The 283,090-nt window shown below is 53.2% G+C and overlaps 6 protein-coding genes and 1 non-coding gene across 14 annotated transcripts; 1 reads left to right on the top strand and 6 right to left on the bottom strand.

Moving 5' to 3' along the window:
- Positions 1-509: 509 nt before the first annotated feature.
- Positions 510-55,501, bottom strand: SDC3 (syndecan 3). The gene is made up of 5 exons (XM_058040151.1): positions 55,386-55,501; positions 12,059-12,176; positions 10,672-11,309; positions 8,848-9,118; positions 510-8,083 (listed from the first exon to the last, which is right to left on the bottom strand). The coding sequence occupies exons 1-5, from the start codon at positions 55,473-55,475 to the stop codon at positions 7,917-7,919; spliced, it is 1,284 nt and encodes a 427-aa protein (XP_057896134.1). The 5' UTR covers positions 55,476-55,501; the 3' UTR covers positions 510-7,916.
- A 5,921-nt stretch (positions 55,502-61,422) lies between these two features.
- Positions 61,423-169,110, bottom strand: PUM1 (pumilio RNA binding family member 1). Of its 7 annotated transcripts, none has more exons than XM_058040476.1 (22): positions 169,012-169,110; positions 164,435-164,808; positions 147,500-147,568; positions 136,298-136,403; positions 131,817-131,995; positions 129,126-129,292; positions 123,781-124,051; positions 114,779-114,872; positions 113,547-113,663; positions 104,498-104,649; positions 100,702-100,840; positions 99,194-99,337; positions 97,234-97,530; positions 87,460-87,696; positions 80,450-80,717; positions 78,423-78,552; positions 77,226-77,354; positions 75,781-75,918; positions 73,936-74,061; positions 72,235-72,356; positions 68,526-68,718; positions 61,423-63,275 (listed from the first exon to the last, which is right to left on the bottom strand). In XM_058040476.1, exons 2-22 carry the CDS (start codon positions 164,795-164,797, stop codon positions 63,144-63,146), a joined length of 3,573 nt encoding a protein of 1,190 aa, XP_057896459.1. In that variant the 5' UTR covers positions 164,798-164,808; positions 169,012-169,110; the 3' UTR covers positions 61,423-63,143. The 7 variants fall into 7 exon arrangements, with proteins under 7 accessions (XP_057896459.1, XP_057896454.1, XP_057896458.1 ...); XM_058040471.1 differs by having other exon boundaries at positions 77,220-77,354; XM_058040475.1 differs by having other exon boundaries at positions 113,547-113,648; positions 136,298-136,406.
- On the bottom strand, positions 106,600-106,683 carry LOC131093315 (small nucleolar RNA SNORD103/SNORD85). The gene has a single exon (XR_009115565.1). It is a non-coding gene; the product is annotated as a small nucleolar RNA SNORD103/SNORD85 (small nucleolar RNA).
- Positions 169,111-184,755: 15,645 nt separating the features above from the next.
- NKAIN1 (sodium/potassium transporting ATPase interacting 1) lies at positions 184,756-226,471 on the bottom strand. Its single transcript, XM_058040477.1, has 7 exons — positions 226,213-226,471; positions 197,829-197,966; positions 197,199-197,279; positions 194,832-195,029; positions 192,533-192,593; positions 190,399-190,480; positions 184,756-186,409 (listed from the first exon to the last, which is right to left on the bottom strand). Exons 1-7 carry the CDS (start codon positions 226,264-226,266, stop codon positions 186,400-186,402), a joined length of 624 nt encoding a protein of 207 aa, XP_057896460.1. The 5' UTR covers positions 226,267-226,471; the 3' UTR covers positions 184,756-186,399.
- A 10,583-nt stretch (positions 226,472-237,054) lies between these two features.
- On the bottom strand, positions 237,055-255,498 carry SNRNP40 (small nuclear ribonucleoprotein U5 subunit 40). Its single transcript, XM_058040168.1, has 10 exons — positions 255,277-255,498; positions 254,094-254,223; positions 252,305-252,398; positions 250,664-250,829; positions 249,342-249,464; positions 246,983-247,103; positions 245,416-245,498; positions 244,799-244,860; positions 241,064-241,167; positions 237,055-237,458 (listed from the first exon to the last, which is right to left on the bottom strand). Exons 1-10 carry the CDS (start codon positions 255,496-255,498, stop codon positions 237,409-237,411), a joined length of 1,155 nt encoding a protein of 384 aa, XP_057896151.1. The 3' UTR covers positions 237,055-237,408.
- Positions 255,499-255,782: 284 nt separating this feature from the next.
- Positions 255,783-277,593, top strand: ZCCHC17 (zinc finger CCHC-type containing 17). Of its 2 annotated transcripts, none has more exons than XM_058040432.1 (8): positions 255,783-255,892; positions 256,056-256,164; positions 257,243-257,300; positions 258,734-258,834; positions 258,942-259,033; positions 262,526-262,626; positions 265,896-266,044; positions 276,897-277,593. In XM_058040432.1, exons 2-8 carry the CDS (start codon positions 256,123-256,125, stop codon positions 277,080-277,082), a joined length of 729 nt encoding a protein of 242 aa, XP_057896415.1. In that variant the 5' UTR covers positions 255,783-255,892; positions 256,056-256,122; the 3' UTR covers positions 277,083-277,593. The 2 variants fall into 2 exon arrangements, with proteins under 2 accessions (XP_057896415.1, XP_057896416.1); XM_058040433.1 differs by having other exon boundaries at positions 276,918-277,593.
- A 674-nt stretch (positions 277,594-278,267) lies between these two features.
- On the bottom strand, positions 278,268-282,420 carry FABP3 (fatty acid binding protein 3). Its single transcript, XM_058040191.1, has 4 exons — positions 282,188-282,420; positions 281,167-281,339; positions 278,730-278,831; positions 278,268-278,555 (listed from the first exon to the last, which is right to left on the bottom strand). Exons 1-4 carry the CDS (start codon positions 282,258-282,260, stop codon positions 278,502-278,504), a joined length of 402 nt encoding a protein of 133 aa, XP_057896174.1. The 5' UTR covers positions 282,261-282,420; the 3' UTR covers positions 278,268-278,501.
- Between the last annotated feature and the right edge of the window lie 670 nt (positions 282,421-283,090).

The following is a 283,090-nucleotide window of genomic DNA, read 5'->3' on the forward strand; positions in this document are numbered from 1 at the left end:
CTGCCAGGGCTCCAGGGGCAGCCACAGCTGCTCTGGCAATTCCAGCCCAGCCCCTGCCCACCCTGCCAGGGAACAATTCCCAATTGCCAAGATCCCATCCAGCCCTGCCCTCTGGCACTGGTAGCCATTCCCTGGCTCCTGTCCCTCCATCCTTGTCCCCAGTCCCTCTGCAGCTCTCCTGGAGCCCCTTCAGGCCCTGCAAGGGCTCTGAGCTCTGCCTGGAGCCTTCTCCTCCCCAGGGGAACATTCCCAGGCTGTGCTGGGATCATCAAGGGCTCTGGTGGGAGAATCCAGAGCTGTACTGGGATCATCCATGGCTCTACTGGGATCATCCAGCACTACATTGGGATCATCCATGGCTGTGCTGGAATGTTCCAGGTTCCTCAGCATCGCTGCAGTTGCCATGGAAACCATTCATTAACCCCACCCTGATGGGCCCAGGACCAGGCAGAACCTTCTCCCTCCGCTCCTGGAGCAGCACCAAGAACTCAGGCCAAGCCCTGGGCAGACAATGTTTAAATGACTTTATTTTTTATCTTTTCCTCATTTTATAAATGGGCACAGCACAGAAATAATTAAAAAAAATAGACAGTACCATTACAGTGCTAGATCCATTGGCAAAGATTATTTTTAGAGTCTTTTTTTTTTTTTTGTCATTATTTTTAAAGTTTTGGCCATTGAGTAAGAACAAAAACAATTAACAAACATTTTCTTTTCCTTTCCTTTTCGAAACAGACACTATGAAGCCATTTCAGTACTAAACTCTAGGAGAGTTATGTACATACAAAAAAAAGTTCTGTTTAAGATATGTCTCCTATTAAAAATATTTACATGCATTTTTTTTCCCTCCCGGATTCATTGAAAGCTCCAACATTTGTAGTTTTCCAGATCGTTGTTTTGTTCTCCTATGGGGATTGGAAATCAGCTCCAAAAAAAAAGTTGGAATTACTTCAATCTTCTGGAAAGGGAGATTTTTTAAAATTTTATTTTTGGGATGTTTATCAATGGAATTTTTTTGTCTTTTTTTTTACAATTATTTTATTTTTAATTTATACAAGAAGGTTGGATGTTTATTTACAGGAGGAGCAGTGGGTGATGGTTTATCCTGGAGATGTGGTGGTGAGAGAGACGGGGGGGAATTTAAAAAGTTTTTCTATCAAACTGCAATGGATTCCTGTTTTTCGGAAATCTGGTTTGATTGTCAGCTGGGCTGGGGTGACTTCAGCCAGGGGGGACCCTGAACGGGGGCAATTCCTGCAGGAAAAACCCCTGGAGCCCTGGAGGTCTTGGGAGAAGTGCTGGAGTGTGAAAAATCAGGGGATTTTTACCCAAAAATCAAAAGAATGGGGGAAATAAACACAGAAATAAAAGTTGGGATCTGCAGACTCTCTGGGGCTCCTCTAAGAGAAGGGGGAGGCTCCGGAGCCTGCGGGGATTTGGATCCACCCCGGGATCCCAGCCCGGATCTGCTCCGGCCCTGCAGCGGCAAAAGGCTCCTGATCCCACCTGGGGGATCCCAACCCACCGAGACCAGGACTGGGATTGGGACTGGGATCGGGACTGGGATTGGGATCGGGACTGGGATTGGGATCGGGATTGGGATCGGGATTGGGATTGGGATTGGGATTGGGATCGGGATTGGGATTGGGATTGGGATCAGGATTGGGATTGGGATCGGGATTGGGATCGGGATTGGGATTGGGATCGGGATCGGGATTGGGATTGGGATTGGGATTGGGATCGGGACTGGGATCGGGATTGGGATTGGGATTGGGATTGGGATTGGGATTGGGATCGGGATTGGGATCGGAATTGGGATTGGGATCGGGACTGGGATTGGGATCGGGATTGGGATTGGGATCGGGACTGGGATTGGGATCGGGACTGGGATTGGGATCGGGATTGGGATTGGGATCGGGACTGGGATTGGGATTGGGATTGGGATCGGGATTGGGATCGGGATTGGGATTGGGATCGGGACTGGGATTGGGATTGGGATCGGGACTGGGATCGGGACTGGGATCGGGATCAGGATTGGGATCGGGACTGGGATTGGGATTGGGATCGGAATCGGGACTGGGATTGGGATTGGGATTGTGACTGGGATTGGGACTTGGATCGGAATTGGGACTGGGATTAGGATTGGGATCGGAATTGGGATTGGGATTGGGATAGGGACTGGGATTGGGATCGGGATCGGGACTGGGATCGGGATTGGGATCGGGACTGGGATTGGGATCGGAATTGGGATTGGGACTGGGATTGGGATCGGAATTGGGACTGGGATCGGGACTGGGACTGGGACTGGGATTAGGATTGGGACTGGGATTGGGATTGCAACTGGGATTGGGACTGGGATCGGGATCAGGACCGGGTTCAGGATTGGGATCGGGATTGGAACTGGGATGTGAAGGGGAGGGAGGGGAGGGAGGAGCAGCAGGAAGTGGAGAGGTGGAATCCCACATCCCTTGGGACAGGGAATCCTGCATCCCTTGGGAGCGGGGCCAAGTCTGAATCCCACATCTCTTGGGACAAGGAATGAGGCTGAATCCCACATCCTTTGGGACAGAGAATCCTGCATCCCTTGGGACAGGGAATGATGGGAATCCCACACCCTTTGGGACAGGGAATCCCTCATCCCTTGGAAAGGGGGCCAGGGCTAAATCCTGAATCCCTTGGGATGGGGAAATAGCGGGAATCCCGAATCCTTTAGGACAGGAGTCGAGGCTGAATCCCACATTCCTTGGGACAGGAAATCCCACATCCCTTGGGCAGGGACTCCTGCATCCCTTGGGACAGGGAATGAGGCTGAATCCCACATTCCTTGGGACAGGGGCCAAGGGCTACAGAGCCCAGCATGTGGTGCTGGAGGACAAATCCTCCTCCTTTTCCTCTTTTTCATCTTCCCTTTCCTCTTTTTCCTCCTTATTTTCCTCTTTTTCCTCCTCCTTTTCCCGCTCAGGAGCAGAGCCCCTGGCCCCATGCCCATCTATACATCTCAACATATACATTAATTACATACACACATTATATACACACACAGCCCAGCCCCACTCCTGGGATCCCAAGGAGCTCATTCCCACCAAACTTGTCTGGATTGAAAGCTCAGAGTTACTTCAGACCCTGGCAGAAAACCTTGGAGCACGGAAAAGGTCATGACAAGGGGGGTTATGGGAGGAAAAGGGAATTAAAAAATCCATTCCAGTTCTTGGCTGGTGGGTTTCTTCCTGTGGAAGGATCTGAGCTGGGGATTCACAGCACAGGGAGCTCGAAATGCTGGAGCTGGAGATGAGCAAAGGAACTCCCAGACAGGGATTGTTGGGGAATGGAGGAGGGAGAGGGGCAATTTGAGGCAAACCAGCCCATCCTGGCAGTCACCCGGCCTGAGCCATCCCCATCCCATCCCCTTCTCTGCAGCTGGGTCCCCCAGCATGGCTCGTTATGGAAAGGTCCAAAATCAGAGAGGTTTTGGAGCTAAGGGACAGCTCCATCCCAACACAGGCACCTGGTGCTTTTTATGGAAAGATCCAAGATCAGAGAGATTTTTGGAGTAAAGGTACAACTCCCACCCTGCAAAACCCAACCAGAGCTGGGTCCTGCTGCTGCTGGGCCCCTTCCATGTCCTGCCCTTCCCAAACTCCCCATTCCAGCCCTGGTTTGGGCTCTGTGCTCTTCCCTTCCCTTTGGATAAAGGCCTAGGAGTTCCTGGCTGTTCTGCTGGATTTTCTCCATTATTTCCTGCTGCAGTTCCAGCAGGGAGAGCCCCAAGGCTGGCACAGCTGGCAGAGCAGCCCACACCACCCTGCAACTCCAGAAACTCCTAAAATGATCCAGCTGGAACAGTCAAGGTTCTCCCTGCGGCTCCAGCACATCGCACACACGCAGGAATGGGCGGAAAAGAAATAGAAAAACCATGGAAAATCCCTCAGGGAGCACAGCTGGAAGGACCAGCACATCTGGGCACTGCTCCAGCTGCTCCTGGCTGGGATCAGGGTGAGGGATGGGAATTTGGGCAGAGGGGATGGTGCCAGACTCAGCTTTGGGAAAGGAAGATGCTGGAGATGCTTCTGCTCCCACTGAAGTTAATTTTCCCAAAAATTGGCTCTGGGGGAAGCTGGAAGCTCCTGTGTGAAACCACCTCTCCTCTTCCTCATCCCTGTTCCCAGCAGGAATCCCTGGAAAACCCTGGAGCAGGAGGGAGCAGCTGCCTCCACCTGCACCAGGCACCGACCCTCGGGTTGGGTTTTTATCCATCCCTGTGGCTCTGCTCATGGACAAATGGCTTTATCCAGGATTTTTGAGGGAGATGGACTTCCCCAAAAAGTCCTGCCCATACTCAGCTCCATCCCAGCTCCTTGGAGGGAGGCACAGGGTCACATCCTCCAGAACAAGACTTTTTTTGTTCCCTTCAAACATCGACTCCAACAGCCCCCGTGGAGCTGAGGTGACACAAGAGGCTGTGACATCACTACACAACCACAAAATTTGGCTCCAAAACAAAAAAAAAACTCTCCTGGAGCTCACATCCCTCTCCTGGTGGAGAGCAAAAGTGTGGGAGCAGGAGATAATGAATTATTTCATCACTTCTGATTAGCAGTTTAGTTGCCTTCACCTTTTTTTATTGTGTTTATCTCATATTTTAATTACTGCAGAAGCCCTGCCCAGGCTCCTCTCACCCTCCCACCTCTGGCTTCCCTCACTCCCGAAGCTGTGATGGATTTAAGTGCCGGGATTACAACATAACACCAGCTGAGAGGGACGAGGTTAAGCTTGAGTGAGTAAAAAAATTGTATTATGGAACTTCAGACTATTAAATAGGAGGGAAAAATGGAATGAAGAAGATTAAGGAGGCAGCTCTGAAAAACAGCATTAAAAAGATTAAGCTGGGAGGGATTTTTTTTTTTTTTAAGCAAGCTCCGAAGATTAAATCCAGGTTTCCCAAAAGATGGGGATTTTGGGTGACCTTGATGACCTTGACTTGTGCCACTCCCCTTTGTGTGATCCCAACAGGGAAAAATCCTCCAAATCATCAAATCCAGGAGTCCAAACTCCCCCTGGAGCAAAGCTGCTCTGGGTTGGCACCAGGCTCCTTCCAAGTGTGCTCCCTCCTTTGGAGCATCCTCGTCCTTCATCCTCATCCTCATCCTCATCCTCATCCTCCCTCTGGGATGGACATGGAAATGGTCACTCCCAGCACCACCCCAAACATCCAGCAGGGCCTTCTCCAAGCTCCAGGAAACCAAACCATGAGGATTTTGAGGCTGACAGCTCAAAAATGAGGATTTGCAGCTGACCCACATGTGGGTCTCTGTTCCCTATCCTGAAGTAAAGCCAGGTCATCATTTCGGGTTATATCCCAGGGAAAAGCAGCCCAGAGCTCCCAACTTCCCAGCTCCAAATCCCACCCAAGCATCCTAGTGCACTGAGAAATTCCAGGGATTTCGTTTCCTTCCACACCTGTGTTACTGTGGGTGTACAGGAGTGGAGATATGTATTTATATATATTCAAAATATTCTTCTGGCCTCAAATCCCTTCCACAACGAAGCTCTTCTGTCCAGGGCCATGAAACCCTAAATCCCCCAATCCCCTCAGGGGCCAAAGTGTCCCTGGCTCTGTTAATTCACAAAGCAATGATTTTCCCCCAGATTTTCCCATTTAAATTGTTCCAAGAGCAAATCAAAAGTTTCCATGGGACCCCATCAAGATCATGACCATTGTGACAGCAAAACCCCACAAACGGGGCTCCAGCTAATTAAGAGCCACCTCATTGAAACAGCTTAATTGAAATATCTTAATTAATTAATCTGTACCCTGGGCAGCCTCGCAGGGGACACCTGGGGTTGCCAGGGTTGGGTTCTCTCCATCCCTGTGGGTTGTGCAGGGATTTAAACACCAGTGAAGGAAAACCATCAATCCTGGGGATGCAAAAAACAAAGGGAAACCATCAATCCTGGGTGTTTCCATCGATTTGGGGATCTTTGCAATGATCCAACCAGCCCTGGGGCTCAGCTGTGGTTCTGCCTCCCCTTCCTCACCTCCGTGGGACCCTGAGGGGACAGGCATGGTCCCTGCTTGGATTTCCTCCCTTAGGCTGCATCCCACGCCCTGCAGAGCTCTGTTATCCCCTCTGGAAGAGCCAGGCACAGGATTCAGATTCTCCAGTCCCAGCTCCTCCCCAAGGAATGTCCAGCAAAGCCGAGCTTTAGTGGTCACAGTGAAAACCCAGCCCAAGACAAGTCCCTTCCTGGCCAAACCCCTCAGCCAGATGCGGATCCAAGAGATTCCAGGGGTGGTTGGATGGCAGCAGCCTGGAATGCCCCAATGCAGCTCCACAAGTTCTCCAGAATGTTGATCCAAGGGATAATTCCCAGCGTTTGTATTTATTTCCTTTTTTCCCCACTCCAGGAGCAAATCCCAGGTATTCCAGCCCCTTGTGCTTTTCCCAAGGTTCCAGGAGCGTTGGAGAGTCACGTTCTCTCTTCCAGCAGAAGGAGATTCCTGCAGAGCAACCAACCCCATTCCAAAGGAAAACCAAAAAATAAAGACGAGACAGAGGGAAGGAAATCTCCTTCCTTTATGGACGGAAAAATAAGGGCAATAAATCCAAAGCAAACCCCCTGCGCCCCAGGGCTGGCAGGAGGGGTCTGAATCCCAGAGTTCGTGGTGGTGGTGTTGGGAAAAGTCCATTTGAGCTCCAGGCACCGTGGGCAGCCCATCCCGTGCTCTCCAGGGCACTCCCGGGCACGGCTGCCCTGGCATCGGCTCCTTGGCATCGGCTCCATGTCCCGTCCCTCCCGCCAGCAGAAAGGCCAGCGGTGCTCGGTGTCACCTCAGGGTGCTCAGTGTGACCACGGTGCTGCTCAGGGTCACCTTGGCACTGCTCAGTGCCACCACGGTGCTGCTCAGTGTCACCTCAGGGTGCTCACTGTGACCCAGGCAGTGCTTGGTGTCACCTCAGGGTGCTTGCTGTGACCTTGGCACTGCTCAGTGTGACCCAGGTGCGCTCAGTGTCACCTCAGTGCTGCTTGGTGTGACCTTGGTGGAGCTTGGTGTGACCATGGCAGTGCTTGGTGTCACCTCGGTGCTGCTTGGTGTGACCATGACGCCCTCGGTATGACCATGGCACTGCTTGGTGTGACCATGGCGCCCTCGGTATGACCATGGCAGTGCTTGGTGTCACCTTGGTGCTGCTTGGTGTGATGGCAGCACTGACTGCTTGATGTGACTGGGCACGCTCGGTGTGACCATAGCACTGCTCAGTGTCACCTCAGCACTGCTCAGTGTAACTGTGGTACTGCTCAGTGTCACCTTGGCGCTGCTTGGTGTGACGGCAGCGCTGCTTGATGTGACGTGGGCACTGCTTGATGTGACTTGGGCATACTCCGTGTGACCTCAGCGCTGCTCGGTGTCACCTCAGCAGTGCTCGGTGTCACCTTGGGGTGCTCAGTGTCACCTCAGCGCTGCTCAGTGTGTCCGTGGCACTGCTTGGTGTCACCTTGGCACTGCTTGACGTGACCTGGACGCACTCCGTGTGACCGCAGCGCTGCTCGGTGTCACCTCAGCAGTGCTCAGCGTCATCTTGGGGTGCTCAGTGTGATGGCAGCACCTTGACGTGACATGGGCACTGCTTGATGTGACTTGGGCACACTCCACGTGACCACAGCGGTGCTTGGTGTCACCTTGGCAGCGCTCGGTGCGACCGCAGCACTGCTCCGGGCACCCCGTGCCCCCCATGCCAAGGACGCATTTCCTCCTTCAGCCGCTGTGGGTTTTGCTTTTAAAAATTCACAGTCTGATCCCAAAAAAAGAGAGAGAGGAGGGAGAGGAGAGAGAGACTGGATGGAGGAGAGGAGGAGGAGGGTTTGGAGCGGGGAGGGAGGGAGGGAGGAAGCGTGAGGCACTCCGGGCACTCCGTCTACGCGTAGAACTCCTCCTGCTTGTCGGGCTTCTGGTAGGTGACGTTGGCCTGCTTGGGCTCCTCCAGGGTGTAGCTGCCCTCGTCCTTCTTCTTCATGCGGTAGATGAGCAGCATCACCAGGAAGGCGGCGAAAAGGGCGCCCACCACGCCACCCACGATCACCGCTGCAACAACGCACAGGGACACGGCTGTCAGTGCCACCGCCTCCATCCATCAGTGCCACCCACGGCTGTCAGTGCCATCCACCGCTGTCAGTGCCACCCATGGCTATCAGTGCCACCCACCGCTGTCAGTGCCACCTACGGCCATCAGTGCCACCCACAGCTGTCAGTGCCACCCATCACTGTCAGTGCCACCCATGGCCATCAGTGCCACCCACGGCTATCAGTGCCACCCACCGCTGTCAGTGCCACCCACGGCCATCAGTGCCACCCATGGCTCTCAGTGCCACTGCCTCCATCCATCAGTGCCACCCACGGCCATCAGTGCCACCCACAGCTGTCAGTGCCACCCACAGTCGTCAGTGCCACCCATGGCTATCAGTGCCACCCACCACTGTCAGTGCCACCCACAGCTGTCAGTGCCACCTGTGGCCATCAGTGCCACCTGCAGCCATCAGTACCACCCACAGCCGTCAGTGCCACCCACAGCCATCAGTGCCACCCACCACTGTCAGTGCCACCTGCGGCCATCAGTGCCACCCACAGCCATCAGTGCCACCCACAGCCATCAGTGCCACCCACAGCTGTCAGTGCAACTCCCTCATCCATCAGTGCCACCCCTCTGCCCGCCAGTCCACCTCTCTGACCATCAGTGCCATCCCTCTGCCTCTCAGGGTCATCCCCAGCCATCAGTGACCCCTCCCGGCCATCAATGCCACCCCTCTGGTCCTCGGTGTCACCTCCAAACCCCCGGTCCCATATCTCACCTATCAACACCTCTTTCCTCTCCAGGATGTTTTTCTGGGGCAGCTGAGCAGCCGAGTTGCCCGAGTCTATCGTGTTGTCCAACAGCCCCGTCTCCACGTTCCTGCCAGGCCCCGGCCCTGCTGGTGGTGTCACCACAGCCACCACCTCATTCCCGAGGTCGGGACGAGTCGTCTCCTCCTCCTCCCGGATCTCGAAGTCCCCGCTGGGGCCGCTGCTGGCCGGCACCTCCGGCTCCTTGTCGGGGGCTGTTGTCACCTCCCCTGGCTCCATCTGGGAGAGAGGACAAGATGGAGCAGGGGACAAGGACTGAAGGGTGTCCACAAGGAGGACATCAGCAGATTGAGGACAGCATGGGGGACATGGGGATGACATTGGTGTGTCCCTTCCCTGTGTCACTGAAGTTATACCGCAGCAACAACACAACCCCACGTTGTGGTCACCAAAGGACTGAGGCCACCATGGCTGAGCCAGGCCAATCTCTGTCCAGATCCCAGGACCTGTTCCCTGTAGTTTCTCCTAAAGAGATCCCATTCCAGACCCTGCACCCTTACAGGGAAGGATTTCTCCCCAGTATCCCACCCCAGACCCTGCGCTGGGGTCTCTCCCCACAGCGCAGCTTGGATGTCACTGCTGGAAGGTGACTCACTCCTAACAGGAGGTGACACAACCTCCACGCCACACCAGCACGGCAAGAGGAAGGATTGGATGCTGCTGGATGAGCTTCACGGGTCCCTTCCCCCTTCCTGCTGCACAGGGCAGGAGCAGGAGGATGGGCCCTGTCACCCAGGCCACAGAGCTGTGCCATCACCCAGGTCACAGGGCTGTCACCCAGGTCACAGGGCTGTCACCCAGCCCAGCTCCCTCCTGTCCCTTCCCAATTCCCTTGGCAAGGAGGGGGTCCCGGCCTCAAGGGTTACCTGGGAATGTGATCCATGCCACCCCCTCCATGCCACCCCCGATCCATTCGCTGGGATCCTCCTGCACATCCCCTCGGGACCAAATCCCCGGACCTTTCCCATGTCCCTCGGTGTCCGCAGAGCATCCCTGAGCCAAACCTCTCCCGGACCCCTCCCTGCTGGGGCGAGCGGCTCCGTCCCGCCTGCCTCGGTCACAGAGCAGGGTTCGGGATGGGCCAGGATTGGGGATGGGCCGGGGGCTGTCTCGGGCGGGGGTGGGAGCCCTCTCCATGTCCCGCTGCCCCGGGGCCAGCGCACGGCTCAGCGCTTCCCACGAGCGAGCGGCCGCGTTTGTGACAGGGATTAATTGAAGGTCAGCGGGAGCCCCGAGCGCTCCGAGCACGAATTTGCAGGCGGAAAAGAGAGAGTAGTTTAGACAAATCACTCCACCTTTCAGTCAAAGCGGCTGCAAAGGGCCCCTGAGGGGCTCTGAATGCGAGATGGAGCTGAAATTCCTGCTCAGGACACCCGATGGGCTGGAAATGCACCATCAAGCTGTAATTGAGGAGAGTTTGGGACTCCCGGCGAGGGGCGGGAGCTGGGACATGACACCGAACCCCAAGGACAGTCGCTGTGTCCCCTGGGATGTGGCACCGCTGCCCTCCTGCCTGGAGAAGCCGCTCTGAAGGAGGCAGTGCGGGGTCACCGGGGTGGGTGGCACATCCTGGGTGCCCCAGGAGCCTGAATCTCTGCCCGGACTGAGCTCCCCCTTCACATCCTTCCAACTCTGGAAGAGCCCAGCCTGCGTTCACCTCCCTCAGAGCAAGTGCCAAGGATGGACGGGCACCAAAGGCCTCCCATGGCCACCACTTGGCTTCCAGGGAGCCCAGGAGCCCCGAGCCGGTGAGAAGGGCTCTGGCCTCCTACCTGGGGGGCCTCAGTGGGCGGCAGCGTGGTGGCCGTGGGCGGCAAGGCCGTGCTTTTCTCGGGGAGCTCTGCAGTCCTCGAGGTGCTGGGCTTTGGCAGGGCCCTGGGCCTGGCCGTGCTGGTGGGGACAGGGCGTGACGTGGCCACCTCTGTCGGCGTGCTGGTCTCGGGGACAGGCGTGGTGGGGGTCTCCAGGGTGGTGGGGGTCCGTGTGGTGGCCGCCTTGGTGGCCAAGGGGGGCAGGAACCTCCGGATGGTGGTGGGCTTGGCCGTGGCCACGGTGGTGCTGCTTGTGGTCGTGGTGGCCTCCGTGGTGGTGGTGGTGGCTGTGGTGGTGGTGGTGGCCATGGTGGTCGTGGTGGTGGTGGCCGTGGTGGTTGGGGGCTCGCTGGCCGTGGTGCTGGTGGCAGTTGTGGTTTTCCAGCTGGGCACCACCGGTGCTTCTGTGGTCCTGGGGATGAGGAAGGCGCTGGTGGCCTGCCCGGGGGTGGTGTCCTGGGCTGTGGGGGACGGCTCCAGGGGCGTTGCCATGGGCTGGGCAGCGGTGACGGGCAGCACGGCCGCCGTGGTGGGCAGCGTCACCAGCGTATCCGTGGTCAGGCTCACGGCCGTGTCCAGCCCCGGCTCTGGCTCGAAATCTGAAATGGGGACAAGAGGGAGGAGTGAAGCTGCTGCTGATGCATTTCCCTGGCATCACCCCCAAAATCCGACAGCACAGATGGTTCCGGGCTCGGCAGAAACCAAAGGCTGTGCCCATGTGGTGGCCAAAGCCTCTTTTGGGATCTGCGAGGGGTCAGTCCTGCCCAGTAGGGCCAGAGGCCAAACTGGGACATGGAGGCACTGGAGTCCAACTTTTGGAACAGCTCACATTGCTTTTGTCTTAGAGGACAACTCCAGTGATGGATAAAGGGCAATTCCCTCCCTCACATCCCCTCTCCAGCCTTCCAACCTCACAGTCAGCCAGACACCCCTCTCCAGAGCTTCCCAACCCCACAGCCAGCCAAGGACCTTCCCAGGAACTCCCCAAACCCCACAGCCGGCCAAGGACCCTCACCAGGAACTCCCCAAACCCCACAGCCGGCCAAGGACCTTCCCAGGAACTCCCCAAACCCCACAGCCGGCCAAGGACCCTCACCAGGAACTCCTCATACTCACAGCTAGACAAGGGCCCTTCTCAGAAACTCCCCAACCCCACAGCTGGCCAAGGACCTTCCCATGAACTCCCCAATTCCACAGCTGACCAAGCACCCTCACCAGGAGTTCCTCATTCCCCCAGCCAGTTCCTTCCCAGGAACTCCCCAACCATGCAGGGACCAAGCTGGCCAAGAACCCTTCCCAGGAACCCCAGGAACCACCCAACCACCCAGGGACCATTCCCAGTACTCACACCCCGAGCCAGAGCCGGAGTAGATGTCATCCAGCTCATCCTCCCCAAAGGGGTCGTCGTCCCCGGAGCCCTCCAGGTCCACGGGCCGCTCGAAGTTCTCATTGCGCCAGCGCTGAGCCTGTGACCAAAGGGACTCGTGAGCGGCTCCAGCCCCACCCAGCGACACCCCAGCCACCCCTCATGGGACAAAGCATGGGGAAAGCCAGAACAAGGCAGCAGCAGCACAAACAGCCTCCAGCTGAACCACCCAGAATCGCAGCATTTTCCCCCAAAACAACTCAGAGTGAGCTCACACCAACTCCAGCATTTCCCATGGACAAAAACTCCTTTTTTGGGGGAAAACCCAGCAGTTCCTTTTGGAAGCTGTAAGAAAAATGCTTGGCTTGGTTCTCCATCTGGCTGCTGTTCAGGCTCGATGATTTCCCTGTGAGTCCTGGCTCCGGTGTGACAGCAACACCTCATCAGCTGCCACAGCTTGGGAAGCCTCCAGAGGAAACAACACCAGACTTCAAATATTCCCCTGCCTCCCAGAGCTGCGAAAACACGGGGAGCCCTCGCGAGCAGCGCTCTTAAACATCTTGTTTTGCAGATCAAAGTGTCTCCTGTCGGCGTTGCAAGGAAACGCTTTGACACCTCATTACAAGGCAAACAAGGCGGCTTTGATCTGCGAGATCGCATCGGATGTTTCAAGATGTAACGAGCCAGGTTCGAGCTTCAGTTTCAAATCAAGGCCTTGAAGGGTCTCTGTCTCTCCCGGAGCATTTTACCTCCCGAAAACAGCTCGGGGTTTCTTTGTTTTCACTGCAGCTTGGAGCTTGAACAGTCAGGCAGAGGAATTTGGGACCTGACTCATGTTTTGTCCCCACATCCCTTCTCGCACCAGGAGGGAGAATCCAGCAGCTCGGGAAGGGCAGGGGGAGTTGAGCTTTTAAGTGTCTGAGCTGTGTCTGGCTGGATCTGTTCCAGCTGTCCCCGGCAGCCACTGGATGCATCCTGCTGGTGCCCAACACCCCACATGCTTCCCAAACCTCTGGGAATATTCGGCCTTTGCCCCCCAGCTGTGCCATCCTGGATGCCAACAGCCCCTCACCAGCAGCTCACTGGAATTTGTGATCCAGCAGAACAAACCCTCAGGGATTTGGGAATTGCACAGCCCAAAAATATGAGACAGGTCACCAGAACTGATGGGAAAGCAAGGAAAAGTGCCAAGGATTGAGGGGTGCAGGAAGAAATATTGGGAATCACTCTCATTTGCCTTTTGATGTTTTTACACCAAAAGTATCAAGGCTGCCCAAGAAATGAGGAGAGCCTGGCACTCCCCAGCCCATCCCCGTTCCCGAGGGTGGGATTCTCCCTACGTGACCTGCAAAGCCTCTCCCTGATGGGAGCCACATGGCCCCGCTCCCTTTGTTCCTCCTGAAATTGGAACCAGATGAGGCCGTTCCAGACTCCTGGCTCTGGGCTTGGAGCAGGAAATGGGGACGGAAATCCGAGCTTGGCTCAGCAACTCCCATCTGTCCAACAGCCAGCCATCCATCCATCCATCCATGCATCGATCCATCCCTCCATCCATCATCCATCCATCCATCCATCCCTCCATCCATCCATCATCCATCCATCCATGCATCATCCATCCATCCATCCATCCATCCATCCATCCATCCATCATCCATCCATCCATCCATCCATCATCCATCCATCCATCCATCCATCCATCCATCCATCCATCCATCCATCATCCATCATCCATCCATCCATCATCCATCCATCCATCCATCCATCCATCCATCCATCCATCCACCATCCATCCATCCATCCATCATCCATCCATCCATCCATCCATCCATCCATCCATCCCCCATCCATCCATCCATCCATCCATCCATCCATCCATCCATCCATTCCCCATCCATCCATCCATCCATCCATCCATCCATCCATCCATCCATCATCCATCATCCATCCATCCATCATCCATCCCCCATCCATCCATCCATCCATCCATCCATCCATCCATCCATCCATCATCCATGCCCCATCCATCCATCCATCCATCCATCCATCCCCCATCCATCCATCCATCCATCCATCCATCCATCCATCCATTCCCCATCCATCCATCCATCCATCCATCCATCCATCCATCCATCCATCCATCATCCATCATCCATCCATCCATCATCCATCCATCCATCATCCATCCATCCATCCATTCATCATCCATCCATCCATCATCCATCCATCCATCATCCATCCATCCATCCATCCATGCATTCATCCATCCATCCATCATCCATCCATCCATCCATCATCCATCCATCCATCATCCATCCATCCATCATCCATCCATCCATCCATCCATCCATCCATCCATCCATCCATCATCCATCCATCCCCCATCCATCCATCCATCCATCCATCCATCCATCATCCATCCATCCATCCATCCATCCATCCATCCATCCATCCATCATCCATCCATCCATCATCCATCCATCCATCATTCCATCCATCCATCCATTCCCCATCCATCCATCCATCCATCCATCCATCCATCCATCATCCATCCATCCATCCATCCCTCCATCCATCCATCCATCATCCATCCATCCATCCATCCATCCATCCATCCATCCATCCATCCATCCATCATCCATCCATCATCCATCCATCCATCCATCCATCCATCCATCCATCCATCATCCATCCATCCATCCATCCATCCATCCATCCATCCATCCATCCATCCATCCATCCATCCATCCACCTTACCCTAAACCTGAACAAGCCCCATCCAGGACAGCACAAACCCCACAGGCAGGACCAGACCTGGGGCGCCCCACCTGCTGCACAGCCCCAGCCAAGCTCCACAAAGGCCTGAAGACTTGGGAACAATCTCCAGGTGTTCCTGGGGCACAGGGGGACATTTGGGACACTGGGATGTTGTTCCCAAAGAAGCCCCCTCCCCACTCCATTCCCAAGGTGCTGACGTAACCCCCGTAACCCCCTCCCAGCTGCAGCCCTGATGGTTTGAGGTCAGGCTCGTGCCATAAATCTTGGGAGCAGTCGGAGTTTATTTGGATTTAGTGCTGCTGGGATCGTTAATGCTCTGCATGCCCCGGGCTGTGCCTGGCTCCCCCTCCCCAGGAACGAGGGGCTGCTCCTCGGGCTGTTCCCCTGGGAATGAGGGGCTGCTCCCCCAGGAACGAGGGGCTGCTCCCCTTGAGAACAAGGGGCTGCTTCTGAGGCTGCTCCCCTGGGAATGAGGGGCTGCTCCCCCGGGAATGAGGGACTGATCCCCCCAGAAATGAGGGGCTGCTCCTGAGACTGCTCCCCTGGGAAGAGGGGCTGCTCCCCCAGGAACAAGGGGCTGCTTCTTGGGCTACTCCCCCTGGAATGAGGGGCTGCTCCCCCTGTCTGACCGGGATAGAAGGGAGGGAAGGCAGAGTTTGCCAGCCCAGGAAACCACAAATCACTCAGGACAGCAGCTCCCACCTCCCGACCTGGGGCCGCCTCCCCATCCATCACAGCTCCCCCTCCCCATCCATCTCAGCCCCATTCCCAATCCATCACAGGCCCCATTCCCAGTCCATCACAGCCTCCATTCCCAATCCACCCCCCTCCCCATTCCCAATCCATCCCAGCCCCAATTCCCAGTCCACTCCAGCCCCTAGGCCAAGCCTCAGCTGCCTGGATTTGTCCCGAAAGAGAAACTTCCTCCAGACTTTATCCCTTCCCCAGGGGGCTCCATGGGGTCAGACCACGGCTGGAGGGACCCTTGGATGTGCCAGATCCATCCTGCAGCCCCTGATCCCCTGGGGTGGTGGCAGGGAGGGGATGGAACGGCTTCTCCAGAGAGAAAATCTTTCCCAGGGCACGGATCCCATGGGGATGTCACAGCAGCCATGTCCCCAGCCGGGTCAGTCCCCCTTGGTGGCTGGGACAAGGGACAGGCTCTCAGCATTCCAGGTGCCCCCAGCAACCCTCTCCAGGTGCTCAGTCCAAAACGGCCAGGCAGAGAACTCCTTGGGGCAGGGAGGAAATCCCAGAGCGCTGCTGGCCCTGGCTCGGTCACCCCCTGCCCTGGTGGCACCAGGATGCCATTTATTAGCCAGCTCCAGCCGAGGGCCAGCAGCTCCCATCCCTGCAATCCCAACCGCCCAGCTGCCAGCTCTTGGCAGGGGTTCCTTCCCCAGCTCAGCGCTGCCTCATTAGCGAAATTAAACCCGGGATCGCGGCGGAGCTGCTGGAGGCGGCGGGATGGGGCTGCCCTGGGGGGATGCATCACTTCTGGACAAGGAGTGGGAAGGTTTCCGTGTGCCCAGGGAGGAGCTGGCTGTGCCCAGGACTGTCCTGCAGCCAGGGAACTGCTCCTGTCACACCCCCGTGTCCCATGAGCCGTCACTGGGGGCCAGGACCCGGCTCTGGCATCCCCCCGACCCCGAACAACGGCCCCGTTCCCACTCCCTCAGGGTCCCCAAAGGTCACAGCTCTGCGGCTATGAAAACAAGCCCTGACGAAGAGCAGACTCCAGGGCAGGGCCAGAAAGTCACATTTCACTGAAAGCTCCCTCATTGTGCTGTGAATGACCCCGAATGTGCGCCAGACACAAAGGGCTCGGATCCCAGGGCTGACATGGGCGCTACATCGGGCTCGGATAAGAAACACATCCCCAGCCCATCGCAGAGGATCCTTTTCCCCCTGAAAAGGGGGATGGGCAGGTGGTGATTCCCACCCAGACACTCCCTGCCCCCTTCCATGCTTGGCTGGGCTGGCAGGGAACGGCAGACAAGGGACAAGGGACAGGCTCGCAGCATTCCCGGCAGCACAAATCCCACTCAGAGCCCCCGCAGAGCCTTGGAAAGCCAGGGAGGGCTCGGAGCCCTTGGCCCGGCAGCATCTGAGCTGAGCAGGGGCTCAAGGAGGCTTCAGCCCCCCTCCATTGGCTGTGCCACCACCCCGCATGGGCAGTGTCACCCCCTCCCTCCCTCTCCTCTCCCCGCGGTGGTGACACCATTTTACAGGTGAGAAATGTAAATCCGGGCTAAAGGGTCTCACTCAGCCCCCCAGGGGCAGATCTCCAGGAGATTTGGGGGCTTAAAAAATGCAGGGCACAGAAGGGACCCTCCTGTCACCTTCAGGGTACCACGATGGTCCTGGAGGACAGAGGGCACCTGGTTTGGAGTTTCCTAAATTCCCTGTACATCCCTTCTTCCCCAGGCAGGGAGGGTCAGGGAATTTTATTATTTAGGACATTTTCCACTCTGTGGAAGGGCTTTTGGAGAGACAGAGGATTTGGGGGCTTAAAAGAGGTGGAAACTAAGGCACAGAAGGGACCCTCCTGTCACCTTCAGGGTACCAAGATGGTCCTGCAGAACCCTCTGCAGCTCTGGCACATCCTGGAGGACGGTGAGTGCCTGCTTTGGAGTTTCCTCAATTCCCTGTACATCCCTTTTCCCCAGGCAGGGAGGGCCAGGGCATTTTATTATTTAGGGCATTTTCCACTCCATGGAAGGGCTTTTGCAGAGACAGGATTTGAGAACTTAAAAGAGGTGGAAACCAAGGCACAGAAGGGACCCTCCTGTCACCTCCACGTGTGGCACCAGAATGCTCCTACAGACCCTTCTGCATCTCTGAACACATCCCTGGGAGCACCTGGTTTGGAGCTTCCCAAATTCCCTGCACATCCCTCCTTCCCTGGGCAGGCTGTTTTATTATTTAGGGCATTTCCACTCCACGGGATTTAAACTCCCTAAATGTGCCCCAAAACAGTTCCCAGAGCACGCTGCCGTGGTAAAAGCTCTCAGAGCCGAGCGTTTGGCCTCGGGGGGAGGGAAACCTGGGCAATCAATCCATCTGCAAGCACCGGGAGAGGCCGGGAACCTCCCTGGGATGCTCTCGGGCCCCGCCGCGCCAGTCGTTCGCCATCGCCACGGCAACGGTCGCCATGGCAACGCCTCCTCCATGGCGACGCATCCCGCCGGAGCCAGGGGTGGTCCTGCAGCCCGAACCGGGGATGGAGGCTCCTTCTCGGGGGGATGCAGCGAAACGGGGTCATGGGGTGGGGTAAGGGGGGGAGAGGAGGCACCTCCAGCTCCTGGGGGAGCTCTCCCGATGGGGAGAATCCTGATTTCATCCCATGGATTCTGGGGAAGGTGGGAGCAGCACCCCCCGCTCCAGGAGCTCTGGCTGGGAGGGATCTGTGGGAGGTGACAGGGACACCCCAGCCCGTGGGTGTTCCCAGCCCTCCTGGCTGCAGGCAGAACCTCAGGAGTTCTTTCCTTGAGGGAATCAGAAAGGAAATCAGGGTCTGGCTCTGGAATGTCCCTGAGGAGCTGGGAGCCAGGGTTTGGTTGTGCCCAGAGCTCTGGCTGAGGGGACAAGGCCAGGTGGCCAAGTCCTTTCCTGGCCAGATTCCCTGGCAGCATCCACAGACAGCTCCAGAGTGACGAGTCCCAGGAAAACACAGAATTTCAAGGAGCCCAGTCCAGGTCTAGCCAGGCATCCTGAGGAGCCCACCCATCCCACAGTCCCTGGGACCACAAGTGGTTGGAGATGAGGAGGTTCCTGTTGTGAGAAGACCTGGAATGGAGAGCTGGTGATGGAGGGGATTTTACTCCATGATAGGAACCCCTGTGTCCATCCAGCAGCCTCTGGAATATCTGGGATGTGGGTTGGGGCCAAGGCAGGGAAAGGGGAGCAGCAGCAGGGACACCGGAAAGCAGCCAGGTCCACATCCCAATGGGGAAAGAGGGAAAAGAAAATGGAATCAGGGTGAAAGCACCTGGAGAACGGGACAGGGCTGTGCAGGTGACACAAGGATCCATTTCCCATCCCTGGACAGGGCATCCCTTGGTGCCATGTCCAGGTTCTCATCTCTACATCCCATTCCTGCCCATCCCACTTCCAAAATGAACAGCAAAACCAAAAACCCCAAAATCTCTACACTTATTTGGATTCCAGCTCCAGAGAAGCTCTGGGAATCCCAAACCTGGAGAAACTCTAGGAGTCCCAAATCTGGAGAAGCTCTGGGAAGCCCAAATCTGGAGAAGATTTGGGAATCCCAGATCCAGAGAAACTGTGGGAATCCCAAATTTGGAGAAGCTCTGGTGAACCCCAAATCCAGAAACAGCTCTGGGAGCCCCAAACCTGGAGAAGCTTTGGCAATCCCAAATCCAGGGAAGCCCTGGGACTCCCAAATCCAGAGACAGCTCTGGGAAGCCAAAATATGGAGAAGCTCTGGGAATCCAAATCCAGAGAAATTGTAGGAACCCCAAACCTGGAGAAGCTTTGGGAATCCCAAATCCAGAAGAACTCTGAGAATCCCAAATCCCATTCCAGCAGCTCTGAGTGCCATGGGGACACCAGGACAGGATAAGGTGGTTGGAGAATGGAACCAATGGATCATCAGCACCCCAGGCTGTTCTTCCCAGGGAAATGGAAGATCCGGGGATTTTGGAAAGCTTGGAATGACACAGCCAGGGCAGGAATCCATCAGGAGCAGGAAGATTCTTTCTCCAGGAAAACACTTCTACACTGAGAATATATCACAGGGGAAATGTTGATTCTTTGAATATTTTCTATGGGATATTTTCAATTAATCACCCCTCAAAAGTCCTTTTCTGGTGTTTTATACTGAAAACCTCAATAACTCATCCCAGCAAGCAATTTAGGGATACTATAAACAGCTGGAATAATACGAGCTCCACAAAAAGCTGGAATGAAAACATCGTTCCTGAAGTTTAAAAAACTCCACGATTCTTTCCCATTCCAAAACATCACTGAATTTCCACTCCTTGATCCAAGACTGGGAGCTAAAAATAAACCTGTTGGAAAGTTGCTGTGGGCAGGAACCTGGGAAAAGACCACCACGGGATTGGGGACCACCACTGGATTGGGGACCACCACGGGATTGGGGACCACCATGGGATTGGGGACCACCACGGGATTGAGGACCACCAGAGCTGCTCGGGATGGAGATCCCCAAGGCACAGCCCAGGAGGACAGGCTGGAATTTGAGATGCAGGGTGTTGGAAAAGGGGTGTGGGTGCTCATCCCAGTGGAGATCCACTCCCAAGATGTGACATGAGCTCAGCCAGGACCAGCCCCTTGTTTTGTGTCCCTTCATTGTTCCTCAGATTAATTAAAACCCCAATTAAGAGCTGCCCAAAGCCCAGCACATTTGGATTTAATTGGCCACTCATTTTCTGCAAGGAAAATAATCATTAATGTTGATGGAGGAGCTGCAATTATCCCGGATTTGTATGGATTCTCCACTGCCAGTGAGAGGAGCCAGGCACATCCCAAAAATGGACATGGATGCTCCCGAGTTTCATCATCCCTCAGGGAATACCAGCTCCACACATTCCTGCCCAGCTCCACCCATTCCTGCCTCTTTTCCATCCATTCCTGTCCCATTCCCACCCAATTTCATCCATTCCTGTTCCTGTTCCATCCATTCCTGCCCTATATTCCTGCCCCTCCTTCAACCCTGCTCCTGTTCTATGCATCCCTCCCCCTGTTCCATCCATTCCTGCCCCTGTTCCATCCATTCCATTCCCCGTTCCATCCATCCTTGCCTCTTCTCCACCCATCCTTGCCCCTGTTCCATCCATTCCTGCCCCTCCCTCATCCATCCCTGCCCCTGTTCCATCCATTCCACTCCATGTTCCATCCATTCCTGCCTCTTCTCCATTGATCCCTGACTCTGTTCCACCAATTCACCCCGTTTCATCCACTCCTGCCCCATTCCTGCCTCTTCTCCATCCATCCCTGCCCTTGTTCCATCCATCCCTGCTCCATTCCTGCCCCATTCCATCCATTCCTGCCCTTGTTCCATTCCGTTCCATTCCATTCCATCCCATCCCATTCCATTCCATTCCATTCCATTCCATTCCATTCCATTCCATTCCGTTCCGTTCCATTCCATTCCATCCCATTCCATCCCATTCCATTCCATTCCTGCCCCAGCTCCATCCATTCCTGCCCTTGTTCCAGCCATTCCATTCCCCGTTCCATCCATCCTTGCCTCTTCTCCACCCATCCTTGCCCCTGTTCCATCCATTCCTGCCCCTCCTTCACCCATCCCTGCCCCTGTTCTATGCATCCCTCCCCCTGTTCCATCCATTCCTGCCTCTTCTCCATTGATCCCTGACTCTGTTCCACCAATTCACCCCTTTTCATCCATTCCTGCCCCATTCCTGCCTCTTCTCCATCCATCCCTGCCCTTGTTCCATCCATCCCTGCTCCATTCCTGCCCCAGCTCCATCCATTCCTGCCCCATTCCATCCATTCCTGCCCTTGTTCCATTCCGTTCCATCCCGTTCCATTCCATTCCATTCCATTCCATTCCATTCCATTCCATTCCATTCCATTCCATCCCATCCCATCCCATTCCATTCCATTCCTGCCTCTTCTCCATCCATCCCTGCCCTTGTTCCATCCATCCCTGCTCCATTCCTGCCCCATTCCATCCATTCCTGCCGTTGTTCCATTCCATTCCATTCCATTCCATTCCATTCCATTCCATTCCATTCCATTCCTGCCCCTGATCCATCCATTCCTGCCCAGTTCCATCCATTCCTGCCCCTGTTCCATTCCATTCCATTCCATTCCTGCCCCATTCCATCCATTCCTGCCCCTGATCCATCCATTCCAGCCCAGTTCCATCCATTCCTGCCCCTGTTCCATTCCATTCCTGCCCCATTCCATCCATTCCTGCCCTTGTTCCATTCCGTTCCATTCCATTCCATCCCATTCCATTCCATTCCATTCCATTCCTGCCTCTTCTCCATCCATCCCTGCCCCTCTTCCACCAATTCCTGCCTGTTTCTTCCATTTCTGTCCCATTCCTACCTCTTCTCCATCCATTTCTGCCCCTGTTCCGTTCCATTCCATTGCATTCCATTGCATTCCATTGCATTCCATTGCATTCCATTGCATTGCATTCCATTCCATTCCATTCCATTCCATTCCATTCCATCCCATCCCATCCCATCCCATTCCATTCCATTCCATTCCATTCCATTCCATTCCATTCCATCCCATTCCATTCCATTCCATTCCACTACATTCCATTCCATTCCATTCCATTCCATTCCATTCCATTCCATTCCATTCCATTCCATTCCATTCCATTCCATCCCATTCCATTCCATTCCATTCCATTCCATTCCATTCCATCCCATTCCATTCCACTACATTCCATTCCATCCCATTCCATTCCACTACATTCCATTCCATTCCATTCCATTCCATTCCATTCCATTCCATTCCATTCCATTCCATTCCATTCCATTCCATTCCTGCCCCTTCTCCATCCATTCCTTCCTTCCCGGCCCTCCCAGCCTCCATCCCAGCTGGATTTCCCCTCCTCCTCATTAGGGAATTGTTTTAATTTGCTCTGCTCCATAATCCTATTGCAGCTTAACGTGCACAACTGTCCTGGGCTTTTCTCACCTCCACCAAGGCTCATTCCAGAGCTCCCTCAGCTCCCCAGAGAGCTCCAAAGTAGGAATTTCTTTCTGTCTGTCCATTTATTTCCTTCCTGGAGTGCTTGGCACAGGGATGGGCACTGCCTGTTAAACCCCAAAGCTCCAGGGTGGTTCTGGTTCCATTTAGGGATTCCCACATTCCCTGTTCTCCTTCCAGCTCCTCCAGGAGCTGACAGGATCTGCTCCTGTGCTCCCTACCCAAGGAGAGGGAGTTTGAGGGAGTTTGGCCAAGAAAAAAAATCAATTTTTAATTGAATTTTTTGAAATTCAGAGCTCTGAGGGAGAGCATGTGCCCGGGGGAAAAGAAATCCCCGCATGCCTCAGTTTACCTGCCTGCAAAAAACTGCAAATAATCCAGGAACGGGGAGTGGCCCCTGTCCCATTCCAGGGGTGCTGGGGACACTTTTTAATAGGGACATCCATGTCCCATCCACATTTCCCTGCTTTCCCTTTCCCCCAGATACTCCTGGGGTTGCATATGCACCTGCTTCCTTTTTTATGTTTATTTTCTTTACAATTTTCCCTTTATTTGTAATGTTTATTTTTAATTTTCCATCCCAGGAAAACGTAAAATTATCAATTTTCAATTTTAGACTCCAGAACCTTTTGGTACTTCCCATCAAGGAGACTGAGAAAAAAAATCTCATTCCCAGCCCTCCTGAGCGGCAAGAAAACCTCAGTAATTTGCACCTCAAAACCAGAAACAAAAACACCCCAAAATTCCAGAACTTTTCAGCCACACCTGACAAACTCCATGGGAAATTTTGCACACTCAGAAAAATAAAAGAAAAAAAATATTTTCCCATAAAAAGGAACCTGAGGAGGATGAGCTGTGGGGAAGCACTTGCTGGGGAGCAGCCTCCTGTCTCCTAATTAATCCCAAAATCATCCCTGAGAGGATTTTGGTGACCTGAATAAATTATTCCCATTTTCAGCACATTTTCATTCACTGCCCCCCTGCCCATTGCCCAGCACAGGAAGACGAAAATCAACATTTTGATCTTTTTCTCCGTCCCCAGGGCACAGCTGATCCCGTGGGATGGATCCCTGGAATTCCAAGGCTCCCAAATCCAGCAGCACGAGCCCTGCTGGGGTCTGGGAGGGGTTTGGTGACAGCTGCAGCTCCAGGGAGCACCCAAATCTCCCAGCAGATGGTTGGGCTGATTACAGAGCCAGGGTCACTCCGGGGCACCCCGGCGCTTCCGAGGGACAGGAAATATTCCCTCGCATCGGGAAGGAGATTTTTCCCCCCTTTCCACCATTTTTTGCCCATTTTCAGCCACTTTTTGCCCATTTACAGCCACTTTTTGCCCATTTTCAGCCACTTTTTGCACTGGCTCCATTATTTTTCCACCACTTTTTGCCCATTTTCTGTCATTTTTTGCCCATTTTCCACCATTTTTGCCCCTTTCCACCATTTTTCCCTATTTTCCACCACTTTTTGCCATTTTCCACCTCTTTTTGCCCATTTTCAGCCACTTTTTGCACTGGCTCCATTATTTTTCCACCACTTTTTGCCCATTTTCTGTCATTTTTTTGCCAATTTTCCACCATTTTTGCCCCTTTCCACCATTTTTCCATATTTTCCACCACTTTTTGCCATTTTCCACCTCTTTTTGCCCATTTTCAGCCACTTTTTGCACTGGCTCCATTATTTTTCCACCACTTTTTGCCCATTTTCTGTCATTTTTTTGCCAATTTTCCACCATTTTTGCCCCTTTCCACCATTTTTCCCTATTTTCCACCACTTTTTGCCATTTCCCATCTGTTTTTGCCCATTTTCCACCACTTTTTCACCTTTCCATCATTTTTGCCCCTTTTCCACAATTTTTACCATATTCCATAATTTTTGCCCATTTTCTGTCACTTTTTGCCCCTTTCCACCACTTTCCCCCTCATTTCCACCACTTTTTGCCATTTTCCACCTCTTTTTGCCCGTTTTCCACCACTTTTTCACCTTTCCATCATTTTTGCCCCTTTTCCACCATTTTTTACCATTTCCACCATTTTTGCCCATTTTCTGTCACTTTTTGTCCCTTTCCACCACTTTTTCCCTCATGTCTACCACTTTTTGCCCCTTTCTCACAATTTTTGCCCCTTTCAACCATTTTTTTCCCATTTTCCACCACCTTTTGCCCATTTACCACAATTTTCATCCCTTTTCCACCACTTTTTTTTTCCTTTTTCACCATTTTTACCCATTTTCCACCAGTTTTGCCAACAGGATCCCATTTTTTCCTTCCAACAGCCAAGGAAACACCAACACCCACGAGTTCCATATAAAAATCCTTTCTCCAGGCTCAGTTTTCCCTTCCCACCCCAGCAGCAGGAAAAGAGGGAAGGAAAACATTGGGAAGGAACTTCTTTTTGCCCATTTTTACCAGTTTCCCTGTTTTTCAACATTTTTCCCTTTTCCCACCACTTTTTGCCCCCTTTCCACCGTTTTTGCCGATTTTCCGTCACTTTTTGTCCATCTTCCACCACTTTTTGCCCCTTTTCCATTATTTTTGCTCCTTTCCACCACTCTCCACTTTCCACCATTTTTGTCCATTTCAACCATTTTTTCCACCATTTGTTGCCTCTTTTCCATCACCATTTTCCTCCCATTTCCAACATTTTTTCCCATTTTCCTCCACTTTTTGCCAACAGGATCCTATTTTTTCCTTCCAACAGCTGAGGAAACACCAACACCCACGAGTTCCATATAAAAATCCTTTCTCCAGGCTCAGTTTTCCCTTCCAACCCCAGCAGCAGGAAAAGGGGAAGGAAAAAATAGGGAAGGAGCTTCTTTTTGCCCATTTCAACCAGTTTCCCCATTTTTCAACATTTTTCCCTTTTCCCACCACTTTTTGCCCCCTTTCCACCGTTTTTGCCGGTTTTCCATCACTTTTTGTCCATCTTCCACCACTTTTTACCCCTTTTCCGCCATTTTTGCTCCTTTCCACCACTCTCCACTTTCTACCATTTTTGTCCATTTCCACCACTTTTTCCACCACTTTTTGCCTCTTTTCCATCACCATTTTCCTCCCATTTCCACCATTTTTTCCCATTTTCCACCACGTTTTGCCAACAGAATTCTGGTTTTTTTCCCTCCAACAGCCGAGGAAACACCAACACCCAGGAGCTCCACAGAAAAATCCTTTCTCCACATTCAGATTTCCCTTTCCAACCCCAGAGCAGGAAAAGGGGAGGAAATCTCAGCTCGGGGCTGGTTTGGTGCCTCGGACAGTGGCGCCCTTGTTCTCCCCCGAGCGGGGGAAACCCAACCCCACTCCCTCCCTCCTTGCAATTCCCGCTTTCTCCGTGTCCCAGCAGCACAAAATTCCTTTAATCCACATTTTCCAGCTGCAAAATCCACCCTGCAAAGATGCTCAAGAGCTGGTTGGTGTTTCCCACTCCCCCCAGAACTCAAATTAAGGGAAATAATGGAATTTTCTCCTCCTGGTCAGTCCTCAAGGAGCCCTAAATGCAGATTTGTCTGCCCTGAGCTGGAATTATTTGGCTGGAAATGGAATCAGCCCTCCTTTAGTGGCCTCACCTCGCCTTCAGCACAAAAACTGGGGGTAAATGCAAATGGAAATGAAATTTAAAACCAAACAGATCAAAACCAAGAAATAAATAAACGAACAAAAAAGAAAAAACAAACCTAAAAGGCAAACAAACAAAAATCACAAAACCAATAACCTCCCACAAAACAAACAAAAAAACCACAAGAAAACCCAAAACAATTTTAAAAATCCCCAAAAGCCCTACAAAAACCTAAAGGAAAACCATCAAAAAAACCCAAAAAGCAAAAATCAACAAAAAATAACTCAAGAATTAAAAAAATCATAAAACACACACAGAAAAAAACAACAACAAAAATCCACTAAAGAACCCTGCAATAAAGAACAGCCACATTTTCATCCATATTTTTCCATCCTTTTGCTTTTTTGGTCTTAAATTTAATTCAGGGGAAGGGCTCTTGCCCATTTTCCACCACTTTCCCCCCTTTTTCCACCAATTTTGTCCCTTTCCACCACTTTTTTCCTCTTTTCCACTCCTTTTTTCATATTTTCCACCACTTATTGCCTCCTTTCCACCGTTTTCCCCGATTTTCCATCATTTTTTGCCCCTTTTCCACAATTTTCCCCCCCCTTTTCCACCATTTTTTGGCACCAGGAGCCTGTTTTTTCTGTTATTTTTTGTCATTCCCAAGGGATCCCTCTCAGGTTTCCAGCTGAAAGGAAAAGTCTGGAATCAGCTGAGCCCTGACCTGAGCCTGGCCCAGCTCCGGTTTCCAATCCCGGCCCTGCTGGGCTCAGTTTACCCAGAAAATAAAAGAGCTGGAGCTCCCAGGCCAGAAATGAGGGAAGAACAATCCCACACTGTGATCCCGCTGTTCCTGGTGGGGAATGGGGGATTTGGGGGATTTTGGGAAGCGTTTCCAGGTTTTCTGTGGGATGGTGGCGATGCCGGAAGGATTTGATCAAATATTTATGGTGCTCTCGGAGTTTGCTGCTGCCAGGGGTTTAAAATAACCAAACAACCAAAAAACAACCCACAAAAAACAACAACAACAAAAAAACCCAAACAAAACAAATAAAACAAAAAACCCCAAACAAACAAAACAAATAAAACAAAAAAACAAATAAAAACAAACAAACAAAACCCAAACCAAATCTCTGGGAAATGAATTTGTAAAAAATTCTCAAAGCCTTACAGAAGACTCGTGTAGTGTGCACCTGCATGCAGACCTTAAGACAAGAAACACTGACTTAAAAATGCCACAAAATAAGGTATTTGGATAAAAAATAAAATAAAAACTAAAACAAAATAAAATTTAAACCACCTCTCAATTACCTCATCTCTAAATCAATGAAACATAATCCAACACAAACCAAAACAAAACGAGAAACAGAAGTCACCAAAAACCACCAAAACCAAAATAAAACCTCCAAAAATACTCCTCACAGCACCAAAACAACAAAAACCTACAAAAAACAAACAAAGAAGTCCCAAAAAGTTAGTTCGTATTCCACCACTGCTCCACAAGACACGCTACACAAGACAGTTTATTCCCAGTTTCTTCACGCCCAGTTTATTACCCCAAAACCCCACAAAAAAAAACCAAAACAACCTAAACAAAACCACACACATAAAAAAAACCACCAAAAAAAAAAAAATCCAAAACACAAAAAACCCCACACAACCCACCAAAAAAAAAATCTCACAAAAAATAAGCCACAAAAAAAAAAAAATCCTACAAAAAAAGAACCCACAGAAAAAAATCACACAAAAAATCCCTGAATCTCTGGCAGGGCAGTGGAGCTGGAGGAGCTGCTCCCACCCCTCCTTCCCAAGGATAATTCCAGGGATGTTGTTTTCCTCAGCTTTTCCGAATTCCATCACATTTTCACAATTTTTTACAAACCCATTTCCCACACGTGGATCTGGTGAGGCAGTGGTGTCCCCACACCTGGCAGAGAGGGGGGGGGGAGAGCGGGAAACAACTCCAGGTGTCAGACCCAAATCTTTGGGGGATCCACCCCAGGATCCATCCCGAGATCCATCTCAGGATCCATCTCAGGATCCATCCCGAGATCCATCTCCGGATCCATCTCAAGGATCCACCCCAAGATCCATCTCGGGATCCATCTCAAGGATCCACCCCGAGATCCATCTCAGGATCCATCTCAGGTTCCACCCCAAGATCCATCCCCATTCTCAGGGTCCACCCCAGGGTCCATCTCAGGATCCACCCCAGGATCCATCCCGAGATCCATCTCAGGATCCACCCCAGGATCCACCCCGAGATCCATCTCAGGATCCATCTCAGGATCCATCTCAAGGATCCAACCCAGGATCCATCTCAGGATCCATCTCAAGGATCCACCCCGAGATCCATCTCAGGATCCATCTCAAGATCCATCTCAAGGATCCAACCCAAGATCCATCTCAGGATCCATCTCAGGATCCATCTCAAGGATCCACCCCAAGATCCATCCCCATTCCCAGAGTCCATCCCAGGATCCCTCCCAGGGGTCATTCCAGAATCCATCTCAGGTTCCACCCCAGGATCCATCTCAGGATCCATCTCAGGATCCATCTCAAGGATCCACCCCGAAATCCATCTCAGGTTCCAACCCAAGATCCATCTCAGGTTCCTCCCCAGGATCCATCACAGGTTCCTCCCCAGGATCCCTCCCAGGATCCCTGCCCTGGAGCTCAGGGACAGCCCCGTGTGGGATTGGGAGCATCCCTGACATCCAGCAGGGAGATGAGCCCCAAAAGCAGCTGGGCAGTGTTTTCCTGGAGCCTGGAATGATCTGGGAGCGGATCCAGCTGTCCTGGCCTCCACCTCACACAGCCTCTCCTGGAGGGGAGACAAAAGCCCAAATTTGGGGTGTCTGGGGGTGTCAGGGCCGTGACAGAGCCAGCAGCTCTGCCAAGCACCACTCACGAGGCTCTCAGGAAAACAAATCCAAAATAAAAAAGCAGAAAAAACCACCAGAGAAAGGGAAAAAAGCTCTCAGCTCACCAGTTGGTTTTCTTTTCTTTCCTTTTCTTTTTTTTTTTTTTTTTTTGTGTGTTTTCAGATGTAAAATTGATTAAAATAAACCCAGGGATCTGACTGAGCTGTTTCTATTTAGGACCTGAATAAGGACTGGTGAGCCCAAAAGCTGATCTGCTTTGGAGCTTTTTTTCCCCCAACCGTATCAGTTGCTCTAATAAAAGATCCAACCTCTCCCTGGCAGCCTCCTCAAATCCTCCAGCTGCCACAATTCTGCACGGAAAAACCTCCAGCAGCACGGATTGCTGCTCAGCAGAGCAGCAGCCAGCTCACCCAGCTGCTGCTTGGTTTAAAAGAGAAAATCAGGAAAAAGGGAGAATTTCAGTTAAAAATCTGCCTCTTGTTTGCAGGGCTGGTGGTGGTTTCACCTGAAATATTCCCATAAATTGTGGGAGCCGAGCCAGTGTCAGGAATGGTGCAGGAAAAGCTGTGGGATGTGGTTTGTGGGAAAGGGCTGGAGGGGCTGCTGGGCTGGGCTGGGCTCACCTGGGCCTGGGGAACAGTGGGGTGTGCAGGGAAAATGAGCTGAGCTGGGCTGAGCTGAGCTGAGCAATGCTTTGGGATGGGAATTCATGGAATCACACAATACCCTGAGCTGGGAGGAGCCCCCAAGGATCATCCAGTCCAAGCCTGGTGCTGCCCAGACACCCCAAAATCCACCCAGGGCATCCCTGGAGTGGGGTCTCAAGGCTCCTGGAGCTCTGGGAATGTCCCCACCCCTTGGGGACACTGCTGTCCCCTGGAATGGCCATCAAACCCCAAACCACAGCCCAGCCCTCCCTGAGCACCCAGCCCCAAACTCCAGGCTGAAAACCCAGACTGGGACAGGCTGGGGGGACCTGGATGTGCCCCAGCCCTGGGGACACCCCCGGATTGTCCCTGCAGCTCCCAGGGGAGGACACTGGGCTGTCCCAGGCTCGGGGGATGCTCTGGTGTCACACACATCTTTTATGGAAAATCCTTTCCTCAGGATTTTTCCTCCTGAGAAGCTGGGAGGCCTCAGGAACAAAATGTAAACATTGATTATCTGCTGCTGTGGAATGCAACAGGTGCATCTGGGATTGGTCTCATGTGGTTGTTTCTAATTAATGGCCAATCACAGTCAGATGGCTCAGACTGTCCCAGCCACAAACCTTTGTTTCATTCTTTCTTTTTCTATTCTTAGCCAGTCTTCTGATGAAACCCTTTCTTCTATTCTTTTAGTATAGTTTTAATGTAATATATATCATAAAATAATAAATCAGCGTTCTGAAACATCCTCATCTCTTCCCTCAACCTCAGACTGCTGTCAGCACCATCACACTCGGCAATCCAGGCTCTCCAAATCCAGATTTTCCTCCTCCTGGTGCCACTTCCAGCCCTGGCAGCAGGGCTGGCACCGCTCCCCACCCACAGCAGCGGGGTCTGGGCCCTGCCAGGCTCAGTCTGGATTAGGGGTGTGGGATGTGCCAAGGAGGGATTACCCAGAGCCCTGCCCAGGCCGGGGAGAGGGCACAGTAAACACGGCGGCTCGAGTTTCACAGAGTTTTAGGGTGTAACACAGCAGGATTTACCTGGGGAGGCTGAAATTCCCCACAGAAGAGGCACAGAAAACCTTGGGGCTCTGCTTTTCTGGATTTTTAGGATGTAATAAAACCTGGGGAGGCTGAAATTCCCTGTGGGAGAGGCACAGGAAAAGCTTGGGGCTCTGATTTGGTGGATTTCCAAGGTGTAATACAACAGGATTTACCTGGGGAGGCTGAAATGCTGAAATTCCCTGTGGGAGAGGCACAAAAAACCTCGAGGCTCTGCTCTTCATGGATTTTTAGGGTGTACTAAAACCTAGAGAGGCTGAAATGCTGAAATTCCCTGTGGGAGAGGTACAGGAAACCTTGAGACTCCTTTTGGTGGATATTTAGGGTGTAATGAAACCTGGAGAGGCTGAAATGCTGATATGCTGATACCCTGGGGCTCTGCTTTTGGTGGATTTTTAAGGTTTAACACAACAGGATTTACCTGGGGAGGCTCAAATGGTGAAACTCCCTGTGGGAGAGGCACAGGAAAGCTTGGGGTTCTGCCTTTGAAGGATTTTTAGGGTGGTATAAGACAGGATTTTTAGGGTGTAATACAACAGGATTTACCCGGGGAGGCTGAAATGGTGAAATTCACCACAGGAGGGGCACAGAAAACCTTGGGGCTCTGCTTTTGGCGGATTTTTAGGATGTAATAAAACCTGGGGAGGCTGAAATTCCCTGTGGGAGAGGCACAGGAAAGATTGGGGCTCTGATTTGGTGGATTTCCAAGGTGTAATACAACAGGATTTACCTGGAGAAGCTGAAATGCTGAAATTCCCCATGGGAGAAGCACAGGAAAGCTTGGGGCTCTGCCTTGGTTGATTTTTAGGGTGTACTAAAACCTAGAGAGGCTGAAATGCTGAAATTCCCTGTGGGAGAGGTACAGGAAACCTTGAGACTCCTTTTGGTGGATATTTAGGGTGTAATGAAACCTGGGGAGGCTGAAATGCTGATATGCTGATACCTTGGGGCTCTGCTTTTGGTGGATTTTTAAGGTTTAACACAACAGAATTTACCTGGGGAGGCTGAAATGCTGAAATTCCCTATGGGAGAGGCACAGGAAACCTTGGGGCTCTGCTTTGGTGAATTTTTAGAGTGTAATAAAACTTGGAGAGGCTGAAATGCTGAAATTCCCTATGGGAGAGGCACAGGAAACCTCGGGGCTCTGCTTTGGTGAATTTTTAGGGTGTAATAGAACTTGGAGAGGCTGAAATGCTGAAATTCCCTTTGGGAGAGGTACAAAAAACCTCGAGGCTCTGCTCTTCATGGATTTTTAGGGTGTAATAAAATCTGGAGAAGCTGAAATGCTGAAATTCCCTGTGGGGGAAGTGCAGGAAACCTTGGGGCTCTGCTTTCGGTGGATTTTTAGGAGAAGCTGAAATGCTGATATTCCCCATGGAAGAGGCACAGAAAACCTTAGGGCTCTGCTTTTGTGGATTTCTAGGTGTAATTGCAGCCTCTGGGGAGGCTGAAATGCTGGAATTCCCCAGGGGATGGGCACAGGAGATCCACCGGAGGGGGTGACCAATCCCTGTCTGAGCAATGGGGCAGAAATTCCTGCTTTTCCCAGGAATCTCTAACTCTCAGTGCCACCCCTTTGTCACCCAGGGGGAAACTGAGTCACGGGGCCAATCCTGGGGCCTGTGCCCCCTCTTCAGCAGCTTCCCCAGGAATCACCTCTGGAAGGAGCAGGGATCTCCTCTGCTCTTCCCTACAAACAGCAGAACCCCAAAACCATCCCCGCTGCCCCCAGAGCTGGAGCTCAGCCCAGCCCTGTCCTCCTGCCCACGTCCCAAACAGCACAGCCCATGTGTGGGGATAAATCCCTTATTTTTAGCAGCTCCTGTCACGGGCTCTGGGGCTGGTGGCATTCCTGGATTTCAGAGGGTACATGGATCCCAGGATGGGGAGGCACAGGGATCCTGGGGAGGGCACAGAGCTGTCGGTTTCTCAGCTGTTTGGGTGACCTGGAAAGGCCCGGGGTGGCCTTGGACAGCCCGGCGCTTCAAAGGATGAGAAGAGGCTTCAGATCTTTTCTCGGTCTCGGTGTTCATTAATTGTTTATCTAAAAGATTTTCTCTTGGCCTGACAGAGGTCTGCACAGCAGCCAGCCATGAGCACACTGAGAGCCCCCGGGGCGGTCACCTATCTTTATACTCAAAATTACGTATACAATATTTATCATTTTTCCCCAATACCTTTTACCCTTATTAACCGGTGCACTTTTAGTAATAACCAATCCCAAAGTGCCAACATCACCACAGAAGATGGAGGCCAAGAAGAAGAAGAAGGACAGGACACGCCCCAATTCCTCCATCTTACTTCTTTAGACCCCCCTGTACAGAAATCCTAAACCCTGTGTTTCACACTCTAATTAACTTATCCCTTCACCATTCACCCAGTGAAATCCTCCCATCCTCATACAGGTGTCGTCTCCTGTGTAGGATCAAAGTCCAGCCACCAGACACTTCTGGCAACATTCCAGGACCTCCAAGCCCCCAAGGGTGGTCTCGGTCACTCTGCACATCAGTCCTGAGGGGCTGAGATCCCACACAGAGCTGCCCCTTTTTGGGGTGGAAGAGGTGCCATGCCCTGTGCCCACCTCACACTACCCAAAATGAAGTGCTTTTTTTGTGCCCTACCTCACCTACAATTATCCCAAATGAAGGGTTTTACACTGGGCTGCACTCAAAATGTGGATTTGGGCTCCCAGCCCAGCCCTGGAGTGGGAATGCTGGAAAAGGACATTGATGGTTCTGGTCCCAAAACCCCACCAGGACCCGGCTGTGGAACAGGGAACAGCCCCACTGCCCTCACATCCCACTCGGGGTGCTGCTCCCTGTCTGCACAACATCCGTGGGGCAGCGTCCTGAAACCCTACAGGAAAACTGTACAGGAAAACCCTACAGCAAAATCCTCCAGGAAAACCTTCCAGGAAAACCCTATAGAAAACTACAGGAAAATCCACCAGGAAAATCCTCCAGGAAAACCCTATAGAAAAACTACAGGAAAATCCACCAGGAAAATCCTCCAGGAAAACCTTACAGAAAAATCCTCCAAGAAAAACTTCCAGGAAAATCCTCCAGAAAACTTTCAGGAAAAATCTTCCAGGAAAATCCTATAGGAAAACTCCACAGGAAAACCTTACAGAAAAATCCTCCAGGAAAAACCTCCCAGGAAAATCCTCCCAGGAAATTCCTCTCCCTGGATGCCAGGAGTGAGGTGGGGCAGGGACCTCAAGGCTTTGCCTGCCCCGACCCCCCTGAGGTGCACAGAGCTCCCCCCACCCCAGAACACCCCCAGTGCCACCATCAACACCCCCAGCAAACCGGGAATGTCCCGGGAGGGCAAAGGCCACCCTGTCCCCAGGGTGACATTGCTGTCACCTGGGCCACCCAGCCTCTGATGGCCACCGCCATGGCTCAGTGCACACCCCCAAGTGCCAGGTCCCTCTGTCCCTCCTATAACTCCTGTCCCTCTGTCCCTCTGTGCCTCCTGTCCCCTATCCTTCTGTCCTTCCTGTCCTTCTGTCCCTCCTGTCTCCCTGTCCCGCTCTTCCTCCCGTCCCTCTGTCCCCCTGTTCCTCCTGTCCCTCTGTCCCCTGTCCCCCTGTCTCTTTGTCCCGCCATCCCTCCCGTCACACTCTCCCCTCTGTCCCTTGGTCCCTGTCTCCCTGTCCCTCCGCCCCTCCTGTCCCTCCTGTCCCTCTGTCTCTCCTGTCCCTCTGTCCTTCCTGTCCCCTGTCCCTTTTGTCCCTCTCTCCCTCTGCCCCCCTGTCCCTTTTGTCCCTCTGTCCCTCCTGTACCCCCATCCACGTCCCCCTGTCTCCCCGTCCCTCTGTCCCCCTGCCCCTCCTGTCCCCCCATCCCTCTGTCCCCTGTCCCTCTGTCCCCTCGGTTTATCTCCCTAATCCGATTGCGGCGCCGGCCCTGCCCGCTCTGACCCTCCGGTGAGCGCCGGCCCCAGGTGAGGCCGGAGCCGCTCCGGGGATTACCGGGAATTACAGCCCCGCTCAGACGGCGACAGCGGCCACACGGAGCCACCGGAGCCGCGGTGGCACCAGCGACAGTGTCCAGCCAGGGGAACCTTCCCGGGGATCCAACCGAGCCAGGGGCAGGAGGCAGGGAATGGCTGCCAGTGCCAGAGGGCAGGGCTGGATGGGATCTTGGCAATTGGGAATTGTTCCCTGGCAGGGTGGGCAGGGGCTGGGCTGGAATTGCCAGAGCAGCTGTGGCTGCCCCTGGAGCCCTGGCAGTGCCCAAGGCCAGGCTGGACATTGGGGCTGGCAGCACCTGGCACAGTGGCAGGTTGTGGGATCTCAGCACCTCAGGATGGAGGTGCAGAGTGACCGAGACCACCCTTGGGGGGCTCGGGAGTCCTGGGATGTTGCCAGAAGTGTCTGGTGGCTGGACTTTGATCCTGCACGGGAGACGACACCTGTATGAGGATGGGAGGATTTCACTGGGGTGAATGGTGAAGGGATAAGTTAATTAGAGTGTGAAACACAGGGTTTAGGATTTCTGTACAGGGGGGTCTAGAGAAGTAAGATGGAGGAATTGGGGTGTGTCCTGTCCTCCTTCTTCTTCTTCTTCTTGGCCTCCATCTTCTGTGGTGATGTTGGCACTTTGGGATTGGTTATTACTAAAAGTGCACTGGTCAATAAGGGTAGAAGGTATTGGGGAAAATTGATAAATATTGTATACGTAATTTTGAGTATAAAGATAGGTGACTGCCCCGGGGGCTCTCAGTGTGCTCATGGCTGGCTGCTGTGCAGACCTCTGTCGGGCCGAGAGAAAATCTTTTAGATAAACAATTAATAAACACCGAGACCGAGAAAAGATCAGAAGTCTCTCCTCGTCCTTTGGAGCGCGGGCTGTCCAAGGCCACCCCGGGCCTTTCCAGGTCATTAAAACAGCCGAGAAACCGACAGCAGGTGCCCCTGCCATGGCAGGGGTAGCACTGGCTGAGGTTTAAATCTCCATCCCAACCCAAACCATTCCATGAATCCATCATTCCACAGCTCCGTTAAAACACGGCATTTTTGTCCCCCAACCCCCGGCCCTGACGTCTCATTCCTGCCGCTCCCAGCTCCTGCCCTGAGCCGATCCCGGCTGCTCCTGCCCGCTCCGATAAGAGCCCCTGAACAATGAAAAGGCGAGGAAAAGAGCAATTCCCGGTTTTTCCAGCAGCCCGGCCCTCCCAGCCCCCTGGTTCCCAGCAGGAACCCGCAGCCGCTCGATCCCACAGATCTCCCAGGGAAAACCCTTCCCTAAAAGGTTCTGGGATGTTTGAGGAGCCCCATCCCGGCTCCCTCGGCGCTGGGGAAGGGATCAGGGCGCTCGGGCTCACATTCCCGGCTCGATTTCCAGTGGAAGGGGCTGGACAATGGCGCATTGTGCGCCGGGGAGAGGAAAATGATCTCATGGTGTTTGTGGAAGGAAAGGTTTGAGCTGGAAACCCCTCCGGGCCCGGGGAAAGAGCCCCGGTGGAGCCGCACCGGGAACGCTGCAAAACCGTGGGGAACAGCCGGGACTCGGCCCCCAGACCCGGGAGGAGCAACGGGGGCGGCTTGGGGACACGGGGACACAGGGATACAGCCTGGGGACACGGGGACACGGCCTAGGGACACAGCCCGGGGACACAGCCCGGGACACGGGAACACGGGGATACAGCCTGGGGACACGGGGACAGAGCCCAGGGACACGGGAACACGGCCCGGGGACACAGCCCGGGGACACAGGGACACGAGGATACGGCCCAGGGACACAGCCCGGGACACGGGGACAGAGCCCAGGGACACAGCCCGGGGACACGGGAACATGGGGATACAGCCCAGGGACACAGCCCGGGGACACGGGAACATGGGGATACAGCCTGGGGACACGGGGACACGGCCCAGGGACACAGCCCGGGGATACAGCCCAGGGACAGGGGGACACGGCCCAGGGACATGGGAACACGGCCCAGGGACACAGCCCGGGGACACGGGAACATGGGGATACAGCCCAGGGACACAGCCCGGGGACACGGGAACATGGGGATACAGCCTGGGGACACGGGGACACGGCCCAGGGACACAGCCCGGGGATACAGCCCAGGGACAGGGGGACACGGCCCAGGGACACAGCCCGGGGACACGGGAACGTGGGGACACAGCCCAGGGACACGGGGACAGAGCCCAGGGATGCAGCCCAAGAACAAGGCCCAGGGCACGGGAACATGGAGACACAGCCCAGGGACACGGCCCAGGGACATGAGCCGGCCCCAAAACCTCCTCTGCTTTCCCCCGGTGATTCTGGAGGCGCAAATCCCCTGCTCGGGGGTCACCGCGGTGTCACCTCCTCCCTGCGGGCACAAAGCCACCCCTTCCATGGGGACACAACCCGGGGAGAGGTGTCCCACTGCTGGATGCACTGGAACCGCTTTTCCCCTAAAGAGACTGAAGAAAAACCGGGATCGGTCCCAAAGGAGTCCCGTGGGAGCTGGGGGTGGCTTTGGGGAGCCAGGGCTCTGTCACTGTGCCAGGGCATTGTCACCCTGCCAGGGCGCTGTCACCGTGCCAGAGGACGCTCCCCTGACACCGCAGGCGAGGCAGCCACGGGAGTAAAAAGCCTCTTAACGACCACAGAAAGCCATCGTGGGGTATCTCCCGTTTTATTTGCCTCTTTAAACGCCACTTCATTTGCTGGGATCGGTTTAATTGTTGTCATTAATGGGGAGAGGGAAAGGCTGAGCTCCCCAGGGATGGACTGGAAAGGAGAGGAGGGGTTTGGGGGCAGATTTCCCAGAGAGAACACCCTCCAGCCCTACAAATCAGTTTCCTTTCCCCAAATCGTCTTCCACGGCTCCTGTCCCTCCCAGGCACTGCCTCAGTTTCCCCAGCCCCTCCCCGTGCTGCAGTTTGGGGGCACCCGGGACCACCCCCGGCCCCGAGGTCCAGGAGCAAAAGGATTGGCACAGTGTAGGGGAATTTCCAGCATGGGAAGGGGGTCAGGAGCAGGCACAGGGGCCATGTCCTGTCCATGCAGGGAGGGTGGGCACAGGCCCACAGAGCTGGGGGTGCCCTCTGCTTGAACAGCTTTTGGGGTGCTTTGTGCAAACCCCACCAGTCCCACACGTGGGAATGTTCTTCCTGAACTGCTCCGGGTGGACCAGCCTGGAAATCCCCACTGGCTTCCCCCAGAAGGGGAGATTTCCCCCAAAATCATTGTCCCAACCCCAAATCCACCAGGAAAAGCCTTGCACATGAGGTCGTATGATTATTCCTCTACATTTCTATCTACTGATGAGGATCTTATTCTTCTAGTTTATTAATTACAATCGACTTCCAATTCTTAGAATCTGGTTTAAATGCAGAGAAGAGGAATAAACACAATCTTATTCATGTTAACCCTATTGCTAACCCTAAGTATCCTCCTGGCTGCACTAAACGCTCCCAGAAGGAGGGAGTTCCCCCAAAGGCATCGTCCCAACCCCAAATCCAACAGGAAAATCTTTGCACGTGAGGCTGGAAAAGGGGTTTTTCTCTCATTTTGAGGGATGCAGGGACGATCCAGGCCAAGCCAGGTCACACACCAACGGGATTCTGGAATCACTGGTGTTGGAAAATCCCCGATGCTGGAAAATCCCCTCAGAGCCTGGTGTTGAACCATTAACCCAGCACGGGACTGTCACCGCTCACCCCTGCCCCGAGTGTCACATTCTTCAAATGTTTCCAGGGATGGGGACTCCACCACTCCCTGGGCAGCTGTGCCAGGGCCTGACAAACTTTTCCACGAGGAAATTTTCCCTGGTGCCCACCCTGAGCTGCCCTGGCCCAGCCTGAGGCCGTTCCCTCTGCTCCTGTCCCTGTTCCCTGGGGCACAGCCCGACCCCCCCGGCTGTGCCCTCCTGGCAGGAGCTGTGCAGAGCCACAAGGGCCCCCTGAGCCTCCTTTGCTCCAGGCTGAGCCCCTGCCCAGCTCCCTCAGCCTCTCCTGGGGCTCCAGACCCTTCCCAGCTCCCACAAACGCATTAAACCCCGGGAATGTGGGGTGATGTGTCCAGGCCAAGGACAGAGCTGTCCCTGCCCTAAAGCCAACCCTCACCTGGCTGCCCCTAAAACGGTGCCAGTTCTGTTACTGGAGACCCTCCAGGACCTGTTCTGGTGCTGAGCCACAGCTCATGAACCCTACGAATGATTAATCAGGAATATTCCAGACTCTCACAGGCAGATTTGGATCAACACTGGCTCCCCCTCCCCACAGGCAGGACTCACAAGCAGGGAAAACCCCAAGCACCCTTTTCCCTGTGCTCCTGGTGTTTATTGGGATTATCCCACCCAGGGAGGTGCTTTTTGCCCCGGCAGCAGGACCCGGTGTTTGCCAGCTCCTGTGTGTCCAACAGGAAGGAGTTCCTGCCCACCTTCCTCGCCGTTGTCATGGAAATGCAAAGCGAGCTTGATTAAGATGCTGCCAAATCCAGAATTTCCAGCTGGAGCCCAGCCTGGAGGGGATGGGAGCAACCCAGGGCTGGGTTTGGGGGGAAGCCTTGGAGGGCCTGGGATGGACTGAGGAGCCTGGAAAAGCGCAGCTGGGAAAGGGATTTTCCATGAGGAATTAACCCCCCCACGCTCTGGGAAGCCGAGTGGGATGCACAGGATGGAGCCACCCATCCAGGAGAGGGGCGAAGGTGCCACGGGCAGGAATCCACGGGGAGCAGCCCCGCAGCTCCATCCCCCGAACATCCGCGGGGCCGGAGCGGGGACACGGCCGAGCCCGTCAGGAGCGGCCAGAAATAGCCCCGATTTCCATATGTAGGACGGGGCGGCCATGCCAACACAGCCACGACCTACTTTCCTCCCGCCCGGCGGGGCCCGGCGCTCCCCGCGGCTGCGGCGGCTCCGGGGCCGCCCCGGGATTCATCCCCAACCCCGGGGGATGCGCGGCTGTGGCCCCGGAGCCCGGAGCATCCCCAGGGATTCATCCCCAAACCCCGGACCTCGGGGCTCGGAGCATCCCCAGGGATTCATCCCCACCCCCCGGACCTCGGGGCTCGGAGCATCCCTGGGAATTCATCCCCACTCCCCGGACCCCGGGGCTCGGAGCGTCCCCGGGGATTCATTCTCATCCCGCGGCTCCCATCGGAGCCCTCAGCTCCTCCACAACGAGCCTCTCGCTCCGCAGGCGCGCCCTCCACGCTGTATTTTTAATTTTCTAAACCTTTTTGCAACGCTGAGCAGAGAGCCAGGAGCTTTTCAGGCGCCTCTGGGATGCTCCTGCCTTTCAGGGCTGCACAAACCCATGGGTTTCCGTGCGAACACGGCTTTTTCCATTCAGGGCAGAAAAAAAAAAGAGAAAATCCAGCCCTAATCCAGCATTGCTGGGAGCCTTCCCTCTCACGGGCAGCGTCCACCTGCGGGGCCGCACTGGGGACGGCACCGGGGAGCCCCCGAGGGGAGAAGTGTCAATATTTATTCCCCAACCTGTTGTTTCCCTCAGCAGATCTCCGGGCACGAAGGAGGTTCCTGCTCTTTCATTTTCACAGCCCCAGCCTGCTGTGGAAATGTCCCTTCCTGACACGTTTGCTGTCACCTGTCCCGATCTGCTCAACGCTCCCGGCCTTGCTGGGGAATTACAATTTATTGTTGGGGAGGGAAAAGCGAACCCAGCCCTGGCAGCTCCGGGATCCAGCCTGGGAACGGGTGAGGAACAAATAAATTGTGAGGGGATTTCGCTGCTCCTGAGGCCTCTGTTCCCAGAGCAGGTCAGGGCGGTGCCAGGCGGGTGAGAGCAGCACAGGAGGTGACACAGGAGGTGACAGGAGGGAGGGACACAAATGTCCTGCCCTGCCACAGAGGGGAAGAGGGAGGAGGAACTGGGGGGGTCCTGCTGGAGGGGTCAGGACAGTGCCCAGCATGGCAGCAGTGGGGAACAGGGACCAGAATGCCAACGGTGGGAATGTCAGATGGACCAGGATCCTGCCAGGGGAATGGGCACCAGGATCTCCACATGGGAATGGGCACCAGGATCTCCACATGGGAATGGGCACCAGGATCCTGCCATGGGAATGGGCACAAGGATCCCCACACGGGAATGGGCACCAGGATCCTGCCAGGGGAATGGGCACCAGGATCTCCACATGGGAATGGGCACCAGGATCTCCACGTGGGAATGGGCACCAGGATCTCCACATGGGAATGTCAGATGGACCAGGATCCTGCCAGGGGAATGGGCACCAAGATCCTGCCATGGGAATGGGCACCAGGATCTCCACGTGGGAATGGGCACAAGGATCCCCACACGGGAATGGGCACCAGGATCCTGCCATGGGAATGGGCACCAGGATCTCCATGTGGGAATGGGCACAAGGATCCCCACACGGGAATGGGCACCAGGATCCTGCCATGGGAATGGGCACCAGGATCTCCATGTGGGAATGGGCACCAGGATCCTTCCATGGGAATGGGCACCAGCCCAATGTACACCAGGATCCTGGCACAGGAATGGGCACCAGTATCTCTACATGGGAAGGTCAGATGGACCAGGATCCTGCCATGGGCACCAGGATCCCCTCATGAGAATGTCAGATGGATCAGGATCCTTCCAGAGCAATGGGCACCAGGACCTTGCCATGGGAATGGACACCAGGATCCTGCCAGGGGGTTGGGCATCAGGATCTCCATGTGGGAATGTCAGATGGACCAGGATTATACCATGGGAATGGGCACCAGGATCTCCACATGGGAATGGGCACCAGGATCCTTCCAGGGGAAAGGGCACTAGGATCCTGCCATGGGGAATGGGCACCAGGATCCTGCCAGGGGAATGGGTTCCAAAATCCCCTCAGAGGGACAGGCACCAGCATTTTCCTACAATGGCATGTCACAGGGTCCCCACGTGGGAACAGGTCCCAGCATTCCCAGGACAGGGCCAGCCACCAGAATTCCCACATGGGAATGGCTCCCAACCCCCCCCAGCCAGGCCTGGCCCCAGCCTCAGCAGTTCCAGCCCCACAACTCTTCCCACCCACAGCCCAGCAGAGCAGGAGGAGAATGAGAGCAGGGAGAGCTCCCTGCCAAGGCAATGTGAGCCCAGGGCACCAGGGCTCCCTGGCAGCCTCCAGCAGGAGAAGCTGCTCCTGGCAGCCCATCCTCAGCTGGCTCCTCCAGGCTCTGTGAGGAGCAGGGCACATCGTCCCCCTGCAGTGACCATCCCCCACCACACACCAGGTTTCCTCAAATTCTCCACTCCAAGAGCTGCAGGATCCACCTTGTGCGTGGAAAACCACCTCCAGCTCTGAAACCAGCAGGAAAATCTTAAAGATGGGACCATGGAAGCTCTCAGAGCCCAGGGGGTTAAGGGAGCACCCAGAGTTCTGGTTTCACACAGGGAAGATTTTTCCATGGTTCCACGGCTGGGTGACCCCACTGGGAAGGAGCATTGCTCCTTGTTATACACACACATTATAATATTGGCTTTTTGCAAATGTTAAAATGGATTTTATATGCATTGTGTTAAATAACTTTGCTATAAAGACACAGCTTTTATTTTGGTTGTTCATGAAGCTCAGTGCAATAGCTGCTATCAGTGTGCTGTGTTAAAATGCCTGCTGGGATGGGATAACACCCAATGCACACAGGATGAGCACACCTGGACACATCTGCCACCATCAGCACTCACCGGCTGAAGGCAGTGAGGGCCAGAGCCCAGAGCTGCAGGGGATGAGAATGGACTGAAACCACAGCCAAGGAACTCACAGGCTCTAAAAAGGACCTGAGGTGGGGCTGTGTAAAATAGTTCCTGGAAAATGTAAACTGCTTTATGGATTTGCATAAGGATCTATGAATATGCAACAGGCTGATGTCATTAAAAGGTATTTAGGGGCTATCCCCAAAGATAACTGTGTGCTCTTGGCTCAGTGCCACAATGCACCTGGCCCTAATAACCTTTGCTCTGTGGTCCTTGTCTCCTCTTGTCCTTTATTAAACTTTGCAAATTTTCACAGGAGAGTGAATGTGGTTTTCACATTCCCAAAGCAAACAGAGCCAATTCCTGAGCCCAAAACACCAACAAACACCAACTGACCCCTCATTTTCAAGTTCAACCAGGCTCACCCTCATTCCCACCAGCTCAGTTCTTCTCTTCCTTGCAAACTCTTCCCTACAGGTCAGCAGCACCAGGACAATGGGTCCCTGCAGGTCCCTGTGGCCATCACCCCCCAGCACCCTTTGGCTGCTTCTCCCAGCCCTGCTCTTCCTCCCTGGATTTCCCCTCCAGGAATTTTCTTTCCTTTTTTCCCCATCAGCTCTGAGCTGTGCCAGACAAGCCCCAGTTCCCAAAACCCTGGGGCAGGCAGAGCCCAAATCCACACCCAGCCCTGGACCCTGATCCTCCTCCTCACTCCAGAGCTCGCTCTGCTCCTCATTCAGCTTCTAACCTTTGCCAGAGAGCAAAAAACAATGAAAAATCACCAAAGCCCTGATTTTTATGCAGGGAAGTGCAAAGCTTGAGCAGGCAAGGGTGACCTTCCTGCCCTGCTGCCCTCTGGAGAAGCAGCGGGTTTTTCCTCTGGAAGATTCTGGGTCACACAAAGCAGCAGCAAAATTCCCCTGCTCCTCGGGGTTTGGCTGTTTTCCCTCACCTCCCACCCCATCCTCACCCTGGGTGAGGGAGCAGGACGGGATAAACCCCACTGAGGCACCGGGAAGTTCAGATTTGGTGTTTCCCTAATTAGGAGGCAGCAGAGGCGGGCAGGAAGCACCGACCCTGCTCCAAAACCTCGAAAGGAGAAGGAACCCAATTAACTTCTCACTGCCCTCTCAGCTGAGGTCAGAACTGAGCCTGGGACGTGTTTGGAGAGCCACAAGGTCGGGTCTGAGGGGGTTCAGAGCTTGTTCCATCCTCAGCTGGATTTGGGGAGCCCAATCCTGAGCTGTGACCCCAGCTGAGGACAGGGAACTGCTGGGGAAACACACGAGCCGTAGATGTGGAGTTTGGCTTTTTCTTTTTTTTTTTTTTTTCCCTCTTCTCTAATTGCTGCTGCTATTTTAACAGAGCCAGGCATTTCCTTGACGATTCACAAGGCCTATAAATGTTTGATGTCCCTTTCCCTCCACGCTCAGGCAGCAACTTCTGCTGGGCACTGGGGGGAGAAAGGCCCGGATTGGAGCTCCGCGATGGGGCAGCGGCTGCAGGGGGAGGATCCAGCCCCGGATCCACATGGAAAAGCTCCATCACACCTCTGTTCTCCTGTCCTCTCCTCCCCCCAGTTCCTAGAAGGAGATCCCACCGCCCAGCCTCCGTGCAATATGGCTTTGTGCTGCAGGAGCCTAAATATAGAGCCTAAACCCTCCGGGGGCTTTGCTGCGCTCCGAGGTATTTATAGCTGCAGGCAAACTCCGGCTGGAGCGTTGGGAGCAGCTGGAATTGCCTGAGGGTGGATACGGCCCTGCCCGCAGCAGGGATTTGGGGTTTTGGGGTGCCAGCCCTGCCTGGATCAGCCCCGATCCTGCTGCACCCCGACTGAGGCAGGAACGTGTGGGAATCCCACCCGTGCCAGGGGCTGGGGGCACATTTGGGGTTTTAATTCCGAACCCAGAGCAAAGAGGATGAGGCTGAGAGGTTCAGGGCCAGCCCAGCTGCTGCTCTGTGGCTCCTCACAAAAATCCAGGCACTCGTTGCTCCAAAAGCATTTTCTGGGAATGGGGAATTCACCCCTTGGAGCATCCAAAGGGGAGCAGGAGGGATGAAACGGCCCCTTCCTGCCAGCCCTCAGTGTCCAGCCCAGCTCCTCTCCCATCCCTGCTCCTCACACCCTGATCTGACCCAGCCCACCGGGAAAACTGGGCTGGAGGGATGGCATGGCATGGCATAGCATGGCATGGCATGGCATGGAGAAGGACAGAGAGGCCCAGGAGCACTCCAACAACACAACAGCCACTCCTCCACCCAGGGGTGGGTGCAGGGATGGGAAGGGGCTGGGAGCCAGCTCTGCATCCCAATCCCACTCCCCTTCCTGCCCTGGAACCCCTGGCAGCAGCAGCAGCCTTGGAATGTTTTCATCCAGGAGTTCCAGCTCTGGGATCACAGAGTCAGCCCTGGCCAGAGGTGGTGAGAGCACTCAGGAACGTTGGAGTGGGATCAGCAGGAAAATCAGCAGGAAAATCCCTCAGTCGGGTTCCTGGGACTCTGCTGCCTCTAGGATAGTCCCAGGCAGACCCTCAGCCTCATCCCAGGCTGGTGGGACCAGCAGCCAAAAAGCTCCTTGGGGAAAAAAAAATCCCCAAATCCTCAGAGAAATGAAGGATTTTTACCAAATCTTGGTCAGAACCTGCACAGAAGAGCCCACAGGAATGCTCCTCCCAGATCCCTTCCCAGCACAATCCCAGGGGCTGCAGGGCTGGAAGCAGCTCCCTGAGCAGGCAGCCCCAAAAAGTCCCAGTTCAGCCCCAAAAGGTCCCAGTTCAGCCCCAAAAAGTCCCAGTTTGACCCCAAAAAGTCCCAGTTCAGCCCCAAAAAGTCCCAGTTTGACCCCAAAAAGTCCCAGTTCAACCCCAAAAAGTCCCAGTTCAACCCCAAAAATCCCAGTTTGACCCCAAAAAGTCCCAGTTCCACCCCAAAAGTCCCAGTTCAGCCCCAAAAAGTCCCAGTTCGGCCACAAAAAGTCCCAGTTCAACCCCAAAAAGTCCCAGTTCAGCCCCAAAAAGTCCCAGTTCAACCCCAAAAAGTCCCAGTTCAGCCCCAAAAGATCCCAGTTCAACCCCAAAAAGTCCCAGTTCAGCCCCAAAAAGTTCCAGTTCAGCCCCAAAAGGTCCCAGTTCAGCCCCAAAAGATCCCAGTTCAACCCCAAACTCCTGTGGTGGGTGGGAGAGAGCACCTGGAGCTGCTGCTCCGTGCAGCCCCATCCACGGCCAGGATTTCCCAGGAATTCCCATCTCCTCTTGGCTCAGGGGGTCCCTATGGACACAGGGACAATGCCCCTCCCTGCCCACCCAGCTGTGCCACCCTCAGTGGATTCCCTCTCTCCTTCCTCCTCCTCCTGGCTGCTGAAGAGCCCTTGCCGTGGAAAATAAAGGGATTCAGGATGTTCCAAATCCAGGATCTGCTCCCATCCCGGCACCCCAGCCACAGATCCCACCAGCACCTTCCCAGTGCACCCCTGGGCATCGCCCTGGTGGCTTTAGGGACATCAGTGGGACACTTGGGGACACCCTGCCAGGGCCTGGCCATGCAGAGGTGGAGGAGGATTAATTAATCCCAATTATTAGAAGTAATTAATCCAAATGAAAGGCAGGAGGGCAAAGGGGAGAACCAGCTGAGCCAGCCCAATTCCAGCACTGGGAACACCCCAAAATCCAGGTGGTCCTGCCCAGCCCTGGGCCCCCAACACTGCAGGAACTGTCCCAGGGCCAGAGGGCAGTCCTGGATCCAAGATCACAGGGGGATCCCAGGATCCAGGGCCATCCTCCAGTCCCAGGATCCAGGGGAGCCCATCCCAGCTCCCACTCACACCAGTCCATTACTGGGAAATGAGGAAAACAAACCCAAGGAATTCGGTGGCTCTGGGATTTCAGACCCCGAGTGTTCCAGTGGAACGGGATTCCCAAATCCTACAGGAGCCTGGAGGGGTGAAGAAGCTCCTTGGGCACTAAACCCCATCCCAGTTCATCCCAGTTCCCTGCCCCCAAGTTCTGATGGACCCTCAATGTCCCGATCAGTGCTCTCTCTCTGATTAACACCAGGGTAATTAACACCTGTCGGCACAGAGGGCACTGACCTGCTGCCACTGGGGGATAATTAGACTTTAATTAGTGCTCATCAGAGCCCCCACACACAGCCCGGGCTGGGGGCACCGAGCTGGGCAGGAAATGGGATTGGAATAATCCTGGATTATTTCTGGAGGAGGAGCAGGAGGTGACAAAGGCAGCGGTGGCACCAAAGCCCAAAATCACCCCAAAATCACCCCAAATTCACCCCAAAAGGGAACTTCACCTTCAGCTGCCTCCAGGGGTGCCTAAAATCCCCCATTCCATCCCCTAATCGCTGGCAGCTCCGGGATTTCCCACTGTGCTGGATCCGGGGCTTTGGAGCAGCCCAGGCCAGCCCAGGTCCTGTCCCAGCCCCAGGACATCCCCACACCTCCCTCACCTGGCACTGCAGCTGGGGGAGAGGGGAAAGGAAAACCTGGTGTATGCCATTCCCCAAAAACCCTCCAAAATGTGGGAAAAAATTATATTATCCCATTTTTCCTGCTTGATTTTCATTGGGTGCATGGAGAAGCCCTGCAGGGACACAAGGGCTGTTCCCAGCACCTGGAAAAGTTGTGAGGAGCCCAAACTTGCCTTGAGAAAGCTGGGAATGGTGGGTTAACACCAAGTTTGGGGAAGCAAAGCTCCCTGCGTGCTCCCAGAGCTGCTGTCTCTGCAGGGACACAAACACAACAATTTTCTGTTCCATTCCAGCTTAACTTGCAGAAATGAGAAATAAATAAGATTTTTTTCTCTCTTAAATGCCCGCTTTGGCCCCAAACTCCCACTCCCCTGCCCCAAACCACAGCCCTGCGTTGGATTTTTGACATTTGCTGCCCGAGTTTCCCTCCCAACCCTCCCGAAGGCTCAGCCAGGCCCCCCCTTCCCTCAGCAGCTCCTGAACCGGCTCCATTCCCCTCCTCCTCCTCCTCCAGAAAACATCATTTTTTTGGCAAACAAAGTGTTTTGCCAACAAGTTGTGCTCCATGCTGCCTGGGAGATGAGGCTTTTCCCAGTTTTCCCAGCTTTTCCCAGTTTTCCCTGGCTCTAGCCTCCTCCTCCTCACTCCAGGTCCCCATTTGGGGCTGCAGCCAGGGGGGATTTGCACCCAGGCTCCCCCACATTGAGGTTTTGCCTCCTTTTTTTTCCTAAAATAATCCAAATTTCTCGCCCAGCCGGGGCAGCAGCAGCAGCCCTGAGGTTGCTGCTGTTATTTTTATCTCCAAAGAAAGAGTTTGAGCCGTGGCCAAGCTGCGCTGAGCGGGGAGGGAGAGGCTTTTGTGTGGCCACAGAGATGAAAACACAGCCGGGCTCGTGGGCAGGGCAGAGGGAACGTCCCAGCACATCCCAGTCCATCTGAGTATGTCCCAGCTCATCCCAGCACATCCCAGCATGTCCCAGCACATCCCAGCACATCCCAGTCCATCTGAGTATGTCCCAGCTCATCCCAGAACATCCCAGTCCATCCCAGCTCATCCCAGCACATCCCAGTCCATCTGAGAATGTCCCAGCTCATCCCAGCACATCCCAGTCCATTCCAGCATGTCCCAGTCCATCCCAGCATGTCCCAGCACATCCCAGTCCATCCCAGCATGTCCCAGTCCATCCCAATTCATCCCAGCACATCCCAGTCCATTCCAGCATGTCCCAGCTCATCCCAGAACATCCCAGTCCATCCCAGCACATCCCAATCCATCCCCATACACCCCAACCTGTCCTAGCACATCCCAGTCCATCCCAGTCCATCCCAGCACATCCCAGCACGTCCCAGTCCAGCCAAATACATCCCAACCTGCCCCAGTCCATCCCAGTACATCCCAGTCTGTCCCAGTCCAGCCTGGAGGGAGCTGGGAGCTGCCCTGGGATGCTGAGGTGGAAAAGGAGGTTTGGGTCCCCCCAGATTGGTGCTGTCCCCTCAGCAGAGCCACACTCGGGTTCAATGCTGGCTCAACCAGCTCAGAATTAACTTTTTTTTTTAGTCAATTTAAATAAAAATCCTTAAAAGAACCGGCTCTAAAAATGCTTTCGCCTCCCCACAGCCACATCCCGTTCCTTCCTGACCACAGAAAGCTCCAGAACAGAGTTCGGGGGGCAGGTGCTGCCCCCAGGAGCCTCCTCAGCCTGGATCCGGCCACGTCCCTCCCTCCCGGCTGGAATTCCCGTCCTGGAGCTGCTCACGGAGAGCTCTGCACGAGAGCTGGGCTTAAATGTCAAATTAATTAATGGGAGAGAGGGAGGAGCGGCCGCGCAAAGCTCCGGGCTCCGGGGGAGGGGAGGGACCGCTGGACCCTGCCTGGGGCTGGGAGGGAAACTGGGAACGGCACAGGACGGGGAAACTGGGAATGGCACAAAACTCAGGGGTGGGAAACTGGGAATGGCCCAAAATACGAGCTGGGATTGACACAAAACGGGGGAAACTGGGAATGGCACAAAACTCAGGGGTGGGAAACTGGGAATGGCTCAAAATAGGGGTGGGAAAACTGGGAATGGCTCAAAATAGGGGTGGGAAACTGGGAATGGCACAAAATATGTGTGGGGAAAATGGGATTGGCACAAAACACAGATGGAAACTGGGAATGGCACAAAATATGAGCTGGGATTGGCACAAAACGGGGGAAACTGGGGATGGCCCAAAATATGGGTGGGAAACTGGGAATGGCTCAAAACATGAGCTGGGATTGGCACAAAACTCAGGTGAAAAACTGGGAATGGCAAAAACACGTGTGGGAAAGATGGGGATGGTACAAAACACAGGGAGGCAAACTGGGAATGGCACAAAGCACCAGCTGGGATTGGCACAAAACTCGTGTGGAAAACTGGGAATGGCACAAAACTCAGGGGTGGGAAACTGGGAATGGCTCGAAAGAGAGGTGTGAAAACTGGGAATGGCACAGAACAAGGGGGGAAACTGGAAATGGCTCAAAACATGGGTAGGAAACTGGGAATGGCACAAAATATGTGTGGGGAAAATGGGAATGGCACAAAACACAGATGGAAACTGGGAATGGCTCAAAATATGAGCTGGGATTGGCACAAAACGGGGGAAACTGGGAATGGCTCAAAATATGGGTGGGGAAAATGGGGATGGCTCAAAATAGGGGTGGGAAAACTGGGAATGGCTCAAAATAGGGGTGGGAAACTGGGAATGGCTCAAAATGGGGGTGGGAAACTGGGAATGGCTCAAAACATGAGCTGGAATTGGCACAAAACTCAGGTGAAAAACTGGGAATGGCAAAAACACGTGTGGGAAAGATGGGGATGGTACAAAACACAGGGAGGCAAACTGGGAATGGCACGAAGCACCAGCTGGGATTGGCACAAAACTCGGGTGGAAAACTGGGAATGGCACAAAACTCAGGGGTGGGAAACTGGGAATGGCTCGAAAGACGGGTGTGAAAACTGGGAATGGCCCAAAATACGAGCTGGGATTGGCACAAAACGGGGGAAACTGGGGATGGCTCAAAATATGGGTGGGAAACTGGGAATGGCTCAAAATAGGGGTGGGAAAACTGGGAAGCGCTCAAAATATGGGTGGGAAACTGGGAATGGCTCAAAATATGGGTGGGGAAAATGGGAATGGCTCAAAATAGGGGTGGGAAACTGGGAATGGCTCAAAACATGAGCTGGAATTGGCAGAAAACTCAGGTGAAAAACTGGGAATGGCAAAAACACGTGTGGGAAAGATGGGGATGGTACAAAACACAGGGAGGCAAACTGGGAATGGCACAAAGCACCAGCTGGGATTGGCACAAAACTCAGGTGGAAAACTGGGAATGGCACAGAACAAGGAGGGAAACTGGAAGTGGCTCAAAACATGGGCAGGAAACTGGGAATGGCACAAAATATATGTGGGGAAAATGGGAATGGCACAAAACACAGATGGAAACCTGGGAATGGCACAAACCATGGGTGGCAAAGCTGGGAATGGTACAAAATACACATGAGAAACATGGGAATGGCACAAAATATGAGTGGAAAAGCTCTGAATGGCACAAAACTCAGGTGGCAAACTGGGAATGGTACAAAACACGAGGAGGAAACTGGAAATGACATAAAACAAGGGTGGAAAACTGGGAATGGCACAAAACAGGTGGAAAATTTGGGATGGCATAAAACACGGGTGGGAAACTGGGAATGGTTCAAAACACATGCTGGGACTGGCACAAAACTCGAGGTGGGAAAGCTGAGAATGGCACAAACCATGAGTGGAAAAGCTTGGAATGGCACAAAACTCAGGTGGAAAATTGGGAATGGCACAAAACACATGTGGGAAATGGGGATTGGCACAAAACGGGGGTGGAAAAGCTGGGAATGGTACGAACCACGGGTGGAAAACTGGGAATGGAACAAAACAAGAGGGGAAATTTGGGAATGGCACAAAATAGAGGGAAATTTGGGAACGGCCCAGAGCACGGGGAAGGCTCCACTCCTCCCTCCAGAGCCGGGCGGTGGCTCCGGAGCCCGGCAGGGACCAGCGGGGCCCAGGTGACACCGGGCAGGGCCGCGGCCCCTTCCTGAGGAGAAACCCTTCTCCAGCAGCTCCAAGGGAGCCTCGGGCCGGCTGGGGAGGATGAGGAGGGGAGCTAGGATGCAGGGAGCACATCCTTGCACTCCCAGGAGAGCCCAGCCACATTCGCAGGGCTCCAAATCCCCGCTCCCCATCTCCCGAGCCCAGAGAGCACCGGGGCTGAGCCTCCAGGGGCAGAACAGCGGCAAAACCCAGAACGGGGTGGGAGGCGAGGCTGGGACCGGCCCCAGCTCTGGGAGAGCCGGGAGGGGGCGGGACACGGGCACAGAATGCACTGGAGCCGGGAGACGGGCACAGAGCCCTCCGGAGCCAGGACACGGGCACTGAACCCTCCGGGGCCGGGACATGGGCACTGAGCCCACCGGGGCCGGGACACGGGCACTGAACCCTCCGGGGCCGGGACACGGGCACAGAGCCCACCGGAGCCGGGACATGGGCACAGAGCCCACCGGAGCCAGGACACGGGCACAGAACGCACCGGGGCCGGGACACAGGCACAGAACGCACCGGGGCCGGGACATGGGAACAGAACCCTCCGGAGCCGGGACACGGGCACAGAACCCACCGGGGCCGGGACACGGGCACAGAACCCACCGGGGCCGGGACACGGGCACAGAACCCACCGGGGCCGGGACACGGGCACTGAGCCCACCGGGGCCGGGACACGGGCACAGAACCCTCCGGGGCCGGGACACGGGCACTGAGCCCACCGGAGCCGGGACACGGGCACTGAGCCCACCGGAGCCGGGACATGGGCACAGAGCCCACCGGAGCCAGGACACGGGCACAGATCCCTCCAGGGCCGGGACACGGGAACAGAACCCACCGGGGCCGGGACACGGGCACAGAACCCACCGGGGCCGGGACATGGGAACAGAACCCACCGGGGCCGGGACACGGGCACAGAACCCTCCGGAGCCGGGACACGGGCACTGAGCCCACCGGGGCCCATCAGAGGCTCCGAGGGCTCGGGAAGGGAGCAGTGCCCGGCTCCCAGAGCCCCGCCGGGCCCGGCAGGGTTTGGTACCCGGCTCACGTCCCCGGAGCGGCATTCCCCAGCCCCCGCTGCCGTCTCCCGGGGCTGCCGCACATCTCCCGAGGGAAAGGAGCCCTGGGGACAGCCGGGGACGGCACTGCCACTGGTCCCAGGCCGGGGCAGGAGGTGACAGTGGCCAGAGGACGCTGCACCCCTTGGGGACCCATTCCTTTATTTATTGATACATTTTTTTCCTCGGTTTCTCCGTGAAAGAGGAAGGAGCTGGGGCTGAGCACGGCTGGATTGGGAGAGCTGGGCTGACCCTACAAAGGGGGCTGGGCTGGACCCTGTGTGAATCCAGCTCACACCAGGGAGCTCCAACCCATCCCTGGGGCCAGGGTGAGCCCTGTAAACCCGTGACACCAAACCCCAGAGCAGCCCCAGAGACCCTTCCCCATGGCCCTGAGGCAAGGCTGCAAACCAGGGAGCTGCTGAGGCCAAAGCACAGAAATCGTCACAGGAATGAGGGTGTCCCGTGACTCCCCAGCTCTGGTGGGACCCGGAGCTGTGGGACCTGAACCCCCCCAGATCCCTGCGGGGCAGGGGGTGCTTCACCCCAAAACCCTGCAGGGCTTCTCTGGGGCTGTGTCCCTCATTATCCCTCCGGACTGAGCCAAGGGAGGACTCAGGGGTGGCAGGGAGCAAGGGAGGCCCTTCCACAGGGAAAAACAAACCTGGAGTAAATCCAGAGCATCCCCACCATCTCCTGCACAGGAAGCCAGGACCTGGCCGGCCCCAGAGCCACCCCTGCAATGCTCCAGGGACCTGGCAAAGGTTAGGGGCAATCAAAACTCTCGGTAATTAAAGGTGATGAGTTGATCCCTAAGCCGGGCTCCGACAGCAGCCAGAGCCACAACAAAGCATCCAGATCCCACCTTGGGCACCTCAGAGCCAGGGGGGCACTCAGGGCTGGCTGCACCCCCCCTGCATGGAGGGGAGCCTCTCCTGGGGATCTGGGGTGTCCCACAGGGGCTGAGCCCGTCCCTGCCCCAGGAATGGCTGATGCAGGAGCCTGGGTGTCCCTTGTCCCCTCTCCCCATGGTCCATATCCAGCTCCAAAGGGATGAGGCAGGACCAGGGAGGAGCCTTGGGAAATCACAGCCAAACCCAAACCCGTCCACGGCATTGTTGGGAAAACCTCTCTGCCGGCGATGGGACCCACCAGGAGGAGCAGCCCCTGTCCCTGCTCTCCCACGCTGGCACGTAAAGGGTTACAGGGACTGATCCCAAGGGGATCCATCCCAGCTTCCACAAAGGCCGGGCCGGGAAGGGTCACGGACTGCTGGAGATCAAAGGGAGGCATCGAGTCCCGGGAGGTGTCACAGCCGTGCCCTGTCCCTGTCCCTGATCCCCCGGGACGGGCACAGGGCCCCGGAGCTCACGGACGCGGTGCCTGTGGGGCTGGGCTCGCTCATCGCGGCTCCTCCGGGCAGCCAGGATCGCTCCGGGAGCTGCCCCAGGGAGAGATTCCCTGGCAGGGCCCAGGATCCGGCACTGGGGGAGCAGGAATCCCCGAATCCATCCGATCCCACCGTGAGGGATGTGCCGGAGCTGGGCCAAGCCCCCGCTTCCCTCCCGGTGGCCCAGGGGAGGAGCTGAGCGTGTCCAAGGAGAACGAAGGACTGAAGAGGGAAGAGAGGGGGAGAGGAGAGGCCTCGATCCCATCCAGGCGGAGGCAGCAGCTCCTCCAGCCCTGGGAGCATCCCACATGCCATCACCTCCAGCCCGGCACCGAATAGCCCCACAGCCTCCCCTAAAAGGCCAAATGCCCCCGGTAACGCCAACAGCCTCACCCAGTAACCAGCAACTCCCCAAAAGCAGAAGGGGAAAAGCTCATTTGGGGGGATGAGCACCCCAGAGCTGCCCTCACACCCTCAGGGGTGCTGGGACACCGGCACAGCCTCACTCACCACTCAGCACCCCGGGCACGGAGGGAGCTCCCGGCGGAGCAGAGCCTTCCCCGGATCCATGGCAGGGGGAACTTCGGATAAAGTGCCCTTGGATCCGTACAAATTCACCAGAGGCGTTGGAGGAGAGTCTCGGGTCTCCTCAGAGACGCCGAAGTTGTGTCTCTGCTCCGGAGGGGCAGCGCTGCTGCTGGGAGAGCCGGGAGAACGGCCCTGGGGCAGAAATGGGGGAGCCAGGCCGAGGCACCCCCAAAGCAGAGCCCCGAGAGGAGGGGGATGAGCTCCGGGCGGTTCAATGCAGCAGCCAGGCCCTGGGGCTTCTTCCCCTCTTCAGGAGAGGAGGATGAGGAGGAGGAGCAGCCTTCCTCTCCACCACCTTCTCCCGTTGCTCACGGGCTGGGAGGAAAAGCATCCTCGGGCTCCTTCCCGGAGAGCATCCCCAAAAAGCAGCGCCCCAATCCCCCGAAGTCCAACGCCGGGCTCGGGGCTGGGAGCAGGCGGGGCAGGGAGGTTCCCGTGGATCCCTCGGATCCGTGGATCCCAGGGGGAGCAGCAGCTTTGGAAGTGCCACCAGCACCCCCGGCTCCTTCTCCTCCGACCCCCGGAGGGGGAAGAGCGGGCGCTGCCTGCGGAGCCCGGGCTGCGTCTGCCGCCCCCCGCCGCACCGGGCTGGGGATGCCCGAGGGGAGGGGAGCGGAGGGGAAGGACGGGGGGGACAAGGTCCCGCTGCCCCCGAGCAGCAGCAGCAAGGGGGGTTCCTCCCTCTCCGCCCCTCGGGCTGGTTTTCAAGGCGTGTTTCGCTACGACCTTCAAACGGCGGCTGCCCGCAGCCCCCTCCCCGCGGCCGCCACCCTGCCCGGCACCGCCCGGGGGGTCGCAGGGGAGGGGACGGCCCCGGGGGCAGCGCCTGCAGGGCTCGGGGGGCTTTGCGGGCACCGAGGGGCGGCCACGGGGCCGGGTGCGGGGAGCGGAGCCCCTCGGGAGCTGGGGGACCGCGCCAGCCGGGTCCCGGTCCCCGGGAGTGCCGCCCTCCCGCCCGCTGCCGCTGCCAGACCCCGCACGGTGTCGGTGCCCTCCGGTACCGCTGCGGGCCCCACGTCCCCCGCCCGCTGTTGATCCACGCACGGTACCGAGGCCGGTTCCGGACCGGTGCCGGCTCGTGCACGGTACCCGTGCCACCGTACACACCCCCGTTCCACCGCACACACCCCCGGTACCGATCTACGCGCGATGCCGGGGCTGGTCCCACCCCCCTGCCCACGGCAGCTCATCCGCGGGGCCGGTGCCGCCCGCTGCCGGTCCCCGGTGCCGGTTCCCGCTGCCCCTCCCGGTGCCGGTGCCGGTCCCCGTTGACCCCTCCCGGTGCCGGTGCCGGTCCCCGCTGACCCCCGCCCTGCACCGGTCCTCGCCGCCCCCTCCCAGTGCCGGTGCCGATCCCTCCCCTCACCCCCCGCTCGGTGCCGGTCCCCGCCGCCCCCCAGGCGGTGCCGGTGTCCCCCGGCCGTGCCCCCGCCGGTGCCCCCGCACTCACCAGCGCGGCGCGGGCGCTGAGCAGCAGCAGCAGCAGCAGCGGGAGGCTCCGCAGCCCCCGGGGCGCCGGCGGCGGCACCTCCCCGGGCATCTTCCTGCCGCAAGGACGCTGCCGGCGGCGGCGGGAGGCGGCGGCGGGGGCGGGGAAGGGCCTTTGTTGCCGCCGCCCGCGGGAGGCGGGCGGTGGGTGCGGGCGCTGGGTGCGGGGCCGCCGCCGCCGCCGCGCCGCCCTCCCGGCCCCGCCGCGCCCCCCCCGCGCCGCCGCCGCCCCGCCCCGGCCCCGCACGGCCCCGCACGGCTCGGCCCGGGGACAGCGGGAGGGGACGGGGGAGGAGCCTGGGGGGGACCGAGGGGGGCTGGGGGGGATTGAAGGGTCCTGGGTGGGAGCTTGGGGGGACTTGGGACAGATGGGGGGGAGGAGGGGACCCGGACACATGGGAGGGGTCTGGGGCAGACTGGGGGACCCTGGGGTGGATGGGGGGACCTCGGGGGACAGATGGAGTGGGGGTCTGGGAAAATTGGGTGGGCCCTGGGGTGGATGGGGAGGAGTGTGGGGGACGTGTGGGGACAGGTTGGGGACCTGGGGATGGATGGGAGTGATCTGGTGTGGATGAAGGAGACCATGGGAAGATTTGGGGCAGACTGGGGGACCTTGGGAGGGGAGAACTGGGGGGCGTAAAAGGGGGGATTGGGGTGGATTAGGTGGCCATGGGTTAAATGGGGGGAGCCTGATGGGAAGGAGGCACCTGGGGCAGACCGGGGGGAGAGCAGGGACAGATGGGGAGGGATGTGGGGCAGGTGGAAGGGGCTGGGGCAGATGGGGTGCACTGAGATGGGTGAAGGAATGCACTGGGGCAAACTGGGGGCAGCCCAGGGTGTGAAGGGGGGGGGATCTGGGGCAGATCGGAGAGATCCAGGGGGAGGTGGGAGGGTCTGGGGGCAGCTGGAAAAACCCAGGATTAGATGGGGGAGCCCAAGATGGTGTTTGGGACACCCGGGGGGTACCCGGGGATGGATGGGAGGGAGAAACCTTCGGGCATTCCTGGAGTCACTCCGGGGCCAACAGCTGAACCAGCCTCAGTTTCCCTGCTCAGAGGCCGGGATGGCAGTGGGATCAGAGGGCGGGACCATGACGGTGACACCCCCACCCCTGCCGGGTGTCCCGGGAGTGGCTCTGCTCTGAATCTGGGGTTTGGTCCCCCCTGGGGGTAGTGAGGCTGCGGGTGAGCTGGGATGGGATGGGATGGGATGGGATGGGATGGGATGGGATGGGATGGGAATGAGCCACTTCCACACGTGGAATTCCTCCTTTCCTGTCAGAGGCCTACAAATATACTCAGACTCTCCTAAACCTCCTCATTTACCACCAAAATACAGCCCGGGAGAGGCTCGGAGGGGCAGGGGGATTACTGGGACAAAGGAGGGAAAAATCAACAAAATTCAACCAAAAATGGAGCTGAACCCCCTCAGGCTGGGAGGCCAGGGACTCGGCTCCCCACAAATCCCCCCAAGGATCCTCCCACTGCCCCGGGACTGGGAACCCAGGGAACACCCGGGGGGAGTGGGAAACATCGGGGGGCTCTGGGGGTGCCTGAGTGACTCCACTGGGTTTTAATTGTCCTGTAATTAGCAGAATACAAATTAATTTTTTTAAAGTGCATTTATAGAGGAGTGAGAAGTGGGAAGGTGGGGGCAAAACCCAGGGAGAGGTGGGGAGGGGTCCCTGGGGCAGGGGGTGAAAAGGGGACCCGAGGGCATCCCAGGGACACCGGGGGGGTCCCAGAGTGGGGGGATCGCCGGGACAGTGGGGTGGCCCCGGAGCAGGGGGGTCCCAGAGAGGGGTTCCGGGGGTGTCCCGGGGGCCAAAGGGGGTCCGGGGACAGGGGGCGGCTTTGGGGTGGGGGAGTCCTGGGGACACCGAGGGGGCTCAGGGACAGTGGGGACACCGAGCCTGGGGTGTCACAAGGCAGAGGGGTCCCAGGGACACAGGTGGGTGCCACGCAGGGGGGATCGTGGAGCAGGGGGCCACCGGTGCTGGGAGTCCCAGGGACGGGGGTCCTGGTGCCGGGGATGTCCCCACACGGGGCTGCTGTCCCCACACAGTGGGTCCCGGTGCCAGGGTGTCCCCAGGCAGGGCCGCTGTCCCCACACAGGGTCCCCAGGCAGGGAGGTGTCCCCACACAGAGGGTCCCGGTTCCGGGATGTGCTCAGGCAGGGCGGTTTCCCCAGGCAGGGCCGTTGTCCCCACACGGGCTCCGCTGTCCCCACACAGGGTCTGGTGCCGGGGGTGTCCCCACACGGGCTCCGCTGTCCCCACACGGGCTCCGCTGTCCCCACATGGGCTCAGGCCCCGCCCGGCCCGGGCCCGTTGCTGGGCCTGCACCGCCCCGCCGTGGCCGCCGCCACCCCTGCAGGGACTGGGCCAGGCCCGCAGGGTCCCCCGCGGGTCCCCAGCGAGAGGTGGAACCCCAGGGGTGGCTCCTGAAGGGTGGCGGGGCTTTGTGGGACCCCACAGGAGGAGCTGGGGGCGGGCGGGGGGCGCTGCCAGCGGGGCCTTGTCCCCCCGCGGCCGCGGCGACAGCGGGAGCTCCTGTCCCGTCATGTCCCTTCGAGTCTGGGCAGTGCGATGGGAAAGGGGGTGGCACAGGGGATCCCAGCTGAGGGGACAGATCCGGCTGAGGGGACAGGTCCTGGCTGAGGGGACAGGTCCAGCTGAGGGGACAGGTCCTGACTGAGGAGACAGATCCAGCTGAGGGGACAGGTCCGGCTGAGGGGAGAGGTCCGGCTGAGGGGACAGGTCCCGGCTGAGGGGACAGGTCCCGGTTGGTGTGACAGGTCTGGCTGAGGGGACAGGTCTAGCTGAGGGGACAGGTCCTGGCTGAGGGGACAGATCCAGCTGAGGGGACAGGTCCAGCTGAGGGGACAGGTCCCGGCTGAGGGGACAGATCCGGCTGAGGGGAGAGGTCCGGCTGAGGGGACAGGTCCCGGTTGGGGTGACAGGTCTGGCTGAGGGGACAGGTCCTGACTGAGGAGACAGATCCAGCTGAGGGGACAGGTCCAGCTGAGGGGACAAGTCCTGACTGAGGAGACAGATCCAGCTGAGGGGAGAGGTCCGGCTGAGGGGAAAGGTCCCGGCTGAGGGGAAAGGTCCTGGCTGAGGGGACAGGACCCGGTTGGGGTGACAGGTCTGGCTGAGGGGACAGGTCCCTTCACATCCCTTGTCCAGCCGCAGTCACCAGCCGTGCTCAGGAAGGACCGAGGCACGGCCAGCACGGAGCCCCCGTGTCCTTCCCGGCCGTGTCCCCCCTGTCCCCCGGCAGGGCCAGCAGCTCCAATCCCATTCCCCAGCTCCTCAGGGTGGGAGCGGTGCCAGGGCTGGCCCCGGACCCGCAGGAATCTGGGGAACAAACACAGAGCCTGGGCTCACACCCTTCCTCTGCAGCCTGAATGGAACACTCAGTGCTGAATTGAACATTAAAAACTAGATTTGTCTCCCTCGTTTTCACCGTGTTTATCTCCAAACCTGCGGCTGACTGAGCTCCACAGGCACCACCAGGTGAATGAGGTGGTGAAGAGCTCTAAAAAAGAGCTCTAAAACCCCAAAGTTCGAGTGCCTGTGGCCCTGGTGGCCAGGCTGGGGCACGGGGAGGCCTCAAACGCTGGGCAGAAACTGAGTGAAAACCCAAATCTGCTGAATTTAACAGCAAGGAGGTGGGAAAAGGTCAGTCCCAGTGTGGGGTCCCAGATCAATCCCAGTACAGGTTCCCAGATCGATCCCAGTGTGGGGAATCCAGATCAATCCCAGTACAGGATCCCAGATCAATCCCAGTGTAGGAACAGATAAATCCCAGGGTGGGAACAGATCAATCCTGCTGTGGGAAGAGATCGATCCCAGCGTGAGAACAGATTGATCCCAGTGTGGGGATCCCAGATCAATCTCAGTACAGGGTCCCAGATCAATCCCAGTATGGAGTCCCAGATCAATTCCAGTGTGGGAAGAGATCAATCCCAGTACAGGAACCCATATCAATCCCAGTGTGAGTCCCAGATCAATCCCAGAGTGGGGTCCCGGAGGTGCTGGCCCTGCTGAGAGGTGGGAATGGGACATGGGAAGAGTCTGGGCTTCAAACCCAGCCTTTCCACGTGCTAAGCCAAAATAAATAATTTCCTGTAAAATGGGCATTTTCTTGCCCTCCATCACTTGGCCACATATGACCCTGCCTCCACAAGTTCCCAGATTCGTCAGCATTCCCCAAATGTCCCTCTGGAAAAGGGATTTTAAATGCAGCAAAGGGCAGCAAAGGGATAGGGAAGGTCCTGGATGCTGCAAATGGGGGGAGCTGGTGGGAAGGAGAGGCTGATTTGGGGTTCTGTTCACACAGGGAAAGAAACGGGGAGCTGGATCTTCCTAAGTAAGGAATTGGGGGAATAAGGGAGACAAGGACATCATGGGGGCAGCAGGGGTGAGTGTGGGTAGAGCCATCAGCTCCATGGAGCAGCCTGGAGAAACACCAGGGAAAGAATTCCTGCCCAAGATCCCATCCAGCCCTGCCATTCCTCTGGCCCTGGCAGCCATTCCCTGGCTCCTGTCCCTCCATCCTTGTCCCCAGTCCCTCTGCAGCTCTCCTGGAGCCCCTTCAGGCCCTGCAAGGGCTCTGAGCTCTGCCTGGAGCCTTCTCCTCCCCAGGGCAGCACCCCCAGCTCTCCCAGCCTGGCTCCAGAGGGGCTCCAGCCCTGCAGCAGCTCCGGGGGCTCCTCTGGGCTCTCTCCAGCAGCTCCAGGTCCTTCATTTTGGGGGCTCCAGGGCTGAGGCAGCTCTGCAGGTGGGATCTCAGAAGAATCCCCCATCCCTGTGCTCCAGGGAGCCTGTTCAGGATGGGCTCCCAGTCCTGCACTTCAAAATCATCTCTGGGTGTTTTCTCCCTCCAAAAACACCAACTCAGCTCCCTCCTTCAGCACATCAGACTTGCAGACAGAAATAAAGCCATGAAAAATGTCCCTTTCCCCTGCTCTCCGTCCCAGCCCTCCAGCACAGCTCCAGCCCTTCCCTGTGTCCTGCTCCCACACTCACAATTCCATGAACAGCACAGCTCCAAGCTTTCACTGTGTCCTGCCACTGTATTGGAGCTGCAGTTCTGTGAACAGCACAGCCCCAGCTCTTCCCTGTGTCCTGGTCCCACAGGGAAGCTCCAAACTCCAATTCAACATTCCATGAAAAGCACAGCTCCAAGCCTTCACTGTGTGCTGCTCCTAGCCTTGGAGTGAAGCTCCAAACTCCAACATTCCATGAAAAACACAGCCCCAACTCTTCCCTGTGCCCCTGGATGGAGGCTCCAGTTTCATGAACAGCACAGCTCCAACCTTTCCCTGTATCCTGCTCCCACACAGAAGCTCTAAATTCCAATTTAACATTCCATGAACAGCTCTCCTCCAAGCCTTCCCTGTGTCCTGGTCCTGCAGCAAACCTCACACCTCCAAAATAACACTCCATGAAAAGCACAGCTCCAGCTCCTGCCCCTAGACTGAAGCTCCAAACTCCAACAAAACTGAACAAAAATTCCATGAAAAACAGAGCTCCAGCTCTTCCCTGTGTCTTGTCCCTGGACTGAGGCTCCAATTCCATGAACAGCCCAGTCCCAGCTCTTCCCTGTGTCCTGCTCCTGCCTTTGGAATGAAGCTCTAAACTCCAACATTCCATGAAAAGCAGAGCCCCAGATCTTGTATCCCGCTCCCACATGAAACTCCAAATTCCAGTTCAACATTGCATGAACAGCACAGCCCCAGCTCTTCCCTGTCTCCTGCCCCTGGATTTAGGCTCAAATTCCATGAAAAGCACAGCCCCAGCTCTTCCCTGTGTCCTGGCCCTGGATTGCAGCTGCAATTCCAGCACCAGCACAGCCCCAGCTCTTCCCTGTGTCCTGCTCCTGCTCCAAATTCCAATTTAACACTCCATGACAAGCAGAGCTCCAGCTCTTCCCCTTGTCCCCTTTGGATTGAGGCTCCAAACTTCCAAGAAACAATTCCATGAAACCCCGAGCCAGATTCCAAAGTTCTGTATTTTTCAAAATAAAGATCACACGTTGTTTAGAGACAATCTACACAAGAGTTACAAAAAATAGTCGCCCAGGCAGAAGCATACACAGGTTTGTTAATTATACACATATGGTTACAAGTGTGCTTGCAAAAAAGTTCATTGGAAATATACACAAGGCTCTGTAAATGTACACCGTGTAGTGTTACAATTCTATATTCAAACGAGGAAAATTGACAGTATGTTACATTCACTTACAAGTAGACAAAATGCAAAATACAGTTCATCTTCTGTACAAAAAAGGGGGAGGTGATTCACACTTTACAAGGTGAAAAGGGGCTCTGATTGTAAGGAAAACTAGGAGGGGGCTGTACTTTTGCACTTTTTGTTTCTTACTGTCACAAAAGAAGCAAAACATTACTTTGTAAGATTCAAAAAAACACTATTTGGAACTGAATCAGGTCTGTAGAACATTTAGAAAGGATCTCTACCGTCCAACTAGGTGACAAATAAAACCAAGCAGTTTATTTTTCTTCCTTTTTTGTTTTTAAACATTAACTAGGCTGTATAAAGAGAACATTTCCTTCAAAAGAAAAAATTTACTTCTGGTTGAAATTACAATTTACAATATACAACACTATATGCTACGACCATAAAAGGTGTGAATATACACTGAAATGCACAGGTTTTGCTAAATTCTTTTTTTTTCCTGTTTTCTTACCAAAAAACGGGTTTTATGTCGATTCAAACTTCTCCACATTTACATTACAGAGGTTTACAAATGTACAATTGTACAGTCAGAAGTATGTTCCACTACTAGGGTACATTATAGATACAGATCAGACATCAAAACAAGAAAATACTACAAATTTTTATATATGTAAAGTCTACACCAAGTATACACTATATATTTATAGAAGCAAGACCAAAGCCGAGTTGGATTTTTTTGTTTTTCCTCATGCTAAATAATCAAATTGCATCTCTCCAGGTGAACAGAGGAGTGGGCATAAAAAACCCCAAAAATCCTCCACTTTTAGATCATCTCTGGGTGTTTTCTCAAAATGCCAGCTAAGCTCCCTCCTTCAGCATATCAGTCACAAATAAAATAGAAATAAAGCCATTAAAAAGTCCCAAGACCGGAATTTTGGTGTCTTTGTTTAAAACCAAACTTTAGCAAGTTGAATTTTTCTCTTTTTAGTATTTCTACCAGTGGTGTCACTGAATTAAAATTCCAACTTCCTGCTGATTTTTGGGCTAAAAGGAGGAAAACAAACCCCAAAAAAAGGTATTTGCAAAAAAGGATGAATTAAAAACAGGGGTTTTTTCCTGTTTTGTTTGTTGTCTTCGAACCAACCACCCTGAAAGTCTCCACATTTGGAATATAGATACAACTAGTGAACAAAAATGTGGCCTTCCATGTACATCTGAGACCTATGTACAAGAATTCTATACACCAGTAAAACAGCAGGGCAATTAGTTAATTAAAAAAAATAATTAGTACATGTTATGCATAATAAAATTAAAGAAATTTACAAAGGCTTCTCTTTTTTTTTTTTTTTGTGATTTTTTTGTTCTGCTTTTCTTTTTTTTTTTTTTTTTTTTTTTTTTTTGTGGGTTTTGTTTGTTTGTGTTTTTTTTTAGCAACCGTGGCGGGTGGTGTGGGTGGGTTCTGGGCTGGATTCCTGGTGGATTCCTGGGATCCTGGAGTGCCTCTGGAGCAGCCCCTGCTCAGATGATGCCGTTGGGGGGGCCACAGATGGGCCCCAAATCCACCCCATTTTTCATGTAGTATTTCTCCAGCTTGGCCAGGATGTGCTTGCCGTAGGTGTACTTGCGCAGCGTGGCGATGTGGGGCCGGATCTGGGAAAAACAGCAAAAAAAAAAAGGGATTTAATACAGAAATAATGCCATTAAAAATGTCCCTTCCTCTGTTATCTGTCCCAGCCCTCCAGCACAGCTCCAGCCCTTCCCAGTGTCCTGCTCCCACAGTGAAGCTCCAAATTCCAATTCAACATTCCGTGAACAGCACAGCTTCAAGTCTTCCCTGTGCCCTGGTCCCACAGTGAAGCTCCAAACTCCATAACATTCCATGAGAAGCACAGCTCCAATCCTTCCCTGTGTCCTGTTCCCATGGAAGCTCCAAACTCAAAGTCAACATTCCATAAACAGCACAGCTCCAAGCCTTCCCCATGCCCTGGTCCCACACTGAAGCTCCAAATTCCAACTAAATATTCCATGAAAAGCAGAGCCCCAGCCCTTCCCCGTGTCCTGTCTCTGGATTGCAGCTCCAATTCCATAAAAGCACAGTTCCAACTCTTCCCTCTGTCCTCCTCCCACATGGAAGCTGCAAATTCCAATTCAATGTTCCATGAAGAGCTCTCCTCCAAAGCCTTCCCTGTCTCCTGGTCCCACACTGAAGTTCCAAACTCCAACATAACATTCCATGAAAAGCACAGCCCCAGCTCTTCCCCATGTCCTGCTCCAAAATGGAAGCTCCAAATTCCAATTCAATGTTCCATGAACAACACAGCCCCGTCTCTTCCCTGTGTCCTGGCCTTGGACTGAGGCTCCAATTCCATGACCAGCACAGCTCCAACCCTTCCCTGTGTCCTGCTCCAAATTCCAATTTAACATCCCATGAACTGATGTCCTCCAACCCTTCCCTGTGTCCTGGTCCCACAGTGAAGCTCCAAACTCCAATTCAGCGTTCCATGAACAGCACAGCCCCAGCTCTTCCCCATGTCCTGCCCCTCTCAGGATTTAGGAACCTGAGTGGGGTCACACCCATCCCCTGGGTCAAACCAACTCCCCCAGACCCCAGAGGTCTTGGCTGGCACTGATGCCTCAGGTTTAGATTTTCTATTTTTCAGATTCTGCTTTGGTGTGTGGGTCTGGGCTTCACATTGTGGGATGATGAGCAGGGAGACAAAACAATTCCTGCTCCAGCTGGGCACCAAGGACAAATGATCCAAATCTCAGCCCAGGAGCACAAACACTGTGGGCTGGAGAGAGAAAAACAAGCAGGGTGGGACTGCCTGGGCTAAAGCTGGAATGGGACAATGAACTGCAAGATGCAAATGGAGCAGAACTGATCACAGTGACAGAGCCCGTGCCTGGTCGTGCATTTTGGGACCATTTTGGTTCACCTTGGCAGCCCTGGCTGGGCTCTGGTGCTGCCCAAGGTGGATCCATTGAGGAGATGCTTTCCATAAATCCCTGCTTTATTCTTTAGCTCAGTCTGGTCTCTGTTCTAGGGCAGCCTCCACAAAGCATCAGCATCACACAATTCTGGAATCCAGGCCATGTTCCCCAATTCCCAGTGGGACTCTGCACAAGGCAGACACTGGGGATTTGGATTAAATGGATTCCCACTGCCTGGGAAGGGTCAGGTGGGATATTGGGAAAGAATGGCTGTGACCTCTGGAATTCCAGCTGCTCTGCAGGGTCTTCAGGAGAGTGACAGGAGAAGGGAAATTGATCCAAACTAAGAGAGAGGGGGTATAGATAGGATATAGATGGGATACTGGCAATTGGCAATTGGGAATTGTTCCCTGGCAGGGTGGGCAGGGGCTGGGCTGGAATTGCCAGAGCAGCTGTGGCTGCCCCTGGAGCCCTGGCAGTGCCCAAGGCCAGGCTGGAGCACTTGGGACAGTGGGAGGTGTCTCTGCCATGGCAGGGGTGGCACTGGGTGGGATTTAAGGGTTTTCCAACCCAAAGCATTCCAGGATTCCATGCTTTCACCATTTTCTCCTCTCCAAGTGGATGTGCAGCATTCCCTGCTCCAAGGGTGGCCACATCCCACCACTGCCCCTAACCAGGGACCTCACCTCCAACTGCCCCTGGCTCAGCACCTCACAGTCCCTGGCATTCCTGTTCCTCTGCAGGGACCCCATTCCCAAAGCACAAATCCAACCTGGCCCCCCATTCCCAAAGCACAAATCCAACCTGGCCCCCCATTCCCAGCAGGAATGACTCCTGTGCCCAGCAGGAGCAGAGAAGCTCCAATTCCAACAATTCCTTCTCTGTCCAGCTTCTTTCCTTTCACTTTCTCCCTTTACGGACACAACTGTTAAAATCACTTTTCAATTTCATTTTTAAAATAAAAACTTTTAAAAAAATCCCATTTTTAGCCCCATCCCAAGCTGCTGTTTTCCACAACCAGCAGCCATTCCCACAGCCCCTGGCTCCATTTTTCCAGGCTTTCCTGCAGCCTGGGATCACAGCTGAAATCACATTCACTCAGGCCCACTTAGCTGTCAACCCTGAGCTATTTTTGACAGCCCCACTGATAATCTAATTTGCATTTTATCCAAAGGCTTTGCTCCATGGGAAAAAGAAAGTAAGAAATGTTAGGAACAATAATTTGTATTTTTTTTAATACATGACTCTCTGTTATGGATTTACAATTCCAGGGCCCTTCTGCTGCCACAGATAAATTGGGTGTATCCCTTGCCAGATATCTTTATTTAATTATCTTTAGCATTTCTTGTGCACTAAAACAGATTTGGGGTTAAAAGAATGACTCTGAGTGGCTCCTAAACCTAAGAATTACCATCCCTGAGGATTATTCCAGCTGTTTGTGTTGATTCTGTGCATGTGGAGGTCAAAGCAGCTCCCTCACACAAATTCCCATTGCTTACAGAAAAATCAGTCTGGTTTAGTCAAGGATGCTTAAATATAATTTAAAAAAAGCTTCATCAGCATTTGAATACCTGACATTATTCAAAATAAATAAATCTCAGCTTTTCCATGCCTGGGTCAGTCAGGATTTCATTTCTCTGGCTGTACCTGGGCTTTTTCATCAAGTAACCCCAACAAATGTCACTGAAGGAAATTAAAATCCCCTCAGCCCCACCCCCATCTAAAGCCTGTTATTCTCCATGCACTGCCATTCTGCAGCCCTGCAAATGTGACCTTTAAAAGCAGGAAAATGAAGATATTCCCTGTTCCAGGGCTCCCTGCCCCTGGAGCAGCGGGCACAGGGGATGGCAGCGAGGCAGAATTCATTCCAAACGGCTTCATTTGGATAAAGCTGAGCTCCTGGGCTGGCTGTGCACCCACACACTGCAGGGCAATGCTAAACCATGGGACTCTGGGATGTCAGGAGGATTCTCCTCCATGGAAAGGGTGGTCAGGCACTGGAACTGCCCACGGAGGTCTGGAGTGCCCAGCCCTGGAGGTGTCCAAGGAATTCCTGGAGGTGGCACTCAGGGCTCTGCTGGGGACAAGGCACAGGCTGGGCTTGGTGGCCTTGGGGGACTTTTCCAGCCTCAGGGATCCCAGGATACTGGGAAGTGTCACATCAAAATAATTTTAAAGTGAGAAACAGAGTATTTGATGAATGGCTGTGGGCTCTGAGGTGGCACCAGCACGGTGGCACCAGGCAAGGCCAGTGGCCTTGGAGGGACATGGAGGGACAGGTGGGGCTGGCAGCCACAGGAACAGGGACAGATCCAGCAGGGACACAGTCACAGGGACAGGGACACAGCCACAGGGACAGATCCAGCAGGGACACAGTCACAGGGACAGGGACACAGCCACAGCAGAGGGACAGATCCAGCAGGGACACAGTCACAGGGACAGGGACACAGCCACAGCAGAGGGACAGATCCAGCAGGGACACGGCCATAGGGACACAATGGGACACAGCCTGAGGCACACAGATGGACACAGCCCACAGGGATGGAGCAAGAGGGACAGAGCCCAAGGGACACAGCCCACAGGGACAGAGAGGGACACTGCCAAAGGGACACGGACCAAGGGACACAAGCAGCATGGACAGAGACACAGGGACAGAGGAGCACAGGCAGGAGGACACAGAGAGGGACACAAGCAGCAGGGGCAGAGGAGCACAGGGACAGAGAGGGACAGCTTGCAGGGACACAGGCAGGGGGACACACTGGGACACAGACAGAGGGACACAGAGGGACAGAGACAGGGGACACAGGCAGGGACACAGCCCCAGGCCCGGGTGGCTCCCGGTGTCACTCCGATGTCCCCAGCCCCAGGAGCACAGGCCCAGCCTGGCTGGCAGGAGCGCGGCGCCTGCTCGGTGCAGAACTGGGTCACTGGGACACGGGCACTGCTGCCAGCTCAGCTCCAGCCCAGGGCAGCTCTGCACTCCTCCAGAAAGCTGGAGAGGGATTTGTGACAAGGGAATGGAGTGACAGCACACGGGGAATGGCTGCACTCTGACACAGGGCAGGGACAGATGGGACACTGGGATGGAATTGTTCCTGGGACCCCAACATCAGCAGCACCTGGAGCTGCTGGAGAGAGTCCAGGAGCTGCTGGAGCTGCTGCAGGGCTGGAGCCCCTCTGGAGCCAGGCTGGGAGAGCTGGGGGTGCTGCCCTGGAGAGGAGAAGGCTCCAGGCAGAGCTCAGAGCCCTTGCAGGGCCTGAAGGGGCTCCAGGAGAGCTGCAGAGGGACTGGGGACAAGGATGGAGGGACAGGAGCCAGGGAATGGCTGCCAGTGCCAGAGGGCAGGGCTGGATGGGATCTTGGCAATTGGGAATTGTTCCCTGGCAGGGTGGGCAGGGGCTGGGCTGGAATTGCCAGAGCAGCTGTGGCTGCCCCTGGAGCCCTGGCAGTGCCCAAGGCCAGGCTGGGCATTGGGGCTGGCAGCACCTGGCACAGTGGCAGGTGTCCCTGGGCTGCAATCAGCTGCCATTGAAGATCCCTCCCCACCCAAACCACTCTGGCATTCACATTCCTCAACCAAGGATGGAAACCAGCACCAAAACCCATTGCAGCAAATGGAGAAAGGAAAGGAAAGAATGATTTCCTGGCTGGTTCCAGATGCCCCCAGTGCCATTTCCCACAGGGGGTTTGTAGCCTGGCAAGGCCTGGTTAGAGAGGTTTGGGCTGTGCCGGGGTGCCCAGAGCAGCTGTGGCCGCCCCTGGAGCCCTGGCAGTGCCCAAGGCCAGGCTGGAGCACCTGAGACAGTAGAAGTGTCCCTGAGGTGGAGCAGGATGAGTCTTGAGGTCCCTTCCGACCCAAACCTTCCATAATTTCCACCTCCCAGCCACTGAAACACTCCAACCCCTCCGCCATCACATCCCTCAGTGCCCAGCAGTGCCAGGCTGTCCCTCCCAGCCCCAGTGCCCACCTTGTGCATGACAATCTTCCTCTGGGCCGGCTCTGCCACGTCGATCATCTTCTGCACCACGTAGTTGGCGTACTGATCCTTCATCATGGTGTATAAGGCACTGTGGGGGCCGTCGTTCATGGTGCACACCTCGTCGATGAGCATGGCGCGCTCCGTGCGCGACGCGTGAGTCACACACTTCTCCACCACATTGCTGCGGGGACACGGCCGCGTCAGGGGATGGGGATGGGATGGGATGGGGATGGGAATGGGGATGGGGAATAGGGAATAGGGAATGGAGAATGGGAATGGGGAATGGGGAATGGGAACGGGGATGGGGAACGGGGATGGGGATGGGGATGGGGAATGGGGATGGGGAACGGGGATGGGGATGGGGAATGGGGATGGGGAACGGGAATGGGGAATGGGGATGGGAATGGGGATGGGGAACGGGGATGGGGATGGGGATGGGGAATGGGGAATGGGGATGGGGAATGGGGAATGGGGATGGGGAATGGGGATGGGGATGGGGAATGGGGATGGAGAATGGGAATGGGAACAGGGAGGGGAAGGGGAAGGGAATGGGGAATGGGGATGGGGAATGGGGATGGGGATGGGGAATGGGGATGGGGATGGGGAATGGGGATGGGGATGAGGAATGGGGACTGGGATGGGGATGGGGAATGGGGACGGGAATGAGGATGGGGAATGGGATGGGGATGGGAATGGGGATGGGAATGGGGATGGGGATGGGAATGGGGATGGGGATGAGGATGGGGAATGGGAATGGGAATGGGGATGAGGATGGGGAACAGGGATGGGGATGGGGAATGGGATGGGGATGGGGAATGGGAATGGGGAATGGGGATGGGGAATGGGGAATGGGCAAGGGGAATGGGGATGGGGAATGGGGATGGAGAATGGGAATGGGGAAGGGGAATGGGGAAGGGGATGGGAAGGGAATGGGGATGGGAATGGGGATGGGGAATGGGGATGGAGATGGGGATGGGGAATGGGGAATTGGATGGGAATGGGGAATGGGGAATGGGGAATGGGGATGGGGATGGGAATGGGGATGGGGATGGGAATGGGGAATTGGATGGGAATGGGGAATGGGGAATGGGGATGGGGATGGGGATGGGGATGGGGATGGGGATGGGGATGGGAATGGGGAATGGGGAAGGGGGATGGGAACGGGGATGGGGAACGGGGATGGGGAATGGGGATGGGAATAGGGAATGGAGAATGGGGAATGGGGAATGGGGAATGGGGATGGGGGATGGGAATGGGAATGGGGATGGGAATGGGGAATGGGGATGGGGATGAGGATGGGGAACGGGGATGGGGGATGGGGAATGGGGAATGGGATGGGGATGGGGATGGGAATGGGGAATGGGGAATGGGGATGGGGAACGGGGATGGGGAAGGGGATGGGAATGGGGATGGGGAATGGGGAATGGGGAATGGGGAATGGGGAATGGGGAACGGGAGTGGGAATTGGGAATGGGAACAGGGAATAGGAACTGGGAATGAGAACTGAGGAATGGGAACGGGAACTGGGAAATGGGAACTGGGAATGGGAACAGGAATGGGAACAGGGAATAGGAATGGGAACTGGGAGTGGGAACTAGGAAGGGGAACTGGGAATGGAGCAGGGAACTGGGAATGGAGCAGGGATCTGGGAACGGAGCAGGGAACTGGAAATGGGAACTGGAACTGGGAATGGAGCAGGGATGGGGATGGGGATGGGAATGGAAATGGGGAATGGGAATGGGGAATGGGGATGGGGAATGGGAGTGGGGATGGGATGAGGATGGGGAATGGGAATGGGGAATGGGAATGAGAATGGGAATAGGGAAATGGGAACTGGGAATGGGAACAGGAATGGGAACAGGGAATAGGAATGGGAACTGGGAAATGGGAGTGGGAACAGAAACTGGGAATGGGAACTGGGAATGCGAATGGGAACTGGGAAATGGGAACTGGGAATGGGAACAGGGAATAGGAATGGGAATGGGAACTGGGAGTGGGAACTAGGAAGGGGAACTGGGAATGGAGCAGGGATCTGGGAACGGAGCAGGGAACTGGAAATGGGAACTGGAACTGGGAATGGAGCAGGGATGGGAATGGAAATGGGGAATGGGGAATGGGGATGGGAATGGGGATGGGAATGGGGAATGGGGAACAGGAATGGGGATGGGGAATGGGGATGGCAATGGGAATAGGGAATGGGGATCGGGAATGGGGAATGGGAATGGGAGCAAGGAACTGGGAATGGGAACTGGGAATGGAGCAGGGAACTGGCAATCAGAACTGGGAATGAGAATGGGGAAAGGGAACTGGGAGCAGGAACTGGGAACAGGGAATGGGGCAGGGAACTGGGAACAGAAGCAGGGAACTGGGAATAGAATAGGGAACTGGGAATGGAGCAGGGACTGAGCACAGGATGTCTCCTCGAACCTTTTCACCCAGCCCTAAGAAGATCTCATGTGCTGCTACAAGGGCAGGGGATTTGTGCTGGCAGAGCTCAGCAATGTCAAACAAGATCTGGGATCTCAGTGGGAATTTGGGATCTGGACCAGCTCCTATTTCACCCCAATTTGTGCCTTGGGATCTGAGTGGGAATTTGGGAACTGGACCAGTTCAGACCAGTGTCCAGTGATGCTCTGTGAGGTCAAGGTCCACTCTCACTAGAGAAGCCCAGTTGTTGTTTTGATTTTCTCCCCACTGGAATGTGGTGGGAATGGACATCCAAGGTTAGAACAGCACAGAAATGCTGGTTCAGGAATGAAAACTCTCAGCCAAGCAGAGGATTTCCAGAATTCCTGAATATATTAATGAGCAGCCTGAGCTCTCTGGAGAGCCAGAAGTAGGGTACATGAAAGGGGACCACGAGCTGTGCTGGGCTCATCCCACACCCCTGCCTGACTCACAGCATCACCCAGCGGGTTTGCTCAGCTCAGGGGACCCTCCACTAATTAATGGAGCTGGAAAGAAGTTTGGGAAAAAAGAACCAGGCAAAGCAGGGAGGAAGAACCTGAAATAACAACGTGAAGACCACGGTCTCCTAATTCTCATTAATGTTCCACTTCCCTCGTGTCCATGGGTACTCTCATCAGAGGAAGGGGAGTTTTGAGCCTTTGAAGAGCTCAGCACTCATGTTCTGAGGGCTGGAAGCTCATCCAGCAGGGATTCACACACGTGGGAAGCAGTGCTTTGTCCTGACATCACAAATACCTGGATCCTGCCTCACTCACGCGTGGCTCTGCTGCATCTGGGAATGCTGCAGCTCCCCTTGGAGGGGTCCCTGGGTGTGACTCCAAAGGGACACAGCAAAGAGCTGGGAATGACTCTGTGGGTGGAAATTCCTCTGGGAAAAGTGGGATTGTGCTGCACTGATTTCCCAAATCTCCCCATAGCTGGACAGAGCATCCCAGGGCAGTGAATGTTCTTAAAATCCAAGGGGTAGTGACAACTTAAACCCCATGAAAATAAATCAGATAACCTAAATCACACAAGAATTCCTGGTTAAACTCAGGAGCTTGGATTAGAGCTACCCTTCCACATCTCCATCTTCCTCCATGACACACCTCACTTTATAACTGTTATAAATAACATTTTTTATGAAGCAAAAGTCCCTTTCACCTCCCCTACACCCACCCCTAAGCCTTCTGCAGCTCCTCCATGTGCCCATGCTCCCAGAGGGAGAATTTAAGGAAGGAATCACTACCTGGCAAATTTATGTTGACTCAACACAAGCACGTTGCCTCTGATTTCTGCTACGATCTTGCTCTTGTCCTCAGGCCGGCCGTGCTCCAGGACGTGCTGGATAACATAATTCCCATACTGATCCTGGGGGGAGACAGCACAAAGGGACACAAAAGGTGGGTAAGGAACTAGAAGCATTCCCAGCAAACTGATTCCCAAAGTGTATTCAGAGTTAAAAGTTCAACTAAAGATTAATTATAATGTTTACTGTACAAATCAGATCAAGACTTTCTATTTCTGCAAGAAGGTGCATTCTAGGGTGGTACCAGGTGGTAAAATGATGCATTTTTGTAGAAATTTTCTTATTTATAGAACTCAAAATTATATCCTTGCACAGGGAATGCCCATATTCTGCTTATTCCCCGTTTTTTTCCCTCTCTTCAGGCTCAAACCTACCAAATCCTATGTCCTGGAGGGGTGTGCCATGGGTCTGGCTATTGGACACTGTTCTGAATTTGGGGATTTTCAGATCACAGGATATTGATTTTCTAGTTCAGGGCACCAAAAGCTTGGCTTGATATCCATGCCCAGCCACTTCCCTCTTCCCAATGCTGAGCACACAGGACTTGGGCATTGGACCAGCTCATATTTCATCACTTTGTGCCTTGGGATCTGAGTGGCAATTTGGGAACTGAACCAGGACTGAGTTTGCCATTTTTTAGCTAGTATTTCACCAGTTTGTGCCTTGGGATCCAAATGGGAGTTTGGGAGCTGAACCAGAACTGGATTTGCCATTTTTTAGCTCATATTTCACCAGTTTGTGCCTTGGGATCCGAGTGACAATTTGGGAAGCGGACCAGGAGTGGCTTTGCTGCTTTCTCCACAGGCTCCAAGAGCAGAATCCGTGTAAAACCCTGGCACACCAGGCTCTCCCAGGGACTGCAGGGAGCAGGGAAGGCAGCCAGGAGGGGCTGAGCACAGAACCAACTCTTTTTAAGAATCCCAGTGACTTTGAATTCCTAAAGCCAGGAGGGATGCCAGGAGCTGATTCACTCCTTTTCCTTGCAGTGATCAGCTCCTGGCATCCCTCCTGCACTGGGGCTCCTGGAACAGCTCCTGGCTCTTCCCTGCACTGGAGAGAAGCCCCAGTGTGACCGTGTTCACATGGGTCTGAGGACGAGGGAAGAGATGAGGATCTGACTCCATGTTTCAGAAGGCTGATTTATTATTTTATGATATGTATTACATTAAAACTATACTAAAAGAATAGAAGAAAAGGTTTCAGCAGAAGGCTGGCTAAGAATAGAATAGCAAAGAATGATAACAAAGGTTTGTGGCTTGGACAGAGAGTCCAAGCCAGCTGGCTGTGATTGGCCATTAATTACAAACATCTAACAAGGGCCAATCCCAGATGCACCTGTTGCATTTCACAGCAGCAGATAATCAATGTTTACAATTTGTTCCTGAGGCCTCTCAGCTTTTCAGGAGGAAAAATCTTAAGGAAAAGATTTTTCATGAAAAGATGTCTGTGACACACCAGGATGTGGGGCCTCCTCAGGCAGGGAGGTGCCAACACCCCTGGCACCCCTGGACCTGTGCCCATGGCCAAAGCAGGCAGTGCTGAAATTCCTGCCTGCTGTGCTCACTGCCATCCCTTCTCCAGGTGGGAATCTCCCTGCAGGAGCTGTCCCAGCACTCAGCAGTGACCTGGGCACCCACTGACCTGCACCAGCTGCTCCGTGTGCTGGTGGAGCTCCTCCAGGATGGGCAGGGTCTGCTCGGGCAGGCAGTGCTCCAGGATCCGCTGGATCACCCGGCAGCCGTAGGGGTGCGTGGACAGAGCAAACACCTGGGGACAAAGGACAGCCAGACACGTGCCATTAATCCTTGGGAATCCCAGAAACCTGCCAGCATTCCTGCAGGGAACGCCAGCACCAGCTGGGAAACACCCACTGGGATCACAGGCACATCCCATCCCCACCTGGGGAAATCTCAGCTTCCCCATCTATAAAAAACCAAATAGTAAAACCTCTTCATTCATAAAAAAAAAACACCCCTGGAACAACCAAGCATTGCTGGAAGCTTGGTTATTCTTTCCAAATTATTCCAGCACATTGTTTGCCAGCACAAATTTTAAGCTATTTAAGAAATGCTATGAGCCAGAAAAGTTAAAAATGCCCAGCAAAGGATTTTCCTCAACTTGTTTGGATTTGTTTAAAAGCCTTAACAGTGCTTAGGAGAAATGACAACAAAGAATCTTTCTCATTTCTAATGGATTAGCAGATCTGTGGGTGAGAACATGACACATTCTGTTATTGCTGCTCCGTTTTCTGTCTGAAGCACAAAGTCCCGTTTGGTTGCTTTGATTTAACAACAGCAGCAAATCCAAGCACTGAAGTTTAAATCAACAGTCACACATTTTTAATAACTGGTGAGTAAACCCTGCAGGGAAACAGGGCTTGGAGTGCAATTAACTGCAGGAAAATCATCTGGAGGTGCTAAGTTTAATCTGCTGTGTGAAGGTTCAGATAAAACTGCGGCAAGTGGTCAAGGAAATGTCAGCGCCATCAGCTGAGCTCCCAGAGATGTTTCTGCCTTGTAAACTCCCAGTGGAAAATCCAAACCTAAACTCTAATCAGGAGCAAGTTTCCAGGCAGAATCCTGCTTGTTCTGACCAACCAACCAAATCCTGACTTTCCCCAGACTCCCAGCTCCTGGTTCCTGCTATAACAGCCCCTGGCTGTCCTCACATCCCTGGGTAAAGTCCTCAAAACTTCAAAGTGCCCCTGCAAAGCCAATTAATTTGAGGTTGGGAACATCCCAAAAGCAGCACTTTTGTACTGGGGCATGAGGCAGGCAGAGTAAAGCCAGCCACAACTGACACCCAATGATCAATTCAGGAGAGGACACCAATAAAAAAGCAAAGAACTAAGAGAGTCAAGGACAATTGTCCATTTCTAGATGAAACTCCTGCATTTTCCCTGCTCTGAGGCCCCTGGGAAACAGCATTCAGCATTCCTCTAAGCCACCTGCACAGACAGGGATGGATCATAATAAAACTTTGCCTTCCTGTGCATCCTCCATTTTCCTCTCTGCTCCCTTCAAAGAGAAACAAATCTGAAATGCCAAAATTCACCAATTCTTTGGGTTATCAAGGGTCACCTGTCACTAAAAGGGGATCAGCTCTGGGCTCACAACTTGCTGGGATTTTACACAAGTGAGGTGATAATTAAGGAATTAATGAAGTCTAGACATGGCTAAGGTACCTCAGCAGCACAAAACTCTGCTCACCACCTTCACTGGAAGATGGATTAGGGAGAGCCTTGTATTCCCTCATCACTCAAAAATACTCAATATTCCAGGAGAACAGACTCGTGCAAGGAGGTTTTACTCTGACAGCTCTGCCCAGAAATGACAACACAGATGTGACCAAGGAGTTTCTGGACCTTCACGTGGCTGAACCAACTCTGCAAGCACCAGCTGCTAAAACTGAGAATTCGCAGGAGATGAAATTCCAGCCACTCTGAGGCTGTTCCAAGCTGGCAGCAGGAGCTGGCCAGGGCCTCACCTGTCCCTTGAAGGCATCAATGATGAACTGCAGGGACTGGGGCTGCACACACTCGATGCACTTCTGCACCACGTGGTTCCCGTTCTGGTCCTTGACGCACTTGAGCACGTGCCCGTCCAGCTCCCGAACCATCTCGTTCTACAGAGGGCACAGCACAAACAGAAAGCACCACCAGCATCCCCAGCTCAGAGGGCACAGCTGGCACTGCTGGCATGGGCAGGAATGGCACAGGAGTGAGGGGTGCTCCCATGGCCAGGAGTGAGGCTTGGTTGGACACAAACCAGCAGGGAAAATCCTGCTCTGACACCCTGTTAGCAGCCTGGCCTGCAGGGAGGGCCCTGGAACGGGAGCTTGGAGCTCCATTCCAGCCCAAACCACCGTGGGACTCTAGGAAGATGAAGCCCTCCTTTCTGATGAGCATCCTCTTCCAAGAATCCAAATGAAAGAAATCCTGACTGAGCCACTGCTTTCCTCTGTATCCCCCATTTTCCTCTCTGCTCCCCTCAAGGAGAAGCAAATCTAAAATGCACAAAGTTCACAAACTCTTTGGGTTATCAGGGTCACCTGTCACTAAACAGGGTCAGCTCTGGACTCAGAACTTGCTGGGATTTTACACAGGTGATAGTTAAGGAATTAATGAAGTTTAGACAAGACTGATGTACCGCCCATGCAGGGTGGAAGCCTCACTCACAAACAGAAATGACATTTTGGAGCATTTTAATGCTTTGACAAGATCTGGGTGAATTGAGTTTTGTAACTGAATCAAACCCAGGAATTTGGGGAGCACTGAGTACTGAAAAATGCCCCTCTGGAGGAGACAGTGAATCCTTGGAGCTGCAGAGCTGGAGCCTGGGCACAGCCCTGCTGACACACTTGGCTCAGGCTCAGCCTAAAGGGAGGGACCATTCCTAAAGCCTCTTTCATATTTCTAATTTCATAACCTACATTGAGATTCCTGTTACAACCATTCCCAACCCTTTCTGCCCAGCGTATTTTTCATCTCAATTCATTGCTCCTAAAGCCCTTGAGGAAGTGCTTTATTAATGAGCTCTGAGTGGGGCTATCAGCCACATCTCTCCAAAGCCAGGACGAGGAGCTCCTCATCCATCTCCCTGCAGGAGCACAGGATGCTGACCCACATAGCAGTAACTCAGTGAATATTAAAGGCAAAACTCCTCCTTCAAGGGATTTAAAAATCTCTTTTAATTCAGCCTCATTTTCAGTTTTCCCTACACACATGATCTGCTTCCAGGGAATTAAGAGAGAAGCAGCCCCATGGCCAGGGAAGGGGAACAAGGAGGTGACAATGACAACCAAGGACAGCGGCACGGACTCGTCACACACAAACATGCCAGGGACGAAACCAAGGGAACAGCAGGCACAAGAGGGACAGTTCAGGAACATCAAACATCAAGAAGAAAGTTAAAATTGAAACTTACAATTACCTGCTGGTCTGGGGGGATGAACTCCAGGGCCTTCTGGATGACCCTGCAGCCGTACATCTGCAGGGCCAGGGAGAGCACGTGCCCACGGATGCGCTCTGCCAGCGCCAGCTTCTGCTCCAGGCTGCCAAACTGGGACAGGAGAAACAGTCACTGCCAGGACAGACCCCTGTGCAGGCACTGGCACTGCCCTCCCACCCTGGAGGGGCAGGAGCTGCCCACTGAGAAGATCAAAGATCAGCCCCATGGGAAAGGGGTGAACTGGCACAGCCAGATGGGTTCTGTGCCTGCCTGCACACCCCAAAGGGACTGGGGCCACCAGGGTGACAAACCAACAATGGACAGGTCACCATGGGAAAGGGGTGATGTGGCACAGCCAGATGGGTTCTGTGCCTGCCTGCACACCCCAAAGGGGATGGGGCCACCAGGGTGACCAACCAACCCTGGGCATGTCACCATGGGAAAGGGGTGATGTGGCACAGCCAGATGGGTTCTGTGTCTGCCTGCACACCCCAAAGGGGCTGGGGCCACCAGGGTGACCAACCAACCCTGGGCAGGTCACAGCCCCAGGGCTGCTGAGTTCCAGAAGTGCTGGACAAGGGCTCAGGCGTGCCCAGGGTGGGAATGCTGGGGTGTGTGGGTGGGGCTGGATTTGAGCCTTGTGGGTCCCTTCCAGCGAAGGAGGTTCTGTGATTCTCATTCTCAATTACTGGGCAGAAGCACCAGAACACCTGGAGAAGGAGCAGACCAGTGTCCAGAGAGAGGGGTGGAGGGACACAACACCTTTCCAGCAGCTGCTGTTACTGCAGAAGTTTCTCCCTTGTTCCCAAGCCCAGAAGCAATGACAGCTCAGTGCAGCACCCTGGACAAGCTGTGCTGGATCTGCACTCACAGAATGCCAGGGAGGTTTGGGCTGGAAGGGACCTTAAGGCTCAGCCCATTCCAACCCCCATCCACCTTCCACTGGAAATTTACATCTCCTGAACGTTGCTCTTTATTGTGACACATTGTGCTTCTCCAAGTGTCACTTTTCAGATTAATCTGAGTCCCACCCCTCAGTCACCCCAGCAGTGAAGATCCAACAGCTTGTGGGGAGGAGATGGTGCCAGTGCTGAAGGGGTTCAGCCTCAAGGCAGGGTTTGCCAGGCTCATCCAACACCTCAGCACAGCAGGAGGAGCTGCAGGGGAGGGCACACTCACCTCGAAGAACTTCTGAATGACGTAATTCCCAAACACATCCACCATGAGCTGATAGGCTGCCTGCAGGATCTCGTTGAACACCAGCTGACGCTCTGCTGGGGTGGCACGCTCCAGTTTCAGCTGAATAAATCTGAAAAGGAGGTCTTGGAGTGATGCCACGGGCACATCTGCTCATTCAACCCTGCCTTCCCAAAGCCTCACCCGTGTGTTCCAGAAAGGACCATGAAAAATCCCATTACACCGTGAAGATTAAGCACTTTCATTAACCTAAGCTTCCTATCACAAGTTAAATATTCAAATTTAAGACATTTTAGTCATCCACAACTTGTAAAGCTCTTGCAAACACAGCTATTTCATCCAGCCATCTGAAAGCTTGGGGTGGTCACAGCCATGAGGTCCATGGCCACATGCTGGAATCTTCATTCCAAGCAAAGCAGATCTCAATGGAGTAATGGAGAATGGCCTCGTTTCCAGATGGCCTTTGAAATGGATTTAGCTGTGCCAGCAGGGTGAGTGAGCAAACCACACAGCAGGGAAGCTCCTTTTCACAGAATCGCTGGGTTGGAAGAGACCTTCAAGACCATCGAGTCCCACCCAGCCCCAACACCTCAACCAAACCCTGGCACCCAGTGCCACATCCAGGCTTTGTTAAACACCCCAGGGATGGGGACTCCACCACCTCCCCAGGCAGAACATTCCAGAACTTTATCACCTTTCTGTAAAAAACTTTTTCCTAATATCCAACCTGTATTTCCCTTGGGGCAGCTCCAGGCTGTGTGCTCTGGTTCTGTCAGTGCCTGGAGAAAAAAGCCCAACCCCAGCTGAGCACAGGCACCTTTCAGGAGCTGCAGAGGGTGATGAGATCACCCCTGAGCCTCCTTTTCTCCCGGCTAAATTTGAGGAGGAATTCCTGCAACCAGCACTTGTCCCCAACCCTGGACAACAACCCCAGGCACGCACAGGGTGGGATCTGGGGTGTCTGGGCAGGGCCAGGAATTGGACAGGATTCTGAGGTGGGATTTCTAAGAAGAATTTCAAGGTGGGATTTCGAGGCAGGATTCCCTCACTGAAAGGTGTTCAGGCATTGGAACCACCCAGGGAGGTTTGGAGTCGCCATCCCTGGAGATGCCAACGTCCCTGGACTGGACAATCCCTGGGGATTCTGAGCCTGACACTGGCTTGGCTGTTCCTGCTTATTCCCTGATGTGCCTCAGCTTGGGGAAGTGACACAAAACACAACTGTGAAACTCAACTGTGAAACTCAACTGTGAAACTCAACTGTGAAATGCAACCAACAAAACACAACTGCAAAACAACTACTGCGAAATGGAACCAACAAAGCAACAACCGCAAAACTCAACCAGCAAAATGGAACCAACAAAACACAACTGCAAAACTCAACTGGCAAAACAGAACCAACAGAACAACAAGCACAAAACACAACTGCGAAATGGAACCAACGAAACACAACCACGAAACACAACCAACAAAACACAACTGTGAAACATAACTATGAAACACAACCAACAAAACACAACCATGAGACATAACCATGAAACACAGCCACAAAACACAACCATGAGACATAACCATGAAACACAGCCACAAAACACAACCAACAAAACACAACCATGAGACATAACCATGAAACAGCCACAAAACACAACCACGAGACATAACCATGAAACACAACCAACAAAACACAACCATGAGACATAACCATGAAACACAGCCACAAAACACAACCAACAAAACACAGCCATGAGACACAACCATGAAACACAGCCACAAAACACAACCAACAAAACACAACCATGAGACATAACCATGAAACACAGCCACAAAACACAACCAACAAAACACAACCATGAGACATAACCACGAAACACAATCACGAAACACAGCCACAAAACACAACCATGAGACATAACCACGAGAAACAACCACGAAACACAATCACGAAACACAGCCACAAAACCCAACGGATACTCCCCGAGGAGCAGCCGCGCCCAGGCTGCCCAGCCCACCTGGATCCGTGCTGGTCCTGGGAGAACTCCATGATGTGGCCGGCGATCTCGCGCAGCTGCAGGTTGGGGTAGCGGTTGTTGCGGAAGTCCTCGAGCAGGCGGCTGCGGCCCGAGGGCATGACGTCGGACATGCCGTAGCGCAGGCGCGAGGACGGGAACAGCGTGCTGCTGGGGCTGAACAGGCTGGAGGCGCTGCTCGCGCTGCGGTACTTGGCCTCCGCCCCCGGCGCCGCCGAGATGTAACGGCCACTGCCGTTCGTCAGCCCCCCTGCGAGGGACAGGGAGAGCATGGCATCAGGGAACGGGGCACGGAACGGGGCAGGGATGGGATCAGGGAATGGGGCACGGAACGGGGCAGGGATGGGATCAGGGAATGGGGCACGGAATGGGGCAGGGATGGGATCAGGGAACGGGGCAGGGATGGGATCAGGGAACGGGGCACGGAATGGGGCAGGGAGGGGATCAGGGAACGGGGCAGGGATGGGATCAGGGAATGGGGCAGGGATGGGATCAGGGAATGGGATCAGGGAACGGGGCAGGGATGGGATCAGGGAATGGGATCAGGGAACGGGGCAGGGATGGGATCAGGAAACGGGGCAGAGATGGGATCAGGGAACAGGATCAGGGAACAGGGCAGGGATGGGATCAGGGAATGGGATCAGGGAACGGGGCATGGATCGGATCAGGGAACAGGGCATGGATCGGATCAGGGCATAGATGGGATCAGGGAACAGGGCAGGGATGGGATAAGGGAATGGGGCAGGGATAGGATAAGGGAATGGGGCAGGGATAGGATAAGGGAATGGAGCAGGGATGGGATCAGGGCAGGGATGGGATAAGGAACAGGGCACAGATGGGATCAGGGAATGGACTGAATAAGGGAACAGGGCATGGATGGGATCAGGGAATGGGGCAGGGATGGGATCAGGGAACGGATGGGATAAGGAACACGGCACAGATGGGATCAGGGAATGGACTGAATAAGTGAACAGGGCATGGATGGGATCAGGGAACAGGGCAGGAATGGGATCAGGGAACAGGGCAGGGATGGGATAAGGGAATGGGGCATGGATGGGACAAAGGGAACAAGGCATGGATGGGCATGGGTCTCGTGGGACAAGGGAACAAGGCATGGATGGGGATAAGAGAACAGGGCATGGATGGGGATAAGGGAACAAGGCAAGCATGGGCCTTATGGGGACAAAGGAACAAGGCACAGATGGGCCTCATAGGGACACAGATGTGACACTGGATCCCCGAGTTCTAGTCCAATATGGGGGCAGGTCTGACATTCAGCTAAGCAGGATTTTGAGGTGAGATTTCTAAGAAGAATTTCTAGGCAGGATTTCCTCACTGGAAGGGTGTTCAGGCACTGGAACCACCCAGGGAGGTTTGGAATCCCCACCCCTGGAGATGCCAAAGGAATGAACATGTGGCACTCAGTGCCCCAGTGGAGACTGGTCACAGGCTGGACCTGAACACCTTGGAGGGCTTCTCCAACCTTGAGGATCCTGTTTTATGATGGTCAGGCCTTGGAACTGCCCAAGGAGGTTTGGATTCCCCATCCCTGGAGCTGTCCAAGGAATTCCTGGGCATGGCACTCAGCTGGGCTGGTTGATCAGCCACAGGTGGGACCCAATGACCCCAGAGGGCTTTTCCAACCTCCATGATCCCATTTTGTGATTCCTGACTGAGCTGCCCACCAAGGAATTGAGATGGGGATGTGTCCAAGCATCTGTGGCACTGCTGGATTAGGCTGGGAACAGCTACAGACTCCAACAAAGAACTCTGATGATCCCTTCTAAACCAGGATATTCTGTGATTCTGACTCTATCCAATGACATCACATCTCTGACTGTGGCTTTCTGACAGGGTGTAACAACTTCTGTTCCTCCTCCTGTGTGCAAAATGTCTGAACCAGAGCAGTGGCAATCCCAACACTCCCAAATTTCAGCTTTTTTGCTGCTTCTACTGTATTTGCATCCATCCTCAGGTTTTTCCCACCTCTCCTGCTGCCCTGGCCAGGACTGAGTTGAAAGAAGTGTGCTGGGGGTGGGAGATAGATATAAAGGTAAAAAAAAATGTGGATATAAAAGCACAAATCTATCACTATTAAACACAAGTAGATACTAATAAATTAATTCCAAGTAAGGTTTTAAACCCCTGTGCTTTCACAAATAGCCAAAAATCTGCAGCCACATTAACAGAGATGCTGTGGGACCCAAAACAGGAATATGGGGACAGGTGATGCTTCATCCCATAAAGAGAAGCTTTGGTAGGAACAAACTTAAACCTCCCAGTGCAGTTTCCCTGCAATTTTCAGGTTGTGGCTCGGCACTGTGGCAGAGGATTCGATTCCTGCCTTTCCTGCAGGGCTTGGGATCCCTCTGCTGGTGCAGGAGGAGCCTGCACGGATTTTCCTGGGTGGAACGAAGTCTAGGGAACACATGCTGATCACACAGGGACCTGCAGGGCCCAGGTGAGGCAGGGGAATGCCAGGGAAATGAGCTGCAGGAATCTGGGCCATGGAGGGGACAGCTCCAAGGAAACCTTGGCAGGGCTGGCTGCAGAGGGGCAGCTCCTGGCAGCTGGGCTGGAATTAAAACATTCCATAAAAACAGAGCTGAGGGAGCTGCACTCCTCAGCCATGGACACCTGGAGGAAGCAGCCATGCAGGAAACTGGATGAGAACTCTGTATCTGATAACAGCCTAATTAATTATTAATTATGACCTCTGTGGCTCACTTCCAGCTCAGGATATTTTGTGATTCTACATCTCTGAGTTGGGCAAATTTCTCTGGAGCTGGTGCCAGAACTCTCCTTGCCCAAGGAAGGGAGACACTCTTTTTCCTCCTGTTTTTCCCAAGGAAAAGGAGAGCTGAGAGCTCCTTGTGCTGCCTTGCAATGGAGTGCCCAGCACCTCCTGCACCCCAACTCCCACACTGAGCAACAACTCCCAAAAGGCAGCAGGTGATATTCCTGACATTCCTGATATTCCAGTCTCCTGGAAGGAGCAGGATTGCCACAGGATGAGTAAAGCACTTCCCAGGTGAGGAAACCCAGGAGGGACAAGCTGAGCAATGGGGCACCGATGCTTCCCACACAGCTGGAATTCTCAAAATTCCCACTTGTTGTTTCAACACCTGGAGCAAAGTTCAGAGCTGGGACTGAAGTGGAAAATGGTTCATGATGGGAAAGGGCAGGTTTGGCACTCAGGCTGATATGATATCTCTTGGTTAGGAGCACAATCAGTACAGAAAATCTGCCAGAGGTTTTCTGAGAGAGCCCCAATCACTTGGGGATTCAGAGTGACTCCACTTTCCCCCCTGGATGTCTCTCCTGATGGGAATGCTGAGTGCAGGTTTCCCCAGGATGCCCAACATCATCCTGGGAACACAGAGATTCTGTGGGGAACAAGCTCCCTAAATCAAAATTCTGAATCCCACCAAAGGCCTGAAACCTCAGGGTGCCTCCAGCTCCTCTGTGCCAGGACTGGGTCAGATCCCAGACTTCAGTGACAAAACAGCTCCTTCTTCCTCTGGAGCCAGGCTGGGAGAGCTGGGGGTGCTGCCCTGGAGAGGAGAAGGCTCCAGGCAGAGCTCAGAGCCCTTGCAGGGCCTGAAGGGGCTCCAGGAGAGCTGCAGAGGGACTGGGGACAAGGATGGAGGGACAGGAGCCAGGGAATGGCTGCCAGTGCCAGAGGGCAGGGCTGGATGGGATCTTGGCAATTGGGAATTGTTGCCTGGCAGGGTGGGCAGGGGCTGGGCTGGAATTGCCAGAGCAGCTGTGGCTGCCCCTGGAGCCCTGGCAGTGCCCAAGGCCAGGCTGGGCATTGGGGCTGGCAGCACCTGGCACAGTGGCAGGTGTCCCTGGGCTGCAATCAGCTGCCATTGAAGATCCCTTCCCACCCAAACCACTCTGGCATTCACATTCCTGAACCAAGGATGGAAACCAGCACCAAAACCCATTGCAGCAAATGGAGAAAGGAAAGGAAAGAATGATTTCCTGGCTGGTTCCAGGTGCCCCCAGTGCCATTTCCCACAGGGGGTTTGTAACCTGGCAAGGCCTGGTTAGAGAGGTTTGGGCTGTGCCAGGGTGCCCAGAGCAGCTGTGGCTGCCCCTGGAGCCCTGGCAGTGCCCAAGGCCAGGCTGGAGCATCTGGCACAGTGGGAGGTGTCCCTGCCATGGCAGGGGTGGCACTGGGTGGGATTTAAGGTCTCTCCCAGCCCAAACCATTCCCTGATTTCTCTGTAGTCCCACAAGCACGGATCCAGGATTTCAGGGCTCCAGGGGCAGCCACAGCTGCTCTGGCAATTCCAGCCCAGCCCCTGCCCACCCTGCCAGGGAACAATTCCCAATTGCCAAGATCCCATCCAGCCCTGCCCTCTGGCACTGGCAGCCATTCCCTGCCTCCTGTCCCTCCATCCTTGTCCCCAGTCCCTCTGCAGCTCTCCTGGAGCCCCTTCAGGCCCTGCGAGGGCTCTGAGCTCTCCCTGGAGCCTTCTCCTCCCCATCAGAACTGATTTTATAACAAAAGAAATCAGACCTCCCCTTCCCACTGCCCTCCACTACCAATGAAAGAGAAACCTGAAAAAAATAAAATGACTTTTCATGGATTTCAAGGTCAAATCCCCCAAAATCTGAGCTATCCCAGGTGACATCTGACCTACAGCATCACCCAGCATGGAACCAGCCATGGAGGGGACAAAGCCACAATGACAGGAATATTTTGGGAAGATGGGAAGCCTCACACTGATCCTCTGCAGCACAACCCATTTCCGGGGGTGCTAATTCCAATTTCTTTCCAGAGTTTGTTCCCAGACAGATCTACCCTCTTCTGATCCAGAGGAATTCTCAAGATTCTTTGATTCCAAAGAATTTTTAGGATTCTTTTTTTCTGCAAGGGCAACCAGCTTTTTCCCAGGTTTGGAATCTGCTTCCTCCTCAGCACTAATTTATTGTGGCCATTTAACTGTCAGCCAAGGCCTCCACAGCTGCATAAATAAAGTCAAAACCCTCCCAGTTCTATTAAAGCTCTCAACAAGGCACGATGGTAAATCTAAACTTGATCTCCAAGAATCATATTTATGGCTATTCCAGCTAAGCTAGAGCCAGCACTGGATTTATCACACATGCATGGAACACACATAATAAATAGACAGTCTGCTGAGGGGGGAGAACTGCTCTGAGAAGCAGAAGTTTCCTTAAACCCAGCAGATTCATGACACAACCAAAACCAAGTGAATTTTTGGAGGAATATTAAATTACCTGCTGTAGGTGCAACAAATAATCTCTTTGGTTTGTTTATGAGGGAATGAACACTGCAGGAGGTTCAGATGGGCACTGCTTTATTATTTAATATTTGCTTTCTTTATTTTTAAGATTTATTTTATTGTGGGCCAGGCAGAAGCTCTTTGAGAAGCTTCAGCTGCACAAAGTCGTGGATCTTCTCAAAATGATTTCTCCTGTGCTTTTGATAAGGCCACACTGATGGGAAATTTTCCAAGGTAAACTCACCAAATCCTCAGCTCAAAGCTGAGCACTGCTCCAGGGAACATTGGTTAAAACGAGGAATTGTACTCCAAGCTCATTATTCCCAATTTAATGGGTATTTTAAAACATCCCTTTTAAAACCATTTAAATTGAAGATGAACTCTCCTTATCTATTTTACTCCACAAACCATTGCTGCTTTTACCAAGACCAGTGCAAGAAAATCCCGGTTTATAAACACTTGGGAATATTATCCCTAATTTTGAGCTGAGGAAATGTCTCAGTCTGGAAATGGGGGTTTGTGTCCTATCCCTATCTGATGAGGCAGTTCTCTGCTGTTCTCAGGGCAGTTTTCTTCATCTCTCCCACAGCCAATCCTCCCTCCAGGAGATCTCTGCTGTCCATGGCCACTGAGTGTCCCTGCAGGGCTGATCCAATTCCAGCATCCCATGGGCAGATGCTGCGCCCAGGGCAGGAGCCAAGCATTCCTGCCTGGATGCAATCTGAGCCTGGCACAGCACAGCAGCCTTTGCCCCCTGCATTGCCAGAGGAGCAGCTTTCTGCTGCCCTGCATGGCCAGAGGGAGCCCAGGCCCATCTGCAGCAGCCCTGGAGCTGCAGAGGAAAACTCCCCCCTTGTGCAGGATCCCTGCTGCAGCAGAGCCACAGCTGGCACTGCAGGAGGGCTGAGCCCCCATGGGATGGGGCTGTGCCACCAGCCTGAGCCACAGCGTGCCAGGGCCTGCTCTCACTCTGGCAGGGCTTTGTTTGTGCTATTGCATTTGTATTTTTAATTTCCTAGTGCAAAACTTCTATTCCTATTCCCATGTCTTTTCCTGAGAGCTTTTTCATTCCCAAATCACAATAATTCAGAGGGAGAGGGTTTGCATTTTCCATTTCAGGGGTGGCTCCTGCCTTCCTCAGTAGACACCTGGCTGTTCAAACCAAGACAGGAACTCATTCCATGTCCCACAGCTCTTCCAGGAACCCAAAAGGATGAAAAATCAGCACGGCTGGGCCAGAGCTCAGCAGAGCCAAAGCCTGGAGGGCTCCTGGGCAAAAATCAGCTTTTATTTTATTTTTATTTTTTTCCCTAATAAACAACTACTATTCCTATTCTTATATCCATATCCTTGCCTGAGAGCCTGTTAATTTCAAAATTATAATAATTCAGAGGGAGGGGGTTTGCATTTTCCAAGAACTACTATTCCTATTCCCAAATCTTTTCCTGAGAGCCCCTTGATTTCAAAATGATAATAACTCAGAGGGAGGGGGTTTGCATTTTCCATTTCAGGGGAGGCTCTTGCTTTCCTCAGCAGACACCTGGCTGTTCAAACCAAGTCAGCAAAGAGGAGGGAAGATGGAAACCCCTTCCCAGCTGAACCCTGCAGGACACACACACTCTCCAGGAGGCCTGGACCTGAATTAAAGATTGTTCTCCACCTAAATCATCGTGTGACCCTCAGAACTCTTGCCTGGGGGACCAGAGGTGCTGCAGGAGAGCAGAGCAGGGCTCTTACCCAGGTTGAGGCTGGAGGAGGATCCGTGTGAGGACAGGGAGGGAGGAGGAGTCTGCGAGTGCCCGGGGCCCTGGCTGGGCAGGGGCATGCCCACGGGCCCGGGGGATGAGGAGAAGCCCAGGCCGTTGTAGAAGCTGTGCCCGATGGGGGTCAGGCTGCTCGAGGTCCTCTTGTACAGCTCGCTGCTGCCCGTCAGCGAGTCACGGCGCGAACCGCTGCCCGTGGTGGAGTTCGCCACTGCGGAAACGGGAAACGGGATAAATGGTAAAATGGGAATATTGGGGAATGGGGAAATGGGAAAATGGGAATATTGGGGAATGGGGAAATGGGAATACTGGGGAATGGGGAAATGGGAAAATGGGAATACTGGGGAAATGGGGGAAATGAGAATATTGGGAAATGGGGAAATGGGAATATTGGGAAATGGGGAAATGGGGAAAATGGGGGAAATGGGAATATTGGGAAATGGGGAAATGGGAATATTGGGAAATGGGGAAATGGGAAAATGGGAATATTGGGAAATGGGGAAATGGGAAAATGGGGGAAAATGGGGAATATTGGGGAAATGGGGAAAATGGGAATACTGGGAAATGGGGAAAATGGGATAAATGGGTAAAATGGGAATATTGGGAAATGGGTAAATGGGAATATTGGGGAAATGGGGAAAATGGGGAAATGGGTAAATGGGAATATTGGGGAAATGGGGAAAATGGGAATATTGGGAAATGGGGAAATGGGAATATTGGGGAAATGGGAAAATGGGAATATTGGGAAATGGGGAAACGGGAATATTGGGAAATGGGGAAATGGGAATATTGGGGAAATGGGGAAATGGGGGAAATGGGAATATTGGGAAATGGGGAAATGGGGAAATGGGAATATTGGGAAATGGGGAAATGGGAAAATGGGAATATTGGGGAAATGGGGAAAATGGGGAAATGGGGGAAATGGGAATATTGGGAAATGGGGAAATGGGAAAATGGGAATATTGGGAAATGGGGAAATGGGAAAAATAGGAATATTGGGGAAATGGGGAAATGGGAATATTGGGGAAATGGGGAAAATGGGGAAATGGGAATATTGGGAATATTGGGAAATGGGGAAATGGGAAAATGGGAATATTGGGGAAATGGGGAAAATGGGGAAATGGGGGAAATGGGAATATTGGGAAATGGGGAAAATGGGGGATTTGGGGAAATGGGGAAAATGGGGAAATGGGGAATATGGGAATATTGGGGAAATGGGGAAATGGGAAAATGGGAAAATGGGAATATTGGAAAATGGGAAAATGGGAATATTGGGGAAATGGGGAAAATGGGGAAATGGGGAATATGGGAATATTGGGGAAATGGGAAAATGGGAATATTGGGAAATGGGGAAATGGGAATATTGGGAAATGGGAAAATGGGAATACTGGGGAAATGGGATAAATGGGTCAAATGGGAATATTGGGGAATGGGGAAATGGGGAAAATGGGGAAATGGGGAAAATGGGAATATTGGGAAATGGGAAAATGGGAATATTGGGGAAATGGGGAAAATGGGGGAAATGGGAATATTGGGGAAATGGGGGAAATGGGGAAAATGGGAATATTGGGAAATGGGGAAATGGGAATATTGGGGAAATGGGGAAATTGGGGAAATGGGTAAAATGGGAATATTGGGAAATGGGTAAAATGGGAATATTGGGGAAATGGGATAAATGGGTCAAATGGGAATACTGGGAAATGCGGAAATGGGAATACTGCGAAATGGGGAAATGGGATAAATGGGTAAAATGGGAATATTGGGAAATGGGGAAATGGGAAAATTGGAATACTGGGGAAATGGGGAAAATGGGGGATTTAGGGAAATGGGAATACTGGGGAAATGGGAAAATGGGAATATTGGGGAAATGGGGAAAATGGGGAAAATGGGGGATTTGGGGAAATGGGAATATTGGGGAACCGGTAAAATGGGGGAAATGGGAGAAAAGGGGAAAATGGGGGAATGGGGAAAATGGGAAAAATGGGGAAAACAGGGGAAATGGGGAAAATGGGAAAATAGGGGAAATGGGAAAACAGGGGAAATAGAAAAATGGGGGAAATTGGGAAATTGGGGGAAAACAGGGAAAACAGAGAAAGATGGGGAAAAAAGGGAAAATGGGGATATAAGGATAAATGGGGAAAATGGGAAATATGGGGGAAAATGGGAAAACAGGAATAATGGGAAAATAGGGGAAATGGGAAAACAGGGATAATTGGAAAATGGGGAAATTGGGGGAAATGAGGGGGAAATGGGGGAATGGGAGAAACAGGAAAAATGGGAAAATGGGAGAAATGAGGGGAAATAGGAAAATAGGGAAAATGGGGGAAATGCGGAAAATGGGAAATGGGGGAAAAGGGGAATGGGGAAAATGGGAATATTGGGGAAAATGGGGCAATTGGAAAAAATGGTAAAATGGGGAAAACAGGAAAATGGAGAAAATGGGAAAAATGAGAAAATGGGGAAAATGGGAGATGCCACCAGCCCCAACACTGGAGAGCCACAGCTCCACTGCCCTGGGCTGGTGCTTGGGGAAGTGATCAGATACAGTCATTAAAACCAGTCAGAGTCATTAAAACCAGTTAAAATCATTAAAACCAGTTAAAATCATTAAAACCACGCTGTTAACGATAAAACAGCCAAACAAATTATCTGGGATCTTGTCTTTGCCTTCAGTGCCTTGGAGGATTTCTGTGACACAGCACATGGAGAAACAGGTCCAAAAACCCCTGAGCAGAAAGGTCAAAGGATAAAAATCTCCCTAAAGGAAGGGACCATGCTTTGGGGACACACTGAGCACCCGGGGACACTTTGAGACCTTTGGGGACATGCTGAGATCTCTGGGGACATGACGAGCATTTTGGGGACATGCTGAGCACTCTGGGGACATGCTGAGACCTTTGGGGACACACTGAGCCCTTGGGGACACGCTGAGTACTTTGGGGGCATGCTGAGCACTTGGGGACACACTGACACCTTTGGGGACATGCTGAACACTTTGGGGACACACTGAGACATTTGGGGACATACTGAGCACTTACGGACACACTGATATCTTTGGAGACAGACTGAGCACTTGGGGACACACTGAGACATTTTGGGACACATTGAGCCCTTTGGGGACACACTGAGCACTTGGGGACACACTGAGACCTTTGGGGACAGGCTGAGACCTTTGGGGACACACTGAGACATTTGGGGACACACTGAGCACTTACAGACACACTGATATCTTTGGAGACAGACTGAGCACTTGGGGACACACTGAGCACTTTGGGGACATGCTGAGCACTCTCAGGACATGCTGAGCATTTGGGGACACAGACTTTTGGGGGCACACTGGGCACTTGGGGACACACTGAGCACTTGAGGATACGCTGAAACCTTGGGGACACACCAAGCACTTGGGGACATGCTGAGCACTTGGGGACACACTGAGACATTTGGGGACAGGCTGAGACCTTTGGGGACACACTGAGACATTTGGGGACACACTGAGCACTTACAGACACACTGATATCTTTGGAGACAGACTAAGCACTTGGGGACACACTGAGCGCTTTGGGGACATGCTGAGACCTTTGGGGACACGCTGAGCACTTGGGAACAGGCTGAGACCTTTGGGGACACACTGAGCACTTGGGGACACATTGAGCACTCTGGGGACACCCCGAGCACTTAGGAACACCCCAAGCACTTTGGGGACACGCTGAGACCTTGGGGACACGCTGAGCCCTTGCTCTGGCCCTTCAGGAGAAGGTCTGAGCTGCCCAGGGCTCCCTGTCCCCCATTCCCGGGATGGGGCAGATCTGAACTCCCCTCCTGTTTGTTCAGAGCTGAGCCCCAGCCCCAGCAGGTTTCCCTGTGCTGGCTCAGGAGCGAGCCCAGCCTGGTGCACAGCTCCCTGCAATCCCCATGCACAGCTCCCTGCAATCCCTGCAATCCCTGTGCACAGCTCCCTGCAATCCCTGTGCACAGCTCCCTGTAATCCCTGTGCACAGCTCCCTGCAATCCCTGTGCACAGCTCCCTGTAATCCCTGTGCTCAGCTCCCTGCAATCCCTGTGCACAGCTCCCTGCAATCCCTGAGCACAGCTCCCTGCAATCCCTGAGCACAGCTCCCTGCAATCCCTGAGCACAGCTCCCTGTAATCCCTGTGCTCAGCTCCCTGCAATCCCTGTGCACAGCTCCCTGCAATCCCTGAGCACAGCTCCCTGCAATCCCTGAGCACAGCTCCCTGTAATCCCTGTGCTCAGCTCCCTGCAATCCCTGTGCACAGCTCCCTGCAATCCCTGAGCACAGCTCCCTGCAATCCCTGTGCACAGCTCCCTGCCATCCCTGTGCACAGCTCCCTGCAATCCCTGTGCACAGCTCCCTGCAATCCCTGTGCACAGCTCCCTGCCATCCCTGTGCACAGCTCCCTGTAATCCCTGGTGCACAGCTCCCTGCAATCCCTGCAATCCCTGTGCACAGCTCCCTGCAATCCCTGTGCACAGCTCCCTGTAATCCCTGTGCACAGCTCCCTGCAATCCCTGTGCACAGCTCCCTGTAATCCCTGTGCACAGCTCCCTGCAATCCCTGTGCACAGCTCCCTGTAATCCCTGTGCTCAGCTCCCTGCAATCCCTGTGCACAGCTCCCTGCAATCCCTGAGCACAGCTCCCTGCAATCCCTGAGCACAGCTCCCTGCAATCCCTGAGCACAGCTCCCTGTAATCCCTGTGCACAGCTCCCTGCCATCCCTGTGCACAGCTCCCTGCAATCCCTGTGCTCACCCTGCCATCCCTGTGCACAGCCCCCTGCAATCCCTGTGCTCACCCTGCAATCCCTGTGCACAGCTCCCTGCAATCCCTGTGCACAGCTCCCTGCAATCCCTGCAATCCCTGTGCTCAGCTCCCTGCAATCCCTGTGCACAGCTCCCTGCAATCCCTGTGCTCAGCTCCCTGCAATCCCTGTGCACAGCTCCCTGCAATCCCTGTGCTCAGCTCCCTGCAATCCCTGCAATCCCCATGCACAGCTCCCTGCAATCCCCATGCACAGCTCCCTGCAATCCCTGTGCTCAGCTCCCTGCAATCCCTGTGCACAGCTCCCTGCAATCCCTGTGCACAGCTCCCTGCAATCCCTGTGCTCAACTCCCTGCAATCCCTGTGCACAGCTCCCTGTAATCCCTGTGCACAGCTCCCTGCAATCCCTGTGCTCAACTCCCTGCAATCCCTGTGCACAGCTCCCTGTAATCCCTGAGCACAGCTCCCTGCAATCCCTGTGCTCAACTCCCTGCAATCCCTGTGCTCAACTCCCTGCAATCCCTGCCATCCCTGTGCACAGCCCCCTGCAATCCCTGCCATCCCTGTGCACAGCTCCCTGCAATCCCTGTGCTCACCCTGCAATCCCTGTGCTCAGCTCCCTGCAATCCCTGTGCTCACCCTGCAATCCCTGTGCACAGCTCCCTGCAATCCCTGCAATCCCTGTGCACAGCTCCCTGCAATCCCTGTGCACAGCTCCCTGCAATCCCTGCCATCCCTGTGCACAGCCCCCTGCAATCCCTGTGCTCACCCTGCAATCCCTGTGCACAGCCCCCTGCAATCCCTGCCATCCCTGTGCACAGCTCCCTGCAATCCCTGTGCTCACCCTGCAATCCCTGAGCACAGCTCCCTGCAATCCCTGCAATCCCTGTGCACAGCTCCCTGCAATCCCTGTGCACAGCTCCCTGCAATCCCTGAGCACAGCTCCCTGCAATCCCTGCAATCCCTGTGCACAGCTCCCTGCCATCCCTGTGCTCAGATCCCTGCAATCCCTGCAATCCCAGTGCACAGCTCCCTGCAATCCCTGTAATCCCTGTGCACAGCTCCCTGCAATCTCTGTGCTCACCCTGCCATCCCTGTGCACAGCTCCCTGCAATCCCTGTGCTCACCCTGCCATCCCTGTGCACAGCACAGCTCCCTTCCATCCCTGTGCTCACCCTGCAGCAGGTGAGCAATCAGCTCCTGTTTGCCCCCAGCTCCATGGAGCTGGAAATCAGAATTCAATTGCACTCCTAACCCCCACAGCTTTTAAGAGCTGTCTCAATAGGCAAATACAAACTCTTTAAATGCACTGTCAACTTGCAGGGGGAAAAAATCAATTTTGCATTAAAATCTTGTTTAATAAACAGTGAAATTGTTAACTGCAATGAACTGATCATTTTTGGTGAGTGCACACGGGCTCCAGAAGCAGCAGGATCAGAGTTTTATTCATTGATTGAGGGAAAACAACTTTGTGAATCTTGGCACTGAGCAAACCACTCATGGAATTCAATTAGTTAAATAAACTGAGGTGAGAGAAGCAAATGCTTTGTTTACCTGGAACCAAGATGGTTCCAATCTCAAGGCTGGGTTAAAGAGAAATATTTACAATAACTTTTTATTGCAAACTGTTCCTTTGTGAGGTAACAACCCCTCCCTGAGCCTGTTCTGATGGAGCCAGGTTGGAACCTGCCCCTCACTCTGATGAGAGCAGCAAAGCTCAGGACATAATTACTGCCCTGAGACTGAGCAGTAATTAAAACAATTGTTCCACTTCAAAAAAACCCCAAACCTAAGGAAAAAAAAAAACCTAAAAAACCAAAGACATCTCTGGATGGGTTTGACTCTGAAAGGAACCTTGGTCTCCAGCTGCCCAACACCATCAAAGCATGGATGGGAGGTGTCTACAACCACAGAGTGATTGTTTTGGTGTGTGATGGGAACAATTCCCAGAATAAAGCACAGAAACCACCTCAGATCAGCTTTTTTAAAGGCATGAGGAGTTCCTCAGCCTTTACTCTGAGGTGAGAGGGGTTGAAACACTCTGGTACCAATTCCTGTCAGCCAGTACTCCACATGCAGGGAAAATCACTTCCAAGTTAATTACTCTGCTACTGCTAATTATCACCTACTAAAAGCATTTTTGCCAAGAACTGCTGCAGATTTTAAAGCCTGAAGTGGTCCCTAAAGGAAAATTCCAGTTAGGCTGGGATGGATGAGGAGGGCTCAGCTCAGAGCACAAAGTATTGGAATCTGGGGTTCTCCTTGTGCTCCGCTCCCCAGGTGTGGGAAACCTTAAAATCAGAGGTTTTGGGAAAGCTGCAAAAGGCAGGGCTCAGAGACAGCAGAAATCCAATGAGACCTAAGCATCAGCCTTAAGATTTGTCAGCAGAAACGTTATGTAAGATGTAGAAAGTAAGGGCACATAGAACAATGGTCTGTGTATTAACACTTGTCTAGAATAGCTCCCTAAGCTACAGAAAAGTTTATCCAGTGAGATATTAGAAAGGTTGAAGCTTAACAATGAAGCTCTGTGCCTTGTGTTTTAAGGCTCACAAGCAGGTATTGTATTTGAAATAAGTGAGCATTGTTTTAACCACAGGTACCTGTGCTTAGAGTGGTTGGATGGCACTACTGTCAATGTGCTTCTGCTTTGTGTGATTGGTCAAAATTTATCTTTAGTAAGATCTGTCCAGCCACCATGTCAGGATCAACCCCTGAATATTGCCTCAAATTTTCCCCCAACCTTTCCAACCACTCTTTTGGGGTTTCTTCCCTCTTTTGCTGCTCATTCAAAGTCTTGAAGACATTTTGATTATGTGGAGCTGCCTCTTTGACACCTCCTATAATCAATGTTCTGTACTGTGAATCAATGTTCCCCCCAGTGCTGTTGTGGTCCCAGGTGGGGGCACACTGTGGGCACTTTCAGATCCCCAAGGGGTCCTTGCACATGGCTCCCTCTCCCACATCCATATCCCAACTTTAAAGTGAGCTGTAACATTGAGTTCTGTGGGATGTGAGCTGTTGGAGATGTGAGCTGCTGCAATCTTCCCACTGCCATAACCATGTCATGGGGCTGATGCTGGAAAACCAACAGCTCCAGAGGTGTTCCCCAGCAGTCCTGTCCTGTTGATGATTCCCACAATTCCCCCTCGGTTCAACTAAAAAGAAACCTTTGTAACTGTGTCCTTCATTAACTACCTTGTGTTCCATAGCTTTACTAGAATATATCTGCTTATTACTTGCTTAAAGCAACTTTTTTTGCTTGCATTAAGCATTGCTGTATTACAACAGAGCAGTTTTAATGCTGTGAAAGTCCAGTCAGTTCAAAGAGAGTAAGTCATGTCTGACATCAATTACAAGTCATTGCTCAAAAAAGTCTCACCGGTTCCAAGGTTTTAATTCAAAACCTTCCTCAGTGTCTATACCTTCATCCACCATCTCTGTAAGATTTCAAGAACTTTCTGTGAATCCATTTCCTATCTCTCTCTCTTGCATGATAAAAATTTCTTTGATAGTTTTGTTCATCATTTGTCACACACTGAAACATGCAAGGTAACACTACCAGTACCACCACTAAAACACCCAACACACATAAACCTATTTATCAAGTTCCCTTAGCTACAGTGCCAAGCTCCATTCTTGGAACAAATCATCTAACCTGCAGCCTCTGAGGAACCAGGGGTGTTCCAGTGTGATTTCAGGGTTTACCTCAGAAACCCAGGTTCCTCCCCTGAAGATTCCCTCCCAGGTGTGTCAGTCACCTCTCCTTTCCCCTCCAGCACTGTCTGTCACTCCTGGCATTCCAGAAGGGCATCAGTGATTGGCAGATCCAAAGGATGCCCTCTACCCCTGGGGGGCATTGGGCCATCCAGGTGTCCTTTGTCCCTTTGTCCCTCCCCTCCTGTCCCTGCTTGGTGGCTCCCTGCCCCTTCCCTGCCCCTCTCCCCGGGTTCAAAGGAGCAGCAACCACGGGCTCAGGGAGTTCTGTTGGAGCTGGTGCTGCATTCAGAGGCCTGTGGGCCAGAATAAAGCTCTGCATCCAAACCCTCCATCAGAACCGACTCCTTTCCTTCACCATCGCCTTAAAGCTTCTCTGCCAGAGGGAAACCTGAGGAGCAGCCCCTGTTATGGGGGGAAGCTCCATCCCAGCACCACCAGAGCTCCTGCAGGCCTGCACTTGTCCCCACGGGCCCAGCTGCAGCACCCAGCCAGCCAGCCCAAAGTGTCTGTGGGGTGAAACACCACACACCCAGCCAGCCCAAAGTGTCTGTGGGGTGAAACACCACACACCTAGCCAGCCCAAAGTGTCTGTGGGGTGAAACACCACACACCAGCCAGCCCAAAGTGTCTGTGGGGTGAAACACCACACACCCAGCTGGCCAAAAGTGTCTGTGTGTATAGTAGTAGTCCTAGTAAAATCTATGTATTGTATAAGTGGCCTTGCCTCGATCCTAGTTGTTCTAAATGGGCTGCAGCTGTGATGTCCTTAATTGGGTGGCAGCTGTGGCTAATGAAGATAACTGGGATAAAAGGGGGTGGGTTGGCTGGTCAGGGAGAGCCTTGGAGGAGCCCTGATGAAGCAGCAGGAGCAACACTGCTGTGAAGAGCTGCTTGTGAGAAAACCACCGAGAAGGTATGGGACTGTAGAAATACGATTAACAACTATATGAATACAACATGTGGGGTGAAACACCACACCCATCTGGCCAAAAGTGTGTGTGGGGTGAAACACCACACACCCATCTGGCCAAAAGTGTCTGTGGGGTGAAACACCACACACCCATCTGGCCAAAAGTATCTGTGGGGTGAAACACTACAGTGCTGCTGTTTGGGTCAGCAGCAGGGCCAGACAACCCAAAGCACATCGTGTCCCCAGCATTGGTGATATCATGCTGTGCCACAGCTGCCCCGTGCCATTACTGATGTGTCCCCACCCTGGCTGGCAGCGCTGGCACAGCCCCACTCCTCTCACCTGCGGTGCCGAAGCCGCCCAGGGCCGAGCCCAGCGTGGCCCCCAGGGAGCTGCTGCTGCCGAAGCCCAGCGAGGTGTTGGCGGGCTGGGCCGAGCCCTGCGAGAACAGCGAGCTGCTCTGCGAGTTGCTGCTCAGGGAGTTGTTGCCGTAGAAGGAGCTGGAGGCCAGGTTGTTGGTGGGCTGCTGCTGGGGCTGGGGCTGCGGCTGCTGCGTGCCCAGGGGCCGGAAGGGGCCGTTGGTGGTCCCTGCCAGCCCCCCGGCTGCTCCGTTGGCCGACGCCGCGGCCGCCGCCACGGCTGTGGGACACAGAAACGGGAGAAAAATGGAAAAGCCACTGAGAAAATCTATTTACTTCACAGTTCTGTGTCACAGATATCTTTTGTGGAAAATCCTTTCCTTAGGATTTTTCCTCCTGAGAAGCTGGGAGGCCTCAGGAACAAAATGTAAACATTGATTATCTGCTGCTGTGGAATGCAACAGGTGCATCTGGGATTGGCCCTTGTTGTTTGTTCCTAATTAATGGCCAATCACAGCCCAGCTGGCTCGGACTCTCTGTCCGAGCCACAAACCTTTGTTATCATTCTTTCTTATTCTATTCTTAGCCAGCCTTCTGATGAAATCCTTTCTTCTATTCTTTTAGTATAGTTTTAATGTAATATATATAATAAAATAATAAATCAGCCTTCTGAAACATGGGAGTCAGATCCTCGTCTCTTCCCTGCGAACACCGTCACAGCTCTGGAAGTTAAAACTTAGCAGGTCACTTTGAATTGCTACAGTTTTTTTCTTTCAGGACCAAACTCTGCATAAATCTCTGTTTATTGTATCTGAGCTGCCCACAGCCCCCAGACTCCAGCCATGCCCAGCTGTTCTTGCTGCTCTTGTGCTGTTGGAGCTGCACAGATCAAAACCAGGAACGGCTCTTTCTCCAAAGACCCAAGAGTCCAATGAGTGCAGCCTCACACTCACAAGGGCCAGTTAAGAAACCAGAGTTTTGAAATAATTGAAATGATCCTTCAGCACATGAAACATGAACCTCGGTGCCAAGAACGTTGAACCCAAGGACTGTTGGTTTTCAGCCAGTTCCAAAGTTAAAGAAAAAGTAAAATAAACAAGAGCTATGAGAAAACAATTAAAACGCCCATTTCATAATCTGAGCCCAGTGCTGGTAGGGGCTGCTCACACCAACAGATTGAAAAATCCTCTTAATAGCCTTGAACTCCCAAGGAACCCAAATAAATGACAAAGCAACTCATGGCAAAGGCCATTTAAGGTACAGTGGCGTCATAAAGCACAAATCCTGGGATGGCTTGGGATGGAAAGGACCTTAAACTCATCCTGTTCCACCCCAGGGACACCTCCCACTGTACCAGGGTGCCCCAAACCCCATCCAGCCTGGCCTTGGGCACTGCCAGGGCTCCAGGGGCAGCCACAGCTGCTCTGGCAATTCCAGCCCAGCCCCTGCCCACCCTGCCAGGGAACAATTCCCAATTGCCAAGATCCCATCCAGCCCTGCCCTCTGGCACTGGCAGCCATTCCCTGCCTCCTGTCCCTCCATCCTTGTCCCCAGTCCCTCTGCAGCTCTCCTGGAGAGAACGGAACTCTGAGCTCTCCCTGGAGCCAGTGGGAATTCTGAAGGCTCCAGCAGGTTGGAAAGCTGGTACCAGGGGACAAATTTAAATATCTGCCATGAAACTCTAGAAAATCATTCTGGCTCCTGCTGCTGCCCCTCTCCGTGGCTCTCCGGAGGCTCAGCCCAAGTTGAGCACAGAGGATGTTTCTCAACAACAATCCCTGATGGATCTCAGTGAGGGCAAGTTTGTCATCACTGCCAGCGGAGCACGGAGGGGTAGGGACACTGGGGACACAGCAGGCACTTGGAGGGACCTGGAGTCACCTGCCTGAACCACTGGGGAGGCAGAACTCACCTGCCTGAGCAGGAGGGGATACAGGACTCACCTGCCTGGGCTGCAGAGGAGCTGATGATGACAGGGGCAGGGGCCACCAGGCGCACGGGAGCCCCCAGGCCATTCCTGGCCCCGGCATTGACCACAAGGGCTCCTGTTTGGTCATAATAAGCAGCAGGAGCCAGCACTGGGTAACCTGCAGAGGCAAGCACAGGTGACAGGGCAGGTGACAAACACATCAGCCATGTCCAGGGGAGTGCAGTGCAAGAGGGCTTTTAAAGGAAAAGATGAATGGAAAAAAAAAAGAAGCAAGAACAGCCCTGCTTTCCCCAAAATGTACACAATGTTGCATTAACAATTTCACATAGAAAAGACTTTTTGCACCCTGAATCTTTTCTATTACACTGTCCCCAGTGCAAATTCAGCAAAAAAAGGGTTTAATACACAAAAGCACCATTTCTGCTCCACGATATGTACAAATATGCTGGGATTGCTCAGAGCTGGGGCTGCCAGGGTGCACCCACAGGGAACTTCCACTTCTGTATTTTGGATGGTTGGTACCATAAAATATTCTTTAATGCATGTAAATAAACTCTCATAAATGCTGGTGATACACACAGCAGCAGACTGACAGAACACAGTGATTTAGGCACCTCATTAGGGAATTTACATTAAATGAAAACAATAAAATGAAATGGAGGGACTGTCTAAGGTGGAAGGTCACTAAGAGAATGTTCCCTGGAAATATTTGCTTTGCAAATGCAGGAACAAACATATATCTATAATTGTATATATGTGTGTATTTGCTTTGCAAATACAGCCCAAATAACAGAGATTAAAGGAAATCTGCACAATTCACTTTGTAACTTAATACTGCAACATTCTTCTGAAGAATAAAGTTTAAAAAAACAAATTAACAATGACGTAACAGTGTCAGCAAGGAGACCTGAAACCCAAATAATCCTTTTTTCCTTACATTTGACCAGCAGGATATATCTGCACATTATTATAATGGGCTCAGGATTGTCCTTTGCCATCACAATAATATCCTGATAACTGAATTTCAGCAGCACTTTACCCCAAAACCTCAGGGATCAGAGTCAGAATTCCTACAGCAGCTCCTCCAGTGAAGAGCCAGAAATGAGAACTAAACTCTGCTCCCTTTTATCCCTTTTCTTTCCCTGATTTTAAGCCTCTTGGAAGAGCAATCACGGAAGGAAGCCCCTGTTAAGTCAAGCACCTGGCAGGGATGTAGAACTGAGATGAATGAATGGGACTAAGAAACCTCTGAGGTTTAAAATACAGATCCCATAAGCCTGAAAGATCCACAGAAAAATCTGGAGGTGATTTTCCACAGGAGCCATCAATTCTTGGAGTCCAATGCAGGCACAGGGAGATAACACCGCTGTCACCTGTGAGCCCTCAGTGCTGCCAGCTGGGGACACACCCAACCCCAGAATGAACCCCCAAACCAAGACAAGCAGGCAGTGCCGGTGCCAGGCATGGGCAGCCCTGGCAGATGGCATTTCCCAGGCTCCTCTGGCCTGGCAGTGCTGGTACCTGGCATTCCTGCTGCCAGCCCCTGGCCGAAGGCGAGCGCGGAGTTGACGGCGGCGGCGGCCACCAGAGGATCCGTCTGCTGGCCCTGCTGGTTCTGGTTGGGAGTCAGGGGACGCTGGCTGGCCCCTCCACGGAGCACCTGCACAGGACACAACAGCCACTGGGTTATTCTGGAGCCAGGAGACAGCCACTGTCACCAGGCAGGGGCAGGAGCAGCACCAGAGGGGAAAACTTCTCTCCTTTGCTCTTAATTCACTTTTCTTCACATTCAAAAAGGACATGGAGGGGCTGGGAATGGAGCTGGGAAGGGTCTGGAGCCCCAGGAAGGGCTGAGGGAGCTGGGCAGGGGCTCAGCCTGGAGCAAAGGAGGCTCAGGGGGCCCTTGTGGCTCTGCACAGCTCCTGCCAGGAGGGCACAGCCGGGGGGGTCGGGCTGTGCCCCAGGGAACAGGGACAGGAGCAGAGGGAACGGCCTCAGGCTGGGCCAGGGCAGCTCAGGGTGGGCACCAGGAGAATTCCTTCACTGAAGGGTGCTCAGGCTTTGGGTGCCCAGGGCAGTGGTGGAGTCCCCATCCCTGAAGTGTGAACAACACACACAGTGGTGCCTGAACAGGGGTCAGTGCTGGGTTAATGCTTGGACTCAGTGATCTTTAGAGAGATTCTCCAACCTTTCAACTCCCTGATCCCACCTCCCACACTCATCCTGTGCCAGAAGTGTGCACCAGCCACCTGCCCATCCCAGCTAACACATGGCCCCTGTCACCAGAGCCCCACTAAAATCCCTCTGAGCAGAAACCTTATACAGCCCAGTTCAGGAGGTGGGAGTGGGTGACAGGAGGTGACCTGGGCGTCCCCAAGCCACCAGTCCCTGTGGAGGGCACAGACCTGGTGACACAAGACTTAAACCACAGGAAACCATGACCACAGAGCCCACAGTGGGGTTTGCAGGGACAAGCTGCTGTGGTGGTGTCCCTCAGAAGGGACAATGGCAGAGTGGCCACCCTGCAATGACCTGGGCCAGACCTAGTTTGGCAGAGCCTCACTCAGAGCTGGAGCAGGAACCTGCAAGCTCCGCTTATGAAAGGAGCCAGCCCCGTGTCCTCAGCACATCCTGCTGCAGAGGTGACATCCTGGGTGCCACCTGCTGGATTTACTAACAGGAAACAGCACAGTGCACAGTGAAGCTGGGGAGGATGCCCAGGCTCACTGACTGGGAGGTGCCCCCCAGCCTGCCAGAGCCTGCACAGGAAACCACTGGAATGTTGGGGAACATGAGAGAAATGATGGACTTTGGACCTGGCTGACAGAACAGATTTGATAACAGGAAGCCTTAGTGAAAGCAAATGGAACTTTGAAAATTAGACCTGGATTGCAAGAAGATTTAATCAGATGGATTTACCAGAAAAAGAAAATCCTAACAAACTGTGCAAGTAAGAGATGTTATATGTGTAAGTTTGTGTGATTTTAACCTGATCACGGCAGTACACATTACCAGTATCCCTAAAACGGTACCCAAGTGTTTGTATCCCACAATAAAATCAGATTCTGATCACTGAATCAGTCTCCCTGGCTCTCTCCATCACTGACAGGAACCCTCCAGCCCAGGGAATCTCTGGGAGCCAAGAATTCCAGGGGGTGCAGACTGCAGCACTGGAATGCTGCTGGGTTTATTAACACACTATTAAGATGTCACAAGGGTGACAAATCAAGTGTCCACACTCAGTGCTCCAGGTTCCCAAAGCCTCTGCCTCAGCACTTTTAATGCAAACAATCCCTGCTGCATCCCCTCAGAGCAAGGTCTGCATTCCAAACCCCGCTCCTGACCCCACTCACACCTGCTCCACAGCCATAAAAGTAATGAAACATCCCATAAAGGCCACTGGCACTGAGATATTTTATTTTAATAGCCTCTCAGCTCATGCCTGCTGCATCTGTAAAGGCCTTAGAGCACCTCCTGACACTGGGGTTTGGTTTTCAAAGGGTTTTCAGCTTCTGAGCTGAGAAATTCAGCTGCCAGTAGCTCTTTATTCTGCCATAACCAAGGAGGAGACAGGAGAGCTGCTGAGGGGACAGAACCAGCTCTGGCTCCTGGTGATTCCCCTCACACACCAACAGCACCAGGGGTTTGCTGCTGCACAGCTCAGGCCCTTCCAGCCTCCCCAGAGTACTGATAATAATTCATCACCACCCATGTTCATGTGCCTCTCTCCATGGGCATGATGGATAAATCAAATTACAGATGTACAGGCGGCTCCTGTCCCTTTGTCTTTAGGAGAGGCCAAAGGGTTTTGTTTTCTGCACATTTAAAACTCCCCAGAGCTGAGGTCAGGATCGGTGATGGAAAACATCAGGGTTTTGAATGGCTGCAGCTGTGTCAGGGGAGGCTGGGGTTGGGTTCTCCACAGAATCAGCTGGGCTGGAGAAGACCTTTGAGATCACTGAGTCCAACCTGTGAGCTGCCACCACCCTGTCACCCAGAACATGGCACTGAGTGACAAAGTGACACCCAGGCTCTCCTTAAACACCTCCAGGCACGGGGACTCCACTCCAGTGGGCAATCCCTTACACTGACCCAGCAGCCTTCCTGGGAAGAAATTCTCCCTGATGCTGCTCCCCAGAGGGAATGGGCATGGGAATGGGAATGGGAATGGGCATGGGAGTGGGCATGGGAATGGGCATGGGAATGGGCATGGGAATGGGCATGGGAGTGGGAGTGGGAATGGAAAGGGGCACAGGAATGGGCAAAGGAATGGGAATGGGAGTGGGCATGGAAATGAGCATGGGAATGGGAATGGGCATGGGAATGGGCATGGGAATGGGCATGGGAGTGGGAATGGACATGGAAATGAGCATGGGAATGGGCAGGGGCATGGGAGTGGGCAGGGGAATGGGCATGGGAGTGGGCATGAGAGTGAGCATGGGCATGGGAATGGGCATGGGAACGGGCATGGGAACGGGCATGGGCATGGACACAGGAATGGGAATGGAAATGAGCATGGGAATGGGCACAGGAATGGGAATGGGAGTGGGCATGGAAATGGGCACGGAAATGGCACGGGAATGGGCATGGGAATGGTGATGGGTAGGGGAATGGGCATGAACAAGGGAAAGGGCATGGGAATGGGCACAGGAATGGGAATGGGAGTGGGCACGGGAATGGGCATGGAAATGGCATGGGAATGGTGATGGGTAGGGGAATGGGCATGGAAATGGCATGGGAATGGTGATGGGTAGGGGAATGGGCATGAGCAAGGGAATGGGCATGGGAATGGGCACAGGAATGGGAATGGAAATGGGCATGGGAGTGGGCATGGGAATGGAAATGAGCGTGGGAAAGGAAATGGGCATGGGAATGGAAATGGCATGGAAAGGGCCACAGGAATGGGAATGGGCACAAGAATAGGGGCATGGGAATGGGTATGGGAATGGAAAGGGGCACAGGAATGGGCATGGGAATCAGAATGCGAATGGGGGCATGGGAATCGGCATGGACATGACAATGGAATGGGCAGGGGAATAGGTATGGGAATGGGGGCATGAGAATGGGGATGGGAATGGAAAGGGGCACAGGAATGGGCATGGGAATGAAAATGGGAATGCAAATGGGAATGGGCATGGACGTGGGCACAGATGGCCCAGAGGCTGCAGAGTCTGGACAGCACTCCCAGGGATGCCCAGGCTGGGATTGCTGGGGCTCTGTGCAGGGCCAGGGGCTGCAATCCCCCATCCCTGGGATCATTCCCCACGCAGAGCCCAGGTGTCCCTGCCCAGGAGGTGCCAGGAGGTGCCAGCCTTACCTGCTGCTGGCCCTGCTGCGTTTGCTGCGTGCTCTGCTGGCTGGCCGAGTTGGTGGCGGCGGCGGCGGCGGCCGCCTGCTGCTGGAAGAGGCTGGCAGGGTAAACTCCCCAGGGAGTGACTCCATAGTACTGGTGAGGCACCACAGCTGGACCTGGAACACAGCAGGGCAGGGTGAGCTCCTGGGGGGGCAAGGGGCACCCCAAAAACACTGCTTATCATGGCTGGTTTGATGGCATCTGTGTGAAACCCTCTGCAAACACAGAGGGATTTGGCATTTGGGGCACACATTTTATATAGTTTCAAGTCAGACCTGGAATTTCATCACTGCACCAGGTCAAACTCTGCCAGCAGTGATTCCATGTTTTTATTGGTGTGCCCTGGTTTTACAGAGAAGGAACAAAAATCTCCAGTCCCAACAGAGGAACCTTGTTTGAAGCACAGAGATAACTTCTGATCCCAGCTGACATTCACAGCTCACTGCCATCCACCTTCAGCTCCTCAACAAATTACCAAACCTCTTCACAGCTGGAGTGCATCAACCCTCAAGTATTAAAATGCTTTTTCCAGCCCTGCTTTGCATTTGCAAATCTCCCCTAAAAGAGGCTACACCATCCTGTCCCTTCCCACATTCCCTCCTCAAACTTCACATCCCCTCTCTTAAACTTAAGAGGCTTAAAAATAAAAATAGTAATGATAATAATAATGATCCTGGAGAGCAGCAGAAAAAGCCTCACTTTTGAAGATTCCTTGTGTTTATCAGGTCTCAGGACAGCACAGAAATTTGGAGATAGCAGAATGGCAGCCTCTCTCCTTAAATAATCCCAGTTAGAATAATGCTGAGGAAGCTCTCAGTGCTGGAGAGAGGAGCCCTTCCCACCCAATAACACAAATGGGAATCCAATAATATTTTTAATATGACTGTTTGATATCTTTGGGAAAGGTCAGCAGAAAAGCAAAAGTGTTCCCTTTGATTCCCAAATACATCCCCATTCCAAGGCTCCCTCCCCACAGCAGGAATAGCTCAGGCACAGCCAGGTCAGGTGTGACATTGGAATAAATAAATCTTTAGAGAACCTTGGTCATGTCTGCAGTAAAAAGAGGATTTTTTATTTTTAAAGAGAGAATCTCAGCACTTGGGTTCTGCCCAAATCTGTGATTCCATGGAAAATGAGGGATGACACAAAAAGGGAAGTGTAAGCAGTGTTCAGTATTAGCCTGGCTGTGACAATGGGGGAAATCCTTCAAGTCCCTTTTCCTTTTGGTTTTTGTTCCTTTCTGCTTGATTTTGACAGTACCAGGCTCAGCTGAATCCTGCAGGATGTCAAGGAGCTGGATGAGCTCCTGCTCCCACATCCACACTTCAGAACATTCATCCATGCTTTGTGCCAAATATTAAATTCATGTTTCAAAGACGTAAGAGTTACTCTCATTACATTATTCTGGTTTTAACTACTCTGCTTTCCCCAGATTTAGGAGTGAGGTGCCCAGCTCTGTGCCCAGCAGGGAGGTGCTGCCTAATTCCAGGCAGATGCTGAACACCTGGATTTGTATCTCACCCCAAAGGCCATCCTTGCTGGATTTACAGAATCAGAGAGGCTGATCTGCTTCTCCTACTCAGATCTGCAGCAGCAACCACTCATTTCTTACCTTCCACCCTGGAAATTCATGAGCAGTGCCAGCTAAAATGGAAAAAAACCCGCAGCAAATGAACAGTGCCACAAAGGTGGTGCCTGTGGTGCCTCAGCAGGCACAGACAGGGAGGCAGGGAGTGATTTTAACCTGTTTATAATCACTGAATGCACATCACACCCCAACTCCCAGGGTTCTCCTGCACCCAACAGGGCAAGAGCTGCAACTGGTCCCTTTTAATGCAAGTCATTAACCTGCATGTGCCCTCAGGCTGCTGGAAGCTGCTGCAATCCCTTCATCTGGGCAAAATTTGGGCATCTCTCTGGGATGTATTAGTCTCAGCTCTAATTACCAACCAAGCAGAGCCTAGATGGGCTTTTCTCTTAGGCAGAGGCTGCTGCCAAAGCTGTGGGTGCACAAAAGCAGAGGAGGCTTTGAAGTTTGCAGCAGCTGGGATTGAAAGGGCTGCGGGTCTGGCTCAGCTGCTCCGAGCACAGAGAGAGGCTCATTATTGAACAGAGTTCTCAGTGAGGGCAAGTGTGGCATCACTGCCAGAGCCAGCAGCACCCAGAGCTGCTCCCCCTCCAGGAGATGCTGCTCTGCTCTCATCACAGCTGGGCATCCCTGGGAAAAGAGAAATTCCAGCACTTCTGGAGGTGAATATTGAATATTGCCTATGCTGTGTCACACACAGAGCTGATCCTGGCAGGGAACAGCAGCAAATCCAGCTGGGAATGTGCTCAGAGCATCACTGAGATGTGTGAGAGCACTCAGGGGGTGTGCTTCCATCTCAGCCTGCCCAGCCCAGCCTCTCTTTACAGGGCAGCCAGGCTGAGCAGCAGGGACAGCAGTGACAGCAGGGACAGGAGCTCAGAGAGGCTGCAGGCAGCAACCCCAGGCTCTGTGGGGTGATCCCTGTAGAACTGCCAATGATCTGTGGGGTGATCCCTGTGGAATTCCCAGGGATCTGGGGGGTGATCCCTTTAAAATTCCCACTAATTTGTGGGGTGATTTCTTCAGAATTTCCAGGGATCTGTGGGGTGATCCCTTCAAATTCCCATTGATCTGTGGAGTGATCCCTTTAAATTCCCACTGATCTGTGGGGTGATCCTTATGTAATTCCCAGTGATCTGTGAGGTGATCCTTATGTAATTCCCACTGATCTGTCAGGTGATCCCCTGGAATTCCCACTGATCTGTGGGGTGATCCCTTCAAATTCCCACAGATCTGTGGAGTGATCCCTTAAAATTCCCACTGATCTGTGGGGTGATCCTTATGTAATTCCCAGTGATCTGTCAGGTGATCCCCTGGAATTCCCACTGATCTGTGAGGTGATCCCCTGGAATTCCCACAGATCTGTGGAGTGATCCCTTTAAATTCCCACTGATCTGTGGGGTGATCCTTATGTAATTCCCAGTGATCTGTGGGGTGATCCCCTGGAATTCCCACTGATCTGTGGGGTGATCCTTATGTAATTCCCACTGATCTGTGGGGTGATCCCTGTGGAACTCCCAGTGATCTGTGGGGTGATCCCGTGGAATTCCCAGGGGTTTGTGGGCTGATCCCTTCAAATTCCCACTGATTGGTGCTGCTTTAGGGGTGGCAGTGAGCAGCTGAGCCCAGAGCTGCTGCCCCAGCCCTGCCCAGGCTGGCACTGCTCAGTACCCAGCACAGACCCAGCTGCAGGGGCTCCCAAATCTCAGTCCTGGCAGGGTGTGCCCACACCCACCTCTGCTCCAGCTCAGCACCAAGGGCCCAATCCTCTCACCCAGGCTGAAAAACCCCAGAACTGCAGTGGGAGCCTCTGCTTTCCCTGCATCCAGGCTGTCCCAGCATTCACTCACCTCTCCACAAAGAACAGGAACACTTTGACTCCACCTCACAGGGAATCATTTCCAACCCCAATGCTGAAAACCCCAGAACCAGGCGGGAGCCTCTGCTTTCCCTGTGCCCAGGTTATCCCAACATTCATCCACCTCCCCACAAAGAACAGGAACACTTTTCTATCTTGAATCCCTCACATCAGAGGGAATCATTTCCTACCCACAAGGCTGAAAACCCCAGAGCCTGCTGTGGGAGCCTCTGCTTCTCCTGTGACCAGGTCACCCCAGCATTCACCCACCTCCTCACAGAGAACAGAACACTCTGACTCCACCTCAGAGGGAATCATTTCCAACCCCAATGCTGAAAACCCCAGAACCAGGTGGGAGCCTCTGCTTTTCCTGTATCCAGGCTATCCCAGCATTCATCCACCTCTCCACAAAGAACAGAACACTTTTCTATCTTGAATCCCTCACATCAGAGGGAATAATTTCCTACCTCCAAGGCTGAAAACCCCAGAACTGCTGTGGGAGCCTTTGCTTTCCCTGCATCCAGGTTATCCCAGCATTTTTATCCCAGCATTCATCCACCTCCCCACAAAGAACAGGAACACTTTTCTACCTGCAACACTCCACCCCAGAGGGAATCATTTCCCAACTGGCCTAAAAAAGACAAGTTTTCAGTTTTTTGAGTGACATCTTTCTCAAATGATGGAAGGCAATTCAAAGGCAGCAGTATCTTCCCCACAGTTTAAAATGAGGGGGTTTTTTTAGGAAGTTCTTCTCTCTGCATTCAAATTTGCTCTTTAAAATGCTGCTATTGTTGGGAAGAGAAGAGCATTATCCTGGAGCTGCCAGTCTCACAATCATGACAAACCTGCCATAATGGCAGAACTTTATTTGACAGATTATCTCTGCCATAAAACACACACCAAAGTCTCCTCTCTGCTCTGAGAGGAACTGGGAGCAATAAACTCCAAACTCATTTCTTCCATCTCAGAAGCTCCTCCAAGTTCTTCCAATTTAACACTCCCAGGCACATCAAGGAGGCTTTTTGGCTTTGTATAAACATTTAAATTGCCTCCTGTTCCTCCAGTGCTGCTCTCAGTCATGACAGGAAAACTGTTCTCAAACCTGCTCAGACCTAGACAGGAAAGATGCTTTTCTGAAATAAACATCAGTTTGGAGTTTATCTTGTCATTTGTAGGGTGATGAGAGGGTTAAAATAACTCCTTTTCTCAGTGGTGTAACACTATAAATACACCCAGCACATCACACATTGTTTGGTTTCTTTCAAGAGTCATAAATTTAGAATTACTCCAAGTAGAGGCCCTGATGCCAAGTTTGGGATGCTTCAGGTATTCCTGAGGTTATTAATACCTATTGCTTTAGCTATTCCTTGGATTATTTCCAGTTCAAATGTCTAAAACCTGAGTTAAACACAGCATAGATGGGGTTTTCTCCTGGTTGAAGGCTACAAAAGCTCAGGCAGCTCAGCTTCAGTAGAGCTGAGAACAGAAAAAACCCTTGTGGCCAACACTTGGTATTTTCTGGAAACGTGGCCCAGCTCCATGTGGTGTTTCTATGAAATCAAGCTGCTGACCTGCTGCTCTCTGCACTCTGCTGCTGCCCAGCAAGGAGCTCTGGAGGCCCTGGGGTGATGCAGAAAGGCCAAGCAGGAGCCCCTCTGTACAGGAATCATTCACAAATCTCCTCCTCTGCCTGGAGCGGAGCCCTGCAGCTCCTCCTGACTGCACTGGGCAGCAGCAGCTCAGCCCATTCACTGCCTGCTCCATTCACCACCCCAGAGGGTTATCAGGGTCATGTCCTTGTGTCCCTGCCCTTGGCTCTGTCCCACAGAACACAGTGTCACCCTCTGCCAAGGCTGGTGCTGCCTCCACCCAATGTCCCCATGGCATTGCACAATCCAGCATGGAACTCCCAGCAGCCCAGGCCAAAACCCAGATTATAACCCAAACTCTTCACACACATCTGCATGATGCACTAAAACCTCCATCCAAGTGGGCAGCAGTTGCTGAATTCCCATTTCAGAACTGACCCCATGATGGCCTCAAAGCTGAAAAGCTCAGCAGGGGTTTGGGAAGAGCTGGACCAAGTTGTGTCCCAAAGCACAGAGTGTCACATTCACACACAGCACAGATCTGGGTTTGATCTGGGACAAGCCACCCAAAACCAGACACAGATCTGGGTTTGATCTGGGACAAGCCACCCAAAACCAGAGGACTGAAGGGAGTTTACAAGGTGTAAGTGGAGAGTGGCAGCAGTGAGAGCCCCCACAAACACCCCAGCCCAAACAGAGCAGTGCTCATTGCAGCACACAACATTCCCTCTGCCCTGCCCAAGGGAAGGCAGGCATGGTTAGAAAAATCCTCCTCTAAAAGCACATTCTTCCTTTAAAAATCCCCTCCCAGAAGCATGTTGTTCCTTTAAAAATCTTCTCCTAAAATCATGTTCCTCCTTTGAAAATTCTCTCCTAAAATCATGTTCTTCCTCTAAAAATCCTCTCCGAAAATCATGTTCCTCCTTTGAAAATCCTCTCCTAAAATCATGTTCTTCCTTTAAAAATCCTCTCCTAAAATCATGTTCTTCCTCTAAAAATCATGCTTTTCCTAAAATCATGTTCTTCCTCTAAAAATCCTCTCCTAAAATCATGCTCTTCCTTTAAAAATCCCCTCAAAAATTCCTCTAAAAATCCTCTCCTAAAATGTTCCTCCTTTGAAAATCCTCTCCTAAAATCACATTCTTCCTTTAAAAATCCTCTCCTAAAATCATGTTCTTCCTCTAAAAATCCTCTCCTAAAATCATGTTCTTCCTCTAAAAATCCTCTCCTAAAATCATGTTCTTCCTCTAAAAATCCTCTCCTAAAATGTTCCTCCTTTGAAAATCCTCTCCTAAAATCATGTTCTTCCTTTAAAAATTCTCTCCTAAAATCATGTTCTTCCTCTAAAAATTATGTTCTTCCTAAAATCATGTTCTCCCTTTGAAAATCCTCTCCCCTACAAGCACATTCCTGCTTTGTTCCCAGGGCCTGGGCAAGAATTTTTGGCTGCCCCAGCAGCAGTTCCATGCTCACTGTGTCCCCCACAGTGCCTGACACGCTGTGACACAGAGCTGGCACCTCCAGAACCAGCAGCTCTGGCTGTGACAGCTGGGAGGGATTTGGGAACTGACACATGAATGGCTGGAGGAGGATCCTGCAGAAAGAGCAGAGGCTCCATCTTTGCTGCCATCTGGGAAAGGGCACAGTCCCAGTGTGAGCCCCAGCAGATCTGGATGTGTTCACCTGCTGGCAAGTGGAAATTCCCAGCAGAATTTCAAGGAAGAGCTCCTTTGCAGGATGCACCACAAGCTGAACACATCCTGCATCTTTCCAGCCTTTCAAAGTTTGTTTTCAGGTTTTCCATGCTACTGTCAGTCACCAATACACCCCAAAAACGGAGCAATATTTGTGTCTGCTCCTTTCCCATTTGCTCTGGAAGCCCCAGCAGATCTGGATGTGTTCACCTCCTAGAAAGTGGAAATTCCCAGCAGAATTTCAGGAAAGAGCTCGTTTGCATGGTGCATCAGAAGCTGAACAGAAAAGAGACAGAATTTCCTGGCAGGAAACACATCCTGCATCTTTCCAGCCTTTCAGAAATTTGTTTTCAGAGGTTTTCCCTGCTACTGTCAGTGACTAAAACACCCCAAAAATGGAGCAATATTTGTGTCTGTTCCATTCCCATTTGCTTTGGGAGCCCCAGCAGATCTGGATGTGTTCACCTCCTAGAAAGTGGAAATTCCCAGCAGAACTCCAGGGAAGAGCTCCTTTGCAGGATGCACCACAAGCTGAACACATCCTGCATCTTTCCAGCCTTTCAGAAATTTGTTTTCAGAAATTTGTTTTACTTGCTCTGCTAGCCATCAAAACACCCCAAAAACAGAGCAATATTTGTGTCTGCTCCTTTCCCATTTGCTCTGGAAGCCCCAGCAGATCTGGATGTGTTCACCTCCTAGAAAGTGGAAATTCCCAGCAGAATTTCAGGGAAGAGCTCGTTTGCATGGTGCATCAGAAGCTGAACAGAAAAGAGACAGAACTTTCCTGGCAGGAAACACATCCTGCATCTTTCCAGCCTTTCAGAAATTTGTTTTCAGAGGTTTTCCCTGCTACTGTCAGTCGCTGAAACACCCTAAAACAGGAGCAATATTTGTGTCTGTTCCATTCCCATTTGCTTTGGGAGCCCCAGCAGATCTGGATGTGGTCACCTCCTAGAAAGTGGAAATTCCAAGCAGAATTTTAGGGAAGAGCTCCTTTGCAGGATGCACCACAAGCTGAACACATCCTGCATCTTTCCAGCCTTTCAGAAATTTGTTTTCAGAAATTTGTTTTACTTGCTCTGCTAGCCATCAAAACACCCCAAAACAGAGCAATATTTGTGTCTGCTCCTTTCCCATTTGCTCTGGGAGCCCCAGCAGATCTGGATGTGTTCACCTCGTAGAAAGTGGAAATTCCCAGCAGAATTTCAGGGAAGAGCTCCTTTGCAGGATGCAGCACAAGCTGAACACATCCTGCATCTTTCCAGCCTTTCAAAGTTTGTTTTCAGGTTTTCCATGCTACTGTCAGTCACCAATACACCCCAAAAACGGAGCAATATTTGTGTCTGTTCCTTTCCCATTTGCACTGGAAGCCCCAGCAAATCTGGATGTGTTCACCTCCTAGAAAGTGGAAATTCCCAACAGAATTTCAGGGAAAAGCTCGTTTGCATGGTGCATCAGAAGCTGAACAGAAAAGAGACACAATTTCCTGGCAGGAAACACATCCTGCATCTTTCCAGCCTTTCAGAAATTTGTTTTCAGAGGTTTTCCCTGCTACTGTCAGTGACTAAGACACCCCAAAACAGGAGCAATATTTGTGTCTGTTCCATTCCCATTTGCTTTGGGAGCCCCAGCAGATCTGGATGTGTTCACCTCCTAGAAAGTGGAAATTCCCAGCAGAACTCCAGGGAAGAGCTCCTTTGCAGGATGCACCACAAGCTGAACACATCCTGCATCTTTCCAGTCTTTCAGAAATTTGTTTTCAGAGGTTTTCCCTGCTACTGTCAGCCATCAAAACACCCCAAAAACAGAGCAATATTTGTGTCTGCTCCTTTCCCATTTGCTCTGGGAGCCCCAGCAGATCTGGATGTGTTCACCTCCTGGGAACTGGAAATTCCCAGCAGAATTTCAGGGAAGAGCTCGTTTGCATGGTGCACCACAAGCTGAACAGGAGACACAACTTTCCTGCCAGGAAACACATCCTGCATCTTTCCAGCCTTTAAGAAATCTGTTTTCAGAGGTTTTCCCTGCTGGGTTAGTTTCAGAGGTTTTCTCTGTCACACAAACACCCCAAAACAGGAGCAATATCTGTGTCTGTTCCCTTCCCATTTACTCTGCAAGCCTTAAACAAAAATTATCCCATTTCATCTCTGGTTTTAAGGACAAATTCTGGTTTTACTCACAGCCACACCACCATAGCAGTTCTCCCAGCCCAAGATGCTGCTGTCTGCCCTGCAGAGGCAGAGCAGGGAGGGTTGGGGATGCAGAGGGAGCTGGGAGCTCTCACCTAACGTGGCAGCCGCCGCCAGCCCGGCCGCGTACGGATCCGTCCCCGGAGGCGCCGCGCTGATGATGTAGGGGTTGGGAACGAAGGCAGCAGGAGCTAGACCTGCTGAAAACATTCCTGTCAGTGAAAACAAACTCAGCAGGACTGCAGCCCCAGCACAACCCCCCTGTGCTGCCTGGACAACACCAAATTCAGGCTGGTTCCGTGGTTTGAAGCTTTTTGCGGGTGGTTTTCTATAGGGAGTGACAACCTGTGAGTGTTGATGGGCAGAGGAGAGATCTGGGATTAAAAACCCCAATTCTAAGGATTCAATGCTCCTTAAGAAGTAAAATCCTTTCTATCCAACAGCTCAGGTGCTTCTGCAGGGCAGACAGACCCTGTTCAGGAGACTGGAGCTTGGTACTACTCTGTATTTCCTACAGTGAGTAAATCAGGACCCAAACCACCCCATCCTGAGCTCCCACAGCATCCCAGCATTCCAGCTGGTCAGTCTGGAAAAGGCTCAGAGAGGAAAAACAGTTTAATCATTAGAGAAAGCCCAGGTGGGCGGGAGAGGGGTGTGCAGGGGAGGCGAAGGTGAAGGGGAGGAAGTTAAAAAGCTGAATAATTTCAATCCCTGAACTGCACTGAGCACACAAGGGCACAGCACAGAGCCCCAACACATTTATATTGGGGTTTTGGGCAGGAAAAACTACCACAAATTGCTTTTTGTGCTAAAAAAATTAATGCATTGTTTTCCTGGGTTTCTACACATGATCGAGTACACACATATATATATATATATATATATATATATATATATATATATATATATATATATATATATATGTGTGTGTGTGTGTGTGTGTGTATGTATGTGTATACTTTATGAATAATTTTTATTAATTACATTTTTAACTCCTAAGACCCCTGGCAGCACATTTAGCTGATATTAAATAGTGCATTTCCCCTCACTTCTCTGTGCTGTCACCCTGATTTATGTTTCACTCAGAAGCTTCCAAAGCCTCTCCTGACTGACAGCACCCTCAGGAGAGTGAGAGTGTCAGTTCTGCCACACAGGGAAATCCTTTAAAAGGCTTCTAAGTGTGCAAGAGACACCCACAAGCAAATCTGTAAAAATGCACTTCTGTTCATGCATTGATTATCAGCTGTAAAATACACTTTGAACCCTCCCACTCCTTTTCCCTGGAGTTTCCCCATGGATCAGAAGGGCTGGGGAGAGGCAGACTCACCTATGTGTGGCTGGTGGGCAGCAGCCAGGGCGTACTGCTGCTGCTGGGCTGCTGTCAGCTGCTGCACTGCCAGTGCATTGGGCCTCTGGAACAGCTGTGGGGAGAGCACAAACAGCCCTTAATGTGGGCACAAACTGCCCTGAAACCAGGCACAAACAGCCCTTAAACAGGGCACAAACTGCCCTGAAACCAGGCACAAACAGCCCTTAAACAGGGCACAAACTGCCCTGAAAGTGAGCACAAACAGCCCTGAAATTGGGTACAAACAGACCTGAAACTGGGCACAAACTGCCCTGAAAGTGGGTACAAACAGACCTGAAACTGGGCACAAACTGCCCTGAAAGTGGGCACAAACAGCCCTGAAATTGGGTACAAACAGACCTGAAATTGGGTACAAACAGACCTGAAAGTGGGTACAAACAGCCTTGAAACTGGGTACAAACAGCCCTTAAAGTGGGTACAAACAGACCTGAAAGTGGGTACAAACAGCCTTGAAACTGGGCACAAACAGCCCTGAAATTGGGTACAAACAGACCTGAAATTGGGTACAAAGAGACCTGAAACTGGGTACAAACAGCCCTTAAAGTGGGCACAAACAGCCCTGAAATCGGGCACAAACTGCCCTGAAAGTGGGCACAAACAGCCCTTAAAGTGGTACAAACAGCCCTGAAATCGGGCACAAACTGCCCTGAAACTGGGCACAAACTGCCCTTAAAGTGGGCACAAACAGCCCTGAAACTGGGTACAAACAGCCCTTAAAGTGGGCACAAACAGCCCTGAAATTGGGTACAAACAGCCCTGAAACTGGTCACAAACTGCCCTGAAAGTGAGCACAAACAGCCCTGAAATTGGGTACAGACCTGAAACTGGGCACAAACTGCCCTGAAATTGGGTACAAACAGACCTGAAAGTGGGTACAAACAGCCTTGAAACAGGGTACAAAGAGCCCTTAAAGTGGGCACAAACAGCCCTGAAATTGGGTACAAACAGACCTGAAACTGGGCACAAACTGCCCTGAAAGTGGGCACAAACAGCCCTTGAAACCGGGCACAAACAGCCCTTAATCAGGCAAGGAGCACAAACAGTGTCCTTAAATCAGGCACAAGCACCCCTTAAATCAGGCACAAGCACACCAACAGTGCTGAACTCACACACAAAAAGCAGCAACTCCTTCCTTTTCCAGCAATCCCTTCCCACCACATTTCCTTTAACCCCACAGATTCTCCACTCCACATCTCCAAGGACCTGAACTCCTCTGGAATCAATGCCTGTGGTAACCCAGCTGAAAAAACCCCACCTGAAAATACTCCACCTGACAAAACCCCACACTGCTGCAGCACAGCCAGCCCCAGCCCAGCTTTTCCCTCTGCTGTCCCCTCAATCCCAAAGGATTTATCCCAGCCCTGCTCAGCCCCAGCTGCAGCCTGGGGGTCCCCAGGAGCACTGCCACCAGTGTGCCCTCCCATTTTGGCTGAAATGGGAAATGGGATGGAAATGGGATGGCCAAGGGATGCAGAGCCAAATTTGGGAAACCCAAAATGCCCTCAGAGCCAGAGAGGGGACACAGCCCCGGGATCACAAATCCCAGACCAAACACTTCCCTTACCTGATCACTGCTCAAGGTTATTGAGAATTTATTCCTCACTAAATAAAAATAATAGGATTCCCTTGAAGTATTTTTGCTGAGGGTTTGGGGTTTATTTTTCCTTTCTTCAGGGTCTTACTAAAAGTTTCCTTCCCAGCTTCTTTTGCCTCTCTCTAAAGGAAATCCCTGAATTCACCATGTTCAGGTCTAATTAAAACATTTAGGACAAATCAGCTGAATATCTCCTCTGAAATTATCCAGCATGTCCACCCCCCCTCACTTCCAGGGATCATTTCTAGGTGGGAATGACTTCACAAAGCACTGTGAGAAATATTTTCTCCCTCCCCTCCCTCAGAACAGACTTGGATGCCCAAATGCCTCCGATTTTCACACCTATTATCCTGCCCTCCTTTCAGACAAGTGAACTGCTGGCAGACACAGCAATAATTCTGCCCAAAATTTTGGCAGAAACCCACAACCATCAAGAAGAAGCCCAGAAACATCAAGAAAACTCTATTACTTATTTTATTTAGAGGCAAAAATTGGCATTGCTTCTCCTGAGAGCAGGATGAGCAAAGCTGTGTGAGAAAATCCACATTTATTTTTGTCTTTTTACAAGTTCAGGTGGAGAAAACACATCTGAGGGATGAGCACTGGGTTTATGAGGTGGAAATGCAGCAGTTAGGGCAGTCAGAATTTACCTACTGTGTGCCAAACCCTGCCCCTCACAACTGCTTTGTTTGCTCATCCCTCGGGGCTATCAGAACTTCCCTTGTGGAGGAAAATATCTGATCTACAGTTCCTTTATTGCCTCCTGGGCCATAAAACACCCTGAGCAGGCAGGGTGCACAGCACACCTGCTTTTCCTGCCCTTTTTGTTGTTTTAAGGTGTTTTTTGTGGTCACACAAAGCTGGGTGGCAGCTCTGCTCTGGTCACCAGGAGATTGGGCAAAGCTCCAGTGACATCTTGGAACACAAACCCTGTGAGGAAGCCCTGAGGGAGCTGGGGGTGCTCAGCCTGGAGAAAAGGAGGCTCAGGGCTGCCCCCATCACTCTCACAGCTCCTGAAAGGTGCCTGTGCTCAGCTGGGGCTGGGCTCTGTCTGCAGGCACTGACAGAACCAGAGCACACAGCCTCGAGCTACACCAAGGGAAATACAGGTTGGATATCAGGAAAAGGATTTTTACAGAAAGGTGATAAAGTTCTGGAATGTTCTGCCCGGGGAGGTGGTGGAGTCACCATCCCTGGGGTGTTTAACAAAGCCTGGATGTGGCACTGGGTGCCAGGGCTGAGTTGAGGGCTTGGGGCTGGGTTGGACTCGATGAGCTTGAAGGTCTCTTCCAACCCAGAGATTCTGGGAATTCTGTGAAGGGGAAGTTTCAGTTCAAACAGCTCCAATAACAGATGGAAAGGGAAATTTCCAGGTTTTTTCCAGGCCAGTGGCTGGGGCCATGCCCAGGTAGCCTCGCAGGAAGTGAGGGGGCCCTTCCAACCCAAACCATCCTGGAATTCTGTGATTTGTGATGCACCCACAGGTTTTGTGCTGACACCCCTGTGCACCCACACATTTTAATCTGATCTTGAGGACCTGTGAGGAGAGAGGAGAGACTTTGGAACCCTGAGCTTCAGCCCAGAGAGGTGGTGGAGTCACCATCCCTGGGGGTGTTTAACAAAGCCTGGATGTGGCACTGGGTGCCAGGGTTGAGTTGGGGTGTTGGGGCTGGGTTGGACTCGATGAGCTTGAAGGTCTCTTCCAACCCAGAGATTCTGGGAATTCTGTGAACATCCCTGAGTGCAAAACACCAAGGAGGTGATGGACAACGGGAGCAGAACATGGAATGAGGGACAGTGGCTCTGTGGGAGTGACCAGCAACATCCTATACTCTCAGCAAATATGAAAAAAAAAATCCTATAAAAATCCTATAACCCTAAACTGCTTCCTCCTGAAGTGTGGATTCCTCTGCAGCATCCTCAGGGTTGGGGTGTGCTGTATCAGCTCAGCAATTTCAGCTTTTTAGCTTTCTTCAGCTGCAAAATTTCACCAAACCTTTGAGTTCTCACATGCTTTTCCATCCTGCTGATGTGGATTCCATCAACATGAAGCAGAGAGGAAATGGCTGCATTATTATTTCCTTGTCTTGAGGGCACAAAAAGCATTTTTCCTTCCTAAAAACACTTCTGCTCACTTTACACATGTGAGGACTTGCACACCTCCCAAATACAACTCAATGAACCCCCTGGGTATCAGCAAAACTGGGAGAAAGGAATCCTCAGAGCCTCAGTACTTCACCATCAATATTTCACCTGCTGCTCTTGGCTCTTTTTGTTGTCTGCCTGCTCTGGGGGCTCATCCAGTCCCTGCAAAATCTGACTTCCAGACATAAAAGGTCTGCAAGAAAGCTAGAGAGGAACATTTTACAGTACAGGACAAGGGGGAATGGCCTTAAACTAAGAGAGGAGGGATTTAGATGGGATCTTAGGAAGGAATTGCTCCCTGGCAGGGTGGGGAGGGAATTGCCAGAGCAGCTGTGGCTGCCCCTGGAGCCCTGGCAGTGCCCAAGGCCAGGCTGGACATTGGGACAGTGGGAGGTGTTCCTGCCATGGCAGGGGTTGGAATTGGATGAGTTTTGAGTTCCTTCCCACCCAAACCATTCCAGGATTCTGTGACCTCTCCCTCTCCCCTTGAATTCACAGCCTTGCTCAGCTCCCTCAGAACAATCCCAGCTGCAGATTTCACCCTGCAGCCTGTCCAAGGAAGCAGAGCCAAGAAAAACCATCCCAAGTGCAGCCTCTCCTGAGGCAGATAAACCAGGGGAGCTCTGGAATCATCAGTTCCATTTATTCAGGGAGAGCTGCTGAAGCCTTGCTGGGCTGTGTCCATTTGCTGAGGGCACAGCCCCACACTCCAACCCCAGAGATCAGTGCTCAAAGGTGGCACTGGGGAGCAGATAAAGGACAGGAACCTCTGCACTGCAATATTAACCTGAATTGACAAAGGAATCAGGAAAGAGCACCTGGGGTGTTTCAGGCTGCTGGGAAATGCATTGGGAGTGAAAAGCTACAAAGGCCTGACACGGATCTGGAGGAATTCAGGGAGATCATCCAACATTTCAGTGAGGCTGCTCCATGTTAGACAAATGAAGGATGATTTCCAGCACATGGAGGAGCTCCCTGAGGGAATTCCAAGGCAGCAGAACCCCAGAGTTAGGGGAATTCTGGAAGATCAGATTTCCCTCAGCAATATCAACACCTGACATCCCTAATCAGACCAGATGTGGGTAAAACCTTCCTCTTCCTCACACTGCCTGCAGCTGTGCTCACCTGTAAGCCCTTCCAAGGATGGGACACTTCCCCACAGCCCCAAAAGGCACTTTCAGGGATGAGATGCCTTGTTCAGGACAGATTTCCTGCTGCCAGGAGAATGGCAGAAGTCAGATTCCTTTCATGCAGGCTGAGAGTGGCAGTGGTCAGCAAGGACCCCTGGGAATTAAGGGAATGGGTACAAGACCCCTGGATTTACACAAACCTGCCCTGGGAGGGCACATCTGGCTGGGAGTGATTCCTGACCTTCACTACAGCACCTCGGGCTGACTGAAGGCTCCTGCTTGCTTTCACTGCAGGTGGAAGCTGCAGCAAGGCTGAAAACTGAAAATAACAGATTTGTCTGACAGCCCAGCAGGGCCTGGGTGGGACTGAGGGGCAGCAGCTGTGTCCTCACTGCTCCCCCAAAATCAGGGAGAGATCTGAGGGGATTTGCGCTTGACAGCAAGCTCAGAAGGGTCTGGAGCCCCAGGAGAGGCTGAGGGAGCTGGGCAGGGGCTCAGCCTGGAGCAAAGGAGGCTCAGGGGGCCCTTGTGGCTCTGCACAGCTCCTGCCAGGAGGGCACAGCCGGGGGGGTCGGGCTGTGCCCCAGGGAACAGGGACAGGAGCAGAGGGAACGGCCTCAGGCTGGGCCAGGGCAGCTCAGGGTGGGCACAGCAGGAATTTCCCCATGCAAAGGGGGCTCAGGCCTTGCCAGGGGCTGCCCAGGGAGCTCTGCAGTGCCCATCCCTGCAGGTGCCCCAGCAATTCCTGGAGGTGGCACTCAGAGCTCTGGGCTGGGGACAAGGTGGGATCAGCTGGGACTCGATGTCCTTGGAGCTCTTTTCCCACCTCATCTCTGCATCCTGAACACCAGAATCCCAAAGGCTTTTCCCACAAGGGAATATCCATCCACTGCAAGCCCAGCAGCAGAGGTGTCCCTGCCCCAGCCCCTTCTGGCAGGGAACATTTCCTGTTCCCCACAGCTCCAAACCCCTCACACCAACAACAGAAAAGGAGCCCTGAACGCCCTTAAAATCCCATTTTTGCATATTGGGGGGAAATTTCTGCATGGAAAGGGGGCTCAGGCCTTGGCAGTGGCTGCCCAGGGAGCTTTGCAGTGCCCATCCCTGGAGGTGCCCCAGCAATTCCTGGAGGTGGCACTGAGTGCTCTGGGCTGGGGACAGGGTGGGGAAGGGGCACAGCTGGGATTTGATGCTCTGGGAGGGTTTTCCAGGCTCAGTGATTCTGTAATTCCCAGTTGGTGACACAGAGATGACATCAGCTCCACATGGACAGTGCCCATACCCTTGGTATGAAATAAAAAATGCAAACCCACCCTGAAATCCTCACTGCATCTCCCCTGAAACAGGGACCCTGTCCTGCTCTGCCTCCCTTTGGGAGGGTTTATTTCCACCAGTGAGGTGCCAGACGTGCCAAATTTGAAATCCTAATTTTTTAAGGCTGAAGGAAACAAATAAAAATTCCTCAAACTTGTAAATGAGCCTTCACTTAAATAGAAAACCCTGACAAAATGCAAACTCCAGGCTTCCCACTTGTGCTTTTCCAGTCCCATCTCTAATGCTTCTCCAGAAGCAGCTCACTTGTGGAGCCCTCATGTTTTAAAAAACACCCAACTTTCCTGGTTTAGACATAATTCTGGAGCATCCCAGGCCGTGCACCAGAACAAGACAAAGGCTTGGAACTATCTGCTTTTTTCTCCGTTTTGAACTCTATAGCAGCTATTTAGTTTAATCATTAAATTTTCCATCATTAACCTCCCAAAGATTCTGTAGAACAGAGCAGCCAGTTGAGCTCCAACCCAGATATTTACACTGCTTTTAAGGCTGTGATAACTCAGCACAAACTTGGCAATGCTTTCCCTCACTCCACAGTGCCAGAGGCTCTTCTGCTAAAAAAATCAGATATTGCAGGGAAGCCAGGGAGAGTTATATATCCCTGCAATCAGCTCCAACAAAGGATTCCCTTCCACTCTGAGGGATATCAGACTTGCAAAGGGAGAGCAATAAAGTTTGTTTCCAATCATTACCCAAACGAGCAGGAACAGGAGCAGAGCAGGAGTCGATTGCTGGAGCCAGGCCCAGCATTCAGCAGGAGCCAAGGGAGTCTGGGCTTGTGTGGGAGAAAGGTCAAACAAACCCAAGCCAGGCTCAGATAAAGCTTTGTAGTAGTGGACTCTGCCCTTAGGGCTTCAACCAGGCTCAGGGAGAAGAAAGTTTGAACTTGTAATTGCCTCTGGCTGAGCAAAGCTGAGTGTGGGGCTCAGTAAAGCTCAGTGTGGGGCTCAGCAAAGCTGAGTGTGGGGTTAAGTAAAGCTCAGTGTGGGGCTCAGCAAAGCTCAGTATGGGGTTCAGTAAAGCTCAGTGTGGGGCTCAGTAAAGCACAAGGTGGGGCTCAGTAAAGCTCAGTGTGGGGCCCAGTAAAGCTGAGTGTGGGGCTCAGCAAAGCTGAGTGTGGGGCTCAGTAAAGCTCAGTGTGGGGCTCAGCAAAGCTCAGTGTGGGGCTCAGTAAAGCTCAGTGTGGGGCTCAGCAAAGCTCAGTGTGGGGCTCAGTAAAGCTCAGTGTGGGGCTCAGTAAAGCTCAGTGTGGGGCTCAGTAAAGCACAAGGTGGGGCTCAGCAAAGCTCAGTGTGGGGCTCAGTAAAGCTCAGTGTGGGGCTCAGCAAAGCTCAGTGTGGGGCTCAGTAAAGCTCAGTGTGGGGCTCAGCAAAGCTCAGTGTGGGGCTCAGTAAAGCTCAGTGTGGGGCTCAGTAAAGCTCAGTGTGGGGCTCAGTAAAGCACAAGGTGGGGCTCAGCAAAGCTCAGTGTGGGGCTCAGTAAAGCTCAGTGTGGGGCTCAGTAAAGCTCAGTGTGGGGCTCAGTAAAGCACAAGGTGGGGCTCAGCAAAGCTCAGTGTGGGGCTCAGCAAAGCTGAGTGTGGGGCTCAGCAAAGCTCAGTGTGGGGCTCAGCAAAGCTGAGTGTGGGGCCCAGTAAAGCTGAGTGTGGGGCTCAGTAAAGCTGAGTGTGGGGCCCAGTAAAGCTCAGTGTGGGGCTCAGCAAAGCACAGTGTGGGGCTCAGCAGGGCCCAAGCTGGGACTCAGCAGGGCCTAAGGTAGGGCTCAGCAGGGCTCACACCTGGGCTCAGCCAAGCCCAACATGAGGCTCAGCAGGTCCCAATGTAGAGACCAGGAGGGCCCAATTTGGGGTTTAACAAAACTCAGTGTGGGGCTCAGCTGGGCTCAAAGCTGGGCTCAGGCAAGCCCAGTGTGGTCACCAGGAGGGCCCAATGTGGAGCTTAACAAAACCCAGTGTGGGGCTCAGCAAAGCCCAGTGCAGGGCTCACAGCTGGGCTGAACAGGTGTTGGCTCTCAGTCCCTGCCTGGGCTCCTGGGTGGGTGTTTGGGGGTTTTTTAGCACTTTTTGCTACTTTAAAGCTTTTTTTCAATGCCTTGAGACAGCCAGGATCACCAGAGAGGGCACAACTGTGGGAACTGCTGGGGTAATTCTGGTTATTCCAGCTGCCATGGGAGGCTGATCTGCTCAGCTCCCAGGGAGGACACAAACAGCACAAAGACAATGACAACATCTCTACCCTTCCTCCATCCCTTCTCCCACGACAGGATCCTGAGTTCATCCCACCCCACACCAACCCCTTTGGAGCCACAGGGCTGGATGAGGGATCAGGGCTCAGGGATGAGAGATCAGGATCAGGGATCATCAGGGCTCAGGGATGAGAGATCAGGATCAGGGCTCAGGGATCATCAGGGCTCATGGATCATCAGAACTCAGGATCAGGGCTCAGGAATCATCAGGGCTCAGGGATCACGGCCCAGGATCAGGGCTCAGGGATCATCAGGACTCAGGATCAGGGCTCAGGGATCAGGGATCACAATCAGGGCTCAGGATTTGGGGATCGGGATCAGGATCAGGGATCAGAGCTTAGGATCAGGATCAGGATCAGGATCAGGATCAAAGATCAGGCTCGGTGCTCAAGGCTACAGGCTATGGGATCGGGATCAGGGAGGGCTGAGGGACCAATGATCAGAATCAGGGCTCAGGATCAGGACCAGGGCTCAGGATCAGGACCAGGGATCAGTCTCAAGACTCAGCTCTGTACCTGCTGCTGGGAGTTGTAGTCAAAGAGCCCCACGGTGGCGGCGGCCGAGTCCACGGGGACCTGCGTGCCGGAGTAGTCGAACTGCAGAGGCTCCATGCCCACATGCTCCATGGCATCCAGGGGCACGCTCTGGGATTCCATGTTGGAGAAATCCTCCACAGGCTTGGCCCCGTTGGTGCTGGCCAGCTGGGCCAGGCCCTCGGAGCCGTTCTGGTTGGGGCCCAGCAGATCCACCTCGCTCGCTGAGTTCTGGCAGTTCCCGGGTGTGCGGCTGTGGGGGGAAAACGGGTCAGGGACAGGGCAGGAGAGCTGCAGCCCTTCCTGGGGGAAAACAGGTCAGGGATAGGGCAGGAGAGCTGCAGCCCTTCCTGGGGGAAAAAACTGGTCAGCAACAGGGCAGGAGAGCTGCAGCCCCTCTTTGGGGGGAAAAACTGGTCAGGGACAGGGCAGGAGAGCTGCAGCCCTTCCTGGGGGAAAAACTGGTCAGGGACAGGGCAGGAGAGCTGCAGCCCTTCCTGAGGGGAAAACGGGTCAGGGATAGGGCAGGAGAGCTGCAGCCCTTCCTGGGGGAAAACGGGTCAGGAACAGGGCAGGAGAGCTGCAGCCCCTCTTAGGGGGGAAAACAGGTCAGGGATAGGGCAGGAGAGCTGCAGCCCTTCCTGGGGGGAAAAACTGGTCAGGAACAGGGCAGGAGAGCTGCAGCCCTTCCTGGGGAATGTTCCTGTGCAGGGAAACAAGGCAGGAGAGCTGCAGCCCTTCCTGGGGGGAAAAACTGGCCAGGGATAGGGCAGGAGAGCTGCAGCCCCTCTTAGGGGGGAAAACAGGTCAGGGACAGGGCAGGAGAGCTGCAGCCCCTCTTAGGGGGGAAAACAGGTCAGGGATAGGGCAGGAGAGCTGCAGCCCTTCCTGGGGGGAAAAACTGGTCAGGGATAGGGCAGGAGAGCTGCAGCTTCTCTTTGGGGTGAAAACTGGTCAGGGAAACAGAGCAGGAGAGCTGCAGCCCCTCCTGGGGGAATGATCCTGCACAGAAACAGGGCAGGAGAGCTCCAGCCCTTTCTGGGGAATGCTCCTGTGCAGGGAAACAGGGCAGGAGTGCTCCAGCCCAGCATCCCACCCTGCAGCAGGTGCTGGAGTACAAGAGGGAAAATAAAGTCATGGTTTGAAACAGTTCAGCAAATTAATTCTGTGGAGAAATTGATGTATTTAAAATAAAAACTAAAAGCAGGAATGCGTCATCACATCCATGGACCCACCAGAACTGGCCAGAGGTGGTGGAGTACAGGATGGAATATAAAAAATTGGCCTGAAATAGTTCTCCAAGTTAATTCTCTGGAGAAACTGATGTATTTAAATAAAATACAAATTCAAACCAGGTATGCTCCATCACACCTCCAGAACTGCCCAGAGGTGGTGGACTATAGAAGGGAAAATAAAGAAATGGTCTGAAATAGTTCTCCAAATTTATTTTACAAAGAATTTATGTATTTAAAAAAATAAAAACCAAAAGCAGAAATGCTCCATCACATCCCCAAACCTTCCAGAACTGCCAAAAGGTGATGGAGTACAGAAGGGGAAAAAAAAAAGACATGGTCTGAAATAGTTCTCCAAATTAATTTTATGAAGAACTGATGTATTAAAAAAATAAAAGTTAAAACAAGGTATGCTCCATCATACCCATAGATCCACCAGAACTGCCCAGGGCTGCTGGGGTACAGGAGGGAAAAAAAGACATGATCTGAAATAGTTCTCCAAATTAATTCTATGGAGAAACTGCTGTATTTAAATAGAATAAAATAAAAACTAAAAGCACGAATGCACCATCACATCCATGGACCCACCAGAACTGGCCACAGGTGGTGGAGTACAGGATGGAAAATAAAAAAATGGTGTAAAATAGTTCTCCAAATTAATTCTATGGAGAAATGGATGTATTTAAAAAAATTAAAATTAAAACCAGGTATGCTCCATCACATCCATGGACCCACCAGAACTGGCCACAGGTGGTGGAGTACAGGATGGAACATAAAAAAATGGTCTGAAATAGTTCTCCAAGTTAATTCTACAGAGAAATAAAGAAATGGTCTGGAACAGTTCTCCAAATTAATTCTATGGAGAAACTGAGGTATTAAAAAAAAATAAAAACTAAAACCAGGAATGCTCCATCACACCTCCAGAACTGTCCAGAGGTGCTGGAGTACAGGAGAGAAAATGAAAAAATGGTCTGAAACAGTTCTCCAAATACATTTTATGAAAAATTGATGAATTTAAAAAAATAAAAATTTGAAGCAGACATGCTCCATCACACCTCCAGAATTGCCCAGAGGTGGGGGAGTACAGGAGGGAAAAATAAAGACACGGTCCGAAATAGTTCTCCAAATAAATTCTGTGGAGAATTGCTGTATTTAAAAAAATAAAAATTAAAACCAAGAATGCTCCATGACACCTCCAGACCCACCAAAACTCTTTGGAGGTGTTGTAGAATAAAGTGGAAAAAATAAATAGAGATGGTCTGAAGTAGTTAATTCTACTGAGAAATTGGTGTATTTTAAAAAATAAAACCAGGAATACTCCATCCCAACATCACAGCCCTAAACACACCAGAACTGCTTGGAGGTGTTGGAGTAAAGAGGGGAAAAAATAAAAAATATTATCTGAAATAGTTCCCTGAGTGAATTCTACAGAGAAATTGATGTATTTAAAAAAATAAACAAAAATAAAACCAGGACTGCTCCAGCCCAGCATTGCAGCAGCAATACACCCCAGCCCCAGCAGAACCCCCTGGAAGTTGGACAAGTGTTACAGAAGACAAGAAAAAAATTAAAGAGATGGCCTGAAATAGTTCCCTAAGTTAATTCTACACAGAAGTATATGAATTTAAAAAATATAAAAGCTGGAATGTTCCAGCCCAGCATCAGAGCCACCAGAAGGGCCTGCAGGTGGTGCAATAAAGGGGGGAAAGTAAAAAACATGGGCTGAAATAGCTCCCTGAGTTAATTCTGCAAAGAAAGTGATAGATTTTTTTAAAAAACAAACAAAAAATAACCCACAAACCCTAGTCCCAGCCTCAAACACCTGTTACAGTAAAAATGTAAAAAATTCAGTTTCTGTTCTCTCCTTAAGTGAGAGTCAGACAGAACAAGCCATGATCTCCCCAGACACTTATATTTAATGGAGTATTTGGTGATTTTTAACTGTGTGGAGCTCTGGCACCAAACCTGACTCAACACCACCCTAAGGCAGCTGCCATTGGCTCCTGACCACCCAAAATAGGGACTGGACTTCGTGGGAATGCTTCATATCCATGGAAGAGCCAGGAATGGGCATTTCCCAGCACCTGTTTGGCTTTTACATTTTATTTTACCATTTCTTTGGCTTCTCCAGTTTTCCTACAGGCCATGAGGAACCACAGGAGATGCAGAAATGAGCAAGGAACACAAATGTACCAATGGCATCAAGGGCCACAATTTCAGGAGGTTTTCAGCCCAGAGCAGCAAGGAACAAACCCAAAGCCCAGCTGTGGGACAGGAGGAGCAGAGCCAACACTTCCCATGGGAATCCCACACAGAGGGATTAAAAATGGGTGTGAAAATCACAGGGATCCCAGGGCTCAGGATCAGAGATCATGGCCAAGGGATCAGGACACACCAGCCCTGAGCTCTCAGGTGTTCCCACCCTCTCCCCCTGAGGACATTCAGAACATCCTGGGGACACTACAGGATGGAAAAACCTTCCCAAAGCCACAGAGTGCTGGGCTGACTGCACAGGGATGTGTCACTGACATGTTTTATAAAAATCCTTTTGTTAGGATTTTTCTCCTGAGAAGCCTCAGAAAAGAAATGCCAAAAAATAATTATGTGTGGGATGTGGTCTGGGGATGGTTTACAACAGGTGCATCTTTGATTGCTCCATGTGGATTGTTTTTACTTGATGCCCAATCCCAGTCCAGCTGTGTTGGACTCTCTGATCACTCACAAGATTTTATTATCGTTCCTTTCCAGCTTTCTGATGTCTCCTTTCTCTTTCTTGAGTATAGTTTTAGTATCTCATTTTCTTTTAATATAACAGATATAATAAAATAATAAATCAGTCTTCTGAAACAAGGTTCTCATCTCTTCCCTCATCCTGGGGAGCCTCAAACACCACCACCCAGAGCCAGGGGCTGCTCTGCTCCTCACCCCACCAGGGAGGGGCTGGGGACACAGGGAGGGTGACACAGCTGGGACAGCTGATCCCAACTGATCCTTTTATAAAAGAGATTTTATTATTCATTTATCAAATCATCTGGATCAGATAAAAGAAGTTTGTCACAGCGAGGATGGGCAGGGGCTGGGCTGGAATTGCCAGAGCAGCTGTGGCTGCCCCTGGAGCCCTGGCAGTGCCCAAGGCCAGGCTGGGCATTGGGGCTGGCAGCACCTGGCACAGTGGCAGGTGGCCCTGGATGGGATTTAAGATCCCTTCCAACCCAACCCAACCCACACTGGGATTCTGTGATATCCCAGCCCACCCAGCACCCAGAGCTGAGGGAACAGGGAAAGTGAGGGAGTTTGCAGGGATGTGTTTGGTCCTCACCAGTCCCTGTCACAGAACCCCAGAGTGGGTCAGGCTGGGAGGACCCCATGGGTCACTGGTGGCACTCGCTGCTCCAGCAGGGCCATCCCAGAGCTCAGGGCACAGAACAGTGTCCCTGTGCCTCTGCAATGTCCCAGGGAGGACAATCCAGCCCCTCTCTGGGCTCTGCTCAGGGCTGGCACTGCCCAGGGCAGTTCCTGGGCTCAGGCCCTGCCTGTGGCTCTGGGGCCATGGCTGGGCCTGGAGCAGAGCCTGGGGTGGCTCTGAGCTCTGCACACAGGGACAGACACACAGGGACAGACAGACAGGGACAGACAGACAGGGACAGACAGACAGGGACACCAGGGCTGAGGGCTCCTCTCAGCTGGGGTTCCCCTTGAGGCTGAGCAGCCCCAGCTCCCTCAGCCTTTCTGGGCCAGGGAGATGCTCCAGTGACGCCACAGAGCCCAGCTTCCCTGGGAATGGATCCCTGACACCTCCCCTGGGCTGTGCTCCATCAATTCCTCCCTTAGCTTCACTCCCAGGCCCAGTTTTTCCTTTCCCCATTCAAATGTTCCAATTTTCACTTTTCCCCTTCTGATTCTCCCCTCATGGCACTGCAGGGAGTGAGGGCCTGGAGGGGCTGAGCTTAGACCCCAGCAGTGATTATTATTGATTAATATGCTTAGACCTCAACAGTGATTATTATTAATTGATTAATGAACTTAGACCCCAGCAGTGATTATTATTAATTGATTAATTACTGAGCATTAATTGATTAATTACTGAGCACGTACCTGAAGTCTTTGACGTCGGCGTCGATGCCGTTCTGGACAGGCAAACCATTGGATTTATCCATCACATCCCCCTCCTCCTTCAGATCTCCCAATTTATCTCCATCAAACGTGCCCTTGCTTTTCTTATCCCCTTTGTCATTCTCATCACTCTCTGCATCCCTTGGCCCCTGGGCAAAAGAGACATTGTTTTAATGAGCTGGGTTTTCAGATCAATTCTCCTGTTACCCCAAATGGTAACAAATCAAAGACACGTGTCACCAGAAAAGAAGTAAACATTCATTCCTACCAAAAATATCACTAAAAATGCAAAATATTCAATAATAATCAAAGAAATAAGGGAATTAGCTCTCACTCTTCCAAGAGGTGTTTCATCTCCTTAGGTTTCTTCATTTAGTAACTCAAGGTTTGCTTTTATAGACTCTAAAAATCCCATCCCAAAATAAGTTTAAGGAATTCTCTTTCTAGATGGGACTTAAGCACTTCAAAATCAACACCAGCAAATGCTGCAGGGGCACAAAGTGAATCAGAGCCTCTCTGAAGTGCCTGGCTCAGTGTCAGACACAGCTCTTGACTGGACAAGTGTTTGAAAATCACCTCAGTTTTGGAGGCATCAACAGTGAATTCCAAAGCACAGCTCATTTAGAAACACTCAAATAAATCACTGCCTCAATCATTAGCCCCTGTAATCCTGAAGCACATTTCTTTGGGAGAAAAGGGAAAAAAAAAGAGGGAAAAAAAGGATTTCTGTTCTGTTGAGCATTCCATGAGTGCTGTTACATCTGCAGCGTGTCTGCATTTTATTGCACTTGGGAGGAGAATAAAGGGTGGTGATGCCTGGGGCAGTGTTTTGAACAACAAAAGGGAGAGGAAAAACAACATAATTTACGATAAAAACCAGCAAGGGGCACATAAACATATTTATCAGAGGCAGCTTTGGTGCTGTCACAGGGACAGACATGCAAAGCCTGCCTTCCACTTGACTGCAGGGAGAAGTGCTGGGCACACAGCATTTGTGCCTCTACCCACTGAACCCTTTTCCCACTCTCTCTGATTGGAGGGAGGGATTTTCCCCTTATATTCAGAGAAAAAAAAATTGTTCTGAAAGCAAAAATCTTTTGGTGTTGCTTCTGAAAGAAAATAAAATTGTGTTTCCTTAATATTCCTTGGAAATGCCACCTGTAAATCCAACCCCAAACAAGGGGGTGCTCAGCAGTGACAGCTGTGTCACCAGTGTCACTCTGATTGTGGTGACACCCCTCCCTGGCCCCCAGCTGGGATAAACTGGCTCCTTGTCCTGAGTGCTCACATCCCAGAAATCCTCCTTGTCCTGAGTGCTCACATCCCAAAAATCCTCCTTGTCCTGAGTGCTCACATCCCAGAAATCCTCCCTGCTCTGAGTGCTCACATCCCAAAAATCCTCCTTGTCCTGAGTGCTCACATCCCAAAAATCCTCCCTGCTCTCCTTGTCTGAGTGCTCACACCCCAAAAATCCTCCCTGCTCTCCTTGTCTGAGTGCTCACATCCCAAAATCCTCCCTGCTCTGAGTGCTCACATCCCCAAAATCCTCCCTGCTCTCCTTGTCCTGAGTGCTAACATCCCAAAAATCCTCCCTGCTCTCCCAGGGCTCCCCCAGCTCCTTGGGCAGCCTCACTGAGGGCCAGCAGCCCCAGCAGGGCTGAGGGCAGCAGCCAAAGGAGCTCTCCCACATTTCTGGAGCCCTTTTCCCATTCCAGGCTGGGTTTGATGTCAGCTCTCCCCACTTCCATGAAATGCAGGCTGTGCCCCTTCCTCACCCCACAAAAGGGGGTGCCATTCCCCCTGGGAAACAACCTGCCCCAGCTGGGAAACACACCCAGCCACAAGCAGGAGCTCAGGGAAGGGTGCCTGACACCAATCTATTTGTCAGGGAGGTTTTATCCCAAAAAACAGCATGAGGAAAACATCCAGGACAAGGATGAGCCCTATGCCATGACATTATCATCATCATGTGAAGGGTTTGGAGCTGGAATCCCATTTCTGGGATCAGCACCAATGCAGCCATGATATTTTCTGAAAAAATATATCCCTTTTTTTTAGGATTTTTTTCTCCTGAGAAGTTGGGAGGCCTCAGGAACAAAATGTAAACATTGATTATCTGCTGCTGTGGAATGCAACAGGTGCATCTGGGATTGGTCTCATGTGGTTGTTCCTAATTAATGGCCAATCACAGTCAGCTGGCTCAGACTGTCTGAGACACAAGCTTTTGTTATCATTCTTTCTTATTCTACTCTTAGCCAGCCTTCTGATGAAATCTTTTATTATTTTAGTATAGTTTTAATGTAATATATATCATAAAATAATAAATCAGCCTTCTGAAACATGGAGTCAGATTCTCTTCTGTTCCCTCATCCAAGAACCCCTGTGAACACCATCACAGACCATGGCAGCCACAGGCTCAGGGCAGCTTTGTGGGACCTTTCCCAAGGATTAGCTTGGATGGTCTGGTTCTGCTGGGGGCTTTGCAAGGATCCAGGGAATCCAGCACCTTCCCATCTCCCACCCCACACCCCCAAACCAAGGACTAAACCTGCCCTGTTTGAGGGAAGAGCTGAACTGAGAGCAAAGAGAGAAACCCCTGCCCTAGAAATGATTCCCAGCCAAGCCAAGCAGCAAAGGGAGGAAAGAGCAGAGATGAGGCAATGAGACACTTACAAATGCTCCTTTCCTTAGGCAGGAGTCTCCAGGAGATGAGCTCAGCACATACTCCACCATGCTGACCCCCAGCCCTCCGCTCTCCGAGCGTGGGGACAGCACAGAGTTCACTTCACTGTTCACATGGAAGCCCTGCCCAGGTCTTCTCTGCACCATAATTGGCTGGGAAACTGAGTGATCTGGAACAAAACATGGCAAACTCTCACAAGCACATCCAACTACTCAAAGGAGGCAAATTAAATCATTCAATATGTACTCCCCAGGGGCTGATTTGCACTCAGAAGTGCCAACTCTGTGATTCTGCTGGTGGCCATTTGTTAAACCAGGATGGCTTTCTCATTTTTTAAATACTACAACATGTAAACCTGCAAGTGAGAGCTAGGTTTAAAATCTAAACTCATAAAATGTCAGAAATGTAAGACTAATTAAAGGTTGCAACTAAAAACCAAAGGTTTAGTTTTTAGTTTTAGTATAATTCTTGCATTAGCACAGCATAAACAAGTTCTGGCTTGTCATTTACAACATGATCCTGCTGCTCCACCAGCCCTGTGTCCTTTGTTGCACCAATTGTTGTGTTCATGTCAGGATCAGAGATTTTTTTGGCTGCTTTTTCCTCAAGGAAAGGTTTCTGAGGAGTTCATTTCTCCCTCCTCATCCTCCAGTCCTCCTGCACCAGCCCAGCCCTCTGAGGCTTTGAGATCCAACCAGGGCAGGCTCAGGGGCTCCAAACCCTGCAGGGCTCTGCAAAAATCCCTGCCTGGGGAAGGGAGAGACCCCAAAAGGGGAGGGGAAAGGGGGGAAAAGGGGAGGAAAAAAGGGAGGGGAAAAAAGGGGGAGGGAAAAAGGGAGAGAAGGGGAAGAGAAGGGGAAGAAAAGGGGAAGAAAAGGGGAAGAAAAGGGGAAGAAAAGGAGAGGAAAAGGGGAAGAAAAGGGGAGGAAAAGGGGAAGAAAGGGGAAGAAAAGGGGAAGAAAACGGGAGGAAAAGGGGAAGAAAGGGGAAGAAAAGGGGAAGAAAAGGAGAGGAAAAGGGGAAGAAAAGGGGAAGAAAAGGGGGGAAAAGGGAGAAAAAGGGGGAAGAAAAAAGAGGGTGAAAAGGGGGGGGGGAATGGAGGGAAAATGGGGGGAACAATGGGGGGAAGAAAAGTGGGGAAAATGGGGGTAAGGGGGGAAAAGGGGGGGAAAGAGGGGGAAAGGAGGGGGATGGGGGGAAAGAGGGGGAAGGAAAAAGGGGGGGAAAAGAGGGGGAAAAGAGGGGAAAAAGGAAATAAAAAATAAATAAAAAGTAAATAAAGGGAAAAAGGGGGGGGAAAGGGGGAAAAAAGGGAGGAAAAGGGGAAAAAAGGGGGGAAAAGGGAGGAAAAGGGGAAAAAGGGGGGAAAAGGGGAAAAAAAGGGGGAAAAAAGGGGGGAAAGGGGGGGAAAGGGGGAGGGATAAAAGAGGCGGATAAAAGGGGAGGGAGAAAAGGAGAGAGAAAAAAGGGGAGGGAAGGAGGAAAAAAAGGGGAAAGGGGGAAAAGGGGGGCGAAAGGGGGGGGAAAGGGTGGGGGAAAGGGGGAAAAAGGGAGAAGGGGGAAAAGGGGGAATAAAGGGGGAAAAAGAGGAGGGAAGGGGGGAAAAAGGGGGGGAAAAAAGGGAGGGAAAAAGGGGGGGGAAAAGGGGGTTCTCTGCTCCTGGCAGCAGGCAGGGAGTGAAAAGCAGCAGGGCTGGGAATTGCCAGGGGCTGGTGGGCTGTGGAAGGACCATCAATACCCAAGGACATTGACACTGCAGCTTCCTCCTGGAGCAGGTGAAGGGAATTCCATCCTCTCACTGCTCCTGGCTGAATTCCTTTCCTTTCCCCATCAGTGTGGCCTCAGAGGGACCTGGGCTGGGGAGATTTTTTGGGGATAAAGCTTCCAAAAAGGGGGAAAAGCCAGTTTTAACCCAGCACTGCTGCCCAACTCTGTGTCCCAGGAGGGGAAGGAAGGGCAGGACTGCAGCTTTGAGCTGGGCTGGCTTTGAAGGGTCTAAATCCACAACTTTGGGGAAGAGCAAACCTCCAAATCCACGTGGGAGGCCTGCAGTGCATCCTGTGGGCAGGGCTGGAAAAGGGATGAGCCAAGGGAGATCCAGATCACCTGGATGGACTGAGGGGATTGTGGGGGAAAAAAACTTCCAAAAAATGGGAAAAGTTGGTTTTAACCCAGCACTGCTGCCCCAGGAGTGGAAGGAAAGGCAAAACCCCAAATCCAGCAGTGAATCCTGCAGGAAGGATGGAACTGGGGGGATCCAGCCTCACCATCCCAGGGGGAAAAGCTTCAAAAAAAAAAAAGGGGGGGAAAAGTTGATTTTAACCCAGCACTGCTGCCCAACTCCATGTCCCAGGAGTGGAAGGAAGGGCAGGACTTGAACTTTTAGATTTTAAACGTTCTGAAAAGCCTTTAAAGGTCCTAAATCCCCAACTCTGAGGCAGAGGAGTGAAACCTCAAACCCAGCAGTGCAGCCTGTGGGCAGGGATGGAGCCAGGCAGGATCCAGCTGCACCATCCCATGGGGGTTGCATGGACTGGGGGAATTGTGGGGGGAAAAAACTTCTATAAAAAGGGAAAAGTTGATTTTAACCCAGTACTGCTGCTCCAGGAGTGGAAGGAAGGGCAAAACCCCAAATCCAGCACTGAATCCTGCAGGAAGGATGGAACCAGCAGGGATCCAGCCTCACCATCCCATGGGGGTTGCATAGACTGGAGGGATTGTAGGGGGAAAAGATTCAAAAAAAAAAAAAAAAAAGGGGGGAAAAATTGATTTTAATCCAGCACTGCTGCCCAACTCCATGTCCCAGGAGTGGAAGGAAGGGCAGGACTAGAACTTTTAGATTTTAAACGTTCTGAAAAGCCTTTAAAGGTCCTAAATCCCCAACTCTGAGGCAGAGGAGTGAAACCCCAAACCCAGCAGTGCAGCCTGTGGGCAGGGATGGAGCCAGGGAGGATCCAGGCTGCACCATCCCATGGTGGTTTCATGGACTGGGGGAATTGTGGGGGGAAAAAACTTCTATAAAAAGGGAAAAGTTGGTTTTAACCCAGCACTGCTGCTCCAGGAGTGGAAGGAAGGGCAAAACCCCAAATCCAGCAGTGAATCCTGCAGGAAGGATGGAACCAGGGGGGATCCAGCCTCACCATCCCACGGGGGCTGCATGGACTGGGGGGTTTGGGAGCAGAGCCCTCAGGTGCTGCTCCCTTGTTTATTTTGGGGAGCCAAAGGGAAACTTCCAGAGACACTCAGAGCTGTGGGATGAATGGGATCCAGCACAGGGAGGGATGAGAAGGGGCTGGGGGAGAAAATGCCAAGCCCAGCTGGTCCCAAAGCCTGGCTCAGCCCTAATCCCCCTCAGCCCCAGGCTGGGACAGGCAGCAGCACCCAAACCCCCCAGGGCCCAGAGTGACCCAGCCAGGCACATCGAGAGAAGCTCTGTCTCCTTTTCATGGCCATTTTTCCATGGAAATAATAAAACAAGGCCTTATCAGCAATGGAAAAATGGGTATTTTCATCAGGGAAAACCCCACACAACAGTGAGGTAATGCCATTTCCTGGGAGCTGTAAATGCCATTTCCTGGGAGCTGCAAATGCCATTTCCTGGGAGCTGTAATTGCAATTTCCTGGGAGCTGTAATTGCCATTTCCTGGGAGCTGTAATTGCAATTTCCTGGGAGCTGTAATTGCAATTTCCTGGGAGCTGTAATTGCCATTTCCTGGGAGCTGCAGGTTTTGGGAGCTGCACCAAACCCCAGCTGAGTTCCAGGAGCAGATTCATGACACAGAAACCATGGACAGAATAAATCAAAAGTCAGCATTTCAAACCCAGCACTTGCAGGTTGTTTTTCTTCCTAAAACCAACCTGAATTTTCTCCCCCAAAGTTCAGAATCAGGGAGTCTCTGAGCCAAGAACAAAATCTTTGGCAGATAAAAATCAATATTAATTCAAAATCTCCTTTTTTTTTCTTTTTATTCTGAATGTTGCTCTCCCATCAAGTCCAAAATCAGGGACAGTCTCTGATGCAAGAACAAAATCTTTGGCAGATTTAACTCAACACTAATTCAAAACGTTATTTTATTTTTTTTTTACTGAATGATAGGTTTTGGTTGGTTGGTTTAGTATTTTAAAAATGAAGGGATTTATTTTTTAATTCATCTTGTCCAAAACCTTTGTTCAAACTTTCAGCTGATCCATCCCAAGGCAGAAAACACATCAGAAACTGGAATTTTCAGGGTAATTTAAGGTTTTTAAGCAGATGAACATGAATTTGCACATTTTCACATTAGACAATGTTCTGATATCCATGGATATCCTAATTTTATCACAAAGTAGAGTGAGGTTTTCTATTTGTTTTTATTACATAAGCCAGCTGGGTTTTTAATTTAAAGCTGTGTCACCAGGCCATGGATTTGAGTAAATAAATTGCACATTTCTGCATTCAACCCCAACTAAATGAAGGAAATAATTGAGCTACCTGATGTTCCCCAAGCACTGTCTCTCCACTGATCTCCCAGAAATATCCCTTTTGGTCCATCTTTGCTGGAATCATCAGATTCCCAAAACTTTTTACCCGGCAACAGCTGCTGCAATTAAAAAAAAAACAAACAAAACAAAAAACAAACAAACAAAAAAAAAAAAGAACAAAACAAAGCAAAGCATGATTAAAATAAGTATAAAATGCAAACATAAACCCCATAAGCATCTCCTTTCTATCAGGTATCAACCATTAAACACAACTGAGATAATCAAACATTGAAATATTGACATTCCCAAAGCTGAGGGAACAATTGCATCTCCCCATCCCTGATGCTCCTCCCAGCTCCAGGAGCCCCCACACATCAGACACACTCACAGACACTCTGCAGCCTCTCTGCACTCACAGGGCAAAGAAAGAGGGGAAAATATTGAATGTTTTCCTGAGATCACATGGGAATAAATTCCTGCCTGCCAATGGGAGCTGCTGCTGGAGGGACAGGGAATCAGGGATGGGAAAGCTCAGGGATTCCCACTTCTGCTTAAGGGACAGGAAAGCTCAGGAATTCCCATTTCTCCTTTTGCTGGGGAGACAGGGAATCAGGGATGGGAAAGCTCAGGAATTCCCATTTCTCCTTCTGCTGGGGCGACAGGGAATCAAGGATAGGAAAGCTTGGGAATTTCCATTTCTCCTTCTGCTGGAGGGACAGGAAAGCCCAGGAATTTCCATTTCTCCTTCTCCTGGGGGGACAGGAAATCAAGGATAGGAAAACCCAGGCATTTCCATTTCTCCTTCTGCTGGAGGGACAGGAAGTCAGGGATAGGAAAGCTCAGGGATTCCATTTTCTCCTTCTGCTGGAGGGACAGGAAATCATGGACAGAAAAACCTCAGGAGATCCCATTTCTCCTTCTGCTGGAGGGACAGGAAAGCCCAGGAATTTCCATTTCTCCCTTCTGCTGGAGGGATAGGAAATCAGGGACAGGAAAGCTCAGAAATTCCCATTTCTCCTTCTCCTGGGGGGGACAGGAAAGCTCAGGAACTCCCATTTCTCCTTCTGCTGGAGGGACAGGAAAGCTCAGGAACTCCCATTTCTCCTTCTGCTGGAGGGACAGGAAAGCTCAGGAATTCCCATTTCTCCTTATGCTGGAGGGACAGGAAATCAAGGATAGGAAAGCTCAGGAGTTCCCATTTCTCCTTTTGCTCGGGGGACAGGAAAGCTCAGGAATTCCCATTTCTCCTTCTGTTGGAGGGACAGAAAATCAGGGATAAGAAAGCTCAGAATCCCCACTTCTCCTTATGCTGGAGGGACAAGAAAGCTCAGGAATTCCCATTTCTCCTTCTGCTGGGGACTCTGGAGCTGCAGGGGTTCTTTGGAAGCACTGATGGGAGGGAGGGCAGCACCTGCCACGTGTGGAATGGGACAGAGGCACCCTGAGCTGGGATAGACCAGGAAAAGCTCCTGGGAATGGGACAGAGGCACCCTGAGCTGGGACAGCCCAGGGGTCCTGGCTCTGGAGGTGACAGAGAGAACAGCTGCTCTGGGATTTCCATCCCAGCCCCTGCCAGGGAACAATTCCCAATTCCCAATCTCCCATCCAGCCCTGCCCTCTGGCACTGGCAGCCATTCCCTGGCTCCTGTCCCTCCATCCCTCTCCTGATCCTTCCTCCTGTTCTTTAGGGGATTTAGGAACAGCTTCACCAGGGATCAGCTCCACACTGGGAATTCCCAGCCCTGAGGTGACAAGGGGACAATATCCCAGGAAATCCTCTGGATGGGATGGATGGATGGATGGATGGATGGATGGATGGATGGATGGATGGATGGATGGATGGATGGATGGATGGATGGATGGATGGATGATGGATGATGGATGGATGGATGGATGGATGGATGGATGGATGGATGGATGGATGATGGATGGAGGATGGATGGATGGATGGATGGATGGATGGATGGATGGATGGATGGATGATGGATGGATGGATGGATGGATGATGGATGGATGGATGGATGGATGGATGGATGGATGGATGGATGGATGGATGGATGGATGGATGGATGGAATTCCCAGCAAATTAACCATGAAATGAGCCCTGCCTCAAGCTGGGATAAAACTCAAGGCACTGAAGATGAAAAGAACCTGAATGTGCCTGAAATTACCATGGAACAAACAAGAATCATCAGCCCTGGGGATCTCCCCTCTGGATCAGGAGTGCTGATAAATCCTGATTGCTATCTGTTTCAATACCCTGACTGATAGCAAATTAAATATCCTGATAACCACTTCAATATCTTGATTTGATATCAAATTCAATATCCAGACTGATACCAACTCCTGCTGATAACTCCAGCAGCAGAAGTGCAGATCTAAGGCTGAACTTGAGGAGTAAATCAGCTGCTGGATGCAGAGGAAGCAGCAAGAACTGATTTCACAGCTCTCCTGAGCTGGTTTAAAGCACAATCACAAAGTTGTGCTCTCCTTTCCTCCCCAGCTCAACAAAGCTGTTTGTTTACAAAACCAATCAGTCTGCAGTGATTCCAGGCAGGATTTCTCCTCACACCCTCAGCATGTTTCAGGCTGCTCCAGGATAAAAGCGGGGACCCTGCCCCATGCTCCCCTTCCTGCCATCCCAAAATAACCCCAATGGGAGGGCAGGGTGTGGATTTCTCCCGGCTGATTTATGACCGGAGATAGCTCAGGGACGCCACTGGTCGGTTTCTCGGCTGTTTGGGTGACCTGGAAAGGCCCGGGGTGGCCTTGGACAGCCCGCGCTTCAAAGGACAAGGAGAGACTTCAGATCTTTTCTCGGTCTCGGTGTTTATTAATTGTTTATCTAAAAGATTTTCTCTCGGCCCGACAGAGGTCTGCACAGCAGCCAGCCATGAGCACACTGAGAGCCCCCCGGGGTGGTCACCTATCTTTATACTCAAAATTACGTGTACAATATTTATCATTTTCCCCCAATACCTTTTACCCTTATTAACCAGTGCACTTTTAGTAATAACCAATCCCAAAGTGCCACCACCACCACAGAAGATGGAGGCCAAGAAGAAGAAGAAGAACAGGACATGCCCAATTCCTCCATCTTACTTCTTTAGACCCCCCTGTACAGAAATCCTAAACCCTGTGTTTCACACTCTAATTAACTTATCCCTTCACCATTCACCCCAGTGAAATCCTCCCATCCTCATACAGGTGTCGTCTCCCGTGCAGGATCAAAGTCCAGCCACCAGACACTTCTGGCAACATTCCAGGACCTCCGAGCCCCCCAAGGGTGGTCTCGGTCACTCTGCACATCAGTCCTGAGGTGCTGAGATCCCACAGCAGGGGGGCTGCCATGAACAACAATCATTCCCAAACACAGCTGAACGTGCTCCTCCATCTGCACCAGGAGGGGGGGACAAGCCAAGGCACTGCTCTCCAGTATTTATAAACACCAGCACACCTCAGGTGTCTTGCAAATTCTTTTAAGCTTCTGTCATTGCCATACTTCTTCAAACACAGCTATTTTTATTCCTGCTCCTGCCACAGTGCAGAAATAACAACTCTGCTCATGGCACTGCAAGGAATTTTGAACAGAAAGCAGCACAAACTGATTCAACTGAATTTTAACTGCAATTAAACACTTCCCATTTCCCCTGACAACACCTCACAGTGCAGGACACAAAATGTTCTGCAGCCACAGCTCAAAATCAATGAATCCCAGAATGGTTTGGGTGGGAAGGACCTTAAATCCCCTCCAGTGCCACCCCTGCCATGGCACAGCCACCTGCCACTGTCCCAGGGGCTCCAGCCTGGCCTTGGGCACTGCCAGGGCTCCAGGGGCAGCCACAGCTGCTCTGGGCACCCTGGCACAGCCCAAACCTCTCTAACCAGGCCTTGCCAGGCTACAAACCCCCTGTGGCAAATGGCACTGGGGGCACCTGGAACCAGCCAGGAAATCATTCTTTCCTTTCCTTTCTCCATTTGCTGCAATGGGTTTTGGTGCTGGTTTCCATCCTTGGTTCAGGAATGTGAATGCCAGAGTGGTTTGGGTGGGAAGGGATCTTCAATGGCAGCTGATTGCAGCCCAGGGACACCTGCCACTGTGCCAGGTGCTGCCAGCCCCAATGTCCAGCCTGGCCTTGGGCACTGCCAGGGCTCCAGGGGCAGCCACAGCTGCTCTGGCAATTCCAGCCCAGCCCCTGCCCACCCTGCCAGGGAACAATTCCCAATTGCCAAGATCCCATCCAGCCCTGCCCTCTGCCACTGGCAGCCATTCCCTGCCTCCTGTCCCTCCATCCTTGTCCCCAGTCCCTGTCCTGTATCCCTGGAAAGAAAATCATGGAATTGCTAAGGTTGGAAATTATTGTTCTGCTCATTCTTCTCCTGCCTCTGCCCTGTCCTGCAGGGCCCAAACCCCTCTCATCCTTTATTTCGACTTGGGCAGAAATCCCTCCCTGGCAGGGTGGGCAGGGGCTGGGCTGGAACTGCCAGAGCAGCTGTGGCTGCCCCTGGAGCCCTGGCAGTGCCCAAGGCCAGGCTGGACATTGGCACAGTGGGAGGTGTCCCTGGGGTGTCCCTGGGTGGGCTCTGAGACCCCTCCCCACCCACAGCACTCTGGGATTCTCCAGCACAGCCAGGGCTGCACCAGCATTTCCTGCTGGAGAGGGATCTGCAGCGGATCCAGCCCTGCCCTCTCTGCCCTGCTCTCCTCTACCCCTTTCCTAAGGAAAACAAAACCTTTACCTGCAGAACTGCACCCCAACACCTTCTGAATTTTGCAGTGAATCACACCCAAGGGTCACAAAACATTTTCATTCTCACTGTGTCCTGCACAAACCCCAGCCCTGTCCCCTCCAGTTTAACCTTTCACCAAATTTCCAACTTGAACTTCTGCATCAGCAGAAACAAACAGAGGAGAGAATTTCACCTCACACAGAGATTCCAGACATCAGGGAAACCCAAATCCAGTATTAACAGATGCTAACAGGGGAGGGGGCTTTGTTCTGTCAAGTGCTGCTCCAACTAACACAGAGCATTAGCAAGCAGCAATTAGCTGCAATTATGCAACAGGCTGCTAAGACAATGAATTTTTCCTCAGGGAAAGTTGTCAGTTGCAAGGGAAGAAAGAAAAAAAAAGGGTATTTTAAGTGACTCTCATGCAGTTGTGCAGGTTGGACATTTCAAAAAAACAAGCAGTGGTTTAGAATCAGAGTGGTTTATTCATTCCCTGGTTTTTATTAAAATTGACCCTATCCAGTATGAAAATAATCCTGCTAAGCCCTCTTACAAAGGACTTACCAGTTAGGCCAATATTCAATTTGGCAGAGCAGGGAGGAGGGGAGGACTTACCCATCAGCAACAAAAGCAATTCTTCCAGCAGCCAGGGCACAGAGATCCCACTGAGATGGGATTATGAATTAGACAAATTAAGAAAACTGATCCCCTTCAGACAAAGCAAATATTAAGATAACAGCAGCCATCTGTGCAGCACAGAGCTGGGTTTGTCTGCAGCAACAGGTAGGGAAGGCAGAGAGGCTGTTCAAGGATGTGTGCACGTCCTGCTTTGTACTGCAGATGTTATCAGCAGCTCGGGCAGGGAGGGGAGCACCCGGCAGCAGTGCCAGCTGTGCCAGCCCTGCACATCCCTGGCACTGCCCCAGGACAGCCCCTGGCACTGCCCTGCAAGGAACTGGCATTCCCTGCCTGCTCTGGGGACTCACACTGCTCACAGCTCTGGGGGCAGAACAGGAAAGGGAGCACAGGATTGGGAATGTCTGACCATTCCTCCTGCTCCATCTGCTCCCAGCCCTGCCCTGAGCTTTCCTGAAGTGCCAGGGGAGCTGCTGTTGCACCATCACCAGCCTTGCTCTACTGTTCCCATTTCCATCCCAACCCCACTGCTCCCATTTCCATCCCAACCCCACTGTTCCCATATCCATCCCAACCCCACTGCTCCCATCTCCATCCCAGCCCCACTGTTCCCATTTCCATCCCAGCCCCACTGATCCCATCTCCATCCCAGCCCCACTGTTCCCATTTCCATCCCAGCCCCACTGATCCCATCTCCCAACCCCACTGATCCCATCTCTACCCTCATCCCACTGATCCCATCTCCATCCCAACCCCACAGCTCCCATCTCCATCCCGACCCCACTGATCCCATCTCCATCCTGGCCCCACTGTTCCCATCTCCATCCTGTTCCCATCTCTACCCCCATCCCACAGTTCTCATCTCCATCCTGGCTCCACTCCCAGTGCTGGGGAAACTGGAAAACCCATCCCAAACATTATTCCCAACTGCCAGGACTCCCCAGCTGCCAATGAATCATCAATTTATGGGGCCACTAAATCATAAATTTATGGGAACGCAGCACATCAGTAGCATGGAAAGCAGAGGTACAGGAGTTTAGTTTGGAGTGGTTTTTTCCTTCGTTTTTGTTTGGTTTGTGATTGTTTTCTTTAATCCAGGTGCAGAAGTGTCCAGCCCCAGTCTCAGCACCACTGGGACTGTGTCCCTCTCAAGGGGCTTCTCCAGAACCTGCCCAGCTGCACCAATGTGGCATTAACCATGGACATGGGCACAGAATCATGGAATATCCTGGGCTGGAATATCCACAGGGAGGATTTATCCAGCTCCTGGAGCCCAACAACCCCAGCCAGGGCATCCCTGGAGCTCTGGCAGCCTCGGGGCCATGCCCATTCCCTGGGCAGTGCCAGCACCCTCTGGGGGAAGAGCCTTGCCCTGATCTCAGCCTGGGCAGCCCTGGCCGCTGTCCCCTATCCCTGTCCCTGCCTCTCCAGGTTCTGATGTCCCACAGTTCCCCTACAAGAATCCCCAGGGGCTGCAGGAATTTCACTGCCACACTCAGTGACCCCTGAGCACTGCAAGGGCAGCAGCCCAGCAGGAATTCAACACTTTCAGTGAAATGCACAATTATTTCTTACCAGCATTTCTGTTCCAGGGCAGGCTGCAATTCCCTGCTACCCCAGCACTCCAGTTTGAGTCAAGCACCTCCAGTTGCCTCATGGCTCTGTGTCCCCATCCTCCTCCCACCCTCGGATTAAGTTTCACCAGCACCTCACCCAGCTGCTCCTGACTCCAGACAGACTTTGCACAACCTACTCCAAATGCCTGAGAGGGTTGGGGACAAACCCAGCTGCACCCAGAGCCCCTCTGTGTCCCCACAGACACTGCAGCCACATTCCCTGCTGCAAAGGGACAATGAAACCAAGGGATTTCAGCGAGGAAAAGCAGACATGCAGCTCCCATCCTGGGGCTGGGGAGAAAAGGAACTTGTGTTAAGGCAAAGATAAGGGTCAGGGCTGTGGGATCAAGGGCCAGATGTGCTGGGCTGAGCCACAGCACCAAAATCCCACATGGAGCTGCAGACAAAGCTCCAAGGTGAGTTCTTCATCCCACAGAACAGCCTGGACATGGTGCTGGAACAGAGGGACAACATGCCCTGCCCCAGAGCTGCTTTCAGCATTACTGAGCAGTCATTACCAACAGCACAAAGCTTTCACAGGTCAGAGTGGAGAAAAGGGGGCTCTGGGACCTTCTCAATCCTGCTTGAGAAAATATTGCACTTCCATTCATTGGAAATTCAGGAATGTGAGGCTGGGAGTCTGAGGATGGAAACAGCCCCAAGAGAGAAGAAAGTTGTGGGTGCTTTTGAATTATTCTTAAATGCTCCAGATAAGGATATCTGTTGATCTCCAAGCATTATCTACATTTTGAGAGCAGGATAGATAAGAGATTTAACTGTTTGACAGTGCTCTTTAACAAACTGCTCTGATGTGTTCACAAACTCCTTCCATCACTGAAATCATGACTGTGCTTAACAAGGAGCAAGGAAATGAGAAGATAAAGAAATCTAACATTAAATGCAGAAATGCTCTTCCTCATCTTTCTCCACTATCAATTTATTCCACTGTCATTTATTTCAGACTCTGCTGACTTTCTCCCCAAGTTTCCCTTCTCATTCCAGGAGCAGAAGGGGTGGAAACCACCAGTGCCTTGTTAAGCATCTAAACTGCACAAAATCCAGGTGAGGACCATGGTCCTGAAAGCCAAAACAGATCCTGTGGATCTCCTGAAATCACCCTTGGAGAAATACAGAGAAAATTCAATGGATAAAGAATGGAAACTGTGAGACTGAGGGAGAAAAGTCCCAAAAGAAACAAGAAATAGTGGTTTAGCTGAAAGAGAAGGGTGAGATGTCACCTTTCCCAAAAAAGCCAGCTCACTCCAGCATGTGGAAAAGCCCAGTGACAAAAAAAAAATGTCATTGCCAAAACTTTCTGCATCACAGTTACAAGAAGGGAGAAAAAAATGAGTCATCACTGGGAGGCAAAGCTCCAAAACACAAACCCAAACTGGCTGCTCTCAGAAATGCCTAAATAAACCAAAAGCTGGAGAACTCAGCATTTTTAGGAATTCCTTCAGGCATTCCAGCCCTGTGACCTTGTGTCCTGACAAGCAAACGAGTTCTGTGCTCACTGTGAACCTGCTCCCAGCCAGCCTGGGAATGAACCTCCTGCCCAAATGAGGTGTCACCAACTCAGAACATTGCCACCCCCAGCATTCCACAGGCAAGCTGCACATGGAGCACAGCAGCTGCTGTGCAGCAGCTTCAGGCAGGTTTGTAATGTCAGGTTTGGTGCTTTGAAAAACATTTTCACCTCCTCTTAGTCAATGGTCTTAGGGTAAATTAACCCAACCTGGGGAATGGATTTTCCTCTCAAGTCACATCAAAATCCAACCCTGGATTATGGTTTTCTACAGAAGAAAGGGAGAGAAGGCAAGGGGGAAGAGAAAAAAGGAAAGGGGGAGAGAAAAAAGGAAAGGGGGAGAGAAAAAAGGAAAGGGGGAGAGAAAAAAGGAAAGGGGGAGAGAAAAAGGAAAGGGGGAGAGAAAAAAGGAAAGGGGGAGAGAAAAAAGGAAGGAAAGGAAGAGGAAGGGAAGGGAAGGGAAGGGAAGGGAAGGGAAGGGAAGGGAAGGGAAGGGAAGGGAAGGGAAGGAGGGAAGGAAGGGAAGGAAGGGAAGGAAGGGAAGGAAGGGAAGGAAGGGAAGGAAGGGAAGGAAGGGAAGGAAGGGAAGGAAGGGAAGGAAGGGAAGGAAGGGAAGGAAGGAAGGAAGGGAAGGAAGGGAAGGAAGGGAAGGAAGGGAAGGAAGGGAAGGAAGGGAAGGAAGGGAAGGAAGGGAAGGAAGGGAAGGAAGGGAAGGAAGGGAAGGAAGGGAAGGAAGGGAAGGAAGGGAAGGAAGGGAAGGAAGGGAAGGAAGGAAAGGAAGGAAAGGAAGGAAAGGAAGGAAAGGAAGGAAAGGAAGGAAAGGAAGGAAAGGAAGGAAAGGAAGGAAAGGAAGGAAAGGAAGGAAAGGAAGGAGAAGAAGGAAGGAAAGGAAGGAAAGGAAGGAAAGGAAGGAAAGGAAGGAAAGGAAGGAAAGGAAGGAAAGGAAGGAAGGAAGGAAGGAAAGGAAGGAAAGGAAGGAAAGGAAGGAAAGGAAGGAAAGGAAGGAAAGGAAGGAAAGGAAGGAAAGGAAGGAAAGGAAGGAAAGGAAGGAAAGGAAGGAAAGGAAGGAAAGGAAAGGAAAGGAAGGAAAGGAAGGAAAGGAAGGAAAGGAAGGAAAGGAAGGAAAGGAAGGAAAGGAAGTCTTTGACCTGAGAGAGGGAACTTCCCATGAACTCCCACCACACCACAGTCCTGGTTTGCTCTTTTTCTCCAAAACAGCAACTTCAGGGTTCCAAGGTTTTTATTTTTCACACCTGGCTCATGCACAGGATGAATTAAACATTGAGGAAATAAACTGGTCTGAGCTTAAAAGGAGCATCAGACTTGCATCAAGCTGAGCTGCCACACATGAACATCCTGCTAGCAGCCATGATTTTCTCCTCTGTCCTTCCACAAGGGACTCACTAAAGGCAGAAGGAACCAGGCAAGGCAAGGAAGTCTTTCCATCCAACTTCCAGGAACCTACAGGAACAAGCTACTCTTTCAGGTCACTCCAAAAACAGATAAATTCTCCTTTTTCCAAGAAAACCACTGGGGATTTCCCCCTAAATTTGCCACCTCCTTGCTACTGTGAGAGATTAAATTAACTCTGGCTGGGAATCTGTGAAGTTCCAGCTGCAGGGCCATTATCTGTGCCCGGCTATTATCCCTCCTGGGCTCACCCTGCTCAGTTACTCCAAACATTAAACACAGCCCTGACCTTTCTGTAAGAGCCAAAAAAAGGTGGCCAGGACTGGAAACAGAGCAGCAGACAATGCCCCACAGCCCAACGAGGTCTGAGCTCAGTGAATCCCAAAATAAACCTGCTCAAGGCTTGGGACACCTGTCCCTAGCTGGATTTCGAGCTATTGTTGTGCAGCCACTCTCTCCTGCTGGATGAGCCAAGAGGTGCTGTTGTGGTGTGCTGTAATGTCCCACCAGGTCATTCCCCCAAGTGTGCCTATGCCTCTGCCCTTCCCCCTTGCCCCCATGCTGAGTGAGTCCTGTCAATCAGGCTGAACATTCCAGCAAGGCGTCGTGTGGTTGGTCAAGTTCAAAGGATGCCCCTCAGGCCCAGGGGTCATTGGCCTGTCTGGGTGTCATCTTCCCCTGAGACCCTGCCCCTCTCACCTGGTTGGTGGCTCACCTGTACCTCCCCTCCCCCTGTCCCTGAGCTTAAAAGGTGATCAGACCATGCGGCCGAGTTCTGTTGGAGCAGTTGCTCACGTTCAGACCTCTGGAACCATGGAATAAAGCTCTGGACATTAAACCCTCCAGCAGAATCCTCTCCTTTTTCTCTTCACCATCACCTGAAGCCATTCCTCCTGAGGTAAACGGGGTTCCTAACAAGCCTGGACTTGTTCAGTGCCCAGCTGCAACCACCAGCAAGCCAAGGTATCTCTGGGGTGATACACCGCAGTTGCTGCCTTTGGCCCAGCAGCGAGGGTCAGACTGGCCCAGGCACAATCTAACTGGTAATATTGGGAGCTTTTTTCCAATAAGGTGCAAGTTGAACTGTTCCTCCCTCTGAGATGGATTCCAGCCTGGCAGGTTTGGAGTTGGATCAAGCACACACAGACTCACACACACACACACACACACACACACACACAGAGATAGAACAGAGAGCCCTCAGCATCACACTCACCCAGCAGCCTCCAAAAGCTGCTATTTCCTTTTTCCCCCTCCCAAAACACAGATTTTTTTCCCCAGGCCTCTCACTTACCTCTCCCATAGCCCGTCCCTCCAGAGCCAGCGCTTGGAAGTCGTGATTCAGCTCATCCATGGAACGCACCTATCCACAGAGGGGAGAACAGGCCATGAGAAATGCTTTTCTGTGCTGCTATTTTTATTATAATCACAGTTTAGAGCCATTTTTCTGCTCCACACTGGTTATGGAGCTCCAGAGGATGACTTACCTTTAACACTGTCAGCAGTTACAACATTTCTATACTTTCATTATTATACACACACATGTATTATTACACACAGATTTACTCCTGTGTGTTAGATTTATACATGCACAGGAAAGGAACAACCAGCAATTACTTTTAAGACACACAAAGCCTTAACACAACTGTTTCTGCTCATATTTCACAGTGGTTTCAGGTGAGGGACTCAAGGCATGAGGAGCCAGCGTCATTTCAGGTGGGAATCAAGGAAAATCTCCTGTATAAACCTGGCAAATTTACAATGTAAATTACCTTTACAAATTTACAGGTTACAATGATATGAGGCAGAAAAAAACAATACTTTAATTTGATGAAAACCTAGTCACTTAGAACAGAAAAATAAAGCATAAACTTGAAACTATTGGATAAATAAATTGACAGAAGCACAGAATGGATCCACAAGGATGATCCAAGTCCAGCTCCTGTCCTTGCCCAGACCCTCAGCAATCCCACCCTGGGCATCCTGGGCTGGAATATCCACAGGGATCACTGATCCAGCTCCTGAACCCCCAACTATCCCATCCTGGGCTGGAATATCCACAGGATCACTGACCCAGCTCCTGGACCCCTCAGTGATCCCATCCTGGGCTGGAATATCCACAGGATCATTGATCCAGCTCCTGAACCCCCAAACAACCCCAGCCTGGGCTGGAATATCCACAGGATCACTGACCCAGCTCCTGGACCCCCAAACAACCCCATCCTGGCATCCTGGGCTGGAATATCCACAGGGATCACTGATCCAGCTCCTGGACCCAACAACCCCAGCCTGGGCATCCCTGGAGCTCTGGCAGCCTCGGGGCCGTGCCCATTGCCTGGGCAGCCTGGGCAGTGCCAGCACCCTCTGGGGGAAGAGCCTTGCCCTGAGCTCCAGCCTGAGCTGCCCTGGCCCAGCCCCAGCCGTGCCCTGGCTGCTGTCCCTGCCCCAGAGCAGGGATCAGAATCTAACATGGACTGGAAATGCTGAAACTGCAGGAAAATCCTTCTCCTGCTTCTCATTGTCAAATCTCAGCTGCTGAGCACACAGGAGGAAGCAAACTCAAAAAGAAACCCCAACTCTGGACTCAAGGCCAAAGCCCAGCAGCTGAGGCACGTGCTGGGATGGAGCAGGTGACTGCCCTCCCCTGTCCCACTGCAGTGTCCCAGCACAACAGCACCAACTCCCCTCCTACTCAGTGTTTACACACTCCCGGCAGCCCAGCAGGTCTGAGGCACCTCTGTGCTCAGCAGGGAGGAGTTTATCAAGCTTTTCAAAAGGAGTTTATCAAGTTTTTAATGAGTAATGCCCACACTGATCCAGGCTCCTTGCAGCATGCTGCAGGTTTACACCCAGGGTTCAGTCCTGGCTCTGCACAGAGTCCTGCCAGGCTGAGCAAGGGGCTCAGCAATCCCTGCTGGGTGAGTTACAGCACAAAAAAATCCCAAAAATTGTCCAGATGCTCATGGCCCACCAGTGACCAGCACTGGAATGTCACACCACCATCACTGACCTCCACCATGACTTCTGGTACTGCAGCACCACTTCCAGCAGGACCAGGACCTTGGGATTATTTTTATTTCTATTCTAAAATAATATTCTGTAGATCTCAAGTAAGAAAATATTCTACAGATCTCATCTAAGATAATATTCTAGAGATCTCAACTAAGACAATATTCTATAGATCTCAACTAAGATAATATTCTATAGATCTCAACTAAGATAATATTCTATAGATCACATCTAAGATAATATTCTATAGATCTCATCTAAGACAATATTCTGTAGATCTCAACTAAGACAATATTCTGCACATCTCAACTAAGATAATATTCTGGAGATCTCAACTAAAACAATATTTTATAGATCTCAAACAATATTCTATAGATCTCAACTAAGACAATATTCTGGAGACTTCAACTAAGACACTATTCTGGAGATTTCAACTGAGACAATACTCTGGAGATTTCAACTGACAATAATCTGGAGATTTCAACTAAAAGAATATTCTGCACATCTCAACTAAGAGAATATTCTGCACATCTCAACTCAGATAATATTCTGGAGATCTCAACTAAGATAGTATTTTATAGATCTCATCTAAGAATCAGACAGAAGAAAGCACCACATTAACCTCTAGAAATCCCCTCCAGTCTAAATTCTTCTATTCTGTGGCCATCACACTTTGCAAAAGATTAGTGGTATATTAATGAATTATTTAGTAGATATTTACATGATTTGCAAATCCTCAGGGGTCACTCACTCAGAATCCCAGTTGAAAAATCTCCTGTTACTGTACCTCAGTTATTTTCAGTTCTGCCTCAGCCTTGCCACCTTCTGCAGTGACATTTGTCACATGGGGCAGTGACACCAAGTGAAACCCTTCCCAAAACTGCAGCCACAGGGGCTCCCCTGCCCTGCAGTGACACAGCTCAGCTGCCTCCTGCCACACCAACGTCACTGGGACCCAATTCTTCCATGGAGCACTTCAAGCTGAACTCATGGAAAGCGCTGCAACCTCCAGATGTGCCAAACCACAAAACCGGCACACAGCAAATTATTATTTCCATCAGACATCTGAGGAATGGAGAAGCTGCACGGAGAGATTCAGAAGGTGATGTGAACTCACAGCTGTCCCAGCAAACCTCAGAAGTCACACAAAGGCTGCTCAGAGCGTGCCCAGCAGCTTCCCCAAAACAAATCCTCTCCCAGGAGTGGAGCTGAGCTGGGGGAACCTCAAAACAGAGCTGCTACAAAGATCCAATCCCTGCATTCCCAGCTAAATCCAAAAGGATGTTAAGTGATATTTTTATCTGATTTGGTCAACATGGAATGGTTTGGGTAGGAAGGGACATGAAATCCCACCCCTGGCATGGCAGGGACACCTCCCACTGTGCCATGTGCTCCAAGCCCTGTCCAACCCGGCCCTGGACAGCTGCTCTGGGAATTCTATCCCAGCCCCTCCCCACCCTGCCAGGGAATAATTTCTCCCAGGTACCCAATTTAAATCTATCCTCCATCAGTTTGAAGCCATCTCCCCCAGCCCCTTCTCCATTTTTCTCTGCAGGCACTGGAAAGCCACAATGAAATCACCCCAAAGCTTCCCTTTCCCAGGCTGAACAATCCCAACTCTCTCAGCAGAGGTGCTCCAGCCCTGCAGATGACTTGGTGGCTCCTGGACAATGTCACAGGAGGGACAGGCTGTCCCCATCCCTTCCCCAGTATCCCTCACCCCAGCCATGATGAAAAGCAGAAAATAAAAATTGCTTTCTCTATCAGCTACCAGATGTGAGGAAATGAAGAAATTATTCATTCACAGATATTTCACATGCCTTATAATCTCTCTTTCAAGAATCTTAACAAATATGGATAAAAGCATTTTCCAAATCAGGTTGTTGTGCCTGATTTTGGCCACTCTGTGCTCAAAGTGCCCATAAACAGCAATTCTCCAGCTCTTTCACTCACACATTTTCTTTACCTTCATTGATCATTAGATCTATTTATTTGATTTTCAAAGACTGCACCCAAAGGATCCTTTTCCCATTTCTCAGTGCCTGTAATGTTAAACAGCAACACATTTTCACCTCACAGCACACAAATATCACAGGGCTCCTTCAAGAACAAAGTGTCTGAAACAGCAGAACACAAAGCAGTGACTTCCAACATTTCTGCATTCCAAAGTCAGGGATTCCTCTGCAATGGCCATTAAACAACAGAGCTGCTCTTCCACCTCGTCAGGATCTGTTCCTGGTACTGATCCCTGAGCTCTGAGCACAGAGCAGAGCCAGGGTGGTGTCAACACAAGAAACAAGGAGGTGCACAGAGACAGAACTTCTCTCCAGACGAGCACTGACAATGATTGGATTTGATTAGCAGAAAATGTGGCTCAGCACTGAAGCAGAGATTGGAAAGAAATCCAGAAGACAACGCCAGGATCAATCGGCTGCACGAGGCAGCAATGCCCTGACACCTGGAGCTGCTGTGACATCCTGGCAGGGAGAGGTGAGCCCCACAAACTTCAGGAACCACACAAGGAGAGGGCAGCTGGAATCCCAGTCCCTTGGGAAGTGATCCAAGCAAAGCTGACTCCCTCTGCTCTCAGCCAGCAGCACCCCACGGCTCTGGGAGGGGATGCAGAGTGCAGGTCCCACAGGAGCTGCTGCCTCCCTGAGGATGAGAGAGCTCCTCCCCTCTGCTCACACACACCATGGCACCCCACTCCACTAAATGGAGGCTCTGGACAAGAGCACCACGCTCTGGAAGGGGTTCATTGCACAAAACATCCCTCCCCTCGCCAGGAACGTGTGGATGCACTCAGCAGTTATGTAAATCTCATTCAAGAAGAACAATTTCCACACTAACACAGGAATGTGTGTCACTGTAACACACTCCAGCTCCAGCCACTCCACTGACTCAGAAACATTCCCTGCCTGCCCCATGGGAGCACACATCCCAAAGTGGGATTCAGCAGCAGCCATGCTGAGAAACTGGGGCAAAATCACAGGATCAGCCACGGGATCAGTGCATCTCCTGAGGCTGGGGGGAATGCAGCCCCTGCTCTGCACCAGCTCCACCTCTCTGCTGAAAAACACGGGGCAAAGCAAGACACAGCTGGATTCCCACTAAACAGCCCTGAGACACAGCTGGATTCACACTAAACAGCCCTGAGACAGCTGGATTCCTAATGCACACCCTGACACAGCTGGATTTCCTCATTCACATCCCTGAGGCACAGCTGGATTCCCAGGGCACACCCACCAGGCACAGCTGGATTTCCATTGTACACCCAACAGACACAGCTGGATTCCTAATGCACATCCCTGAGGCACAGCTGGATTCCTCACTGCAAATTCCTCTCTGTCAGACCTCCAAACTTCATTCATTCTCCCAGATCACTGAGGTCTCCAAGGACATCGAGTCCCAGCTGATCCCACCTTGTCCCCAGCCCAGAGCTCTGAGTGCCACCTCCAGGAATTGCTGGGGCACCTGCAGGGATGGGCACTGCAGAGCTCCCTGGGCAGCCCCTGGCAAGGCCTGAGCCCCCTTTGCATGGGGAAATTCCTGCTGTGCCCACCCTGAGCTGCCCTGGCCCAGCCTGAGGCCGTTCCCTCTGCTCCTGTCCCTGTTCCCTGGGGCACAGCCCGACCCCCCCGGCTGTGCCCTCCTGGCAGGAGCTGTGCAGAGCCACAAGGGCCCCCTGAGCCTCCTTTGCTCCAGGCTGAGCCCCTGCCCAGCTCCCTCAGCCCCTCCTGGGGCTCCAGACCCTTCCCCAGACCCTCTCAGCCCCTCAGTGTCTCTGCTGTCACGAGGTGCCCCAGCAGTGGCAGCACAGGGACAGTCACTGCCCTGCTCCTGCTGACACACCCAGGTGGCAGCGGGCTCTGGCACACCTGGGTCCATGCTCAGACTGTCACCAGCACGCCCAGGGCCTTTCACAGCTTTCCAGGCCCTGTCCCAGCCTGGAGCTGCTGGGGCTGTGGTGACCCAAGGCAGGACCCTGCATTTCACCCTGCTGATGCTCCCAACCCCCCTGGCCTGGCACAGGTGCTCCAGGGGCCTTGCACAACTCCAAGAGCAGCAACCCGATCCTACTCCAGAGGACAAAAAGCAAGGAATGCTTCCAGCTCTCCTGTACTGCACACTGCAACAGCCCAAAGTCATTTCTGCTGTGGTCAGTGGCCACTCCACACCTCACACACTGCAGAGGAGCCTCTCAGCAGCTCTGAGCCAAACACACTCTGAACCCAGAGCACTCAGCAGCTCTGAACCAAACACACTCACCGGGATTTTCCAGCCCCTGGAGCAGCTCATTCATGTCAGGCAGCCGCCTCACACAGGGCACCTGCACTTCCTTTCCTTGTAAACACGATCAGACAGCCTCAGCATCACAAAACTCAGTGACAACAACTCAGAAGCAAATGTTTTCCTTGTCCCAAAGCTGCCCAGACACCGACCCCTGTCTGTGTCTGGAACATTTCTGAATGGATGGAGCTGTACCAGACAGGCACCAAGCACAAGTCCAGGAGGTGGGGATGTGCTGGGACCTGCTGCTCACCCAGCACCCCACAAACCCAGGAGGACAATATTCCCTGTCTCCAAGCCCCCTGAACACATCCTGTCAGGAATTTAAGTCGTCCAAGTTATCTCATGCAGAAGAGCAAAGACTCAGATGCCATCAACAGACATCACCAAAGATCCACAGGTCTGGATCACCCTGGAGAGAGAATGGAGGAACAACCTCTACACAGTGACAGGGACTGAGCCACTCCTGCTCCAGCTCTGCACCCCAAACAGGCCCTGCTGTCCCCTGGGGTAAAAAACTGCAACACAGCAAAGGGGTCATAAAGGTGTTCCAGGGCTGGAGCCCCTCTGGAGCCAGGCTGGGAGAGCTGGGGGTGCTGCCCTGGAGAGGAGAAGGCTCCAGGCAGAGCTCAGAGCCCTTGCAGGGCCTGAAGGGGCTCCAGGAGAGCTGCAGAGGGACTGGGGACAAGGATGGAGGGACAGGAGGCAGGGAATGGCTGCCAGTGCCAAAGGGCAGGGCTGGATGGGATCTTGGCAATTGGGAATTGTTCCCTGGCAGGGTGGGCAGGGGCTGGGCTGGAATTGCCAGAGCAGCTGTGGCTGCCCCTGGAGCCCTGGCAGTGCCCAAGGCCAGGCTGGACATTGGGGCTGGCAGCACCTGGCACAGTGGCAGGTGTCCCTGGGCTGCAATCAGCTGCCATTGAAGATCCCTTCCCACCCAAACCACTCTGGCATTCACATTCCTGAACCAAGGATGGAAACCAGCACCAAAACCCATTGCAGCAAATGGAGAAAGGAAAGGAAAGAATGATTTCCTGGCTGGTTCCAGGTGCCCCCAGTGCCATTTGCCACAGGGGGTTTGTAGCCTGGCAAGGCCTGGTGAGAGAGGTTTGGGCTGTGCCAGGGTGCCCAGAGCAGCTGTGGCTGCCCCTGGAGCCCTGGCAGTGCCCAAGGCCAGGCTGGGCTGGCACAGTGGGAGGTGTCCCTGCCATGGCAGGGGTGGGGTGGGATGAGCTTCAAGGTCCCTTCTGAACCCTGAAGCCACCTGAGACTCCATGAAAGCACAGACTGCAGGACCCCAAAGCTGCAGCAGCCCCAGAGCTCAGCATCCAGGGCACTGCTGGTGCTGCCAACTGCAGCTCACTGGAGCACAGCCCGGCCCCGGGGAATGGCACTTGTCAAAAGGGATTCTGCACTCAGGTCAATTAACAGCAGCCAGGGCCCCAAACTGTCCTTCTGATTACTAAACACCGAGCTGAAGACCCAACAAATTAGCATGAAAACAACAGGGAATTTACCTTGCAGATTTTCAGGCTGTATTTTTTATTCTAGAATAATCCAAAGGGGTTTTTCATGCCCTGAGAGCGACCAGCAAAGCATGTGAATTGTAATTTTAGGTAAATATTACTGTCAACAGTGTGTGTTAATACTGCGCCTTATATTAAGCAAATATGGTTGCTAAAATGACCTTTACATACAAATTCCAAGTGCAGGGCTGTATCACATTTCAGCTATCCCAGGGGATTGTACACCAGTTTTTTATATATTAAGGAATCCTCATTTATGTAGAATTTACATTCACCTGGGCAGACAGGCAGCCAAACTATCCAAGGCTAAATTTCACTCTCAGCCCCAAAGGATTCTTTTTCTTTCTCCTTATCCAAGAGCTGTTTCACAGGAAGCAAAAGGCAAGTGAAATTAAACAAAGAACTAAAACAATCTGGCATACAGGAGGGAAAAAAAAACCCAGAAAACTAATTAGAAATTTCTTTGGAGAAAAAGAACATTAAAAATACTTGCTAAGAAATATTTGAGCTAAGAAATATTCTAATGATGATCTAAAGTGTCTCGAAAAGCGCACTGTGAAGCTGGATTTATGAATCTTTATTTAAATGTTGAACATTAAATAGATTAAATACCTATATTTACTGGGGGTGGCAGTGACTGAAGAGGGTTTGAATTTAGCCAATATTGAATATCTAGCCAGTTCTCTTAGAGGGGAAGCAAAACAAAGCTCTTCAGGTCCCCATTCCCACTCCTGCTCCTCACCTGGCCCCATTCCCCGCTCCCAGCCCAGGATCCATCTCCTCTCCCCCAAAATGGAACATTCATTCCCCCAGTTCCCCTCCTGGCCAGGAGGGATCTGCAAAGCCACAACTCCTGGAGCTGGACCGTGCAAATGGATCATTTCAATATCCCTTGGATCTGCACTAAGTGACAGAGCCCAGTGCTGCCCTCAGCCCTGCACACCAACCCAGGGAATCCCACAGGGAATTCTGCCCTCAGCTCCTCTCTCTGCCACCCTGGCAAACAAAGGCCTGGCCAGGGATGGCTGCTGGGACCACAAATGGTGGGAAGGATTCTCCTGCTGCTGCCTGAGCTCCTGCAGGGCCTGAGGAGCCTCCCAGGATTCCAGCTCTGCTGGGGGATCTCTCTTGCTGCAGAGAAATGTGGGAAATGGGTTGGATTTGATGATCTGACAGGTCTCTTCCAGCCTTGAATTTCTGTGATTCTGTGAAATTATATCATTATTGTATTTCTCTGCAGAGACAAATGTCCTGATTTCTCAGCTCGAAGATCCCAGAATTCCAGACTGATTTGGGCTGGAAAGGACCTTAAAGCCCCTCTCATCCCAGCCCTGCCTTTGGCAGGGACCCCTCCCACTGTCCCAGGCTGCTCCAGTCTCTTTCCAACCTGCAGATCCAACAGCATTTGTTTTGTTTGTGAGAAAACAAGATGAGACCCCAAGCTCTCCCTATTTGTACATGCCAGAGTGTGATTATTCCTTGGATATTTATTTTTAACTCCTGTAGGAAGTTAAAAATTTTAACTCTGCAAGTGGGAATATAACATTTATATCCATTGGCCTCTTTATTTTAAGATTTGCTCAATTTACAATGAAAAAAACCAACAAAAAAAAAAAACTCCAACCAAATACTTCTCTAGTAAAACACCCCTAAAACAAAAAAGGCAACATTACTACAAGAACACCAGAATTGAGACAGGAAGAAGAAAAATCATCAAAACTAAGAAACATCCTTAGACTGGAGAGGAGAAAACCAAAACCAAGAAACATCCTTAGAATGGAGAGGAGAAAATCAAAACTAAGAAACATCCTCAGAATGGAGAGGAGAAAATCACAACCAAGAAACATCCTTAGAATGGAGAGGAGAAAACCAAAACTTAGAATGGAGAGGAGAAAATCACAACCAAGAAACATCCTTAGAATGGAGAGGAGAAAATCACAACCAAGAAACATCCTTAGAATGGAGAGGAGAAAACCAGAACTTAGAATGGAGAGGAGAAATCAAAACCAAGAAACATCCTCAGAATGGAGAGGAGAAAACCAAAACTTAGAATGGAGAGGAGAAATCAAAACCAAGAAATATCCTTAGAATGGAGAGGAGAAAACCAGAACTTAGAATGGAAAGGAGAAAATCACAACCGAGAAACATCCTTAGAATGGAGAGGGGAAAACCAAAAGCTCCAGCTGAATACTTTGATTTATACACTCACAATTGTTAAAACTCTTGATATGAACTAAAGGTTTACAAATTTCACATGGAAACAAATCCTCCTTCAGCTGGGGGAGGCTGCTTGAGTTTGAACAGCTCACAGAGGAGGTTATTTCAAAAAAAATGCCAGATCTGAGTGCAGTCAGACAATTTATAGCATCCAGGAGAGGGGAAATGCATTCCCAGCTGACAGCAAGGGAGGCATCACACACTGCACACCAGGTTTGCACTGACAACCAGAGCAGGGTTAAAATACCTTGTTCCATCAACTGATTACTGCCCTATTTTTAGCCTTCTCCCATAACAATAGTGGGTAAAGAAAGAATGTGAAGTCCCAAGTATTAGACAGGATTAGGTGGTTGAACTACTATTTTTGTAGTAAAGGATTCATGGGTAGAATTGCTACTACCATTAGCACTGGAAGCAAAAAGCCAGTGAAATTGCAGATTGGCTAATGCCTTCCCTGGCATGGGGCCAGGCTGATTAATGATTCAGGGGACAGAAATAACTGCAGCAGAGGCAGCCTTGCACAGGGGCTCTCCTTCCTCAGCTAATTATGTTTTCCTCCCATTTTATCCACCCAGGGAAGCGCTTCATTAATGTGGAATTTAGGTTACCCTGCCATGTCTCAGGCACATATTGGGGTGCAGGGTTCAAAACTATTGGATTAGGGAAGAAACAACCTGAGTTTTGTCCTGCTGGAGCTGGCAATCCCTTGGGAAAAGCATCTTCTGCACCCAGGTGTGTGCCTGGATCCATGGGTTTGCACAAGAGCTTGGGGCCATGCTAAGATCTGACTTTGGGGGGCTTTTAATTTCCTCCCAGCCCCACTGTGACCCTCCCAGGTTTAAATTCAGAGGGAAAAGATGTGGAGAAGGGATTCAAACTTTTCCAAATTAATTTTTAATTAGTTTTCTGAGGGTTTTTGTTTCCCTCCTGTATGCCAGATTGTTTTATTGCTTTGTTTAACTGCACCTCTGTCAGAAGAGATGAGAGTGGCCTCACACCACCCTGACAGGGACTCACTGAGGGTTCAGCACCAGCCAAGTTTCACCCCAGAATGAAATGTGAACAGGGCAAGAAGCAAAGGCAGATGTTCCCAATAAAAACAACTGCCCTGGAACAGAAGTTATCCCTACCAAAGGCAGGAGTAACAGGAGAGCCCAGAGCAGCTCCTGGCCGGGAGGGAGCAGCATCACATGGCAGCAGCACAAAGGAGCGTTTGTTCAGCCTGACATCAGCACTCAGGGAAAAGAGCCTGGAAATCAGCCCTGATACACCTAAGGAGGAGTTCTGAGCCAGGCAGGCCACAGACAATGCCCTGCAACAGCTCCTCATGGAGGAGATTTCTATCAGCAGCTGGAATCTGTGGCAGTTCGTGAGGAACAGGGACTGGGGATGGGTTGGGGTGGTTAGGGAGGGACTGTGGGGCTCAGATCCACTGTAAAGCTTCACTCATTTGCAAAAATGCTCCCAGGATCACAAGCTGCTCTGCAGAAGCACAAGGAGGTCACAGCAACTCAGCAAACCACAAATGAGTTGCTAAGAGAGCAAAATTGGGGAGAGGGAAGGAGAAAACAAGCAGGACAAGTTCTGTAATAAACCTCTTTTCAAAGCACACTCATACAAGATATCCACTGAAATACCTGAAGTCTTCTGGAAGCACTGAAGTTGCACATTCAGTAATGTGAAAGTGGTTTTGCTCCTCCTGAGTGAGCACCATGACAAGGAAACAGAGCAGAACAGCAACAACCACGGAGAAATCCCAACACCAGCACACCCAGCTGGACAATCTCATCTGCAGCTGCCCATCAGGAACAGTAAAATCCATGGATTTGGAAGAAGCAGAGTCTCAGAGTATCTTTCTGAATGTTTCAGAGTGTTTTCTGTCCCCTGCATATCATAAGGATTTTCCAACCTGAAATTTCCAATCTACTTGTGCCCCTTCCACCTCAGGAGACATTTTCAGGGAGCAACACAAAGCAGAAAACCAAATTCAAAGTTCCAGTTCCCCTCCCAAGCCACCCCTCCACTATGGAGAAATCTCTGTGAAACAGATCAGCCAAACCAGACATTTCATTTCAGCAAGGAATTGTGTTTCCAATTAGCTGGGTATCAAATTAGCACAGCCTTGTCAGTGTCAGGGAAAGGAAAGCCCTGAGCAGCTCACTGGGACACAAGGGAAGTTCCCATGAAAACCCAACAGCTTTAATGAAACAGAGGTCAGAAATCACCTTCCAGAGCTGAGGCACAGGTGCTGCCACATGGTTTGTGTGACAAGGGACTCACTCCATGCTGTGAGATAACACATCCAGTTACGTGGAGCACATAGCCACAGGCACATCAGAAATCATGGAAGAGACCCCAAATCCCAGCTCATTCCACCCCTGCCATGGGCAGGGACCCCTTCCACTGTCCCAGGCTGCTCCAACCTGGCCTTGGACACTTCCAGGGCCAGGCAAAATCTCTGTCCTAAGGAGTAAAGCATCACTTAGCCAGGACTTCCCTTTGGAAGAACAAACACGGGGCTGCCTTTGCTTTCAGGACCTTTTTAGAGGCTCTTGCCAAAAATTTCAGACAAGCTGTGGCCACAGTGGCTGCCAGCAGCAGCCAGCATTGTCAATGTGCTCAGATCCCTCAAAAAAAAGGGGAGACCAAAATAAAAAAAACTGAGTCCTATCTTTGATCAAATTTTGTCAAGTTTGCCCCACGAGTCCAGCATGGGTTAACACTGAGAGGAAAATGACTCTGCTCCCAGGGCAGGAAGGAGCCTGGCTGGAGCTGTGACCCACGAGGGCAGAATTCCCAGAATTACCTCCTGCCTCTGCCTGAATCCAGCTCCCAGTGCACAACTCACATGGTCACACTGCCAAAAGGCAAAACTGAGCAGAAACCCCAGTCCCAGCCCTGTTGTGCTGACTATTCTTCACCAACTCCATGTGAAAAATTCCCCACATTCAACAAGACCATCCCTGCAGAGTTCTATTGTCTCCAATTATTAATTAAACATGCCCTGAGAGAAAGCAAATGCCTAAAATCATTTGCTTCTACCAAGCAACTCCCACACTACCAGAGTGCAATTCTGACAGCCTGAGCACATCCAGTGCCTGCAATTCCAGAGGGACACACCACAGAACTCTCCCTTCACTCCAGTTCAGGCACACACACACACCAGCCACAGGAGACCCCAGCCAGGAAAACCCAGCCAATTTTCCTAAAAACCTGCTCAGTGTTGAGAACTTGTCCCAGCTGAATATCCTGAGTGTCTTTTCCCTGCCCCCAGGAGCAGCAGAGGCTGTTTGGGTTTGTGAGGAGATCTGTGCAACCTTTCATAACCAAGGCAGGCCATTCCTCACCTGGAGCCATCCTGTGATGTCCTGATCCCTGCCCGTGGTTTTGCAGGATAAACAAACACTCAAACACTCTCTCTGCCCAGGCATCAGACAGCCCAAACCTGCTCACTCCAATATTCAAATTACTGGGGACCCTGACACTCAGCCTCATCCTGCTGTTTTTGGGGGACAAAAAGAGAAAAATTTGCAGTTAAGTGTTTTCCATGGAGGTTTGGTGATGAAGGATTTGGAGCTGCAAACAGCTGGGATTCTGCTCAGGACATCTGAGAAACCAAGTTAGGAAATCAAAAGTCTGATCCCATCATCACTTCAGTGTCTGCAGGCTGAGGCAGAGCCAAGGCAGGCCATTCCTCACCTGGAGCCATCCTGTGATGTCCTGATCCCTGCCCGTGGTTTGGCAGGATAAACAAACACTCAAACACTCTCTGTGCCCAACACCAACCAGGCATCAGACAGCCCAAACCTGCTCACTCCAATATTCAAATTAATTGAGGCCTGACACTCAGCCTCATCCTGCTGCTTTTGGGGGATAAAAGGAGAAAAAATTGCAGTTAAAGGTCTTCCATGGAGGTTTGGTGATTAAGGATTTGGAGCTGCAAACAGCTGGGATTTTGCTCAAGAGATCTGAGTAAAAGTTAAGAAATCAAAAGTCTGATCCCAGCATCTGCAGGGTCAGAGAAGACATTATCACCAAAAGTTTTTTGTGTGGATGGTGAAGCTTTTACACCAAAATTTGTGAAATTACAGGGACATCTTTGTTTGATTTTATATAAAAACCTGACCCTAAATCCACCTTCCAGAGCAGAAAGAAACTTTCTTTTCCTGTGGCATTTCCCCTAAGCAAAACATAGACAGACACAACATTTTCCTGCTGCTCACAAGGAGAGGACTCCACCTGAAGGAGCTCCTCTCCTCCCTTCCTTGGGGGGAACTTTTCCTTGAGCCATCCCTGCTAAAGCCACTCTCAGCCCAATTCCCAGAGCTTCCACGAGGAAAAGTGACCAGGAGGAAGAGCACAATGAAACCCATGGAAAGTCAGGGTGCTGCAGCTCAGGTGTGACTCCCAGCTCTCCTGGCTGTTTAATGCCACCATGAAATGTCAGCATTTGGTAAAAGCCACTGCAGAGTTATCACCAACAGACACATGTCTGTCTACACATGCAACAAAGAGAATCTGGGATTCAACAAAGAGAATCTGGGATTCAACAATTAAAATCTTTCTACCTTTAATAAGACCTCCCAAGCTCTAGGCACACATTAACCTGTATTAGCCTATAATTATTTTTTTCTGACTTCCCATTATCTTTTAGCTACTCAGTTTCCTAACCAGTCTTCAAGGCTGGGCCCTCACTGAACCATCTCTGAAAGTCTAAAATGAAAATACAGTAATAAAAGTGCATCCATAAAAAACAGAGTCAGGAGACATCCCTAATGATTCCCTACCTCCCTGCATGTCCCAGCACTTCCTCCACTTCTGTTCTTGCAGGCCAAATTCAATTCTACCCCAGCTAAACCCAAACTGAATTAAATCATTTTGCATGCATAAGATTAGTCCTTGCTCCAAGGAATTTATAATTTAAGCAGCAGATGTGGAGGTGGCCAAGAAGTCAAGAAGAATGGCAGTGCTAGGATTACACATCCTGCATTCTGCTTCCCAGGAGCCAAACCCTGAGGCAAGCAGAGAACCATGGAAAAAGAGGGATGGAGCACCAAACTCTGATAAAAGTGCCCATCAATCACTGGAGCACCAATATCAAACAAGACTGAGAACAGGAGTGGTGCCCCACCTCAGAGCTGGCCTGGAAGAAATTAGACACAAAGACTGCTTTGGAGATGAGTACTGAATGCAAAACCATTGGAACTACAGCTGTACCCCATTTATCAGAGTGTAAAAGCAGCAGGAAGCAGAGCAGATTAAAAACCCAAATGTTAATTCTGGCCTGGTGGGTGTTTCCTGAGCCTCAGCTCACAGAATCACAGGGGAGACTGAGAGCACCACACAGAATCATCTGTGAGCTCCAGCCTGCAGGTGGGATCTGTCCACACAACCTTCTCTCCACTGTCCACTCTCACCACAGGAACTGCATTTGAAAAGTTCATTTAAACTAGCAGAAGTTAATGAGCTTTCCTTTCATTAAGTGGTTTATTATTAGGAGCATTTCATTCCACAAGTTACTGAAGAAAATCAAGCTGAGCAACACTTCTGCTGACAACAGGACAAGCCTCTGGAACAGGCAGGATTCTTTTGTTTGAGTGAAAGTTTAAGTCTTTCCATTATTAAATAAATAAAAGTTCAAATACCAGAGTTTTTAATGACTGCAAGCTTGGAGTGCCCTGTCCCCACCCCCCTTATCTCCAGAGAGTTTTGTTGTCTTTGCTTTCAGGGATTTGCAGTAAAAGGAGGATGAAAGTGTGAGCTGGAGGAAAAGAGGATTGAGAATTTATGACATCATTTTAATTCATGAAGTCATCTTGCCACAAAATGCCCAAACAATAGCAGGCCCTGCCCAGGCATCTCCACCCCAAGACTCTGTGGCTGCTTTGATTTGAAAAACCTACAAGTTTGCAGGAAGAAATTCTTGCTTATGGTTTCCTTCAGAACTTAGAACATTAGAATCTCTGGCACTGATGTCTCTTGAAGCAAGTTTTACAGTTAGTGACTGAAAACTTGGATAATAAACAGAAAAACTGTATCTGTTTCAATGAAGTTATTTCTTCTGAATTGATACCTAAATACAACATTTCTCCATAAGGGAATAACAATATTTATCTAACTCTTTAGCTCATACTGCAGTACTTTATGTGATTTTTCTTCCAGAACAAATTGACAGGGCACTTGGGTTTATTTCTCTGTTGATGTACACACTGCGTTTGGTGAGGCTGCAAAATTCCCTGCAATGTTTGCTTTTAAATGCTCTGGTGGGCAACACATCCCCTGGGGAGGCACAGCAGAGGAGCCAGGGCTTGGCCACTCTGATTCCAGAAACTGGAGGCAGGAGATGCTCACAAAGGTTGCAAAAGCTTTGTGTCTGCTGCCCTGGCAATATTTGTGGGGATCATTCTGCTTTAAAATGTGCTTACACTTGGGTTCTGCTGCCTGGGAGAGGAAGCACTCGTGTGTCTTTGATGAGTGAGCTACAGGTCACAGCCAGAGTGGAGTGAGTCAGCCACTCATTTAACTGCAGCACGAGTGACAATGCAACTGCTGAAAAGACTTCTAGTAAACAGCACTAGCACACAGCCTGGCCCACCACCCTCTAGAGACTGAGTGGCTCTAACAAGCTCCTAAAACCACTGCTTGGTGACACTCTTAAAGCTGCTCTTCTCATCATCACCACCTTCCCCTGTACATGACAACAATAAAAACCCAACCCCAAAGCAAAGAAACCCAGTCAAACATACCACCAGCACCTTCCACTCCTGTGTTTTCCAATATTGGGAATGGTAAAAGCCCAACCTACATGCATTGGCAGTTTTGTAATACCATTACATAAGAATTATTTAACTACAGCAACAGATTTGAAAAGCAGCAGCAGCAGCAGCAGTCACGGCTATGCTGGTTCACACATCAGAAAAAAAAAATCAATAAAGGGAGTGATGAATTTTGTAAACATGCATTCGACTGTGACCAGGAGTGGATTGGGATTTGGGATTTCAACACCCTCAAGAGCAGAAACCTTTCAACTCAGAGCTACCAGGGCACCACCACCCTGAAAAGAGAAAACAAACAGCACCACTGCGGCCACTCCACCAGAACCAGCTCCAGCTTTAGAAGAGCACCACAAAGAGCATCTCTGAGAAGGCTGCAGGGCCGAGTTGGGAAAGCTGGGAGTGGTTTTCTACCTGATGCTCTGCATGGATGTTGTCCCCGGTGGGCCAGCGGTGTTTGCTGTTGTTGTAGCCGCCGCCGCCGCTGCCTCCTCCCCCGAGCTGCTCCCCGTGCTGCCTCTGGAAGAAATAATCCACCATGGCGTCGTCCTGGGAGCGCCCCGCCACTCCTATGGAGCCGGGCACGGGGCTGGAGTGTGTCCCTGCTGCAAGGGCCTGGTTTGCAGCTGGCTGTGGCTGAGCCTGCGAGCCTGTGCCAGATGTCAGTACCACAGGCATGGTGGGGTTGGCTGTGTCTTGAGCGTGCTGCTTCAGGTGGGGGCTGAACGAGTCCTGCCACAGAACTGCTTTTCTCTTCAAAACGCACGCTACGCTCATTCCACCAACACCTGCAGGGGGACACGGGGAAAGAGAGGGGAAAGAGACATGAAATCCTCCCAGCTGCAGCTTGGAGCTTTAGTAACACACCCATCTTGTGACTGACAGGGGAACACCGCTGTGGCAAAAGTGACTCCACTCACCCCGTGAACCCAGCAGCCAGAACAGCACTGAAAGTGCACAGGGATCCCACTGAAAATGCACAGGGATCCCACCAGAAATCCACAGATCGCACTGGATAACGCACAGAGATCGCACTGGAAACCCACAGGGATCTCAATGAAAATCCACAGGGATCCCACCAAAAATCCACAGGGATCCCACCAAAAATCCACAGGGATCCCGCTGAAAATGCAGAGAGATCCCACCGAAAACCCACGGGGATCCCACCAGAAATCCACAGATCCCACTGGAAATGCACAGAGATCCCATCAAAAACCCACAGGGATCCCACTAGAAATCCACAGGGATCTCACTGATAATGCACAGGGATCCCACCAAAAACCCACAGGGATCCCACCAAAAACCCACAGGGATCCCACTTTCTGTGCAGCACGGGCTTAGCAGGATGCACAGGACGCCCATGAAGCAGCAGCACAATGGCAATTTCTGCCAGGGACAACACACTGACTGGAAAATTGCTGGGAAAAAGCCCCCAAAAAAACCATGGAAGGCAGTGACACCAAAACCTGCTGTGTCCATTTACACCAGGCAAAAGGGGCCTGGTCCCCCATCCATATAACACTGAAGGCCCCCTGTATCACAGTGTATCCCAAAGTATCCCCTCAGTCATGCAAAGCAGCAAAGCAACAGTTTGGTTTACTTTTGGTTTTTGTTTTTCAATGCAAAGTTAAAATCCCAAATTTCTGCTCGTACAGTTCATGAAACCCAAACACAGCCTGTGCCCTCCCTGTAACTCAGGAGTGTGCTCAGGAGGCAGTGAAAGCCACGGACATGCTTTGTGGAATTCCCTGGAGAAATAACAGCAAACCTGGGATCTCAGCAGAACTTTCCAGAGCAGGCACAGCCAGCACTGCTGGTCCTGCTGTCGATGGCACTGGGGGAAATTTGGACAACTCCAAAGGACTTTCAGTGCCCAGAGCACTGATCACCCCAATAAATGAAATACCCCATATGCTTTGCATGCACCCAAATGATCTGTGAGCAGGAGGAAAACCTGCACATGAAGCTGACAGCAACTCACTAACTTCCTAGTCCCCAAATATTTTGATAACATTCCAGCAGCACAAAACCACAGAAGTTTGTTTGTTATTTTAAGGCAGGACTATCAGAGCAATAGAGACACTACAGGTGTGAACAGCAAAGTGCTTTCCCCCATTATGCAATGCTCACACAACAAGCCAAATTCATTTTTAAAGGCATGGAATAGTCTGAATTAATCTTCATTAAAAAGATCAACTTGAGGTATCTAAATGCAGCCCCACAGAGAGTTCTGAGGATGAAACTGGGGTGGTGGAGCCCTGAGAAGCTCCTGGCAGAGCAGCCCCAGGATGTTCCACTGCTGTACCTTGGTGGCTGCAGAGCTTGGCCCTGCTCCTGCCAGCGGCTCCAAGGCCTGAAAGGCAGCTCTGTTCCCTCCCTGCTCCTCGTAGTAGCCCTGAACAACACTCTACTACAAACAACTTCCAAGAACAATTTACTAACGGTGGGGAGACCAAAATAAAAAAATCTGAGTCTTTGATCAAATTTTGTCAGGTTTGCCCCACGAGTCCAGCACGGGGTTAATACTGAGAGGAAAATGACTCTGGAAAGTGCAGAGATCAGGTTGTTTTAATTGCACCTCCAACATAATTCGGTGCTGCACACACACAGCCCCCAGGGCCACTCTGCAGGGCTTTTTAAGCACTCACAACTTAAATACCAGGGACATCCAACAGGACTCACTCCTCCAGCTTTCAAAGAGTCTGGAAATCACCACCTTCCCCACATACTTGAAAAAACACTGAAAACACGATATGACTAAATCTTGACTGATTTTGAAACTACAATTCAGTTTAATGGCATTTTCCTCTTAATTTCCCTTTAGCAAACAATATCAAAATCCATCAGTAACATCACATGAAGCACTCAAGCTCCTCTATGCAAAAAGAAAAAAACTTAAGTAATTAACTGTAAGAAATTCATTTATCATTAAACTGAAGTGTGTAAAAACTGCAGCAATGAAATCTGAGCGGCCCCTTGAAAGGAAGTTACAAGTTATCTCAGGGCAGACTGTAAAAAAAAAAATAAACAAACAAAGGAAGATACTATGAATCCCTACCAAAAAATCCCCAGTATCTATAGACTGTGACAAGCCCATTTCCAGTGAGAAACAAGGTACAAAGTCGCACTGCCACACTCTTTGCTCCTTCAAAAGGCTGCAGACGCTAATTAATTCCTGAGTTAATAAAGGTGTTATCATAAAAAATCAGGAGGGTCCAGAAAATCTCAGTCAATGGATTAAGGAGAGGCTGCTCCCAGGCGCTTCCTCTCCGGGCTGCTCCAAACACGAGCGGAAAACTTGGCAAAGGCGACATTTTGCAAGGGAGCAAAGGGGAAGGGAGCATTGTGGGTAGTTCAAGTGTAGTTCCAAGCCGTGTTTTTCTGGGAATGCCGCGATCGAGGCAGCAGCGGGACAGCTGAATCCTGTCATTCAAAGCTGCCGGAGCACGGGCAGTCACCTACACAGGCACTGCAGAGCCGCAGCTGCTCGGGGCCTCCAGAGCCTCTCGCATTCCCAAACTCTTCCTGAGCACAGAGGATCAACTTTTCCCAGGTGAAACCCCGGCTTGGCAAACAAAGGCTTCCACGCTGCTCCGCCGCGCTCAGGGCAGGCGGCTCTGCTCTTCCCCGCGTGAAATGAGCGGCTCCGTGTTGTCACCGCAGATTATGGGACGTTCCACAAACAACAAAAAACTTCGGAGCAATCTCCCCGCGAGTCTGAAGTACCGCTGGTGACAACACTGAATAAAGGAGCTTTAATCCACACAGAGCCCGGCTCCACAGCCAGATCCTCCCGGCTCTGGTTCCGTATTACCCTCAAAAATCACGGATTATTACAAAATTAACACGGTGTAAAACGAGCGTTCCAAAAAAGTTCAACCCCAAAGCGGAGGAGTTTGGGTTGGGTGGGTTTTTTTTTGGAAAGTTCCACTGGAAATGAAAGCAGAGCCATTGTTTGAGAGCTGTGTGGCCTAGCAGAACTTTTAACGTTAGCCCTGTGTTTTCCTGAAAACCTGGGGAGCCGCAGCACTGAATTCCTGACCCATCGGATTCCCAAAACCAACATTAAAACCCAAAAGGACCCGCGGTCCCCCTTTCCCCCACCTCCATCCCTCTTAATAAAGGAAATTCCTTACTCACGATCTGCCTAATAAAATCTCTGCTCCGAACAAAGTTATTAAACATTGACCAAAGCAAACAACAACAATAACAACAACAACAAAAAAATCAGAGCATTTCTCAGGTTGGGCCGAGCGGCTCTTAAAATTCCAACTTTGCAGCTCACAAGGGCCGAGCCTGTCGTTACGTGAGCACGAGATAAAAACAAGGGGGGAGAAAAACCCCACACAAACACAAAACCCCCAGGGTCACCCAGCACATCGGAAAGGATTGTCTGCTTTTTCCTTCTCTCCCTCTGCCAGCCCCGACCCTCCCCTCTTCCAGGGACCCCCAGAGCCCCCGAAACCCCCCAAAACCGGGGGGACGGAACCCAAGCACCCCCCGGAGCCCTGGGGGCAACAAAGCGAGGCCTCGGCCGGAGCGACAGAGCCGCCCGGGATTGAAGGCCCGGGACAAGGGGGAGCCCCCCCGGGATCAAACCCGTCCCGGAGAATAGGGGGACCCTCCCCAGGAGAAGGGGGAGCCCCACAGACCGAGGGGCAGCCCCCGGCGGGCCGGGCCCGGGGCAAGGCGGCTGAGGGCAGCGATGGGCCCGCGCCCCCCCAACAATAACCCCCGTCCCCGTTACCGGAGCGCCCGCGGGGCCGCGCTCGGGGCCCGGGGATCCCCCCGCGCCCCCTCCCCGCTAACAATGGGCCCAGGCCGCGGCCCCGATAGGGAGCCGGGCGGGAGCGCCGGCGCAGCGCCCCCGCCGCCGCTCGCCTTCGGGGCGGCCTGGGGCCTCTCCTCCCGCTCCCCCCGCCAATATGCGCCCACCGGCGGGTCCGCGGGGGTCCGCGGCGCGGCGGGGCCGGCCCCGGGCCGGTACTCACGGGCGGAGCGCTCGGATGCAGACGGATGCCGGGCCCCCCCCGGCCGCTCGCCGCTGCCTCTCCCCGGCCGCTCACTCCGACAACATGGCGGCGCGGCGGGGCCGCGGCCGCGCTGCACCACGGGAAGGCGAGGCCGCTCCAGCGCCGCCGGGACGGGGCGGGAGGGACCGGGAAGGGCCGGGCCGGGACGGATCGGATCGGATCGGGATGGACCGGACCGAACCCGACCCGGCCGCGACGTGCCCGGGCTGTGCCCCGACCCTGCCACACTGCCCAGGCTGGGGTCAGCCCGCAGCGCCCTCCCAGCGTGGCCCCTGCCCGGCCGGGGTGCGGGCACAGCCCCGCCTTCAGCCCCGCGCTGCCGCTGGCACCGCTCGCCGGGCTGGCGGGGATGCGCCCGAGCGCCCCCAGCCTGGGCACCCTGATTTCCCCCCTAGTCCGGGCATCCTGAACGCTCTGCACCCCGCTGCCTGGACATCCCGCAGCCCCCGAGTCCCCGCTGGACATCTCACAGCCCCCGAGCCCCCCCAGCCTTGGCACTCCCGATTTGTGCACAGCGAGCCCCTCCAAGCCGGGACACCCTGAGACCCCCAGGCTGGGTAACCTGGACACCCCAAGCCTCCCAACCTGTGCACCCTGAGCCCCCCAAGCCTGGGCACCCCGAGTGCTCCCCGTACGAGATCCCCGCCCCAGCCTGGGCACCCTGAGCCCCCCAGCCCGTGCTCCCGGAGTCCTCCCCAGCCTTGGCACTCCCAACTCGTGCATACCGAGCTCCCCAAGCTTGGACACCCCGAGCCCCCCCAGCCCGGTCCCCCCGAGCCCCCAACAGCGCTGATTCCCCTCCTGCCCCAGAGCCGCACCGGGGGCACCGAGCGCCGGCTGCACACCGGTGCCTCCTCACCCTCCACCACCAACACAAACACAATTTTGGGGCGCTTCTCCCTCGGTGCCTCCCCCTGCCCATAATGCCGGGGCTGCGAGGGAACTACAGCCCCCGGCGTGCGGAGCCCGGGCAGGGCAGGGCGGGCGGCGCTGGCCGCTGGGAGCGGTAGTTCTGCCCCGGCTCCTCCATGTTAAAGGGGCAGCCCGTGGGTATCGCCTTTGTGCCCTCTGCCCCTCCTGCCCCTCTGCCCCTCCTGCCCCGCCGTGTTTCGCTCCCGGGGCCCTGAGGGGAGGCTGAGCCCTTAATGCGCTCATGGAATATTTTCTCCCCGTCTTGGCGGGGCACGCAGGGAGCCAGGAGGGAAGAGCCGGTGCTGGGGAAAGCTCGGGACGTGCCCGCACTTGCACGGAGAGAGAAGCGGCAGCTGCTCCCAAGGGCTCCGGCCGGCCTGGGGCACACAGAGCCCGCGGCACGGGCGGGTCCCGCAGCCGCAGCTTTTGTGGGTTATGAGGGTGCAAGAAATCATTTCAAGCCCGGGTTCTCGGTCATTAAAACACGCACAAAGCTGGATCCAGCCGTGCCTTGCTTCCATTTTCTGCTCGATGGGCTGCCGGGGTGACTGATGGGTGTTTCCATCACCTCACCACCTCCTCCAGCGTGCACTCCCTTGTGGGGCAGCAGGGCCGAACCCCGACCCCCAAAACCTGGGGAAACACGGCTAGAAGGGTTTGGGGTGGGTGCCCCAGGCCGGGTGTGACAGGATGGTCAAGATAAACAGCGAGCAGAGGTTTCCCCTGCTCAGGGTGGGTTTGGAGCCGAGCCTTGTGCAGGCACCCAGAGGTGGCTTTGGCCACCAGCAGCCTGGCTTGTGTGGCCTGGCTGGGATAAACTCGGCTCTGCTGGGATAAACTCGGTTCTGCTGGGATAAACTTGGCTCTGCTAGGCTTGGCTCTGCTAGGCTTGGCTCTGCTGGGCTCGGCTTTGCTGGGCTCGGCTCTGCTGTGACACTGGGCACGCACCCACGCATGGCTGAGAAGTAGACATGGCTCTGCTGGGTCATCCCTGTGGCTCCAGTGTCTTGAATTCCCTGGAGAGGGGAAGGGGCTGGAGGAGAAGAGGCTGAGGGAGCTGGGAAGGGTCTGGAACCCCAGGAGAGGCTGAGGGAGCTGGGAAGGGGCTCAGCCTGGAGAAAAGGAGGCTCAGGAGGGACCTGGTGGCTCTGCACAGCTCCTGCCAGGAGGGGACAGCAGGGGGGAGGTCAGGCTCTGCTACCAGGAGCAACATGGCAGGAAATAAACTCAAGTTGTGCCAATGGAGGTTTGAATCAGGAAAAAATTGGATATCAGGCATTGGCACAGAAAGTGAAACCATAACCCCTGAAAGTGTAAAAAAAATATGTGAATGTGGCATTTGAGGATGTGGTTAGTGGTGAACATGGCAGTGCTGGGTTAATGGTTGGACTGGATGATCTTAGAGGTGTTTTCCAGCAGCCCAAATATTTCCATGATTCTGTGGGGGCCCATGCAGTGTCCCCAAGACGCCAACTGTGTGGGCAAGGCCAGCCTCTGGCTGGGGTGGAAATGTCAGTGGTGGAGCTGTGTCATCTGGGCACTGCACCAACTCAATCTGCCTGCACACCCTTCTCCTCTGGTTCCACCCATCTCCTGGGCACCCTGGGCTGCTACAAGGCACCAGAGATGGCTCCTGGCTGCCAAAGATTTGGGCTGCAAAGCCTGGGAGGTCACGAGTTCTTTCCCAAAACCATGTCCTCACTGGGGACAGGGGGCTGGGGTGTCCCTGCAGTTCTGCACTTTTACTGGGGTGTCCCTGCAGTTCTGCACTTCTTCTGGCCACTTTTGGGGTGTTGTGCCTGCCAGCTGCCACCCTCAGCTCCCCACCAGGCTGTCCCTGAGCTGTCCTGCTGGTGGTGGCCCTGATGTCCCCACCAGGCTGTCCCTGAGCTGTGAGGCAGAGATAAGAGCTCTGCCAGGTGGGCTCAGCACACACCCAGGCTGCTTGCTGACACTGGGAACGTGCTTTCTGTTAATTATACCTGGGATAATTACAGTTATGCCGGTGTAATGAGAGGGGGAGGGAAGGAGTCCTGCTGGGGATGAAATGTGAGTGGTTCAAACCCAGATTTCCAGTGAATTTTGCCGAATTTAGGGAGAAGTCCTGCGGCTGTGAGGCTGAGGGGAGTTTGGGTCTCATCTCCAGCACTTCCATCCCTCCCACAGCCTCTCCTGCCTCCCACCACTGCCATCCTCTCTTCTGCCTCAGACCTTGCCCAAGCTCCCAGCTTGTTGCCATCCATGGAAAAGTCTCCCACTGGGAGAACATGCTGCTCCAAAAGCTTCAGAGCCAGAGCGAGAGGAACAGGCAGTGAAATAACTTCCACCTCCACAGGAAAAACCTTCTGGGGGTGGAAATGTCCTTCTGATCCTCCTTGCACCGTTGGCCACCAAGAGGTGCCCCAGCTGCCTGACCCTGCCTGACCCCATAGCAGTGTGACAGAAGCTATCCTGGGATACATCTTCATCTGCTGAGGGAAAAAGGGACCTACAGGGGGTGACTGTGTCCTCCCACCTCCAAATGTCTTCTCCCTCTCTGCCCCACGGAAGGGGCTTCAACCCACAGTGAACATCACTTTGAACATCAAAATTCCACATCCCCACCAAATGACCAAATCCAGACCCTCCCTCCCTGCTCTGCCCAGACGCTGTGCCCGGTGGCACGATGCCCAACACCACAGAATCTTCTCTTTGAAGGAGTCTAAGAGCAAACAAACCCAGCTCTGCTGCGTGATTCATCCTCCTGGGAGCAGAGCTTCCCACTGCTCCACCATGGAGACACCTGCATAGGACAGGGGGCTCACCTGGGAGAAAAAACAGCTTGGGGGGCTCCTAAAAGTGGCTTCAGTGCTGCCCCAGGGAGGCCTGGCTGGCCCCAGCCTTGGGATATCCAATATTTTTATTTCAATGACAACTTGATGCCTGCAATTAAAAGCTAAATTGAAGGAAAGAGGATCTCCCTCTGTGTGGGGCACCAACATTTCCTTGGCCACCAGAAAATAAAAAATTAAAAAATTCACTGACTGACTCAATTTTTCCCAAGCCAAGCCAAAAACTGCTGAGGTCTTTATGCAGAATATTTTCAGAGTGTGCTGGCTTGACCGAAAAACCCTTGCAGAGCCAAGTGCATCATTGATTTACATCACTGGGGCAGCGTTTCGTCAAACCTGGTGCCTTGAGACACGAAACAATGACCAGCCCTGAGCTGGGCAGCTCCAGCTCCTGAGCACATCCACTGCTCCAGAGCCCTGAAATCAGGACCCTTCCCAGTGCCACCTCCATGGAAACCCTTCCTGAGCTGGACCTGTCATCAGCAGTGACCAGGGAAGGTCTCTGGGCTCTGCAGCAGCTCTGAGCCCTCTGCTTTCCACCAACACCTCTCACCCACAGGTTTCTTTCCACGCTCGTGTTGAGACACCCAGAGCAGATGGGATTTTTGTTTTTCCTTCAGGAGTCCCAGCCAAGTGTCTAAAAGCGGCTGCTGAACTGTTGTGGTTATGGGAAGCTGCAGGGAGTTCTGGCTGAGGACCCACCTGGCAGCAGCAGGGTCTGAGAGTTTGGTGTTGGCTGCAGAGCTGCTTTTTCTTGTGAAAATACCGCCCCCAAGATTAAGGTTTTTGAGCAGCTCCCACCCACCAGCTGGGCTTAGGGCTGTGCATGGTGTCCCCAGTCCCCGTGCAAGGACAAAGCTGCTCTGGGGGATGTCCTGAGACTGCTCAGATCCCACTGTTTCCTCTCTGTGCTCAGGGAAGCTGCTGGCAGAGCTGTGCCACATCCCATGGTGAGGAAAGAGCCATGGCAATGCCTCTGCTTCCCAGGGGAGTGGGCTTCCAGCACAGATGGGCATGGAGCCACTGGAGAGTCCAGAGGAGGACACCAGGATGGACAGAGGGATGGAGCAGCTCTGCTGGGAGGAAAAGGTGGGATTGTTCAGCCTGGAAGAGAAGCATCTTCCAAATTGTGACCAAATTGTGGCCAAATTGTCACCTTCCAGTGCCTGAAGGAGCTACACGAAAAGTGGAGAGAGATTATTAATGAGGGGCTTGGAGGGGCAGGAGGCAGGGAATGGCTGCCAGTGCCAGAGGGCAGGGCTGGATGGGATCTTGGCAATTGGGAATTGTTCCCATTGAGGGTGGGCAGGGGCTGGGCTGGAATTGCCAGAGCAGCTGTGGCTGCCCCTGGAGCCCTGGCAGTGCCCAAGGCCAGGCTGGAGCACCTGGCACAGTGGGAGGTGTCCCTGCCATGGCTGAGGGTTGGATTTAATTTTAAGGTCCCTTCCAACATAAACCATTCCATGTTTCTGTGATCCCAGCCATGTCCTCTGCTGTCCCTCCTCCAGTTTGTCCCAGCTCAGGGAGCCCCTGCAGGAGACAGCCAGAGGCTGGCACTGAGAAATGCCCTGGGGTAGAGCAGATAAACCCAGGATGGATTTATGGAATCCACAATAGTCTAAATCCAGGATAAGAGGCACACAGGGCTTCTCACTCTGTAGGGTCAGGAAGGTTTTCCCCAGAGCCCAGGCAGCAAGGAGTGTTTTGGTCAGGAAAATGCTTTGTAGACAAAAGTTTTTTGGTTTTACAGGCACAGGGGTCAAGGGCCACTGGAAGGGAACCCCGAGTGCCCCTCTGCATCCCCTGCCACACTGAAAATGAGGATACAGTTCAGAAACCTGCAGGAACAGCAGCCACACAAACACCTGCCAGAGCTCTAAACCAGGAAAAAGGAAATTCGTGTTTGGTTTAAAAACCACCTGGGTTTTCCCCCCTGCTCCTGCTGCTGAGACGTGTCACAGCCCTGCTCACGTTCCCACCTCCCAGCAGCCCTTTGAAGCAGCTGCCAAACCCTGCAGGGATTGGGGAGAGGGAACAGGAGCAAGGAGAGAGGCTGAAGGGTTAAAAGGTGAGAGCTGGGGTGCCAGAGCTGCTCCCTGCACACAGGGGATGGAGCACAGAGCTGGGAGCTGAAAATTCGGGCAGGAGAGATCAGGTGGTGGCAGCTTCACCCCGGGCGCAGGTGGCTGTGGTGGGACCTCCAGGGGGGGTGACTGATGTCCTCCCAGCACTCTGTGGTGTCCCTGCAGAGTGACACTGCTGTCCCTGTGGCTGGGATCCAGCTGGGAAGGAGCTGCAGGATCCATGGGCAGCACTTCCAGGGCCTGGAGGAGCCTTGTCCCTGCTCAGGACATGTCACCTGCAGCACCTGTCCCTCCCCAGGGCTGGCCCTCTGTGTGGCCTTGCAGGGTCACCCTGATGCCCTCAGAGCTGGAACAGAGGCCAGATGGTGTTAAGGGGAATAAAGTGAATATTTATTGCAGAGCCTTCAAATGCCACACCCGAGCAGTACCAGAGCCACAGTCAGAGCTCTGCCCAGATGGCCCCAAGATGGAAGCAAAAGAGAGTTTGATCACGAGAATTCACATTTTTATGAGTTTTGGTCCATTTGCATATTGGAGTTTATTGTCCCATTCCAGCTTTAGCCCATGCAGTCCCATCCTGCTTGTTTGTCTCTCTTTAGCCCACGGTGTTTGTGCTCTTGGGCCTGAGATTTGGATCATTTCTTGTCACAGACATCTTTTGTGAAAAAATCCTTTCTTGGGATTTTTCTCCCTTGTGAGAAGCTGTGGCCTCAGCAACAAATGTAAACAATGGTTATTTGCTGCTGTGGAATGTAACAGGTGCATCTGTGATTAGTCTTGGGTGGATGTTTGGATTTACTGACCACTCACGGCAGAGCTGCTCTCGCTCTCTGCTGAGAGACAGATCTTTGTTATTCGTTCTTGTCTATTCTTAGCTTAGCTAGTCTTCTGAGAACTTTTCCTTCTATTCTTTATAGTATAGCTAAAATTTAGTATATATATCATAAAATAAGAAATCAAGCCTTCTGAACATGGAATCAACATTCTCGTCCCTCTCTCACCCTCAAAACCCTTGTGACCACTGTCACAATTTCTCCTTGGTCCCCAGCTGGAGCAGGAATTGTTTTGTCTCCCTGCTCTGTGCACAGAGCGCACCATCCCACAATGTGAAGCCCAGACCCACACACCAAAGCAAATCTGAAAATAAAAACAAAAAGCTAAAATCTGAGGCATTAACCCCAAAATCCAAGCTGGATCCTTCCCCCACCCACCTGCTCTGTGGGCACCAGGAGGGGTGGCTGGGACAGGGGGGCTGCCCCAGGGACACAGACACTGCCTGGGGCCATTCCCCACCCACTGCTGCCACCTTGTCCCCAAACGCTGCCGTGGTTGGAGTGACAGCAGCTCCTCAGAGGGGCTGCTGGGCTGCCCTCCGTGGGGATCATCCCCCAGCCCGTTCCTTGTCCCAGGTTCTGTCATTAACGCTGCGAACAGGAGGCTGATTAAGGTTTCCAGCTCGTTTGTTATCGTTAAGGACACGGAGGCTGGCTTTTCTCAGCAGGCAATTACGTGACTCAGCCCTTTGGAAGCCTCCTGCCCTCGTGTCCACATGACTTCTCCTCACAGCCCCACGGCCTGATTGCATTTCTGGGGAGTGATTTCCTTCTGCCAGCTCCCTGCTCCTCGTTTGCATTGCATCAGCCCTTCCCTGGAAATCTGGAGAGGGGATGCTCTGACAGGATCATGGAATCCTGGAATGGGTTGGGTTGGAAAGGACCTCAAAGCTCATCAGGTGCCACCCCAGGGACACCTTCCCCTGTCCCAGTGTCCAGCCTGGCCTTGGGCACTGCCAGGGCTCCAGGGGCAGCCACAGCTGCTCTGGGCACCCTGGCACAGCCCAAACCTCTCTAACCAGGCCTTGCCAGGCTACAAACCCCCTGTGGGAAATGGCACTGGGGGCACCTGGAACCAGCCAGGAAATCATTCTTTCCTTTCCTTTCCTTTCTCCATTTGCTGCAATGGGTTTTGGTGCTGGTTTCCATCCTTGGTTCAGGAATGTGAATGCCAGAGTGGTTTGGGTGGGAAGGGATCTTCAATGGCAGCTGATTGCAGCCCAGGGACACCTGCCACTGTGCCAGGTGCTGCCAGCCCCAATGTCCAGCCTGGCCTTGGGCACTGCCAGGGCTCCAGGGGCAGCCACAGCTGCTCTGGAACCTGTCCCAGGGAAGAATTTCCTCCTAATATCTAATCTCAATCTCTCTCAGTTAAAAACCATTCCCCTTTGTTCTTCCACTCTCTCTCTCTTTGCAGAAAGTCACTCTTCCTCTTTTTTACCAACATCTCCAGAGCCAAGCTGGGCTGGAGCACAGCACTGAGACCGGGGCACCCTCCCCCTGCAGCCAGAAATATTTATTAAAATTTCTGTGTATATTGGACAATATTTACCATTCCTGGAGCAGAGGCACAGAGCAGCAAAGCTCACACAGGACTCACGAGTTGCTGGCACTGCCCAGGCTCCCCAGGAATGGGCACAGCCCCAAACCTGCCAGAGCTCCAGGAGCCTTTGGACAGGGCTCCAGGCATGCCCAGGGTGGGGTTGTTGGGGGTCTGGGCAGGGCCTGGGGTTGGACTGGGTGATCCCTGGGGGTCCCTTCAGCTCAAGACATTCTGTGACTCTCTAATTTTACAATATTGTTCTGGCAGCTGGGTTTTCCTAGTCCCCAACCCCACTCTTTGCTTCTGGCTCCCCAGACCTTTTTTTTTTTGGTGTTTAATTTCTCCAAATTGCTCTCATCCTTGTCACACTGGAGAGGGTGACAAGGAGCTCGTGCTGCTGGGGTGGCCATGGGGCCCTCCCCAGGGCACAGCTATCTGCTCCCTGCACCTTCCAGACGTTTCCTGTTGTGTTCCCAGCTCAGAGAAACCAACGGCCCCAAAACTGTCACCTTCCAAAGGCCCCCACCCTGCCAGCTGCAGCCTCCTGGGCTCAAATTTAGGAAATAGCAGTGTTACATTTGCCTGTAACCTTAATTCAGCCCCCTCAGGCTGCGCACTCCTTAATTACAGGCTCACAAATGAGGGGGTTTGTGTGACACCCCTGGCCCAGGTGGGGCTGGCTCTGTCCCGGGGCAGAGAGGGACAAGGGGACCCCCCTGTCCACTCCATGTGTCCACTCCTGGCCAAGCTGGAAGGAGCTTGAAGAGCAGAATTTTGGTGTTTGAAATGTTTTTGCTTTTCCTGTGTCTGAGCAATTCTGCAGAAAGCCAGGAGGGTTTGCTGGGCAGTGCAGGGTGAGGGGGGGAGGCTGAGCCTCTCTGCTCCCAAACCCGACCCTGCTGCCACCAGGGTGCCCCCAGAGCCCTCCCCAGCACCTCCTGTGCTGCCCAGGGCTCCCTGGGGCCTCCTGCCTCTCCCCTGGCCCAGCAGAGCTCCTGCCAGCCCTGTGACACACACAGCTGGGCTCTGCCATCCCTGTGCCATGCACACCCGGGCTTTGGGCACAGGCTGTGCTATCCCTGCCATCCCTGTGCCACACACACAGCTGGGCTGTGCCATCCCTGCCATTCCTGTGCCCACACACCTGGGCTTTGGGCACGGGCTGTGCCATCCCTGCGCCACACAAACAGGTGGCCTTTGTGCACAGGCTGTGCCTCCTGCCATCCCTGTGCCCACACACACCTGGGCTGTGCCATCCCTGCCATCCCTGTGCCATGCACAGCTGGGCTGTGCCATCCCTGCCATCCCTGTGCCACGCACACACCTGGGCTATGCTATCCCTGCCAGCCCTGTGGCACTCACACACCTGCGATTTGGACAGGAGCTGTGCCATTCCTGCCCTCCCTGTGCCAGGCACAGCTGGGCTTTGGGCTCAGCTGTGCCTCGGGGCAGGTGGAGGCTGTTTCATTCCACCTTTCCTTGCTCCCGGCTCCTACGGCTGTGCCCGGGGCTGCTGCTTCTCCCTCCTGCTGCACCCAGCCCCGGGCACAGATCAGGGCACAGCCTGGGGCACAGCTCAGGGCACAGCCGGGACACCTCCTGTCCCTCCCAGCCCCAAGGAGCTGCCCGGCAGCAGCTGGAGCTCGATGGTTTCACTGTTTTTTTGCAGAAAGGCGAGAGTTGCAGCTCTCTGGGGCCAGGAATGATTTATCCCGACCCGTCTGCCCTGCCCCACGTCCCTCAGCTCCCTCATCCCCCCCTGGAGCTCCCAGCTCATCCCAGCTCCTGCTGGAGCTCAGGTACCCCTGGCTCGGGAGCCAAATCGCCTCGGTGTGATCTGGAGGCAGCAAATCCCAGATCCGTGCTGAGCAGGGCTGAGGCACCCTCTGGAGCTGCCCTGCCCCTGCTGTGCGGCTGGACAGGGAGGAGGGCAGGGAGCATTGAGAGCTGACCCCAGGTGACGCTTTGGGGTGGTGGTGGCACCGTCTGGTGGCTCCACTTGCAGATCATTGTTACAATTTATAATTTTGACAGTCAGCAGGAGCCAAGCTTTGCTCACACAGAGGGACAACAGAGCCTGGCTGGGAGGGTTTGCTCAGCCAGTCCCAGGTGGGAATTTGCGTGATTTTCCCTGTTCTTGCAGCCATCCAGGCTGTAACCGAGGGATTTACTCCAGCCCACACTCAGGTCTTGCACTTGTGGTGGCAAAGAGATGTGAATCTTTCTGCCACTTCTGAGGCCTTCCCTTCCCTTCCCTTCCCTTCCCTTCCCTTCCCTTCCCTTCCCTTCCCTTCCCTTCCCTTCCCTTCCCTTCCCTTCCCTTCCCTTCCCTTCCCTTCCCTTCCCTTCCCTTCCCTTCCCTTCCCTTCCCTTCCCTTCCCTTCCCTTCCCTTCCCTTCCCTTCCCTTCCCCCTGCAAGCCCCGCTGGCTGCTGTGGCAGGAGCAGGACAGAGCCCACAGAGGTGAGCGGGGTCTGCAGGGCGACTTTGGGAATCCTGGAGAGCCCAGAGCTGTGACCAAAGCTCCTGGAGCCAGGATCAGCACAGGGAATCCCCTAGAATGGTGCAGGAACACCCTGGAGCTTCTCCTGCCATCTGTGCCAGCTGCCACCTCCCAGCAGTGTCCCCTGCCCTGCCCACGGTGGCTCTGGCACCAAATCCCGGCTAAATCCACCCTCCCTGCCCGCTCCGAGCTCCAGCTGCCCCCGCCCCGTCCTCAGCCCCGCCCGGAGGCTCTGGGGCCAAACCCGGCTGAGTCTGAGCTGGATCTGGGGGCAGGACCAGAGCAGGATCTTGCTGAGCTCCAGCGAGGGATCCTGGCTGCTCATCCTAGGGACTGATGGGGCCACAAATTTATATTTATATTTATATTTATATTTATATTTATATTTATATTTATATTTATATTTATATTTATATTTATATATATATTTATATTTATATTTATATTTATATTTATATCTATACGATTTATATTTTACATTTATATTTATTTATATTAATTTGATTTCTATATGTTTATATTTATATTTATCTATAATATTTATAATTTTACATTTATATTTATTTTTAAATAGTTTTGATTTCTATATATTTATATATTATATATTTATAAATATATAAATATTTATAATTATATATTATATATTTATAAATAGTATATTTACATATACTATTTATACATTTTATATTTATATTTATTTGTATAATTTTATTTTCTATATATTTATGGTTATATATATTTCTATGATTTTGATTTCTATATATTTATATTTTTATATATTGTTTATAAATTTTATATTTATATTTATTTGTGTAAATTTATTTTACATATTTATATTTGTATCTATTTCTATGATTTTGATTTCTATATATTTATATTTATATATTATTTATAAATTTTATATTTATATTTATTTATGTAATTTTATTTTATATATTTATATTTGTATCTGTTTCTATAATTTTGATTTCTATATATTTATATTTATATTTACTTAAATTTCCCTAAAAATATATAATATATATTTGCTATAGATATAGATAAAGACAGATAGAGATCTCGAGAGTGAAATATTGTGCCCATGCTGTGGCTGCACCGCAGGCAGCAGAAAAAGCCCCAGATCTGTCCCCAAGGCAGATGTCACATCCATGCAGTGCCCATCCAGGTGTCACCTTCCAGCCAGGACCGGAGATGATGGGAGCTCTGAAAAGGGCATTTCTCTGGGGATGAAGGGCTGGGGATTTTGGGGACACCCAACCCACATCATGTCGTGGGTGATGTGGTTTTAGGAGGGTGTCCTTGGGACTGTCACATCTCCACTTGGCTGGGACTCCTGGAGAACCATCCCTGCTTGCTCAGGGATGTTCTCTGTCACCATGATATTTTCTGAAAAAGCCCTTTACCAGGATTTCTTCTCCTGGGAAGCTGAGAAGCCTCAGAGGAAAATGTAAATAAAAATAATTGTCTGATTGCTTCTGCTTGTGTTTTGCTGCTTTGGAATGTGGTAGGTGATTCTTTCATTGGTTCCATGTGAATTGTGTGTTCTTAATCACCAATCACAGCCAGCTGTGTCAGACTCTGAGGAGTCACAGGTTTTTATTATTCATTCTTTTCTAACCTTCTGATGTCTCCTTTCTCTTTCTTTAGTATAGTTTTAGTATATCATTTCTGTAATGTAATATCATAAAATAATAAATCAGCCTTCTGAGAACTTGGAGTCAAATTCTCACCTCTCACTTCATCCTGGGGACCCTCACAACACCACAACAGTTCTCTCCATCCCTCCTTGCTCAGTTATGTGTCTCATTCACATTTTCTGAAAAATCCCTTTGCCCAGGATCTCTCTCCTGGGAGGCTGAGAAGCCTCAGGGAAAAGGAAAACAATTCTTATCTCATTTGCTTCTCCTGTGCTGTGCTCATGTGGAATGTGTTTGGAGATTGTTTACCCACAGGTGATTGTTCCATTGGATTCTGCTGGGAGTTGTTTTCACTCTTTGGCCAATCAGGGCCAAGCTGTGTCAGGACTCTGGAGAGAGTCAGGAGTTTTCATTATTATCTTTTTAGCATTCTGTAAGTATCCTTTCTGTATTCTTTAGTATAGTTTAGTATAGTATTTAATGTAATATTGTATCATAAAATAATAAATTAGCCTTCTGAGAACATGGAGTCAGATGCATCATTCCTTCCTGCCATGGGGCACCCTGCAAATACAGTAGGGATGTTCTCTCCATCCCTCCTTGCTCAGGGATGCTCACTCCATTCCTGCTTACTCAGGGATGCTCACTCCATTCCCTCCTCGCTCAGGGATGTTCACCCCATCCCTCCTTGCTGAGGGATGCTCACTCCATTCCCTCCTCACTCAGGGATGTTCACCCCATCCCTCCTTGCTCAGGGATGCTCACTCCATCCCTCCTTGCTGAGGGATGCTCACTCCATTCCCTCCTCACTCAGGGATGTTCTCTCCATCCCTCCTTGCTCAGGGATGTTCACTCAATCCCTCCTTGCACAGGGATGTTCTCCCCATCTCTCCTCGCTCAGGGCTATTCTCTCCATCCCTCCTTGCTCAGGGATGTTTGCTCCACCCCTCCTTACTCAGGGATTTTCTCTCCATCCCTCCTCGCTCAGGGATGTTCACTCCATCCCTCCTTGCTGAGGGATGCTCACTCCGTTCCCTCCTCGCTCAGGGATGTTCTCTCCATCCCTCCTCGCTCAGGGATGTTCTCTCCATCCCTCCTTGCTCCTGAGCCCAAGCAGGAAGGATCAAACCCCGAATGTGTCCCTTGATGGTTTAGCTTGGTGAGAGCACCTCAGAGCTGCGTTGCCCGGGTCCCAGCACACCTTGGAGCTCCCGGCTGGCTCCCCACATCCCCGAGCCCTGAAAAGCGGCTCTGTGCCTTTGTTGGAGGCTCTGAAAGCGCCTTTTTTCCTCCTGAACATCTGGGCCTCGCCAGGCCCCGGCGGCTGCGCGAGGCAAAATTCCTCCTTTGTTGCTCCTCCGCCGTTTCTTTGCCGGGCTGGGGATGGAAGAAAATCAGCTCGTGTTTCTGCTGCCCTTGCCGGGCTGGGGATGGAAGGAAATCAGCTCGTGTTTCTGCTGCCCTTGCCGGGCTGGGGATGGAAGGAAATCAGCTCGTGTTTCTGCTGCTCTTGCCGGGCACGGCCCACTCAGGGCTCTGCACGGAGCCTGGGCAATGCTGGGACTGGGTAATGCCAGCATGGCCCCGAGGAGAGGGGACAGGGGCTGTGTGAGGGGACAGAGATTTGGGGAGGGGACAGGGATTTGGGGAGGGGACACCGCTGGGAGAGGACAGGGGCTGTGGGGATGGGACAGGGATTTGAGGAGGGGACAGGACTGGGAGGGAACAAGGGTTTGGAGAGGGGACAGGACAGGGGCTTGGAGAGGGAACAAGGACTGTGTGAGGGGACGAGGGTTTCAAGAGAGGGGACAGGAGCTGTGGGAATGGGACAGGGGCTATGGAGAGGGGACAGGGGCTATGGAGAGGGGACAGGGATTTGAGGAGGGGACAGGGACTGTGGGAAGGGGACAGGGCTGGGAGGGGACAGAGGCTGGGGAGAGGACAGGAGTTTGGGGAGGGGACAGGGACTGTGGGAATGGGACAGGGGCTGGATGGGGGACAGGGGTTTTGGGAGTGAACAGGGTTTTGGTGAGGAGACAGGAGCTGTGGGAATGGGACAGGGGCTGTAGGGAAGGGGACACGGGCTATGAGAATGGGACCCGGGCTGTGCAGAGGGACCGGCTGGGGCCAGGGTGGGAGGGGTTCAGAGGGACCCCCACAGACTCCCCCGTGTCTGTATAAATACAATGCCCACACTCACTGGATTTTAAATCTGGGGTGTCCCCATGGTGTTTTGGGATGCTGCACCCTTGTCCCGGCTATAGGCTTTGCCGAGGGCAGGGTGGGGACATCACACGGTGACATTTGGGACAGCTTTTGCCCCAAGAATTCTACCTGCTGCTCTCAAAAGACCATTCTGGCTGTAAAACCAAACCTGTGGTTATAAACTCGGACTTGTGTCCCAAAATTAAAGTTTTAATGGAAAACCACGTTAAGGAGCCTATCCCAGCCGCCAGTTTGATGCTCTCCCGCCCTTCCCAGGAGGGCGAAGCTGCAGCTCCGCCACCTCTGGAGGATGGGCCGGGCTGGACCAGGCTGGGCTGGGCCGGGACGGGATGGGATGGGCCGGGATGGGATGGGAAGTTGCTGGGGAAGAGGCAGATCCGTGGTAGGGCAGGAGAAGGATTCAACCCTCCCGCCTGGCTGGGGAGGAGCTCAGAGGGATGGAAGCCCCGGCTGGGGGTCCGTGGGATGCTGGAGTGCTTTGGCCATGGAATGAACCGACCTGAAGAGCTGCCCCAGCCCTGAAGCCTCCAAAATCAAGGAGCCTACAGAGCTGCTGCAGGGCTGGAGCCCCTCTGGAGCCAGGCTGGGAGAGCTGGGGGTGCTGCCCTGGAGAGGAGAAGGCTCCAGGCAGAGCTCAGAGCCCTTGCAGGGCCTGAAGGGGCTCCAGGAGAGCTGCAGAGGGACTGGGGACAAGGATGGAGGGACAGGAGCCAGGGAATGGCTGCCAGGGCCAGAGGGCAGGGCTGGATGGGATCTTGGCAATTGGGAATTGTTCCCTGGCAGGGTGGGCAGGGGCTGGGCTGGAATTGCCAGAGCAGCTGTGGCTGCCCCTGGAGCCCTGGCAGTGCCCAAGGCCAGGCTGGGCATTGGGGCTGGCAGCACCTGGCACAGTGGCAGGTGTCCCTGCCATGGCAGGGGTGGCACTGGGTGGAGTTTAAGCTCTCTTCCCAACCCAAACCATCCCATGATATAAGATGGGGAAATGTGGGGCATTCAGAGCCCTGAGGAGGGAGGTGGCAGTGTTAAGGAAGGGAAAAAGAGAAAAGAATTAAAAAAAAAATTAAAACCCACCCCCACCTTAATCACCTGAACTGCCCGGGGAAGGGAAGTGCCCCGAAGCAGAACAGCACCAGCTGAAACTTTCCTTTGACTTTTATAATTACAGAATAGAAAAGAAATCCTCGATTCACGTTACAAAGACGGGCTCATAGAAAACCAAGCCAACGGAACAGAAACACCCAAGGTCCTGGAGCGCCGTGCCTGGCCCCTGTGGAGTCCAGGGCAGGGAGGGCTGCTCTTCCCAAGAGCTTTAATGCAGTGAGCTCTTCCTGCTGGCTTTGGGAAGGGTTGGGACATGGGGAGTGTCCGTCTGTCCATCCCATCCCATCCCACCCCATCCCAGAGCAGGTCAGTGCAGCATCCTCGGTCCTGGAGAGGAAAATAAACTCCAGAGATGCTGCTGGCCCCAGGGCTTGGGGATGGGGATGTGTTCTGGGGGATGAGGGGGATCACTGCCTGAAAAAACCACGATTTTCCATGGAAAAAAGAGGGGCAAAGGGTGGAAAATTATTGCCTGTAGAGTTCACAGCTTGGCTGGAGGTGGCTCAGCCCATCCCAGCTCTGGGCCCTGGCGCTTCCAGGGCTCCCTGTTGGGAAGGGCCAAACAACCATTCCAGGGTGTACAAAACTCCCCTGGCACTGGAGGAGAAACAGCTGGGAGGTGACATCCACCCAAATTCCCCAGCTCCCTCCCAAGGGGGCAGGGTGGGCTTGGGAGCAGATCCAGGATCCTGGAGGAGCCTCATCCCACGGAAAGGAGAGCAAGGAGCTTCTGGGGAGCTGGGCCACTCCAGGAAACTCCTTTTTTCCTTCCAGTTCTTTCAAGGCTTTTCCTTCCCAGCTGATCTTCCTCCTGCAAAGCAATCCCTGCCCAGCCCACCTCACGCCCCCCAAAATCCTCCCCCAGTGCCGGTGTCCCTGTGCCACTGGAGCTGATGGATGAATTTGGCACCGAGCCCCCTACGGATGAAGGGACCAGGGTGGGACCCCCAGCCCTGGGTGAGGTTTGGGGGGCCCTGGGTGTCCCAGCCCTGCTGAAGGCACGGTGTCAGCCTTGGAGGGGGTGGGGCTGCTCAGCCAGAGTCTACTCAGGCACTTTAAATTAAATAAAAACCCAAAGAAATGATTGGAAGAAAAAAAAAAAAATCCCAAAGCAAAACCCAAAACATTCATCAGATCGTTCCAAGGGCCGGGGAGGGGCCACAGCAGCCTCGGGGCTCCCAGCTCGGAGCAAGGCCCCAAAACGTGGCAGGGAGGGGGTGCAGGGGGTTCAGGGTCCCGTGTGTCCCCTGTGTGTCCCCAAATCTGGGTCGGATCCGACCGCTCGGAGCGTCCCAGGGCGAGTCCTGGCGCTGCTGCTTCATCCCGGTGGGAGAATTCCTGCTGGAGCACAAATCCCGTGCTCGGAGCCAGTCTGAGCCAGATCCGGAGTGGCAGGACATTGTCCCAGCCCTGCCTGTCCCCAGGGCGGTGCTGTCCCTGTCCTTGTCCTTGTCCCAAACTCCGCTGCTCCAAGGAAAAGCCAGGCTGGGACAAACACATCCAGCGGTGTCCGTGAGCGCTGCCACCTCCGCGCTGTCCCCGCGTCTCCACGGCGGGCAGGGGGTGCCCAGGGGGTGGCACAGCCCCCGCCGCGTCCCGGGTGATCGCCGTCGTGGCCCCGGGGTGGTGGCATCGGAGGGTGGTGGCACCGCGGGGTCCTGGCGCCGCTGGCTCCGGTTATCCCGAGCTGGAAAAGAGGGGACAGCAGGGGTTGGGAGAGAGCCCATGGAGTGTCCCCATGTGGGGACACAGAGGGGACAGCAGGGGTTGGGAGAGAACCCATGGAGTGTCCCCATGTGGGGACAAAGAGGGGACAGCAGGGGTTGGGAGAGAGCCCATGGAGTGTCCTCATGTGGGGACAAAGAGGGGACAGCAGGGGCTGGGAGAGGGCCCATGGAGTGTCCCCAACTGGGGACAAAGAGGGGACAGCAGGGGCTGGGAGAGAGGCCATGGAGTGTCCCCAACTGGGGACAAAGAGGGGACAGCAGGGGCTGGGAGAGAGGCCATGGAGTGTCCCCAACTGGGGACAAAGAGGCACAAAGGGACAAAGAGGGGACAAGAAGGGTTGGGAGACACCCCCGGCGTGTCCCCATGGGACAAAGAGCCGCGGCCAGATGGGGACAGGGACCTCTCATGGGGTCACTGCTCTCTTCCACCTGTAAAAATGTCACAGAGTGGCTGGGGAGCAGGGCGGCTGTCCCCTCACATGGGGACACTGTGCTCCTGGGGTTCAGCCCTCTCTCTTCGTGGTGTGTCTATTATAATTTTTATTTTTTTTTATTTTAATTTTTATTTTATTTTTATTTTTGTTTTGGGTTTTATTTTTATTATTGTTGTTACAATCAGCATTGCAATCGTTGTTATCATTACTAATTTTATTGTTGTTATTATTAATACTACTAATAATACAGTTGCTACTACTACTATTGCTAGTATTATTATTATTGTTATCTTTTGCTTAATTTCAGTTATTAAACTGTTGTTGCTGCACAGGTTCTCCCTGTTATTGTTGTTGCTATTTTGGTTTTTATTGATAATAATACAGCTCCTCCTACAACTATTATGACTGCTACTATTACTATTATTCCTGTTATTATATATTCTTTCATTTCAGTTATTAAACTGTTGTAACCACACAGGTTTCCCCTGTTATTGTTGATATTTTTCTTCTTATTAATAATAATAATACAGCTCTTCCTCCTGCTATTATTCTTGTTATCTTTTTCTTAACTTCAATTATTAAACTGTTGTTACCCCACAAGTTCTCCCTATTATTGTCGTATCTATTTTTATTTTTATTAATAATAATAAGAATACACTTGCTACTACAACTATTACCACTATTACTACTGCTGTTATTCTTGTTATTATATTTTGCTCAATTTCAATCATTAAACCGTTGTTATAGCACAGGTTTTCCTTATTGTTGTTGTTATTGTTAACAACAGCAATAGAATAATAGAATAAAAATAAAAATAAAACCAACAAAACCCCCCATATTTAATATATATAATATAAAATAATGATAATTAATATTGACTATTGATTATTGAAAAAATATAATAATAATGATAATGATGATGATAATGATAATAATAATAATAATAATAATAATAATAATAATAATAATAATAATAATAATAATAATAATAATAATAATGCAATTATTCCTGGACCTCCCCAGATGTCCGTTAATTCAATCACAGCTAATTAGAAGCTGCAGAATGAGCTGTAATTGCTGCAGCCCGGCTGGCCCTGGGGACATGAATGACCCTGGGGACATGAGTGACCTGCCCCACAGAGCCAGGCCAGCCCTTGTTTGTCCCCTGGCTGGTGAGAGGAGCAGTGGGACCCCAATGTCCCCTCCCTGTCCCCTCCTTTGGGGACAGGGGCACCCCCGAGTCCCTGAGCTGCCCCTGCTGACAGGGGGATGGAGGGGACACGGAAATGACGACTGCATTAATTAATTAATTAATCAGTGGGTCATTAACGAGCTGCTGGGGACGGGGTGGTGGCAGTGTCCTGGTGTCACCCAACGCCCCAGCCAGGTCCCTGGCAGCTGGAGCAGTGCCAGGGGGACACTGGGAGGGAACAACCCCCAGGACAGGGACAGGGACCCCCAGGAACTGAGGTGCCCGCACCTGGTGACACAGCCCCAGCCTTCTGTGCCAGCAGCTTCTGTGTCCCCTGTGTCCAAAGCTGCTGTCCCCAGCACTTCAAACCCAATTTTGAGCTGATTTCCCCAAATCCTGCAGCTTTCAGCCCTGACCACACAGCCATCGGGGCGTGCTGGGCCTGCAGCACCCCCTGGCACCCCCTGTGCCCTGGGGGATGACATGGGGACAGGACAGAGTCTTCTGTGCCCTGGGGGATGACATGGGGACAGGACAGGGTCCCCTGTGCCCTGGGGGGTGACATGGGGACAGGACAGAGTCCCCTGTGCCCTGGGGGTGACATGGGGACAGGACAGGGTCCCCTGTGCCCCTGGGGGTGACATGGGGACAGGACAGGGTCCCCTGTGCCCCTGGGGGTGACATGGGGACAGGACAGAGTCCCCTGTGACCTGGGGGTGACATGAGGGTCAGGGTGGGCTCCCCTGTGCCCTGGGGGATGATATGGGGACAGGACAGAGTCCTCTGTGCCCTGGGGGTGACATGGGCACCAGGGTGGGCTCCCCTGTGCCCTGGGGGTGACATGGGGACAGGACAGAGTCCCCTGTGACCTGGGGGTGACATGGGGACAGGACAGAGTCCCCTGTGCCCTGGGGGTGACATGGGCATCAGGGTGGGCTCCCCTGTGCCCTGGGGGTGACATGGGGGTCAGAGTGGCTCTCCTGTCCCTCTGCCCATGGTGGCTTTGCCCAGTCCCACCCAGGCAGGGCTGAAGGGACACAGGGGACGTGTCCCATCCATGGGACAACACTGCTGGGACCCCCAAGGTGAGGGAGGACACCCCAGTAAGCCCCAGGATATGCCAGGAGGTGCCAATGCCACCATCCATGTCTCCATCTGTGTCCCACCCACACCCGGGGGGCTCCCAGCCCCGTGAAGGGGGCACAGCACCCATGGGTGCTCCCCCCACCCCAGCAATGTCCCCAGGCAGGGCCCAGCAGTGTCACAGATGGATTTGTCCCCCCCCCCCAGCCCCTCTCTGCCTCCCCAGTGGCATCGCCTGCCCTTCAATTTGCATACAAGGCTTAAAACATAATTAATTTTTGGCAGCGGGCAGAGCCTGCTCGAGGTTAATCCCTTTAGATTTGCGAGCCTTATCTCGCTGGGGCGTTTATCGAGCTCGGCTTAGCGGGGAACGGAGAGCGAGGAGGAGTCGGCAGCGCTGAACAGGGGAGGGAGGGAAGGAGGGAGGGACGGTCCCCAGGCATGGCGGGGGAGCTCAGTGAGCAGAACCCAGCGAGCAAAACAAAACCCAGCGAGCAAAACCAAACCCAGTGAGCAAAACCCAGTGAACAAAACCCAGTGAACAAAACCCAGTGAACAAAACCAGACCCAGCGAGCAAAACCAGACCCAGTGTGCAGAACCAAACCCAGTGTGCAGAACCAAACCCAGCGAGCAAAACAAAACCCAGCGAGCAAAACAAAACCCAGTGAGCAAAACCCAATGAACAAAACCCAGCGAGCAAAACCCAGCCAGCCCAGTGAGCAAAATCCAGCAAACAGAACCCAGCGAGCAAAACCCAGCGAACACAAACCCAATGAGCAAAACCCAGCGAACACAACCCAGCGAGCAAAACCAAACCCAGTGAGCAAAACCAAACCCAGCGAGCAAAACCCAGAGAACAGAAACCCAGCGAACGGAAACCCAATGAGCAAACCCAAACCCAGCGAACAAAACCAAACCCAGTGAGCAAACCCAAACCCAGCGACCAAACCCAAACCCAGCGACCAAACCCAAACCCAGCAAACAAAACCCTGTGAACACAAACCCAGCGACCAAAACCCAGCCACCAAACCCAAATCCAGCAAACAAAACCCAGCGAACACAACCCGGTGAGCAAAACCCAGTGAATAAAACCAAACCCAGTGAACATATACTGCAAGCAGATCCTCCCCAGAGCGCCCGGCCCTGCCCGGGTGGAGCCTGGGCAGTTGCAGGGAGGATGCGCAGCCCCAAGTCTGGGCACACCGAGGGTCCCGCACCCCTGAGCACCCCGGCACTCACGTGTAGAGCGGCTGTAGCTGCAGGTGCGACGTCTTCTGGGGTGCCTGGTAGCCGTAGGAGTCAAAGCCACCGATGAAATCAACTGGGGAGAGCCGGGGGAGAAACAGGGTGAGCTGGGAGATCCCGGTGGGATGGGAACATCCCAGGCTGCAGCTGCATCCCGTCAAAATGTGACACCCCAGGGAAATGCGACTGCTCAGTGGGAAATTGGGAAACCCCCAGAACCCCTGCAGGGCCTGAAGGGGCTCCAGGAGAGCTGCAGAGGGACTGGGGACAAGGATGGAGGGACAGGAGGCAGGGAATGGCTGCCAGTGCCAGAGGGCAGGGCTGGATGGGATCTTGGCAATTGGGAATTGTTCCCTGGCAGGGTGGGCAGGGGCTGGGCTGGAATTGCCAGAGCAGCTGTGGCTGCCCCTGGAGCCCTGGCAGTGCCCAAGGCCAGGCTGGGCATTGGGGCTGGCAGCACCTGGCACAGTGGCAGGTGTCCCTGCCATAGCAAGGGTGGCACTGGGTGAGGTTTCAGGTCCCTTCCCACCCAAACCATCCCGAGATTCAGTGATCCTGACCCACCCCAGCATCCCAGGGAATCCCAGTGCTGCATTCCCAAGGGAATAAATCAGAATCGCAAACTGGATAAGATCAGAAGGGATCACTGGGTGTCACCGTGTTTCCCCAGACCTGACCCCTCTCCCCAGGACAGCCAGCACATGGATGGACTCCAGGTGCAGCCAGGCTGGGAATTCCAACCTTTCCAGTATCCCCAACAGCACCCAAGTTCTTAAATCCCACACTGGGGTGGTTTATCCATGGGTGTCCAAGAGCTGAGAGCTCCAGGGCAGAGCCCCCCTCTCCCAGGATATTTCCCTTCCTGACTCAATATTCCAGCAGCTCTCAATTTTAACGCCATCCATCCATTTCAAATCTAATAAGATATTCCATTAAAAAGATGCATTTGCATCCTGGGCTGAGGCAGCATTAATATTAAAATTGTGTTGGATGCAGAGTTTGTGGGAGTGCAAACGTGCTCCAGAGCCGCCAGCGCTGGATAAACCCTTTGGAAAGGAGCTGTTCCCTCAGGCAGAGGCCAATTCCTCATGGAGATGTTTGATTTCCATGGGAAAGGAGGGGAAACACCGGGATGCTGCACCCCAGGCTGGGCTGGGACCACCTGTGGGCATGGGGGGGTGCTGAGCCCGGTCTGATCCCGGGGCTGATCCTGGTGCTGAGCCCAATCTGATCATGGTCTGATCCTGGTCTCATCCCAGTGCTGAGCCCGGTGCTGATCCCAGTGCTGATCCCCGTCTAAGCCTGGTTCTGATCCCAGTGCTGATCCTGGTGCTGAGCCCGGTCTGATCCTGGTGTTGAGCCTGGTGCTGATCCCAGTATGAGCCCAGTGCTGAGCCCGGTCTGATCCTGGTGCTGATCCTGGTGCTGAGCTCAGTCTGATCCTGGTCTGAGCCTGGTGCTGACCCTGGTCTGAGCCTTGTGCTGAGCCCAGTCTAAGCCCCATGCTGAGCCTGGTCTGAGCCTAGTCTTATCCCAGTGCTGAGCCCGGCGCTGATCCCCGTCTAAGCCTGGTTCTGATCCCGGTGCTGATCCCGGTGCTGAGCCCAGGGAAGGAGAACATCCCTGTGGTTGTGGCCCAGCCCTGCAGGGATCTGCCAGCTGGTGGGAATTAATTAACGGCAGATGAGCTTTTAATGCCCTTGGACAGCCTCAGCCTCGACCACCTGGTTCAGGGGATGGGGTATTCCCCGAGCGGGGTTTGCAGGGATTGGGGTGGGATCAGGGGGAGCAGCACAGACTGGATAAAGTCAGCCTTCACTTTGCCTAAAATGCTGTTTTCTCCTGGTTTGGGGTGAAATCCTGGGAGCGGGGACACAGCCCGGGGGACACAGTGTCCCCAAGACGCTGTGGCTGCCAAGGGAGGAGGGAGGTGACAGCGGCCCCATCACACCCCAGCAGCTCTGCCTCACCAGGGATGGGAAAACGGGGCAAAAACCCAACTAAAGGGATTTCCTTAGCTGCTGGGACCAGGGCATTGCTTCCCCAGACCCCACTGGGAGCTGCCATCCCGCTCAGGGTGGCACCAGCAAGGACATTGTCCCCCTGTCCCCCCAGCCAAGGCACTCACAGCTGTCCTCCTCCTCCAGGAACACTTTGCTGACGTAGCAGGCGTAGACGAAGCCGAAGAGCTGGGGAGAAACAGGGCAGGGAGAGGCTGGTTATGGGGGCATGGGCAGCACAATGGGCACAGGGACAGTGGGGGCATGGCTAGGGGCCTGGGAGTGACCTGGGGGGCACTGGGAGTCACCATGGGCATGAACTGGGGGTCCTGGGAGTGAACTGGGGGGCACTGGGGGTGACCCAGGGGCCCTGGGAATGAATTGGGGGTCAGTGGGAGTGACCTGGGAATGAACTGGGGGTCTTGGGAGTGAACTGGGGGTCACTGCAGGTGACCATGGAGTCCTGTCAGTGACCTGAGGGCACTGGGAGTGAACTGGGGGCTAAGAGCAGCCAGAGCCCATCCCAGGGCAGTTTGGGGCGCAGCAGCATTGGGTGGATTCAGCTGCACAAGGTGGGGCTGGAGCTGGCACCCCACAGAGGGTGCTGAGCCCCATACAGTGCTGGGAGCACCTTTGGGGACCCCAATTCCCTTTAAAACTCCATTTTAGGGAGCTCTGCCTCCAGGTGTGTCCCATTGCCACCTCCCTGTCACAGCAGGTGACAGTCACCGGCGAGGGGGGACCCTCCCTCCTGGCAGGCAGCACATTCCAGCAGCTCATTCCCAGGGAGTGATTCCTCCATCCCTGCAGCATCCAGCCCTCTACATGACAAGTTTTGGGGTGGGACACACCCCTGGGGTGGTGGCAGGGCTCTGTCTGCTCCTCTCTAGGTGACAGAAATGTGTGACGGGGACACCGCGGCTCCTCTGCCCACCCCAGCCCCTCCACCCCGTGTTGTAGTGCACTAAATAGTTTATTTAGGTGCTGTTTGGATTGGGTGATGGGAAATTTGTACTGAGTATGTTACGTCACATAGATTGTTATTTCCCCTCTCCCATCCCATGGTCTGTCCCTCATGCACCCTCTGCTGTACCCCCATGGTGGTCTGGCCCCTGGTCACCCCTCCCCAAGGGTATCCCATTGGCTGGGGTCCTCTTTCACTGCCCCCATCCTCGGGTATAAAACTGCACTGCAAGGAGGTCACACCATTTTGTTACACCTGAGTGGTCACTGGAACCAGAAGTGTCCATTCCCAATGGACAATAAACAGGACACTCATCCCCACGTGGAGAAGAGCGCACTTCTCATCTTTGACTTTGTTCATGTCAGACTGTTGTATTCATATTTTTGTTATCTCATTTCTAGAGTCCCATACCTTCTGGGTGGTTTTCTCACAAGCAGCTCTTCACAGCAGTGTTGTTCCTGCTGCTTCATCAGGGCTCCTCCAAGGCTCTCCCTGACCGGCCAACCCACCCCCTTTAATCCCAGTTATCTTCATTAGCCACAGCTGCCACCCAATTAAGGACATCACAGCTGCAGCCCATTTAAAACAACTAGGATCAAAGGCCATGTTCGTCTACAGCTCTCAGCTGTCCTATCTTCTATCACGTTGGGGTCACCACTTGTTGTATTCATATTGTTGTTATCTGATTTCTAGAGTCCCATACCTTCTGAGTGGTTTTCTCACAAGCAGCTCTTCACAGCAGTGTTGTTCCTGCTGCTTCATCAGAGATCCTCCAAGGCTCTCCCTAACCAGCCAATCCACCCCCTTTTATCCCAGTTATCTTCATTAGCCACAGCTGCCGCCCAGTTAAGGACATCACAGCTGCAGCCCATTTAGAACAACTAGGATCGGGGCAAGGCCACTTATACAATACATAGATTTTACTGAGCCTCCTACTATATCAGACTGTGTGGGCCAGAGTCCAGAGCTAGCGGGGTTGGACTTATACAACAGCTCCAATACACACAGATTCTTACAACCCTGCGTGTCCCATTCCTGTCACTGACATCTTTTCATAAAAATACTTTCTTTAGGATTTTTCTCCTTTCTGAGAATCTGTGGCCTCAGCAACAAAGTGTAAACAATGGTTATATGCTGCTGTGGAATGCAACAGGTGAATCCGTGATTGGTCTTGGGTGGATGTTTGGATTTACTGACCACTCACGGCAGAGCTGAGTCTCACTCTCTGCTGGGACACAGATCTTTGTTATTCATTCCTTTTCTATTCTTAGCTTAGCTAGCTTCTGAGAACTTTTCTCTCTATTCTTCTTAGTATAGTTACAATGCAATACATATATCATAAAATAATAAATCAAGCCCTCTGAACATGAAGTCAACATTTTCGCCTCTCTCTTCATCCTGCAACCCTTGCAAGCCCTGTGTCCCGTTCCCGGTGTGGGATGAGGAGAGTAGGGCGCCCTTACCGCCAGGAAGATCTGCGTGGCGCTGCTCACCACCTCGATGTACTGGTAGTCCAGCAGGCAGCCGCTGACCGTGATGACGTGGTGATCCTCGGGCGCCAGCGGGGAGTTGAGCACCGGCGTCACCAAACAGCCAGGGCCGTTCTCCATCCACCACGAGCGGTGCAGGGACGTGTTGAAGGTCATGATGAAATCCCGGTCCTGCAGGAGGAGGAGGAGGAGAAGAAGAAGGTGGAGGAGAAGGAGAAAGGAGAAAGAAGAAAGAAGAAGAAGAAAAGGAAGAAAGAAGAAGAAAATAAAGAAAGAAGAAAAGGAAGAAGAAAAGAAAGAAGAAGAAAATAAAGAAAGAAGAAAAGGAAGAAGGAAAGAAAGAAGAAGGAGAAGGAGAAGAAGGAGAAGGAGGAGGAGAAGGAGAAGAAGGAGAAGGAGAAGAAGAAGAAGAAGAAGAAGAAGGAGAAGAAGAAGAAGGAGAAGAAGAAGAAGGAGAAGAAGAAGAAGAAGAAGAAGAAGAAGAAGAAGAAGAAGAAGAAGAAGAAGAAAGGAAATAAGAAAGAAGAAAAAGAAGAAAGGAAAGAAGAAGAAGAGAGAAAAAAAGAAAGAAGAAGAAAAAGAAGAAAAGAAAGAAGAAAAGAGAAGAAAGAAGAAAACAAAGAAGAAAAGAAGCAAGAAGAAAGAAGAGGAATGGTGGACCAAGGCTCTTTGCAGGATGGCTGCACAGTAAATGGATTTTCCCAAGCCAAGGATGCTCCCTGAGGTCAGAGCAGGGCATCCCCTGAGCCCAGCCCCGTGTTTGGGGCTCCCTCCCATGCTGGCATCGTGGGCATCGGCTCAGGCAGCACCCAGGGGTGCCCAGTGATAGGGTGGGTGCCACAGAGCGGGACCAGAGTGCAGGGAGGGTGTTTGTGATTGGCAGCACCCCATCTGCGTGTTCCAGGGATGCAGGGCAGCCCCTGCTGCTTCCCCTGGGGTTTGGGGCTGCCATGCCTTTATCCCACTCCCAGGGAGCCTTGCAGGGTCCCCCTGGAGCGTGTCCCCTCCTTGCCAGCCCCTCACAAGCTTTGGGGCTCTGCCTGGGTCCTCTCCAGCAGCTGTGGGGTGGCCTTGGGCAGGCTGCATCCCCCTGCAAGGGGAGAATTCCCAGCCCCTGGCTGCCCCTTCCCACTCCATGAGGGTCCCCCTGGTACCTCTGGCTGAGCCCTCACCCCATGAGAATCCCCTTGGTACCCCTGGGGACCCCCCATCCCCCAGAGAGCCCCCCCAGCCCCTCTGTGCCCCCCCGGCTGTGCTGGGGCCGAGCATCCCCTGCAGGAAATCACCAATCTGGGATTAAACGATTTTTGCTTCTGGGGGCGGCACAAACCCCAAAAGGGAGCGAGTGGGTTTGGGTTTGTGGAGCTGCAGGATGCGGCTGAGGCACGGGGACGAGGGGGAGCTGTGACGGGCACCGGGATTTCCACAAAAACCCGCGGTGGGAGGGAATCCTCCCCCTCTCCCCATCGTGCTGCACACTCAGCGCTCCGGGAGAGCCTCAAATGACCTGGAGCTGCTTGGGGAGAGGTTCCAGCCATGGAACACCCCCAGAGGCTTCTTCTGCTTGGGGCAGCACGGAGAGAGCGGAGCTGGCTGTCCCCAGCCCCCCCTGATGTCCCCAGAGCCCGGGGACGCGCAGGGACCCCGAGCCTGGGCTCAAAGGTTCCCTCGGAGCACCCGGGGCTGCCCCATCCCCGCGGGAGATTTTGCTCTTTGTGGTATAAAAATTAAGCTTGAACAGCGCAGGTGTGGTGGAGGCACAGCCCCATCACATCCTCACCCCATGGCCAAAGGGTGATGTCCCAAAGCTTGGAATGCTGATCCCCAGAAATCCCGGGAAAATTGGGAATTTACAGCAGGGAGGGTCTCCCACCTCTGCCCTCCCCAGACCCTGCCCCGAGCTTCCTGTCCCTGCTCATCCCGTTCCCGGGGATCGCCTCTCTGTCCCTTCAGTGGAGATAAATGAAATTCGGTTTGGGTTCGGAAATGGCCGCTCTCTCCACTCTGAGCGGTCGGTTTGTCCATCCCATCCCATCCCGTCCCATCCCATCCCATCCCATCCCATCCCATCCCATCCCATCCCATCCCATCCCATCCCATCCCATCCCATCCCATCCCATCCCATCCCATCCCATCCCATCCCATCCCATCCCATCCCATCCCACGGCAATTCTGTGCTCCGGGGAGATGCCCCCGGCATCGCTTTGCTGCGGGGCTGGGGCACCCCTGGGCTCGGGGGGGCACTTTTGGGGGAGAAGGGAGATGAGGAGGAGGGCAAGGGGGAGCCAGCAAGAGGGCAGGAGGATGCAGGGAGGAAGAGGAGGAAGGTGGGGGCGTTACCTGTGACAAGCGCCCGACCTCCAGGTAGAAGCAGATGATGAAGGCGTTCCAGCCGACCCACAGCACCAACCACACGGCGTACTGCGGGACGAGAGGGGTCAGGGCACGGGCACTCCCCCTCCAGCCCCATTGCACGCCCCTCCATTCCCGCTGCTCCCCCTCCAGCCCGTCCAGGGGCTCCGGGTTGGGATGGTGGAATCCCAAAATCGCAGCACTTTTTGGCTGGGAGGGACCTTAAAGTTCATCAATCACGGGAGAACCCCGGGGGGCCCCAGGCATCATCCCCGGCTGAGTTATTGAGTGCTAATTGCAGGGCAGAATTAATGAGGTGGGGAAGGTGCTTGCCTGAGTTGTTCCCAAAGATGTGCATCCACTAGCCGTGCCTCAGTTTCCCCACCCATAAAACTCCAAATACTCATTGGATTTCTTTTGTGAGGGCTCTAATTCCCACCCCTGCCATGGCAAGGACCCCTCCTAGATCCCGCTGTCCTACTCCAAGCCCTGTCCAGCCTGGCCTTGGGCACTGGCAGGGATGGAGCAGCCACAGCTTCTGTGATCCCAGGGATACAGGAGGGATCTGGGGCTGAGCCCCTGGGGCTGACACTGCTGCACCCCCAGGGTGGTACCTACCATCATGAGGTATCTGGATCTGTACTGGATGGTCCCGAAAATCCCCAAAATCACGGCCATGATGTGCAGGAAGTTGGCCAGGATGGGGGCCCACTGGTATCCCAGGAAATCAAAGATCTGCCTCTCCAGAGCAGCGACCTGCAACAGAGCAGGGAGGGGACAGGGATCAGGGCTGGGCACCCCCGGGGTGCTGAGGGCAAGGAGCAGCTGGGAATGGCTGGGAATTCCATGGATGACGGGTTGGGGTAGGCTGGAATGTCTGTGTGGTGCACTGGCCAGCAGGACTGGGGTTATTGGGTGTTGTGCTGTGATTTCAGGGTTTACCTCAGAACCCCGAGTCCCTCCCCTGATCATTCCCTCCCAGGTGTGTCAGTCACCTCTCCTTTCCCCTCCAGCACTGTCTGTCACTCCTGGCATTCCAGAAGGGCATTGAGTGATTGGCAGATTCAAAGGATGCCCTCTACCCCTGGGGGGCATTGGGCCATCCAGGTGTCCTTTGTCCCTCCCCTCCTGTCCCTGCTTGGTGGCTCCCTGCCCCTTCCCTGCCCCTCTCCCCGGGTTCAAAGGAGCAGCAACCACGGGCTCAGGGAGTTCTGTTGGAGCTGGTGCTGCATTCAGAGGCCTGTGGGCCAGAATGAAGCTCTGCATCCAAACCCTCCATCAGAACCGACTCCTTTCCTTCACCAGCGCCTTAAAGCTCCTCTGCCAGAGGGAAACCTGAGGAGCAGCCCCTGTTATGGGGGGAAGCTCCATCCCAGCACCACCAGAGCTCCTGCAGGCCTGGACTTGTCCCCACGGGCCCAGTGCAGCACCCAGCCAGCCCAAAGTGTCTGTGGGGTGAAACACCACACACCCAGGCAGCCCAAAGTGTCTGTGGGGTGAAACACCACACACCCAGGCAGCCCAAAGTGTCTGTGGGTGAAACACCACACACCCAGGCAGCCCAAAGTGTCTGTGGGGTGAAACACCACAGGGCCATTGCTTGATTCAGCACCAAGGGCCAGACAAGCTCAGGCATGTCCCGTCCCCAATATTGGTAATATCAATAATTGGGAATATTATTTTACATTCATGATATTATATCAAATTATATTAATGTATAAAAACAATATATTAATATGTTAATATAGAATATATATTATATAATAAAATAAATTATTATATTATATTATATTACATTACGTTACGTTACGTTACGTTACGTTACGTTACGTTACGTTACGTTACGTTACGTTACGTTACGTTACGTTACGTTACGTTACATTATATTATATTATATTATATTATATTATATTATATTATATTATATTATGTCACATCTCCTTGAGTTCCAAAGGGGAACCTAAGGAGATGTGACCCCACTCTCTGCCTCACTTTCCCATCACTCAGAGCTCGGGCACAGCTGGAAACCCATCCCAAGGATGGTTTATGGTGGGAAAAGCCTCCAGCTCCTGTATTTTGATTTCCAGCCCATCCTCCATGGGTCCATGGGGCTCTGATCACCATTACCATCTGCAATCCAAAACGGGGCCACGCTCCAGGGGTTAAATCCCCCAGCAGCTGAGGGGATCCAGCCCTGATCCCAGCGCTTATTTATGGCTCCATTGCCCCTAATCACAGGATTAGCTCCAAGGAAAGGGTGAGCAAAGGCAAGGTGGGAGTGCTGGAACGTTCAGTGATGGGTTTAATTCACAAAATGGGGATTTTGGATGAGGACATGGTATTTTAGAGAACTTTTAGGGGAGTTTTAGGGAAAAGGTGCAGGGACAAGTTGGCAGCAGCCTGGAAAATCCGATTTTTTTCCAATTGTTTTACTCAGCCCTGTCCCGTCACTTTTTTGAGGTGCCCCAGATTCACCCTGAGAGCTTCAGGGCCCTCTGTTCTCCTCACAGCACCATTCCCCAATTTTCTGCCAGAGAAAGGGGGAGTTTATCCTGAAAACCACAGGATAAAGGAGTTTGCATCCCCCCTCCATTGCCCAGCAGCTCCCAAAGGGATTTGGAATGAGGGGAGAGGCTCTGGGGGTCCCAGGCATCATCCCTGGATGAGTTATTGAGTCCTAATTACAGAGGAGAATTAATAAGATGGAGAAAGTGCTTGCCTGAGTTTTTCCTGAGGATGTGCATCCACCAGCCGTGCCTCAGTTTCCCCACTCATAAAACTCCAAATACTCATTGGATTTCCTTCATGAGGGCTCTAATTCCCACTGATTTCAGCCCAGCCCCTCCCTAGGGCTGTGATATCCCATCTCCTACCCTACCCCTGGGGTAGGATCTGCTGGATCAGAGCCAGCAGGACACTGATTTTAATTAAAGGTGATGCCAACCCTTGGAGCAGCAGCCCCTGGGTCTGTGGGGCTGGGACAAAGCTGTTTGCACTGAAACTGAATTCACTTCCCTGCTGATGCAGCTCTCTGAGGAAACAGCCTCAGGATATACTGACAGCCAGGCTGTAAATCTCCTCAACTGAGGAATGGAAATGATGAATGATACAGGGAGTGCAGCGCTGGGGGTTTGTGGGCACCCATCCCTCTGGGGGCTGTCAGCAGAGCTGGATGGAGCTTTGGGTACCAGGGATGGGGCTGGGGAGTGTGGCATTCACATTCTCTGAAAAATCCCCCTGCCCAGGATTTTTCTCCTGAGGAAGCTGAGAAGTCTCAGAGAAAAGGAAAACAATTCTTATCTCATTTGCTTCTCCTGTGCTGTGCTCATGTGGAATGTGTTTGGAGATTGTTCACCCACAGGTGATTGTTCCATTGGATTCTGCTGGGAGTTGTTTTCACTCTTTGGCCAATCAGGGCCAAGCTGTGTCAGGACTCTGGACAGTCACCAGTTTTCATTATTATCTTTTTAGCCTTCTGTAAGTATCCTTTCTATATTCCTTAGTATAGTTTAGTGTAGCATTTCTTAATATAATATAGTATCATAAAATAATAAATTAGCCCTCTGAGTACATGGAGTCAGATTCTCAATTCCTTCCTTCATTGGGGCACCCACAAATCCAATAGGGGAGAGCCTCTGAGGGTATCCCATGGAGCTGGAGTGAAGGCATCACACCCGTGTGGCTTCTTAATTCCAGCCTGAAAGAGGAGGAGCTGGGAAGACCCTGCTTGAAGCAAACCCTTCTCCATCCCAAAGAGGCAGAATTTGGGATAAACACCCCAGTTCCCCATGGATGAGCTAATTAGGGGCTGCTAATTGCACCACAAAGCAGCTCCAGCCCTGCTCCCTGGCTGTGTTATCCCAGCTTTTTCCTTCCGTGGGAAGAGCAGATCTGGGATTTTCCATCCTTGTGGGGTGCAGCTGAAGGTTAAGGGACAAACAGACTCACAAAGGCAGTGTGGCTGCACTCCCAGCTCTCAGGGCCCACCAAGGGCATCCTAAGAATCCCAAGGACATACCAGGGGCATCCCAAGGGCATCCCAGGGGCAGGGGCATCCCAAGGGCAGCCCCACGTGCTTCGTGAGTGGGGAAACTGAGGCACAGCCTCCAGCAAGAAAGTCCAGGTTTGGTGCCCCTGCCCAGGGAATTGTGGAGCTGAGTGAGCACTCTCAGCTCAGAGCTGCTCCTCAGGTTGGTCCAGCCCCCGCAGCATCATCCCCGATCCTGTGGGTGTAAAATGTCCCTGGGAGGGACCTTCAGGACCCCCAGCGCTTCGGGGCTCAGCATCATCCCAAGAAACTTCCCAGCAGCGTCCCACACAGCCAAAATTGTTCCGTGGGCTCAGAGCATCCTCCCTGCCCTGGAATGGGAATTCCCGCTGCTCCCAACCCCATTCACACCCCGCTCCCCTCCCAGCGCCGCCGGAGCCGGGATGCAAACGCCGTCCCATCGCTAATTAAGATAAACCTCGGCTGATCAATGCAATGAGATTTAGGGCTCCCTCTTAATTAAACACGAGTTCATCGATCGGCCCCAAAACTTCGCTCGGCAGCAAATCACAGCGATTGGCTGGGGGCGGGGGCTGGTCCCGCTCATCCCGGCCTGGAAGGGATTTTTGTGCACCGGGAGGGACCGAACTCCATCAGGGGGTGAGGGGACACGAGTGGGGAGGGGACACCCGTGGGGACACCAACTCAGCTGGGGCTCAGGGAGGTGGCACCAGGGAGGGAGAGCTGGAGGAAAATGGGATTTTTCCAGCGTGCTGACACCAAATGTAAGAGGGAAGGAGTTTCTCTGTCCCTGAATCACCCGCTGGTTTTGGTGCCCTCACCTTCTTCAGACCCACCCCAAGTTTTCCCAGTCGTTAATCCCCACAAGGAGGGTGGGAGAGCTGGATCCGGCTCTGGCTGTGCTGGGAGCATTGCAGAGTCACCAGGAGCCCCTTCCCCACTAGGAAGCCCCTTCCCCACCCCTTCCCAGGTTTCTTTTCCTGAGAAACCCAGCTTGGAAATCAGACTGCAAGGGCGGGGAGTGCTGGGTGAGCACCCCAGACCCAACACCCTGGGAAAGCAGGAACCTTCCTGCCCAGCAGCTCCTCCTGGAACCAGAGAATCCAAGGTTAAGTTGGAAAGGACCTTAAATGACCTTAAATCCCATCCCATGGCCATGGCAGGGACACCTCCCACTGTGCAGGTGCTCCAGCCTGGCCTTGGGCACTGCCAGGGCTCCAGGGGCAGCCACAGCTGCTCTGGGCACCCTGGCACAGCCCAAACCTCTCTAACCAGGCCTTGCCAGGCTACAAACCCCCTGTGGCAAATGGCACTGGGGGCACCTGGAACCAGCCAGGAAATCATTCTTTCCTTTCCTTTCTCCATTTGCTGCAATGGGTTTTGGTGCTGGTTTCCATCCTTGGTTCAGGAATGTGAATGCCAGAGTGGTTTGGGTGGGAAGGGATCTTCAATGGCAGCTGATTGCAGCCCAGGGACACCTGCCACTGTGCCAGGTGCTGCCAGCCCCAATGTCCAGCCTGGCCTTGGGCACTGCCAGGGCTGCAGGGGCAGCCACAGCTGCTCTGGCAATTCCAGCCCAGCCCCTGCCCACCCTGCCAGGGAACAATTCCCAATTGCCAAGATCCCATCCAGCCCTGCCCTCTGGCACTGGCAGCCATTCCCTGGCTCCTGTCCCTCCATCCTTGTCCCCAGTCCCTCTGCAGCTCTCCTGGAGCCCCTTCAGGCCCTGCAGGGGCTCTGAGCTCTCCCTGGGTTCTTCTCTCTCTGATCCTGGAGCTGGCGCTGGGTGGGATCCTGGAGCTGCTCCTGGCTCCTGCTGCTCTTCAGCCCCACAGCAGCATCTGCACCCCAGGTTGAGCTCTGAGCTCCCCTCTGGGCCGGGCAGGGCTCCTGGCCCCACGATGGGTCATTATCCCGCAGCTGGGTGATTTCCTCCCGCACACCATATGCCAGAGGCCCGCCGGGGATTTTACTTTTCATTGCGTCGCGTTTGGAGGGGATTTGCCGGTTCTGACTCCTCATCATGTGCCGCAGCCGAAGATGCTGCAAGAGCCTTGCTCGCCCCGTCCCTGAGCCGCCGCCATCTCTGGGGGTTCTGGGCCCCAAAAACCATCAGGGTTTGGAGAGGAACCCCCCATGGCAGCCTTTGGCAGGACAGCAGGATCCCCGATCCGTAAGGAATGTTCTCCCCAGCCCCGGGGCTGATGGAGCATCCCTGGAACTCCCCCCAGCCCCGGGGACACCCCAAAGGTTCTCCAGGACCCCTGCTCCAGATTGCAATGCAAGATGTTTCCCATTACCATCTGTATGGCAGATTACCTTTGTCAAGTGGGCAGTTTGCCTTATCTCTCTCTATGAGTGACCACAACCACTCCTCCCTCCAGGGAGACACCTGCTGATAACAGCTATGGAATGTCCCTGCATGGCTGATAAGAACTACAGCATCCCACTGGCAGATGGGAGCCCAGAGGGAGGAGCCAAGCATTCCTACCCAGATAGAATCTGGAGATTCTGGAACACCAGCACGGCTTCTGCACTGGATTGCCCAGAGGAACAGCAGCTGCCTCTGCCCCTGGATCTTCAGAGGCAGAGACTGCACCTTTCTCCAGGATCCCTGCTCCAGCAGAACCAGCCCTGACACTGCAGGAGGGCTGAGCCACAATTCCAATGGCACTGCTGCCAACAGCCTGACCCACAGGGTGTCAGGCTGGGTTCTGACTCTGCCAGTGTTGGTTTAGTTCACTGCATTGTTTATTTTATCCTTTTTTTTTTTTTCCCTATTAAAGAACTGTTATTTCTTTCTCCCATATTATTTTTTGCCTGAGAGCCCCTTAATTTAAAATTTATAGCAATTTGGAGGGAAGGGGAAGATTTACATTTTCCATTTCAGGGGAGGCTCCTGCCTTCCTCAACAGGCACCTGTCTTTCCAAACCAAGACAACCTCACATCCCCACCCCGACCCCCTAACAGGCTCCCCCCCTCCCCCAGCCTCTCTGTTTGAGGCCATTTAGGGCATTTTGTCTCTGCCAATGCCCTCCCTTGCCTGTGAGGGGCCCCAGGAGCTGTGGGAAGCAGCTTCACCCCACAGCCTCGGCCCAGGAAGGGGAATCGGTCACGATTTAAATGAGATGAGAACATGGTTGGTTATTAGGGAGGTGCAAACACTGCTGTGAACCCAGGGACTTCATTTAATGGCTTGGAAACAAGTTCCTGACCTACTTCCATCTGCAAAAGCCTTCATAAAATCACAGATGGAAAGAAATGAAAGGCGCCGATCCCTCTCCAGCATTGGGTGGGGAGGAGCAGGATCCAGTGGCCACAGCTGGAAAGAGATCCTGATGCAGGAGCAAAACCATGCCAGCACTGAAAATTGGGGTGAAAGAGGCACAAATGGGGTCCTTCCCCTGCTGGGATAATCCTTGGTGGATGCTGCAGGTTTTAGGACCCCTTTGAACCCCCCAGATGGGAGCTCTCAATGCATCCTGCTCCTGGGATGTGGCACTGGGGACACTTGGTGTGCCCAGGGCCCCCCAGCACCCACTGCCCACCCCACAGCTTCCCCTCCTCTCTCCCATTGGATGCCCCCTCCCCTTTCCCAGTTATTTATTTATTTCATTCCCCCTCATCCGGCAGCATTGCCATGGGAACAGAGCCCCGGCTGGATGCGCCTGTCTGGACGCTGCACCCCGGGATCCTGATGGAATCTGCCCCGTGGGATGAGCCCTGGGGGCGTCCCCACCACTGGGAACCCCTGGGGTGCCACCCTTGGGTGCCCTCCAAGCCCTGCTCCCACATGCATGCCCCTGGCCCCATCCATCCCTGAGGGTTCTATCAGGGAGGGCTGGGAAATGCAGCCTTGGGGGGGCGAATGGCCATAAATATTATTATTATTATTATTATTACTACTACTACTACTACTATTACCATTATTACTATTATTACAATTATTACAATTATTACTATTATTTCCCCTAAATGTAGCTGATGAAACCAGGCTGATCCTGTTCTGCCTCCACCACAGGAGAAGGAAACTGAGGCACAGCAAAGAGAGAAACCCAAACCCAACCCTCCCAAAACCTTCTGGGAATGCTGAAATCCAGGGAATTTGGTGCTCCCCCATGGAGAGGGGGATGGATGCTCCACAACCACCTCCCGATGATTCTCACCAGGAGAAAGCTCCTCCTCATTTCCACGCCTAAAACAAAGCCCTGAGCCCCCTCAGCTCCCAAGCTGTGAGGTCTGGGTGCATTTGGCTCCAATATCCCCACAAGAACCCGAGAATTTTAATAGTTTGGGTTTTTTCCCTGAAAATACCACAAATTTCCAATTTCCCCAGGAGCAGGCTGCTCTAACTGATTTACCTCTGACAAAATATCTCCTTAACTCTGACACGATATCACATTTATATTTCAGTGAGCTTTAGCACAACGCCCCAGCTCCTGTTGGCAGCATCCCACAAACGCTGCCCTGAGATCCCTTTCCCCTCCTGCCTCCCAGCCAGGAAACTTTTCCACGCCGAGGGAAAGCCGAGGCGATCGAAGCAGCTCAATTCCCCGCCCGCCCATCGGGAGGGGAATGTTCCCGCCGGGAATTGCTCCATCCATCCCCTCGGGAGCTGCTGCTGCTCCCGCGGGAGGGAGCCAGGGTGCTCCCGTTCATGCCAGGCTGGGGCTCAGCATCCCCCAACATCACCTTGCAGCGACCTTGGCAAGCCCAGGGTGCCCTGGTGGGGGGACACGGGGTGGTGGCACTTGTGGAAGTGGTGAGAGGGTGCCAGGAGTGTCCCCGGAGAGGGGAATGTGCTGTGGGAAGAGCCATGGGGGAAACTGAGGCACGGGGCTGTGACCACAGTAGGACCCAGCATTCCAGTGAGGGTGAGCCTGCGCTGCTGTGCCTCAGTTTCCCTGGAAAACAGCCTGATTCCTGCTCAGCATCCACTCTCCTGGGCAGGAGACGCAGCTCCATGGAGCAGGGCCTCAGGGAAACTGAGGCACAGCAGAGTGGAGGGAAGCTCCAGCCCTGCAGAAAGGCTGTGCCTTGGGAACACCAAGCTAGGAGCTGCTCCAAACCTGTGGGAGCAGGGCTGGGACCTCTGGGGTGGCCAGAGAGCCTGCTGTCCCCTCAGCCATCCATCCATCCATCCATCCATCCATCCATCCATCCATCCATCCATCCATCCACCCACCCACCCATCCATCCATCCATCCATCCATCCATCCATCCATCCATCCATCCATCCATCCATCCCATCCCATCCCATCCCATTGTACCACATCGTACCCCATCATATTCTACTGTATCCCATTGTATCCCATCATATCCCCTTGTATCTCATTGTATCCCACACCACCCATCCATTCCCAATGCCATTCATGCTAATCCCATCCTATTTCATCCATCCCACATATCCCACTGTATCCCCTTGTATCCCATATCATCTGTCCTTTCCCAATCCCATTTACGCCAGTCCCATTCTGCCCCATTACATCCATTCAATGCATCTCATGTATCCCATCCCATCTCTTACCATCCCATCCTCTCCCACCATTCCCATTTCATCCCATTTTATCCCACTGTATCCCATTGTATCCCATCCATTCCCAATCCCATTCCATCCATATATGGATCCCACATATCCCATCCCATCGTATCCCACTGTACCCCATTTTATTCCACTGTATTCCATCATATCCCACTGTATCCCATTGTATCCCATTGTATCCCATACCACCCACCCATTCCCAATCCCATTCATGCCAATTCCATCCCACCCCATTCCATCCATTCTATGCATCCCATCTCTTCCCATCCCATCCTATTCCACCCTTCCCATTTTATCCCATTTTATCCCATCCATTCCCATCCATTCCCATCCATTCCCAATCCCATTCCATCCACATATGCATCCCACATATCCCATCCCATCTCATCACATCCCCCTGTATCCCACTGTATCCCATTGTACCCCACTGTATCCCATTGTATCCCATACCACCCATCCATTCCCAATCCCATTCATGCCAATCCCTTCCCATCCATTCTATGCATCCTGCATATTGCATTGTATTCCATCCATTTTACACATCCCACATATCCCATCCCATCCCATCCCATCCCATCCCATCCCATCCCATCCCATCCCATCCCACCATATCCCGTTGTATCCCATACCAGCCACCCATTCCCAAGCCAAGCCCATCCCATCCCATCCCATCCCATCCCGTCCCATTTCACCCACTCTATGCATCCCTCATATCCCATCCTATCCCATCCCACTGTATCACATTGTATCCCATTGTATCTCATACCACACACCCATCCCAATCCCATTCATGCCAATCCCATCCCTTCTATGCATCCCATCCCTTCTCATCCCATTTTATCCCATTTTATCCCACTGTATCCCATTTTATCCCACCCATTCCCAATCCCATTCCATCCACATATGCATCCCACATATCCCATCCCATCTCATCATATCCCCCTGTACCCCACTGTATCTCATTGCATCCCATACCATCCCCCCCATTCCCAATCCCATTCATGCCAATCCCATTCCACCCCATTCCATCCATTCTATGCATCCCACATGTCCCATTGTATCCCATTGTATCCCATTGTATCCCATCCCATCCCATCCCAAATAAATAAATCCCTGTCCCACTCCCACATGGATCCCTGAGCCCTGGCTCAGCCCTGCACAATTTGTCATCCCCAGGGACATTGGCCCCCAAACCCCATAAAGAAAATCGGGATTAATCCGGATCTCAGCCAGGCATCCCCTTGGAGAGTCCCAGCAGAAGCTACTGAGAGGTGGAGAATGAATTAAAAACTAAGGAAAAAATCCCTAAAAAACCCCACAAACACATGGGGAATAACTCAGGGCTGAAACCTGGGGGAAGTTGGATTTTAATCTGTGGGATTGCAGATGAAATGTAGGGAAATGTGGGTTTAAACCAGGCTGATCTTGGGCCTGGGTCTGAGCAAACTAGGGCTTAAATTTGAGAGGTTTTGGGTTGAAATTTGGGGAATCATTGGCAGAGATCTGGAGGGGGCTGGGGCTTAATTTTGGGATCTAAGATTTAGGACAGCTTGTGCTTTAATCTGGGTTTAGGGTTTGCATTTGGGGATCTTGGTCTTAGATCTGGTGGATTTGGGATTTAAATTTTGGGGGGTTTCGTGCTTAAATTTGGGAAATCTTGGGTTTAACTTTCAGGGATTTTGTCCTTAAATTTGGGGGATTTGGAACTTAAATATGGGGGATCTTGGGCTCAAATTTGGCAATCTTGGGTTCAACTTCGGGGGATTTTGTCCTTACGTTTGGGCAATCTTGGGCCTAAATTTAGAGGATTTTGTCCTTAAATTTGGGAGATTTGGGGCTTAAATTTGGGGATCTTGGGCTCAAATTTGAGAACCTTGAGTTTAACTTTGGGGTATTTTTCCTTAAATTTGGGGGATTTGAGTCTTAAATTTGGGGGATCTTGGGCTTAAATTTGGGGGGTTTTGGCCTCAATTTTGGGAATCTTAGGTTTAAATTTGGGGATTTTGTCCCTACATTTGAGAGATTTGGGGCCTAAATATAGAGGATTTGGGGCTTAAATATGGGGGATTTGGGGCTCAAATTTGGGAATCTTGGGTTTAACTTTGGGGATTTTGTCCTTATATTTGGGGAATTTGGGGCTTAAATATGGGGGATTTTGGCCTCAATTTTGGGAATCTTAGGTTTAAATTTGGGGATTTTGTCCCTACATTTGAGAGATTTGGGGCTTAAATATGGGGGATCTTGGGCTCAAATTTGGGAATCTTGGGTTTAACTTTGGGGGATTTTGTCCTTATATTTGGGGAATTTGGGGCTTAAATATGGGGGATTTTGGCCTCAATTTTGGGAATCTTAGGTTTAAATTTGGGGGATTTTGTCCCGACATTTGAGAGATTTGGGGCTTAAATATGGGGGGATTTTGGGCTCAATTTTGGGAATCTTGGGTTTAACTTTGGGGGATTTTGTCCTTATATTTGGGGAATTAGGGGCTTAAATTTGGAGGATTTGGGGCTTAAATATGGGGGATCTTGAGCTCAAATTTGAGAAACTTGTATTTGACTTTGGGGTATTTTTCCCATAAATTTGGGGGATTTGAGACTTAAATTTGGGGGATCTTAGGCTTAAATATGGGGGATTTAGGGCTCAAATTTGGGAATCCTGGGTTTAACTTTGGGGGATTTTGTTCTTATATTTGGGGGATCTTGGGCTTACATTTGGGGCTTAAATTTGAGGGATTTAGGGCTCAAATTTGGGAATCTTGGGTTTAACTTTGGGGCACTGCACAGCCAGAGGGAATAAAATAGGAAACCAGGAGAGATGTGGGGAGCCTGAGTCCCTAAATCACAAATTCCGGGAATGAGACACAGACAAAGGCTGGGGCTGGACGTGGGAGGGGACTGGGCAGGGAAAAGCAAAGGAATGGGAAAACCTGCCCAAAAATTTGCCAATTCCAGCAGGATGGGGCAGGATGGATGCTGGAGGAGATGCCCCAGCAGCCCGCGGTGGACACGGATTAAGCCGCAGGCAATTTCCATGCTAATTCTCCCGTGCTGTTCTTTATCCTGACATCTGGGAGAAGCCAGAGGTATTTTCCCCCAAATCTCAACCGATGCCTCAAAGACACCGTTAATATAATCTGATAGAGGAGAGGAAAAAAATGAATATATAATATACATATATATATACACAAAAAAAAAATCCAATTTACGGACTTATTTAGCGGCACTTTCCGTAATCAATTCTCGCAGGGAAGAGCCCTGATTAAAGCCAAGCGCATCGCTATGGAAACCGGCATTCCCTCCTCCCACGGCCCGCGGGCTGCGAAGGAGAAGCTGGGCTGAGGAAATCTGCCTGGTAACAACCCCGTTAATGAGCCGGGGAGCAAAAATAATCCCTGCGAGCGCTGGCGCCGCCAAAGGAGCAGCCGGCGGCAGCCGGTGGGGAGGCGAAACGGCTCCCAAAATATTGATTTTATTTTTTTTTTTTTCTGGGATTGTTTTAAGGAGGAGGGGACGCTCCCACATCCTGGAGGGATGAGCGGACATCTGGAGGTGGTTCCCGTGCGCGCCCACCCAGCCCGGCGGGTGTGGGTGTTTTCTTGCAGCGTTTATCCAATTTTTTAGCTTTAAAACCCCGGATCAAAGCACGCAGGTCTGAGGGATTCGCCTGCACGGCGAGGTGGGAGCTGCCGGCGTAATAATGGGATTTATGGGATGGCCCCAAATGGATTTATGGGGTTTCCCTCTCCTCGGGGTAATTCCACAACCCACGAGCACCCGTGGCTTCGGGTGGGGAGCATCACCCCCACTGCCCACTCCCATTCTGGCCTAAAATCTTGGGGGGTTGGGGCTGGAATTAAGGGATCTTGGTCTTGGATCTGGTGGATTTTTGTGCTTAAATTTGAGAGAATTGGGGCTTACATTTGGGGCTTAAATATAGGAGAGTTTGGCCTTAAATATGGGAAACCTTTAGTTTAAATTTGGAGGATTTGTATTTTAAATATGGGAAATTTGGGGCTTAAAATTGGGAGAGTTTGGGCTTAAACATGGGAAACCTTTGGTTTAAATTTGGAGGATTTATATTTTAAATACGGGGAAATTGGAGCCTAAATTTGGGAGAGTTTGGGCTTAAATATGGGAAAGCTTTGGTTTAAATTTGGGGGATTTGTATTTTAAATATGGGGGATCTTGGGCTTAAATATGGGAGCAACCCCCCACCATGAGTGAGAATTTCTTGGAGAATTGGAGATTAAGTCTTAATTCTCCATTGAGTAATGGGACCTGGAGGGTTTGGGGTCTCCAGGTCTCCTCCTGGCTGGATGAGCACCCTGTAAGGAGAAGGTGCTGGTTTAGAAATTCCCATGGGCTGTAAGGGAATGATGGGAGGTGGGACAGGTGGGTGGTAGGGAAGAGGCTGGGATATTTCCTGAGCCCTCAAGCAGCTTTTTGGGGTACAAAAGTCTGCCCAGGACATCTCAGTCCCCACTGAGGAATTCAATAACAATCCCATCAACATTCTTCCTGAAATCTCCATCCCCATCCCTGTCACTGCTCCCAGGGGTGAGGGTGGAGCCCCCCTGCCCTGGCATCTCTGTGATCCCACAGGACCAGAGCATCCCACCATTCCCACCACCCCTGCACCTGCATCCCAGGGCTTTCCAAACTACAGGAGCTGCAGAGGCACCCAAAAGGAAGTCCCATCCTAATAAACCCGGGATGTTTGGAGTAACTCCTTCAGTGAAGGAGCCAATGGGGCTGATCCCAATGATCCCTTTGCTGTTGATCCTACTGACGCCTCTGCTGTTGATCCCAATGACCCTTCTGCTGTAGAACCCGATGATCCCTGTGGTGTAGATCCCAATGATGCCTTCACTGTTGATCCCACAATCCCCGTGCTGCAGATCCCAAGATCCCTCTGCTGTAGATCCCGGAATCCCTGTGCTGTGGATCCCACAATCTCTTCACTGTGGATTCCACAATCCCTCTGCTGTAGATTCCATGATCTCTGTGCCATGGATCCCAGGATCCATGTGCCGTGGATCCCAGGATCCTTCATTGTGGATCCCACAATCCCTTCACTGTGGATCCCAAGGATCCCTGTGCTGTGGATCCCTTCACATTGGATCCCACAATCCCTTCACTGTAGATCCCAATGATCTCTGTTCTGTGGATCCCAGGATCCTTCACTGTGGATCCCAGGATCCTTTCACTGTGGATCCCAATGATCCCTGTGCCGTGGATCCCAATTATCTCTGTGTCGTGGATCCCAGGATCTCTGTGCCATTGATCCCACAATCCTTTCACTGCGGGTCCCACAATCCCTGTGCTGTGGATCCTCCAATCCCTTCAGCGTGGATCCCAGGATCCCTGTGCCGTGGATCCCACAATCCCTGTGCTGTAGATCCCAATGATCCCTTCACTGTGGATCCCACAATCCCTTCACTGTGGATCCCACAATCCCCATGCCATGGATCCCACAATCCCCGTGCTGTGGATCCCACAATCCCTGTGCTGTAGATCCCAATGATCCCTTCACTGTGGATCCCACAATCCCTGTGCTGTGGATCCCACAATCCCTGTGCTTTGGATCCCAATGATCCCTTCACTGTGGATCCCCTCACGGTGGATCCCACAGTCCCGTCCCTGCGGATCCCCTCTCCCGTTCCCGTTTATCCGGGCAGGATGTGCCGGGCGGTGCCGCAGCCCCCGGCTCCTCATTAACCACAGCCATCGGCAGCTCGGGAGCTCATTAGGGACTCCCCAAACAGCCGTAAAAAATTGCTTTTATTAATTGCTTCACCCTCCTTCCCTCCCCACCCTGCGGGAGGGGTTTGGGATGGGATCTCCCAGCCCCTTTCTTGGGTAGGGATCGTGGGTGAGCAGCTCCGGGGCTGGATCCATCCCGGGGCCTCCCCTCGCCCCTCTGCATCCCTGAAGGACAAGATGTGACACGGGGATGTCGTGACAGGTGACGTCCCGGGCCCTGCAGGGATGTGAGCCATCCCCCAGCATCAGGGCCAGCCCCATAATGGGGATTTCCCCCAGAACTGCTTTTCCACTGGCACGGCTTTGCCAGCTGGGTGACGGGTGCTGCCCCACCCCATTATCCCCCTCATGGCAGGGATGAGTTTTTCCGTATGAAAATATTTAGGGGAACCCCACCAAGGCCTGGATCCCGCTAATGAGGGTGTGTTAATTGCGAGCCCTCGCCCCATGTATAATTCAAGGCCTTTGTTAGGGCCGGGTTTGCTTTGTCTGGGAAGTGCCACCCACCCACCCAGGGACCCTGAGCCATGCAGCTCCTCCTGGGGGAGGGGATGGAGTCAAAATAATTGGGGCCTGGGGCTGCTGGGAGGTGGGGGATGGGGTCATTAGGGGGTTGGGGTCATTAGTGGGGTTGGGGTCATTAGTGGGGTTGGGGTCATTAGTGGGGTTGGGGTCATTAGTGGAGTCGGCATCCCCCTCATGGAGGAGGGGATGGGGCAGGGGGACGTGGGGACAGCCCAGAGCACCATTTCCCATGGAAGGAGCCATGGGGGGACCCCAAAAGGTGGTGGGAGCATCAGTGTCCAGGCTGTGGGTGCTGCTGGGATGGACTTGCCCCCACATTTTGAGGTGGAAATCTTCATCCTTGCTGTGAGTGCACCCAAAGGTTCGGGTTTGGGGCCTGTGGGTACCAAAGGTGAGGACAGCACCCATGTTCTGGATGGGTGGTGGAGAGGAACTGCACCAATGGGGCATAAACCAGCCCCAAATGGGTGAGGACGTCCCTAAATAGAGCTCCTGGCACCACCAGACACCCTCAAGTCACCCCAAATTCCCCAGACACCCTCAGCTCCTGGTGGTGCTGGACCAGGCTCAGCCCCAGGACCAGCAGCCCAAAATCCAGGTGGGATGCAGCCCTGGGAGGGTGGGAAGGGGACAGGGATATTCTCACCCCCAGAGGAACCGGGGAACCTGCACCTCTCCACAGGCCACTGCCCCACAACTGCTGAGCTCTGGGAGGAAAAAAAGATCTAAAAAATAGAAATAAAACGTTTAATAACCCACCCCCGTGGGTGTTTCCTGGTCACAGCAGCACCAGGCTGTGCTGCTAAATGGAATCCCTGGGGGAGCCAGCGAATCCGAGACACGAGGCAAATTCCCGGGAGGAACAAAACAGGGAATAAAACACAGCCCTGAAATTCCCATCGCTCCAGTCCCTCCCAGGGGGATGGGGGCACATCCTGGGTGTCCCCAGGTGACCACAGGCAGTGGCAGGGCTGGGAGCTGGAGGAGATTGAGGCACAGCCAGGGTGGGCACAGGGACCCCCAGCCCCAGGGACTCCCATCCCCACAGCATCGTCCCCTGGGTGTCCCCACCAACGCCTGGTAGTGCCACCCATGGCCCCAGGGCTGCCCATCACACACTCAGTGATCAGGGGATGCCACCTCCCACCCACAGGTGCCACGTCCAGTGTCACATCCAGCCCTGGGCTCCCTCAGACCCCCCAGCTGCTCTGCGACCACCCCAGTGGTCCCCACATGGCCATGGGGACTCGGTGCCAGCCCTGTGCCACCCATGCCCATCCCATGGCCCTGGCTGTGCCCCCACCCCCAGTGCCAGCTCTATGCCACCCGTGCCCATCCCAGGGCTCAGTCTGTGGCCATGGGGACTCGGTGCCAGCCCTGTGCCACCCATGCCCATCCCATGGCCCTGGCTGTGCCCCCGGTGCCCGGGGCTGCAGACAAGGCCAGGGAAGGACAGACCCGCCCCAGAGGAATTGGCCATCGCTGGTGACGGGCTGGAAGTGGCAGCAGAGGAGGGCACAGCAGGGGACACGAGCTGAGGGGGTCCCACGGGCACAGATGGAGATGCCAGGTGTCCCCAGGGTGGGTGAGAGGGACGGGGATGGCTCCTGAGCCAAAGCAGGGCAGGGAAGAGCAGAGCAAACACAAATCTGAGCCTGCAAAGGTTTGTGCAGAGCTGCCGACCCTGAGCCCGGCTGCTGCACCCACAGGGGGGACCTGGAACCTTTCCTGGGGGTGGGGACACAAATCAGGGCGGGGGGACCCAGCTGGACCCCACAGCCACGGCTGCCACCACTCCTGGGATCCGTGGGGTGGAGAGGAGGGGGACAGAGCCCAGGAGGGACAAGGACTCTCAGTGTGACACTTGCAGGCAGTGCCTGAGCACCTGCATTAATCCGAGCTGTGCCTGCACGGAATCAGAGCACGGCCAGGGCTGCCCTGGGGCTCCCGGGAGCTCCTGCATTCCAAGAACCCTCCAGTCGCACTCTGAGCATCACCCAGAGCACCCTTCACTCATCCCGAGTACCCTCTGCTCCCATCGGAGCACCCTCCGTGCTCACCCCAACCACCTCAAGCATCCTCCACTCCCTGAGGACTCTCCATTCCCATCCCCAAACCCCTCCACTCTGACCCCAAGCACCCTGAGCACCCCTGATTCCCACCTGAGCACCCTCCCCATGACCCAGCACCCTCCACTCCCACACTCCCACCCTGAGCTCCCTCTCCTCCCTTCCCCTGGGGCATTTCCCACTCGGGGTTTGTACCCGGGAGTCCCTGAGGGGTGGCACCAGTGTGGCACCGTTCCAATGACATTCCCACCGCCCCCTGCGGCCCCAATTCCCAAACTGGGACAGTCACTGAGGCCACCCCCAGCGGCCCTTTGGTATCCCGAGTCCCATCCACCGAAGGTTCCACATTTTCCTGCCCCAGCACCAGGCCAGGTGAGGCAAATCCACGCTGTGCTCCATTGCCGGGGTTCCAGGACACACCTCCCTGCTGGGAAACGGCCTCGCCATCGATCCGGCCGTGGGAAGAGACCACAGTGCCCCGGGGTGCTAATTAGCCCTAATCAAGGTAATTAGCTTGTGAACCGAGCAGCGGGGCAGCCCCGAGTGTGGCTGTGTCCCCTGCGTGTGACAGCACAGCTGTGACCCGGCCAGGCAGAGCAGTGTGGGCAGGGAGGGTGACGAAGGTGACAGGACACCCTTGACAGGACACGGGACACAGCGCCGATGGCTCTGCAGTGTCATTGTCACTGCCAGCCCCTGGGTACCCCAGGACCTCCCCCAGCACCCCCAAGGCACATCAGTGCCCTCTGCCAGGACAGAGGCAGGAGATGGCACCAGGGTGTGAGAAATCCCCTCTGGGGGGTTCCCAGCCCAGCCCAGCTCAGCTCAGAGGTCCCAGTGTTCACACCCAGGCACCCCTAACCCCCCCCCATGCCCTCCTGCATCCATCCCTCCCTTCCTGCTGCTCCTGCTTCCCAAATCCCGGAGCTGCCGGGATGTGCTGACCCCCTGCTCCCTGCAGCGGCCAGGGGCTGATCCCTGAGGGGGAGCAGGGAACCAGCACCCCAAAGCAGATCCTGTGGTGTTGGGGAAGATGGAACAGGAAAGCCTTGTAAAATGATTGTCTGGCAAAAGATTTTGAGAGTATGGAAACTATAAGTGAGATTGAAATGAAAGCAAGCTTTGAGATCCCTCAGGTACTGAACAACTGGAAAACAATGGCATGGCCAGCTGAAGGTGATCCCCTTTGGATCAAACAATCCCCTCTGCTTGCAGACAGGCCCAAGGCTCAGAGCAGACCCTGCCAGCTTGGCAGAAGGGACCCAAAGAGGAGTTTTTAGGGTTTAAAATGTAACCCAGTGTGGGAATGTAATGATTCTTATAGGCTGTGTGTAAATGCTGTAGGATTTGTATGTTGGACTAGATTGGTTAGTGAGAATGAGAATATTCAACACAGAAGATGATTTATGGTATTGGAATGGGAACCTCGCTCTCTTACCCCTTTTACTCTCTCACCCTCTCATTCTCTCTCCCCCTCTCTTCTCTCAGCCTGCTCTGAGCTGTGGCTGGCAGCACCCAGCAGGGCCCTGCACCCAGGCCCTTTGCAATAACCCACAAGTTCCCAGCCCTGGCTGCAGAGATCTCTGCTCTCTGTCCATCCCAACCACGCCACCCTGCAATGCTCCTACACTACAGCACCTCTCATCCTCCACACCCATTAAATAATGTAACCTTCCACACCCATTAAATAATTAAATAATGTAACCTCCATTAAATAATGTAACCTCACAGGGACAGAGGGGTCACATCCTGTCCCACTGCTCCACTTGGGCCTTGTTTTTCCTCCCCAAAATCTCCTTCTACCACAGATGAGACCCAAAGGAGGGGGAATTTCCCCCAGGCACATGGGAGCTGTTATTAATCTTATTAAAAACCTCTCGGGGTTTAATGTCCTGGTTAAACACAGCCTGGGCTGCTCTCTGTCCGCTTTTCATTCCCACTTTTCCAGCCCGTTACATCCGAATTTTGGAAATTGAAATAAATAGCTGCCTTCAAATGGGGGAAAGGGAAAAAAAATCAGTGCCAAGGGGGCCATTCTGAGCTGCTCCAAGCATCCCCCAGGATTTGGGATGAATGTTCTCTCCCTACTCAGCCCCCAGTGATCATCAATTCCAGCCACACTGGCTGTGGTAGGGACAGGGACATCCCAGGGCATTCCAGGAGCAGTGGGGACACAGCCTGGAGCACTGGGATGGGGCTGGGAAGGCTCCCACCCCTGGTACTGCTCACCCAGGCTGGCAGAGATGGATACAGAACCCCCTGCACCCCAGAGCAGGCTGTTAAAGCAGGCAGGAGTGAGGGATTTGTGGGGTTTCCATCCCTGACCTTTTCCCAAAGGATGGGATAACCCCAGGGAATGGCTGCAGCACCCCAAGGGCTCCTGGCTCAGGGGGGAGTTGGTTCCAGCAGGATCCCGTTCCTGCAGTGGGACACAGAGCCCTTCCCAGCCCTGGGAATGGGCACGAGGCTGGGAGGGTGTCCTGGTACCTGTGGCATTCACATCCTCTGAAAAATCCCTTTGCCCAGTGTTTTTCTCCTGGGAAGCTGAGAAGCCTCAGCGAAAAGGAAAACAATTCTGATCTCATTTGCTTCTCCTGTGTTGTGCTCATGTGGAATGTGTTTGGAGATTGTTTACCCACAGGTGATTGTTCCATTGGATTCTGCTGGGAGTTGTTTTCACTCTTAGGCCAATCGGGGCCAAGCTGTGTCAGGAATCAGGAGAGAGTCACGAGTTTTCATTATTATCTTTTTAGCATTCTGTAAGTATCCTTTCTGTATTCTTTAGCGTAGTATAGTATAGTATAGTATAGTATAGTATAGTATGGCATTCTTTAATATAATACAGTATAATAAAGTAATAAATCAGCCTTCTGAGAACATGGAGTCAGATCCATCATTCCTGCCTTCATCGGGGCACCCCACAAATCCAATAGGTTCCTACCCCAGCATCCTCCCACCTGCCCAACCCACCCCTGTGCCACCTTTGTGGGGCAGGGCTGGGAGCTCAGAGCTGGGTCTGTGTCCCAGAGGGGGATGTGGGTTTCCCTTTGGGAACTGAATTCCTGCACAGGGAGTTTGGGCTGGTTGAGCCCCAAACCATCTTCCAGGGCTTCCCTGGGGTTTCTCTCTGGAGGAACTGAGCAGAGAGGAGCCAAGAGCACCGCTGCAGAAGGAAAAAGTGGTGGAAGCTGATGCCCCACGTTTAGATTTTATACTTTTCAGATTCTGCTTTGGCGTGTGGGTCTGGGCTTCATATTAGGGGATGGTGATCTCTGTGCACAGAGCAGGGAGACAAAACAATTCCTGCTCCAGCTGGGGACCAAGGACAAATGATCCAAATCTCAGTCCCAGGGTGGGACTGCATGGGCTAAAGCTGGAATGGGACAATGAACTGCAAGATGAAAATGGAGCAGAACTGATCAAAGGGACAGACCCCGTGCCCGGTCGTGCATTTTGGGGCCATTTTGGTTCATCTTGGGTGCAGCCCTGGCTGGTCTCTGGTGCTGCCCAAGGTGGATCCATTGAGGAGATCCTTTTAATAAATCCCTGCTTTATTCTTTAACTCTGTCCAGCCTCTGTCCTAGGTCAGCCTTCCCAAGGCATCAGAGCCATCAGAGCCTTGGGCAGGGAGAGCATTCCATGAATAAAAAACATCATGAGGAGTTCACAAGGTGCTCCTGGATCCTCCAGCAGCGGATTCCCGAACAAACCCAACTTCTGCTGGAATAACAACCCAGGGTGCTCAGCACCCCCTGTGCTGCCACTGTGTGGGGATGTCCCTGTTGTCCTTCCAAACATGGCCCAAGCCAAAGGCAGCAGGGAAAGACCAAGGCACCCAGAGCTCATTTCTGGCTGTGGTAAATCACCTTCAGGGCTGAAAAAAAACCTTTTCTCCCCAAAACCCACTCACTTTGCCTCATTTCTCCTGCATTAAGGGCTGTTGGGACTGGCAATCTCTTCCACCTCCCCACCTTGGTTGCATATTAGGAAAAGGTTTTTACAGAAAGGGTGATAAAGTTCTGGAATGTTCTGCCTGGGGAGGTGGTGGAGTCACCATCCCTGGGGTGTTTAACAAAGCCTGGATGTGGCACTGGGTGCCAGGGTTGAGTTGAGGTGTTGGGGCTGGGTTGGACTCGATGAGTTTGAAGGTCTCTTCCAACCCAGTCATTCTGGGAATACTGGGAATCTTCAAGGGGAGATGATTTAAAACTAAATGAGGATGGATTCAGGTGGAATATTGGGAATTGTTCCCTGGCAGGGTGGGCAGGGGCTGGGCTGGAATTGCCAGAGCAGCTGTGGCTGCCCCTGGAGCCCTGGCAGTGCCCAAGGCCAGGCTGGGCATTGGGGCTGGCAGCACCTGGCACAGTGGCAGGTGTCCCTGGGCTGCAATCAGCTGCCATTGAAGATCCCTTCCCACCCAAACCACTCTGGCATTCACATTCCTGAACCAAGGATGGAAACCAGCACCAAAACCCATTGCAGCAAATGGAGAAAGGAAAGGAAAGGAAAGAATGATTTCCTGGCTGGTTGCAGGTGCCCCCAGTGCCATTTGCCACAGGGGGTTTGTAGCCTGGCAAGGCCTGGTTAGAGAGGTTTGGGCTGTGCCAGGGTGCCCAGAGCAGCTGTGGCTGCCCCTGGAGCCCTGGCAGTGCCCAAGGCCAGGCTGGAGCACCTGGCACAGTGGGAGGTGTCCCTGCCATGGCAGGGGTGGCACTGGAAGGGATTTAAGGTTCCTTTCCCATCCAAAGCATTTCAGTGTTCTGTGATCTTCCCTCAGAGCAGTCACAGACCCTGAGCCTCTCCAGAGGCTCTTTGGCCACACCTCCCATCCTGGGGTTTCTCTCCCCACCCCCTCCCGATGGCTTGGCGATGGGTTTTGGGATGGACAGCTCCTGCCCCTTGGGCTGCCCAGGATGCACCTCCAGGGGGACTCTCCCGTGCCAGGCTCTGCTCAGCACCATCCCCTCATCCCACACCTTTTCTCCAGTGATGATTTCATTCCTTCTCTTCTTTCTGCCCAGTGCTGAAATGAGCACCATTGATTTTTCATAGCACTAATTTTATTCCTAACAGGAGCCACCTGGGATTAAATCAAATTCCTTATCCCAACCATTGCTGGGGCAGCTCAGCCCCTTCCAGCAGCCAAGGCTGGGAGCTCAAGGAGAAAGAAACAAGAGCCAGGTTTGGCTGGGCCAGACACATTTCCCAGCTCTCCATGAGCACATCTGCTTCAGGCTTTTCTGCTCACATCAACCTTTCCTTCCCGGGCTCTGACAGTTCCACTGTCGGCCAGGCTGGTTTCAGCCTCGTCCTCTTTATTTTCTCTACAACCCAGCCCCCTGAGACATTTATTTTCCAGCCCCCCTCGCTGCCAGCTCTGTTAAGAACCGCCATGAATGATTTAGGGAGTTCTTCAGGCGGCCTCGTTAATCCTCTTGGGTGCACATTAGCTGGTCCTGCAAATTTAGACGTACGGCGCTTTAATCGCGGTTTTAATTGCGAGCTGCGAGGCTCTGCCTTCCCAAACACACGTCAATAAACCTTTACAGCCCTGCCTGGAATGTGGATGTGCCGGAGGATGCTCTCCCACCCACACGGAGCTCCGATGCCTCTGCACGGCCACCCACAGGGCGCTCACCCGGGGAGCTGAAGGGATGGGGTGGCATTTTCAGGCTTTTCAAACACATTTCCCATCTTGGGGCCGGCTCTGGACCCTCTGGATCACCGGAGCGTCCTCATCTCTCCATGACCCCACAGTGGCGCGGGTACCAGCGCCCCCATCACCCCCATCACGGAGAGGGGATGTGGGGCAGCGAGGGGGCTCGGGGCACCGAGGGGCTCCCCTCGCCATCCCCCCATTGCCATGGCAACCATGCAAATGGGAAAGCTTTCCATAATCATCGGGGAGCGGAGCGGAGCAGCACAAACAGCGGCGGCAGTAGATTACAAGCCCATTATGAACAGTCGCACCTTCTGAGCGCTGGTAATTACACCTAATTGTGCATTTAATTGTGTAATTGAAAACCTCCAGGCCGAGTTCAGCCCGGGCTCCTCTCCCCCTTGCCAGGCGGGGGGATGCGGCCGGGGCCGCCCCAGCCCCGCGGTGCCCGGGCCAGCCCCGGAGCCGGGCGAGGACAAAAGATGCCGGCAGAGGTGGGAGGAGGGTGGATCCCAGCGGCCGTGGCCAAACCAGGGAAATCAGAGCAGGAAGGGAGGATGGAACGGGACAGAAGGGCCACGGAGCCCGCAGGGGTGCAGAGGGACACGCTGTGGCACAGGGATGACACCCAGGGATGAAGGATCATCCTCTCCCTCCACCCATCCCTCGCTAAGCAGAACTCCTGATCCTTCTCCAGCCTTGGAGCCGGGGGTGTCATCCCCGGAACCCGGAGGATCGGGGAGAGGCTGGGATGGACCCACGGCCCCCGCAGGGAGTGGGCATGGCATGGCATGGTGCATGGCACGGCATGGGCATGGCATGGCATGGCATGGCATGGCATGGCACGGCATGGCATGGCACCGCACGGCCCCGCACTGCACCCCGCCAGCCTGGCAGGCTCCGGCAGGCGGGAGGTGCCAAGCCGGCTCTGCTTTTCCAGCCAATTAAAGGAGAAGGAGAGAAACAAAGAAGGAAACGGGAGCCCGGCTGGAAGCGGTGCCGGCTCTGGCAGGCGGTGGGGAGCACGGAGCGTCCCTGTCCCCGTCCCTGTCCCCGTCCCTGTCCCGTCCCTGTCCCGTCCCTGTCCCCGTCCCCGTCCCTGTCCCCGTCCCTGTCCCGTCCCTGTCCCCGTCCCGTCCCTGTCCCCGTCCCCGTCCCGTCCCGTCCCTGTCCCCGTCCCCGTCCCTGTCCCCGTCCCGCTGCGGGGCTGAGCACGGAGGGGGCGCTGGGGTCGCCGGTCTGGGATGGAGAAGGAGCTCCAGGAAAACCATCCTGGACCAGAGCCTGAGCGCGGCCGCGGGGCACGGAGAGGGGTGGCCAAGGGACACGGGACGGCAGCTGGACAGAGCCGGCAGGACAGCTGCCAGCAGTGCATGTCCCGATATCCTGGTGTCCCGATATTCTGATATCCCGGTGTCCTGATATCCCAATATCCTGATATCTCGATATTCAAATATCCTAATATCCCAACATCCTGATGTCCCGATGTTCCAATATCCCGATATCTCGATATCTCAACATCCCTATGTCTCCATGTGCCAATATCCCAAAATCCTGATATCCTGATGTCCTGATATCCCAATATTCTGATATCCTGATGTCCCGACATCCCAATATCCTGATGTCCCAATATCCTGATATCCCAATGTCCCAATATCCCAATGTCATGATATCCAGATATCCCAATGTCCCAATGTCCCAATATCCCAATGTCATGATATCCGGATATCCCAATGTCCCAATATCTAATGTCCCAATGTCCTGATGTCCTGATATCCTGATATCCCGATGTCCTGATACACCAATATCCCAATGTTCCAATATCCCGATATCCTGATATCCTAATATCCTGATATCCCAATGTCCCATTATCCCAATGTCATGATATCCGGATATCCCAATGTCCCAATGTCCCAATATCTAATGTCCCAATATCCTGATGCCCTGATATCCTGATATCCCAATGCCCTGATACACCAATATCCCAATGTCCCAATATCCTGATATCCCAATGTCCCAATATCCTGATATCCCAATATCTCGATGTCCTGATATCCCAATGTCCTGATACACCAATATCCCAATGTTCCAATATCCCGATATCCTGATATCCCAATATCTCGATGTCCTGATATCCCAATGCCCTGATACACCAATATCCCAATGTCCCAATATCCTGATATCCCAATATCCCGATATCCTGATATCCCAATGTCCCGATGCCCCCATATCCCAGTGTCCCAATATCTAATGTCCCAATGTCCCGATGTCCCCATATCCCAATGTCCCAATGTCCCAATATCCTGATATCCCAATATCTCAATGTCCTGATGTCCTGATATCCCAATGTCCTGATACACCAATATCCCAATGTTCCAATATCCCAATGTCCCGATGTCCTCATACCCCAATATCCCGATATCCCAACGTCCCGATGTCCCGATGTCCTGATGTCCTGATATCCCAATGTCCTGATACACCAATATCCCAATGTCCCAATATCCCGATATCCCAATGTCCCGATGTCCCGATGTCCTGATGTCCTGATATCCCAATGTCCTGATACACCAATATCCCAATGTTCCAATATCCCAATGTCCTCATACCCCAATATCCCGATATCCCAATGTCCCGATGTCCTCATATCCCGATGTCCTGTATCACCAGTGCTGGCCCAGCCCCAGGAGCAGCACAGCTGTCCCCTCCCCTGCAGAGGAACAAACGCTGCGGCTCCCACACCCCTGCCCGAGCAGGGCAGCCCCACCCCGGCTCCCTGCCCCATCCCACCCCTCAGCATTCCCATTTCCCACAGAGAGGGTGAATCCCACAAACGTGGGGCACAGACAGGGGTTGGTGTCTCCCAGCTGCTGGGAACACTCCGGGGTTTGGCTTTGATCCCACCTCATTATCACCAACATCTGCAGGTGGCTCCTCCCGAGGCGGGGCACGGCCGGTGGGGGTTTGGCAGGAGGATTTTTCAGGGAAAAGCCATAAATGGAGGCAAAATGTGGCACGTGGTGCCTGTCCCCAGGACCGGGGTCAGCCAGCACTCACAGCGTGGCCACGACGGGGGGAAAGGAGCTTGGGGGGTGTTTGAGTGCTCCAAAGCAGCTCCTGTGGTGTCACAGCCCCAAAAGGAGCTTCCCAACCTGGCTCAGGGGTGGGCTGGAGCGGGCAGGGCTGGGCAGGGCCCCTCTGGATCAGGCACCTGGTGCCCAGTGGGTGCCACCTGCACCTGGGGACATCTAGAGCATCCCTGGGACCAGGGGGTGAGGGAGCAGGGCATGGATATTGGGAACCAGCTGGGTGGGAAAGGTGCACACGAGGGGGCAGTGCCACACAGGGAGCCATGAGAAGGTGCCCAGGGGGTGACAGTGGCACACAGGGAGCCATGGGAAGGTGTCTGGGGTGGGCAGGGAGGATCAGCCAGAAATGGTGGCATCACCTCAGGATGTCACCACACTGCTGTTGAAGGGACAGCAGGGCCCAGGCTGGCCCTGACTGGGCACACTGGGGGCACAGCTGTCCCCATCCACAGGACAGAGGGCCCAGGACATGTGCCAGGGCCAGCTGGGTGAGGGGACATGAGCCTGCCATGCCATCCCCATGTTGGGGTGGAGCAGAGGAGGGGAGCAGGGATGGGGTCGGGGATCATCCTCCCTCCCTGAGGCTCCATCCCAAACCTCAGCTCTGCCTGGCCCAGATGCTGTGTCACCTCAGGGTGGCCTTGGTCACCCCAGGGGACACCTGGGTGGCACTGCCACCCTCACTCTCCTGGGGCTGGCTCAGCACAGGCCATGGGTGGGCACCCAGACCCCTCACCCCGGGGTGAGGAGCTGAGGGCTGAGGGCATCTCCCCATAGGGGGTGGAAGCTGCTGCCTCCAAACCCAGGAAGGAGCTCTGGGGAGCATCCCAAAGGATGAGCTGGGTCAGGGTGAGCCTGGAGAGGGAAGGGGAAGGTCCCTGGGAAGGGATTGGAGCCTTTGGAAATGCCAACAGCACCAGGACACACGGGGGGAAGGTGGAGGGGACAGCCTGACCCCAATTAGCAGCACAAAGTTCCTCTGGCTGTGAGCAGGAGCTGCTCTCCCAGCCCAGGAGCTCACACCCATTCAGCCTTCCCCGAAATGAACAGATTAAAACCTCTCAGATTTGGGATATCTCGGGGAATCATCACCACCCAACCTGCCTGGGAGCCAAGTGGTGAAAAGGAATGTGACCAACAGCCGGAAACTCCTGCCCACCTGGAAAAGCCCAGCTGGATTTATCCTGGATCAGGTGAGTGAAATGCCAAGCGAGGCTGCACAGCCCAAAGCGAGGGGACAGCTGGGGACACGGAGGCCATTCCTGCTGGGCATGGGGGACTCCAGCGCTGAGCACCGGCTTCAAACCTTCCCCATCCTCCCCTCGTGTACCCCCACCCAAACGCGGGGAGCCCTCCCCACCCGCTGCCTTCTGGAGGATGAAGGATGAGCAAGAGCCGGGAAGAAAGTGCTGTCAGCAGGATGCCACCATCATCTCCAGCGGGCTCTGAGCCCGCTTCCATCGCCGCGTCCGTCCATCCATCCATCCATCCATCCATCCATCCATCCATCCATCCATCCATCCATCCATCCATCCATCCATCCATCCATCACCCCCGTCCCCGGGGACACCGCGAGCTGACCCCACAGATTTCAGCCGTCCCTCCCTGCTCTCCTCGCCCGGCACGGCCGCGGGGGCAAGCAGGAGGCGGCTGATTCTCCATTAACGCACCACCCTGCCGGGATAATTAATCGCAACCTCGCTGGTTCGAGCAGAACCCCCCGGATCCCCCCCGCGCTCCCTTCGCCGCTCCTCGGGCACAGCCTGATGAAGATTGATTCGCGGGCGGCGGCAAGCGCGGCACGGAATTGTCACGAAACCTTACAAATGAAACCCCACAATCCCGTGGAAATCAACCCTCTCGTTTCTCCCTGCTGCCACAGCCCGTGCCCCACACCGCGGGCAGGTGGGTCCCGCTCAGGAGCAGCGGAGTTTCCAAAGTGCTGCCGGCGGCTCCAAGTTTCCCTCTCGCCCCGACTCAGGGGAGCAGCACCCCGAGATTCATCCGTGGAGTCACCAGAATGGGAAACCGCGGGCGGGAGTGAACTCGGAGGGAAGAGATTGCAGTTGGGAACAAAGCTCACACCTGCTGGAGACGCAACCTCGGGCACTGACAGCGCAGGGATGGGGTCCCCATCCACCTCCCGGCCAGCGCCGGCTCGAGGCGGGAGATGAGGGTGGCACTGCCGGTCTTTCAGATCAGCGTTTTTCCTTTGCCGTGGGCTTTTTTTGGGTGATGATGAGCCATCCCCGAGCTGGTCCCAGCACAAGGTCACCGCCGAGGCGGCGTGGGGAGCGGTGACAGGCAGCATCTCGCACAAAGCACCCGCGGCATGCCGATGAGCCTTACCAGCTGCAGGCAGCAGAATCCCACCAGCGTGCACCGCCCGTTGCATCTCCCCATGGCTCCCCAGCCGGATCCTCGGGGCTCCCTCACCGCGGCCTCGCTCCAGCTCCTCAGCAGCCGCCCCTCGGCCACCCGGGCAGCGTCACGGGGGGCTCCAGCACCATGTCCCGCTCGGCCAGCCCCGCCGGCTCAGCGCAGCGGGCTGGGCTCGGCGTGGGGCATCGCCCCCTTCTCCCTCCGCCCCCCGCCCGCTACAGCCCGCTGGGGCGGCGCGGGGGCCGCGGGGCCGCGCAGCCCTGGCCGCCCATGCCCGGCGCGGCGCGGAGCCCAGCGCTCCGCTATTGTCTCCCGCACAGCCGCGCTCCGCGCCCCGGGCGGGCGGGGCCGGGCGGCGCGGCCGGAACGAGGCGGGACGCGGCGGGGCCGGGCCGGGCGGGGCGGGGCGGGGGCGGGCGGGCCGAGCCGCGCCGAGCCCTTGGCGGCCTCCGGGGGCGCGGGCAGCGCGGCCCCTCCGCCGCACGGCGGCTGCCGCCTGGCCTTATGCTTATCCTTAATCATCAGGAAGACGCGTTTGTCCTTTAAATCTCAAATGTTTGTTATCAATTCTTTTTCCGCCTCCGGAGCCGGGTGCGGCTGGGTGAGACCCTGGGGAAGGGCAGCGAGTGCTCTCCCTGTATCCCCCCCGCATCCCCCCTGCATCCCCCGGCCCTGCGGCCCTTGGGCGGCGCCTGGACCCGCAGCACGGGGACCCCGCCGCCTCCCCCGGGGTGGCCGTGCCCGCGCAGCAGCTGCGCTGGCGGGGAGGACAGATGGCCGAGCCCGGCGGGAGCGCCCCGCATCCCCGCGCAGAGCCCCGCTCCGCAGAGCCCGCTCGGCACACGCGGCTGGGGCCGGGGCAGAGCGCCTGGGCAGGGGGTGGGCGCACACGGGGCTGACGCGGCCCCTCGCCGCCACCCGCCCGCTCGCCTTTGTTCTGTTTTCACAGCACACCTTCGGGGACATCGCAGAGCGCGAGCAATCACCGGCACGCTGCTTCCCCGGCGCTTTAGAAGCCTCTGGCTGAAATGCCGCCTGGCAGAAGCGCTTGGAAACAGTTTGTTGCTTTTAATTTCCATGATTTCTTAATCCTCAGCGCCGATGTTGAGAAGGAGGCATCTCCCAAACCCGCCCCACACAGCCTTAGGTGTCAGAGCATCCACACGGCATCCGGGGGATGAAGCTGCATTTGTGTGTGTGGTCCAAGCCCAGTCAAGCTTGCCAGGGCTTATCCCTCCCACACCTGGAGCTTCTCCTCCATCCTCCACGATGGGGATTTCTGTCCCCCCAGGGCTGTTCCGTGCTCCCGGGGGCGTTTGGGGAGGCTGGGGCTGAAGGAGGGGGCTCTGCAGGAGACGCTTGGCTTTTGTGCATTCACACACACACAGGGCAAAGATGCAGCGGGCTCCTCGAGGGATGCTCTGGGAGCAGGAGCAGACTCAGACGTGGTTTAGTCTCCCCTGGCCTGGCTGAGTGACCTCCAGCAGCCCTGAGTATCCCCACACCTCCCTGCAGGCTGACAAGCTGTGGAGCTGGGACACCCCACCATGGGCTGGGCCATCCCTCCCAGCTCTCCTGGCTCTGGGATCCCCAGGTTTCACCTGGGCCAGGTCCCATCACCTTCATCTTGTTCTGTCCCAGGCTCCTGAGGGTGATCCTGGGACAGCCACAGCTCCAGGATTCACCTTTTGGGCTCCTCTGGGATTTAAACACAGCAGAAACTCTGAACAAAAGGGTTGGGATCACCTCACAGGTCAAAAATGATAAGGACCAAAGTACCCCACAGCATCTCTTTGGCCGTGACCAGGAAAATTTGCCCAGCCCAGCCCTCCTGCAGCCACCCAAAACAGCAGGGAAAGGCAAAATGTTCTGATGGGAAATCATAAATTCCCACCCAATGGCACTGAGATCCCGCCTGGCTCCCGAGCAGGTGGAGTTTTGCAAAGAATCAATTTTAGATTAAAAAAAGGTCAATAAACCCTGTCATGGAGCTTCCCTGGAGGGAGAGGAGACAACTTCATTCAGGAGAGGGTGGGGAACGAGCCCAGGGCTTGGTGCTTTGCTCTGCTCAGAACTTCCCACCCCACACCCACCTTGGGGTTTGTGTGAAAGAAAAAGCTCCAATGGCCAAAATGACAGAGAAAATATCAGAGGAAATCCAAAAAGGGTCCTGTAATTAACTGGGGGGTTGGGAAATGTGAGGGAGCCATCAGGATCTGTGCTTTCATCCCCAGCTGTGCCCTCACCATGTCCTGTTGTGCCTCAGTTTCCCCAACATGCCTAGGGGGTCAGAGCCTCATCCCAAATCTCCTGTAGGATGGAGAAGGGAGAGGAACGACCCCATCAGGGCTGAGACTCCATTTCTCTGCCACCCCACATGCCGTGGTGAGGTGACAGGGCTGTCCCCTGTGCCCCGTGGCCACCTGGCTCTGGCAGGGCTGGGTCTGACCCAGCTGAGCTCTGCAGCCCCAGGGCAGGAGCAGCCAGATGGGATCTCTTCCCCAGGTACACAAAATCCTCTCTTTCCACTGCACCCGAGTGTTTGAAGTCAAAAACCATCTGTATCTTTATGCCAGAGAGAGCTCTCCCTGCCAGGGGTATAAACACAACACAGAGACATCAGGGTTTTCACTAAACTGCTATTTTTACACCAAAGCCAGGTTTTTGTCTGTTTGAGCAGTGCTGGGGCAGCCTGGGGACAGGGACAGGGACATCACAGTCCCAGTGCCAGGAGTGCTCTGGCTTTGGGGCCAGGGATGGGGTAAAGGATGGCCCAGCCCTGGGGTAAAGGATGGCCCAGACTGGGGTCAGGAGTGCTCCAGCCATGGGGTGAGGGATGCTCCAGCCCTGGGGGCAGCCTTGGGTACCAGGGATGTCCCAGGTTTGGGATCAGGGATGTCCCAGCCCTGGGGGAATAAGGTTCCCAATATTCCCAGTTAGATTGTGCCTGGGCCAGTCTGACCCTCGCTGCTGGGCCAAAGGCAGCAACTGCGGTGTATCACCCCAGAGATACCTTGGCTTGCTGGAGATTGCAGCTGGGCACTGAACAAGTCCAGGCTTGTTAGGAACCCCGTTTACCTCAGGAGGAATGGCTTCAGGCGATGGTGAAGAGAAAAAGGAGAGGATTCTGCTGGAGGGTTTAATGTCCAGAGGTTTATTCCATGGTTACAGAGGTCTGAACGTGAGCAACTGCTCCAACAGAACAATGACCGCATGGTCTGATCACCTTTTTAAGCTCAGGGACAGGGGGAGGGGAGGTACAGGTGAGCCACCAACCAGGTGAGAGGGGCAGGGTCTCAGGGGAAGATGACACCCAGACAGGCCAATGACCTCTGGGCATAGGGGCATCCTTTGAACTTGACCAACCACACGACGCCTTGCTGGAATGTTCAGCCTGATTGACAGGACTCACTCAGCATGGGGGCAAGGGGGAAGGGTGAGAGGTACAGGCACACCTGGGGGAATGACCTGGAAGGCCAAAATGGGACATTACAGCACACCACAACACTGGGGTAAAGGATGGCCCAGACTGGGGTCAGGAGTGCTCCAGCCATGGGGACGGGGACACTCCAGTACCAGGGATGTCCCAGGTTTGGGATCAGGGATATCCCACTCCTGGGGTCACATTGCTCCAGCCCTGACTCCTGGGGTATTCCAGGGTCAGGTCAGCAATGTTCCATCCCCAGGGGCAGAAATGTCCCAGTCCTGGGGTCCAAGATGCTCCAGACCAGGATCCAGGGATGTCCCAGACATGGGATCAGGAATTCTCCATCCCTGGGGTCACAGAGGCCGTGGCTGTGGGATCAAGGACCCTCCATCCCTGGGGACAGTGACACTCCAGCCATGGATACTGGGGATGTCCCAGACTTGGGGTTAAAGATGCTCCAGCCCTGAGTTAGGGATGTCCCAGACTCAGGATCAGGAATGCTCTACCACTGAGGTTGCAGATGCCCTGGGTAAGGGGTGCTCCATCCACTGACCCCATCCCTGGGGTTAGAGAGGCTTTGGGTAAGGGATTCTCCATCCCTGGGGTTGTAGAGTCCATGGATGCGGGGTCAGGGCTGCTCCAGCCCTGGGGTCAGGGACATCCTGGCCCTGGGGTCAAGGATATTCCATCCCTGGGCTCAAGGCTGCTCCAGCCCTGACTCCAGGGATGTCCCAGGCCCAGGATCAGGAATGCTCCATCCCTGGGGTTGTAGATGCTCTCCAGTAAGAGATGCTCCATCCTTGGGGTCATAGAGACCTTGGTTGTGGGGTCAGGGTTGCTCCAGGATGTCCCTGACCCCCGGGTCAAGGATATTCCATCCTTGGGGTCCAGGCTGCTCCAGCCCTGGCTCCAGGGATGTCCCAGGCCCAGGACAGGGCTTGGAGCACCCAGGGATGGTGGGCAGGGGTGGAATGGGATGAGCTTTACATCCCCACAACCAAACCACTCTGGGATTCTGTGGTGACCTCCCCAGCCACCTCCAGGAAGAAGCACACATTTATTTAAGCAACCTTTCCCCAGTTTGAAGATAATTAGGCCCCAGCTGCCATTCACCAGCAGCTCTGAGGATCCCAGGTAATGGATCGGGCTCAGGCGGCTGTTGGAGAATTGATGGATGAGTTAAAATGAGTTCCCACCATTCCTTCTCCGTTGTTATCTTATCTCTGTGCTGGGGAGAAGGGCAGCACATCACAGGATCCATCATCATCATTTCGCCTTTGTAGCTCGCAAAATTCACAATTAACAAAAAAATTTCTCTTCACTTGCTCATGTAATTTAATTAGCTTCCCATTAAACGCAGACTAAACAGCATCTATTCCCCACCAGAGCAAATAATTGTTTTCCATTCTCTCAGAAACCATCGCTGGAACTCTCTGAATTCATTAGGGAGCAGCAGTGGGAAAAGGGAGGGAAAAGCTGCAGGAAGGACAGGACGGAATGAGAGGGGAGGGGCGGGGCCGGAGCTGCCTTTGGCTGAGCCGGGATGTCCCAGGATGTCCCGGGATGTCCCAGGATGTCCCGGGATGTCCCCACTGACCCCACAGGGGGTGCTGGATCCATCCCCCTGCACCCCCAGAGCTCTGGGTGCTGCATCCACCCCTCCCCTGGGAGCTCTTGGGGATGCTGGCATTGCCAAAGGGTCAAGGACCGGGATGGGGACAGGGACAGCGATGGGGACACTCCCCAGGGCCACCTCAGGGTCACTTCCAGCCCCCTGAGGCCGGGGATCAGCCCCCCCTGCCAGCCCAGCTCCGTGGAATTGGGGCTGTTTATCCGGATCCCAGGAAAGATTTAATTTCCAGTGGAAATCTCTCAAGCAAATTCCTCCCTCGGAGGAATAAACCTGGTTAAGGAAACAATTTGCTCTGCGCTCAGATGAAGCTCGAACGCTTTGCTGCTGCCACGGCCCAGGGCTGGCTTGGACCCGCTGTGGGATGGGAGCCAGGAGAGCCCTGGGCTGCCCTGGATTGACCCCAAATCCCCCCAGGTGCAGCTGGGAACCAGTGGGAGCAGGGGGACTGACCCCAAATCCCCCTTAATGCTACTGAGAAGCAGTGGAAATGGGGGAAACTGGTCCCAAGTCCCTCTGGGTGCATCTGGGACCAGTGGGAACAGAGGAGGACTGGCCCCAAATCCCCTCAGGTGCAGCTGGGAACCAGTGGGAACCAGGGGGACTGGCCCCAAATCCCCCTTAATGCTACTGAGAACCAGTGGGAATGGGGGAAACTGGCCCCAAATCTCCCTGGGTGCAGCTGGGAACCAGAGGGAACAGAGGAGGACTGGCCCCAAATCGCCCAGGATGCTGCTGGGAGCAGGAACAGGGGGGGACTGGCCCCAAATACCCCTGGATGCTGTTGAGAACCAGTGGAAATGGAGGAAACTGGACCCAAATACCCCTAGGTGCATCTGGGACTAGTAGGAACAGAGAGGACTGCCCCCAAATCCCCTCAGGTGCAGCTGGGAACCAGTGGGAATAGGGAGACTGGCCCCAAATCCCCCTTAATGCTGTTGAGAACCAGTGGGAATGGGGGAATCTGGCCCCAAATACCCCTGGGTGCATCTGGGAGCCAGCAGGAATGAGGGGACTGGCCCCAAATCCTCCTGGATGCTGCTGGGACTAGTAAGAACAGGGGGACTGGCCCCAAATTCCCCTTAATGCTGTTGAGAACCAGTGGGAATGGGGGAAACTGGCCCCAAATCCCTCTGGATTCTCTGCTGTCCAGCACAGGGCATTGTCCTGTCCCCAAAGGGTGGTGGCAGTGCTGGCCCTGGTACTTCTGGGTGGTCAGTGCCAGCCCTGCAAGGTGGGTTCCACCCCTCCAAGTTGTTTTCCACCCCTCCAAGGTGGGTTCCAGCTCTCCAAGTTGGGTTCCACCCCTCCATGCTGGGTTCCAGCTCTCTGTGGTGGGTTCCAGCTCTCTGTGGTGGGTTCCAGCTCTCCATGGTGGGTTCCAGCTCTCCAAGTTGGGTTCCACCCCTCCATGGTGGGTTCCAGCTCTCCGTGGTGGGTTCCAGCTCTCCAAGGTGGGTTCCACTCCTCCATGGTGGGTTCCAGCTCTCCAAAGTGGGTTCCATCCCTCCATGGTGGGTTCCAGCCCTCCAAGGTGGGTTCCAGCTCTCCAAGGTGGGTTCCAGCCCTCCATGGTGGGTTCCAGCTCTCCAAGGGGTGCTCCAGTTCTCCAAGTTGGGTTCCAGCCATCCAAGGTGGGTTCCAGCCCTCCATGGTGGGTTCCACTCCTCCATGGTGGGTTCCAGCTCTCCATGCTGGGTTCCACCCCTCCATGGTGGGTTCCAGCTCTCTGTGGTGGGTTCCAGCTCTCCATGGTGGGTTCCAGCTCTCCATGGTGGGTTCCACCCCTCCATGGTGGGTTCCAGCTCTCCATGGTGGGTTCCAGCTCTCCGTGGTGGGTTCCAGCTCTCTGTGGTGGGTTCCAGCTCTCCATGGTGGGTTCCAGCTCTCCAAGGGGTGCTCCAGTTCTCCAAGTTGGGTTCCAGCCATCCAAGGTGGGTTCCAGCCCTCCATAGTGGGTTCCACTCCTCCATGGTGGGTTCCAGCTCTCCATGCTGGGTTCCACCCCTCCATGGTGGGTTCCACCCCTCCATGGTGGGTTCCACCCCTCCATGGTGGGTTCCACCCCTCCATGGTGGGTTCCACCCCTCCATGGTGGGTTCCAGCTCTCCATGCTGGGTTCCAGCTCTCCATGGTGGGTTCCAGCTCTCTGTGGTGGGTTCCAGCTCTCCATGGTGGATTCCAGTTTCTCCTAGATCAAGATCAACTTCCCTCCCTCCCAGGGGCTGGGACAGGGACCCATGGTCCCAGGGGTGGGCATTGTCCAGCCCTGGCTGCAATGAGCACTGGAACCTTGAGCTGCCCCACCCTGTGTCCTTCCTCACCGCCACCAGGAACAAAGGGTTAATTTCTCATGATGAATTATTGTTTAATTCCTTGGCACTGGGGAAGGGTCACAGAGCTGGGATGGGCACAGGGCCCTGCGCTGGGTGGTCAGTGCTGGGGGCAGCGTGCCAGGGGCAGCTGGGCATGGGCAGGGAGTGCCCACAGGGCTGCCCTGCCCTGGCTCTGTCCATCCTGGGTGTGGCTCTGTCCATCCTGGGTGTGGTTCTGTCCATCCTGGGTGTGGCTCTGTCCATCCTGGGTGTGGTTCTGTCCATCCAGGGTGTGGCTCTGTCCATCCAGGTCAGGCTCTGTCCATCCAGGGTGTGGTTCTGTCCATCCTGTGTGTGGTTCTGTCCATCCAGGGTGTGGCTCTGTCCATCCAGGGTGTGGCTCTGTCCATCAAGGGTGTGGTTCTGTCCATCCTGGGTGTGGTTCTGTCCATCCTGTGTGTGGCTCCGTCCATCCAGGGTGTGGTTCTGTCCATCCTGGGTGTGGCTCTGTCCATCCTGGGTGTGGTTCTGTCCATCCAGGGTGTGGCTCTGTCCATCCAGGGTGTGGCTCTGTCCATTCTGGTTGTGATTCTGTCCATCCAGACCAGGCTCTGTCCATCCTCATCAGGTTCTGTCCATCCTGGTTCTGGTTCCATCCATCCAGGCCTGGCTCTGTCCATTCAGGATATGGTTCTGTCCATCCAGGTCAGACTCTGTCCATCCAGGTCACCTCTGTCTGTCCAGTCCTGCTCTGTCCATCCTGGTCTGGTTCCATCCATCCATCCATCCATCCATCCATCCATCCATCCATCCATCCATCCATCCATCCATCCATCCATCCATCCATCTATCCATCCAGGCTGGGCTCTGTCCATCCAGGTCACCTCTGTCTGTCCAGCCCTGCTCTGTCCATCCAGGTCACCTCTGTCCATCCAGCCCTGCTCTGTCTGTCCAGCCCTGCTCTGTCCATCCAGGTCACCTCTGTCCATCCAGCCCTGCTCTGTCTGTCCAGCCCTGCTCTGTCTGTCCAGCCCTGCTCTGTCCATCCAGGTCTCTCCCATCCCTCTGCTCAGGGATTTGCCCTTAATCCGGATCATTTCCCGATCTGGGTCACAGCTCTGTGTCCCTCATGCCCAGGCCAGGGCGGGGTCTGGGCACAGGGGGTGACACCCAGGGTGACACCCAGGGACCCCAGGCTGGGCTATGGATCCATCCACCCCCCCTGCCTGGCACCAGGAGCCCCAGGACTGCCCAGGACTCAGGGCAGGGGAGCAGTGATGCCCCTCCTTCAGTTCCCTGCTGGTTCCTGGGGTGGGAATTAGGAACAAAACCCTTCTTTGGTGCCTTTAAAGAAGCAGGACCCGGTAAGGGTCAGGGTTGCTGTCACAGATCAGCCCCAAGGGTCTCTCCCTCTGGCACTTGGGTGTAGCTCCCAATAAACCCATAAACCCTTGGGATAATAACAGGACCTAATTAAACTCTAAATCTGTGGGACAGAGGAAGGGGCTCAGTCCTTCCTGGCTAAAAAACTCCTAAAATAATAAAGTGAATGAATGATATATATATAATAAAATAAAACAATAAAATAAATTAATAAATCACAAGAAATAATAAAATAAAAAATAAATTAATAATAAGAAATAATAAAATAATAAATAAAAGTAAATAAAAAAAGTAATAAAAGTAAGTAAAATTTTAAAAAGTAAATAAAATAACCCTCCTGTGCCTCCAGCCCTGCCTGCCGCTCTCCAGGGAGGGCTTTGTCTGCCTGGAGCTGCTCACCCATGGGGATGAGATGGATCTGCCTGAGCAGCACCTCCCTGAGGGCTCCTGTCACTCATCCACGGAGGGCAGGGACAATGGGACAGCCCAGGGGACCAGGGACAGCTCCAGGGACAGCCCCAGGGCTCCAGCAGCCATTCCCATGGGATCCTGCCTGCCACTGCCCCTGAGGCCAGGGGAAGGATGAGAAGGAGATGTGGGCAGCTGCCAGGAGCTGAAGAATCCTGGACTTGGGAGAGGGGCTGGGGACAAGGATGGAGGGACAGGAGCCAGGGAATGGCTGCCAGTGCCAGAGGGCAGGGCTGGATGGGATCTTGGCAATTGGGAATTGTTCCCTGGCAGGGTGGGCAGGGGCTGGGCTGGAATTGCCAGAGCAGCTGTGGCTGCCCCTGGAGCCCTGGCAGTGCCCAAGGCCAGGCTGGGCATTGGGGCTGGCAGCACCTGGCACAGTGGCAGGTGTCCCTGGGCTGCAATCAGCTGCCATTGAAGATCCCTTCCCACCCAAACCACTCTGGCATTCACATTCCTGAACCAAGGATGGAAACCAGCAGCAAAACCCATTGCAGCAAATGGAGAAAGGAAAGGAAAGAATGATTGCCTGGCTGGTTCCAGGTGCCCCCAGTGCCATTTCCCACAGGGGGTTTGTAGCCTGGCAAGGCCTGGTTAGAGAGGTTTGGGCTGTGCCAGGGTGCCCAGAGCAGCTGTGGCTGCCCCTGGAGCCCTGGCAGTGCCCAAGGCCAGGCTGGGCATTGGGGCTGGCAGCACCTGGCACAGTGGCAGGTGGTCCTGCCATGGCAGGGTGGCACTGGGTGGGATTTAAGGTCCCTTCCCAAACCATTCCATAAGTTTGGTGATTCCACCAATGATTCCATCATTCCAGCTCAATGATTTCCTGGTTAGCTACAGGTGAGGACCTGGATTTAAAACTGGGGAACAGAAAAGTAACCAGAGTGTCTGAGGTTGAAAATGGGGCTGTGTGTTCTGTGCCCACCTGTCAGAGCTGGGGCAGTTCTCTGCTGTTCTTGGGGCAGTTTTCTTCATCTCTCCCACAGCCAATCCTCCCTCCAGGAGATCTCTGCTGTCCATGGCCACTGAGTGTCCCTGCAGGGCTGATCCAATTCCAGCATCCCATGGGCAGATGCTGCGCCCAGGGCAGGAGCCAAGCATTCCTGCCTGGATGCAATCTGAGCCTGGCACAGCACAGCAGCCTTTGCCCCCTGCACTGCCAGAGGAGCAGCTTTCTGCTGCCCTGCATGGCCAGAGGGAGCCCAGGCCCATCTGCAGCAGCCCTGGAGCTGCAGAGGAAAACTCCCCCCTTGTGCAGGATCCCTGCTGCAGCAGAGCCACAGCTGGCACTGCAGGAGGGCTGAGCCCCCATGGGATGGGGCTGTGCCACCAGCCTGAGCCACAGCGTGCCAGGGCCTGCTCTCACTCTGGCAGGGTTGTTTTGCATTTTTATTTTATTTTTATTTTTTTCCCTAATAAAGAACTGCTATTGCTACTCCCATATCTTTGCCTGAGAGCCCCTTAATTTCAAATTTATAACAATTCAGAGGGAGGGGAGTTACATTTTCCATTCCAAGGGAGGCTCCTGCCTTCCTCAGCAGACACCAGTCCAAACTGAGACACAGAGCAATAAGCCCCAGGCACTGAGCTGTGTAAAAAAAGCCATTTATTGCAGTTTTAACTGTATCAAAAAAACCTCCAAAGGAAACAGGACAGGGATATACAGGCCACGTGTGGAACTGAACCAAAAGTTCTCAATTTCAAGGGATCTGGAGAAAGGTTTCACTGTCAGTGGCACAGCCAGAACGAAATTCCTTTGAGATCCAAGTTTTCCTGCCTCCCAAAGAAAGGAGAGGTGGAAAAAGCTGCCCAGGGAGATGTGGGGAGGGGACAGCCTGCACTGGGCTGTCACACCGAGCTCTGTCACCTGCTGCCCTGGGAGGGGAAGCACCCAGCTCCTGCCAGGGCAGCACCCAGGCACGGATCCTGCAGCTCCTGGGGCATCACTGGATCTCCCCCATGTAGAGCCTTTTGTCACTGGATGCAGAGAGAACTGAGGGGCAAGGAAAGAAAGGAATAAAGAAATTAAAACAATGTACAAATTAAAACAGATTATAAAAGCTGAAGTGGAATATAAAAATGAGAATATGAAAACTGGAATACAATGCAAAAATTTAAAGAGTATAAAAACGGAAATAGAATACACAAATTAAAATAGAATATAAAAACTGAAATAGAATGCAAAAATTAAAATAGAATATAAAAACTGAAATAGAATACAAAAATTGAAATACAAAACCTGAAATAGATTGCAAAAATTGAAACAGAATATAAAAACCAAAATAGGATACAAAAATGAAAATAGAATATAAAAACTGAAATAAAATACAAAAATTAAAATAGAAAAACTAAAATAGAACACAAAAAAATAGAATATAAAAATTAGAATATATAAAATGAAATAGAATGCAAAAATTAAAATAGAATATAAAAACTGAAATAGAATACAAAAATTGAAATACAAAACTTGAAATAGAATGCAAAAATTGAAACAGAATATAAAAACCAAAATAGAATACAAAAATGAAAATAGAATATAAAAACTGAAATAAAATACAAAAATTAAAATAGAAAAACTGAAATAGAACACAAAAATGAAAATAGAATATGAAAACTGAAATAGAATGCAAAAATTAAAGTACAAAAACTGAAATAGAATATAAAAATTAGAATATATAAAATGAAATAGAATGCAAAAATGAAAATAGAATATAAAAACTGAAATAGAATGCAAAAATTAAAGTACAAAAACTGAAATAGAATATAAAAATTAGAATATATAAAATGAAATAGAATGCAAAAATGAAAATAGAATATAAAAACTGAAATAGAATGCAAAAATTATAATACAAAAGCTGAAATAGAATGCAAAAATTAAAATAGAATACAAAAACTGAAATAGAGTATCAAAATTAGAATATGAAAACTGGAATAGAATGCAAACATTAAAATAGAATATAAAAACTGAAATAGAATATAAAAATTAAAATATGAACACTGAAATAAATACAAAAATTCAAATACAAAACCTGAAACAGAATACAAAAATTAAAATGGAATATAAAAACTGAAAAAGAAAACAAAAATTAGAATATAAAAATTGAAATAGAATACAAAAATGACCCTAGTGGTTTGTGACCTCCCTGAGGGCACAGCCCAAACTCCTCATTTTTTTGCAGGCCAGGTCTCAGCTGCTTGCCAAGGCAGCCATGAACAGCTCTGTGTCACCGAGCCCCGGCTCTGCCAGCTCCAGGTGCCACTAGAGGGCACATGTGGCCAGGAAAGTGTCCCCAGGACAGGATTCCCTGGGAGCAGGGAAAGCCCAGTGGCTCCCAGCTCCCACCGGCCCTGAGTCCCCCTGAGGCACAGCCACGGGATCCTGGAGCTTGGGGAACACCCCCGAGAGCATCAAAGCCACCTGCCAGCCTGGCACCAGCCCAGGTCACCCCTGCCCAGCAGTGCCCTGAACACCTCCAGGGATGGGGACTCCACCAGCAGGGCTGGACATGGGTCAGAAGGGCCATATTATGATGCCTTTATGGAATTATAAAATCATCAAGGCTGGAAAATCCCTCTGAGATCATCGAGTCCAACCTTTAACCCAGCCCCGTCCATGTCCCCAAGTGCCACATCCACAGGGCTTCTAAATCCCTCCAGGGATGGGGCTCCACCCCTGCCAGGCTGGACACCCTTTCCATGGGGAATTCTTCCCAAAAATCCCCCCTGAGCTGCCCTGGTCCAGCCTGAGGCCGTTCCCGCTGCTCCTGTCACTGTTCCCTGGAGCAGAGCCCAACACAGCTCTGACCTGAGCTCTGCCCCAGAGAGGACAGGCAGGGTGGGTGTCATGTCAGGGAACCTTCCAGATCAGATTCCCCTGCCATGGACAGGGATTTTCTCTCACATTCAACCCAAACCTCTCCTGGCCCAGCCTGAGGCCGTTCCCTCTGCTCCTGTCCCTGTTCCCTGGGGCACAGCCCGACCCCCCCGGCTGTGCCCTCCTGGCAGGAGCTGTGCAGAGCCACAAGGGCCCCCTGAGCCTCCTTTGCTCCAGGCTGAGCCCCTGCCCAGCTCCCTCAGCCCCTCCTGGGGCTCCAGACCCTTCCTCTCTTCAGGGAATTCCCAAGAATGACCCAGAAGACACCAGCAGTGGTTTCATCCCTGTCCAGGAGAGCTCTGTGGGTTTCTGCACCAATTCCCAGCCAGTTTGTCACCCTGCACAGCCTGGTGAGAATCCTGCAGGGATTTATGGATTAACATCACCAGGAGCTCCCAGCCAGCGGCTGAACGACTCAATGGGTTTTTAGTAAGAGTTTTTTAATTGTTATTAGTGATTGATGAACCAAGAGGAGCTGAGCACAGGATCCCACACGCAGAGAGGAGCTGGCTCTGCTCCCCCAGCACAGCCCCAGCCCAGCAGAGCTGAGGGTACCCAGCTCCCTGACCCTTGCTTTGCCTTTGGGGGTGACTGCTGGGAATTTCTGGCTGCTGACCAGGCCAAAGGGAGCATTTCCATGGAAATCCAGCACCCTGCAGTCCTGCCCAGCCCAGGAGATGGGAATGGAGCCTGGTCCCAGCTTCAGATGGCTCTGAAAAGCCACCCTGAGCTTTGTATCAGCCAGCTCTGAATGTGGTGCCACCTCCAGAACAGGACCCAAACCCACTGCAGCCAGAGCTTCCTTTGGTGGGATTTTGAGAAGGAATTGTTCCCATTGAGGGTGGGCAGGGGCTGGGCTGGAATTGCCAGAGCAGCTGTGGCTGCCCCTGGAGCCCTGGCAGTGCCCAAGGCCAGGCTGGGCATTGGGGCTGGCAGCACCTGGCACAGTGGCAGGTGTCCCTGGGCTGCAATCAGCTGCCATTGAAGATCCCTTCCCACCCAAACCACTCTGGCATTCACATTCCTGAACCAAGGATGGAAACCAGCACCAAAACCCATTGCAGCAAATGGAGAAAGGAAAGGAAAGAATGATTTCCTGGCTGGTTCCAGGTGCCCCCAGTGCCATTTCCCACAGGGGGTTTGTAGGCTGGCAAGGCCTGGTTAGAGAGGTTTGGGCTGTGCCAGGGTGCCCAGAGCAGCTGTGGCTGCCCCTGGCAGTGCCCAAGGCCAGGCTGGACATTGGGGCACAGTGGGAGGTGTCCCTGCCATGGCAGGGGTGGCACTGGGTGGGATTTAAGGTCCCTTCCAACCCAAACTATTCTAGGATTGTGGTTTTGTGATTCTCTGATTTGCTTCCTACAGCTTTTGGGGCAGTTAGGACCCCCCAGGCTCCCAGGTGATCCATGTCCTGATAGAATCACCACACATGGTTGTACCCCTGGCATCCCAGCCATTCCAAACCTGTTCCTCATGGCCCCTGGGAAGGCAGGACAAGCCCTGGGCAGTGGCAGCCACCTGAGAGCCACCCTGCTGCCCTCTGGGTGTCCCCAGTCCAGTCCCAGAGTCCCTGTGCTCAACCCAGGGTGCCCCCACCCAACTGGAGATGAGCAAACCAGGCTCTGCCACCCCTAAACCTGATAACTGGCAATTTTGAAGTCACTTCCCAAAGGATCAGCAGCTCAGTGAGCCCTGGAGCTGCTGCCCTGGCAGGGGGGAGCACTTACTGATGGGTTCCTCAGGGTGGAAGGCCAGCTCATTGACAGAGCCAGCATGGCCAGGCAGCTTGTACAGGATCCTCCTGGAGGTGGTGTCCCACACGTACACAAACCTGCAACAGAGAGTTCCAGATTGCAATGCAACATGTGTTCCATTACCCTCTGTATGGCAGATTACCTTTGTCATGTGGGCAGTTTGCCTTATCTCTCTCTATGAGTGACCACAATCACTCCTCCCTCCAGGGAGACACCTGCTGATAACAGCTATGGAATGTCCCTGCATGGCTGATAAGAACTACAGCATCCCACTGGGAGATGGGAGCCCAGAGGGAGGAGCCAAGCATTCCTACCCGGATAGAATCTGGAGATTCTGCAACACCAGCACGGCTTCTGCACTGGATTGCCCAGAGGAACAGCAGCTGCCTCTGCCCCTGGATCTTCAGAGGCAGAGACTGCACCTTTCTCCAGGATCCCTGCTCCAGCAGAACCAGCCCTGACACTGCAGGAGGGCTGAGCCACAATTCCAATGGCACTGCTGCCAACAGCCTGACCCACAGGGTGTCAGGCTGGGTTCTGACTCTGCCAGTGTTGCTTTAGTTCACTGCATTGTTTCTTTTATCCTTTTATTTTTTTCCTTATTAAAGAACTGTTATTCCTGCTCCCATATTTTTGCCTGAGAGCCCCTTAATTTAAAATTTATAGCAATTCAGAGGAGTAAAGAGAGTTTACATTCTCCATTTCAAGAGAGGCTCCTGCCTTAGCAGACTCCTTTCTTTCCAAACCAAGACACAGAGTCCTGCTGAGGGCAGGCATGGGCCAAGGAAAATGCCTGTGCCCCCAGGTGGTTCTGTGTCACCCTGATTTTTGATTTTCTAAACCTTCTGATGTTCACATTCTTGTAACAAACTTTCTCACACACTTTCTGTAAATAACTCATTGTTTTGCATTCTTTTATGGAGGAGGAGAAATTTGATGGCCTGTTGGTTTGTTCAGTGTCATTGGTGAGGTGGCACTGTTGTCACAGACATCTTTTCATGAAAAATCTTTTCCTTAGGATTTTTCCTCCTGCGAAGCTGAGAGGCCTCAGGAACAAAATGTAAACATTGATTATCTGCTGCTGTGGAATGCAACAGGTGCATCTGTGATTGGTCTCATGTTGGTTGTTTCTAATTAATGGCCAATCACAGTGAGCTCAGACAGAGAGCCGAGACACAAACCTTTATTATGATTCTTATTCTATTCTTAGCCAGCCTTCTGATGAAACCTTTTCTTCTATTCTTTTAGTATAGTTTTAATGTAATATATATCATAAAATAATGAATCAGCCTTCTGAAACATGGAGTCAGATCCTCATCTCTTCCCTCATCCTGAGACCCCTGTGAACACGGTCACAGCACTGTCACCTTTGGAAATCTGTAAATGTTGGAGTCAGAAAATAAACTTCCATTTTCTTCACCTTGAGAGCAGCAGTGTGTGCTTGTGTTGTTTTGTGTCCCATAGTGACAGCTCTGCAGCTGGAATGATCTTTGTGAGGATAAACAGGAACCTCCCAGGAGCAAAATGGAAAAATGCTGCTCTGACAGGCCCAGGAGAGGAGAGGCTGAGCAGGGAGGAATCAAGAGTGGCAAAAACCTCCCTGCCAGCAGTGCCCCTCACGGCACAGAGATGGATTTGAAAGCTGTGAGGTCAAAAAAAAAATCCTTCATAGTGTAGGGACAGGGAGCAAAGCAGCACTGGGAATGCTGATGTGAGGAGGAGGAGGGGTCTCACCCTCCCAAACAGCCCCACACACTCTGTGCACATCCAGGCATGTCCTGGGCTGGCAGTGAGGAGCCCAGAGCCTCCAGCCCCTGCTGCACTGCAATCCCTGCCTGCCAGCAGCTCCAAGATGGGATTTCTTCCTGCTGTGCCACATGAGGCACTCACCGGCGTTTATCAGGGAGTGATGGGATCATGCTGAGCCCTTTGATCACCCTCTGCTGGCTCCTGCCTGAGCCCCTACTGGGTTAAGAACCCCACAGGATCCTCCTCTGGCAGCACCAGGCACAGCTCAGCTTTCACACTTCTCTTAAAAACAGTTTCAGAGTCAGGGAAACTGAGCCCAAAACCCCAAAATCCCAGTGTGTGCTGTGGGGAGCTCTGCTGGGACCTGCCCCAGGAGCTGTCAGAGCCCTGAGCTCCAGCAGCACCTGCAAAAAGAACCAAAAGTGACCCAAACTCCAGGAAAACCTGCCCAGAACAGGGCTCAGCCTGGCCACAGGGATCCAGGCAGGAGCTGCTCTCCCAGGGCAGGGATTGCTGCTCTCTCCAGGGCAGGAACTTCTGCTCTCTCCAGGGCAGGAATTGCTGCTCTCCCAAGGCAGGAACTTCTGCTCTCTCCAGGGCAGGAGCTGTTCTCCCCCCCAGGGCAGGAATTGCTGCTCTCCCTCCAAGGCAGAAGCTGCTCTCCCAGGGCAGGGATTCCTGCTCTCTAAGGCAGGAATTGCTGCTCTCCCCTCCAGGGCAGGAATCCTTGCTCTCCCACCAAGGCAGAAACTGCTCTCCAAAGGCAGGAATTGCTGTTCTCCCAGGGCAGGAGCTGCTCTCCCAGAGCAGGAATTGCTGCTCTCCCCACCCCTCAGGGCAGGGATTGCTGCTTTCCCCCCCAAGGCAGGGATTCCTGCTCTTCCAGGGCAGGGATTCCTGCTCTCGAAGGCAGGAATTGCTCCTCTCCCCACCAGGGCAGGAATCCTTGCTCTCCCCAGGTAGGAATTGCTGCTCTCAAAGGCAGAAAGGCAGGAATTGCTGCTCTCCCCACCAAGGCAGGAATCCTTGCTCTCCCCAGGTAGGAACTGCTGCTCCCCCAAGGCAAGAATTGCTGCCCTCTCCCAAAGCAGGAGCTGTTCTCCCCAGGCAGAGATTGCTGATCTCCCGGGGCAGGCATTGCTCCTCTTCCCCCCAGGGCAGGGATCCCTGCTCTCCCCAGGTAGGAATTCTCCCTCCCCACTCAGAGCCCAGCAGGGCTGGGGGCAGTCACAGTCCCAGCTCATGCTGGGACAGCTGCCCCACTAAATCTGGACAGGGAGAGCTCAAGTTCTGCCTCTGTGCTATCAGAAGCTCATTAATCAGGTGATTACTGCTGCTCCATGGCCTGGCCCCTGGCCTGCAGGAATTCCTGTCTCCTTGGCATTGGTTTTGGGCCTGGATTTGCTCCAGGGGACATTGGTGTCCTTCACAGGGACCTTCAGACCCTGCTCTGCTTCCTCCCTGTGCCCTTTCACTCCTCAGCTCACTTTACAGAATCTTTCATTTGCAAGTCTGAGATGTGCCAATTGATTTTTTCTCCTTAATTAAAGGAGGAGTCATTAATGATCTCTGAAATCCCACCGAGCAGGGATTTAACCAGGATTTGTGCTCCTCATCCTCCAACCCCACACACAGACCCTGCTCAAAGACCCCCCAAGCTTCTGCCAGGACACCCAGGGGTCCAAGCCAGTGGCAAAGATGTCCCTGTCACCTGCTGGGGATCCTGTGGTGGGACAGGGCAGAGCCTCAGTCAGCTTTTGACAATAATAACCAGATTTTACAACAGTCAGATGCTCCTCCACAGAGCCCAAAGCAGCAGAAACACATCCCTGCTCAGGGAAATGAGGAAAACTCCTGAGGGCTGTTTGGGATTTCCCACCTCTACACACAGCCCTGAGCTTGGAGAATGCTGCAAATCCATCAGGGCTGCTGGGAACACAGGAATGCAGTGGCACTCACCTGTCAGCAGAGCCCCCTGCAATTTTGCTGCCATCTGGGGACCAGGAGCACCTCAGAAGGTTCTAAAACAAAAGAAAATGCACAGACCTATTTAGTTTCCCCCTTTTCCTTGAACTAAAATTACCATGAGACTTTAACCAGCACCACTTTAATGATCTCCCTTGGAAGATGAGATGGTAATTACAGATTTTATTTCATTGCTGGAAACAGCCAGTGCCTTGTTATTTTACACAAAGTAGATGGTAAGTGTAGAAAACACTTCATTTACAACTAATTACAAAAGAACTGAGCAAAGAAATCTTGTTACTGAGGCTTTAATTGGAACCCACTTTGTGGATTCATCTTTCTTTGAGTTCTTATTAAAGCCTTTCTGGCCTAAGCTTGAATTGAAAAAAAAACAATTTAGAGGAAAGTTGATAGCAGAGGGAATTGAACAAGGAGTGGAGCACACAGAATTGAACAAGGAGTGGAGCACACTCAGAATTGAACAAGGAGTGGAGCACACAGAATTGAACAAGGAGTGGAGCACACTCAGAATTGAACAAGGAGTGGAGCACACAGAATTGAACAAGGAGTGGAGCACACTCAGAACTGAACAAGGAGTGGAGCACACTCACCTTCTCAAAATTATGGACATTTCCCTGGAAAATCTTCACACATCTCTCCTTGGGGGCAAAGGGCCTCACGTCCCAGATCCGAACTGCAGCAGAAGGAGGGACAGAGGCTGAGGGGGACAGGGACAGGCAACCCTGGCAAAGCCCCCATGCCCAGGACAGGCTCCCTGACCCCTCACTCCCCAGAGGCCATGGGGAACCAGCAGCTTCCCCTGCAGGAGGCTTTGCAATGTGGAAATACAAAAACTTCCCAAGCTGTCATCCCAAAATGGAGCCCAGCTCCTCACAAGGGGCTTTTCCTCACCCTGCCACATCCCATGGGCACAGCCCTGATGGGCTCAGCCTCACTGAGGGACACAGGGACAGCAGGGTGGCAACTGGGCTGTCACTCCTGCTGAGGGGACACAGCCAGGTCACCTTGACATGAGCCAGAGTGTACAGATCACCTGTGCCATGGCTCTTGTCCCCAGTGTCCTCCAGGAGCTGGGCTGTCACTCCTGCTGAGGGGACAAACCTGTGCCATGGCTCTTGTCCCCAGTATCCTCCAGGAGCTGGGCTGTCACTCCTGCTGAGGGGACAAACCTGTGCCATGGCTCTTGTCCCCAATTCCTGCAGGGCAGCCTGTGCCATGGCTCTTGTCCCCAGCGTCCTGCAGGATAACCTGTGCCATGGCTCCTGTCCCCAGTGTCCTGCAGGACAACCTGTGCCATGGCTCTTGTCCCCAGGCCCTGCAGGATAACCTGTGCCATCGCTCTCGTTCTCAATGTCCTGCAGGGGCTGAGCTGTCACTTCTTCTGAGGGGACAAATCTGTGACATTGCTCTTGTCCCCAGGCCCTGCAGGACAACCTGTGCCATGGCTCCTGTCCCCAGTGTCCTGCAGGATAACCTGTGCCATGGCTCCCTGCAGGATAACCTATGCCATGGCTCTTGTCCCCAGGCCCTGCAGGACAACCTGTGCCATGGCTCTTGTCCCCAGGCCCTGCAGGACAACCTGTGCCATGGCTCTTGTCCCCAGTGTCTTGCAGGACAACCTGTGCCATGGCTCCCTGCAGGATAACCTGTGCCATGGCTCTTGTCCCCAGGCCCTGCAGGACAACCTGTGCCATGGCTCTTGTCCCCAGGCCCTGCAGGACAACCTGTGCCATGGCTCTTGTCCCCAGTGTCTTGCAGGACAACCTGTGCCATGGCTCCCTGCAGGATAACCTGTGCCATGGCTCTTGTCCCCAGGCCCTGCAGGACAACTTGTGCCATGGCTCCTGTCCCCAGGCCCTGCAGGACAACCTGTGCCATGGCTCTTGTCCCCAGTGTCCTGCAGGATAACCTGTGCCATGGCTCTTTTCCCCAGGCCCTGCAGGATAACCTGTGCCATGGCTCCCTGCAGGATAACCTGTGCCATGGCTCTTGTCCCCATTTCCCTCCCAGCTGCGACAAACGCCCTGAGGCAGCTGCTCTCCCCTCAAGGACCCAAATTCAGGGTTCAGCTCTGGAGCCCAGCTCCTGCAGCCCAGCCCAGCTCAGCTGTGCCAGGATGAGCAGGCAGAGGTGTCCCTGGAGCTCAGCAGGCTGTACCTGTGTTGTCCATGGCGTTGGAGAGCAGGTAGGAGCCCTCAGAGCTGAGGCTCAGGCCTGTCACCGAGTCAGCGTGGCCCCGCATGGTGTAGGTGAGCTTGTTCTGCCGCAGGTCCCACACCTGGCACACAAACCACAAACACATAAACACAGAAACAAACACAGAAACAAACACACAAACAAAGCCAGCAGTGCTGGAGATTGATGGGTGTCACAGACATATTTTATAAAAATCCCTTCCTTAGGATTTTTTCTCCTGAGAAGCTGAGAGGCCTCAGGAACAAAATGTAAACAATGATTATCTGCTGCTGTGGAATGCAACAGGTGCATCTGGGATTGGTCTCATGTGGTTGTTTTTAATTAATGGCCAATCACAGTCAGCTGGCTTGGACTCTCTGGTCAGTCACAAGATTTTATTATCATTCCATTCCTTCCAAGCCTTCTGATGAAATCCTTTCTTGTATTCTCTTAGTATAGTTTTAATATATCAATTTCATAATATAGTATAGTATAATATAGTATAGCATAACATAGTATAGCATAATATAATATATTATAATATATTATATTATAATATATTATATTATAATATATTATAATATAATATACTATAATATACTATAATATACTATAATATACTATAATATACTATAATATAATATAATATAATATAATATAATATAATATAATATAATATAATATAATATAATATAATATAATATAATATAATATAATATAATATAATATAATATAATATAATATAATATAATATAATATAATATAATATAATATAATATATCAGCCTTCTGAAACCTGGAGTCAAGATTCTCATCTCTTCCCTCGTCCTGGGACCCCTGTGAACACCACCACAGATGGGAGTTGTGGGCAAATGGGATTTGTGCCTTAGATTGGTAACAGATGTGTTCAAAGTCCAAGGAGTTATGTGGCAGCAACCCCACACACATGAGCCAGGGAATGGCTGCCAGTGCCAGAGGGCAGGGCTGGATGGGATCTTGGCAATTGGGAATTGTTCCCTGGCAGGGTGGGCAGGGGCTGGGCTGGAATTGCCAGAGCAGCTGTGGCTGCCCCTGGAGCCCTGGCAGTGCCCAAGGCCAGGCTGGACATTGGGGCTGGCAGCACCTGGCACAGTGGCAGGTGTTGCTGCCATGGCAGGGCTGGCACTGGGTGGGGTTTCATTCTTTCCATCCAAACCACTCCATGATCCTATGGAAACATGAGGCTGGAAGTTTATGGGTTTCTGGAAGGACAGAATTTGCCTTTCAAAACATTTCTAAGTGGATCTGTTCAATGTCCAAGGAGTTCAACACCAGCAGCCCCAGGCCTGCAGAATTCCTCCTGAACTGGCCCCAAAATCCCCCAAATGCCCCTGGCACAGAGCAGGAACTCCCCAATTCCCAGTTCCAGGCTGTTCTTCCCAAAGAGGGGCAGTGGGAGCAGCTCTGGTGGCAGTGCCACACTGAGCACTGGCTATGACAGGCTGAGGACAGCTCTGGTGGCAGTGCCACACTGAGCACTGGCTATGACAAACAGGGGACAGCTCTGGTGGCAGTGCCACACTGAGCACTGGCTATGACAAACTGGGGACAGCTCTGGTGGCAGTGTCACGTTAAGCTATGGCTGTGACATGCTGGGGACAGCTCTGGCAGGCTGGGGACAGCTCTGGTGGCAGTGTCACATTGAGCTATGGCTGTGACAGGCTGGGGACAGCTCTGGTGGCAGTGCCACACTTGAGGTCTGCCTGTGACAGGCTGGGGACAGCTCTGGTGGCAGTGTCACGTTGAGCACTGCCTGTGACAGGCTGGGGACAGCTCTGGTGGCAGTGTCACACTGAGCTCTGCCTGTGACAGGTTGGGGACAGCTCTGGCAGGCTGAGGGCAGTTTTGGTGCCAGTGTCACACTGAGCACTGCCTGTGACAGGCTGGGGACAGGCTGAGGCCATGGGGACAGGCTGAGCCCTGCAGCCCCAGGGCAATCAGCTGAATGAATGCTGAGCTCACTGGTAAATGAGAACTTTCCACAGCATCAGGTGCCAGGGCAGCTGCCAACTGGGCCAGAGGGCACACAGGGGACGTCACCACGTCCTCCTCAGCTTACCTCACACATGGCTCTGGCCCAGGCTGCCAGCACTGCCAGCATTCCAGCCTGGCTCTGCAGAGACAGCAGTGCTGGGACACCCGAGTGCCACGCTGTCCCTGCCAGGCTGTCACAGCTCCCTGCCACTTTACTGGCCCTGTACCACCAGCACAGGGTTGGAGATGTAAAATTCAGCAGGTGGCACCCACAGCTGCCCTTGACCAACACAAGGTGTGACAGGAGGGAAAGGGACACAGGGTCCTACCTTGATGTCATTGTCGATGCCTCCAGAGATGATCTGGTCACTGGTGTCATTGAAGGTGACAGCCAGGACCTGGTAGGTGTTCTGGAATGTCTGGACAGCAGCTTTTTTCCTGATGTCCCACAGCTGGAAAGAAATGTGGCACTTGTAAGAGGTGGGCACAGATATTTAACAACAAAATCATTGCAGAGATATTGGCAAAGACTCAGCCTGCTCTCCTGAAATCCCTTTGTGGGTCTCATAAAAAACATCACATGTGGAGATCTTTATAAAAAACATTGAATTTGCTGTGTCCGGAGCACAGGAATGAAGGGAAGGAAGAAGAGGCCAGCAGAGATTTCAGGAGAGAGAAAAAGGAGCCAGTACAGGAGATAACAGCAGAAAGAAGGAGCCAGCCCAGATTTCAGAAGAGTCTTCTCATGCTTTGCTAATCCAGAAACTCTGGTCTCTGATTTTCTGTCCAGAAAGAATTCCTGGGACACCTGCAGGGATGGGCACTGCAAAGCTCCCTGGGCAGCCCCTGGCAAGGCCTGAGCCCCCTTTGCATGGGGAAATTCCTGCTGTGCCCACCCTGAGCTGCCCTGGCCCAGCCTGAGGCCGTTCCCTCTGCTCCTGTCCCTGTTCCCAGCCCCCACAGCTGTCCCCTCCTGGCAGGAGCTGTGCAGATCCAGAGCAGCAGGAAAATCCCAGCTGAGCAGCTCAACCTTCCCCACCCCCCTGAGAAGTACAGAAAAAAAGAGAGCAGTGAAATTTGCTGTCACATTTTTGACTCTGAACTCGAGAGTGATAATGCAACTTGTAAGAAAAAGCTGAATTCAGCTCAGATAAATGGGAAGATCCTAAAACAAATTTTCCACCTTTTTGTCTGCAGGTTTCGCCCAGGGCACACATGTGGGGCATTCACATTTTTTTGAAAAATCTCTTTGCCCAGGATTTTTCTCTTGGGAAGCTGAGAAGCCTCAGAGAAAAGGAAAACAATTCTGATCTCATTTGCTTCTGCTGTGTTGTGCTCATGTGGAATGTGTTTGGAGATTGTTTACCCACAGGTGATTGTTTCATTGGATTCTGCTGGGAGTTGTTTGCACTCTTTGGCCAATTGGGGCCAAGCTGTGTCAGGACTCTGGAGAGAGTCACGAGTTTTCATTATTATCTTTTTAGCATTTAGTACTTACTAAATCCTTTCTGTATTCTTTAGTATAGTTTAGTAGGGCATTCTTTAATATAATATAGTATCATAAAATAATAAATTAGCCTTGTGAGAACATGGAGTCAGATTCATCATTCCTTCCTTTGTCAGGGCACCCACAAACCCAGCACACACTGACCTTGACAGTGCCGTCATCGCTGCCGGTGCAGACGAGCTGGGGTCCCCTCCGGGCAGGGTAGCAGGAGTTGACAAAGGACGTGTGGCCTTTGAGCCTCTTGACCCTCTCTCCTGTCTCACTGTCCCACACAGCCACAGTTTTGTCCGTGGATGCTGAGAAGAGCATGCTGCAGGCAACAACCACAGTGAGGGCTCTGCTCCCTTCCCATCTCTCCTTACCCCTGTCCTGCACTGCCAAGCAAATTGTATCTGTTTGCCATCTGGATGGCAGTTGTCTCCTGTTCAGTTTTCCTTATCTCTTCCACACCCACTCCTGCTGATAACAGCTATGGAATGTCCCTGCATGGCTGATAAGAACTACAGCATCCCATTGGCAGATGGGAGCCCAGAGGGAGGAGCCAAGCATTCCTACCCAGATAGAATCTGGAGATTCTGCAACACCAGCACGGCTTCTGCACTGGATTGCCCAGAGGAACAGCAGCTGCCTCTGCCCCTGGATCTTCAGAGGCAGAGACTGCACCTTTCTCCAGGATCCCTGCTCCAGCAGAACCAGCCCTGACACTGCAGGAGGGCTGAGCCACAATTCCAATGGCACTGCTGCCAACAGCCTGACCCACAGGGTGTCAGGTTGGGTTCTGACTCTGCCAGTGTTGGTTTAGTTCACTGCATTGTTTATTTTATCCTTTTATTTTCTTCCCTTGTAAATAACTGTTATTTCCTGCTCCCATATTATTTTTTTGCCTGAGAGCCCCTTAATTTAAAATTTATAGCAATTCAGAGGGAGAGGGTTTGCATTTTCCATTTCAGGGCAGGCTCCTGCCTTAGCAGACACCTGGCTTTCCAAACTAAGACAAAAAGTAATGAGATGGAGAAGAACCTTTCCCTTTGGTGTTTTGGAGGAGCCTGAAACACTGACTGACACTGGAACAGCTGCACAGACAAACTCCCCTCAATCCCTGCTGGAAATTGGTTTTCTTCCTCCTCAAGCAGCATCGGGGATGAGCACATCTCAGCAAAGCTCAGCAGTGATGGTGGAACAGCCTTTTAAATTAACCAGTATCTCACTTGGTCTCTCTCCTGCTCCCCTGTGACCCCACACAAACTTCCCTCTGCTCCCCAAAACTGCATCAATGGCACTGGGGGGGGTCATAGCTGCGCCCAGATCCTTTGCCCACACTACAAGGACTTGGTGTCCATGGAGTGAGCAAGGACAACAATCCCAGAATCACTGAGGTGGGAAAAGAGCTCCAAGGACATCGAGTCCCAGCTGATCCCACCTTGTCCCCAGCCCAGAGCTCTGAGTGCCACCTCCAGGAATTGCTGGGGCACCTGCAGGGATGGGCACTGCAAAGCTCCCTGGGCAGCCCCTGGCAAGGCCTGAGCCCCCTTTGCCTGGGGAAATTCCTGCTGTGCCCACCCTGAGCTGCCCTGGCCCAGCCTGAGGCCGTTCCCTCTGCTCCTGTCCCTGTTCCCTGGGGCACAGCCCGACCCCCCCCCGGCTGTGCCCTCCTGGCAGGAGCTGTGCAGAGCCACAAGGGCCCCCTGAGCCTCCTTTGCTCCAGGCTGAGCCCCTGCCCAGCTCCCTCAGCCTCTCCTGGGGCTCCAGCCCTGTTCCAGAGCAGCACAGAGCCCCTGCCCTCACCTGCCATCCGTGTTGTAGTGCAGCTCCATGACAGCCCCGCTGTGTCCCTTCAGGGTGGCAAAGTTGTCACAGTCCCCATAGACGTTCCAGAGCACTGGGGGACACCAAGGGACAGGTGAGCACAGGAAAGGCACAGGAACAGCCTGTGCTGTGCATGGAGCTGATCTTTGGGGCTCAGCAAAGTGCAGGATGGACCATCCCCAGTGCTGAGCCCCAGCTGGGACATTCACAGCAGTGACAAAGCATCAGGTGAGCCCCAGGGTACAGGAGATTCAGGGATCTTGGTTAAGGTGAATTTATTAAGAAAAATTATAATCTTTGCTTCAACAAGCCTAAGCACCAAAACCTGCATTTCTGCAGACCTCTGGAAGCATCAAAACCTGCATTTCTGCAGACCTCTGGAAGCATCAAAACCTGCATTTCTGCAGACATCTGGAAGCATCAAAACCTGCATTTCTGCAGACATCTGGAAGCTGTGTGACAGGGACACAGGGCTGTCACAGCCTGCCCCAGCTGTGGGAAATGGAAAGATAAAACTGCCACAGACACTGAAGGGTTTGATTTGCAGCCTTGGAAGGAGCTTGGATTGATGTGAAAATAAAGTATACAGACATTAAGTAGAAAAATCATAAACTCATGCTTCTGTAGTTATAAATAAGAATATACTTTAAGCAAGTGAGAAACTGTACTGGTAAAATGGTGAAAGGTTTATAATGTAAGGGTGTAATTGTATAGAATGATTTAAATTATTCTATACAATTACACCCTTGCATTATAAACCTATAGCTTACCATCTTATCAACTATAACCTCTTATAGCAAAGATTATAATTTTTTACATGTTTTAACAGAAGTATATGTGTGTATATGAATTACAGCCTATTGGTTAAAGTATATTATAAATTAAATTATTCTATACAATTACACCCTTACATTGCAAACCTATAGCTTACCATCTTATGAGCTATAACCTCTTATAGCAAAGATTATAATTTTTTACATGTTATAACAGAAGTATATGTGTGCACATGCAATAACAGCCTATTGGTTAAAGTATATTATAAATTAAATTATTCTATAAAATTAACACCCTTACATTGCAAACCTATACCTTACCATCTTATCAGCTATAACCTCTTATAGCAAAGATTATAATTTTTTAGATGTTATAACAGAAGTATATGTGTGTATATGAATTACAGCCTATTGGTTAAAGTATATTATAAATTAAATTGTTCTATACAATTACACCCTTACATTGTAAACCTATAGCTTACCATCTTATCAGCTATAACCTCTTATAGCAAAGATTATAATTTTTTACATGTTATAACAGAAGTATATGTGTGTATATGAATTACAGCCTATTGGTTAAAGTATCTGCATTGCAGTAAAATTAAGTAAAGGTGACAGGATAGAAAAGCAAAACATTCTCTGTGGTGACTGTCCACAAAGTTAGAAAGTTATTTACTGTCCTGCAACAAAGAATTTGTGACTATCCTGAACTATGGCCACTGCCTGCTGTCTCAAAACCTCCCAGCCTCTGATGCTGATGTTTATTTAAACAATAAATGGGTTTTAACCTGATTTTACTCCCATCCCTTCAATTAGTGCAACAACAATAACACCACAAGGCACATTTCCAGCTCCAGCAGGATGGCACTGCCAGAGGAGCTGTGAAAAGCCTCCTGGGGAAGCAATTCAGCCCCAGGAGCAGGGGAGGCTGAGCTGAAACCCCTCAGCAGCAGGGCCTGAGCCTGGGGACAGCAGGGGACAGCAGTGCCACTCACAGATGAGCCTGTCGAAGCCAGCTGAGGCCAGGGTGTTGCCATTGGGGTGGAACTTGCAGCAGTAAACCTCCCCCTCGTGTCCTGAGAGCAGCATGATGGGGGCCTGCAGCGAGGAGCAGCGTGGGGGACCCTGGGGGACAGAGGGGACACCGTGAGGGGACAAGGGCAGGGGACGGCCAGCCTGCCACCCCTGCTGAGCATCTTTACCTTCCCACCAGAATGCCAGCATTACTGAGGCTAGAAAAGAGCTCCAAGGTCACCAAGTCCACCCTGTGCCTGATCCCCACCCTGTCCCCAGCCCAGGGCACTCAGTGCCACCTCCAGGAATTCCTTGGGCACCTCCAGGGATGGGCACTGCAAACCTCCATGGGCAGCCCCTGCCAAGGCCTGACCACCCTTTCCATGCAGAAATTTCCCCCCAATATGCAAAAATGGGATTTTAAGGATTTTCACGGCTCCTTTTCTGTTGTTGGTGTGAGGGGTTTGGAGCTGTGGGGAACAGGAAATGTTCCCTGCCAGAAGGGGCTGGGGCAGGGACACCTCTGCTGCTGGGCTTGCATTGGATGGATATTCCCTTGTGGGAAAAGCCTTTGGGATTCTGGTGTTCAGGATGCAGAGATGAGGTGGGAAAAGAGCTCCAAGGACATCGAGTCCCAGCTGATCCCACCTTGTCCCCAGCCCAGAGCTCTGAGTGCCACCTCCAGGAATTGCTGGGGCACCTGCAGGGATGGGCACTGCAGAGCTCCCTGGGCAGCCCCTGGCAAGGCCTGAGCCCCCTTTGCATGGGGAAATTCCTGCTGTGCCCACCCTGAGCTGCCCTGGCCCAGCCTGAGGCCGTTCCCTCTGCTCCTGTCCCTGTTCCCTGGGGCACAGCCCGACCCCCCCGGCTGTGCCCTCCTGGCAGGAGCTGTGCAGAGCCACAAGGGCCCCCTGAGCCTCCTTTGCTCCAGGCTGAGCCCCTGCCCAGCTCCCTCAGCCTCTCCTGGGGCTCCAGACCGTTCCCCATTCCCCGGACCCGCTCCGAAGGGCTCAGACCCTCACTCAGCACCGCAGGTGCCTCAGCAGTGCCCAATCAAACCGCCTCGTGGCTTTCCCTCCTCCTGGAGCCACCCGCAGCCCTCTCCCCTCAGCTCTCCACCCTATTGGGATCTCCTCCCACCCTCCCCTCACGTTCCCCCGTTACCGCCTGCAGCAGAGCCCCGGCCGCCGGCTGCCCCCCAGCGCCACCCGTGCCCGGCGCCCCCGGCAGGTCATGGCGGGGCCGCTTGGCGGGCACGGGGACGAGCGGGAGGTCGGGGCCGGGCGCGGGGGCGGCTCCGGGGGCGGCAGGGCCCGGGGGGGCGCCGGGTGCGGGGCCGGGGCCAGGCCCGGGGCCCGGGACCTTCCGCTTCTGCTGCTCGATCATGGCGGCCGCCGGGCCCCGCCCCCCGGGCCGCATTGGCTGCCGCCGCCGCGCCCGCCGCGCTGATTGGCGGAGCGCCCTGGATGTCCCGCCCCCCGACACAGTGCCGGCACGCCGAGGATAGAGCGGGGAGCGCGGCGCCTTCTGGCGCGCCTCGCTTGGATTGGTGGAGAGCGGGCGCTGGGTAGCATGGGTAACGCTGATTGATTGCGGGGTGCTACACGGAAACATTGCGCTCTGTGATTGGCGGGGAGCGCGGCCTCTCGGCGTGAGGGGGGAATGGCGGGGGTGGCTGAGGCGATGGCGGCGGGCTGGTGTCGCTGCCGCCGGCACTGACGAACCCTCACCGCCCTGTGGGCTCCGGGAAGAGCCGTTCTGTCCCACCGCGCTGGTTCGGGTCAGTGCTGCACCGGGCACTGCGGGTTCCACTCGGGTCCATCCCCGCGCTGCTCCAGCCGCTGAACCCCGAGGGCTCTCTGGGGGCTCTCTGAGGGTTCTGTGAGGGTTCTCTGAGGGCTCTTTTGGGTTTTCAGGCATTAATGAAGTGTTTCTTTCCTCAGCATCCGGCAGAGGAGATGCGGTAGCGTGGCGTGGATCCCGCTGGCTGTCACGGCACCCAGGGAGGCGATGGAGCCGCTCCCCGAGCTCTACTCCATCTTCCAGGGCGAGGTGCGGTTGCGGCCCTGTCTGGGTGCGGGCCATGCTCTGGGTGAATTCATTGTTGGTTCAGCCGGGGTTTAGCGCGGGGAGGTTCGGGTGGCAGAGAGCTCTGTACAGGTGCACTCATCTGTGTCTGTGGAGTTGTTTATGTGCAGATGTGAGGGCAGCAGGGGGGAGGCGATTCTGTCCTGTCACCTGATTGCAGAGCTCAGAATTCCAACATCAGCAGCACCTGGAGCTGCTGGAGAGAGCCCAGAGGAGCCCACGGAGCTGCTGCAGGGCTGGAGCCCCTCTGGAGCCAGGCTGGGAGAGCTGGGGGTGCTGCCCTGGAGAGGAGAAGGCTCCAGGCAGAGCTCAGAGCCCTTGCAGGGCCTGAAGGGGCTCCAGGAGAGCTGCAGAGGGACTGGGGACAAGGATGGAGGGACAGGAGGCAGGGAATGGCTGCCAGTGCCAGAGGGCAGGGCTGGATGGGATCTTGGCAATTGGGAATTGTTCCCTGGCAGGGTGGGCAGGGGCTGGGCTGGAATTGCCAGAGCAGCTGTGGCTGCCCCTGGAGCCCTGGCAGTGCCCAAGGCCAGGCTGGGCATTGGGGCTGGCAGCACCTGGCACAGTGGCAGGTGTCCCTGGGCTGCAATCAGCTGCCATTGAAGATCCCTTCCCACCCAAACCACTCTGGCATTCACATTCCTGAACCAAGGATGGAAACCAGCACCAAAACCCATTGCAGCAAATGGAGAAAGGAAAGGAAAGAATGATTTCCTGACTGGTTCCAGGTGCCCCCAGTGCCATTTGCCACAGGGGGTTTGTAGCCTGGCAAGGCCTGGTTAGAGAGGTTTGGGCTGTGCCAGGGTGCCCAGAGCAGCTGTGGCTGCCCCTGGAGCCCTGGCAGTGCCCAAGGCTGGGCTGGGCTGGCACAGTGTGAGGTGTCCTTGCGGTGGCACCAGATTGGATTTAATGTCCCTCCAGCCCAACCTAACCCTCATTCTGTGCCAGTCTCCAGCTCAGTGAGCTGGGCAGGTTTGTTGTGCACGTTCTCCCCTGTTTGGGAAGGGATTTCCTCAATCTCTGCTCTGGGTTTTCTCCCCAGGTTGCTGCAGTGACAGATTATGGAGCCTTTATCAAAATCCCAGGCTGCAGGAAACAAGGTTGGTGTGTGTGAAATTATTTCACTGTTGCTGTGGCAAGGCAAGCAGCCAGCTTAGAATTAAAGGCTTTCAGGAAAAGCTCAGAAAATGAATTTTTCCTAAATTGGGAAGGAATTTGGAAAGCATTTAGAAGATGATGGACTTTTGCACGATTACCAAAAAATACTCAAAGGAGTTTTTGGTAACTTCAGGATATTTGGGGTGGAATTTTGGGAAATTGTGGATAGTTTGGGGTTTTGTTACCTTCAGATTTCAGTGGAGGTTTTGGGAACTTGAGGATATTTTAGAGATTTATTTAAAGGTAATGGCAGAACTGTAGAAATTCTGCAGTTTGCCCAGTTTCCTCCTCCTCTGTCCCATCCCCTGGGGCTGATTGTGTCCCCTCTCACATCCCCTGGCATTACCGCGCCTGAGTGGGTGCTGAGGGTGAGAGAGAGACGGTGAATCTTGTTTCTTGATCAGAAGGCTTGATTTATTATATCTTATATAGAATACATTATAACTATGCTAATAGGAATAAGGAGAGAGGTTTGCAGAGCAGCTAAGCTAGCTAGAATAGATAGAAAGAATCCACAACAAAGTTGTGCCCAAGGACTCAGTCCCCTGGCTTGCACTGGTGATTGGCCCTTAATTATAAACATAGAAAATGAGCCAATCAAGAAAACCCCTGTTACATTCCACAGCATCTGATAATAATTGTTTACCTTGTCTTCTGAGGCCTTTTGCCCTCCAGAAGACACAGAAATCCGAAAGAAAGGATTTCTGTGAAGAAATGTCTGCAACACCCTGGGGCTGACTGTGTCCCCTCTGTCCCCTCCCCTGGGCCTGACTGTGTCCCCTCTGTCCCCTCCCCTGGGGCTGTTCTGTCCCCTCTGTCCCCTCCCCTGGGCCTGACTGTGTCCCCTCTGTCCCCTCCCCTGGGGCTGTTCTGTCCCCTCTGTCCCCTCCCCTGGGCCTGACTGTGTCCCCTCTGTCCCCTCCCCTGGGGCTGTTCTGTCCCCTCTGTCCCCTCCCCTAGGGCTGACTGTGTCCCCTGTGTCCCCTGTGTCCCCTGTGTCCCCTCCCCTGGGCTGACTGTGTCCCCTGTGTCCCCTCCCCTGGGCTGACTGTGTCCCTTCTGTCCCTTCCCCTGGGGCTGTTCTGTCCCCTCTGTCCCATCCCCTGGGGCTGTTCTGTCCCCTCCCCTGGGGTTGTTCTGTCCCCTCTGTCCCCTCCCCTGGGGCTGTTCTGTCCCCTCCCCTGGGGCTGTTCTGTCCCCTCTGTCCCCTCCCCTGGGCTGACTGTGTCCCCTGTGTCCCCTCTGTCCCCTCCCCTGGGCCTGACTGTGTCCCCTCTGTCCCCTCCCCTGGGGCTGTTCTGTCCCCTCCCCTGGGGCTGTTCTGTCCCCTCTGTCCCCTCCCCTGGGCTGACTGTGTCCCCTGTGTCCCCCCCAGGCCTGGTGCACAGGTCCCACATGTCCTCCTGCCCCGTGGACAAACCCGCAGAGATGCTCGACGTGGGGGACAAGGTGTGGGTGAAGCTCATTGGGAGAGAGGTAACTAATTGCAATCTAATTGCAATCAATTGAAATCAAATTAAGGAGCACCCTGGGTGTTCATTAATGATTTTAGGTGTTCATCCTGCTCGCTGTGTGCCTTGCAGGTGAAGGAGGACAAGCTGAAGCTCTCCCTCTCCATGAAGGTTGTTCACCAAGGCACGGGGAAGGACCTGGATCCCAACAACGTTTCCCTTGAGTGGGTAAATCTGAGCAGAACAGAGGGCATGGCTGCCCAGGGGGCACAGGGCATGGCATCCTATGGGGCATAGGGAATGGTTTTCTATGGGGCACAGGGCACAGCTGCCCAGGGCATGGCTGCCTGTGGGGCATGGGCATGGCTGCCCAGAGGACACAGGGAATGGTTTTCTATGGGGCACAGGGCATGGCTGCCCAGGGGGCACAAGGAATGGCCTCCCGTGGGGCACAGGGCATGGGTCCCTATGGAACACAGGGCATGGTTGCCCGGGGGACACGGCATGGCTGCCCATGGGGCACAGGGAATGGTTTTCTATGGGGCACAGGGCATGACTATCTGTGGGGCACAGGGCATGGCTGCCCGGGGGATACAGGGCATGGCTGCCCATGGGGCACATGGCATGGCTGCCCATGGGGCACAGGGAATGGTTTTCTGTGGGGCACAGGGCACAGCTGCCCAGGGCATGGCTGCCTGTGGGGCATGGGTATGGCTGCCCAGGGGACACAGGGAATGGTTTTCTATGGGGCACAGGGCATGGCTGCCCAGGGGGCACCGGGAATGGTTTTCTATGGGGCACAGGGCATGGCTGCCCAGGGGGCACAGGGCATGGCATCCTATGGGGCACAGGGAATGGCTGCCCAGGGGGCACAAGGAATGGCCTCCCATGGGGCACAGGGCATGGTTGCCCGTGGGACACGGCATGGCTGCCCAGGGGGCACCGGGAATGGTTTTCTATGGGGCACAGGGCATGGCTGCCCAGGGGGCACAGGGAATGGTTTTCTATGGGGCACAGGGCATGGCTGCCCACGGGGCACAGGGCATGGCTGCCCAGAGGACACAGGGAATGGTTTTCTATGGGGCACAGGGCATGGCTACCCACAGGGACACAGGGCATGGCATCCTATGGGGCACAGGGCATGGCTGCCCAGGGGACATGGAATGGCTTCCTATAGGACACAGGGCATGGCTGCCCGGGGGACACAGGGCATGACTCCCCATGGGGCACATGGCATGGCTGCCCATGGGGCACAGGGAATGGTTTTCTGTGGGGCACAGGACATGGCTGCCCAGGGAACACAGGGCACAGGGCATGGCTTCCTATGGAATGCAGGGCATGGCCACCCACAGGGCACAGGGAATGGTTTTCTATGGGGTACAGGGCATGGCTGCCCAGGGAGCACACAGCATGGCCTCCTATGGGGCACACAGCACGGCTGCCTGTGGGGCACAGGGCACAGAGCATGGCTGCTCAGGGGACATGGAATGGCTTCCTATATAGGGCACAGGGCATGGCTGCCCAGGGTACACAGGGAATGGCTTCCTATGGGACACAGGGCATGGCTGCCCACAGGGCACAGCTGTCCAGGGGGCACAGTTGCCCAAGGGACATGGAATGGCTTCCTATAAGATACAGGGTACCCTCAGGGCACAGGGCATGGCTGCCCACAGGACGCAGGGAATGGCATCCTGTGGCACACAGGGCATGGCTGCCCATGGGACACTGGGAATGGCTGCCCAGGGGGCACAGAGCATGGCTGCCTGTGGGGCACAGGGCACGTTGCCCAGGGAACATGGAATGGCTTCCTGTAGGACCCAGGGCACCCACAGGGCACCTGGCATGGCTGCCCATGGCACACAGGGCATGGCTGCCCATGGCACACAGGGCAGGGCTTCCCTTGCCAGAGGGCAGGGCTGTGTGGCAGCAGCTCTGTGGTCACAGAGGGCAGCACAGCTTCCCCAGGCATAGTGCTGAGAAAGGCTGAGAGATCAGAGACAGAATGAGAAACAATTCTTATCTTCACTTGCTGCTCCTGTTGTTGTGCACATGTGCAATGGGTTATGTGTTGTTTACCAGAGGGTGGTTTCTTAATTAACCAGTGCTGATGGTGTTTTGATTACAGGACCAATTAAGTCTGTCTGTATTGTAACTGTCTATAAAAGCAATGGGTTTCTTTAAAAAGATAGATCTTGATCAACATTCTGTGAATCACGGAATCAATGCTAATTATCACCCTGCCAGGGCACAGGGATGGATGGGAATTTGGGAAGGAGTTGTTCTCTGGGATGGAATTCCCAGAGCAGCTGGGGCTTCCCTGGATCCCTGGCAGTGCCCAAGCCAGGTCAGCTCTGCTCTTTGGGTTTTGTTGCCTTCTGGATCAAGGCAGGCGACCCAAACTCTCCAGGGCCGTTCAGGCCAATGACACACGCTGACACCAATATGATGGACGGTCAAAAGGCCTTTATTACTTCTTCTCATGGGGTCTTATAGTCTAAGGGCTTCTCTACGTCAAAAGGGGGTTTGTCCTTCTTATCTATGGTTAGTAAGGAATGAAAAAGTACTGGGTAAGGAATGGAAAGTTACTGGCACTACTGTTAGTGGGGCCACACCCCTAGGGTAATCTCTTATCTTAGGGGAACAGGGGGTCCTGCCTCTCCGTGACATCGCGAGATCTTCCGGAGCGCCTGTCCCTATCTACCACAGGGTTTAGAAAGTTTTACTTTGAGAGTGTCCTGGTTTTGCATGGGAAACTATTGCAGGAAATCCAGGACTCCTGCACAACTGACCAATGTGATCCAGCAGAAGCCTTTATTACATTTACACACACTTTTATAGATTCTGCAGACTGCTAAGTGCACACTGCTTGATTGGTGCCTTTGCCTTGCTCTCTCTGCATTTCTCACAGCATGAGATTGGTCACAGTGCAGGTGTTTCACAGCCCTCTGTTATCCTGTCCTTGCCATCTTGGTATTTGGTTTCTCAGCCTCTTCTTTCTTAATTTCCACAATTTATGTTCCAACAGCCTTGAGGAATCCCTGAGGCTTTGATAACAAACTCAGGAGCAGGCTGGCTGTGCCCACCATGGCCTAACCCTGCAGGTGCATTGCAACAGGAGACATTTATAAAAATCATTATTAATGTAGGGAATAATGTGCTCTGAGTCCATGACTCAGAAGGTTGAACAAATGCTTTATTAAGCTGTAATTTATTACACTAATACTATGCTAAATTACATACTAAAATACTATGCTATACTAAATGACATATTATACTAAAAGGTGCTACACCAAAGGGATACCAAAGAAAAACCTGTGAGTGTCTGAGACAGCCAGGACACACCTTTGACCCAATTATCCAAGGAATCAAAACAACCTTCACCAGTGTCCAATTAACAAATCACTTTGGGTAAACAATCTCCATAACACATTCCACATGTGCCAAACAACGGGAGCAGAGAATAGAAATAAGAATTGATTTCTCTTCTTCTCTGAGCTTCTCACTGCCTTACCCTAGGAGAAATCCTTGGGAGTTTGTGTCTGCTGCTCTCTGTGAAGAAATTAGCAAAATCTCAAATTAGCAAACCAAAACCACCACACCAAATAACCTTTAAAAGCCTTGGGGCCATACAAAAATGCAAATGCCTTTTGTTTGGACAAAAACGAGGGATTAAAGATGAGAATGGAGTGAAAATGGAGCTGTTCTTGTCCCCCCAGGCAGGATGAGAGGAAGAAACGCTCCTTCAGGGACTACACGAGCCAGAAGATCACCCTGGAGGCCGTGCTGAACACGGTGTGCAAGAAGTGTGGCTGCAAAGGTGGGGCTGGGCATTGGAAAAAGGCTCCCAACATTCCCAGTTAGATTGTGCCTGGGCCAGTCTGACCCTCGCTGCTGGGCCAAAGGCAGCAACTGCAGTGTATCACCCCAGAGATACCTTGGCTTGCTGGAGATTGCAGCTGGGCACTGAACAAGTCCAGGCTTGTTAGGAACCCCGTTTACCTCAGGAGGAATGGCTTCAGGCGATGGTGAAGAGAAAAAGGAGAGGATTCTGCTGGAGGGTTTAATGTCCAGAGGTTTATTCCATGGTTACAGAGGTCTGAACGTGAGCAACTGCTCCAACAGAACATCAGCCGCATGGTCTGATCACCTTTCAAGCTCAGGGACAGGGGGAGGGGAGGTACAGGTGAGCACCAACCAGGTGAGAGGGGCAGGGTCTCAGGGGAAGATGACACCCAGACAGGCCAATGGCCCCTGAGCATAGGGGCATCCTTTGAACTTGACCAACCACACGAGGCCTTGCTGGAATGTTCAGCCTGATTGACAGGACTCACTCAGCATGGGGGCAAGGGGGAAGGGAGAGAGGCACAGGCACACCTGGGGGAATGACCTGGAAGGCCAAAATGGGACATTACAGCACACCACAACAGCTGGGCTGCTGCTTTTGGCCCTGTCCCAGCCAGGCACTGAGCCTTGGTGGGCTTCTATCAGTGTCTGTCTCATGGTTGGAATCCCAGAATGGTTTGGGTTGGAAGGGACCTTAAATCCCACCTGATTCCAGTCCCCAGGGTCACCTCCCACCATCCCAGGTGCTCCCAGCCCTGCCCAGAACAGGGAGGGAGTGGAGTGTGGAGCCATCCCAACCCCCTGGATGTGTCCCTGTGTCACCTGCTCCAGGTGATCCCTTCAGCCCCAACCATTCTGTGCCTCCTGCTGGGAGGCAGAATCACTGAGGTGGGAAAACAGCTCCAAGGACACTGAGTCCAAGCTGTGCCCAATGCCCACCCTGTCCCCAGCCCAGAGCTCTGAGTGCCACCTCCAAGAATTGCTGGGGCACCTCCAGGGATGGGCACTGCAAAGCTCCCTGGGCAGCCCCTGCCAAGGCCTGAGCCCCCTTTCCATGCAGAAATTTCCCCTCAATATGCAAAAATGGGATTTTAAGGACTTTCAAGGCTCCTTTTCTGTTGTTGGTGTGAGGGGTTTGGAGCTGTGGGGAACAGGAAATGTTCCCTGCCAGAAGGGGCTGGGGCAGGGACACCTCTGCTGCTGGGCTTGCATTGGATGGATATTCCCTTGTGGGAAAAGCCTTTGGGATTCTGGTGTTCAGGATGCAGAGATGAGGTGGGAAAAGAGCTCCAAGGACATCGAGTCCCAGCTGATCCCACCTTGTCCCCAGCCCAGAGCTCTGAGTGCCACCTCCAGGAATTGCTGGGGCACCTGCAGGGATGGGCACTGCAAAGCTCCCTGGGCAGCCCCTGGCAAGGCCTGAGCCCCCTTTGCATGGGGAAATTCCTGCTGTGCCCACCCTGAGCTGCCCTGGCCCAGCCTGAGGCCGTTCCCTCTGCTCCTGTCCCTGTTCCCTGGGGCACAGCCCGACCCCCCCGGCTGTGCCCTCCTGGCAGGAGCTGTGCAGAGCCACAAGGGCCCCCTGAGCCTCCTTTGCTCCAGGCTGAGCCCCTGTCCAGCTCCCTCAGCCTCTCCTGGGGCTCCAGCCCTGCTCCAGAGCAGCACAGAGCCCCTGCCCTCACCTGCCATCCGTGTTGTAGTGCAGCTCCATGACAGCCCCGCTGTGTCCCTTCAGGGTGGCAAAGTTGTCACAGTCCCCAGAGCACTGGGGGGCTGTGATGGTGCTCACAGGGCTCAGTTTGAGGGAAGAGATGAGGATCTGACTCCATGTTTCAGAAGGCTGATTTATTATTTTATGATATGTATTTATTAAAACTATACTAAAAGAATAGAAGAAATGATTTCATCAGAAGGCTGGCTAAGAATAGAATAGCAAAGAATGATAACAAAGGTTTGTGGCTCAGCTCTCTGTCCAAGCCAGCTGACTGTGATTGGCCATTAATTAGAAACAACCACAAGACCAATCACAGATGCACCTGTTGCATTCCACAGCAGCAGATAATCAATGTTTACATTTTGTTCCTGAGGCCTCTTGGCTTCTCATGAGGAAGAATCCTAAGGAAAGGATTTTCCATAAAATCTGTCTGTGACAGGGCACACCAAGGGACAGGTGAGCACAGGAAAGGCACAGGAACAGCCTGTGCTGTGCATGGAGCTGATCTTTGGGGCTCAGCAAAGTGCAGGAGGGACCATCCCCACTGCTGAGCCCCATTTGGGGTAATGACTCTGATTTTGGTTTTTAAGAAGCAAACAAACCTTCAGCAGGGGATCCCACTGTGAACCCCCATCCATGGAAGCTCCAGCACAGCTGGTGGGACACTGGAGCTGTGTCTCAGAGCTAAAACCAAGTTTGTCCCCTCTGAAATGGTGTCCTGCCTGGTTCAGCAGTGTGAAGATGATTTTGTGGTGCCTTTCAGGGGATTTATTCAAGTTGCTGAGGTCCAAGGTGGTTTTTTGTGCAGATTTTCTGTGCCCTACTTGTGTTATTTGGAGGAAATGGTTCATGGGGGCTCGTGCTATTCTGGAGGAGGTTAATGCTGAGTGTGGCCTCTGTAGTCATAGAGAAATATCCTTAAAATATTATTTTAAAGAATTATTACTATTTAAAGACCTCTTATGTATAAAACACTATTTTAAAGAACCCCAAAACCAGGATTATGCCTATTTCCAATCTGCTTTTTAATAATGGTGTCTCCTCCTAACAGCAGGTGCCAGCTCTCCAAATTCCCCCTGCAGCTTAGTAGGTCAACTTTGATGTCTCCAGAGTAGAAAGGGCAGAACCACAAGAGCTGAATTTCTCTCTCTTTGTGCCTTTAGTTCATTTTCCAGGTGCCAATCACACCAATTTACCTTTCCTCCATTCTTTTCTGGGCTGATTAAGCCCCTGCAGAGACAGATTTTGACTTGTTGAGACAGGAATATTTTCTCTTTTGCCTAACTAATCCCTCCAGAATGACCTGGGTAATGTTTGTTCCCTCTCTGTTTAATCAGGGCATGTTCAACCAGCTGAAATTTCAGGATAAAATATGTCCAGTGTAGATTTTCTCCTTGAAAAAGATTGATAATCAAAAAAGCCTTGGCAGCACTTCAGGTGTGTGAAATGCATTTGTTAAAAAAAAGAACAAAAAAAAGGAAAAATGGGCTGGGTTGTTCCTTCAAACACATTTTATTTTTTATTTCCAGGTCACTTTGCCAAGGAGTGCTTCATGCAGCCTGGAGGAACCAAATACAGCCTCATTCCAGAGGAGGAGGAAGAGGAGGGGGCAGCAGCAGGGCATGAAGGGGACAAAAAGATCAGCCAGGCTGAGGAATCTTCCAAAAAGAGGAAAAAGGTACAAGGTGGCCTCTGGCTGGCCTGGAAAAGGAGCTGGGGGAGGGAATTTGCTCTGTGGTTACAACTGAGTTACTCCAGCAAGGTGGGTGTGAGTAGCCAGGTGTGGGCTGAGAAGGTGCCTCAGGTTTGGGCAGATTCTGTAGCAAAACAGGAACCTCCTCTGCAGATTTCTCATTAATTCTTGGGTTTTCTCTTTTTATTGCCAAGTTCCCTTCTAGCTGCTTTTGTGTTACAGCACACAGCCCTCAGAGATATTCTTAGAGTGAGAAAAAGATGATTGTTGTTTTTCCTGGTCCTTGTGAGGCTCTGCAGGCATTGTTCAGTGTCCTCAATCCTGTGACTCCTGTTTTCCTCCTTTCTCCTTCTTTGTTCTGTTCCCAGTGCCCTGCTGGCTGCAGGGGTGTCCTGACCCTGCCAGGGCTGTGGGAATTGGGGTTATCTGCACACTCTGGGGGAAAATCCCTGGCTGTGTTTGCACAGGGAGCATTCCCAGGCTCCAGAGCAATTTCTGTCCCTGTGAAAGTGGCACCAGATCAGAGACATTTCCCAGGCTGTGTTTGACCTCTGGCTCAGAGCAGGCTGAGATAAAATCAAACCCAGGTGAGACTGAACCCAGGCCAGGAGCTTTTGGTGCTCAGGGTTGTTCAGGGGATGAGTATTCACAGAGTCCCAGAGGGTTTGGGGTGGAAAGGACCTTAAATCCCATCTCACCCCACCCCTGCCATGCTCCCAGGTTGCTCCAGCCTGGTTTGGACACATCCAGGGCAGCCACAATCCAGTTCAACACTTCAATAAATTAATTCTTCCATCAGCACCTTCACATTCCCACTTTTAATTTCTCTTTCAAAGCCTTTTCTCTATTTTTCCCCTCTTTCCAGCTCTGTGGCCTCTCTGTATCCTGGAGAGTGACAACAGGCAGAAAAAGCTCAAATTATTTAAAAGTTTTGGGGAAAAAATTACACAAAGAAGTGCACAAACAGCTTGTTATCCTACCCCTGCCCATCCAGCATGGGGATTCCCAGTGGAGTCTTGCCCTGCTGACCCCACAGGAAATGTGGGGCACTGTCCTCACTTTGTTCCTGATTTTTTTGGCCTTGGTAGATTAATAGCTTTCCTTGAAATCTCCCTCGTTCCTTTGATCTCCCTCCCTTCTCAAGGGTGACATCAAAAGTTGTCAGATGTTTTCCAGAGCTGCAATAATAAAACTTGGAGCTTTTTTGGAGGCAGGATGTGGGATCCTGGGGGTGAATGGTTCCCTTGTAGTCTGGAGTGCCTGCTGTGATGGTGTCTGGGAGCTCCATGTGCTGCCCTGCTTGCCTGCAGCTCCAGGGCTTTCCAGCACATGGCAACAGCTCTGTGCATTCAGGGACAATCTCCTTGCTGCCCTGTCCCCTCCCTTGTGTGTGACACCAGTGTGGCCCTGGGGGTTTGAAATGAGAGGAGGGAGCTGCCTCTCCACTGAGTGTCAGAGCCATAAAATGAATATTTGTGATTGCTCAGGATCAGCATTTTGTGCTTTTCTGGGATTTTTCTTCTCTTCCCAGAGACTCCTCCAGGATCCTCATCTCTTTTTGTTTTTTCCACCTTGCCTTCCCATTGGTTCCCAGCTCCTGATTTCCCTCCTGCCTGAGGGGTTTTTCTCCTCTTCCTGGATCTAATATTTCCTTGCATCTTCTGGGGTTTTTCTGCTCTTTCCAGAGATTCCTCCAGGATCCTCAAACCCTTTTTTCCACCTTGCCTTCCCAGTGGTTCCCAGCTCCTGATTTCCTTCCTGCCTAAAGGGTTTTTCTCCTCTTCCTGGATCTGTTTCTTTGCAGTTTCTGGGGTTTTTCTCCTCTTCCCAGAGATTCCCCCAGGATCCTCACCCCCTTTCTTTTTTTCACCTTTCTTTTCCCTCCTTCCTGAGGGGTTTTTCTCCTCTTCCTGGATCTGATGTTTCCTTGGAGTTTCTGAGGTTTTTCCCAGAGATTCCTCCAGGATCCTGACCCCCTTTTTTTTTCCACTTTGATTTCCCAGTGGCTCCCAGCTCCTGATTTCCCTCCTGCCTGAGCCTCACAGTATCCCCAGGCTGGAGCCTGGTGTTTGCTTGGAGTTTTTTTCATCTTCCCAGAGATTCCTTCAGAATCCTCACCCCCTTTTTTTTCCACTTTGCCTTCCCAGTGGTTCCCAGCTCCTGATTTCCCTCCTGCCTGAGGGGTTTTTCTCCTCTTCCTGGATCTGATGTTTCCTTGCATCTTCTGGGGTTTTTCTCCTCTTCCCAGACATTCTTTCAGGATCCTCATCCCCTTTTTTCCACTTTGCCTTCCCAGTGGTTCCCAGCTTCTGATTTCCCTCTTACCCTGAAGGGTTTTTCTCCTTTTCCTGGATCTGATGTTTCCTTGGAGTTTCTGGGGTTTTTCTCCTTTTCCCAGAGATTTCTCCAGGATCCTCACTTCCTTTTTTTTTCACCTTGCTTTTCCCTCCTGCCTGAGGGGTTTTTCTCCTCTTCCTGGATCTGATGTTTCCTTGCATCTTCTGGGGTTTTTCTCCTCTTCCCAGACATTCTTTCAGGATCCTCACCCCCCTTTTTTCCACTTTGCCTTCCCAGTGGTTCCCCAGCTCCTGTTTTTCCTCCTGCCTGAGCTCCCCAGTATTCCCAGGCTGGAGCCTGATGTTTCATTGCAGTTTCTGGGGTTTTTCTGCTCTTCCCAGAGATTCCTCCAGGATTCTCACCCCCAGTTTTTCACCTTGTCTGGGAGCTCCATGTGCTGCCTGCAGCTCCAGGGCTTTCCAGCACATGGCAACAGCTCTGTGCATTCAGGGACAATCTCCTTGCTGCCCTGTCCCCTCCCTTGTGTGTGACACCAGTGTGGCCCTGGGGGTTTGAAATGAGAGGAGGGAGCTGCCTCTCCACTGAGTGTCAGAGCCATAAAATGAATGTTTGTGATTGCTCAGGATCAGCATTTTGTGCTTTCCTGGATCTGATGTTTCCTTGGAGTTTCTGAGGTTTTTCCCAGAGATTCCTCCAGGATCCTGACCCCCTTTTTTTTTCCACTTTGATTTCCCAGTGGTTCCCAGCTCCTGATTTCCCTCCTGCCTGAGGGGTTTTTCTCCTCTTCCTGGATCTGATGTTTCTTTGCAGTTTCTGGGGTTTTTCTCCTCTTCCCAGACATTCTTTCAGGATCCTCATCCCCTTTTTTCCACTTTGCCTTCCCAGTGGTTCCCAACTCCTGATTTCCCTCCTGCCTGAGCCCCACAGTATTCCCAGGCTGGAGCCTGATGTTTGATTATTGCAGTTTCTGGGGTTTTTCTGCTCTTTCCAGAGATTCCCCCAGCATCCTCACCCCCTTTTTTTCACCTTGCTTTTCCCTCCTTCCTGAGGGGTTTTTCTCCTCTTCTTGGATCTGATGTTTCTTTGCAGTTTCTGGGGTTTTTCTTCTCTTCCCAGAGACTCCTCCAGGATCCTCATCCCCTTTTTTTTTTTCATTTTGTCTTCTCAGTGGTTCCCAGCTTCTGATTTCCCTCTTACCCTGAAGGGTTTTTCTCCTTTTCCTGCATCTGATGTTTCCTTGGAGTTTCTGGGGTTTTTCTCCTTTTCCCAGAGATTTCTCCAGGATCCTCACTTCCTTTTTTTTCACCTTACTTTTCCCTCCTGTCTGAGGGGTTTTTCTCCTCTTCCTGGATCTGATGTTTCTTTGCAGTTTCTGGGGTTTTTCTCCTCTTCCCAGAGATTCCTCCAGAATCTTCACCCCCTTTTTTTCACCTTGCTTTCCCAGTGGTTCCCAGCTCCTGATTTCCCTCCAGCCTGAGCCTCACAGTATCCCCAGGCTGGAACGTGGTGTTTGCTTGGAGATTTTTTCATCTTCCCAGAGATTCCTTCAGAATCCTCACCCCCTTTTTTTTCCACTTTGCCTTCCCAGTGATTCCCAGTTCCTGTTTTCCCTGAGGAGTTTTTCTCCTCTTCCTGGATCTAATATTTCCTTGCATATTCTGGGGTTTTTCTGCTCTTCCCAGAGATTCTTCCAGGATCCTCATCCCCCTTTTTTTTTCCCCCTCACCTTGCCTTCCCAGTGGTTCCCAGCTCCTGATTTCCTTCCTGCCTAAAGGGTTTTTCTCCTCTTCCTGGATCTGATGTTTCCTTGCATCTTCTGGAGTTTTTCTTCTCTTCCCAGACATTCTTTCAGGATCCTCATCCCCTTTTTTCCACTTTGCCTTCCCAGTGGTTCCCAGCTCCTGGTTTCCCTCCTGCCTGAGCCCCCCAGGATTCCCAGGCTGGAGCTGGGCTCGGGTCTCTGTGTGGGGGTGGCACTGGTGTGACAGTGCCACATCCTGGGTGGCAGCAGTGAGCCCTGCCCTGTCTTCTGTAACCCCTGAGGAAAGGGGTGATGGAGGGAGAAGGGGAGAGGCTGGAGGGTGTCCAGGGAAGGGGCTGGAGGATCCTGAGGGAGCTGGGAAGGGGCTCAGCCTGACAAAGGGGGATCAGGGGGGCCCTTGTGGCCCTGCACAGCTCCTGCCAGGAGGGGACAGCAGGGGATGCTCCCAGGGAAGGAGGGGAGGGGAGGGGTGAGAGCAAACAGCCTCAGCTTGTGCTGAGGGAGGTTTGGGGTTGCCACTGCTCAGCCCAGGGCAAGTTAGAAAAAACAGAAATGTAAAGGTTTTCCATGTGTGCAGCCTGGCAGAGCAGCACCATGGCTGTTCTCCCCCATCCCTGTACCCTCAACTCAGGAGTGTTCAGCTGCTCCTTCTGCCCTTTCCCAGAGCAGGGCAAGACTGAAGTGCAGAGGAAGAGGCAGCAAACACTGAGCCCCTGGTGCAGGATCCCCATATTTATGTCCCCTGGCCCAGGGCATTGCCCCTGCTCTGACCCCACATCTGCTCCCAATCCTGCCTTCCCTGCCCTCTCAGCAATCTGTTTGAAGGTTTATGGAGGGGTTCTCCCCACACCCCCTGACTCTCTTGGAAGATTTCACTCCCTTGTCTGCTTTTCCCTTTTCACACCCCATCTCCCATGCAGACATTTGGGACAAACCCTTCACAGAGAGGGTTGGTGGTGGGGTCCCCATCCCTCCTAAACCCCATGGAGGTGGCACCTGGGGCTGTGCTTGGACTGGCTGATCTGGGGGAGCTTTTCCACCCTGAACAATTGCAGCATTCCCTGGTGCTGTGCCAGGGGGGAGCCCTGGGGCTGTGTGGGACAGCAGGGCAGGCCCAGGCTCTGGGTCCCTTCTCCTGCTGGGGTCAGGGGGTGAGGTGGCTCCTGTGGGAACAGCAGTGTCCCTGCTGGGCTGTGTGGGAGGCAGGAGGCTGGGAATGGCTGAGCCCTTCTCATCCTGCAAGAAAAAAACCTGCAGTGCTGACTGAGGGAAAACCCTTGCACTGAAACTCTCCAAGTTTATCCCATTGTTGAAAGCGAAGGGAGACGAGCCATCCTTGTTGATCAGCATCGACTCCGAATTTATTGATCCAAAGGCACGTTGTTATAACCGTGTTAATTAAGATTGAATTTATTGATCCAAAGGCACGTTGTTATAACCGTGTTAATTGAGATCTAATTTATTGATCCAAAGGCACGTTGTTATAACCGTGTTAATTGAGATCTAATTTATTGATCCAAAGGCACGTTGTTATAACCGTGTTAATTGAGATCGAAGTTATTGATCCAAAGGCAGGTTTTTATAGTCGTGCCTTTGGATCAATAAATTCAATAATTTCAATAATTAATTCAATAATTAAGATCATACGTATTGCAAAACTCGAGCTCACCATAGGCTACTGAGCAAACATGAACCCCTCCCTTTGTTTCCAATACCTGTGGTTTGTTTATTGAAACCAAGATTTGTGTTCTCACCCTGATATGAAGGGTTCTCAACCTCCATGTCTGTTCCCAAGGACAGAATGTTTACCTGTTATGAGAAGACTGTCTGAGAATCCTGCTGTTTATAAAATGTGCCTGAGAACCTAGTTATTTACAGAAACAGGATTGAGAACTGCTGCTTTACAGCTGCCTTTTACTTTTCCATCAGCTGTATATTTTCATGGCCTCTTTCTTTAAGCCATGTCTGAGCAAAATTCTCCAACATCCCATCTTCTGCTCACACAACCTCAAATTTGGGGGTTTGGATCCATTTCAAAGTTCCTTGGGAGCTTTATTCCACATGGAACAGCTCATCCCTGAGGAGGTTTTGGATGGCCTTTGAAATTGGGGCTTTTTTTATGGTTTTGCTGCTCTTTTCCCCACCTTGTGGAAGATTTGCAGATCTTCATGTTCAAACCACACCTAAGTGTGTTTGTTCTGTGACCTGTGGTCCATCCTCACTCAGTTTTACTGGTTTTACTGGTTCTTCCATGGCATGAAGAGGCCACAGCCCTTCACACATTGACTGCATTGAAATTTTTCTGAATCTGGCTGTCTTTATTTACTGACTCCATGCTGAGTTCTTCTCCTCAGCTTCATTCTGACTGCTCCTCCAACAAATGATGCAAAAGCACCTTTAGGTTGGTGTAATGAATCTTGTTTGGAGTGAAATTGGCTGCTGGAATGAGGAAAAAGAATGAAATGAAGAAGCCCAGAAGGATTCCTGGCACACCCTGGGGATGCACACAGACATTAGGAATCCATTGCTGTTTTTCACAAAGTCTTGGAATGGGATTTTAACTCCTCAGAAGGGTCTGGTGAAAAATATTTCAGCTTCTTGGACAGTTCTGGGCACTCCCCTCTTATCTCAGCCCCAAATACCTTCAGGGGGAGTGAGCTGAGAGCACAGCCTGGAGCAGTTTGCTCACACAGGGCAGGAGGGAGCCTGCAGTGCTGAAGGGGCCCCTCTTGGAGGAGCTTCTGGAGCAGCAGGGAGGGAATTCCATGCAAACCAGCACTGAGGCTCCAGCCCAGCCTGCTCAGGGGCTTGGAGAGAGGTTTTGGAGCACTTTTGTTGGGTTCTCTGTGCTGATTGCACAGGTGGGGCAGGATGTGCAGGGAACGGTGAAGTGCAGCTCTGTGTGAGGCTGACTGAGAGCTGCTTGGCCAAATCCTCTCCAAACATTGCCCCAAAATGCAGTGTTGGGGTGCTGGGTGTGCCAGAGCTGAGCTGGGTGTGCCAGAGCTGAGCTGAGCCCCATCCAGCCTGCCTGGAGGGCATTGGCACCTCAGGTGTCCCTGCAGGCACAAACCTGGGCTTTGGGCAATCGCTGGGCTGCAAACTGAGTTTCCTGGTGACCCCAGTGCTCCATCCCCTGCTCACTGAGTTCCCTGTGACTCCAATGTTCCATCCCCTGCTCACTCAGTTCCCTGGTGCCCTCAGTGCTCCATCTCCTACACATTGAGTTCCCTGGTGCCCTCAGTGCTCCATCCCCTGCTCCCTGGTGACCTCAGTGCTCCATCCTGTGCTCATTGAATTCCCTGGTGACCCCAGTGTTCCATCCCCTGTTCTCTGAGTTCCCTGGTGACCCCAGTGCTCCATCTCCTCCACATTGAATTCCCTGGTGACCCCAGTGCTTCATCCCCTGCTCACTGGTGACCCCAGTGCTCCATCTCCTGTTCTCTGAGTTCCCTGGTGAGCTCAGTGCTCCATCCTGTGCTCATTGAGCTCCCTGCTGACCCCAGTGCTCCATCCTGTGCTCACTGTGACCCCCATGTTCCATCCCCTGCTCCCTGAGTTCCCTGTGACTTCAATGCTCCATCCTGTGCTCACTCAGTTCCCTGGTGCCCTCAGTGCTCCATCCTGGGCTCACTGGTGACCCCAGTGATCCATCCCTGCTCCCTGAGTTCCCTGGTGCCCTCAGTGCTCCATCTCCTGCTCACTGGTGACCCCAGTGCTCCATCTCCTGTTCTCTGAGTTCCCTGATGCCCTCAGTGCTCCATCCCCTGCTCCCTGAGCTCCCTGATGCCCTCAGTGCTCCATCCCCTGTTCTCTGAGTTCCCTGGGACTCCAATGCTCCATCCTGTGCTCACTCAGTTCCCTGGTGCCCTCAGTGCTCCATCTCCTACACATTGAGCTCCCTGGTGACCCCAGTGCTCCATCTCCTGCTCAGAGTTCCCTGGTGCCCTAAGTGCTCCATCCTCTGCTCATTGAATTCCCTGGTGAGCTCAGTGCTCCATCCTGTGCTCACTGGTGACCCCCATGTTCCATCCCCTGCTCACTGAGCTCCCTGGTGAGCTCAGTGCTCCATCCTGTGCTCACTGGTGACCCCAATGTTGCATCCCCTGCACACTCAGTTCCCTGTGACCCCAGTGCTCCATTCCCTGCTCATTGAATTCCCTGATGCCCTCAGTGCTCCATCCCCTGCTCCCTGCTGACCCCAGTGCTCCATCTCCTGCTCACTGAGTTCCCTGGTGACCCCACTGCTCCATCCCCTGCACACTCAGTTCCCTGTGATCCCAGTGCTCCATCCCCTGTTCTCTGAGTTCCCTGGTGCCCTCAGTGCTCCATCCCCTGCACACTGGTGCCCTCAGTGCTCCATCCCCTGCACACTCAGTTCCCTGTCACCCCAGTGCTCCATCCCCTGCTCCCTGAGCTCCCTGGTGACCCCAGTGCTGATCTCCAGGGCTGGGATGCTGCACTGAAGGAAAGGTCTGGGGTAGGAAGCTGCTCCTGCAGTGCAGCAGTGCTGCCTCCTGCTACTGAAAATTATAAAATCATGGGATGGCTTGGGTTGGAAGGACCTTAAATCCCATCCAGTGCCATCCCTGCCATGGGCAGGGACACTTCCACTGTCCCAGGGTGCTCCAAAGCCCTTCCAGCCATGGAGCAACCACACTTATTCCTCTGGTAATGCTCAGCTCTCCTTGTGTCCTGCTGCAGACTGTGTTTGCTGTTCTGCCTGCACTTCTGCACTGGAAGAATCAGAGAATCCTGGAATATCCAGGGTTGGAAGAGACACAGAGATCACTTAGTTCAGCTCCTGGCCCTGCACAGCACACCCCAAGAGCCCCACTGTGTGCCAGAAAAGGGATCTGTCTCTCTTGGAGTGATCTTGGCTGTTAGAGCCCCCCAGAAGGGGAGAGTGAGGGTTTGTTGATTCTTTGCAGCCAGCACAATGCCCATGTGTGCTTTGTGTCCCCTGCTCCATCCCCAGGAGTGTGTGTGACATCCTGTCCTGCCTGCAGCCCTCACATCCTGAGAAAGTTTCCCAAGCTCTGGAATGAAACTCTTGCTTGTGAAGGTCCTGTCAGACTTTCTCACCATGTGCACGGGCTGGAGAAGCTTGAGAAAATTCTCCTTGCTGCATCCCCTTCTCTGAAGAGTTTAACTCCTTCCCATCCTCCTAGACTGGGAGGATTTGCTTCTGCCTTTCCTCTGTGGCTCAGGGACTTTGTGCTGAGCCTGTTGTTAGCCCTCAGGAAAACAGACCCAATTTTGGGTGATATTATTTGCTGTTAGTGAGCCAAAATGTGCCAAGGGTCTGGTGGGTGTGGAGCCACTCCATCCTTCCCTGGAATCCCTGAGGGATCTTCTGGATGCTGAGCTCTGGGTGTTGTCTTTGCTCTTCCAGCTCCCTAAAAAAGTTCTGTTTGATTAAAAATCAGCTGCCAGCTCCTTTCCTTTCCCCCCTGGGCCTGATGCTTGGACACCCAGTCCAGTTTGGGCACAGGTGTTTAAATTTAGGTTAGTCAGAGCCCTGAGCTGAGCTGGCCGTGCCACATTCCTCACTGGGGCTGTCCAAGCCTGTCCAGGGCTTTGTTCACCTCAGTGGCCATCTCTGATCCTGAAACCTTCCTTGGCTCCTCTGCTTGAGTCCTCAAACAGGGCAAAAATTCCTGATCAGCCCTTCTGGAGCCAGGCTGGGAGAGCTGGGGGTGCTGCCCTGGAGAGGAGAAGGCTCCAGGCAGAGCTCAGAGCCCTTGCAGGGCCTGAAGGGGCTCCAGGAGAGCTGCAGAGGGACTGGGGACAAGGATGGAGGGACAGGAGCCAGGGAATGGCTGCCAGTGGCAGAGGGCAGGGCTGGATGGGATCTTGGCAATTGGGAATTGTTCCCTGGCAGGGTGGGCAGGGGCTGGGCTGGAATTGCCAGAGCAGCTGTGGCTGCCCCTGGAGCCCTGGCAGTGCCCAAGGCCAGGCTGGGCATTGGGGCTGGCAGCACCTGGCACAGTGGCAGGTGTCCCTGGGCTGCAATCAGCTGCCATTGAAGATCCCTTCCCACCCAAACCACTCTGGCATTCACATTCCTGAACCAAGGATGGAAACCAGCAGCAAAACCCATTGCAGCAAATGGGGAAAGGAAAGGAAAGAATGATTTCATTAATATTTTAATGATTAATAATGCAAAGGGGCACAGAGGAATTTGGGGAGCAGGACAAGGTGCAGTGGGAAGATGAGGAGCAGGAAGGGGTTCAGGAGAAATTGGGGAGCAGGAAGGGGTTCAGGAGGACTTGGGGAGCAGGAAGGGGTGCAGAGGAAATTGATGAACAGGAAGGGCCACGGAGGAAGTTGGGAAAGAGGAGGGGGTGGTGGAATCTTTAGGGACGTTGTGCAAGGAGCCACATCTTGCAGGAGGGCACTGACCTTGTCCTGCTGTTCCCTGGGAGTGTTTGGGTGCTCCTGTCCTGGCAGGCTGGGGCTGGTGGCTGGGCTGGTTTAGAAATCTAATTTTTGGGCAAAAAACGCTTCGTCCTTCCAACTTTTATTAATAAAGAACAATGAAATAATGGAATAAGAGCAAGAATTCTCCTTCCATGACTTACCCAGTGTTTTGCAGCCATGGATTTCCACACTGCTGCCCCTCTGCTCTGACTCCTGCCATGCTCTGTGCCCTGCCCTCAGCTAACTCCTGCCTCCTGGGGCACTGTGCCCTTTCCATGCAGGAGCAGGCCCAGAAGGGCTCGTGCTGCCCTGCTGAGCCCCAGGGAGGCCATTCCCACATTTCCACATTGCCAGGTTTCTCCTGTGTTGTCCCAGGAGAAGAAGAAGAAGAAGAAGCACAAGGCCAGGCCGTCCTCGGAGTCGGACTCGGACAGCTCAGCCTCGGACAGTGACGGAGCTCAGCCCTCCAGCAAGAGGCCCAGGCACTCCAGGAAGGCCAGCAAGGCTCCCAAGAAGAAGAAGAAGAAGCACAAGAAGTAGCTCTGGGGTGAGCAGGGCAGGCTGGGCTGCTGCCGTGGCTGCAACAGGGACCAGCAGCTCCTGCTCCAAGGACAAGGAGTTGATTTCAAAGGAACATTTGGTGTTACAGGTGCTGACCTTGTGTGAGCTGTCCTCTGTCACCTTGGGCACAGGCTGCCCCTTTGTCCCACAGCTGCTGCCAGCACGGGCTCGTGACAGCCTGCAGGGCACCCTTGCTGTGCCACAGCCTCGTGTCCTGCTGTCCTGCTGCCAGCTCCTGGGACAGCTGCAGAGCTTGGGGTGGCACAGCCAGGCCCCCACCGTGCTGGGCACAGGTTTGGTGGCAGCACAGCCCCTGGCACAGAGCTCAGGGCTGCAAACCTGCCCCGGCTCCCTCAGCCTCTGTGCAAACACCAGGAGTGGAGGAGCAAGGAGCAAATGGGGGAGTGGAGATACTGGGAGTAAACATGGACTGTGGAGTGTTTGCTGCCTTGGAAAGGGATGGAAAATAAATCTGCTCTCTGCAGCTGCACTTTGTACCTGCTCCTTTCTTCTGTGCCCTCCACTTCATCTTGGGCAGGGGGAGAACAGTGTGGAGGAGATGGGAGAGGGGTTTTTTTGGGAAGTTCTGGCTGCTTCCCCAGCTTCCCTGGGCTGGGAAGGGGGTGTGTGCTGAGGTAACCCATAGGAGAAGCCTTCTGGAGGGAGCATAAATCTTGTAACTGGAGCTGAAGGTCAGGGGAGGGGATGGCAGGGGAGGGTGCCAGGAGCAGCTCGGCCCTGCTGGGACAGATGTGAAGGGGGGAAGGAGCCAACCCTGCGGCCTCTGGCTCTGCAGGGAGCTGGCACTGGCAGCTGGTGGTGTGGCAGGAGAGGTGGCAGTGCTGATGCAGCCTCCCCTTATCCCTCCCTGTGCTTCCCACCCAGCTCCCCATGGGTCACTTTGGGGCCACTTCCCTTCCCAAACCCGGACAGGAGCTCAGGACTTTGTTCCAGGGGAGCGTGCACCTCCAGGGGAGCCTGCCCCTCTGCTGGGCTGTGGGGGTCCCTCCTGCCCCTCTCTGGGGCTCCCTCCTGCCCTGCGAGGGGCATTCCCAGAGCCAGCCAGAGTGATCCCCGCAGGGCTACTGGCACCAGTGCCCATTAACCCCATCCCTGCCATCCCTGTGCCCAAAACGCCTTTTCCCGAGTAAACCGAGCACACGGCTGTAACAACACCTTTATTATTTTTCCATGTGACTTTTCCCACTATCAATTAAAAAAGAACCCAACAACGAACCACGAAAGCACCACCCGAGCCCCTGGAGCCCCTGCAGGCGCCGGGCGGGGCAGGGGCGGCCCCGCTGGGGCTCCGAGCCCGCGGGAAGCCGTGCCTGGCACGGGGCCAGGAGGGGGGGACGATGTGGCACCGGGTGACAGGCAGGGCACCTGCGACAGCGTCTATGTCTCCTTCTCGTAGGTGCGGGTGGAGACGACGTTGCCCATGGTGAGAGTCTGGGGACAGAGAGGTGAGGGGGGTTAGTGCTGCCCTGCCCGGCTCTGAGCTGAGCTCTGCCCACTGCAAACCATTCCCGAGGTGGGAACTCAGAATAAAACCATTCCCGAGGTGGGAACTCAGAATAAAACCATTCCCGAGGTGGGAACGTCGGAATGAAACCATTTCCTTACCAGAACTAATTTCCCATCCTTCAGCTCCCGGACCAGCGATGTTTCCTTCCCGTCCCACTTCTGCACGTGGACGAGTTTGCCTCCATCCAGTTTGACCAAGGACTGCAGGGAGGGATTGAGAGCCGCGGTTATTTTCCTCTCCGGGGTTTATTCCTCAGAGGGGACCCTGGAGCCCCGCAGGGCTCGGGATCAGCCTGGTGGGGGTGCCCCCCTGGGGCTGCCCACCTGGCACCATCCCCGCCTGGATGCTGCACTAGGTCACAGCCTCGGCTGTCCCCTGTGTCCCCCGGTGTCCCCAGGTGCCACCGGCACGGTCACCGTGCCCTCCGTGCCCCGGGGCCGCCCGGAGCTGGCCCGGCCGGAGAGGCGGGGCAGGGATCGTGGTTTGGAATGGAACCTGCCCTGCCCTGCAGGGCCCGCCGAGGGTTTTGGATCGGCTGCTGCAGCAAACGCGCCCCTGCTCGCCGCGCTGCTGTTTGCACAGCGCCGCTGCTGACTCAGCCCCCAGAGCCCGGCCCGTGCCAAGGTTACGGTGACAGCGGCGCTCAGGGCAGGGCCGTGCCGGGACAGCCGCGGGCACCAGCGCTGGCACCGCCTGCCTGTCCCCATCCCGCCCTGTGCCCCCAGCCCACCCCTGCAGAGCCGGGGCTGCCCCCGGTGCCTCCATGGCTGGGGTCTGTCCCGGTGTGCCCCAGCCCCAGATCCCCACAAGGCTCTGGGTGCTCCCTCAGACCCCAATTCCCCCATAGATGGGTCCCCCCTGGGTACCCGCAGGGTTTGGGTGCCCCACAGCCAGAGGTCAGGCAGGGATGGATGGATGGATGGATGGATGGATGGATGGATGGATGGATGGATGGATGGATGGAATTCACTGGGGAGAAATTCCTCCCTGGAGGGGTGAGGCCCTGGCACAGCTGTGGCTGCCCCTGGAGCCCTGGCAGTGCCCAAGGCCAGGCTGGACATTGGGGCTGGCAGCACCTGGCACCTGGAAGGTGTCCCTGCCATGGCAGGGCTGGCACTGGATGAACTTTAGATCCATTCCAACCCAAACCATTCCATGGGTGCCCCACAACTCCCTGCAGCCCAAGGCTGACCCCTCCTGTCCAGCCCTGTTCTCGGGCAGCCGTCCTGGCCCCCTGACCCGTCACATGCCAGGGACACCCCAAGGGCACAGCGGGGCTGGGCAGGAGCCACGGCGGTCACACGTTCTGTTCTGTTCTGTTCTGCTGCTTGAACAGCGGCCAGGAGCTGGGGCTGGAGGGAGGGAACTCACACCCAGCCCCTTCCCCCAGCCTCGCACCGAGCCCGGCCCTTTGTGCTCCCTGCTCTGGGGCCGGGAAAGGGGTTTGTGGCCAAAGAGCCCCCAGGTTCCTCCAGAGTGCCCCCCGGGCTGGGTGTGGGGCACAGAGCTGCAGCTGGAATCTTGGAAAAATCAGCAGCTGGGCCACTCCTTCGAGGGGAAATGTCCCTGCAGGGTGGGACAGGCCAGCAAAGTCACTGCTGTCTCTCAGGTGATTTTTTCCCTTGCTCTTACAGGGAGGAGCAGCCTGGCTGGGAAGGTTTGAGCTCCCATGGAGGGACAGCCCTGGGATGAGCCCTTGGAGTGGCGCTGACACGATGGGATTGTCCTGGAACTGGGATTGTCCTGGAGCTGGGATTGTCCTGGAACTGGGATTGTCCTGGAGCTGGGATTGTCCTGGAACTGGGATTGTCCTGGAACTGGGATTGTCCCAGAGCTGGGATTGTCCTGGAGCTGGGATTGTCCTGGAACTGGGATTGTCCCGGAGCTGGGATTGTCCTGGAGCTGGGATTGTCCTGGAACTGGGATTGTCCTGGAGCTGGGATTGTCCTGGAGCTGGGATTGTCCTGGAACTGGGATTGTCCCAGAGCTGGGATTGTCCTGGAACTGGGATTGTCCCGGAGCTGGGATTGTCCTGGAACTGGGATTGTCCCGGAACTGGGATTGTCCCGGGGCTGGGATTGTCCCAGAGCTGGGATTGTCCTGGAGCCGGGATTGTCCTGGAGCTCCATCCCTGGAGCAGGCAGGCACAGAGGGCGGTGGGCTCAAAAACAGGGGTGGTGCCCCCCTTTCCCCGGAGCAGGGACACTTCTCACCGCCCCACCGGCCTCCTCTTGAGCAAGCTGGCACTCACCAGCCCGGCTCTTGCTCAACCTTCCCGGCAGCTCCTCCTGCCCCGGGCCAGCCCCGCTGCAGAACGGATTCGGGGGGGCTGCCGGGACGGGACCAGGCTCCAGCAGCAGCCCCGGCGGGCACAGAGGGGCTGCCCTCGCTCAGGGAGCCGGGATGGGGCCCGGGGATGATGGAGCCCCGGGGTGATGGAGCGATCCCCCTGGAGCCCCGGGCTGATGGAGCGATGCCCCGGAGCCCACGGAGTCTTTTGGGGGTGCCGCGGGGCAGGGGGGTCTCGGGGCTCACCTTGACGTGCCTGTCGTCCGCCGTGGTCTCGTCGAACTCCTCGCCGAGCTTGAAGGTGATCTCGGTGTTCTTGAAGGTGCTCTGGGTCTTCACGGTGACCTTGTCGCCGTTCAGCTCGATGATGGTGGTGGGCTTGGTGAAGCCGGCCACCTGCCGCGTGGCGAAGCCCACGCCTGGGGAGCGAGGGGTGAGGAGGGCACGGTGCGGCCGCCCAGCCCCGGCATCGCCCCCGAGCTCCTCTTCCCCGTGCTGGTGCAGGGTGAACCCCAAAACTGCTGCTCGTTCATTGTCCCGGGGGGCTCCGTGCGCCCCCGGGGCCGGAGCAGAGAGGGGGCCAGGGGGGATGGATCCGGGACCACCCTGAGCTGGGTGAGGGGGGCGGGTGTCTGTGTCTGTGCCCCCTTCCCCGCACTGCTCCGGGCTGGGGCGCCCTGGCTTTTGGGGGGTTCGGGGGCTGGGGGGCTCCTGAGCGACCCCCAGCACCCACGGGGGGCATTTCATCCCTCCATCCTCTGCCAAAGGCTGCGCCCAGTGGGTGGGCATGGGAAGGACGCGACCCCCGGGACCCCCTCACCCAGCCCCAGACCCCTTCACCCAGCCTGGAACCCATCACCCACCTGGGACCCCTCACCCAATCTGGGACCTCTCACCCAGGCCGGGACCTCTCACCCAATCTGGGACCCCTCACCCAGCCCGGGACCCCTCACCCAATCTGGGACTCCCTCACCCAATCTGGGACTCCCTCACCCAGCCCGGGACCCCTCACCCAATCTGGGACCCCTCACCCAGCCTGCAGCTCCCTCACCCAGCCCAGCGCCACGTGCACGGAGCCCCAGAGCCCCCCTAAACCACGCAGGGAGGCAGCAGTGACCCCCCCTCCCCTCCTCCTGCAGCCCCCCACCCCAGAGCCCGTGTGGGGCAGGGGGTTCGCCGGGCAAATTGGGGAGGCATAGAAAAAAAAAAAACCAAAAAAAAAAGGAGGTGATGTGACTGCAGCCCGCTCGCAGCCGCGCCCACTCACCCAGCGCCTTCATGTACTCATCGAAATTCTGGGTGTCCACCAGCTTCCAGGTGCCCACGAAGGCGTCCACCATGGCGAGGGGGCTCGGGGGGTCCGGCCGGCTGCGAGCGAGGCACCGCCTGCAGCTGCCGCGGCCCCGCGGCCGCCTTAAATAATGTCCCCATCACATGATTGGAAAGAGCGGAGCGCGCTCCAGAAATACACCCGGCAGCGCTGCCAGCGGCCACCGGCCCTGCCACCACCGCCCCCGGCCCCCGCTGCCACCGCCCCCGGCCCCCGCACCGAGCCCCGGCTCCTGCACCGAGCCCTGCCCCGCACCGAGCCCTGCCCCGCCACCGCCCCCGGCCCCGCACCGAGCCCCCGGCACAGGCCGGGCACAGCCCCAGGGGCCCTCGGGGCGAGAGATGTGCCCGGGCACAGGGGTGTGTGCCCATCTCAGGCCCACGACAGTGTGCGACAATGGGGATGCCCTTTAGGGACACGAGTGGCGGGGAGCAGGGAGCTGAGCTGGGGAAACTGAGGCACGGGGACAGGGAGCTGAGCTGGGGAAACTGAGGCACGGGGACAGGGAGATGAACTGGGGAAACTGAGGCACGGGGACAGGGGAGCTGAGCTGGGGAAACTGAGGCACAGGGACACAGGACCTGAGCTGGGGAAACTGAGGCACGGGGACAGGGGAGCCGAGGTAGGCACAGGGGTGCGTGCCCAGCCCCGGGGCTCCTGTGGGTGCGTGGGGAGGGGCAGGTGCTGCCCCTGGGCGCGGTCAGGGCGTGGGGACAGCGACAGTGGGGACGCCCTTTAAGGACACGAGTGGCAGAGACAGGAAAGATGATCTGGGGAAACTGAGGCACGAGGAGCAGGGAGCACCGGGGTGGGGGGTGTGGGAATGTATGTGGGGACTCC

Source organism: Melospiza georgiana, chromosome 24 (assembly GCF_028018845.1).
Source record: "Melospiza georgiana isolate bMelGeo1 chromosome 24, bMelGeo1.pri, whole genome shotgun sequence".
In the NCBI taxonomy this organism is placed as follows: domain Eukaryota; kingdom Metazoa; phylum Chordata; class Aves; order Passeriformes; family Passerellidae; genus Melospiza; species Melospiza georgiana.

Excerpts from the sequence above, each read along its gene's own strand:
- SDC3 (XM_058040151.1), bottom strand. The coding sequence starts at position 55,475 with ATGCCCGGGGAGGTGCCGCCGCCGGCGCCCCGGGGGCTGCGGAGCCTC. Across the intron at positions 12,177-55,385 it reads TCAGCGCCCGCGCCGCGCTG|GCTCAGCGCTGGCGCAATGA; the intron begins GTGAGTGCGGGG and ends CTTTGGTCACAG. Across the intron at positions 8,084-8,847 it reads GAGGAAAGAGGTGTTGATAG|CGGTGATCGTGGGTGGCGTG; the intron begins GTGAGATATGGG and ends GCGTTGTTGCAG.
- PUM1 (XM_058040470.1), bottom strand. The coding sequence starts at position 164,797 with ATGAGCGTAGCGTGCGTTTTGAAGAGAAAAGCAGTTCTGTGGCAGGAC. Across the intron at positions 136,407-147,499 it reads AGGGACGGGCTATGGGAGAG|CAGCTGTTGCCGGGTAAAAA; the intron begins GTAAGTGAGAGG and ends TTTTAATTGCAG. Across the intron at positions 87,697-97,233 it reads GGGCGGCTTCGGCACCGCAG|TGGCGAACTCCACCACGGGC; the intron begins GTGAGAGGAGTG and ends CCGTTTCCGCAG.
- NKAIN1 (XM_058040477.1), bottom strand. The coding sequence starts at position 226,266 with ATGGGGAGATGCAACGGGCGGTGCACGCTGGTGGGATTCTGCTGCCTG. Across the intron at positions 197,967-226,212 it reads GATTCTGCTGCCTGCAGCTG|GTCGCTGCTCTGGAGAGGCA; the intron begins GTAAGGCTCATC and ends GCTCTGTTGCAG. Across the intron at positions 190,481-192,532 it reads CCTGGAGGAGGAGGACAGCT|TTGATTTCATCGGTGGCTTT; the intron begins GTGAGTGCCTTG and ends GGCTCTCCCCAG.
- SNRNP40 (XM_058040168.1), bottom strand. The coding sequence starts at position 255,498 with ATGATCGAGCAGCAGAAGCGGAAGGTCCCGGGCCCCGGGCCTGGCCCC. Across the intron at positions 254,224-255,276 it reads CCGGGGCTCTGCTGCAGGCG|GGTCCCCCACGCTGCTCCTC; the intron begins GTAACGGGGGAA and ends TCTGTCCCCCAG. Across the intron at positions 237,459-241,063 it reads CCACCCTGAGGAACCCATCA|TTCTCTCTGCATCCAGTGAC; the intron begins GTAAGTGCTCCC and ends CTTGCCCCTCAG.
- ZCCHC17 (XM_058040432.1), top strand. The coding sequence starts at position 256,123 with ATGGAGCCGCTCCCCGAGCTCTACTCCATCTTCCAGGGCGAG. Across the intron at positions 256,165-257,242 it reads ACTCCATCTTCCAGGGCGAG|GTTGCTGCAGTGACAGATTA; the intron begins GTGCGGTTGCGG and ends TTTTCTCCCCAG. Across the intron at positions 259,034-262,525 it reads CCCAACAACGTTTCCCTTGA|GCAGGATGAGAGGAAGAAAC; the intron begins GTGGGTAAATCT and ends TTGTCCCCCCAG.
- FABP3 (XM_058040191.1), bottom strand. The coding sequence starts at position 282,260 with ATGGTGGACGCCTTCGTGGGCACCTGGAAGCTGGTGGACACCCAGAAT. Across the intron at positions 278,832-281,166 it reads CGGACGACAGGCACGTCAAG|TCCTTGGTCAAACTGGATGG; the intron begins GTGAGCCCCGAG and ends CCCTCCCTGCAG. Across the intron at positions 278,556-278,729 it reads AGGATGGGAAATTAGTTCTG|ACTCTCACCATGGGCAACGT; the intron begins GTAAGGAAATGG and ends CTCTGTCCCCAG.